Source organism: Oreochromis aureus, linkage group 3, assembly GCF_013358895.1.
Source record: "Oreochromis aureus strain Israel breed Guangdong linkage group 3, ZZ_aureus, whole genome shotgun sequence".
NCBI lineage: Eukaryota > Metazoa > Chordata > Actinopteri > Cichliformes > Cichlidae > Oreochromis > Oreochromis aureus.
Genome location: NC_052944.1, coordinates 103,829,093 through 104,108,142, shown reverse-complemented (window position 1 = coordinate 104,108,142; position 279,050 = coordinate 103,829,093). Strand labels below are relative to the sequence as shown.

General features: G+C 41.9%; 8 protein-coding genes and 1 long non-coding RNA gene across 17 annotated transcripts; 2 read left to right on the top strand and 7 right to left on the bottom strand.

Annotated features, from left to right (window-relative positions):
- Positions 1–9,952: 9,952 nt before the first annotated feature.
- LOC120438699 lies at positions 9,953–15,565 on the bottom strand. The gene is made up of 3 exons (XR_005612056.1): positions 15,553–15,565; positions 10,749–10,795; positions 9,953–10,594 (listed from the first exon to the last, which is right to left on the bottom strand). It is a non-coding gene; the product is annotated as an uncharacterized LOC120438699 (long non-coding RNA).
- Positions 15,566–90,806: 75,241 nt separating this feature from the next.
- LOC116328775 (endoplasmic reticulum chaperone BiP-like) lies at positions 90,807–106,670 on the bottom strand. The gene is made up of 9 exons (XM_031750646.2): positions 106,545–106,670; positions 98,423–98,563; positions 98,102–98,333; positions 97,868–98,005; positions 93,626–93,738; positions 93,134–93,524; positions 92,799–93,036; positions 92,540–92,707; positions 90,807–92,384 (listed from the first exon to the last, which is right to left on the bottom strand). The coding sequence occupies exons 2-9, from the start codon at positions 98,539–98,541 to the stop codon at positions 91,873–91,875; spliced, it is 1,911 nt and encodes a 636-aa protein (XP_031606506.2). The 5' UTR covers positions 98,542–98,563; positions 106,545–106,670; the 3' UTR covers positions 90,807–91,872.
- A 1,445-nt stretch (positions 106,671–108,115) lies between these two features.
- On the bottom strand, positions 108,116–195,192 carry LOC116324875. Of its 4 annotated transcripts, none has more exons than XM_039609004.1 (10): positions 195,056–195,192; positions 193,120–193,476; positions 189,793–189,909; positions 189,008–189,349; positions 187,950–188,288; positions 184,595–184,936; positions 184,185–184,520; positions 108,913–108,997; positions 108,485–108,548; positions 108,116–108,247 (listed from the first exon to the last, which is right to left on the bottom strand). In XM_039609004.1, the coding sequence occupies exons 1-9, from the start codon at positions 195,090–195,092 to the stop codon at positions 108,506–108,508; spliced, it is 1,998 nt and encodes a 665-aa protein (XP_039464938.1). In that variant the 5' UTR covers positions 195,093–195,192; the 3' UTR covers positions 108,116–108,247; positions 108,485–108,505. The 4 variants fall into 4 exon arrangements, with proteins under 4 accessions (XP_039464938.1, XP_039464937.1, XP_031601502.2 ...); XM_039609003.1 differs by having other exon boundaries at positions 108,227–108,368; XM_031745642.2 differs by lacking the exons at positions 108,116–108,247; positions 108,485–108,548; positions 108,913–108,997 and adding exons at positions 182,957–183,193; positions 183,308–183,377; positions 183,729–183,813.
- Positions 109,346–120,187, bottom strand: LOC116328768 (butyrophilin-like protein 2). The gene is made up of 6 exons (XM_039609069.1): positions 119,975–120,187; positions 116,727–116,978; positions 113,927–114,268; positions 112,849–113,187; positions 109,753–110,089; positions 109,346–109,678 (listed from the first exon to the last, which is right to left on the bottom strand). The coding sequence occupies exons 1-5, from the start codon at positions 120,009–120,011 to the stop codon at positions 109,977–109,979; spliced, it is 1,083 nt and encodes a 360-aa protein (XP_039465003.1). The 5' UTR covers positions 120,012–120,187; the 3' UTR covers positions 109,346–109,678; positions 109,753–109,976.
- On the top strand, positions 120,956–127,739 carry LOC120438632 (matrix remodeling-associated protein 8-like). Its single transcript, XM_039609056.1, has 6 exons — positions 120,956–121,310; positions 122,292–122,636; positions 122,727–122,864; positions 124,375–124,707; positions 125,579–125,919; positions 127,578–127,739. Exons 1-6 carry the CDS (start codon positions 121,280–121,282, stop codon positions 127,602–127,604), a joined length of 1,215 nt encoding a protein of 404 aa, XP_039464990.1. The 5' UTR covers positions 120,956–121,279; the 3' UTR covers positions 127,605–127,739.
- On the top strand, positions 145,259–178,271 carry LOC116324874. 3 transcript variants are annotated; one of them, XM_039609090.1, is made up of 8 exons: positions 145,259–145,384; positions 153,456–155,622; positions 157,791–157,887; positions 161,740–161,781; positions 161,910–162,182; positions 170,870–171,109; positions 172,902–173,150; positions 177,124–178,271. In XM_039609090.1, the coding sequence occupies exons 3-8, from the start codon at positions 157,857–157,859 to the stop codon at positions 177,219–177,221; spliced, it is 933 nt and encodes a 310-aa protein (XP_039465024.1). In that variant the 5' UTR covers positions 145,259–145,384; positions 153,456–155,622; positions 157,791–157,856; the 3' UTR covers positions 177,222–178,271. The 3 variants fall into 3 exon arrangements, with proteins under 3 accessions (XP_039465024.1, XP_039465023.1, XP_039465025.1); XM_039609089.1 differs by lacking the exon at positions 145,259–145,384 and having other exon boundaries at positions 153,293–155,622; XM_039609091.1 differs by lacking the exons at positions 145,259–145,384; positions 161,740–161,781 and having other exon boundaries at positions 153,293–155,622.
- Positions 195,193–214,465: 19,273 nt separating the features above from the next.
- On the bottom strand, positions 214,466–247,582 carry LOC116324876 (Fc receptor-like B). 4 transcript variants are annotated; one of them, XM_039609104.1, is made up of 6 exons: positions 247,406–247,581; positions 243,873–243,914; positions 243,520–243,789; positions 243,200–243,433; positions 214,660–214,938; positions 214,466–214,552 (listed from the first exon to the last, which is right to left on the bottom strand). In XM_039609104.1, the coding sequence occupies exons 1-5, from the start codon at positions 247,440–247,442 to the stop codon at positions 214,685–214,687; spliced, it is 837 nt and encodes a 278-aa protein (XP_039465038.1). In that variant the 5' UTR covers positions 247,443–247,581; the 3' UTR covers positions 214,466–214,552; positions 214,660–214,684. The 4 variants fall into 4 exon arrangements, with proteins under 4 accessions (XP_039465038.1, XP_039465037.1, XP_031601503.2 ...); XM_039609103.1 differs by lacking the exon at positions 243,200–243,433 and adding an exon at positions 215,895–216,137 and having other exon boundaries at positions 247,406–247,579; XM_031745643.2 differs by lacking the exons at positions 243,200–243,433; positions 243,520–243,789; positions 243,873–243,914; positions 247,406–247,581 and adding exons at positions 215,895–216,137; positions 216,226–216,495; positions 216,579–216,620; positions 230,427–230,549.
- A 10,612-nt stretch (positions 247,583–258,194) lies between these two features.
- Positions 258,195–262,008, bottom strand: LOC116324872. Its single transcript, XM_039603512.1, has 5 exons — positions 261,908–262,008; positions 259,617–259,658; positions 259,261–259,533; positions 258,932–259,174; positions 258,195–258,307 (listed from the first exon to the last, which is right to left on the bottom strand). The coding sequence occupies exons 1-5, from the start codon at positions 261,942–261,944 to the stop codon at positions 258,195–258,197; spliced, it is 708 nt and encodes a 235-aa protein (XP_039459446.1). The 5' UTR covers positions 261,945–262,008.
- Positions 262,009–269,211: 7,203 nt separating this feature from the next.
- LOC116324871 (neural Wiskott-Aldrich syndrome protein-like) lies at positions 269,212–275,974 on the bottom strand. Its single transcript, XM_039603505.1, has 5 exons — positions 275,844–275,974; positions 271,177–271,218; positions 270,824–271,093; positions 270,493–270,735; positions 269,212–269,639 (listed from the first exon to the last, which is right to left on the bottom strand). The coding sequence occupies exons 1-5, from the start codon at positions 275,878–275,880 to the stop codon at positions 269,212–269,214; spliced, it is 1,020 nt and encodes a 339-aa protein (XP_039459439.1). The 5' UTR covers positions 275,881–275,974.
- Between the last annotated feature and the right edge of the window lie 3,076 nt (positions 275,975–279,050).

Genomic DNA, 279,050 nt, shown 5'->3' with positions numbered 1-279,050 from the left:
TGTCATCCCTGATATCTCCACTATATTTAATCGTCCTTCAGCTTGTGGCTGCAGTTAGGTTGTTAGCTAGTTAACTGGTTTGCTAGTTAGTGCATTAGCTTGTCTGTTAGTTAGCTGGTCTGCTAGTTAGCCGGTGTGCTAGTTAGCCAGTGTGCTAGTTAGCCGATTTGATAGTCACCTGGTGTGCTAGTTAGCTGGGAGCTAACTCACTAAAACATTTGATGCTAAACTGTCTAAACTGTGTGAGCAACTTTCCTGGCTGCTCTGTGTTACTCTCCAGCCTCTTTTAAATAGTCCTCTCAGTTCTTTCCTCCTTACAAACTAGAAAACCTTCTTTGTCAGCTTCTCCACACCCGAGCTGTAGCTAAGGTGCTACCAGCATGCAGGCTCGGTGTGTCTCACTCAACAGTTACACTCGTCACCCAGACTAACACCACTCCACATGTTCATCACTAGGAGGCGCTAAAAGACCACATACAGTGAGATTATCACTAAATGTCTGCTGTGTCTGATGGTTGGGTTTTTACTAACTGGCTACACGAGCACGATTAGCTGCAGTTCTATCTTTGTAAAAGAGACTCAGTGACAATGAGACACATACTGTGTGACTGCTGCGACTTTACAGCTGGGCCTCATTCACTGACATCTGACAATCTATATCACACTTAAAGCTTTCTGTAAATGAAAGAATCAGTGAAAACGAGGCACTTCAGTCAATTTTAAACACAAACTCTGAACGTAACCTGCTCCAGACCAGGTTATAGGTTAAGCATCAGTAACCATGGTGATGTAGCCAGGTAAAAACAGAGCTAGACAGAGGCAGACAAACATTTATGCTAACAACCACACATCTCCAGTTAACCCAGCATACACGTTTTTGGACTGTGGGAGGAAGCAGAGAGAACCCACACAGGCCACATATCACCCTTATTTACAGATGGTGGTGGTCAGAGGGCCCGGTGGCGCCAGTGTCCGGCAGCCTTGCCTCTGTCAGTGCGCCCCAGGGTGGCTGTGGCTACAATGTAGCTTGCCATCAGCAGTGTGTGAATGGGTGGATGACTGAAAGTGTAAAGCGCTTTGGGGTCCTTAGGGACTAGTAAAGCGCTATACAAATACAGACCATTTACCATTTACCCTAATTTACAGAATTATAATTTAATTAGGTGATAAAGTAAAAAATAAATCACATTTTAATCAAAAAATATTGTGAACTATATTCATAAATCAACTTTTATTCAAGTAAGTAAGTAAAATATATTTATATAGCACATAATCTCGTTTGTATAGAAATGTCTTCAGCTGCTTTTTAAAAGAGTCAGTGGAGTCTAGAAAGGGTAAAGACAACAGTAGGGAGTTCCACAGCCTCGGTGCCTAAAAAGCCTGATCCCCACGTGTTTTGAACCGAGTCCGTGGGACCAACAGTAACCTCTGACCTAAAGACGTAAGTGCTCGGGATGAAGCACAAGGTTTCAACAGGTCAGAGATGTATGGAGGAGCTTCACCATGTACAGCTCTAAAAGGGCAAAGCGGCGTGGCTGATGTTAATGACAAGGTGATCCAGTGATCCAAGGGACAGCTCAGGGACATTGTGTGTTCGCTCAGACACATGAAAAATTAGAGGGAACATTGGACATAATCCTTATTTTGCAACCACATCTCAGTCAGACACATAAAATCTAGAGACCCTTTAATAAGGAGATCGCTTAGAATAAATGAATAAATGTTTGTTATGGAGCGAACATTAAATACTGGTTCCGGTAGATGGACGCTCTCAAGCACAGCAATGTAAATCACACACACACACACACACATACACATACACACACACACACACACACACACACACACACGTGTCTATATATACATTACACATGCATACACATACATACACAAAGCTGTGTAAACAAACTGTAAATAACCAATCTAAACTTATATACATAAAATACAGAAATGAAATGAGGTGGAATGACTACAACAGTATGTACATAAGGTGCAGTTGCAGTCTGGCAGTGGGAGCAATGTGACAGGTCAACTGCTTAGAAGGGAGATGGCGAGGGGAAAGAAACTGTTCCTATGTCGGGTGGTCCTGGTCTGCAGGCTTCTGTACAGTCTACCAGAGGGCAGCAGATCAAAAAGTCTGTGTCCAGGGTGTGAGGGGTCTGTGATGATTTTCCCTGCCCGTTTCCTGGTTCTTGAGAGGTACAGATCCTGGATGAATCTTCCACTTCGGGTCCTGGGAGATGGTGGTAACCAGGAATTTGAAGATCTTCACAGTCGACACAGGGCTGTCTGATATGGTAGGGGGGGGGCAGAGTTGAGGGATGTCTCCTGAAGTCCACTGTTATCTCTACAGTTTTAAGAGTGTTCAGCTCCAGATTGTGCTGACTGTACCAGAGTACCAGCCACTCAACTTCCTGCCGGTATGCAGACTCATCACCATCCTGAATGAGGCCAATGACGGGGATGTCATCTGCAAACTTTAGGAGTTTAACAGCCGAGTTCTTGGAGTTGCAGTCATTAGTGTAGAGGGAGAACAGTAGTGGTGAGAGGACACATCCTTGAGGGGCACCAATACCGAGGGACCGAGTTTCAGAGGTGATCTCCCCCAGCCCTCACTTGTTGCTTTCTATCCGTCAGGAAGCTGGTGATCCACTGACAGGTAGCTGGTGACACGCTGAGCTGGGAGAGTTTGGAGGAGAGAAGTTCAGGCACGATGGTGTTAAAAGCCAAACTAAAAGCCACAAACAGGACCCTGGCATAGGTTCCCGGGCGGTCGAGGTGTTGCAGGATGTAATGCAGCCCCATGTTCACTGCATCATCCACCGACATGTTTGCCCGGTAGGCAAACTGCAGAGGGTCCAGCTGGTGGTCTGTAATGTCCTTCAGATGGGCTAACACCAGTCGTTCAAAGGATTTCATGACCACAGACGTCAAGGCAACAGGTCTGTAGTCATTCAGTCCTGTGATGGTGGGTTTCTTGGGAACAGGGATGATGGTGGAGCGTTTGAAGCAGGAGAGGAGAAGAGAGGGTGGTGGTGGTCGTTGAGTCTGGATTGGGGAGGGTGGGGGTGGTCATTAAGACTGGATTGGGGAGGGTGAGGGTGAAGGGGAAGAGGTGGGAGGTGTGTTGGGGGTCAGTGTCTGAAGCAGTGTCTCTGGGGAGGGGAGGGTGAGGCGTGGGAGTCTGTCCGTCTCAAACCTGCAGTAGAATGTGTTTAACTCGTTTGCCAGGTCTTTGTTTGCTTTTAACAGTGGGTGGGGGGCATCTGTAGCTGGTGATTTCCTGCAGGCCCCTCCACACTGACACAGGGTCGTTGGCTGAGAGCCGTTCTTCCAGCTTCTGGGAGTAGATCCTTTTAGCTGCTTTGATCTCCTTGGTCAGTGTGTTCCTGGCTTGCTTGTACAGGGCCCTGTCACCACTTCTGTAGGCGTCCTCCTTGGCCTTACGAAGATGTTGGAGTTTAGGAGTGAACCATGGTTTATTGTTGTTGCATTTGCAAAAGGTCTTTGTTGGCACACACACGTCTTCACAAAAAACTGATGTATGATGTCACAGTGTCCGTGAGCTCATCCAGGTTATCAGATGCAGCTTCAGAAACAGTCCAATCAGTGCAGTCAAAACAGTCCTACAGTTCCTGCTTTGCTGCGTTAGTCCACTTCTTCACAGTTTTGACTACGGGCTTGGCACGTTTGAGTTTTTGCCTATAAACTGGATTAAGATGGACCAGGCAGTGATCAGAATGTCCCAAAGCTGCCCGGGGCACAGAGCGATAGGCATCTTTTAGAGTGGTGTAACAGTGATCCAGTATGATGTTGTCCCTGGTGGGGCAGTCTATATGCTGTCTGTATTTAGGGAGTTCGTGTTTAAGGTTTGCTCTGTTAAAATCCCCAAGGATAATTGTAAACGAATCTGGGAATTTCCTTTCCAGGGTGGTGATCTGGTCAGCCAGCTCGCACAGTGCGTTGTTCGCGTTGACCTGAGGACGGATGTAAACTCCAACCAGCATGAAGGAAGAAAACTCCCGCGGTGAATAAAATGGTTTACAATTGATGAAAAAACTTTCCAAGTGTGGGCTGCAGTGTTTCTGTAACACTGTGACATTAGTACACCAACCTTCATTAATGTAGAAGCAGACTCCACCACCCTTTGTTTTCCCTGAGAGCTCCGTTTCGCGGTCCGCCCGGTGAAGTTGGAAGCCCTGCAGATTTAAGACAGCGTCTGGGACTCACTCACTGAGCCAGGTTTCAGTGAAGCAGAGGGCAGCAGAGCTTGCAAAGTCCTTGTTAGTTGTTTAAGAGCAGTAATTCATCGACTTTGTTTGGAAGAGAGCGGAGATTTGCGAGGTGAATGGAGGGGAGTGCCGTGCGGAATCCTCGCTGACGTAGTTTCACCAGCGCACCAGCGTGAGTCCCCCGTCTACGTCTCCTCCAGGAGCCACAGAGAGCTGCTGCACCTCCAACTAAAATCTCCAATAAACTTTCTGGGTTTGTGAAAAATGGATAAGAAATATAGTAAGACGACTGCCTGATGTTTAGCAGTTGATCTCTGGAGAAATTGATGTGGTCTGAGTGACCAAAAGCGCAGAAAATAAACAGAAACAAGAAAAGTGTGAGAGAGCGCAGTACTGAGGCTGCCAGCCGTGGCGCCATCTTGAATGTCTCCGTGAAACACATAACAATGTGTCAGAGGGGCTAAAGGATAAGAGCTCATGTTCTTATAGGCTGGATCTGGATCGTGCTTTGATTAGAGTTAAATACAAAAATATTTCAGAAATGCTGACATGTCCTGCTGGAGTGAAATATTTGAAGTATCATATTTGACTAAGTTGTGGTGGACCACTGGAAGGCTCCACTCAAACCCAGTTCTCAGGAAGTGTTATTGCTGTGTTTTGGAGGGAAAAGTATTCAGTTGTGTGGTGATGAGCAATAAACGAGCAGTGTTAATCGAGAGCTCTCGTGTCGTCTTTGTTTACCTCCACATTGGTGACCCCTGACTCGAACATGCTGCAGTCCGATGGTGGCACCGACTCAGCAGCCACCAGCCCTCTGCCTCCGGCTGCAGCTGCATTTGCTGTGGCGCTCGAGCTGCCGGACTTTTGGCTTCACGATCCCCGTCGTGGTTCGTCCACGTGGAGGCTGTTTGCCCTTCGTGGCATCTCGGCTGACGACACGAAATATCACCATGTGGTGCTCTCTCTCGACCCGCTAGCAACCCGTCGTGCGTTGACTCTCCTCCGGGACCCACCCACCCGAGGGAAGTACGCCGCCATTAAGGAGCTGATTCTTCGGCGCTATGCCCTTTTCGATGCAGAGCGAGCCAAGAAGCTCCTCCCCCTCTCAGGCCTGGGTGGCGGTACGGCTCTCGAACTGATGGAGCATATGCTATCCTTTCTCGGACCGGACGACAGGGAATTCCTCTTCACCCACATCTTCCTCCGACAGCTGCCGGCGGCTGTGAGAGCCGGCCTCGCCAACTCTCCGCCTCTGGGCACGAAGGATTATCGCTCCCTAGCTGAGGACGAGGATCATATTCTCCTGGCTACCCGCGCTTTCCACGATCACGACCTAGTTCCAGCCTCGCGGGCGGCGCCTTCCACTTCCCTGCTGACCTGCCCTGACGTATTCGATCCTTCGCTGATGGCAAAGATCGCAGCACAGCGACACCATGGACGGGACCTCTGTTTCTACCATCAGCATTGTGGCGCCAGAGCGTGCCGCTGCCTGCTGCCTTGCGCTTTTCCGACCCTGGGACACGGGCCCTGCCAGCGCGCTGTAGCGGCCACGACCGCTGGTGACAAAGAAAAACTGCTCTTCATAGAAGACTCGCGCTCCGGGAGATGTTTCCTGGTCAACTCCGGCTCCCAGAAGAGCCTCCTTCCCCCGTCTGGCGCCGACAGTTTAGCAGCGGGCTGCGGACCGCAGCTTATTGCGGCTAATGGCTCTCCCATCGCAATGTTCGGGGAAAGGTTCGTGATTGTTTTCATGGTCGGGATTTCCAATGGACCTTTGTTGTTGCCGCTAGCTCTGTACTTATTTTGGGCGCCGATTTTCTTTGTGCCCATGGACTGCTGGTCGATGTCGCAAACAGACGCTTAATCGATGCCCTGTCTTTTTCTTCAATACCCTGTTTCACTCGCGCTATCGAGCCTCTGAATCGGGCTAATTTAGTGACTTCAGGGAATGTTTTTCAGTGTTTGCTCTTGGAGTTCCCTTCACTGCCTGTTCCTAACTTCTCAAACACGGCAACGAAGCACGGGGTTGAACATTATATTCCGACGGTCGGTCCCCCGGTGTTCGCACGCCCGCGCCGCCTCGACCCCGTCGCTCGGGAAGAGTTTGCCGCAATGGAGCGCCTCGGCATACGTCAGCGCTCGAATAGTGCCTGGGCCTCTCCGCTACACATGGTGCCCAAGTCAGACGGTCGGTGGCGGCCGTTTGGGGATTTTCGCCGTTTGAATAATGTCACGGAGAACAACTGTTACCCCATTCCCCACATCACCAGGTTCCAGTGCGGCCGAAGACGTCCCCAAAACTGCTATTATTACCCCTTTAGGCCTGTTTGAATTTTTGCGCATGCCGTTTGGCCTGAAAGGCACCGCCCGACACCTTTGTTCCGAGGTCGTTGGACTCTTCGCAGTTTGTTTTGTTGTTTCATGTAAGGCATGATGTTCATAGGCCTCCGCTGCGTCCACTGTATGACGGCCGCTTTAGGGTTATTCAACCGGGCCGGAAGCATTTCCTTTTGGACTTTGGGGATCGGCAGGAGGCTGTTTCTATTGACAGACTTAAACCAGCACATGTGCTTCTGGATGATCAGGTGATGCCGGCTCAGGGCCCCCGCCGTGGCCGCCCGCCTTTATCTGGACTGGACAACCCTGCTTCTTCCTCTGAGAGTGCCCCCCACCTGGCGGGGCCCGAGCTATCTTCAGCTTTTCCTGACCGCCCATGCCAGCCTGGTCCTCAGGCTCGTTTCCCCTCCGCTAGCTCTCCACCTCTCTGGTTCAGCCGTTCTGGAGGTTTGATTAAAGAAAGGGTTCTGGACTAGGGGATGACCCTACTGGGTGTTCGGATGGGGCATGTGTGGTGGACCACTGGAGGGCTCCACTCACACCCAGTTCTCAGGAAGTGTTGTTGCTGTGTTTTGGAGGGAAAAGTATTCAGTTGTGTGGTGATGAGCAATAAACGAGCAGTGTTAATCAGGAGCTCTCGTGTCGTCTGTGTTTACCTCCACAAAGTGACTATTTTTAATTTTTTAATAAAGGCAGTGTTCTTTAAACTGAGCACCTCTGATTTATTTCTCATAATTCTAAGAATGAAGCGATGAACACATATTTACAGTGGCTTGCAAAAGTATTCGGCCCCCTTGAACTTTTCCACATTACAGCCACAAACATGAATCAATTTTATTGGAATTCCACGTAAAAGACCAATACAAAGTGGTGTACACGTGAGAAGTGGAACAAAAATCATATATGATTCCAAACATTTTTTTTACAAATAAATAACCCCTTTTGGTCCGAGTGCAGTCAGTTGCCCATAGACATTGCCTGATGAGTGCTAATGACTAAATAGAGTGCACCTGTGTGTAAACAAATGTCAGTACAAATACAGCTGCTCTGTGACGGCCTCAGAGATTGTCTAAGAGAATATTGGGAGTAACAACACCATGAAGTCCAAAGAACACACCAGACAGGTCAGGGATAAAGTTATTGAGAAATTTAAAGCAGGCTTAGGCTACAAAAAGATTTCCCAAGCCTTGAGCATCCCACGGAGCACTGTTCAAGCAGATTTCCAATGTTTCCATGTGTTTGTGTATGAGTAATGTCTTTTTGTCTTAATGTCTTTGACTGATGGTGTCCTCGGTCAGTTATACATAAAATAAAAACAGTTTTTCAAGTATCTTTATTCCTCTGAAGCAGGTGCATTATAACCAATCTGGTCCTTTTTGGCCATTTAAAATAGCCTTAAATAACTATTGTTATATTTGTTGCAGTTTCTGCTCATCTTGGACAGACAACTCTTGAAAAGACATTTTTGAATTTCAATGTGACTTTTAACTGGATAAATATTGGATATATAAATGTCCCTCTGCAACAAACTACATACATTTGACACGTTTCACATATTATAGACCAACAAGTTATTCATAGCAGTTTAAATACAGGGAGTCACTTTTGGGCACAGCAGATAAAACAGAGCCAATATTTCCTTCTTTATTTAAGTGACGTGTCTCACAGATGTGACCTAGTAAAGTGTAACTGAACATTAGTAACGTTATTAACACTCTCATTGCATGCTTTGAAGCTAGCGTCAGCTAAAGTAATATACTAGCAAAAAACTATGTCCAGGCTCAACTTCCATCATACAGATGATGCTTGTGGCAAAAGAGTAAAGTTCAGACGCCTTTTCATTATGAAATCTGTTTCTGTTCATGAGGAAATCATATTGAAACTGATTAAATTGACAATTTTCAGAAGTTAGCTGCTATGCGCCCGTCTCAGTGTGAAGTGAACTGGAGTCTGTCTGTACTGGATCTGGATTCATCGTCATCCCTCCTACAGTGACACAGCGATCCGGCTCACCAATTGGTGATAACGACCTACTGAGCCTGCTAGCAGGTGCAGGAGGGCCAATGTGAGCCACAGTTATATGGTGATAACTGCTAATAACGCCCATTGATGGACTGATAACATCAGTGGCGGTCCTAGCCTGTTTGGCGCCCTGGGCGAACACTCCCTCGTCATCTCGTCTCTCTATATACTGGACTGTCTGTAGCGGAGATGACAATAAAGTTTACTTTGACTTCAGCAGCGCGCAGGCGCACCGAGGGCTCTCGCGCTCAGTTTTCGTGTATAGAATTTCGAAAAAAATATCGGTGCAAATTATAAGTCTGTATCATAATGTCCGGTGTTTTCGTGTTTGTTGTTTTGTTTTTATTTTGTTTTATTTTGCGAGTTGGTTATTAGATGCTGCTCCAGCCAGCCAGAGAATCCCCGCCGCCCGCCCTCTCCTCCCTGTGCATAAAGCAGCAGGCGCACCTCAAACGGAGGGCGCCCTTACTCCCAGCAAATGGGCGATAGAAAACCGATCGGTGCCTATGACATTCCCAATATGCGCTGGCTGCCGTCGGGGCAGCATGAGTACGAGCATTTTTTTTTTTTGTTTGTTTGTTTTTGCCGATGCCCGTGATGCCGCCCCCCATCACGATGCCGCCCCGGGCAACCGCCCGTGTCACCCGTATCTAAAACCGCTACTGGATAACATGAAGATTAAATGTCAGCTCCCTCCAAAATAAGAGCTTTTTTAAAAACTCAGACTTAGGTCTTATTTTGAAAGCCAGAGTCTGTTGAAGCTGTTTCCTGGAGCAGGACCCTGAACAATTAGAAAAAGCAGTTTGTAAAACACTTCATGTCATCTGTGCTCTTTAGAATGATACCATGCAGTTCATCTTCTCACCAGCAGAGGGACACAAATCACCAACAATGAAGAGTTCAAGGAGATGTTAGTGATATCAGAGCTGTACGTATTAATCTGATCAATATGGAAGTTCATGTTTCTTTGATTGGATCAGTTTTTAAAAGCAGCTGTTTTTACAGAATGACAGAACACATGAGAGATGCTGAATGTCTTTAATATTTGATACACTGAGTACTATTGGATGTCCACTTATTCAGCCATTATGGAAACATCCCATTAAGAAAGAGAAATCAAACATTTGGATTCATTTTAATGAGCTCAGACTTGTTGAAAATGCAGAGGAGCTGGTTGTGAACTGAGCTTCAGAGAAACACAACATACTGAGATTCACTGTGAAGCTTTGAGTGGAAAAAGGCAGAAAACAACATGTGGATCCTGGAATAACGGGAGCTTCCATCTTTAAAGGACTGAAGCGGAAAAAGTTTACAAGGAATCATTTAGAAGAGTTTCAAACATCAACTGATTCAATCCATGAATCTGAAAACATTTTTGTGAGTGAAAGAGACAGACATGTACAGACTGAACTATCTGTTCAACAGTCAGAGTGTTTCTCTACCAGGAGTACACTCTTTACACTCAACTCAGCACAGGGACACTGTGGCATAGGGAGACAAGACTGTAAACCCAGGATAGAGAGTTTGAGTGAATGTGGAGTTGAAGGTGTGGAGGTGGATCAGAGTGTCAGAGGAGACTCTGTAGAAGGACAGAGTGCCAGCAGGACAGTCCACATACACTGCTACTCTTTTAGAGACAGAGGAGGAGGAGGAGGAGGAGCAGGATGTTTTTATGTTATTGTGCCAGAGAGAACGAGGACCATCATCAGAACAGTTCAGACCCCAGGACTGATCATTGTGTCCAAACCAACAGTCATTAATGTTTCGTTTCCTTTTGATTGTTCTGTAACTCACTGATATATAAATGTCTCCTCTCCACTCAACCTCCCAGTAACAGCGACCAGTCAGACCATTTCTACACAGCAGCTGAGGACTAAAATCAAATCTGTCTGGATGATCAGGATATGATTGATCCTCCTCAACATTTGTCATCTTCTTGTTGTTGTTAGACAGTTGGAGCTTTGGGTGAACTGTGTTTGTGTCAATTGTGAGTTGACAGGAATCTGATGGAGAGAACAAACACAATCCAGCTGCAGTTATTGATCCATCATCTGTTCATTGATTGACACTTTGATGATGACTCCTGACATCAGAATGATGAAGATGGTTTAATGTGTGCTGCTTTGTTTTCATGAATCACATTAAAAACACACTTACACTTCCTCAGACCTGGTCTCAACCATCGGACTCCAGCAGGCTCCACCCTGAAAGGAGGAGGGGGGTCAGAGCAGCACAGTCAGCATGCACACATGGACATTACATGGCTGTCATACACATGAACATTCACAGTGTTCATCAAAGTGAAAGCCCGGGGGAATGAATTGTCTGTGGTGTTTGTTTGTTTGTTAACAACACTCTGTATCGTCTGCCTGAAGGAAGAAATGTGAACAGTTTATCTCCATGATGTGAAAGGTGTGTAGAGATGTGTTGGATCTGTTACCCCATTCATGATGTGAATGGATGTGTTAGAGCCAAATGCTGCGCCTAGAAATCTCATCTCTAGAAATCTCATCTCTAGAAATCCTGTCCATAAAAATCCTGTCCATAAAAATTATGAACAGAATCGGTGACGAAGGGCAGCCCTAACGGAGCCCATCACCCACCGGGAACGAGTCTGACTTATTGCCGGCAATGCAAACCATGCTCTTGCAACGGTTGTATAGGGATCGAATGGCCTGTATCAATGAAGCTCTGCCGGAGGTGTGCGTTGAAGATCTCGCGGACTGGGGCCTCTGTTAGGCGTTCCCAGCACACCTTCATTACACGTTTAGGTGCACCGAGTCTGTCCAGTTTCCTCCCCCGCCATGTGATCCAACTCACCAGCAGGTGGTGATCAGTTCACAGCTCAGCCCCCCTCTTTACCTAAGTGTCCAGAACATATGGTCGCAGGTCTGGTGATACGATTACAAAATCGATCATCGACCTGCGGCCTAGAGCGTCCTGGTGCCACGTGCACTTATGGACACTCTTATGTTTGAACAAGGTGTTTGTTATGGCCAAGCTGTGATTTGCACAGAGGTCCAATAACAAAACACCGCTCGGATTCAGATCAGGGAGGCCATTCCTCCCAATCACGCCCCTTCAGGTCTCGCTGTCGTTACCCACTTGAGCATTGAAGTCTCCCAGTAGGACAACAGAGTCTCCAGGTGGAGCACATTCCAGCACCCCACCCAGGGACTCTAAGAAGGCTGGGTACTCTGAACTGCCACTCGGCGCATAAGCGCAGATGACCATTAGGACCCATTCCCCGACCCTAAGGCGCAGGAAACAAACTGTCTCAACCATCAGGAAGAAGCCCAACGTACCGGCAGCAAGCCGAGGGGATATTAGAATACCCCCCCAGCCCACCACCTCTCACCAGGGGCAACTCCAGACGAAGACAGAGTCCAGCACCTCTCCAGGAGACTGGTTCCAGAGCCCAAGCCATGCGTAGAGGTGAGCCCGACTATATCTAGCCGGTACCTCTCAACCTCACGCACTAACTCAGGCTCCTTCCCCACCAGAGAGGTGACATTCCATGTCCCAATTGCCAATCTTGGTAGCCGGGGATCAGTCCGCCAGGCCCACCGCTTCTGGCCACCGCCCAGTACACAATGCACCCGACCCCTATGGCGCCTCCTGCGCGTGGTGATCCTGCGGGAGGATGGGCTCATGTCCCCTTTTCGGGCTGTGCCCGGCCTGACCCTATGGACTAAGGCCCGGCCATCAGACGCGCACCCTCAGGCACCCTCCCCGGGCCTGGCTTCAGGGCGGGGCCCCGGTAGCCCTATCCCGGGAAGGGTAAACTGTTCCCTCGATGTTTTTCTCATAAGGGTCTTCTGAATTAGAGGATGTGATTAGAGGATCATCAGGAAAACGGATCATCAGGGGGTCCTTTGTCCCTCTTTGGGGGGATACTCCCACTGGGTTTAAATCTGGGACTCTCGGCCATTTGACCATAGAACTGAAGAAGCTTCTCGGATGAGAGGTGAAACGTCTTCAAGCAACTTAAGGAAGTCCAGACGCTTTTCTTTGCAAACTCCTTTGACGGTCTTCTGAATCGCTCTTTGTCTGGTCCATTTTGCCATGGGAGACCCTACCAGGGGGCAAAAGCCCCCAGACAATATATCCCCTGGAATCCCTGGGACACAAAAACCCCTCCACCACAATAAGGTAGCGATTCACGAAGCAGCATCACAAATCTCTCACGTATCAAAACTTGCTCCCTCTCTCTCTCGACATTACACCGCTCTCATAAACATACTGTTAGACACTGATAAAGACAAATACACTTCAAGGGGTGGAATATTGTCATCTGATTGGTTTGAATCCTCCAGTCAGTCACAGAAAGAAGTCCCGCCCCCAACACCCCCCAACAACCCCCACTGCTAGCTAACAGCAGCCTAATATCATTAATTGTATTACTGTGGATGATTAGCAGCAAAACATATTTTTTCCAACAGCAATCACTCTCAGTTTAAATATAGGCTTTATTTGAAGTGTTGTCAGGGCTACAGTTACTGGGGAAAAGCTCTTGGGGCCATTAGCAGTATTAACTGCACTGATTAGCACAGTTCACGGCTATTACTAATTTCATGTGAATTAGGATTATCTGCTAACGGCAACACCTTTTTCCCTTCCTTTTAAACTATGTGAATAGCTAACGCTTATACCGTTTTCCTAATGGTAATTTGAGGTAAATTAACATTATCCAATAATGCTACCACTGTTTTCCCTTACTTTTTACCAATGTGAGTAGTTAATGCTAATAGTCTTTTCGCTTGCGTTATAACGATGTAAGTACGTAATGCTAAGTAGGTCGCTATTAGTGGCTAATTCTAATTTTAGGTGAATAAGCATTAGCAGCTAATGCTCATACTGTTTTCTTTTGCTTTATAACAATGTGAGTGCCAATGCTAAGTAGGATGCCGTTATTAGCAAATGCAATTTTGAGTGGAGTTAGCATTATCTGATAATGCTAACTGCTGTTTTGTCTTCAATTTCAACAATAGTCATGTCCAAATTCATGAGCTGCATCCTACTGAGGACCCGGCCTTTGCGGTCTATGTGGGCCGGGTCCTCCGAAGGTCTGGTAGGCTGGAAGTAAACGGCTGTGAAATTGGACCGTCTAGCCTTCTGATTAGCGTCACCGCTGTCTCGGTGGAGTTTCATAAGGTGTCTGCTCCTTGCTATCTAAATAATAACAGGACACTGATGTAAATTCTTTCCGTCTCACACTTCTGTTTAATCAGTTTTCTGTTTGACAATTATTCAGCTGTGTGAAAACCAAGGAGGAACCCACCCGGGGGATTAATAAAGTTTTATTTTATCGAATCTAATCTAGTAACTTTAATCCCAGCCAAACCGATTTACTCACAAACAAAGAAAACACTGAAAAACGCCAAACAATAAAATTTTTAGGTTGTCTAAGTGATATGTTACGTTTAACTTGAGTAGTGAAAGACCGCGGTGATCTGAAAATGATGTGCCGAGAGTTTGCCGTTCTCGGCGGTTCTAGTGACCCTCAAGCTCTCGGTTAGCGAGCTGGTGGGTAACAGACGTCTCCGAAAAATCAAAGCACTTTTGTAAATATGCGATATCTTGATAAACCGAGCTGATATGTGAAGTTTACACAGCTACATTCTTGCCTGAAAATATTTAAAAAGCTTATTTTGTGACCCAGTAAGGTTAATAAGAGTCATTTTAAAACTTAGTATCGGCCGCCATTGCCGGAAACTGGAGTATGGCTGGGCCACGCTTTGAATTCTGGGATATGGTGGGCCACGAAGGACACACCCGACCACTCCTTCAAATTCTGGGAAAAGGAGGATGCATTTGTTGGCTGCATTGAGAGGAGTCTACGAATTTGGACAGCCTTGTAGATGTAATCGGTCTACAAATGCGTCCTCAGGAGGATGCAGCCCATGAATTTGGATAACCCCAACGTGAGTAGCTAATGCTAATGCTAAAGAGTAGTTAATGCTACTTTTTTCCCCTGAATTATAATGACGTGAGGTTTTAATGTCATGTAGGCTGCTATTAGCGGCTAATGCTAATTTAAGGCTTAAAACTGTTAGCAGATATTGCTAATACCGTGTTCCCTTGCTTTTTAACAATGTTAGAAGCTACTGATAAGTAAGGTGTTGTTAGCAGCTAATACTAATTTCAGGTGAAAAACCATTAGTAGCTAATACTAATTCCAGGTGAATTTGTATTATCCACTAATGCCAAAACTGTTTTCCCTTCATTTTTAACAATGTGAGAAGGCAATGCTAACACTCTTAGGATTGCCTCTTTTGTGTGACCATGATGTATTCTGAGAAACTCTACATTCACAGCTGAACTCACAATAAATGTGTTCTGAAGTACATATTTTACTGTTATTGTTGTCAAACAACAGCATAAGAATGAAATATTGATTTTAAAAAGGCCCATTAGCAGCATTAGCTTATCAGAGAATCACATATTTAAGCTGCCATTTCCAAATGTTAGCTGCTTCTGTCTGCTTCTTTGTCACCCACACAGACTGAAATGATTCACAGCCTTGTTTCATTTTTCTGTCAGTGTCACTGACTGTCACTGAGACTGTGGACATACAGCATGAGAAACATACACATGGCTGACATTTTATTAGGAACACAGTGGCCACTATCTCAGGTACAGTACACCTGTGGCCTAATAAAGTATATCTAAAGCTACAAAATGTTATCTCTGTCCAAATATTTATGGACCTAACTGTAGGTCTACCTTTAATGAAACTCTCAACATGACTTATCAGTTATCATTAATGTTCCTGCAAACAGACTCCTTGGAGACCCCCTACATAAATATCCATGTACTATCCAGCTAGACTAGTGTGTCTGTCCCTGAAAATATTCCTGCATGTGTGATTGTTCATGTCTCATCTGCAGGAAACAAACAGGAAGTGAGTAAAGGACACAGTTTCCAGCTCTTCCTCCTCTATCAGACATTCTCTGAATACCTGAGAGTGTCCAGTCTCCAGCCTGGATCCTTCAGTCCAGCCGACAGCAGGTTCATTCCTGAGGCCCCTGGATGATTGTAGCTCAGGTCCAGCTCTCTCAGATGGGAGGGGTTAGAGCTCAGAGCTGAGGCCAGAGAAGTACAGATTTCCTCTGTGATCAGACAGCCTGACAAACTGCAGACACACAAAACAATCAGTCTGTGAAGAATTATTTTCTGTTTGTCAGATACAACAACATCTATCCATTTACATCTATTCAGTTTCTTCCATTTATCTAATTTAGGATCTAGGAGGAGCCGGAGCCAATTCCAGCTGCCATAGGCGAAGAGGCATACACATGGAGACAAAACCGTTCACACTCACATTGCCAACTGAGAGTCACCAATTAACATAAACTCCATAACTGCATGGGAGGAAGCTGGAGTACCAAGCAAACAACAGGAAATAAAAACAAAGGCCTGCGACACTTAAGCATCTATCGAGCTATACAAGAGGAGCGAGGATAAAGGGAGGTTAGTGTAGAATAAAGAGGTTCGTTTGTTGTACTGTGAAGGATTTAAAATAAAGAAAAGTGTGTGACTTGTGCACAGTGGCTGTGGTTTCATGGTCAGTTAGCTTAGATCAAGTGTAGTAGAGATTCATATGAATTTTAGCAGATGATGCTGAGATCTATTGACCGAACTCCACCTTCATACCAACTTTATACAGTCTTAATATTAAGACGGCATAAACAGTGTACTGTCAGTGTAGCGGATGGAAATCAGCCAGGACAACGCATGAAACATCTGCTCAAATCTACATAAAGTAATTTGGTGTGTAAAATTCCACCAAAACATAAGTGACGCTCACTAAAAAGAGAAACCGTTTATGGGGTTTCATGATTCAGATATAAGATTGTAATGAAAGGAAAAGCCCGAATCTTGACCTGAGAATTTCTAGTTTGCACTGTGGATTCTTCAGTCCAGCAGACAGAGGTGACACTCCTGAATCCTTCAGGTCGTTGTTACTCAGGTCGAGCTCTGTCAGACTAGATAACAGAGAGCTGAGAACTGAGCACAGAGCGTAACAGCTACTCTCTGAGAGGTTACAGCAACTCAGCCTGAAAATAAAACATGAAGAATATGAACTTTTTGTTTTTAAGGAATCTTATCGTCAGATAAAGGCAACAGTTTACTTAAACTTACAACTGGAAAAAAAATACTAAGAAACTGCAATAAACACAAAGTTAATCTATATAAGCTAAAGTTTTAACTGGTTCATTTTGTCGATTCATTCATTGATCCATCCATTTCCTGCCACTTAAACTGTGGGGTGGGGGTGGGGAATGTGAGAAAAAAAATGTATGTATATATACACAAACCAAACAAAGTGAAAAGATCTGACCTCAGTGTTTCCAGTGTACAACGTGAACTTTGCAGTTTTGCAAACAGAAGCTTCACTCCTGAATCCTGCAAGTTATTGCTACTCAGGTCCAGCTCTCTCAGACTAGAGCACTGTGATCTGAGGACAGTGCTCAGAGCTTCACAACTTCTCTTTGAGAGCTTACAGCCACTTAATCTGAAAAACAATTTGTCATCATTAGGAATGTGACTCTATGAAATTGTTTTAAATCAATTAGAGACTTTGGAATTAATTGATCTTGGTTAACCGCATTTAATTGCCTGAGAAAATTTGCCCCAAAGTGCTTTTTTTAAATTTTAATGTGTGTTAGTGGGGGACAGAATCAAATAATAGACGTGGACATGAATGTTGTAAACTCAAGCGCTTTCATTTTCTACAGAAAAAAAAAAGTTTAAACTGTATATCAATTCAAAACAGAGAAACAAAAATTATATCCCCTGACAAAACTGGGCAGACTTAAAAATAAAGTGCTGTTTTAAGTACTTTAAGTGCACTCTCTAAATGGTATCATCTTCAAATAACAACAATAATTTCAAAATAAAGTGCAATTTTTCTTCTTAAAAAAATAAGCTTCACTGCTCAAACTGCTCAAACATTATTTTGTAAAATAGGCAAAAACAGAATGAAAACAAAGCCAGGCAGAGGTGTTTAGCATGTAATATAGTTCTATTACAAATAATCTTAACATACAGAGATGGCAACGCCGCTTTATCAATAAAACCAAAAAAAAGGAATAGGTCACACAATAAAGGTAAAAACCAATCAAAGGTGCCAAACGAGGGTAATGAACAGCAGCTGGGTCCTGTAGCGAGGGCAGAGTAAAAGAGAGACAGAGGGGTGGCGCAAGAGAGGAGGCGGAGGAGAGAGAACAACACCACACTCACACAAGTGCAGTTTCAGGTGGCCCTGCTAGGGCCATAACACTGGGTCTGAACAAGATATCCTGAACCAGACCTTAGAATCAGTAGAAGAACAATGGATAATAACATTATCAAGGCAAGGCAGGGGTTGTTTTTCTTTTCTGTCTCTTACACAGGAGGGAGCAGATCCAAGGCAAGGTCGAGGGAGTGAGCGAATGTGGACAGTACAAAGAGAATTTGCAGCAGACTGCCACATCCGTGCTGGGAAGAGGTAGCCATAATAATCTTTTTTATAGCATAAAACCTGTACCGCCTGATTCAGTGTCATCCTTATTGTTAAACAGATGCTTGATCTCACTCAAAAGTCCAGCTCTGTAAAACTTTACTGCAAAACTTCTAATTTCAACTGCCAAAGCAAATTACATCTTTTAAAAAGACAGATTTTTCTGCCTTAATTGCGCTTAATTAATTTTAAAAAATGAGTTAAAAAAATTAACGCATTTAATCGCACTTTGCATTCCAAGCAAAGGGGAACTTTTGTCAATGCACAGTTTGCTGGTATACTGTTGTGTTTAAATTTTTCAGAAGGAATTTCAGGATTAAACTCCCACCCCTAATAAATAATTGAGGAGCTAGAAGACTTATTGGTTGAAGCTCTGTACCTGCTGGTAAGAAAGAACTGCTAGTCACTTTTATAAATGTAATATTTGTTGAAGGTAATCCTTATTTATCAAATCCTAGACCTTGGTGTGGTCCCTCACTTAATCCTTTATCTGAAATAACTTATTTTACCTCATTCCCCCTTTAAGTTTACCGATCCCGAATAGACTAATTTATTTTGATTGGCAAGTTTCCAAAAAACCAATGTCAAGCTCATGACTGGAAACATGACCTCAACAAAAGATATCAGTGTGTTGTAAACATTACATATTGTGAGTGTTCGGAACATTTTTCAAAATACTAATCATATAAAACAGAGTCCCAGTTAAAGGGTGTTATTTACAAAAATACAAAACTTTTTTTTGTAGTTTGTACTGCTCTGCTACAGTTTTTGACATCTTTAGGCATGGCTCTCAAGAAAAAAAAGGAAAGGAAGCCTAGTGACCATTTAAGATCAGAACTCATCAGATATCAGCCATAAAACATAGTAAAAACAACAAGCAGAACATCTGACCTCAAAGTTTCCAGTTTACAATGTGCACTCTGCAGTTCTAGAGAAAGAAGCTTCACTCCTGAATCCCGTAAGTTATTGTTACTCAGGTCCAGCTCTCTCAGACTAGAGGACTGTGAGCTGAGAACTGAGGACAGAGCGTAGCAGCTTCTCTCGGAGAGGTTACAGCCACTTAATCTGAAAAAGAATTTGAAAAAAATGAAATCATATTTTGAACTAAGACAAGGAATATATTAGTGTGCAAAACATTTTTTAACATTAATAAATATAAAGTCAAGCCCACAATTATTCATATGCCTGGCAATTTTGACTTTAAGTTTTATTAATCTAGCAACTTTTTTTGAACAGAAATAACACAGGTGTCTCCTTGTACATAACACAATGTACAAGAGGCATCACTGTAGAAAAAAAAGAAAAAAAACTTAGCTTTTATTTACATTTGAGCAAAAAATGTCATGTCCAAAATTATTCATACCCTTATGAACTGTCACAGTGTTTGGGAAAATCCAAAGTTCAATACCAGATGAAAAAACAGCAGCTGTCTGCAGTTGGCTTGCGGACAGTCATGGCTAAGACAAAGAAGCTCAGTGAGGACCTGCGGCTGCGCATTGTGGCTGCTCACAAGCAAGGAAAGGACTACAAGTTTTCAAGTTTCAGTGGCTAAAGTGCAAATTATTATTAAAAAAAATACAAGATGTCCTGAACTGTGGAAAATTTTAGAGGATGTGTCGGAAGCCAAAAATGACACCTGTGCTGGCCAGGAAGATAATGAGAGAGGTGAAAACTAATCCAAGGCCATCCTGGTAAATATGTGCTCTGCTGGCTGCCAATGTCACAAGGCAGACAGTCCAACCCAAACTGCATACTACTTCAATGGATGCTTATCATTGAGAACGCAACTTGTCCAAAGAAGGCACACAAAAGCCCACTTGGCCTTTGTAAATGGTCATCTGGACTAAAAAGAATACTTCTGGTCTTCTGTGTTATGTGTAGATGAAACAAACATTGAATTGTTTGGCCACAAAGATGTTTCCTTTATTTGACATTTGACATTAATTTGACTTCAACCCTAAGAACAATGTCAAACATGGAGGTGGGAACCTAATGTTTTGGGGGTGTTTTTTAGCCAATGGACTAGGAAACCTAATCACAGTAAACGACACTATGAAAATAAGAGCAATACATCCATCTTCGGTCGCGGGGCCAGCAGCAGCCTAAGCAGAGAAGCCCAGACCTCCTCCTCTCCAGCCACTTCCTCCAGCTTTTCTGGGGTAACAGTAAGGGTTCCCCAGGCCAGCCAAGAGATATAATCTCTCCAGTTTGTCCTGGATCTGCCCCCCCTGGATCTGGTAGGACATGCCTGGAACATTTCACACAGGAGGCATCCTTGTCAGATACCCGAACCACCTCAACTGGCTCCTTTTGATGTGGAGGAGCAGCGGCTTTACTCTGAGCTCCTCCTGGATGGCTGAACTTCTCACCCCATCTCTAAGGGAGAGGACAGCCACCCTTTGGAGGAAGCTCATTTCCGCGGCTTGTATCCTCAACCTCGTTCATTCGGTCCCTAACTACAAGGTAGCTTTGCCAATGGAAGTAATAAGCATGATCTATTAGACTCAATGTCCCCGGTCACCCTCCGAATCTTGTTCAAGCTCTGACGGAGGTGTGCTTTGAAAGCTCACCAACCAAGGCCTCTGCTTGTCGTTCCAAGCATGCCCTCACTATACATTTAGGTGTGCCAGGTCTGTCTAGCATCCTCCTCCGCCACCTGATCCAACTCTCCACCAGGTGGCGATCTGTTGACAGCTCAGCCCCTGAATCATTATGGGCTTGAGAGTATAAATAAAATGGGGGAAAAAAACCCAAAACAATGAGTACCTTTAAGATTTTGTGGTTCTACAACCTCCTTGCCCTTTCAGTTCACCTGTAAATAAAAGTCCACTTTATTTTGATTGGCCAGTTGCTGCTTCACCTTCTTAGCCTTCTGATATAGGATTTGGGAAAACAAACTCTAAACCTACCAAGCATCTTGAGGCAATTGTTCTTGCAATTTGGTGTTATATAAATGAAATTGAATTGAGGTGAACTAAAAACAGTTTCCAGCTGATGACTGGATACATAATCTCAACAAAGATTACAGCATGATCTCAATGTGTGGTACATTTTAAATTATTTAATCTGCTTGGGGTGGAGGACTGTTTCAAACAGTTCAGCTTTCCATTGAAACATACTTTTCTATTGCTCTTTTGTGGTCTGAAAACTTTTAGTGCAGCTCTCAAAAACAGAAATGCACACGCAAACATATACACATAACAAAAAAATAAATAAAAATAAAAATCCCCTCTCGCTCCTGCGGGCGGTCTATCCATCAAACCCAGGTCCTCTACTAGAGGTCTGGGAGCTTGAAGGTCCTCCACACTATCTTTGCTGTTCCTAGGACTGCACTCTTCTGGACAGAGACCTCAGATTTTGTTCCTGGGATCTGCTGGAGCCCTTCACCTGGCTTGGGAGTCACCGTACCTAGTGCTCTGATTACCACTGGGATCACTGTTACCTTTACCGTCCACATCTTCTCAATTTAATTCAATTTTATTTAAACGACACCAAATCATAACAACAGTTGCCTGTTGGGGCTTTCTATTGTAAGGTAGACCCTACAATAAGACATACAGAGAAAAACCCAACAATCACATGATCCCCTGTGAGCAACTACTTTGGTGATGGTGGGAAGGAAAAAATCCCTTTTAACAGGAAGAAACCTCGAGCAGAACCAGGATCATGGAGGGGTGGCCATCTGCCGCTACCAGTTGGCGTGAGAGAAAGAAGGTAAATTCTGGAGCTCTTCACTGAGCCCTTGGTACTTCTCCAGCTTCTCGTGTTCCTTCTTCCTGATGTTGCTTTCATTCGATTGTTGGGTTTTTCTCTGTACCTATGAAGCACCTTGAGATGACTTATGTTGTGATTTGGCGCTATATAAATAAAATTGAATTGAATTCGGTACATCTGCATTTATCAATATTACCATCTTCTTCTGTTTATCCACAACTACTATGTCTACTTGGTTAACAATCACCATTTTGTCCGTCTGTATCTTGAAGTCCCACAGGATCTTAGCTTGGTCATTCTCCACCACTTTCCAGGCCATACTTGGCACAGATGTTTCTGTATACTATATCAGGCACTTGGTTATGGCATTCCATGTATGCCCTGCATGCCAGCATCTTCCATTTCGGCCTTTGGCAAACTTATTATCCCAGCAGGGTATCTGATCACGGGCAGAGCTTAGGTGTTGATAGCCAGGATCCTGTTCTTGCCGTTTACCTAACACCTCAGGACTCTGAACCATCTGCAGGTACTTGGTGGTTGCTTCTTGTAGTTCAAATGTACCCAGTTCTGACTACCGTCCCTCTCTTCGTCACCATCCCTGTACACTTCTCCAGTCAGAACGATATTCCGATGTCCATGCTGTAGGTCCTGCTGATGTGGATCAGTGAATTGATGTCACGTTCACTCTGAAATACAGCTTGATAACACCGGTAGCCAGTCTTATTAATTATCTCACTGAGGGAGTTAGGATTGATAGAAAACAGCACTGGGGCCAGAGCACCTCCTTGGTAGATTCCGCACTTGATGCTAACTTGTGCTATGGGCTTAAAGTTGGCCCCCAGTTTTGTTTGGCACAACACTGGACCCTTATCATATGTTACCTTATATATGTAATTAAAGTAGTTGAATTATGATACTGCTGTAGATCATATTATACCCCTTAATATAGAGTGTGTGATCAGTATGTAGTTTTAGTTTGCATTATACTTCTGACCTAAGAGAGTGTGAAAATCATTAGATCTATTGGATTGACCTGTATTACTCAACACTGTTGAATGTGTTACACTGTTTCTTGACATTTCATACTGCTGAATCATGAAGAGAATGTTGTGTGCAGGAGACCTTGTGCCTAGAATAGAAGAAGAGAAGACCACATTCCATACCCCCACCTTTACGGAGAGCAGAAAGACAGGGAGCCGAGGTCATAACTTAGGCGCCGTAAGAGAGAAAGAATGTGAATGTTTAGGCTTTTACAACTAGGTGGGGGCCACTAGAGACTATAAAAGGCTGACTAACCCGTCACCATTTTGAGATTTGCTGTGACCCTCTGCATGCAGGTCTCCCCATCATGATGGTTTATGCTCAAAAGTGTTGAATTGTATGGAAATAAATAATGGTTGATTATTATTATTATACACCGAGTATTGTCCTTCCTTCAGCCCAAAGATTAAAAGAACTGGGAGATTTTAACAATAGCCAGGATCCTGTTCTTGCCGTTTACCTAACACCTCAGGACTCTGAACCATCTGCAGGTACTTGGTGGTTGCTTCTTGTAGTTCAAATGTACCCAGTTCTGACTACCGTCCCTCTCTTCGTCACCATCCCTGTACACTTCTCCAGTCAGAACGATATTCCGATGTCCATGCTGTAGGTCCTGCTGATGTGGATCAGTGAATTGATGTCACGTTCACTCTGAAATACAGCTTGATAACACCGGTAGCCAGTCTTATTAATTATCTCACTGAGGGAGTTAGGATTGATAGAAAACAGCACTGGGGCCAGAGCACCTCCTTGGTAGATTCCGCACTTGATGCTAACTTGTGCTATGGGCTTAAAGTTGGCCCCCAGTTTTGTTTGGCACAACACTGGACCCCTATGAGTATAAAATCAAAGGAATAGTCCAGATAAAGTTACTGGGACCCCACCCTTGAGCCAGGCCTGGGGAGGGTGCCCGAGGGCGAGCTTCTGATTGCTGGGTATTAGTCCATGGGGGGCACAGCCCGGAAAAGAGACATGGTTCAAGGTTCAAGGTTCTTTATTTGTCACATGCATAGTTATACAAGTATAACACACAGTGAAATGCAACCTGACACGCCCTCGACATGTGCAAAAAAAAAAAAAAAGGGGGGTAGAGGAATAACATTATAAATATATATATATATATAGTATATACATTGGGTGAATGTGCAGTAGGAGCAGCAAGCAGGTGAATTCTGTACATTAATATGAATAGACATCTGACTATTTTACAGAGTGGACAATATAAACATATTTAAAGTTAAAGGAATTGAGTGTCTGGAGGAGAGTCTCAGTCAATTATAGATGATGTGAGAGGGCGGGTGTGTGTGTGTGGGGGGTGGGGGGGGTGGGGGGGTTAGTTTAGGGCCCGGATGGCTTGGGGATAGAAGCTCCTCTTGAGTCTCTCTGTCCTTGCCCGGATGATGCGGAACCTTCTACCAGATTGCAGAAGTTGGAACAGTTTGTTGCCAGGATGGGACGGGTCCTTCAGTATCTGCGCTGCTCTAGTCCGGCATCTCCTGGTGTAGGTGTCCTGAAGCGGGGGGAGAGCAATCCTGCAGCAGCGTTCTGCTGTACGGATCACTCTCTGGAGAGCTTTTTGGTCCTTCACACAGCTGTTCCCAAACCACAATGTCATGTTCTGTGTGAGGATGCTCTCCACAGCGCCTGTATAGAAAATCCTGAGGATCTTTGGAGAGACCCTGAACTTCCTCAGTTGTCGTAGGTGGTACAGGCGCTGCCTAACCTTTTTGGTCTGGACCTGAATGTGGGCAGCCCATGTCAGGTCTGAGGAGATGTGGACGCCAAGATACTTAAAGGACTGCACCCTCTCCACTGGAGCTGCATTAATGATAATGAGCTTGTAGTCTCTGTGCTGACTCCTTCTGAAGTCCACCACCAGCTCCTTGGTCTTGCCGACGTTCATCTGGAGGTGGTTGTCCTGGCACCATGATGCCAGATTCTTCACTTCGTCCATGTAGGCCGCCTCATTGCTGTTGGAGATGGCACCCAACACCACTGTGTCATCAGCAAACTTCACGATGGTGTTGGAGCCGTGGGTGGCCACACAGTCTGAAGTGTAGAGGGAGTAGAGCAGTGGCGAGAGGACACACCCCTGTGGTGCTCCTGTGTTGATGGTGATGCTGTCGGAGACACACCTACCCACCCTCACCACCTGAGTTCTGCCAGTGAGGAAGTCCAACACCCACGCACACAGACGGCTGTTGAGTCCCAGATCCCTCAGCTTTTTGAACAATCTGCTGGGCACTATTGTGTTAAACGCTGAACTGTAATCAACAAACAGTATTCTCACATAGTTACCCTGTTTCTTGTCCACGTGGCTGAGGGTGGTGTGCAGAACGTGGGCGATGGCGTCCTCAGTGGATCTGTTGGGTCGGTAGGCGAACTGGAGCGGATCTGTGGTGTCTGGGATGGAGGAGGACATGATGTTCTTCAGCAGCCTCTCGAACACCTTCATTACTACCGAGGTCAGCGCAACTGGCCGGTAGTCGTTCAGGGATGAGGGTTTGCTGTTCTTGGGCACAGGGATGATGGTGGATCTTTTGAAGCATGTGGGAACCACAGACTTCGCCAGGGACTCGTTGAAGATGTGCGTGAACACACCTGCTAGCTGGTCAGCACAGCAGCGCAGCAGACGGCCCATGATGCCGTCTGGCCCCGCCGCTTTCCTTGTGGGGCCCATCCCCCTTGAGCCCACCACTCACAGGAGGCACCAAAGAGGTTGGGTCCAATGTGTGTCAGGCGGAGGCTCTGGAGATGCCCTTCTTGAGAGATGGTGGGCTGGGGTGGGTATACAGTATCCCCTCGGCTTGCTTCCTGTGTGTTGGGGTTTCACCTAGTGGACAGGAGGATTTTTCCCTGAGCCTTCGGGTCGGGGAACGGGTCCTGACTGCCATCTGCACTCAGGCCCCAAACAATGGTTCAGAGTACCCAGGGCAGGGTGCTTGAGGGTGCTCCACTTGAGGGCTCTGAAGTCTCTCAGTACAAAAACAATGTTCATGTGGGCAAATACAGTGAGAACTTAAGGGGCGTGATTGGAAGGAATGGCCTCCCAGATCTGAACCCGAGTAGTATTTTGTTGTTGGACTTCTGTGCAAAATACAGTTTGGCCATAACGAACCCCATGTTCGAACATAAGGGTGTCCATAAGTGCACATGGCACCAGGATGCTCTAGTCCGCAGGTTGATGATCAATTTTGTAATCGTATCACCAGACCTGCAACCATATGTTCTGGACACTCGGGTAAAGAGAGGGGCTGAGCTGTCAACTGATCACCAGGTGGTGAGTTGGATCAGGTGGCGGAGGTGGATGCTGGACAGACCTGGTACGCCTAAACGTATAGTGAGGGAACGCCTGGCAAAGGCCCCAGTCCGCGAGATGTTCATAGTACACCTCCAGCAGAGCTTCAAGAGCATTCAGAGGGAGACTGGGGAAATTAATTCTGAATGAACCATGTCCAGCACCTCTATTGCCAAAGCAGCTGCACTGAGCTGCGGTGGCAAAGTGGTTGGTTCCTTTTGTGGTGGTTAATCCCCGAAGCAAATTTTAGACACCAGAGGTGAAGACAGACACCTATCAGGCTTTGATAGCAGTGGGACTTCAGAGCCAGCTAATAGGTACCATCAGGCCAAATGGAATGAGACTCTCAAGTATGCGAGTACGGACTCGCGTACTTGAGAATTGAGAAAGGGCCTTTAGGACCCCCATGTGTCTACATTTGTTTTGTGAATTTAGAGAGGCATTTGACCATGTCACTCAAAGTGTCCTGTAAGAGGTGCTTCGGGAGTATGGGATGTGGACCATTGCTAAAGGCCATTTGATTTTTACATAACTGTTGAAAGAGCTTGGTCCACACAGCAGGCAATAAGTCAGAGTCGTGTAAATGGGCATCTGACAAGGATGGAAGGATGGATGGAAGGAAGGATGGATGGATGGAGTTCTAGGCATTCCAGGATCCCGGTGTGAGGCATTATACCATAGGCCTTCTTGTAGTCAATTCAGGCAGTGCACAGGGTGGTCAGTGTGTTCTTACAGTCTCTGGAGACTTCTCTGTCTACCAGTAGATTGTGTTTTGTCCCTCTGGTATTCCTGCCAATTCCCTTCTGTGCGCAGCCATTTTCTTATATCTGGCAACAAAAACCCTCCAGGTCCACAAACTGGATACACCATAAGCAATAGTGAGAGATTTTGTACCAGATCAGTGAGATCTTGTACCATACAAGATCTCCAGCTGCATCTTTAACTGAGCAGTACACTAATAAAGTGAATTTAGTTGACAAGTTTAGAATACCATGAAACAGATTATTCCATGTGGTTTTCTAATGAATTTACATGCACATTTTTTGTATATGTTAATACAGAGTATATCGACAGATACCTACTATAGGTCTACCATAGTATGCATCTGGATAATTCTTACTCACAAGTACACACAAATCCTTTAGAAATGGATGGCTTTGGCTAATAGACACCTATTACAACAGCGGTGTCCAAACCAAGGCTCCGTGTTCTTGATCCATCATATCCATCGTAACTGATTTGAAAGGCTAAATTACCTACTTAACGTGTCCTGAAGTTCTCCAGAGGCCTGGTAATGAACTAATCATTTGATTCAGGTGTGTTGACCCAGGGTGATATCTAAAACCTGCAGGACACTGGTCCTCGAGACCTGGAGCTGGCCAAACCTGCATTACAGTCTTCAATTTTTTTCACAGCTCATCCTTTTTTGCTAAGCAAAATCAACATTTAAAAAATGAAGAAGTATATGAACACAATTTACTTACAGAGCTTTGCTGGAGGCTTTGATCACTGGCAGCAGCCTCAGAAGAGCCTCCTCTGAAGCAGAGTATTTCTTCAGGTCAAACACATCCAGATCTTTGTCTGATGACAGTAAGATGAAGACCAGAGCTGACCATTGAGCATGAGACAATTTATTTGTGGAGAGACGTCCTGATCTCAGGGACCACTGGATCTCCTCCACTAGAGAAAAATCATTCAGTTCACTCAGACAGTGGAACAGATTGATGCTTTTCTCTGCAGAGAGGTCTTCCTCACTAATCAACTTCTTGATATAACCAATAGTTTCCTGATGGAACTCTGAAATATTTTCTGTTTGTGTTAATAGGCCTCGTAGGAGAACCTGGCCAGTCTTCAGTGAAAGACCCAGGAGGAAGCGGATGAACAAGTCCAGGTGTCCATTTGGACTCTGTAAGGCCTTGTCCACAGCACTCTGGTAGAAGTGATTCTCTGCAGATTCTCTTGTTTCAGACTTCTGGGAGGTTTGTTGTTCTTCCAGCAGACTGAGTCCAGAGTTGATGAAGGTCAGATGGACATGCAGAGCAGCCAGAAACTCCTGAACACTCAGATGGATGAAGCAGAACACCTTGTCCTGGTACAGTCCTCTCTCCTCTATAAAGATCTGTGTGAACACTCCTGAGTACACTGAGGCTGCTCTGATATCGATGCCGCACTCTGTCAGGTCCGATTCATAGAAGATCAGGTTTCCTTTCTGCAGCTGATCAAAAGCCAGTTTTCCCAGAGACTCCATCATCTTCCTGCTCTCTGGACTCCAGTGTGGATCTGTCTCAGCTCCTCCATCATACTTGATCTTCTTCACTTTGGCCTGAACCACCAGGAAGTGGATGTACATCTCAGTCAGGGTCTTGGGCAGCTGTCCTCCCTCTCTGGTTCCCAGCACATCCTCCAGAACTGTAGCAGTGATCCAGCAGAAGACTGGGATGTGGCACATGATGTGGAGGCTTCGTGATGTTTTGATGTGGGAGAGGATCCTGCTGACATGCTTTTTATTTCTGAATCTCTTTCTGAAGTACTGCACCTTCTGTGGATCAGTGAACCCTCTGACCTCAGTCACCATGTCAACACAGTCAGGAGGGATCTGATTGGCTGCTGCAGGTCGTGTGGTTATCCAGAGGTGAGCAGAGGGAAGCAGTTTCCCCCTGATGAGGTTTATCAGCAGCACATCCACTGAGGTGGACTTTCTAGGGTCAGTAAGGATTGTAGTTTTGTGGAAGTCCAGAGGAAGTCGATACTCATCCAGACCATCAAAGATGAACACAACCTGGAAGTCTTCAAAGCTGCAGATTCCTGCTTCTTTGGTTTCAGTAAAGAAGTGATGAACAAGTCCCACCAAGCTGAACTTTTCCTCTTTCAGCACATTCAGCTCTCTGAAAGTGAATGGAAATATGAACTGGATGTCCTGGTTGGCTTTGTCTTCAGCCCAGTCCAGGGTGTATTTCTGTGTTAAGACTGTTTTCCCAATGCCAGCCACTCCCATTGTCAGCACTGTTCTGATTGGTTCATCTCTTCCAGGTGAGGCTTTAAAGATGTCTTCTTGTCTGATTGTTGTTTCTGGTCTGTCGGGTTTCCTGGATGCTATTTCAATCTGGCTGACCTCATGGTCATCATTGACCTCTGCAGTCCCCCCCTCTGTGATGTAGAGCTCTGTGTAGATCTCATTCAGAAGTGTTGGATTTCCTGTTTTAGCGATCCCCTCAAACACACACTGGAACTTCTTCCTCAGAGCAGATTTAAGTTTTTGTGGATTAGCTGCACCTAAATGTTCTGAAAAACAATAAAACTACAATCAAACATATCAAACAAAATTTTTATGACATTTCAGTCCCTCTAAGAAATGACTCAATACATCTCAAGACATCAATAAATTTTTCATTCATCGCCAGCAGCTTAAATCTTAATATAAATCCTCTTACTGCTGTGCAGACGGTTAGCCAGCTCCTCCTGCTTCATTCTCCTCAGGAAGTTCAGCGTGATCTTCACAAATGCCTCTCTGCTGCTCCTCATCTGCTCATCACCCTCCCTCTGACTCTCTAAGCATTCTGGGTAATCTGGACTGAGAAACTTCTGGATCTTCTTTAGCTCGTTCTTCACAAAAGTGATGATGTTGTCCTCCAGCAGCTGGAACAGAATATTTTATGAATGAGCCAATCAAACTGAAATCATGGAGCCAAACATCAGCTCCATGTTGGACACACTGACAATCCACTGGTCTACAAAGAGCAGCATGGAGATGACTGTGAACAGAATAGATGTAAAAGTAGTTGCTGTACATGTGCAGACCATAAATATGGAGTCAAGGTGTGTTTGATGCTGCTGGGCAGACTGACCACTGGGAACCTCTGAGTTCTGCTGGTCCACTCTGTGGAGGAACCATGAAGAATTAGTTCAAGCACAGGATAAAGATCCAGTAGTTGTCTGCTAAGAAACAATCAGGTCAAGTCTTTCTGTAAAAGGAAGTAATTGTTTAGTGTCTGCTCATAGATCCAAAGATAGCTTCATTTCCAGGGGAGTTTAGTTCATGCAGCTTTATCCTGATAAATACATTATAGAGTCTGCACTACATCCAGAAGTCAATAACACATTTTCTGTACTACTCTCATATGAAATAAAACAATCTTAAAAATATCAAAACCCTAGACTCAAAACATTTTGTCAACCTATAATCAGATAACCCAATACAATACAGACTCCTTGTCTGTATAAATTAACTTTGTAATTCCAAATTTATTTGTGCTGATGGAGGTATGAATTTGCGGCAGCTCAAAAGAAATTTTGAAAACTTCAATAAACAGAAAAAAAGCCCTAACTATATGCTTTAGCTAAAAGGAAAGTTTTAAGCCTAATCTTAAAAGTAGAGATAGTGTCTGTCTCCCGAATCCAAACTGGAAGCTGGTTCCACAGAAGAGGGGCCATAAAGTAAGCCTGCAGTGCAAGAGTGAAGTGCTCTAATAGGGTGATATGGTACTACAAGGTCATTGGGGTGGTTGTAGCTCAGGCGGTAGAGCAGGTCATCTACTGATCGGAAGGTTGGTGTTTCGATTCCTGGCTTCCCCTAGTCTGCATGCCAAATATCCTTGGACAAGATATTAACCCCAAATTGCTCTCCGATGCATCCATTGGATGAATGTGTGTGAATGTTACGTAGAAAGCACTTAGAACAATTTGCTTGTGAATGGGTGAATGCACAAGTTATGTGCTTTGAGTGCTCAGAAGAGTAGAAAAGCGCTATATAAGAACCAGTCCATTAAGATAACATGGGGCCTGATTATTTAAGACCTTGTATGTGAGGAGCAGGATTTTAAATTCAATTCTGGATTTAATATGAAGCCAATGAAGGGAAGCCAATACAGGAGAAATCTGCTCTCTCTTTCTAGTCCCCGTCAGTACTCTTGATGCAGCATTTTCAGCAAGTTTTTAGGACTTCCTGATAATAGTAAATTACAGTAGCCCAGCCATATGGAAAAGATATATGTAAATCTTATAAAGTTTGTATCTGTCTTGTGTGAAACTTGTACGAAAAGCATACAAGAGTGAAAACTGATATAAGATCCCTTGAAAAATTATGTAAATGAAACTTGTATGTTTTGGATACTTACTAAAACAATATACTAAAGTAATGAGAAAGTGGCCACTGTCATGAGTAAATCATATAAGCCTTATATGATTCACTATATGAAGTAGGCCACATCTTATGCAAGTCTTTTATAAGTTTTTACTATTTCTTTTCCATATGGGCAGTCTTGACACCCTCTTCCCAGCCCCCACAGGGGCTGCACGGCCTAAAATCTTTTCATTTTCTCAAAAGTTGACAGTGCACCTTAATTTATGAATTCTGGTTGTGCTTGATGACTGTGAACCGATTTTATGTGGTACACGGCGCTTAGCAATCTCTCAAAAAATGTTTCAGTACGACTTTGGTAAGCTATGGCACTGCACCGCTTAATGGATTGTCGGAGCATTGCGGCTACCATAGTCTGGAGCCTCGCGGAGTAATACGTACTGTGCTTCAACGTATTACTATTGTGTGTGTATAAGGACCATAAATGCACATGTTAAGAGACATGGTTACGAAGCGGATTTCAAACTCAAGGCTGTCAGTCACACAGTAGAACTTGGGAACAGAGCAGCTGTGAAATCTGTCTCTTTGTTATTATGCCCAACTTCACTGCAGGTGCAAACTTGCATGTGACAAATAAAGGTTTGATTGATTGAAGTAATAAATGCATAAACTACTTTTTCAGCGTCACTCTGAGACAGGATATTTCTAATTTTAGAGATATTGTAAAGCAGTGCTACATATTTGTTTAATATGTGCGTTGAAGGACATATCCTGGTCAAAAATGACTCCAAGGTTCCTCACAGTGTTACTGGAGACCAAGGTAATGCCATCCAGAGTAAGAATCTGGTTAGATACCATATTTCTAAGATTTTCAGGGCCGAGTAAAATAACCTCAGTTTGATCTGAATTAAGAAGCAGAAAGTTAGCAGCCATCCAGGTCTTTATGTCTTTAAGACATTCCTGCAGTTTAACTAAATGGTGTGTGTTATCTGGCTTCATGGATAGATACAGTTTGGTGTCATCAGCATACATTTTCACTGCTATGCAATGTTGTCTGATGATACTGCCTAAGGGAAGCATGTATAATGTAAACAGAATTGGTCCAAGCACTGAACCCTGTGGAACACCATAATTGACCTTAGTGTGTGAAGAGGACTCTCCATTTACTTGAACAAATTGGAGTCTATTAGATAGATATGATACAAACCACTGTAGCTAAGTACCTGTAATACCTACAGCATGTTCTAATCGATCTAATAGGATATTATGGTCGACAGTATCGAACGCTGCACTGAGGTCTAGCAGGACAAGCACAGAGACGAGTCCACTGTCAGAGGCCATAAGAAGATCATTTGTAACCTTCACTAAAGCTGTTTCTGTGCTGTGATGAGCTCTGAAACCTGACTGAAACTCTTCAAATAAGCCATTCCTCTGCAGATGATCTGTTAGCTGTTTGACAACTACTCTTTCAGGGATTTTTGATATGAAAGGAAGGCTGGAGATTGACCTAGATATAAATGTTTATTCTTGACTAATAGGTTTAAAAGCTGTGTACAAATTTAATGTTTCAAGATCATAGTCTTAGGGAGTGTAGCTTCACTAGAATAACTTATCAGAGCTCTGGTCTCCTGTTGATAAAACTACAACTCTTTGATTGAAACTAAAGTCTTTTAAACATAATTTTCAAAAACTTGTTCTCATATTGTGATGTTCAACTATGAAAATAAATTGCATTTTTTCATGTCTTTTAGCAGGCATACCCAGGAAGTAGGGGAAAAGAAACCAATTAAAGAAACAAAAATTCTTCAGGTGACTATTCATTTCAGTATTACCCATCTATAAGATCATAAAAGTATGTCAGACATTGCTGAAAGTGTTTGCTGTTATTGCTTTGAGCAGCAACTCTAAATATTTGTGTACCTGCTGATCAATCCTACATTACTGAGTGAATCTGAGCTCAGTCCTTCACACAGAGCAGCTTGTTGGTGGATTTTCACTTCAGAAACGTCTACAATATTTCTGCTGGATTAGAATCCAGAGTTTTAGTTTCTTTGGTGCTTCTAAAACACATTATTATTATTATTATTATTGTATATTCTTTGTGTGTATTCTTCTTTGTTTTAGTGTCTTACTTGACTCAGTCCACATATAGCTGTTCTGTATTGAGAATTCATGGCTTCATTAATGATGGTGAGCCTTTCTGACCCAGAAACGAGAAAACAGGCCAAAGCTCTACCAAGGACATGTTTCACACATAGAAAAACACTTTATTCTTTCGTTTCATTTAATTCTGTCTCTTGTCATGTGATTTACATTTAGCTGTAGGCAGAATTTTTGTCCCCACAGCCCTGTCATGAACAGCACTGTGGTTCAGTGTTGTCCTGATGGAGTCTCATTAACAGCAGCCAGTATGATCCAGGCTTTAGCTGCTGGGTCTCTGTGTGACCTCTCAGACTGTTTAACAGATCAGACACAAAGAGAATCAGAGCAGCTCTGTTCTTTAAAGACAAACATGAACCCACTCAGGTCACAGTTTCCCCACAGATATAAGCATCACTGTCCTCAAACAGCAAATGACCAAGTCTAACATTTTTTATCTTTTCTCTTTCATCGTTTTCTTTTTAATGAATCTTTGTAACAATCTGAGGATGTTTCAGGTCATATTTATCCAGGAAAACACAAACATGTAAAGGAGCTCATCACAGGTCTCTGACCTCGTTGGTCCAGGTTCAGCACTGAAGCCTGGAGGTTGAGGTTTGGACCGGTCACTCCTCACAGACGGACAGCTGGACCCTGCAGACTCTGCTTTGTCCTCCTGTTTCTCCATCATCATCTTCTTGTGGACTTCAGTCAGTCTGAGAAGTAAACCACAAACACTCAGTGAGTGAGCATCAGGTTTACATGTAAAGTCAATGGAGGAGCACGATGAAGCGCGACTGGGGGTCCCGTGAAAATTCAGAAGCAGATTTGCGTCACGAAAACGCGTCAGTCTCACCTGACTGACGCGTTTGAAGCACGAATAAAAATACTCGTGGCAGTTTGTGTGGTAAATTTTGTGGATTTGCGTGTATCGCGTCTACCGCTCGAGTTGGAAAAATCTGAACTCAAGTGTCAAGTCGCGCCAAGACAACCAACCAGGAGCCTGGTGACGTGATGCTCTGACCTAGTTCAAAGGGGCAGGTCCATCTAAAGCCCTTCATTCTTCATTCAATATGGACGACAGGCTAATCAACGCCATAGCAAACCACCCGGAGCTGTACGACACCAGCTGTTTTCTCTACCGAGAATTTTAATATTATTTCAAATAAATTTTTGTAATGACTAATGTCTCAGTTCTACTACACAGCAAATATTGGCACACAACTTGACACATGTAGAATTTATTTCATATTATACTAATGAAAAAATATACTACTATATAGGAACATAGTGAAGAACAATTATTTAATAGAATAAAGAGAGGTTAGTTTATTTTGGAGGCAAGCTCCATTTATTAAGAAAATTTTTTTAAAAAGGCAGAAATGCACTTTAGAGGTTTGTGGGTGGCTCAGAGCCGTTGTGGGGAAGTCACTGGGACTTCAAATGAGCATATATTAGCACAGGTATCAATAAAGGCCTACCGTATTAAACACTTTAACTAACCGCAGACAGATGGACAGGCGCTCTGCATGTGGGATTGAGCGCCTGTAGTTGGTGTCTAGGTGGGCGATGCTTGGACCGACGCGGGACAACAGGTCCTCAAACTGGGCGAGGGAAAGACGGTGGTACCACTGAAAGTGGCCGTCATCCACATTTCCGCTTCACGTGTGTGAAAATTGCATATTTTGAAGCGTGACCAATTCGCTTTGGTTGCGCGTCGTGGTGCGAATGTGCATGCGACCAGCTAGGGGCGTTTGGTGCTTTTTGGTCGCGTCTATCGCATTCGGTGTGAACGCACTGTTAAACGTAGTTACAGCACTTTCAGAAAGACATCTACTGTGATAAATTCTACTCCCCACTAAATGTTATCAGGAAATGATCAGTGTTTCAGTAGTGTGTGAGAAAATTTCAGTAATAATGTCCCGGCACCTCATAGAGTGACGTGTTTGCACTGCAGTTTATATCCAACAACATCAAGCAGTTAAATCAAAGAGTTCATTTTACTAACAGCTCACCTCTCTGCAGCAGAATGAGGCTGGACTTTAAAATTCAAGGGGGGACTTGTAGCCTTGACGCTCTTTCTCGGTGCTGGTTCATGTTTACGTTTAGTTCCTCGTTAGGGCTGGGTATCGTCACTGATTTCTAGAATCGATTCGATTCCTATTCACAAGGTCCTGAATCGATTCGATCCACAATTCGATTCGGGGAAATTTTGCCTCAAATCATGCATCAGTACATTTCCATATTTTTATATCTATAAAAAAGAAAGCTGACACTTGCGAGACTTTATCAAAGGTGTAAGCATCACAGCAGATGTCTTTGTGTAACTGAGGATAAAACACAGAAAAACATGAAGGTGATTTTCCTGGCCTGGGATTTCATAAAAATATTCTTCAGTAGATCAAAAACGAAAGAAAACCATTAATCAACATATGAACAGTACCTGATGCTGCTGAAGTGAAGCAGAGCAAAGTTACAGATGTTTTAGAGACACAGCTAAGCGTTTTGCAATTTTGCATAATTTTAAACAGTTAAAATTTTTTCAGTAGAAGAAATTTGGTTTTCTTTTCGGAAGTAAGTAAAAGGAAAAAAACAGCGGCCGACAGCGCTGTAGAAAACGGTAGACTTGTGCATAACAAGCAAGCGAATAATGCAGAAAACAGAGATTTTTAGATGGGAAACTGTTCTTGAAGTATACTGAGAAAGAGAGAGAGAGAGAGAGAGAGAGAGAGAGAGAGAGAGAACTGTGCATGAAGTGTGATTTTATCGTGGTGGAAGCAAAACAGCAAAAGTAAGAGGGAATTCATAACGATATTTATGTAAAGCGTAGTTTGGATCTTCCTTTGCTGCTGGTTCAGTCAATGTTGTTTGGAGAGAGATAAAAACCTGCAGCTTTTGAATCTAGCACAAAAAGGGCGTAAACACAAAGCACGGACCTGCCGACAGATCAGAATCAGTGAGCTGTAGGCTTTCAGCCCTGACCGTGTCCGTGCCGTCGGGTGAGAAAGTCACTGATTCTGATCCGTCAGCGGGCCGCGCTTTGTGTTTACGTCTTTGTGCAGAATCCGTGTACCTGCTCTCATTGACTGTTTTAGCTGTTTGGTGGTTGTTGAAATTTAGTGAGGTTTAACCTGAGATTCTGGCGTTTCGGGCAAAATAAAGTTATATTAAAAAAACGATTCAGGATTTTTATGAATCGATATCACGTTATCCAAGCTAGAATCAATTTTAATAGATAAATCAATAATCAAAACCCACCCCATTCCTCGTTTCTTCATGTGAATAATGATGGAGCAGCGATGTGAGTGCTGGGCTGTGACATGGGGAAGAGTCATGGACAGTTAGAGATGGTCGTCTCACCTCTGAGCTTTGGTCTGGCTCTCATGTTCCCCACACAGAGTGCTTTTAGAGGGAGGGACTCCCTCCTCTCTGTCCTCACACTGATCCATGCTGCTCAATTCACATCAGCTCACACACACTTTCTACCTTCACCTGCAGAGGAAACACAAATCATTCATGTGCACATAAACTGAAATCCTCCTTCCCATCATGTGTGCTGTCCAAATATCAGCTGCTTCTTTCCTGCTTCATCTCAGTGTCAGCTGAATGCAGTTAGACAGCAGTGTGAGGCAGAGGAAGCTGCCATCAGCTGCTTTACTTCTACTATCAGTCCACTAGATGGAGCCATGATATGGGCAGAACTTTGTGCCATTAGAAACTGAATTTGAATAAGTTAAATTCACTTTGCATTGCTCAGATTGAATCTGAATTGTAACTTGAATAAAAGTTTTGTAAAATGTAATTTGAATTTGCCTAATTTGAAATTCAATGTATTGGTTTGAAAATGATCATCACTAAATTAAAATTGAATTTTATATTTTGAAAATGAATTCGTTTGCTTTGAAACTGTATTTTATCCTTTAAAAATGTAGCTCTTGAATAATTTCGGTTTCAGTCCTACAATTCAGTTATTTGGGACTTACATCCGTTTCTGGTTCCAGAGTAATCGAGCGCAGATTAATAGAACTACGTTTTACTGAAACTGTTACTGACGGGAATGTACAGCATCTTGAGCTGGACTAAGAAGTCATTCACCATGTCAGACCAGCGGGTAAACTCTTAGGTTGGTAATAAATGTATTACATGTATAAGAACAAGCGTCATTTAAACAAATGATAGCCGTACAGTAACTGTTATACTTACTGTAGCTGTTAGCTAAAAATGCTAATTTAGCATAGTTTGCTCTGGGTTCAGCTGTGACAAACAAACATGATTCCAGGCAAATGAATGTCTATCCCAGGGGTCGGCAACCTGCGGCTCTTTAGTCTTTATTTTGCAGCTCCGGGTGGTTTGGGAAAATAAATTAGAAGTATTTAGCTGAAGTGTATTTTATTTGTGTTTAGTTCTTTTTTTAACTTGTAGTTCTAAATTGAAAGATTATTGTGATTTTGAAATATAAAAGTAAAATTATATCTTATTATTTTTGCACTTTTCACTTAAATCATGTCTGTGTACAAACAGAAATCAGTAAGTGTTACTTGGTTATAACATAAAGAAATACACTACACTCTAAAAATGATAACTAGTAATTGTTGATTTGAGTAAAGTTTTCAAATTAAACTGACTTAGAAATAGAACTTTCCATTTACAACCTAAAATAGCTTGTCTGCCCAACAAATTTCTTCCATTGTTGTCCTAACTAAGATTTTCTAGCGAGCATAACAAAGATTATCAACTTTTGAGTAGAGTTTTTGAGTCGAGTTGGGAACCAGTGGGAAACCCCGTAGGTGACTGGCACACGTCGTGGTCTGAATAAGTTTGAACAAGACCAAACGAGCCTGAGCAGATTGTGTGATAGTGGTTTGTCGACGTGTTCTGAACTGAAAACCTGCTAAGAAAATTGGAACAAACGTGGCCAAAATTGGATGAAAATTACAATTTTTCGACCATTACGGATTTTACCTGGTCTGAAGTTGGAGTGTATTATTTGACCATTTTTTGGACAGGTGCGGGAGCTGCCGGCCATTTGCCCTAGCAGGTAAGCTAACGACATCTGTTATTAGGATTTTCTACAAGCGCTGGCTGCATCCTCCTGAGGACCCAGGAGGGTGGAACGAGTAAAGCACTGAAAAAAAGCCAAACAATAACATATTTAAGTCATCTAAGGGACTTATATATCATGTTTAAGCTAGCGAAGGACCGCACGGGGGGTTGAAAATGATATGCCAGGAGTTCGCTGTTCTCGCTGCTCTAGCGAGCCTTGAATCCCCAGCTAGCTATCGAAGCTGGTGGTAGCAGACGTCTCCGAAAACGTAGAAGCATTTTTGCAAAAATGTGTTGTCTTAATAAACTGAGCAGATATTTGACATTTACACAGCTACATTCTCGCCTGAAAATATCTTAAAAGTTTACTTTGTGACCCAGAAAGAGTAATAAGAGTAATATTAAAACTAAGTGGCTGCCGCCATTGTTTGAAACTAGAATCGGCTGGGCCGCGCTATGAATTCTGGCATAGGGTGGGCCACGAAGGATACACCTGACCCATCCTTCAAAGCTGTGGAAAGTATTGTATTGTTTTGAGAGCCTTTTTGTTGGTGGAGTATTGATTTTATGTACAATTCCACGGGTAGACGCGATCTGTACGGTCCGACTTTGCACATGCGCAGTAAGGATCGAGGAGTCCGATTCGTAACTTTTTTTTCTCGTTTTTTTTTCTACATTATATTGAAATGTTTCATTATTGCAAACATTTTCTCTCAGGCAGAGAGAGGTCGTGGAGTGTCAGCCTATGGTATCTGAGGTCCAGGAGAGATGACCTGCGCTGTTTTCCTCTGAGGAGGTAAGACTGTCCTAATTTATTTACAATTTAATTATTATTCAAATTGGCCATTATTTATACTTATATTGAAATAGTACGGTATTTGCTGGGGTAATGCATTGGCCAACTTTATTATCTTGTGCTACCACTCCAGTCAAGGCCCTTGCCAGTGTTATATTGAAATCCTTACCCTGAACATTTCTGCCAGTAGAAGAAAAGAGTCCCCATGCTAAATCGAAATTGTGAAACAGAAAGGCAATCTCATAATTTTGACTTAGCATGTATTTTTTTTTTTTTTTTTTTTTGCTAGAAATAGGACTTCTATAGACTGAGATGGTTAGGGAAAGAATACTAGGGTAGGTCACAGAATCTGATTGGTCACAGATTTTGGTGCAACTTAAAACATAATGTGTATTTTCATCTTGATACTGGGTTTTGTGGGGGGTGTTTCTATTCCTGTGCAAAAGACGTATTCATGAGAGATTTTTGAAGTAGGTTTTGCTGTTGATAACACAGTCAGGCATATAACATGGTGCAGACTGTCCAAGACAGCTACCCAGGAATTTTCTGTGCTGAATAAATGACAATATTTTGGTGAATGTATTGTTTAGATATCTGAAAAACTTCATCGGCTCACAAGCAAAGACCTCCTGGGGACCTTCAATGCATCCTTTGACAAATTTGTGCCTGGCCTGCTGAAACTCTACTGGTCTAAGAAGGGAGTTCTTTGTGAGGAGATGGAAGACCTCCTGGATAAACTTGATGAACAGGTGAGTGAAGTGCTCCTTTATCTGACATTTTTAGAAGAGTATACTTTTCTCTTAACAGAAACTGAAAAAGATGTTGGCTTCAAACAAAACACATCAGTGGACATGTCAGTAAAAATGAATGTCATCAGTCATTGCTTTGTTCTTATTTGGCAGTATTTTATTTAATTTGTAAAAAGAAAGTAAAATTGTTAACATGGTGTTGTTGTTGGGTGTTTTTTTTTTTTTTTGTAAGTTTTGCGTGTTGCTGGGTCTGACCTGTGCTTTACTTTCATTACTATGAGATTGATTTTGCATTGTGTATAGTACACCATGTTACTTCACTAATTGAAATTCTTGTTTTCCACTGATTACTCTTTAGACATCCAACACTGTGTCCAACGGGCACTGAGAGGCCTGCCCTTTTTCCTCAAGGGAAGATGCAACAGAGGTTTTCCTGAAGTGCTTAGTAAGTACAAAAAAGTAATGCAAGTAAAACTAATTGCTATGAGATGTTTTTAAAGGATGAGTTAATCCAAAATGGAAATGTACACTTCCTCAGTGCAGTCCAGATAATTTTATAGTGGGGATTGCAGTTGTCACAACTCTCATTCCTTTTTTTCTGCTGAGCAGCAGCTGGGCATTGTTAGTGGTTGTTCCATAGCAGAAAATATTTTTGTACAAAACTCACAAGGTGGCATTAATTAAAGGAAAATAAGCTTTTTCTTCTTAAAACCTCCATGAGTCAAACGACCAGCATGGTATAGAGGTTAAAGTTAAAATCTTTAGAAATTTGTTTTGTCTTTAGTTTTTCTTAGCTTTCAATAATTCATATTTTACTTTTCTTCAGGACACTGACATTTTGGAACCAGTGTTGAACGGTGCATCAGTTGCCATCCTCACCATCCTACAAGATGACGATGCCGATACGTCTGTGCGAGAACATGCAGTTGTGTTGGAGGGGGACATCATGCTACATAACATTCCAGACCTCTCTACTGCCCTGGCATACCTCTTTGGCCTTCTGTATGCCCTCAACATTGATTATCCAAAGCAGATGAGTTTTAACTTTGAAGCAATTCAGACCATCTTATTTTGACCTGGTCGGACAATATGAAGGCGAAGTGGATAAATCATTATTCGAAATGTAAATTTTAGTCAGATGAATCTGTATTGTTGAGAATATATGGTGAAAATTTGTCTTGTAGTATTTTAAAAAACTTGTTATAGTGTTAGTTTCCTCTTCATTGATGGTAACATTTCGAAATAACTTTTAACTTCCATAGTTCATCATAGTAAGCCTGTGTAAAATGTCAATGTCTGGGTACATAGGCAATCGTTTGTGGCACTACCCCATTTTTTTTTTTAAAACAGTATGTTTATTGATTTTTATAATACAGAACAAGCAAAGAATAATAGTACAGTTAACATGAGATTTATATTAAAGAACATAGTCCCCAAAATAAACAAATATAAATTAAAAGAAACAACAATAATAATAAACCAAAAAAAAAAAAAATCGATGTACAGCATGGGTAAAACAAACAAAGCAAGATGCGAACGAAAAATAAAAAACAACAAAAACAAAGAAACAGACAGCAAAGAAAAAAAAAATTCAGCACCAAGTATCACTTTCTAAAGTAATTCACTTCATAATGTCTCAGAAACTCAGTTAAAGGTAACCATATTTCTTCAAAATCTACTCCCTTTCCTCTGACAATATAAGTAAGTCGTTCCAACACAATACATGATGCCATCTCCTTCACCCACATAGGGTGAGGGTACATCCATTTTCTTCCAATACAAAGATATTAAGCGCCTAGCTTGCAGGAGTCCAAAGTCAATTAACTTTACCTGTCTGATGCTAAAATCACAGTTCTTTGGATATATACCCAACACACACATTTTTGCTTCAACAGGTATATTTACTCCAACAATCTTAGATAAAGTTTGCGTGATTAATTTCCAGTACTGTTGTAATTTTGGACAGCTCCATACACAGTGAAGCAGAGTGCCCTTCTCATCTAAACATTTACTGCAGCTATCTGGGATGACAGGCGACCAGCGATTCAGTTTGACTGGGGTTATGTAAGTTCTCATCAACCACTTATATTGGAGGAGTTTCATTCTTGTATTAATTGATTGTCTTTGGGCTTTTAAACATGCAGTTTCCCAGTCCACCTCCTCTATCTCCTCTTGGATGTCAGCCCTCCATGCGTCCAACTTGTCAGTGGCAGATTCCTTATCATGTGTTAATAGAGCTGTATAAACTGAAGAGATATGACCTCTACCCACTGGCTTTTGAAGTATGACATTCTCCAAGTGTGATAATGGTGGCTCAGATACAATCTGTTTATATTTTGACATAACGAAATGTTTAACTTGTAGATATTTAAAAAAAAAAAAGTTTTTTGGGGATGCTGTATATTTGGCATAGCTGATCAAATGTAAGAAGGTTGCCATCCTTATAAAGATCTGCCACCTTCTGTACACCTTTATCTGCCCAGATTTTGAAACCCCCATCAGCTCTTCCTGCTTTAAAACATATGTTGCCCCAAATAGGTGTAAAACGAGAGATAGAAGACTTATCTCCCATATACTGATGGGCCCTATACCAAATATCTATTGTGTTTTTTAAAAAAGGGTTATTTGTCATTTTTTTAAATTGTTCAGGCTTGCAGAATATAAATACAGATTTAACTGAAGATTTGTTACTGATGTTTGTTCAATTTGTAACCAGGCCGGGGATGTCTCAGTGGAAAAGTAGAACATGGCTGAGCGCAGTTGTGCAGACCAGTAATACAGTCTAAGATTAGGGAGTTGTAACCCCCCTCTTTCATACGGCAGGTACAACAAGCGAAGTCTTAGTCTAGATTTTTTGTTATTCTAAATAAATCTATTAAAGATACCGTTTAGCTTATCAAAGAATTCTTTTGGAAGAGGCAGAGGAACTGGAAGAGACTGGAAGAGATATAAAAATTTGGGCAATATATTCATTTTAATCATGTTAATACGGCCAATCACTGATATGGGCATTGTCATCTATTTATTTAGAAATTCCTCCACTTCACTAATCAGAGGATCATAGTTTGTTGCTACAATGGTATCAATGTCTGGGGTGATTTTAACTCCAAGATACACAAATCCTTCTTTTGCATTAATAAACGGGGTTTGTATAATAGGATTTAGCCTTTCATCCTTGTTCAGAAATAGGATTGAAGATTTTGAATCATTTATATTATAGCCAGAGAATTGTCCGAATAACTCCATTTGTTGCATTAATTTTGGTATACTAATGGACAGCCTAGTCAGAAACACTATCAGGTCATCAGCATACAGAGCCAATCTATGCTCCTGATCTCCTAACTGGACACCAAATATGTCAGTTCTCATTCTAACTGTCATCGCCAGGGGTTCTATGTGATAGGTTAGAAACTATGTTATTTGTTAAAACACTAGGTGTGGGATTTGTATACAAAAGTTCAAGCCATTTGAGAAAATTATTTCCAAATCCATATCTTGGGAGAACAGTAAATAAATATGACGACTCTATTCTGTCAAAAGCTTGACGAGCGTCAAGTGATAATAATGCTGTATCTTTAGCATCAAATTTCTCATGAATTATATTTAGAACCCTTCTTATATTGTGAAACCCTTGACGTTTTGGCACAAAGCCATTTTGATCATTATGAACTAAATGTGATATATAGGGGTCTAATCTTCTTGCTAAAACTTTACAAAGCATTTTAGTGTCAACACCCATCAGACTTATTGGTCTAAATGATGAACGCTCTGCAGGTGGTTTGCCAGGTTTCAGTATCAAAGTAATCATTGCCTGTCTCAGAGTGGGTGGGAGAGCCTCATTTTGATACACTTCTTCATACATGTTAAAAAGTGGAATTAATAATTTGTCTTGGAAAGTTTTATAAAATTCAATCGGAAAGCCATCTGGCCCAGGTGCTTTACCACTGTTAATGCTTTTGATAGCCTGAGATATCTCTTCAATAGTTAGACGTCTGTCTAATTCCTGCTTTGTGTTTTCTGTTAGCGTCTAAAACTGAAGTTGATCTAAGAATATGTCCTGTTCTTCTGAGGTTTGAGCACATTCTGATTTATACAATTTTTTCATAAAATTCTCTAAAGCTGTCATTAATTTCCAATGGATCTACTGTTACATTCCCTGAAGAGGTCTTTATACTATTAATTGCTCTTTCACTCTGCATTTTCTTAATTCTCCATGCCAAAAGTCTACCTGCTTTCTCTCCTTGGTCATAATAAGATTGCTTCAGCCACATTAGACTTTTTGCTGCTGCATCAGATGATAATTTATTATATTCAGTTCTCAGACGTAGCAACTCACTTTGTTTTGTTGAGTCGTCGCTAACGTTTAAGTCTAATTCCAAAGATTTAATCTGTTTATCTAGGGTTTCCATTCGCTTTCTTTGCTGTTTATTCTTTGTACTCATAAAGCTAAGAATTTCACCTCTAATATATGCTTGAATCCTTCCCATCTCACTGAGGCACAAGTTTGATCTGTGTTTAACTCAAAGTAATTTTCTATTTTCTCCTCTATAAATTTAACAAATTCTGGATTCTGCAGCCATTTTGTTTGAAGCCGCCAGTGAGGGGGGTTATGGATAAACTTTCCTAGATGGATACTCAGTGAGATAGCTGCATGATCACTGATCACTATGCTATCATACTGACACCGTTTGATCCTTGATAAAAGTTCTCTTGAGACAAGAAAGTAATCTATACGTAAGCGGGATTTATGTATACTTGAATGACAGGAGAATTCTATTTTATCAGGATTTTGTTCTCTCCACACTTCTACCAAGTTGATATCTGATATAAATTGATTTATTAGTCGTCTAGTTTGTGCTTTATATGTATCTGAGCCTGTTGAGCGATCTATACTCGGATTGAGAGTACAGTTAAAGTCTCCTCCAATTATATACAGTCCTTGCAAAGCAGATACAGTAAGAAACAGATCTTCAAAAAATTTGGGCTTATTTTCATTTGGGCCATAGAGACTCACCAAGTTTAAAGTAATAGAAAGGATGGTACCCTGAGTGATTACGTACCTACCAGCAGGGTCTTTTATTATTTTCATCATTTGGAATGGTATGCTTCTATGAATCAAAATAATTACACCTCTCGCATAGTTATTGTATGATGTGTGGATCACCTGGCCAGGCCATCTGTTCCTCACAGACTTTAGTTCACAGTCTGTCAGATGTGTTTCTTGAAGAAAAACTATTTTTGATTTCAGTTGCTTGATCCTGCTTATAACCTGTTTCAGTTTGATTAGTTTCCTGAGACCCCGGACATTCCAACTAGTGACTTTTATGTCAGAGAGATTGCGGGTGTTTAGTTGGTCCATACTTGGAAGTTTTATTCTGTAATATTAAGATAACAACACGTGATGCTGATGTCGAGTAAACAAAAGTGACAAGTAAACTTTGAATAAAATAAAATAGAGAAATAAATAGAGAAAAAAACCCTGGCATTGACCCATAACACTTAAAGTCCCCCCCCCTTCCCTTACTCAGAGTAGTAAACTAGGGGCAGTGCTATTCCACTACAAAGGGGAATAGCTGAACTATAAGAACCCAACCCAACAAAAGCAACAGTGGTGTCCATCAACCATGCATACACCATATTCAAAGACATAAACATAACAAACCCATATGTGTTAACATATCAGATCCACGGCAGTGTCCTTTTTGTGACTTACAGAATCCCTCTTGAAAGGATAAAAGTTTGACCAAAGTAGGTAACATTGTTGTATTCAAGAGGGAGAAGGAGAGAAAAAGGAAAAACAAACAAACAAAAAATTGCATTTGCAGTAGCGTTACTAAAACGCAATGGAAAATTTTCAAGCTCTAGAAAATAAAAAAAACAAAAACTTCCTCTATCCAATAACATGGCAAATCAGTGAGTGGCAAAAAGCCAAATATTATAACTGAGCGAAAATACAGATTTTTTACAGCCCGTCTATCAGTTATGAGCAGCTGATTTTGCAGTTCAGGGAGTGAAACACTCACCGCTACAGTTAGTCCTGCCCAGTGTGTCTACGGTGGAAATCCATTGTCTCCTTTGGAGATGAAAACAGGTGTATCTTCCCATCGTGGAGGATCCTCATCTTGCATGGATTATATTGAAACCCGCGGAACATTCCTTTGTCGGCGAACAACTTTCTGATCGCGTTGAACTCAGTTCGCTGCCGGATGGTCGATCGTGCTCGATGTTACTGTGTTTTGTGAAGCGGAAAACAAACTCCCGATCTTGGAAGTTCAGGAATCGGATAAGGACAGCTCTGTGTTGGTTTGGCTTTGGAGGTGCTAGGGTGCGGTGAGCCCTCTCAACAATGAACGATCTGTCGGTCTTAAGCCAGCGCGGTAACATCTCCCTTATAAACTACAGCAGTGGCCGCTGACCCTCGGCGCCCTCCTGGAGGCCAAATAGCCGCAGGTCCTTCCTTCGGCCCCGGTGCTCCAGGTCGTCGGTTTTTGCCTCCAGGTAGGATATCCGCTTCATGGCATTGCTGAGATCGGCCACGCTCTTTCCCAGGAGCTCCTCCACCGACATTATTCTGTTTTCAGCTTCCTCCAGTCGTGTAGCGTTTGCAGCAACATTTTGCTTTACCTCCGTCATGTTTTTCTCCAAAGCAGCAACTGACTTCGTCATTTCGCCCATACGGTTATCTATGCTGTCCAGTTTAGTTCCGAATACACTAAACTCAGAGCGCAATGACCGAAGTTCAGCTAACACCGTGCTAAGGTCACTCATGCTACTAGCGCTAGCAGCTCCCTCGCTGTTTTCAGGCGTTGCCAAAATATCGGTTTTAACGGGTTTTTGGGAACCGCGTTTTCGAGTGAAAATATCACAGTCCTTGAGATTAGTCGTTTTTGACTTTTTCCAATAGCAATTAAGTTTCTAGTTTGGGGTTGTTCTGGGTTTTTAATGCAGGTTACACGGAGCAACCACTTTATGCTGCCATCCTGGTCCGCGGCTCCACTACCCTATTAAATGTGCAATAGTTATGTTCAGCTTTTACAAGACGTTCAGGGTGTGTGTGGGTGAATTATTAAGTTGCTGGACACTTTTCTTTTTTGGTTCTGGACTCTGGAATTTTAACGTCTCTGCTGGGGTGCTCAAAGCACCCAAAAGAAACTGGCAACACGTTTTTGTTTATTTGTTATTTCTTTTCTTTCTTTCTTTTTGTTTTTTTTAACAGAAATTCACCCTACTACCCATGACATTCTGAAATGTACTGAAAAGACTGTTGAACAAAATAAATAAGCTTTTAGATAATGTAACGATGGTTAAATGTTGTGTTACAGTCAGGTTGTTTATCTCTGCACGCTGTTGTTTCTTAAGATACATGTTTGGTTGTGCTGCAGGAAAAAGGGTGTTAATGTGTGCAGGAAGGGGAGGGGGGTCCTGGGTTGTTGTTGTTGTGGGTGTGTGACTGTGCGGAGCTTGAGGGAGGTGTTGTATGAGAGCACGCTCCCGGAGTTAACGGCCCGTTTGCCTGTCGCCGAATAAACGGACAAACTGAGACCAAAACGTCTGGTTCTTGAGAACGTTACAATAACATTGAATTGTGCTTTGTTTTATTCTATATCATTTATTAAGTGTAATAACAGCATACATTTTCCTTTGTTTATATAGGTAAATTTTCAACTCACTGGAGTAAGAATTGTATGATTACTCAACAAGAATATCTGTGTTTGTCAAAAATCCTAAAATGTCATCACAGGAACTAAAGCAGGCTCTCTACTGTCGATGTGAAAGTGCGTGACTCTACTATCAGAAAGAGACTACACAAGTTTGACTTTCATGAGAGGTGTGCAAGGAGGAAACCTGCTCTCTGGGAGAAACATTAGGGCAGACTGAAGTTTGCCAGAGTGAACGTAGACAATGACCACGACTTCTGGAATAATGTTCTTTGGACAGATGAGTCTAAAACTGAATTATTTGGATACCAGAGCAGTAGACATGTTTGGTGTAAATCAAATCCAGAACCTCAAACCAATTGTGAAGAATGGAGGTGGCAGCATCATAGTTTGGGGATGCTTTGCTCCAGCAGCACCTGGCCAGCTCACCTTCATAGATCATCATCTGACTGTGTGTCGGAGGGTGCTTGAAGAACATGTGAAACCATCTGTTAAAAAATTAAAGCTGAAGAGGAACTGGACACTGCAACATGACAATGACCCAAATCATACCAGCAAATCCACCAAGGACTGGCTAAAAACTAAGCGCAGAGTCCTGATCTTAATCCCATTGAGATGCTGTGGGGTGACTTGAAGCAGTCTGTGCATGCAAGAAAACCCTCAAACATCTCACAGCTGAAAGAATTCTGCATTGAGGAGTGGACTACAGTTATATCAGCCAATGGGGGCAACACTAGTTGTTAGGGGGTAGGGAGTCCTAACTTTTCCTCTATTAAAATACTCATTAATGGTAAATGGTAAATGGCCTGCATTTGTATAGCGCTTTACTAGTCCCTAAGGACACCAAAGCACTTTACACATCCAGTCATCCATCCATTCACACACACATTCACACACTTTTATGTCCATATCTTTTTTTGATGAGTAAAAAAAAATGTTAACTTTTGTTGTTTAGTTGCAATGAAGTCATTTTCTTTTCCAATAATACATGAAAACATGATTGGAAATTGATATATTTGAACAGTTCATAATAAAGAGCTAATTTTTTTAATGGGGTGTCCTAATTTTCTCACATGATTGTAAGTATTATTGTTGTTATATTAGTATATTGCACCCGTTATATTATGTCCATTGAGCTCACAGCTCTCTACCAGCTGTAGACATTCTTGAATCTGGGCTCAAAGACAGAGGTAGCAGAGTCTTTTTGGTCGTGGCTCCTGATCTTTGACCTGTTCCTTATTGTTGGGTCTAAACTCAGACCCCGCTGTATCCAGGACTTATTCCCGTGAAAGAAAAACAAGGCAACAGCGATCGATCGATTTACTTGCAAGGGAGGCCTCGTTGGTATCTACCACAAAATGACCCCAAATCCAGCCTCTGCTTGCTGCCTTTTATTGGGGAAACATTTCACAGAATACACAATAGTTTACTCGCACCTCCCCTCGTAACCCCCCTTGGTTACAAAGACAAGGCACTGTATGTATATGTGTGTGTGTGTGCATGCAGGTAAGAATGTGTGTGTGTGTGTTATGTGAGCGTGTGTGTGTGTGACCTCCTCCTGATCAAAAGGGTCATAAAAGCAGGAAGCAACATCACAAGAAGCAGATCTTCCAGATAGGATGCATCTGCAATAACATCCCCCGCCGCCGCCCCCCCCCCCCCGCCCCAGAACCTCCAACAATGTAGAGATAGTAAGCATAAAAATGACAACATTTAACAATTCACTTCAACACTTATCATAAGAGCTCACTGGTGTTCAGCTCCATGTTAACATAAAATCATTGCTTTTATTATGGACACACCCATGGTTTGATGAGGTTTCATTTTTTTTTATTGAGGTTTATGATTTTATTACATATATGAATGTATTTTTATTTTCAATTATTGATTACTAATTAAGCATATTTTATAAAGCCTGTGCAGTACTTGATTTAAAACCTCGCACTTTTTTCACTCAGATATGCTGTGATAACAAAACTATTTCAAAAGGTTAAAAAGAATCTCTTATACTGAAATTTATTCTTAGACTACAAGAAAAACTTCATATGATTTGAAGTTCAAAATAATCCTTTGGAGCCTCCTACCCAGTTCATCCTCTGTCTGAATGCCTTTTGAATTCTCGTTAGTACAAATTTTAATTTAATTTAAATTTTAATTAACTAACAAATAAAACACATCTAGTTTTAGTTGTGAGTTCAGTTTTAGGAAACTACAATAGCTTTTGTGTGCTATGTAACACTTCTTCCTGTTGGGGTGGATCCAACAGTTTGTGAGTATTTTTAAGACCACCATGTTGAAACTGTATCCAACACACATCTATACTAAATTTTCATTTATAAAGTCCACTCTCCCTCTCCTGCTGTCCCTGTGAATATAAACACCCAGAGCTCAGAGGCTCTCTGGCCGAGCTCAGGACACATTCAGTGTGTTTAGTCTGATACCCAGAGTCTGATCACACACAGAAAGAAAATAGCGGAAACACTCGGCCTCGTTGGGAAACATTACACACTGACTTGTGTGAAGAAATGAAACATGAGCTGAACAAACAATAAAGTTCCTAAAGACAAATTGTTAAAGGAGGAAACAAAGCAAACTTACAGTTTCTTCACACACACCAAAAAAAAAGCTCCACTCCACGAAGTTCAGCAAAGAGGAACTTTGAGCAGGAAGGAAACACCCAGAGAGGCATTTAAGGACACTCAAAAGCATCAACAAGTCTGTGTTGCATTCAGGTGAAACTCGGAAATTCACTAATCTTCACCAAGTCCTTAATTTCTGCTGGTTTTCCAGAGGTCAAAACACAAACTGCATGATGTCACTGTAACCACCACAGTGTCCATCTGTGTCCTTTCAAACAAACAAGCATCAACGTCCAGGACTGAAACATGAATCCACTGAGAGACTGGGCGCTCCACCATCCGCTCCAAATACACTCACTCCAAACATGCCATCTTTGATATCCAGTCTATGCTCTCGGCTCCTGCAGCCTCTCCTTCAAAGCTCTGAGGCTTTCTGTCTGCACTGACTCCCTGCTTCTTCAAACCTGTCCTCAGGTGTTCCAGCTTTGCTCCCACATGCTGCTCACAGCCAATCGGATCGTGACTTTCATTCTCCGAGCAGATGCTGGAGCAGATCCAGGCTGCACAGACCCTTCAGGTCAAAAAGCTCAAAGTGACAAATGTGTCCAGAAAGCATCTGCCAACATCGAGTCCCAGGAGAGAAGAAGAAAGTGCTGTTTGTTCAAACACCTGTACTCATACTGCAGCTTTAAAGAGGGCATTAGCCCCTCCCCCCAACTGTGTGCTCCAGCCAAGCACAGGAAAGACAGTTTGTACATATGTAACAATGTATGTAGCCAAAACATATGTAGCCAAACAAATGGCCTAGTCACCTAGTCAGTTCTGAAGATTTACAATGACTAACACTGAGCAGTGCTGATTTTCTAACACTGGAAAATAACTCAAAATGTTAGAAATATTCCAGTGACACAAAGAAATACTTTTCTTTCTTATTCTCATTTAAAATATGTATCTAGCTTTTCCTATAATGGTGGGCCGGTCTCTAGTCAAAATGCCTGGGCCAATTTTTTGTCCCAGTCCAGCCCTGTATGCAGCTCATCTGCAGTCTGGTGTTACTTACATCTTCCGACTCGGAAGGCAGAATTTCTGAGTTCTGAGTACAATCGAAAGCACCATGACTGCAGTTTTTGTCTTGGATGTAAAAAGCGCACATGACGCTGTGACATAGGCTAAAATCATGTGTTGTGGAAGTTTTCCACTTAAATAAAGCCTGCAGATGAGCGGTGAGCGGTAGCTAACATTCTTTAATCAAAACACACAGAACAGACAACCAAGCTTGTGGAGAGCCTGCATGACCACGGGGCAGGGTCAGCAGAGTCTCTCTGAGCCTAGCATGGCTCTCAGTTAAATACCTTCTCCAGGAACAAAAGGCAGTACACAGCTGTTTCACACCTTAAGGTTCACACTCCCTTGCTACCTCCCAGAGTCCTCGAAGAGACAAAAGACTCTCCCTCCTGTGGAGTTGTCTGCTTCCCCCAACTTCCTAAATAGACCCCCACCATTTGTCTTACAGTATGAGTGTCAGACATGTTAAAATCACCAAGGCATTACAATAACGTGATTAATACATAAGTGAAAGAAATTCCATTACACATGGCAGCAGTGAACGGGCGATCGTGGCTCAAGAGTTGGGAGCTCGCCTTGTAATCGGAAGGTTACCGGTTCGAGCCCCGGCTCGGACAGTCTTGGTCGTTATGTCCTTGGGCAAGACACTTCACCCGTTGCCTACTGGTGGTGGTCAGAGGGCCCGGTGGCGCCAGTGTCCGGCAGCCTCACCTCTGTCAGTGGCCCACGTCACCAGTGTGTGAATGGGTGAATGACTGGATATGTAACGCGCTTTGGGGTCCTTAGGGACTAGAAAAGCGCTATATAAATACGGGCCATTTACCAATGACGGTCCAGGCGTGGGATTTCTCTTGTGGAAATATGCACATTATTTTTCCCTTTATGTTGGCAGGTGGCACAGTGCACTTTGTGGCAAGTAAGCAAGCTAGAAGACTGGGCAGTCTTGCTGGGTATCCAGTTACGGAAGCAACACATTAACAAGACAATTCTGACTAAAACCAAAGTTACTTTCCCTAGTAACTAGTTACTTTGAAAGTAACGGGTAACTTGAAGTAACTGAGTTACTTTTGATAGAAGTGACTAGTAATGTAACTAAGTTACTAATTTAAAGTAACTTACCCAAAACTGCTGATAAGTGAACAGTGAAACTGACCTGCAAGTTGTCTTTTAGAATTCATTAGAAGCTGTGGAGGGTAGTGCTGGGTCGGTCGCGAATGAAATGGCTCTTAGAGCTGGATCTTCGAAGTGAATGATGCGAGCCGGCTCCTTATTGGGAGTCGTGGGGTTTTTTTTCTTTCTTTCTCTTGCTCTCTCTTTCACTTTTTTTCGCTTCACGCTGCAAGTCACCCATGTGTTTGCGCTGAGCAGAGACGGCAAACAGAGCCTTGCGTTTGCGCCCCTCCTCCCTCTGCTCAGCACTGCGCTGAGGGGGCAGGGCGGTAGTTAGACTGCAACAGCAGTGAGGAGGTAAGTGAGGGAAGTGAGGAGGTAAGTGACGGAAGTGACGGACAAGGTAAACGACTCGTGTTGTAACTGACGTCAGACGCCGGAGATTTTGGCGGAAAATTAAAGCGAATGGTAGGTTAGAATTGAACAAAGTTTCTTTAAGCTTCAGTATTACCAAATATACTAATCAATTGTCATATAACTAACAACATCTGTCCTATCATCTCTAACACCCTGGAGGACAACGGGGAGAGTATAGACGCTCTCCAAGATTACATCGACTGCTGTTTCCAGGATTTAGTCATGAAGACGGCTCAGAGTGCATCCTCCCCGGCCAAAATTGAGACACCGTCATCGAAGAGATGTCGCCCGGCAGACTCCCCCGGCACAACACCACCTGCCGGCAAAGACATTGCAGACATCCTGGAGTCAATCGACAAGCGATTGTCCAGTTTCGATGCGAGGCTGTCCCTGGTAGAGATTTCACACCGGGAATTTAAATCTCTGTGAGAATCCCTGGAGTTCAGCCAGCAGCAGGTAGAAACGCTTGCCACTGAAAATGCCACGCTACGGGAGTCGGTCAAATCTCTCACCGATAACGTGACCCAGCTAAACATAGAAAATAAAAAAATAAAAGAGTCCGTTATCGATCTACAAGCCCGTAGCATGCGAGGCAACCTTGTGTTTTCTGGTATTCCAGAATCTGCCGGAGAGGACGCGGAGGCAACGGTGAAAAGCTTCATTAAAATCCACCTGAAGGTGGCGGAGGACACCGAAAAGAACATCGCCTTCGATAGAGTGCATCGCTTGGGGGCCGTGAGGTCGCCGGCCACGAGACCACGTCCTATAGTGGCCAAATTCGGCCACTTCAAACAAAAGGAACAGGTGAAAAGCCGCGGCAGGGAATTAAAAGTAACGGACTTCAGCGTGAACGACCAGTTCCCCAAAGAGATCCTGGAATAACGCAGGGTCCTCTTCCCAATCCGACACGGCTTCATCCAGAAGGGCTCCCGCACTGTCTTCGCTGTGGACCGGCTGTACGTGGACGGACAGCTTTACCACGACCCCGGCATCACTCCGTGGCTGTATTAACTTCACACCAGATAAGAATCCGCTGCACCCTTTCCCCATCCACTCACACTAACTTGCATTAACTTAACATTAACATCTGTTTAACTTACCAGTATCAAATCGCATCTTAAGTGTGATATCATAGCAGAATTAATACCATCACTCTCCGTCAAAGGTTTGATTGGAATGTTTCCGGGTTTGTTTGTTTTTTCTCTCTTTTTCCCCCTCTTGTTTTTATGCTGCTCACCCTTGTCCTTTTTTTCTTTCTTTATTTCTTTCACTGCTTCGATCACCTGCTTCCACACTCATCCACAAACAACATCCTTTATTTCGACACATACGCATAGCACGATCACGCTCAATCATGCGCTCAACGGCAGCACATTTACATCAGTCAGACAGCGCATACAGACCTACAGGATACACACACTTAAGCCAAGCGTACTCCTATTAGTAAATATGCAAACACATAGTCAGACTCAGGGAGCATCTTGCCACACATTCTTTCTCTCTCTCCCTCTCTTTATTTATGAACAAGTGATGTATTCTCTCCACCTGTCTAAGCGACACACACAGCATACACCCCTAGTTATACACAGACATCTATGGGTGCACTAAGATTCGTTACACGGAATGTAAATGCAGCTGGCTCCAGAGAAAAGAGTTTAAAAATAATTAACCAACTCAAAAAACTACAGGCAGATGTTGTCCTTTTACAAGAGACCCACAGACCTCTTAGAGGTTCGAATGAACTTAAAACACCTGAGTTTCTTAATGTGTTCTCAGCTTGTTATAATTCTAGACAAAGGGGAGTAGCAATTTTAATACATAAAAAAATTAATTTCACAGTACTCGATACAGTTATAGATCCAGAGAGCAGATTCTTAATCATTAAACTATCTATACTTGATAAAAAGCTATGTATTGTAAGTGTATATGGTCCAAATGTTGATGATCCCTCATTCTTTCACAGTTTTTTCAGTGCACTCTCTGAACACTTAGATGGCACACTTGTTCTTGGAGGCGACCTCAACCTTGGACTAAATGAAGAAATGGATAGGCTCAACACAGCAGGAACTCAGCGCAATTGGCAGTCCACAAATATAATCAAACAGTATATGAGCGACTTTGGTCTTTGCGATGCATGGCGCTCCCTTCACCCCACCAGTAAGGTATATACTTTTTTCTCACATGTTCATCACTCCTACTCTCATCTGGATTATTTTTTGGTCAGCAGCTCACTGCTGAGTGACATTTCAGACACTGAGATTCACCCTATAGCTGTCAGCGATCATGCTCCTGTATCTTTAACACTAATGCACAAGAATAATACTATGCCAAGTAAAAACTGGAGATTTAATACATCGCTGATTAACAGTGCTGGGGAGTAACGGAATACATGTACCGCCGTTACGTATTTAGAATACAAAATAACTGTAACTGTATTCCGTTACAGTTACCGTTTAAAAAGGTGGTATTCAGAATACAGTTACTTTGTTGAAATAAATGGATTACACGGCGGTACTTCCCTGTTTCATATTGTCGCGGGTCAGGACTGTTTGGGTTTGTTTGACAGCTACGTAATGTTGTTTCAGGCGGCAGCGTTACGGTTGCCATGGTTACAGGGTGACGCTCTCTCTCTCTGCGTGTTTCCTGGGTGAGAGAGCGCTTTTTTGTTGTTGTTGTTGTGCTAAGCTAAAAGGCAGAATGCTACAGGCATGGTCCTAAAGAATGTAGCATCATGGGCAGTGTAGTCCGTGCTGCAGCGAGAATGGACTGCCATACACATTATGTGTCTGTGAGCGAGGGAGGGAGAGAAAGGAAAAGTCCGAGCTGTCACGGAGCAAAAACGGGAGCTGGAAGCATGTAAATATAATAATAACCACTGCAGCCAAGAAGAGTGCCTGACGAGCCCAGTTGTAAGTAAGCTATTAAGACTCAACTGTACACTGTGTTCGTGTTTTCCTCCGGAAAAAATAAGTTCCGTTGGAGCAGCCTTTCAACGCCTCTCTCTGTCTCTGGCAAGCAAAGTTGACCCAGACAACAAAGTAAAGCTAGTTTTCGGCTACCAGCCCGACACGGAACCCACCGTATTAGCCAGAGGTTCCTTTACTACGGTTCGGAGCCACGGACCTTCAGTAACAGTAATAAATCACAGCAATAGTACATTCACGTAGTTGTAAACAGCATGATAATATATTAAGTAATCCAAAGTATTCAGAATACGTTACTCTCATTGAGTAACGTAACGGAATACGTTACAGAATACATTTTGGGGCATGTATTCAGTATTCTGTAATGGAATACATTTTAAAAGTAACCTTCCCAACACTGCTGATTAAAGATGAAGACTTTATTCAATATTTTAAAAAAGAGTGGACTTCATATTTAGACTATAATGACACTCCCGGAACATCAGCTTCTGTTCTATGGGAAGCAGGGAAAGCTGTGATGAGAGGTAAAACAATTTCTTTCTCATCACATAAAAAGAAAGAAGAAAACAAAAATATTCAGGAATTAGAAAAAACCATCAAATCCCTAGAAGAAGCCTACGTGTCCCACCAAGATCAGGGAACATTGAACAAAATACACAAAACAAAACTAGAATTAAATGAGATAATTGATAAAAAAAAAAAAAATTCTTAGAACAAAGACTACGCTTCCAAAATTATGAACAAGGTAATAAATCCGGTCAATTTCTAGCAAACCAGCTAAAAATAAATAAATAAAAAACAACTATAGGTGCTGTTCAAGATTCATCTGGGAACACAGTATATGACCCGAAACAAATAAACAACATTTTCAGGGATTTCTATAAAAGATTGTATTCACCACAAATAAACCCATCTAAAAAGGAAATTGATCAGTTTTAAGACAACATAACTCTTCCAAAATGATTAGACACTCAAGCAATGGCACTGGATTCACCACTGACATCAGGTGAACTCCAGGAAGCCCTGATAAGTATGCCCAATAATAAGGCTCCAGGTCCAAACAGCTTTCCTGCAGAATTCTACAAAGAATTCTGGACGATTCTAGCACCAGTTTTTTACAGAACGTTGTTGGAAATCAAAGAAAATGGCAGACTTCCATCAAATATGAATTCTGCAAACATTAATCTCCTGCTAAAACCAGGCAAAGACCCTGTATATCCCTCAAGCTATCGTCCAATATCCCTTATAAATGTAGACCTTAAAATAATCTGCAAAGCTCTCTCAAAGAGACTAGAGAAAATAACCCCTCTTAATTCATCCTGACCAAACTGGTTTCATAAAAGTTAGGCACTCATCAACAAATACACACAGATTACTTAATTTAATAGATTACTCATGTAGCAAAAACATTGAAACCACAATATTATGTCTAGATGCAGAAAAAGCATTTGACAGAGTTAATTGGAAATGTTTATTTGCAACTTTACACAAATTTGGTTTTGGATCCTCTTTCATAAACTGGTTAAAAATATTATATAACTCCCCAACAGCTTGTGTCAGAACAAATGACCAGACATCCTCCAGCTTCTGTCTCCTGAGGGGCACCAGGCAGGGATGCCCACTCTCCCCTTCACTGTTTGCAATTTTTATTGAGCCACTAGCAGCAGCAATTAGACAGAATTCAGTAATTAAGGGCATAAAATACAAGAACGTGGAACATAAAATCAGCCTTCATGTGGATGATGTGTTACTTTTTCTCCAAAACTCACAAACCAATATCTCTGGGGTGATTGAATTGATAAACTCTTTTGCAAGAATATCAGACTACTCAATTAACTTGTCAAAATCTACAGTCCTCCCGATTAATCGCTCCTTCCATAATTTTTCTTCTACTCCACTGAAATCGGGAAATATAAAATATTTAGGTATTAATGTTTCTCCCAAGCTTGCAGTTCTAACTAAATTAAACCATATCCCACTTTTAAAGAAAGTAGAAGGTGATCTGGCTAGGTGGAAATGTCTACCCATATCACTCATGGGAAGGGTTGCCGCTATAAAAATGATGGTCTTACCAAAAATTAATTATTTATTCTCAATGATCCCAACTAAACCTCCACAAGATTGGTTCAGATCTCTAGATTCATGTTTGTCCAAGTTCCTTTGGAAAAATAAACCCCCACGTATAAGCTTAAAAACACTACAAAAGACCAAGGATAAAGGAGGATTAGAACTACCTAACTTTCAGCACTACTTCTTAGCCAACAGGCTTCAGTTTATCTCAGGATGGCTAAAACATACCCTCTTAGATGAACCTTGGCTAGATGTAGAACAAGCAATTTGCAATAATCTAGAGATTTCAGACCTACCATTTATCAGCTCAAACATCCAACGACATGAATGCTTCAAAAGCGTCAACATCAGCTCTTCTCTGACAGCATGGTGGGAGTTTCTAAAATTTACGGAGTCTTCATTAATCCCATGCAAACGTACACCTATCTGGAACAACCCTGACATATTACAAAACAATAATATGATAAACATTTCAGATTGGAGTGGTAAAGGAATCAAATACTTAGAACATATATTAGAAGGAACATAATTTATTTCATTTGACCGACTAGTTACACAATATGGGATAAACAAGAAAAGATTTTTAGAATATGAACAAATTAAATCCATAATAAAAAAGGAATTTAAACCGGGCCAAGTTGAACTACAAACACCACCAAGTGTGGTTCAATTTCTTACTCTTAAAACCCCAAAATTACTTTCCAAAATTTACAGAATGCTTTCTAAAACAGATAAATCAATATCACTTCCTATTGCAAAATGGGAAGCGAATTTATCAGTTAACTTAGACCAAAACGTCTGGTCTCAGATATCCTTAAAAACCTTTCATCTAATTAGAAATCCCAGTCTTCAATTAATTCAATACAAAATACTACATAGAATGCACTATACAGGTCATCGGATGTTCAAGATGGGTTATACGTCTACCAACAACTGCTCACACTGCCAAACCAATTCACCGGAAATTATATCCACGCTCTTTGGTTCTGTCCACCAGTTCTGAAGTTTGGGCACGAGATATGTGAAGACTTGTCAAAGTGTCTGAAATGTAACATTCCAACTTCCCCTTTAGTGTGTTTGTTGGGAAGCTTAGATAATGTCACTAGAGAAAAGAAAATAGCCCATATGGTTTTCACTGCCCTATGCATAGCCAAGAAAACAGTCCTCATGAACTGGAAAAATAAAAATAATCTTAATTCTAGCCAATATGGAAATTATCTATTAGGTTACATTAGTCTTGATACAGCCTCTGTCACCACATCAGATCAATTGCTCTGGGCTCCTTTGATTAGCTCCATCACCTAGTGGGGGTGGGGGGTCATAGTTTGGTCCCACCTTCGCTGTTGTGATTGGTGTGGGGGTAGGGACGGGCTTAGGGCGTCGGGGGGTTCCCCAGGAGCATCTTCCTTGGAGGGCTCAACCCGGGGTTGCGGTCATGGCCTATTAAGGGCTCTGTTGGCTCTTAGGTGACGGTTTCCTCATGGCTGCGTGCAGCAGGGCTAGGGGAGAGTCTGTGCTGAAGGACATGGGTTACTGACCTGGTAGCCTTGCTGTCCCAGGTTGTCTCCGGGCTGGGGCCCTGGCTGGGCCTCAGGGGCTTGGGTTCTGGTTGGTGTGTTGCCGGGGTTGTGGGGTGGTGGGTGTATGGGGGCCCAGCCCTTTCGCAGGGTGCCACCAGTGCATCGAGCCACCTGTGGGGCTCTTCGACTGGTGGGGGAGGTTGTTACATCTTGCAGGAGCTCTCCTCTCTTCAGGAACTCACTCTGCAGGAGGGGGAGATACAGGAGAGGTGGAGGAAGACCTCAGCCTCGGTGTCTATTGTCTCGTGTAGTCTGGAAGATGAGTGGATGACGGGGTGGGTGCAGTTTTCTCTGTGGTGGGGTCGGGTGGGCTGTCCCAGGCTCTGTGGGGCCGGGCGGCACTGCTGTGCTGGGCCCCGGTCCGGTTGGGCCCCCTTTCCCTGGCGGGTTGCAGAGTATGGGGGTGCCTACTTGGGTCAGCGGGGGAGCTGGCCCCAGGGAGGGTTCACTTGCCCCTCCCTTCCTTCCCTCCCCATCTCCCGCTGCCTCCCTCTTCCCGCTCCACCACAATCACCCACACATGCAGGGCCTTGGGTTAAAGGTGTGTCACCAGGGTGCAGGGGAGGCATCCCCCCCCTCTGTCCCCTTCTGGCTGCCTGTGCCTCAATTTTATCCCACAACTTAGACATTCACATTACTCACACTCTCATAACACATACATATAGGATCTTGGGGGTGGGCACGCTACACGTAATCCAAATTACCATCAGGGTGTATACCTCACTCCTGGCGTCATTGCCCACCTCTCAATTTTAAATACACGTAGACATTGAGGGCTATCAGGAGGGGCTATGCAATTACCTGCTGCTCTCTGGCAGGTAGCTCCATGCCCTCCTGGGTTTTAAATGCACCTTAGAACACACATGCATCAACACTAGATATGAGCGGGCGGAGGGAGGTTTGGAGTCTTCTCACACCCCCGTTCTCTGCAGCCTGCTGGAGCGGGGGGGCTAGAAGGAGGAGATGGCCGTCCGACTGGGGTCTGGAATGTGGGGCCTCCCTGCTGCTGCGGAGTCAGGGGCGGTCTGCTTCTCCCCACCGCAGGGAAAAGGGTAACACCACCTGGGTCTGGGTGCAGTTTCCCCCTCCAGGGGAAAGGGTACCTAGACCCGGTTCTTATACCATCAGCTTGTCCTAGGTCACAGTTTCCTTCCACATATAGCTTTGCAAAAATTGCATAAAAAGCAATTGCAGCAATAAAAACATAATATTCCAGAAACACGCTTTGCCGATCCGATCAGCTGGTCATAACATGTCCTACATTGACATAGACGTCAGCGCGAGATCTATCGCATGTCCACCATTATCTGCCCGAAATCGGAAGTGACATCATTTCCCGGAAAATGGAGGGTTTTTTTTTTTTTTACATATAGGCCTTATAAGCCTATACTGGTGTTTTTAAAAGTCATGTTTTACTTCATCCTTTTGTGAATAGTTTCTGGGATGCTTAGAACTCAAATTGCACTGCTTTCAATAGTTTAATTTGATGCACATGCTGTTTTCTTTGCAAATTTACATTATACGATTTATTTTTGTTTTTTTCTACAGTATATAAAAATTGGTGCATTTCAAAAACAAAACTATGAAGACACTCAAAATAAATTTCCTGTTTTTGTAAACTATATTTTGCAACTTATTTTGTTGCAATGAAGCAATGACTAATCCGAGAGGTCACAAAAGACCCCAGAACAGCATTGAAAGAAATGCAAACCTCACTTGCCTCAGTTAAGGACGGTGTTTATGACTCCACCATAAGAAAGAGACTGAGCAAAATGGCCTGCATGCCAGAGTTCCAAGACAGTGTGATGATCCTGTTTTCCCCAATAAGTCAAGTCAAAACAAGTCATCTTTATTTATATAGTACATTTAAAAGACATCAGGTGTCGGCCAAAGTTGTCAGGTGTCTGAACAGAGAAATATAATAAGAAGAATTAAAATAGATAAGATGAAAACATAGAAACATTGTGAGACAGCCATATATTTTTGTAAAAAAAAATAAAAAATTGTACATGCAAATATGCACATACGTATACAAAAATGTACACATTCACACACAAGCACACATACGTGAACATAAAATACATGTATACGTGTCTACACATTCAAACATCATCCAATGAGATAAAAGACCAGGGTAGCTGAAACAGAATAAAAGGGGTGTCAGAGAGATCCGAAAGCCTTGGAAAATAGGTAGGTCTTCAGATTCGATTTGAAGACTTCCAAGGACGAAGAGGATTTTATGAAAGGGGGAAGACTGTTCCAGAGTTTCGGGGCGGCAATGGAGAAAGCCTGTCACCTTCAGATTTGAACTGGGAGAGGGGAACTAATAAAAGCATCTGACTGGAGGAGTGCAGAGTTCGAGTGCAGGGACAGGCTTGAGTGACAGATGCCTAGATAGAGAGAGTTACAATAGTCAAGACGTGATGATATGAAAGCATGGATAACAGTTTCCAGGCCTTTAGATGACTGGATATTTTTGAGTTTAGAAATGCTCCTGAGCAAGTATTAAAGTTCTGGTTAATTATTCACAGATGTATTGTTTTGTGTGTCTGCAGTCTCTCAGGCTGTCTGATCACAGAGGAAGGCTGTACCTCTCTGGCCTCAGCTCTGAGCTCCAACCCCTCCCATCTGAGAGAGCTGGACCTGAGCTACAATCATCCAGGAAACTCAGGAGTGAAGCTGCTGTCGGCTGGACTGAAGGATCCAGGCTGGAGACTGGACACTCTCAGGTATGGAGAGAATGTCTGATAGAGGAGGAAGAAGAGGAAACATTTTATGTGTCCCTCACTCAGGTCCCACAGACATGATCTGAGCAACCACACACAGTAGGTTTTTCTTTACTCAGAAAAGAAATACTAGTCTACTTGGATGATAAATTCATGAATGATAGAAGGAAATCTGTCTTGAAACTGCCAGATTAGGCAGGGGTGGGGGGTAGCTCAGTTCAGGGGGGATAGCTCAGTCAGGGGCGGGATAGCTCTGTAGGTAGAGTGGTGACCCCATGATCAGAAGCTTGGGGGTTCGACTCCAATGAACGCTGAGCGTTGAATTGGTTGCTGCCCACTGCTTCACTGGGTGAATGGGTTAAATGCAGAGCAGAGATTTCCCTGTGGGGACTAACACATACACATTATTATGTTGCGTTCTATTTAGAAGAAATTATTCCTGTAGATATGTTTCTTACCTATTCACTTATGAGCTAATCAGAAACTGTTTGCCTCATCTACCATTTATCAATATAGAATTTTTCTTTTGTTACTTCCACGCAATTATTACATTATCTGAATGTGTGGAACGCTGAACACAGTTATGTTTAATACGGGAAGCAACATTACATTGATGTATCATGATTTATTAAAATGCTGTAAAACATGAGAAACTGAGAAAAACAGAAATAAAAGACACCCAAGTATAAAAGAATCTACAAGTAAGTTTGATGCAGGTTTTTGATGATCAGAAAATCCATCAAAGAGAAACCAGATTGCATATGATGATAAGAGTTACAGTTGATTCCTATTAAGCACAGATACACGGTACCACTGAAAAAGCATGGCAGGCTGGACATGCTCTCTGCTTCTAATCGGAATGTATTAGTTATCAGATAGCTACAATGTTGAACACTGAATATAGGTGACAGACTAAACTACGACTGATTAAATTCTGCCTAAACCAGTAGAGAGACCCGGGGAATACGGCAATGTTTTTGTAGCCATTTCCCTCATTGCAGGGTTTCAAAAGTGGCTCATCGAGTATCACTATTTAAAAGCTAATGGTATGCAGTCTCATAATGTTACATTTTAGTACCTGCTTGGATCGCTCAGAACCTTGGCGGAATGGGTACTAAAAAAGCACCTGGTACCAGGTACCTAATGGAAAACCCTGAAAACCTTGATGAACTGTAGTGAGACGATCCAAGAAGGTACTGATTGAAAAGGGACTATAGATTGAGGTCTCCATCAAACACTACATCCTCTCAGTATGTGTTTGGAGATAATAGTAGCATTCTCAGTCATAAGTGACTTGGATTTCTTGCTGTCACAATTCAGAACCGTCAGAATCAGAATACTTTTTTTTATCGCTAACGGGCGATCGTGGCTCAAGAGTTGGGAGTTCGCCTTGTAATCGGAAGGTTGCCGGTTCGAGCCCCGGCTTTTTTTGTCCCAGTCCAGCCCTATATGCAGCTCATCTGCAGTCTGGTGTTACTTACATCTTCCGACTCGGAAGGCAGAATTTCTGAGTTCTGAGTACAATCGAAAGCACCACGACTGCAGTTTTTGTCTTGGATGTAAAAAGTGCACATGACGCTGTGACATAGGCTAAAATCATGGCAGCAGTGAACGGGCGATCGTGGCTCAAGAGTTGGGAGTTCGCCTTGTAATCGGAAGGTTACCGGTTCGAGCCCCAGCTCGGACAGTCTCGGTCGTTGTGTCCTTGGGCAAGACACTTCACCCTTGCCTACTGGTGGTGGTCAGAGGTGTTCGGCAGCATCGCCTCTGTCAGTGCGCCCCAGGGTGGCTGTGGCTACGATGTAGCTTGCCATCACCAGTGTGTGAATGTGTGCGTGAATGGGTGGATGACTGGATATGTAAAGCGCTTTGGGGTCCTTAGGGACTAGTAAGGCGCTATACAAATACAGGCCATTTACCATCTAGAGGAAATTGTGTTGGTTACAGTGCTCTAGTAAAAACAGACACTACAAGAAGTAAGAAATAGAACAATATATGCAGTATATATATATTGCATATATTGTTCTAATAAATATCTGAGCATGTGCAAAAAGAGTGTAGCTATAGCATTATACAGTGTGTTAGGTGGATGAGTTGTACAGGGAGATGGCCACAGGTAGGAATGGTTTCCTGTTGTTCAATGGTGCTTTTTAGTAGTCTCAGTCTCTCATTGAACGTGCTCCTGTGGCTAGTCAGCACTTCATGGAGTGGGTTGGAGAAATTATCCAGCATTGTCTTTATCCTGAATAACATGTGCCTCTCCATAAGAACCCTAAGATAGTCCAGCTCCATCCCCACAACATCACTGGCCTTTTACTGAGTTTGTTAGCAGCAGCAACCTTAGCATCAGCAATTGACAATTGATCGAACCATTACTTCAAAGAACTTACAGATCCAGGATCAGTCCAAATCGTCAGCAGGTTGATCCGCATATGGATTGAAGTGTATTTGTGAAAATGTTGGACTGTTCCTTTATCAGTGTCTAACAGTATGTGTACAAGAGCCATGTGTGCATGCTGAAAGAGACTGTACTGGTCTGACCCCCCTCCTCCTTTCAGGGTGGAGGGGGGTTGAGACCAGGTCTGAGGAACTGTAAGTGTGTTTTTAATGTGATTCATGAAAACAAAGCAGCACACATTCAACCATCTTCAAACTGTCACATCACTCATTCACATCTCTGATGTCAGGAGTCATCATCAAAGTGTCAATCAATGAACAGATGATGGATCAATAACTGCAGCTGGATTGTGTTTGTTCTCTCCATCAGATTCCTGTCAACTCACAATCAACACAAACACAGCCAACGAATACCTCAGACTTTCTGACAACAACAGGAAGGTGACACATGTGGAGGAGATTCAGTCATATCCTGATCATCCAGACAGATTTGAAAACTGTTATCAGCTGCTGTGTAGAAATGGTCTGACTGGTCGCTGTTACTGGGAGGTTGAGTGGAGAGGATGGGCTGATATATCAGTGAGTTACCGAAGAATCAGAAGAAAGGGATGCTGTAAGGACTGTTTGTTTGGAGGGAATGATCAGTCTTGGTGCCTGATCTGCTCTCATGATGGTCCTGAATCTGTTTGTCACAATAACAGAGAAACATCCATCTCCTCCTCCACCTCCTCCTCTGTCTCTAACAGAGTAGCAGTGTATGTGGACTGTCCTGCTGGCACTCTGTCCTTCTACAGAGTCTCCTCTGACACTCTGATCCACCTCCAAACCTTCAACACCACATTCACTGAAACGCTTTATCCTGGGTTTGGGTTCTGGCTTCATCGTAGTGGTTCCTCAGTGTCTCTGTGCTGACTTGAATGTCAAAGGATAACAGGAAGTGGGAGACAGGCATAGAGACGCAAAGTTGATAAGGGGACATGGCTGACAGGGGAGACAGCGAGAACATGAAGCACAGAGGCAAGTAAGTAGTAAGTAACCCAAGTTAACCAAATGCCTGTCTAAGTCACAGAGTCAATGGTGCATAGTGGGGGGAAGAGGGCGGGGAATAAACTGTTCCACAGGAGCTGGGGTTTGAAAAGCATGATCCTCCTTTGTTTTCAAACGGGTCTGTGGAATAGTTAGAAGACTACTATCAATGGATTTAAGGATCCGGTATAGAGAGTAAGGTGTAAGAATCACAATGATATAAGTGGGGGCCTCATCTTGTAAGGGCTTAAATGTAAAAGTAAGAATTTTAAACTGATATCTGTACCCAACCGGAAGCCAGTGCAAGGATTTTAACACAGGAGACATTTGGGAGAATTTATGACTGCCTTGATGCGGCATTTTGCTTGAAGATGATTTGAGGAAGCCTTAGACAGACAGGAAAAAACAGTTTTACGGCAAACTTGCCTAAAGCTGTGGATAGCTTCTGTAAACCAGGGCAGGATTTAACAGTGTTGGCTTTCACACCTGGCCTCCTGTGATTAGGTAGAGGATCATTAGGGGGCCCTTTTGCCCCTATCGGTGGGACACCCCCACAGGGCTTTAATCTGGGACTCTGCACTATTTGACCCTAAAACTGAAGAAGCTTCTCGGATGAGAGGTGAAACGCCTTTAAGCAACTTAAAGAAGTCCAGACGCTTTTCTTTCCAAACTCTTTAGACAGTTTTGGCTTTCCTGATTTTAAGACGAGCCACTTTATCTAGAATTTTTGACATTGCAAAATGGTTGCCCACTGCTTTACTGAGTGAATGGGTTAAATGCAGAGAATCACTTAGTGAGCCATGTAATGTCCATGTTAATCCACGGGATTTAACAGTCAACCCAACACCATCTCCTGAAAGACGCAGTGTAGTTAGAGAATTATGGTCTGCCTGGCACAGTTCATTAACCCTCTGGGGTCCCGGGTATAATTGCCCGTTTTTGACTACCTTTGATTTTACCTCTATATTTCACCTTTAAAATATGTTTTTCTTTTCTCTGTTTGGTATCATTATTTTCACCACAACCTCAAATATCTGAAATTTGAGTTATTTTTTCATTTTGGTATACTATATTAGCACAGTTGATCTTAATTCAGACAAGAAATTCAAAATCCGAGTAGAAAAAAGTTATATTTTTTACTGTAAAACCCACAAACATGTTTAACGAATCATTTTCATAACTTGAAATGCAAATAGAAATTGTACATTTTTAAAAATTATGCACAAGTTTTGCAAACAAGAAAGTTATATGGTACTATTTACCTAAAAATGCAGCCAAGGCCTCAGGCGTTTTTTATATAACCATTTAAATCTATTTACAGAATCAGGTGTGCTGCATCAAATAAGAAGGCACACAAATTATTTGTGCCAGTCCAAAAAATGTAGTTTGTGTTCAGTATAAGACAGAGGAGAACACCAAAGGCCTAAACCCTGCAGGTCTGACAGCAGGAGGTGCATGAGTGCAGTTTTCCATGTGGGAACAGCGTTTACACTAGAATCTGCCTTTGACGGCTTTTTTAGAGCAAATGTGAAATTTAGCAGTCTAACAGACACACAATACAAGACAATAACTACACAACAAACTAACTATAGCCTCCAAACACGCTAAACGTCACTAATGTCTCACATATGAAAACTCGCTCTCTCTCTCTGTCTTTTGCTCGCCCGCTTTCCGTCGCGGGTGTCACTCCTAAAAACTCCCTAAACAACCAAATGTCACATGTTGCCTTATCATTTTTCTGATTGGCTGACATGGTAAACTCTAACACCAATAGGGAAGGGGTGTTTTTCTTTTTCTTTTTTCACTCGCAAGCGGAGGGTGTTTGCTAGCGCTGTCTGTAGAAAACGCCGTTTTTACCGTCCTTCCCGCTGTAAACTCCACTGTTTTGTTCAGAAAAAAGACATCGCGTGTATTTTTTATCATAACTCTGGTTTTACGTGGCCTATCGACACAATTCAAAAACTGGTATATAGTTTGAAGTCCGCACCTTCGACCCAAGTAGTAGCTGTGTCGTCTTAAATTGGTCATGTGATTTTGACGCACCGGCGCGTCCCGCGACCCCAGAGGGTTAAAATGAAAAAACTACATATTCCACTTAGTTTTGGTTAGGAACTTAAAATCCAAGTTATTCCTAATCAAAAGATCATTGAGGGCAAATGCCTTATTTGAGATCGAACGGCAGTTTAATAGGGCCATCTTAATTGGCGAGGCTGAAGCATCTCTGGTTAAATCCTGAGAGACTTGGTGTCACAGTCTGGCGGGGGCAGACTGTATGAATTGCAAAAAAGGACCCAAAATGCAGACTCCAAGGAACAGGGAGCAAAACGTGAATGTTAACAAAAAGTGAGCCGTTTAATGAGGCTGGTAAAAGGTACAAACAAAAGGCAAGGCAAACTGAAGCAAAATTAACACAAACCTAAACTGGGAAATCTAAACAAACAATAAGAAAAACCTAGGGTAAGAAACTTGGAGGCGAGGCGAGGCGAGGCGAGGCGAGGCATGGCATGGCATGGCATGGCATGGCATGGCATGGGAAACATGGCGTGGACAACAGACGACCTGACAAGGAATGAACAGAAGCACACAGACTAAATACACACAAGGGTGATTAGGGGAAGTGGAAACACATAGGGAAACAGCTGACACTGGTCTGACATAACGAGACAAAGGAAGCAAAGCTGACTACACTGACATAGGACACAGACCTTCAAAATAAGACAGGAAACATGAGATGCAGACAAGACAATATAACCTTGACAACATAAGACACGCAGCAGGAAACACAAAGAGCAAAAGGAGACTAAAACACAGGGGTAGAAGACACAAGGGGAATCTAAATAAAATGAACTTAGATAACCTAATGAACTTAAAAATAAACCATAAACATCAAAATAAACTAAAACTCAAAATGCTGGGTCAACAGACCCAGGAACGTGACACTTGGCACACATTCGCCCTGCACACTACCCGAGACTTCTTAACTTTTATCATAAGCCATGGGACAATGAGATGGTCACTCACATGTTCTAGGAAAGCTTGGCATCCTGATGAAAACCATGCGGGGAAGGCATGCACTCAACTCGAAGCCCGTTTTAGCTAAAACATCCAACGTTGGCAGCCCCGAGCAGGACGCAAAATCAAGGATATCCCTGTATTTCCGTATTCTCACTTGGTTGCCCACTCTTCTTCCTCGCTTCCTCAGACGATTGTTTGTCGGGAAACGGCAGCTCCGGTTTCTGCGTGACACAAGCAATCATAGGAAGTTATGAGCAACAGCCAAATGTGGAGGGAAGCCTCCAAAGTGTCCAATGATTTGTCTTTGAGCTCATAAACACAATGCGGTGATCAGTATAAGGACGTTGAAAAGATGGTGCAGAAAGAGGAAAAATCAGGAGAAAAGACACAGGCTTGTAAAAGTTGGGTGGATTTGTAGAAAATGAAACGGCTGGTCATGGACAGATGCAAGGTTATCGATGGTTCCACCCTCATGCAATAAAGAGGATGGATGTTGTATCACTCGATGACTGATCAGTTTGTTTCACTAACTCTACACAAGGCATTTTTATAAAGGGTACAGCAGCCGTGGCAGTTGGTCTTGAAACAACAACTGCAATCTGCACAATTCCACTTTTTTCTCCAAATAGATTTTTCACTTTCATCTCCAAATTTCCACAGTATTCTCCAAATGTTCAGCAATAAAATTTAAAATTTAACATGATAGATTCATGTCCATCTCAAACGGTGAGCTCTGCTCCAGCACAATAGTATGTTAAAATATCACTTTAAACAATAACATATACATCTATAATGATTGGTTTGTACAGTCATTTATCACATTTCTGTCTTCCTATCAAGATGGTGTCGATGTGTATGGCTTGCCGTCTGTTCCTCCAAGTTTCTGTTTTAATGTTTTTATTTTGTTATGATGTAGACTCCCTGCTGGTCTATGATTGCCAAGTTTTACTTGATCTTCAACTATCTCCCAATACGCCGGTGTGTAGACTGGGAAATGCACACAAAATACTGCCTCCACTCCTGTCGTTGGTTCCTACTCACCTGCTCCGTGTACCTGTGCCGTCTCCGCGGAGGCGGGGTTGCCATCGCGGCAAAAGGAGTGGCAGATTGGTGAAACTGAAGGCCTGTCTGCCGTTTGGTTTTGCTGTCCCTGGCGTTGCCTGTCGCCCCCCTTTTCCCTGGCATCTTCGTAGGCCGTCCTATGCGTGTCTAGTGCCGCTCGCTGGCTCTGGGCTGTTCCCGCCCGGCCGCTCCCTGCCTCCCTGTCCACGGCGGCGCGGAGTGAGTCTGCAAAACCTGCGTTATGTTGCGCGAGCTTCTAAGTCTAGTGACTATTCAACTCCGGCCAAATGTGGCCTGGTAAATGCCAGATCGGTATCGAATAAGACTTTTATCCTTAAGGAATATTTTTTATCACACTACTTGGACTTTCTCTGCCTAACTGAGACGTGGATAACTGCTGGTGATTCCAGCGCCTTTGCCTTCAGACTGCTGCTATCTTAATGTCCCACGCAGATCTGGTCGAGGTGGAGGAGTAGCTACTATCTTCAGAGATCGCTACAAGTGCAAGCAGGTTTAGTTGGAATTTTGTTTTTCCAGTTTTGAACTGTTACTGTTTGAAATAGCCTGTTCTCCCCCCGTACTGTGGAGAATAATATACAGGGCCCCAAAATACAGTAAGGACTTTCTTATTGTTGGGGATTTTAATATGCATGTGTGCTGTCCAAATAAGCTTATGGTTAAAGACTTTTTGAATATTACTGATTCATTTAATTTAGTTCGATGTGTGTCTGCACCCACGCAACAGTGTGGCCACACTCTCGATCTGATTTTAGCGCACTCATTGCCTGTTTTTAATCTGAAAGTCTCGGATCCTGTTTTCTCTGATCATATGTCGGTTCTGTTTGACATCTTTTTATCTAGAAATGAACTCAGGGGGCATGTCCCTGCCAAGACATCTCGTTTGTTAAATTCTTCCACGGCAGCACGGTTCTCCACCTACTATAATCAGTTCTCTATTCCTGAGACACTCCAATACGTAGAGGAACTCAGTTTTTGGTTTCATACCACTTGTCAGACTGTCTTGGATATTGTTGCCCCTCTAAAAATTAAGCATCCTAAGACTAAGTTTGAACCCTGGTTGAGCAATGAAACCTGTGCTGCGAGGTGTGAATGTCATAGGGCTGAGTGGAGATGGAAAAAAGATAACTTACAGGTCTCTTTACAAAGTTTAAGAGAGTGCTGGGCCTTATATCAGCTTACAATAAAAGAAGCAAAGCGGAAACACTTTGCAAACATTATAATGGTGAATTATCAGAAACCACATATATTGTTTAAGTCAATTAAAACTATTTTAAGCCCTCCCTCTGCTCTTAGTTTTGAGCCTTCACATGAAATGTGTGAAAAGTTTCTGCACTTCTTTATAAACAAGGTAGCCTCGGCTAGGGCGCAGATTATTTTACCCACATCTGACCCCTCTGATCTTCCAATTTGCTCAGCTGTCTTTCAACAGTTTGAGTCAGTTACTCTTGCCCAGCTACAGGAGGTGGTGGATCATTTAAAGCCTGTAGGCTCACCGTATGATCCTATCCCCTTTTTCTGAAAGAACTTTTTTTCTACCATAGGTCCAACCATTTTAAATAGCAGCCTTACTTCAGGTATGGTTCCAAAGAATTTCAAAGATGCAATTGTGCAACCACTTCTTAAGAAACCTGGGCTAGATACAAATGCTGTTGAAAACTTTAGACCAATATCTAAGCTACCCTTTTTATCTAAAGTCTTGGAAAAAATTGTATATGACCAATTGATCTCGTACTTGAATGCACAAAATGTTCAGGTTATTTTTCAATATGGTTTGTATACAATGCATACCACTTTTAAGAATTTTTAATGATATATTTTTATCATGTGATTCTGGTGAAAGTGTCATTCTTATTTTACTCGATTTAACTGCTGCATTTGACACTGTAGACCATGAAATGTTAATCTCGCGTTTGGAGCTGTGTGTTGGTATAACAGGTGTGGCTCTGAAATGGTTCAGGTCTTACTTAAAAAACTCCAACCTTTTCAGTTCGCTTAGGAAACTGTGAGTCCTCCCGTGCTCCATTGTCTCATGGAGTACCACAGGGTTCCATTCTGGGCCCTATGCTGTTTTCACTTTATTTACTTCCATTGGGCTCAATTCTTAGAAAGCACAGACTCTCTTTTCATTGTTATGCAAATGACTGCCAGATTTATGTTCCTCTTAAAATGAAAGATGGGTCGTCTGTAAATCGTTTGCAAACATGTCTGGAGGACGTCAAGTCATGGTTGGCGCTAAACTTTCTTTGTTTTAAGGATTCTAAAACTGAAGTAATGGTGTTTAGACCTGCCTCCACTGCTGTTCCGTGTGTTGATTTGCAATCGCTGAAATCATTCTGTAAACCAGAGATTGTTAATCTGGGTTTTAAAATGGATCCTGAGTTTAAGCTTGAAAGCCAGATTGGGTTGGTTGTAAGGTCTAGTTTCTTTCATCTGAGGCAACTGGCCAAAATTAAGCAGTTTCTTACAAGACAGCAATTTGAAACAGTAATCCACACTTTTGTAACCGTTCGGCAGGATTACTGTAATTCTCTTTATATTGGGGTGAGTCGATCTTCTGTTTTTCGACTGCAGCTAGAATGTTGCTGCACGCCTTTTAACTGGCTCTCGTAGATACGAGCATATCACCCCAGTTTTATATTCACTTCATTGACTGCCTGTGCATTTTAGGATCCATTTTAAGCTGCATTTATTTGTTTTTAAATGTTTGTCCGTCTGTACCTCTCTGAGCTTCTTCATCCATACATACCTTCCCGGTCCCTCAGGTTGGCTGACCAGCTCCTCCTGAGTGTGCCCAGGACAAATCATAAGCTCAGAGTGGATCGGGCGTTTGCTGTGGCAGCACCAAAATTGTGGAATGAGTTGCCTTTACATGTTAGACAGGCACCTTCCTTATCTGTTTTTAAATCACGTCTTAAAACATATTTATTTACCTTGGCTTTTAGCACAGCAGGACTTGTTGATGTCTCTTAATATGTTTTCTTATTAATTATATTATTTTTAATTTTAAGATATTTTATATGTAATTTAAACTGTTTCCGCTCTGTTTTATATTTGTAGCACTTTGGTCAACATTGTTGGATGTAAAGTGCGTTATAAATAAAGATGCTATGCTATGCTATATAGTAATGCTAAATCAAAGCTTGCACACAATCATAAGATGTAGTGAAAGCTGCAGACGTAGCCACACCATTCTAAGGCTTACCAAGTGGGAATCTGAACTTGCGCCTCCCACTCCCAAGTTGCATAGTCTTACCACTACACCATCCAGCTACAACACTGCGGGGACTTGTGACTGTACAAAATAAATCTGATTTGAGTCAAAGTGCACATGATCCAGATGTTTTTTAGTCTCTCTGTTTTTCAGTGTGAAAGAGGGAAAAATGAACAATTGGGAACACACAAATATCAACATGTAGATATAGTATTAAAGCATTTGATCTGACTACAATGTATATGAACATTGATTTTCAGGACATGAACCTTTTTCCTCTCATCATCTTATAATATTAGAATATTTCAAATCAATCAAGTGTATTTGAAGTTTCAGATTTATAAAGTCATATTGTTGAAATGTTTGTTCCAGGCTGTAAAAAGTGCACTATAAGATGTGCACTTCAGGAAAACTCAGTGGAATGCCTTAAGCTCTAAATGTAATTTAATGTTAATGTCAGCCTGTAGTTTTCCATGTGAGACCCATGTAGTTAATCAGAGTTTCAAATCAAGACTTTAACTTTGATCAGTGTTTCCACAGTGACTTAGAAATGGTTAGCCTTCAGTTAATCCAAAATGCTGCAGCAAGAGTACTGATAGGGACTACAAAGAGAGAGCAGATTTCTCCTGTATTGGCTTCCCTTCATTGGCTTCCTGTTAAATCCAGAATTCAAAATCCTGCTCCTTACATACAAGGTCTTAAATAATCAGGCCCCATCTCATCTTAATGACCTTGTAGTACCATGTCACCCTATTAGAGCACTTCGCTCTCGCTCTGCAGGCCTACTTGTTGTCACTAGAGTATTTAAAAGTGGAATGGGAGGGAGAGCCTTCAGTTTTCAGGCCCCTCTTCTGTGGAACCAGCTTCCAGTTTGGATTCAGGAGACAGACACTATCTCTACTTTCAAGATTAGGCTTCAAACTTTCCTTTTTGCTAAAGCATTTAGTAAGGGATGGATCAGGTGACCCTGAATCCTCCCTTAGTTATGCTGCAATACACGTAGGCTGCTAAGGAATTACTTTTGTGCACTGGGTGTTTCTTTTTCACTCACCATGTGCTTATACACTCTGCATTTAATTATGAGTCACTGTATTATTGTACAATCTTTACCTTAGAATATAAGGTATGAATATAAAGCACCATGAGCTGACTGATGTTGTGATTTTGTGCTGTATAAATAAAACTGAATTGAATTGAAGGTAACACATGTGTGGGGATAGGAACAGACCATTCGCACTCACATTCACTCCCGCATTCACAGTGTTGGGAAGGTTACTTTTAAAATGTATTCCATTACAGAATACCGAATACATGCCCCAAAATGTATTCTGTAACGTATTCCGTTACGTTACTCAATGAGAGTAACGTATTCTGAATACTTTGGATTACTTAATATATTATCGTGCTGTTTACAGCTACGTAAATGTACTATTGCTGTGATTTATTACTGTTACTGAAGGTCCGCGGCTCCGAACCATAGTAAAGGGACCTCTGGCTAATACGTCGGGTTCGTGTCGGGCTCGTAGCTGAAAACTAGCTTTACTTTGTTGTCTGGGTCAACTTTGCTTGCCAGAGACAGAGAGAGGCGTTGAAAGGCTGCTCCAACGGAACTTATTTTTTCCCGAGGAAAACACGAACACAGTGTACAGTTGAGTCATAATAGCTTACTTACAGCTGGGCTCGTCAGGCACTCTTCTTGGCTGCAGTGGTTATTATTATATTTACATGCTTCCAGCTTCCGCTTCTGCTCGATGACAACTCGTACTTTTCCTTTTTCTCCCTCCCTCGCTCACAGACACATAACGGGTATGGTAGTCCATTCTCCCTGCAGCACGGACTACACTGCCTATGAAGCTACATTCTTTAGAGCTATGCCTGTAGCATTCTGCCTTTTAGCTTAGCACAACAACAACAAAAAAGCGCTCTCTCACCCAGGAAACACGCAGAGAGAGAGAGCGTCACCCTGTAACCATGGCAACCATAACGCTGCCGCCTGGAACAACAGAACATAGCTGTCAAACAAAACCCAAAGTCCGGACCTGCGACAGCATGAAACGGGGAAGTACCGCCGTGTAATCCATTTATTTCAACAAAGTAACTGTATTCTAAATACCACCTTTTTAAACGGTAACTGTAACGGAATACAGTTACTCATATTTTGTATTCTAAATACGTAACGGCGGTACATGTATTCCGTTACTCCCCAACACTGTGCATTCACACCTATGGGCAATTTAGATTTTTAAATTAACTTGTGTGTTTGCCCTGCGACAGACTGGCGACCTGTCCGAGGTGTACCCTGCATCTCGCCCTATGACAGCTGGGATAGGCTCCAGCACCCCCCGCGACCCTGAAAAGGATAAGCAGAAGCAAATGGATGGATGGATGGACGTGTGTGTGTGTGTGTGTGTGTGTGTGTGTGTGTTTGTTTGTGCGTGCGTGCGTGCGTGCGTGCTTGTCCATCCTGGGACTACCTTCTGTAAGATGCTGCAACTGTATGACAGATATAAAAGCTACTGGAACAGTTCTAGGTTGGAAGGGAGTGGATCAAAGCACAGTGAAGAAACCAGAATCAGAAACCTTTAAATGAAAAGCCAGCATCTTTAATAAAACATAAACATAGAAACAAAACCAAATCAGTGACAGCTAGTAGGCCACACTCAACCTTCCATAGTTCAAAATCATTTTATTTAAGCAGCTGCAGGCGACGGCGGGGGAGCTGGCGGAGGCGGAGGAGCAGCTGCAGGGCCAGCAGGTGTGGAAACCTCTGGCTTAAGACAGGCCAGGCCAGCAGGTGCGGAAACCTCTGGCTGAAGACAGGTGGGGCCAGCAGGTGCGGAAACCTCTGGCTGACAATGGGCGGGCCCAGCAGGTGCAGAAACCTATGGGTGAGGAGCAGCCAGGCCAGAACTGACTGGACTGGGGAGGCTAATGGCTGAGCTGAAGACTGGGTTATCGAAGGAGACAAAGCTGCAGCCTGGGCGAGCAAACCTGGTGCTTGAGCTGGAAATAAGTTGGCTAGCCTAACCAGAGATTGTGCTAGGGCATGGAAAGCTGAATGAGGCAGTGAATGGGATGGTGAACTGGCGGGTGGACAGGCTAGCTCTTCCGAGTCTTCAGGGCATGAGGACAATGGCTGGAGAGCCTCAGCTTAGCCTTAAGGGACGTAAGGCTGGATCCTGTCTGCCCTCACCCTCGGTGCTGGGATTGGCATGGGAGGCGGCTGGACCAGACAAAATTGTCTCCGAACTATCATTGTTAACACCCTTAGCAGTCTTAGGTATAGAAACATGGCTGAAAGTCTCTGAATTAGGAGTGCTAGTAGTGTTAGAAGGGCTATTGTCTTTTACCAGCACCAAGGGTGCAGAACGAAAAAAGTTTTCCCAGTCCACGCCATCGTCCAAAATGGAAGCTCCCCACAGATCAGAGGTGAGTTTGTTACTTTTAACGTCAAATGGGAGGTGAGAATAAAAGTCATTGTCACTCACCACTGGGAGTTGCTCTGTAGTGTCCTTTTTATGGTGGCGTGGGCCTTGCCTAAGCTGAGCGAAAGCAGCTGAGCTGCTGAACGAGGGAGCCTCAGTAGAGCCAAGGTGGGAGGTGGAGCCGCTTTGGCACAGCGAGATTGAAGGTCCTGTGAGAGAAGCGGCTAGCGGGCGAGTGAGGAGCGAAGCGGCGAGAGAGCGAGTGTCTGAAGCTTGGCCAGTGACGCCCACTCTCCACAGCGAGTGCTCTGTTGCAGGTGAGGCAGCAAGTGGAGGACTGCGGTATCTCCGAGGCTCGCCCAGAGCCAGATGAGTCTCCTCAAAGACAGGCTCCCTCTCTGAGAAGAGCCGCTGTTTCCACCGGAGCTTCTCCGCCCATAGGGAGAGCACTGCCTCCTGCCACTCAAAAAGGTCAGAGTCCGCTGGGTTCCAATTGTGTCTTCGTGGCATGAGTCAGCTGTTTCCCCATGTGTTTCCACTTCCACCTAATCACCCTTGTGTGTATTTAGTCTGTGTGTTTCTGTTCATTCATTGTTAGGTCGTCTGTTGTCCTTTGTGCCATGTTTCCTGGTTCTGTGCTCTGGGTATTTTTGTGTCCATGTTAGGGTTCATGTTTTGGGTTTTCATGTTGTCTTAGCTTTTGCAGTTTAAGTTATTGTTTAGCTTCTCCACTGCCTTTTGTTTGGTAAAGTTTTTCACCAGCCTTAATAAACGGCTGGCTTTCTGTTAACATGTAAGTTTTGTTTCATGGTGTCTGCATTTTGGGTCCTCTTCAACACTTCATACAGTCTGACCCTGCCAGACTGTGACAAAAACCCACGAGGGACCCATGGGGCTTCTGTTTGTGTGCAATTGTGTTTGTGTAATTGGCTGTTTGCTTATTGTGCATGGTTGCAAGTCTAAAGGGGTTAGTATATACTTGTGTGAAGCTGTTCAGTTTGTGTGTGTGTGTGTGTGTGTGTGTGTGTGTGTGTGTGTGTGTGTGTGTGTGTGCGTGTTTGTCAGTATCCTGGTCAGACTGGTTCAGCAGTGAGAAGTGTTGATTGTACAAATGGGCTGTGTTTTGTTTCATATCACATGGTATGTACAGCATCAATAAAAACAGTCATAGCTTCTTTCCTTCTCCATTTTTATTCTTTCTATGGAAGTAGAGCTAACATAGCTACTTAGATGTTAACAAGGTGGTTACCTCAGCCTGTCTAATAGTGACACAACGACATAGTTCAGAAAATCTTGAAATTGAATGTCATTATTATTATTATTATTATTATTATTATTATTTCTGCTAACTTAGATTATAGTGAATTTATAGTGAATTTAAAAACTATATATTTTACTGTATATTGTATTTAACACTATTCTTATACAGTGTTTAAATACAACATTTTTTAAACAGTTTTTAAAGAGATAATATCAAAATGAACAGAATGGAAAACTGCAGCTTCCTTGAATGTATATGTTTTACTCTACTCTATTATTCTTCTACTGAGGTGATGACAGAGACAGAGATATGACTTAAAGACATTAGGACACATGCCTAAAAAGCATAAGAGAAGAAATGTGGATCAAACTGTGACCAACAGGAATCATTAAATAGCCACCAGAGAAGAAGCCGCCTGTGGCCATCAAGCAGTCAGAAACCACTCTGGATTTTAATCACTGGTAATCAGGCAGGAACAGCGCTGGATTCAGGGCTGTGGGAAGAGAGATGCTGAAGTGCACCCCGTGGTGGATCATAGAGACGACGCTCAAACTCCACGACAAATGAATAATAAATAAACATTAAACTTTTCATTTTTTCAGGTCATGTATATCTGATTCCAATATCTAACTTTTAATGAACAGGGTTTGAATCAGTTTTAAATAAGTTCACTGTGAAAAACCATGAATCAGTGACATGTTAAAGGAAAGATTAAAGTGTTCTGTGGAGAGCTAAATGTTCATGATCCAGTGTAACAACACTGCCACCATGAGGTTAAAGTGAACAATGACCATTAAAACTGTGCAGAGACACTCGACTGAATGGAACACAATTATTTAGATGTTATGAGCTTTATAAATGGCTGCATTTTCTATACAGTGGCTTGCGAAAGTATTCGGCCCCCTTGAACTTTTCCACATTTTGTCACATTACAGCCACAAACATCAATCAATTTTATTGGAATTCCACGTGAAAGACCAATACAAAGTGGTGTACACGTGAGAAGTGGAACAAAAATCATACATGATTCCAAACATTTTTTACAAATAAATAACTGAAAAGTGGGGTGTGCGTAATTATTCAGCCCCCTGAGTCAATACTTTGTAGAACCACCTTTTGCTGCAATTACAGCTGCCAGTCTTTTAGGGCAGGGGTCCCCAATCTCAGTCCACGAGGGCCGGTGTCCCCGCAGGTTTTAGATGTGTCCTTGATCCATCACAGCTGATTTAAATGGATAAATGACCTTCTCAACATGTCTTGAAGTTCTCCAGAGGCCTGGTAATGAGCTAATCATGTGATTCAGGTGTGTTAACCCAGGGTGAGATCTAAAACCTGCAGGGACACCGGCCCTCGTGGACTGAGATTGGGGACCCCTGTTTTAGGGTATGTCTCTACCAGCTTTGCACATCTAGAGACTGAAATCCTTGCCCATTCTTTGCAAAACAGCTCCAGCTCAGTCAGGTTAGATGGACAGCGTTTGTGAACAGCAGGTTTCAGATCTTGCCACAGATTCTCGATTGGATTTAGACACCAGACAGGTCAGGACTAAAGTTATTGAGAAATTTAAAGCAGGCTTAGGCTACAAAAAGATTTCCCAATCTCTGTTGGAGTAGCGTTCAGGTACCTGCTCTGCTCTATGTTATTACAGGGCAAGGGCATAGATTTTGTTTTGGCATTGGTGGTGACAGATGATTCAACCACCGAACCCTGCCCTGTTTCTTCTTTTTTTCCCCCCTTTTTGGCTCAGTCAGTGCGCCTGAGGGCAGCTGTGGCTACAATGTAGCTTGCCATCACCAGTGTGTGAATGGGTGGATGACTGAATGTGTAAAGCGCTTTGGGGTCTTTGTCACCAGTGTTTGTCAAGTTAATAATAATAATAATTATGATAATAATAACGGATTGCATTTATATAGCGCTTTTCGAGACCAGCAAGTCCAACTCTGAATGGGGGGGGGGCTTTTCCTGATGGGTGACCAAAGTGCCCTTTTGTTGAGGAAATCTTGTTTTTTTAATTACATTTTTTATAATGTGTGTGTGCGTGCGGAGTCGTTTCTGTGCCCCTCAACAGTAATATTTAACTATTCATCGCATTTTTACTAAGTAAAAGGATCTGGCTTGCATCAGTCGCATGATGACAATTAACCAATGATTGCCCTTGATAGCAAGGCGCGCTGGTTACAAGCTGGGAACTAGCTCACGAAGAGCACGCACATTTTTTCTGCCTGGGCGGTCTGGAGCTGTAGGAGAAACACAAATTAACTCAGAGACACAGACTGATGCGACAAAACCAGTAAGTAGGTGTACAGCGCACACTGTAGTATGAGGGGCCATACAAGCCTAAATTCATTCTTTCACTCTCACATACATATATTCTTCTTTCACATACATATACTTTCACTCTCGCATAGATTTATTTTAATTTTTATATTTAGATATTTTTATTCTCATGTTTACACATATTTAACACACACATTGCAATATTGTGCTCTCTTATACATATATTTTAATGTACATATTTACACATTTTCACTCTAACATACATGCATTTTCATTTATGCATTCCTACATTTTGCTCTCATTTACATGCATTCAATATGCATTTAATCTCACAAATAATATATGTATGTAAGAAGAGAATGCATACATGTCTGAAGAAAATATATGTATGCAAAAGAATAATGTATGTGAAGAGTATAGTGGAAATGGAAGGAGTTTAATGGAAACGGAAGGCTGGGTGTCTGTATTGCTGTGATTGGCTGAGAAGCACGAGCGGGTCACTTTCAAGTGTCTGACAGCATGGAGGGGAGAGAAGAAACTCGAGTTCTTCAGCAAGCTATCGGGGTGTTAAGAAATATTTTATCATCTCCTGAAACGGTCACATCGTTGTCCTTGTCACTTGATCGAGATGGGACGGCTCAACTGCACCCACTGTTACCCACAGCACGGTGGAAAGTGAGATGAGGGAACTTTTTAGACCAGCTAACACCCGCGGAGTTCAACTGGAGTGGGGCAGTCTTTGTGATATCAGACCCAGAAACACTTTGGCAACTGGAACTGCAGATCAAGGAAAAGGTAAGAACAAAACAGATTGTCACTTAACTGTACAACTGCGAAATATGAAATGTGCTTTGCTGATTTAGCAATGCACTTTGTTACCCTTATAAAATTTTAGCCCTAGCTAATTTATTCAGCAGCATCCACATTAAAAACAGTAAAGACCGTGGCATTTATTTCAATATTAGTGGCTGTTTGTACTTGTGACCCGAGTGTAAGTTAATGCTTACTTTAAGGTCTTGATGCATTCTCAATCATCCAGGAAAGTAAATCTCCAAAGGTTGAATCTGTTCATCTGGACGTGCTCAAACCAGGGAAGAACGCTGGTTTGAGCACGGAGTCAAGGAGGCCATTTACGTGAAAAGGGAAAGACCATCTCTGAATCGAGGAGGGGGCCTAAGGGTACATCTTTCGCCATCTTACAATGCTGTGATTGCAGCCATTCCCCAACTCTCTGTGAATGGTACTCATGGCCATTGATCAGTGTTCTTTGATCAGTGGGTTTTGGTCAGTGATTGTTGATCAATGGTCATGAGAATTTGCATAATTATGATTAAGGAACTGACCTCACAGCCCATTGTTCCTTCAGTGGGCTGGTTTCAGTCATTATGCAAATGTACTGTTTATAAGGTTTGGGGAAACCTGCAGTCAGCTGAGACTGAAGAAGTCACTTGGATGAGTGACGAAACGTTTCTCCCACAAAACGCTACGTCCAGATGAACAGATTCAACCTTTGGAGACTTACTTTAAGATTACTTTATACTAAATCTTCTGTATTAATGTGGGAGGTGGTAGCTACATTAGCCTGCTAAATGACACTGACACTTCTATTTGATCAGTGATCCATGTTTGATGTATTTACTGACTGTATTAATGTTAATGTTATCAGTTTGAGTCATCTTGTTCCAAGACAATACACCTGGTGATTGTGATTACCAAAAACCTCAATAAAATGTTGTTGGACAAAGTAATTTTTTTTCTTTTAACAAGGTGTTTTAAAACAAAACATGGTTGTAAAATCTAAACACAAGTAATACAACTCATAAATTCTTTAAAATTATATACAAACCATCAACATGCATGTAAAGGTTGATAGTAGCATTCTTGAAATTTAAAGCTGTGACTAAACTTCTAATAATACTGAACTAACAACAGTCTTGGCATTGTATTCTTTTTAAGCTCCACAACCACAATTACAGTAAATGAAATTTCTCCAGAGGCCTTATTGATATTTTAGGATTGTCTCTCAAGAAAACGAACAAGGTTGCAAAATAAATCTACACCGTTATTGCCATCATCTCCAAATGGATCAAAGGTCTGTTGAAGTGTAACCATTATGGTGTCACTGATGGAAATGTTAATTGTTGGAACAGCGACATTATTGTTTGTCTCCAGCTCTGGCAGTGGTCTACATTCATCAATACCAAAGTCATTTCCAAAATACCATTCATATTTGGGTTATGTATTCCTGCATTGCTGACAATGCCCCTTTGCCACAGCTGAAGAGGGGTTTGTCCGCCTTGTGTTGAAAGTCCATGGTTATTCCACTGGTTCTGAAATTCTGTGGCAGCTCTTTGAATACGTGGCAAATATATATAATGAAGACAAAATAAATGGACCTCATTAAGTGAATCTAATACACCATGCGCCTCCATAAAATTTAAAAGATTAACAAAATGATATGAGACCACTCGATTTAATTCTGCCCATAATCGCTCAATTCTTTGATTATGCACTGACCTGCCAGTGATAACACTATGTCTGTTCAGTCCTTGCCTGTAAAGCATGAAACGGTCAACACCAGTGTTTTCTAGTCCATGATCACATCTCACTCTGGATGGCATTCCAAAGTTCTGAACTGCAACCATGAACAGTGACAAAACACTTGATGCCCTGGTGTTATCTAAACACGCAAGGTAGATGATGGTTCTACTGAAACCATCCACTCAGCCATGGAACACCATCCTCCATCTCACAAGTTTGTGGCTTCCATCTGTATGCCTATAGAAAAATTTAATAAATATAAGTTATGTATGGGGAAAGTATGACATGGTCAAGGATATGCACAAGTTGGAGTAAATAAAACAATGAGTTATTTTGCTTTAGATAATCCATTTCTCTATAGACTTAGAATCAGGACTGTTTTTCTCTTAGAATTTTCTGACCATAACTGATTGGGGAAAGAAACATTGTACAGTAGTCGACGTATTGCATTGCGTCTTCTAAGGGAACGTACAAAGGGGTCAATTTCTTGTAGATTTTGTCTTACACGCCACCTTTGAATGCGTAACCCATGTGACCTCAAGCTGCCATGCACATATCGTTCACCTGCATTTGTGGTATACTGAAGAATTTCCCTAACAACCCTGTTCAGGTTTTCATCAGATAATGTTATGTAAGTCAGTGGCTCAATGCCAAGCTCCTCTCTGTGCCTGTACGGAGTGCGGGAGCTAACCCCTAAGCATGTTGCAATGCTTTGCCAGTTCATTCCAAGAGATACTAAATGAGATATTTGCTCTCTTGAAATGCTGTATCACGGTCGACCTTGAGAGCAAGTCATGAGAGGTGGAGGTAGCAAGACGAGTCTGTTCTCAGATGTAGTTCCTTGTCTGGTTTCATAAGCAGTCAGTAAAAAATTCAGCTGTCCATTTAAGGACTGTAATGTATTCACTGCTTCTCTATTCATTGCATCGTCAATGAATCTTGAGATAGACAAAATTCCAGAGAAGGTTTGAATGTTTGAATGAATCACCAAGTTCTCTATGGAGCCTCTGACGAACAAAAGAATCTATAGCTTCTCTTTGAATTTGTTCCAAACATTATTTAAAAAAGTTCTAATGTCTAATGTGTTGTGCCAAAAAGTGATTGTCTGCCAAAAACTGATTTCCGGCATTTGCCAAAAACTGATTGTTTGTACTTAAACTGCTATAAATAACTTGTTGGTCTATAATATGTGAAACATATGTCAAATGTATCCCTCATGAATGATATCAAGTCATCTGGAGCAACAAACAACATTCCAGTAAGAAGGTAATCAGTTTTTGGCAGTGACTTATATGTATCCTTAATTTATGCAGTTAAAAAAATTCTTGTTTACTTTAAAAATGTGTCTTTTAAAAGTAATCTGGCCAAGAGGACAGCTGAAATTGCAAGAAATGCAAAAATAGTTCTGTAAATAGATTTTAAGTGCACAAAAGGGAGCTGATTGTTTATAATGTAGGTACAATAACACAGGTACAAAGATACCTGAAAAACAGGTAAATTTTTAATTTTATATATAACTACTTGAATTACATGTTCACCAAAGTGTAATTAGCAACATACGTAACGATATTACGCATAAAAACATTGGAAATCAGTTTCTGGCACAACACCGGCTGAGATATTTGAAGTTGACAATATGTTAAAAGTTTATTTTGCTAGACCGAAAGAGTAATAAGAGCAATATTAAAACTAAGTAGCTGCGGTAGTAGTAGCCATTGTTGGAAACTGGAATTGGCTAGGTCAATCGGGTTTTTCAATTTTGTTGTCTAGGTGTAAAATGGGGAGAAATTCGCGAGAATGGTGTCTCAGGGAGATTTTCAGTAAGGGGCATTTTTTTCACTCATTTTCATTTTATGAGTGAACTTGACTTTAAGTGACTTACAGGTTCCTTTGAAAAATACTTTCTTATATCCAGGTTCTTCCTTTTTGCTGTCATCGTCCTCTCCTCCTTGCAGGTCCTCGCAGTGCAGGCTTACCGCTGCTAAAACTAAACAGAGCTCCCTGAAAGGCATAGCCAATCACATTGGCCATATTTTTCACAGAAGGTAGGACTCCAGTAGAGAACGTAATTTAACTCTTTCTGCACCGCTAGGTGAATGAGATGTTGACAGATTGTTTTTAGTCTTTGTATCAGGTTTGTTTTTCTTTACTCGAAGAGATCAAATTATAGGTGGGGACAATTCAATAGTCGCTGGATATTGGTCATGTCCCTTCCATCCATGCCAAATCTACACCCTTGCTCTGCAGATCTGAAGCATTAAGCTGGATGCGTATAATATAGTCTGTTATTTTGGCACTCACACATCACACACAGTTTCGTTTAAAACAACTTCTGCGCTACATTCTGCCTAGTTCCGCTTCCTGTCTGCATCCTGTTCTTTTGCAGCTCTGCACAAAGCGTCGTATTCTGCACAGTTTCCTGTCTTGCTCAGCAATCTATAACCTTTCACACACTTTATGACTGAAAGCTGGCCTGTTTTACTATACTGGCGTACATAAAGAGCAAGGTAACAATCGGCATCCTCTATCTTATCTTTCTTATCTATCTTATCGTTATCTATCATTAACACATAGAGGCATCATTAGCAGCATGGGTATCTTGGGCAAGATACCTACCAACCTGGTCTACCACCTGAGTTACAGCCACACACTGAAACTTATTTTAAAGTATTTCAGGAAATTCAGTGTGTCAAGAGTTTATTTTTAATAAGACATTCTTCAGGCTGAATAAAGACACTCAAACAGTTAGAATGTAATAACATTAACGTGCACGGGTGAGCACTCTGACGAGACTCACGCACGGGTGAGGACTCTGGCGAGACCCACACCCTGAGTGCAGGCACAGTTCTTTATTTATAGGTTACATCGCGTATGCAAATACGTCACATTTCCTCTTTTACAAATTCCTTTAAACCAACAGTTGTATATGTGTGTGTGTGTCTGCTTCTTTCTAAAAGACGTGGCGCTGACTTAATCTTTTGTGGTTAGGGAGTCGCGCATCTGTTTTCCTGTTGTGGTTTAGGTGCCTCATCCGTTTTCTATTGTAGTCTGGGTGACCCGCATCTGTTTCCCGCTTAAACTATTTGTATTGCAGAGTTCACTGTCGGGTTGCATGACAATGGAGCAATACATCGAATCTTGTGACATGGGGAAGTACAGCAAATTCTGTGAAATATATAAACACTTTACAATATGCTTGAATATTAAAAGATAATAAAACAAAGAATAAAACACATAAAAACATAGAATCTCATAACATTCCCTCCTGTTGTTAATATATTTCACTCATACTTCATAGGCTTCAGTAGACAATCACTTGTTTGCACATTTTCAATTGCTACGTCATGTTAAGTACAAGAAATTCTTAAACACAGTCTTCTTCTTCTTCAGTTGCTATCGGGCTATAAGCTTGTGCCAGGAAGATTCCGGTTGCAGTGTCTTATTTGGATAAACAAAAGATACACCCTGCTTTTCTGGGACTCTAAGTCTCCATAGGCAGACCATGGTCATGTTATGGGCTAGTTCAAGGCGGTGTGACCGGAAGTGTTGTTAAGTTCTTTATTGGTTCTTTTGGAGCACATGCACGCAGACTTGTATTCATTACTGTTTCTAGAGTTTGTAGTAGGTTTACAAAGAATGCCATTTCAATTTTGTTATGAGGTACATAATTATGCATTAGTTGGCATTCCTCTGACCAGCATCGTCGTCGAGTCCTGTTGGGGACTGGGTCCTCTCCATCTGAAATGTCTGAATGTTCATTTTGCACGTCTATGTCAGGCATTGCTTGTGAGTGTCTGAGTAGTTACTTGAGTGATGGGTTGCTCTTCTGGTTTTGCAGGTTGGACTGATCTTCCTTTACTCTACCGGGCAGGTGGGGCTAGGTCGGGGCTCGGGCTACAATGGGGTTTCTTCAGGTCGACCAAGTTCACCAGATCACCTAGTGTGTCGACTGAAAGCGAGAAGTCAAGAGGGCGGGGTATACCCAATCTGCCCTCTCCTCCACTTACAGATCACTAGATGATAGGTGGACTGGCGTCTGGGCTTGTGTCCCCTTGTACTTTTTTGGTGTGGCTCTGGTGGATCCACGAAGGTCTTTCAGCGATCTTGCACGCTGTTGGCGTCGTTAGCAGGACCTGAAAAGGGCCCTCCCACCTCGGAGAGCTCCAGTTTTTCCTCTGGAGAACCTTGATCAGGATCCAGTCGCCTGGTTTCAACCTGGAAGAGACTGGAGAAGAATCACTCGGCAGTTGGTTGTTCAAAACTATGTCTTTATTCTCTAGCAGTTTTGTCATCCACTCTGCTAGGGTTGTTTCTCTAACTGACTTGTCTATTGGTTCACTGGTGATGGGCAGAGGGAAGGGTCTACCATGTATAATTTCAAATGGTGTCAGCTTCTGCAAGCATTGGGTTAATCTCATCCACATTTTTACTAGGCCTATACACTCAGGCCATGGCCTTCCTGTTTCTTCCATGCATTTTCTAAGCCTCTGTTTTATTGTGTCGTTTGTCCTTTCTACTAGGCCGGCACTTTGAGGATGATAAGCACAGTGATATTTGATGCTGAATCCTAGTGCTTCAGAGACTTTGCTGATTACCTCATTGACAAAGTGTGTCCCATTATCTGATCTTATCAGAGTGGGGATGCCATATGTTGGAATAAAATGGTTACATAAGCATTTTGCTGAAGTTTCGAAATTTAGAGTGTGTTTGAAATTTAGAGTGTGTTTTGGAGATTATATCTCCTATCCCTCCTGTTGACGCATGGAGAGTAACTCCATGTGTCACTAAGGCTGCTGTTTTGTGTAGAGATTTTGGAAGTATTGGTTTTCCTTCACAAATCATCAAGTCATCTTTTAGTTTCGCTCCGCATTTCAGCCATTTCTTTTGCTGAGCTGTGGGAGCTGCTTTTTGTTCATCCTTTGTCAGTAAAATTGTTTCCCTTTGTAATTTCATAGTCATTCTTCTGATGTGCTGCACACTTGCAAATTGCTAAATGTCGCATCACATGAGGAGTTTCCTCCCATGTAAACAGATGTGTGCCATGATAAAACCTTCTCCACACACTAGAAACAAAAACTAATTTCAACTGTTGTTACATCTTATTCACTTTTTTTATAATACAGTTATTTTTCAAATCTAATATCAATCAACTAATTTGCATATCAGCTTATAATGCGCTAAATTGACAGGTCAACAGAAATGCACGTTCAAAAGATTATCACAAAGAGAATTTCCTCCATACAGTAAATTACTTGTGTTGCATCAATCAAACAGAAAGCATCTCACAATTTATTGTATTACCAACTAAATTTATTGTCTGGTCACTGCTTGGTCATACCAGACTCTCTCTGTGTCTTTATTTTTCCTTCTTTGTTTTCACAAACGTTTCACCTATTGTCCTGCAAGCTGGAGAGTTAAATGTCAGTAGTGGGTAAAATCAGCAGTTGATAACAAAACTATTAAGTTTTTCCTGTTTTAACACCAATGTGAGATATAGAGGCGCACATATAGTGTGTGTGCTCTAGTGTAAGCTGCTCTTCATTGCATGTATGTTAGTACGCTTGCATGCAGGGCCTCTGGGCCTGTCTCACCCAAAAGGGCATTTTCTTAACAGTTGCCTTTCACTCGTGTGTGTTAAGAAAGGCAAATGTGCTTGTAGCAGTTGTGAGATTATTATGCTGTCATATATTACATTATACCTGTAATCAAAATGAGTGAATCATAATACTGCTGGAGGCCACATCATACTTCTTAGTTAAAAGAATTTGAAAATCATTAGATTTATTAGGTAGGTTTGTATTATCCTATACTACTGATTCACTGCTGATTTACTGTGAGTGAGTTACACTGTTTCATGACATTTCATACTGCCGAGTTATGAAGAGAATATTGTATTCAGAGAGTAGGGGCCTTTCTCTTTTTGTGATAGTAAAGAGCCACGGGAGCGTCACCCCACCCCCTTGGTGGAGGCAGAAAAACAGGGAGCCAAGGTCATAACTCAGGTTCACAAAGAGTCAGAAAGAATGTGAATACTTAGTTTTGTGGCTGTGGCGCATTCTGTATAGCTTCTTTTCTTTGTTTAGTAGCTTTCTGCCTTTACCTGAGGGTGTGCCCTAAGCATGTGACTTCAGGTCTCCATAATTGGAGTTTATTTAAAGATAAATAAGATGATTTCATATATTGCTCGCAGATCATGCACTAGACGGTATGTTGCAGTATTAGCCTGCTTCAACACTTAAACAAAACATCACTCTTTGTTCTATTATTATTATTATGATTATTATTATTATCCTGTCTCAAAACAGAAAATGAAATTGTAGTTGTTCTTGGCTGAGAAACACAAAACCTCTCTTTTTCCTTTTTTTTTTCAAAACAAGAAACTAAGTTTTAATCTCTCAGCCTTGTCACATAAAACAAAACAGATAACCCAGCTCTCAGCTGGCTCTGGACTTTATCATCATCAAGGACACAAAAAGAAAAAGAAAAAGCTGCTGCCAGAAACAAAGCAGAAGTGTGAGGAAAAAACTGAGCTCACAGACAGCTGCATGTGTGACCTTTAATATGCAGCTTCTGCACTAAAAAACAAATAAAAATTAAAAAAAAATGTGTAACTTGCTCATCAGCTTGGTAGTGTCCACATATTTAATTCATTTTATTCAGCTTTTCAAACCTGTAGCTTTAGCTGTTGTATACAGGGTTTGACTCATTAGTTGTTAGTATAGGTTTGCTCTTCATCTTAACAAAGTCTCATCTAAGATGACAGGTTTACAAGCAGGTCAAGTGTCTCTATGCACCTGATTAGTGTAGTTATTTCCTTATTTTCTTCATCTCCTATATCATTGTACTGAGTTTGAGCAAACCTTAAGCTTGAATCAGACTACTTTTAACAATCTTCCACCTCGCATCATAACTGACTGAAGTGCCTCTTCCTATTAATAGTATGTCATTATTAATGTTATCATTGTATTGTTTTTCCTTTTTATAACAGCAATAGTATATCACAATACACTACTTTACTACTAATATACAATAGTATATTAGTTTATATTTTATTATGTATCCATCACGGGTCTGTGTGAACCTGCAGCTTCACACCTTCCCAAGCTGGAGACATTTCCTTAACTGAACAATGACACAGCCTTAATATGCCTTATGCATCCCTCTTTTTTATTTGATATATTTTGTGTGAATTATCTGGTTTCACGCATTCTATTCATTCAGCTTGGTTGTCTTCCCAATTTTGTTTCATTGCTTTAATTTAAGTTAACCTTAATTTAACCTTTTGTTTATTCCACTTCATTCCTCTTTCCATGCTTTAAAATATTACAACTCTTGTGTATGCTTTGATTTCTTTTTAGCTTCCTTTTCAGTATTTATTTCTGCTTGGAAGGTTTCTTATAATTTAGTTAATGCATTTTCCCTCCCGCGTGGGACATTTAGTTTTCTTTGGATTTCTCCATCTATATGCACTAATTTCTCCGGCGCCTGGACATTTCTTTTCTAGCCACTGCTCGTCAGCAGTGAGTTTTGTTGCCTTATTTCCCATTTTGATTTTGTGTTATTAATACTACAAACAGAACTGTGTGACCTTCTCTGGTATTAGAGTTAGGGGAGGTTATTAAGGCAGCCTTCTACCCTTGTCCTAATGTCAAGGGCGGCCTTAATTTTATGCGATGGAGCGCAACCTTTCCCTTCCTCACCAGTATTTCAGTCGACACAGGAAAACAATAGAAGTGGTGTAGGGTCCTACTGTCCCTCTTCAAATGACACTCACTTCCTCTTTTAAATACAAACAAATCACATACGCTGCAGTGTAATCCTATTTTAATTGACACTTTCCTTTTCCCATTTACTCCCGGAGTAAATTTTGTCGACTACCAGCTTTTTTTTTTTATTGCGAAACGAGTCACCTCTGGACTGCCAGTTTCGTCTTACAAGCGAGTCTTTTAGACTACCAGCTTTTTTTTTTTTTTTGCTGCGAAACGAGTCACCTCTGGACTGCCAGTTTCGTCTTACAAGCGAGTCTCTTTTTCAACTGCCAGTCCCTACAGGACGAGTTTTTTCCCTTGGAAAAGTGTCAATCTAAAAGACGATTATTTGCGATGTGTCTTTGAGTGTTAATATTCACCTGGTTATGATGATATAAGTGCCGGTCAGAGATTCCTCCTCGTTCCCCAGGATCGTGGACCTCTTACTAAGAACGCTGGCCAACCCCGAATTCACATAGTTGGTCTTTTCTCTTTCATAGGAAAGAGGCTGTCGACAGACTTCAGCGCGGGCTCTCCACGATGTCAGGAAACGACGAGGTCACTCTGTTGGAGCATAATTCGATGTCCAAAATCCGGGCTCGAAGGACCAATTAAATGTCAAGAGTTTATTTTTAATAAGACATTCTTCAGGCTGAATAAAGACACTCAAACAGTTAGAATGTAATAACATTAACGCACGGGTGAGCACTCTGACGAGACTCACGCACGGGTGAGGACTCTGGCGAGACCCACACCCTGAGTGCAGGCACAGTTCTTTATTTATAGGTTACATCGCGTATGCAAATACGTCACATTTCCTCTTTTACAAATTCCTTTAAACCAACAGTTGTATATGTGTGTGTGTGTCTGCTTCTTTCTAAAAGACGTGGCGCTGACTTAATCTTTTGTGGTTAGGGAGTCGCGCATCTGTTTTCCTGTTGTGGTTTAGGTGCCTCATCCGTTTTCTATTGTAGTCTGGGTGACCCGCATCTGTTTCCCGCTTAAACTATTTGTATTGCAGAGTTCACTGTCGGGTTGCATGACAATGGAGCAATACATCGAATCTTGTGACATGGGGAAGTACAGCAAATTCTGTGAAATATATAAACACTTTACAATATGCTTGAATATTAAAAGATAATAAAACAAAGAATAAAACACATAAAAACATAGAATCTCATAACACAGTGTATCGACTCTGGTCAAAAGAACGCTTCGTACTGATGTCCACAATTCTTTTTTATTCCTCTCACAATCATGAAGCACCGTGAAAACTAGAAACAAGTAAAATAATATCAATAGCACATATGACATCCATCCAACCAGTTATTACTTTTCACAAAGTGCACAAGTGCTTAACAAATTAACCAGCATGTTTTTACTGTGTACGCCTGGTAAAACCAGCAGTAGAAAAGTTGCAGATTCCATGTTATCATTGTCTTGTCTCTCCCGCACAAAACTTCTGGTTCCTGCGTCTCACAGGAAGTGACTACTTCAGGATCATTTTTAACAGAAACATTTTTTATAAGAAAAATGTATCACTGGACTCATAGATTGTCTCTTTCTACTGCAAGTGTACACAAACATGAGTTCTAAATACAGGAAAACAAATAGAAAACAATATAACGATCTCAGACGCGATTCTGGTGTCATGGCAACCCACACAAACATTTTAGCGTCAGCTACATTCAGTATGGTCACTTGTTAGCCCCTTCCCAACCACTCCTGTGACAATTTCAGTCCCATCAGTCCAATATGTACACCAACATGCCAGAGGGTCAAGGAGTGTTAAGACTTCAGACCTGCCTACAACTCATCCTTCTCATTTTGCTTACTGCCCTCTGCTGGTGGACCACCTGCACTACCACAGATCTTACTGATAATGGACTGAACCACTTCCCCAAGCTCCTCCTTCTTGGTCTGGACGTCGTCCAGCTCAGCATCTTGGTGGGACTCCAACCACTCAATCTTCTCCTCCACTGCGTTCTCAATGGATTCAATTTGGTTTTTCAGGGAGTATGCGTAGCCCTCCAGCTCATTGTGAGCATTGATCCTCTCCTTCAGCTTCCTGTCTTCTTCAGCAAAGTGCTCGGCGTCATTCACCATGCGTTTGATGTCCTCAGGTGTTAGCCAGTTCTGGTCAGTTATGATCTTGTTCTTGTTGCCTGTGGCCTTGTCCTCAGCAGTGACACATAAAATGCCATTGACATTAATCTCAAAGGTCACTTCAATCTGCGGTACTTCACGAGGAGCAGGGGGGATGCCAGTCAGGTCAAAGGTAGCCAGGAAATGGTTGTCTTTGGTCAAAGGATGCTCACCTAAAAAAAAAAAAAAAAGAAAAGGAAAAACATTCACAATTAGACTTGTGGAACATTAAATTCCAGCGTCACACATTTCTTGTCATTGGATTGTTTTTTTTTTTATAAAAACACTGTTTGGCAACTTAAAAAAACAACAACATCCAAGCTCTTACCTTCATAGACTTTGATGGCGACAGTTGTCTGGTCATCAGAGGGTGTAGTAAACATCTTGGATTCTTTGATGGGCACCACTGTGTTCCTGGGGATCAGCTTGGTCATTACTCCCCCAACTGTTTCAATACCAAGGGTCATGGGGCACACATCCATAAGAAGCACATTACCTGCAAGTGAAGGAAAAGGTTTTGTTAACATTTGTTGAAATTTGAAAGCTCAACCCTATTTAATAAAATATTTGTAAGAGTTATGACTCACCAGTGTCCAGTTCTCCTGAAAGCACACCCGCCTGCACAGCAGTTCCGTATGCCACAGCCTCATCAGGGTTGATGCCTCTACATGGCTCCTTGCCATTGAAGAACTCCTTCACCAACTGCTGGATTTTGGGGATACGAGTGGAGCCTCCAACCAGGACAATCTCATCAATATCAGACTTCTTCAATTCAGCATCTTTCAGCACTTTCTGTACAGGCTTCAGGGTGGACCGGAAAAGGTCCTGGGTTTTAAAGAACACACAAGTTAAAAAGCTTGTTCAGCCACTTCTCCAATAGGGGTTGGTACACAATATTTTCAGAACCAAAGTAATATCTCACCATGTTCAGCTCCTCAAACTTGGCACGAGTCAGGGTCTCAGAGAAGTCTTGTCCCTTAAAGAAGTACTCGATCTCAATGCGGGCTTGGTGCTGGGCAGACAGAGCCCTCTTTGCCTTCTCAACCTCGCGACGCAGCTTCTGCACAGCACGGTTGTCTTTGCGCACATCTTTGCCAGTCTTATTCTTGTACAGCTCAATAAAGTGCTCCATGACACGCTGGTCAAAGTCCTCACCTCCCAGATGAGTGTCACCATTGGTGGCTACCACTTGGAATGCACCATTGTCAATGGTCAGAATAGAAACATCAAAGCTGCCACCGCCCAGATCGAAGACAAGAATGTTCTTCACTCCATCCTTCTTGTCCAGGCCATAAGCAATACCAGCAGCAGCTCTAAAGAATACAGTGAGAATTATTTTCAATGGGAGGGCAGGGACATTGTTTGGCAGTTTCAAATTGCAGATGATCAAATTCATTTTTGACTGGATGCTTACGCCTCATTGATGATTCGCACAACATTCAGACCAGCAATTGTAACAGCATTCTTAGTTGCCAGGCGCTGGGCATCATTGAAGTAGGTTGGGACAGTGACCACAGCATGTGTGACCTGAGGAAAAAGGATAAAGTCAGATTTCATGATAGACCATTTAACTCTTTAACCCTGTAAGACCTACCATAGAGCCAAGTCCACAACAGCTTATCTTTATATTTTTACATGCTGTAGTGCCATTTTGGGGAATATTTCAAGTTGCTATTGTGACTACAAGAAAAGAATTATTAGCTTAGATGAGAGGGTCCAGCAGTAGATCAGAGGAATAGGGAAGGATCTGTCTGTGTGTTTCAGTTTGGTTTAGTTATAGACCTGAGAGTGTGTGCAGGGGCAGATCTAGAAGGGTGGCATGGGGTGGCAAGTGCCACCCTAAAATGTACCCTTGCCACCCCAAGTGCCACCCCAGTTTTGCATATGACAGTGTTGTTTATTAAAATAAGATAGCATTAACAGTTTGAGTAGTTATAGTCAGCAGTGAATATAAATGCTAAAACTGAATATATTGCATAGTGTCCCCCCCTCCACCATTAACAAATGGTTCAGCCCATAGCAGGACCGGCTTTTTTCTTGTTTTCAGTAGCAAGCGATGCTTCTGATTGTGCCAGAACACATTTTGAACAACACCATGGGAATTTCGGATTTTACACAGGTGGTTGGATGTTACACTCTAGAAATGGAAGGAAGGTGAGTGTTATTAACCCTCTGTGGTCCACGGACACGCTGCACCTCCAAATCACATGACTGATGTAAGCTGACATAGCAACAAGCTGCAGCCACGCGGAGTCTCTATTTCAGCCCACATTGAAAGTTCAGACTTTAAAGTTTTTAAATTTTAATTACAGGCCAGTAAATCCAGAGGTATGATAATATATATAAGCCACGCTTTTTTCTAAATACTGTCGTCACGTTTTTGTGTGTGTGTGTGTTTTAAGCATTTTCTAAGGACAGCGCGAAAACAGTAAAGAAAGGGAAAAAAAGCCACCTCTTTCCTATTGGTGGATAAATGTACCATGTCGACCAATTTAAAAAAAAGTCAACATATGTGATTTGGTTGCTTAGGAAGAGGGGAGAGTTTTGGGAGTGACGGTAATGGCAGCAAGACAGAGAGAGCGAGCAAACGAGCGAGTTTTTAGATGTGGGAGATTTGTGACGTTTAGTGTGGAGTGTATAGTTAGTGTGTTGTGTTGTCTTGTGTAGCTGTTCTGTTGTGTAGTCATTTTGTTTTGTGTGTCAGTGAGGGCACTAATGAATGTCACAAAGGCACATTGCAGTGTAAACACTGTCACTAAGTAGAAAACCAGCGGAGTGATACACCTCCTGTTGTCAGGCCTGCAAGTTTATCCCTGTGCTGTTCTCCTCTGTCTTTTGGTGGACTAACTTTCTTTTTACTGGGGCATCTTATTGCGACACCTGATTGTTCTCTCATTTTAGTTTTAGTAATATTTTTAAATGGTTGTAGAAAATGAAAAAGAAAACCCAGCAGGTGTATTGGCTGCATTTTTAAATAAATAGTTGTATATGTTTGCAAAATGTACAATTTATATTTGCATTTCATGTTATAGAAATTTACTCAACATGTCTGTGGGGTTTTTTTACAGTAAAAAATACTGCTAGGATTTTAAGTTCTTTGTGTGATTTCAGATCAGTAGTAGTACTATTAATAGTAATAGTAGTACTAATGCAGTATGTCAGTGAAAAAAACAACTAAATTCAGTTGAGCTGAAAAGATACCAAACAAGGCAAGGGGGAAAAAAATAAAATGAAACAATTTGAGGGTGAAATACAAACGTAAACTCAAAAGGAGTCAAAAATGGCCGGTTGTATTTCAGACCTCAGTGGGTTAATCCAACAAATCATGAAAAATTGGGTTTAAATTTTTGTTCATGACAGTGCAGATTTCTGACATTTTGTGTAATTTAACATGTAACAATGTGATTGTTTTCTAACAAAAAACAGTGAAACTTAAGTTAGACTTGTGTTTGTATTTTATAGTTATTGGGCTACATGTTTATTTGTTATACAGGCTGTACAGTACATAACATCAAAACCCACATGTTTTATGTAACTAAAGTGTGTAATTATGTGTGCTACAGACAATAATTAAGTTATAGACTATATTTATATGAAAAGCATGTATAGTTCCTGCATTTGAATCATTTTAACCATATCTAACCACCTGCATATGTGTTTGGGGGGGGGGGGCTTTGATTTTGCCACCCCATTTGATTTCTTTGCCACCCTCATGCCACCCTAAGAAAATTTCTCTAGATCCACCCCTGAGTGTGTGTAATTGTGTAGAGGGAGAGGAATTTATGGACTCTGGGAGTTCAGCCGGTCATAAAAGGAGACAGGAAGCTACAGTTGAGGGATGCTGATGCTGATGCTTGTCCCTGAATGTAATAAAAGCTCATAATTGTCATAACTTAGAAGTAGGTTTGCAGGAGATCTCCACATGCTTAGCTGTAAAAGTAAGACAACAAGAGGCCAATGGCCCAGTGGATGCAGAGTGGGGGTCTCAGTGCTTGTCATATGTTTTGTATGTTTTGTAAAGGAATTTGGTGCAGCTTGCGTGAGGGGAGATTACTTTTATGACCAGCAGGAAGTCACATACATAAGACACACACACAGTGCTTTAACTGTTACGACGCACACACAATCACACGCACAGTCACTCACATGGACTCACATAAACACACAGGTACACGCACATAAAGGTACTCACGTGCTCGCACAGACATATACAAACACAGAGTTTACAACACACCATGTGGGTTTTATGATGGGGTTGCTGCTATAAAACTGGTTGTAACAAACAAAGAAGTGAAGATCTGCAGAGGGATATTGGTCTTGGGGCAATCGTGGCTCAAGAGTTGGGAGTTCACCTTGTAATCAGAAGATTGCTGGTTTGAGCCCCGGCTTGGACAGTCTTGGTCATTGTGCCCTTTGCCTACTGGTGGTGGCGCCAGTGTCCAGCAGCCTCGCCTCTATCAGTGCGCCCCAGGGCAGCTGTGGCTACAATGTAGCTTGCCATCACCAGTGTGTGAATGGGGGGATGACTGGATGTGTAAAGCTCTTTGGGGTCCTTAGGGACTAGAAAAGTGCTATACAAATACAGGCCATTTGCACATTACCATTTGTGCAAACATTACCATTTGCACATCTTCCCTTCTAGAAGATCCATGCACAACTGAAGATGAATAAAGGTTTTGTGAAATGAAACTGAGTCCGGTGCCGTCTCTGGATGCCCCAGGAATAAAAAAGAACCAGTGTGAAACTGCTGCTAACTAACACAATACATATTAATAAAATAATCAATACAATCATTATATCGCAAATTTTAATGACATGAATGCATTAAGTCCATAGTAACTAAAAAGAAATCGCAGAAAATCGCAATGAACTACAAAAAAATGTAAATTGTTGTTTTGGGTTTTTCTAGTTAGATAAATTTAAGAGCTTTATCCCTCAAAACTGTATATACAATAAAGTTGCACAAAGTAGTTTCCAACCACAGGAAATTTATTTTGAGTGTCTTCACAGCTTTATATTTGAAATACACCAACTTTTAAATACTGTGGAAAAATCGGAAATAAATAATGCATTGCAAACTTGCAAAAAAACAGGATGTTCACCAAAATAAATTATAACAGTAGCAATTTGAGGTCTAAGCATCCCAGAAACTTAACAAAAAAGGAATAAGTCAAACATGACTTTTAAAAACACCAGTACAGGCTTACAAATGCCTTAAAAGGAAAAACTATGTTACCCACAAAATATGACGTCACTTCTGGTTTTGGGCAAGTAATGATGAACATGCTATAATTGGCACTGACGTCTATTCCAAAATGGGAAGTGCTATGATATATGATATATAGCTGATGGGATCAGCAAATTGTGTTTCTGGAATATAATGTTTTATTGCTGCAAGTGCTTCTTTACGCAATCTTTGCAGAGCCGAGGACAAGTTGAATACATAAGATGTAAGTAACTCCTCCCGTTTCATATGTATAAAAAAAAAACAAAAAAACAACACATTGCGCTAGCTTATGTGGTTGCAGTGCTACCGGGATTTAAAAATAGTTAAGCTAAACGGAGCGTCCCCACTCTTATCGCTCTTAATTAGCCCATAAAGGGGTTAATTAAGATTGACCTTTTCCCTGATTTAGAATCTCTGACATTTTTGTACCTTCTCGCCAAGGTAAGCCTCAGCAGTCTCCTTCATCTTAGTCAGCACCATCGCACAGACCTCCTCAGGAACAAAGGTCTTAACCTGGCCACCACCAATGTCAACCTGGATATGTGGCTTCCTCTTCTTCTCAGTAACCTTCACAGGAATATACAACAATATTAATTTAACAAGAATTTCACTCAAACATGACCCAAAGAACCAACAAGTTTTATTTTCAGTTTACAAGCTCACCTTGAAGGGCAGGTACTTGATGTCCTCCTGCACAGACCAGTCACCCCATGTTCGACCAATCAGCCTCTTTGCATCAAAAATGGTGTTCTCAGGGTTAGAGGTCAGCTGATTCTTGGCAGCATCACCAATCAGACGTTCACCTTCACTTGTGAAGGCCACGTAGGAGGGGGTGATTCTGCCTCCCTGGTCATTTGGAATAATCTCTGCACGCCCATTCTTGAACACTCCAACACTGCAAGGAAACAGTTTGAATTCAGTCTCAATCTCATTTTTTTCCACAGAGGCATCATGCCATTGTTTAAAGAGTCTGAAGTGACTTACCATGAGTATGTGGTCCCCAGATCAATCCCAATCACAGTCCCAATGTTCTTCTTCTTGTTATCGGCGGCGACACCAAACACAGTGTCGACTAGCAGCATTACAACCCACAACAGCTTCATCTTTGTTTGTTTGTTCTACTATCTACAAGGAGAAATGCAGGAAAGAAATACAGCGTAAATTAACGTGGCCTTGAGAACAATCTGGTCTTTAAGTCTGACATCATTAGACTTGTCTGGGCTCAAACTCTGCTGCAGGTCCATAAGCCAAACAATCACAGTGGCATGCCTGAGAGTAACAAACTGTCTTAAATTATTTGTAGGTGTAATAGCTAAGTTAAACATTGAGGCATCCATGAAAATGGAATTTATTAAACTTAATGGAGTTAGAAGTTAGCAAAGAGTTAGCTCGCTAGTTAACAATTAAATATAATATAGCCTGTCCTCACTGAGAGATTTCTGAAAGAAATTAAGACGTACAGCTCTGCTATTACTTCAGAAATAAATGAAGACAGTAAATTAAACAGCAGTGGTGTTTTTAGGGTTACTTTAGTTTGGCTAGCTAACAATGTTCCCTTTAATTTTTCATGTTTCTGAGCGAACACACAAACTTCCTGAGCGGTCCCTTGGACCACTGTGAACAACATTAGATGTGTGCACTGTGGTCACGCCAGCATCTAATCCATCCAAGTTACATGGTCTATTAAAATAATAAAATTACAGCATTTACATTTCTGTTAGACTGCTTTTAATTAACTGCTTTAGCCCACTTACAATTAATTTTTTTTTTTTTTAAATCTTGTTCATGACCTGTGTAGCATATAAACACGTTTGGAAATTTTGAAAAGACAACTTTCTTTCTTTCTTTCTTTTTTATCTTAATAAAGCTCTGACTTGTATTATGAGTCTGTGGTCTGGGAGAGAGTCCTGTAACTCTCTGTCTCCAAAATACAATATATAAAGACCTGTCAAGAGTTTATTTTTAATAAGACATTCTTCAGGTTGAATAAAGACACTCAGACAGTTAGAATATAATAACAGCGGCGTGCATGGGTGAGGCCTCTGGCGAGACCCCGCGCACGGGTGAGGCCTCTGGCGAGACCCACACTCTGAGTGCAGGCAACAGTTCTTTTTATAGGTTACATCACGTATGCAAGCACATCACATTTCCTCTTTTACAAGTTCCTCTAAACCAATGGTTGTGTGTGTGGATGTGTGTGAGTCACATGTGTATCTGGCTTCTTCTTCTAGGAAACATGGTGCACTTTTGAACTCTTGTGGTTTGGGTGCTGCATCTGTTTCCTGTCTAACTTATTTGTGTTGTAGAGTTAAATGTCAGCTTGCACAACAGAAACCTTGTGAAATATATGAACACTTCATGATATGCTTCTTAATGAAAGATAATAAAACAACGGATAAAAACACATAAAACATAAAATCTTTCAACATTCCCTCCTGTTGTTAATATATTTCACACATACTCTATAGACTTCAGTAGACATTCACTTGCTTGCGCATTTTCAATTGCTACATCATGTGAAGTACAGGAAATTTTTAAACACAGTCTTCTTCTTCCTCAGTTGCTATCGGGCTATAAGCTTGTGCCAGGAAGATTCCGGTTGCAGTGTCTTATTTGGATAAACAAAAGATACACCCTGCTTTTCTGGGACTCTAAGTCTCCATAGGCAGACCATGGTCATGGATCTGATTCCACAGGATGAGGACACATCTTGAGTGATGGGTTGCTCTTCTGGTTTTGCAGGTTGGACTGATCTTCCTTTACTCTACCGGGCAGGTGGGGCTAGGTCGGGGCTCGGGCTACAATGGGGTTTCTTCAGGTCGACCAAGTTCACCAGATCACCTAGTGTGTCGACTGAAAGCGAGAAGTCAAGAGGGCGGGATGTACCCAATCTGCCCTCTCCTCCATTTACAGATCACTAGATGATAGGTGGACTGGCGTCTGGGCTTGTGTCCCCTTGTACTTTTTTGGCGTGGCTCTGGTGGATCCACGAAGGTCTTTCAGCGATTTTGCACGCTGTCGGTGTTGTGAGCAGGACCTGATAAGGGCCCTCCCACCTCGGAGAGCTCCAGTTTTCCTCTGGAGTACCTTGATCAGGATCCAGTCGCCTGGTTTCAACCTGGAAGAGACTGGAGAAGAATCATTCGGCAGTTGGTTGCTCAGAACTATTTCTTTGTTCTCTAGCAGTTTTGTCATCCATTCTGCTAGGGTTGTTTCTCTAACTGATTTGTCTATTGGTTCACTGGTGATGGGCAGAGGAAAAGGTCTACCATGTACAATTTCAAATGGTGTCAGTTTCTGCAAGCATTGGGTTAGTCTCATCCACATTTTTACTAGGCCTGTACACTCTGGCCAGCATTTTGCTGAAGTTTCGAAATTTAGAGTGTATTTTGGAGATTATATCTCTTATCCCTCCTGTTGACGCATGGAGAGTAACTCCATGTGTCACTAAAACTGCTGTTTTGTGTAGAGATTTTGGAAGTATTGGTTTTCCTTCTTTTAGTTTCGCTCCGCATTTCAGCCATTTCTTTTGCTCAGCTGTGGGAGCTGCTTTTGTTCATCCTTTGTCAGTAAAATTGTTTCCCTTTGTAATTTCATAGTCATTCTTCTGATGTGCTGCACACTTGTAAACTGCTAAATGTCGCATCACATGAGGAGTTTCCTCCCATGTAAACAGATGTGTGCCATGATAAAACCTTCTCCACACACTAGAAACAAAAACTATATTTCAACCGTTGTTACATCTTATTCACTTATTTTATAATACAGTTATTTTTCAAATCTAATATCAATCAACTAATTTGCATATCAGCTTATAATGCGCTAAGTTGACAGGTCAACAGAAATGCACGTTCAAAAGATTATCACAAAAGAGAATTTCCTCCATACAGTAAATTACTTGTGTTGCATCAATCAAGGAGAAAGCATCTCACAATTTATTGTATTACCAACTAAATTTATTGTCTGGTCACTGCTTGGTCATACCAGACTCTCTCTGTGTCTTTACTTTTCCTTCTCTGTTTTCACAAACGTTTCACCTATTGTCCTGCAAGCTGGAGAGTTAAATGTCAGTAGTGGGTAAATTCAGCAGTTGATAACAAAACTATTAAGTTTTTCCTGCTTTAACACCAATGTGAGATATAGAGGCGCACATATAGTGTGTGCTCTAGTGTAAGCTGCTCTTCATTGCATGTATGTGTGTTAGTACGCTTGCATGCAGGGCCTCTGGGCCTGTCTCACCCAAAAGGCATTTTCTTAACAGTTGCCTCGCGTGTGTTAAGAAAGGCAAATGTGCTTGTAGCAGTTGTGAGATTATTATGCTGTCATATATTACATTATACCTGTAATCAAAATGAGTGAATCATAATACTGCTGGAGGCCACATCATACTTCTTAGTTAAAAGAATTTGAAAATCATTAGATTTATTAGATAGGTTTGTATTATCCTATACTGCTGATTCACTGCTGATTTACTGTGAGTGAGTTACACTGTTTCATGACATTTCATACTGCCGATTTAAAAAGAGTATTGTGTTCAGAGAGCAGAGGCCTCTCTTTTTTTTTTTTTTGTGATAGTAAAGAGCCACGGGCGTCACCCCACCCTTGGTGGAAGCAGAAAAAAACAGGGAGCCAAGGTCATAACTCAGGCTCACAAAGAGTCAGAAAGAATGTGAATACTTAGTTTTGTGGCTGTGGTGCATTTTGTATAGCTTCTTTTCTTTGTTTAGTAGCTTTCTGCCTTCACCTGAGGGTGTGCCCTAAGCATGTGACTTCAGGTCTCCATAATTGGAGTTTATTTAAAGATAAATAAGATGATTTCATATATTGCTCGCAGATCATGCACTAGACGATATGTTGCAGTATTAGCCTGCTTCAACACTTAAACAAAACATCACTCTTTGTTTTATTATTATTATTATGATTATTATTATTATCCTGTCTCAAAACAGAAAATGAAATTGTAGTTGCTCTTGGCTGAGAAACACAAAACCTCTCTTTTTTTCTTCTCAAAACAAGAAACTAAGTTTTAATCTCTCAGCCTTGTCACATAAAACAAAACAGATAACCCAGCTCTCAGCTGGCTCTGGACTTTATCATCATCAAGGACACAAAAAGAAAAAGAAAAAGCTGCTGCCAGAAACAAAGCAGAAGTGTGAGGAAAAAACTGAGCTCACAGACAGCTGCATGTGTGACCTTTAATATGCAGCTTCTGCTCTAAAAAACAAATAAAAATTAAAAAAAAAAATGTGTAACTTGCTCATCAGCTTGGTAGTGTCCACATATTTAATTCATTTTATTCAGCTTCTCAAACCTGTAGCTTTAGCTGTTGTATACGGGTTTGGCTCATTAGTTGTTAGTATAGGTTTGCTCTTCATCTTAACAAAGTCTCATCTAAGATGACAGGTTTACAAGCAGGTCAAGTGTCTCTATGCACTTGATTAGTGTAGTTATTTCCTTATTTTCTTTATCTCCTATATCATTGTACTGAGTTTGAGCAAACCTTAAGCTTGAATCAGACTACTTTTAACAATCTTCCACCTTGCATCATAACTGACTGAGGTGCGTCTTCCTATTAATAGTATGTCATTATTAATGTTATCATTGTATTGTTTTTCCTTTTTTATAACAGCAATAGTATATCACAATACACTACTTTACTACTAATATACAATAGTATATTATTTTATATTTTATTATGTATCCATCAAAGGCTGATGTGACCTGCAGCTTCACATCTTCCCAAGCTGGAGACATTTGCTTTTCCACACTCTTTCCCTGGCTGAACAATGACACAGCCTTAATATGCCTTATGCATCTCTTTTTTATTTGATATATTTGTGTGGATTATCTGGTTTCACGCATTCTATTCATTCTTCTTTCCATGCTTTAAAATATTACAACTCTTATGTATGTTTTGATTTCTTTTTAGCTTCCTTTTCAGTATTTATTTCTGCTTGGAGGGTTTCTTTTAATTTAGTTAATGAGGAGGCTACATTTTCCCTCTCACGTGGGACATTTAGTTTTCTTTGGATTTCTCCATCTATATGCACTAATTTGTCCGGCGCCTGGACATTTCTTTTCTAGCCACTGCTCGTCAGCAGTGAGTTTTGTTGTTTTATTTCCCATTTTGATTTTGTGTTATTAATACTACAAACAGAACTGTGTGACCTTCTCTGGTATTAGAGTTAGGGGAGGTTATTAAGGCAGCCTTCTACCCTTGTCCTAATGTCAAGGGCGGCCTTAATTTTATGCGATGAAGCGCAACCTTTTCCCTTCCTCACCAGTATTTCAGTCGACACAGGAAAACAATAGAAGTGGTGTAGGGTCCTACTGTCCCTCTTCAAATGACACTCACTTCCTCTTTTAAATACAAACAATTCACATACTGCTGCAGTGTAATCCTATTTTAATTGACACCTTCCTTTTCCCATTTACTCCCGGAGTAAATTTTGTCGACTACCAGCTTTTTTTCCATTGCGAAACGAGTCTCTTCTGGACTGCCAGTTTCGTCTTACAAGCGAGTCTTTTTTTAAACTGCCAGTCCCTACAGGACGAGTTTTTCCCTTAGAAAAGTGTCAATCTAAAAGACGATTATTCGCGATGTGCCTTTGAGTGTTAATATTCACCTGGTTATGATGATATAAGTGCCGGTCAGAGATTCCTCCTCATTCCCCAGGATCGTGGACCTCTTACTAAGAACGCTGGCCAACCCCGAATTCACGTAGTTGGTCTTTTCTCCTTCATAGGAAAGAGGCTGTCGACAGACTTCAGCGCGGGCTCTCCACGATGTCAGGAAACGACGAGGTCACTCCGTTGGAGCATAAAATTAGTTATAATTCGATGTCCTACATCCGGCTCGAAGGACCAATTAAATGTCAAGAGTTTATTTTTAATAAGACATTCTTCAGGTTGAATAAAGACACTCAGACAGTTAGAATATAATAACAGCGGCGTGCATGGGTGAGGCCTCTGGCGAGACCCCGCGCACGGGTGAGGCCTCTGGCGAGACCCACACTCTGAGTGCAGGCAACAGTTCTTTTTATAGGTTACATCACGTATGCAAGCACATCACATTTCCTCTTTTACAAGTTCCTCTAAACCAATGGTTGTGTGTGTGGATGTGTGTGAGTCACATGTGTATCTGGCTTCTTCTTCTAGGAAACATGGTGCACTTTTGAACTCTTGTGGTTTGGGTGCTGCATCTGTTTCCTGTCTAACTTATTTGTGTTGTAGAGTTAAATGTCAGCTTGCACAACAGAAACCTTGTGAAATATATGAACACTTCATGATATGCTTCTTAATGAAAGATAATAAAACAACGGATAAAAACACATAAAACATAAAATCTTTCAACAAGACCAATGTTGGGCAATTAATTATATAGTTACTTCTTCAAAAAAGTTACTGAGTTTTGAAAACAACAAAGGGGCGATCGTGGCTCAAGATTGGGAGTTCGCCTTGTAATCGGAAGGTTGCTGGTTCGAGCGCCGGCTTGGACAGTCTTGGTCGTTGTGTCCTTGGGCAAGACACTTCACCCATTGCCTACTGGTGGTGGTCAGAGGGCCCGGTGGTGCCAGTGTTTTTAATAAACATTCCAAAATATTTACAGAACAATCAACTGTTCTGCATCAAATCTGATGCCACACAAATTATTTGTGCCACTCCAAAAAATAATTTCTGTCCACTATCAGATAAAGGAGAACAACAGCCTGATACCTGCAGGCCTGACAACAGGAGATGTATCACTCCTGTAACACCTGTAACATTCAGCAGTCGCCTCATTGTTCTGACACACACAACAAAACTATTGACTATACTAATGGTAAATGGCCTGTATTTGTATAGCGCTTTTATTAGTCCTGCCTAGGGACCCCAAAGCGCTTTACACACCCAGTCATTCACACACTGGTGGAGGCAAGCTACATTGTAGCCACAGCTGCCCTGGGGCAGGCTGGCAGAAGTGAGGCTGCCATATTGCGCCATCGGCCCTTCTGGCCAACACCAGTAGGCGGTAGGTGAAGTGTCTAGCCCAAGGACACAACGACCGAGACTGTCCAAGCCGGGGCTCAAACTGGCAACCTTGCGATTACAAGGCGAACTCCCAACTCTTGAGCCACGATCGCTACACACTAACTACACAGGCGCTTTCAAACGTTTTCCTTATAAAATGCTGTTTTTATATAAAATACAAACAACGATAGTACTCGCGAAGAAAACCAAACATTGCAGATATTTTTTATCATAACTCTGGTTTTACGTGGCCTATCAACACAATTTAAAAACTGATATAAAGTCCACACTTTTTACGTTAGTCGTTACGTTTGTCTTCACTCCACATCAGCCGCTTTGCTAACTAAAACACCGCTCTGGGCACATAAGGGCACTGTCATAGCCCGTCAACGAAGTTGATTAGATCAGTATATACGAATGTGAATTGCGTGATTGGCTGGACTATGGGATAAAGTGGCATCGTTCTGATTCCATACGGGAGCAGCCAGCAACTCGCTGACTAACACTGCAAAACAGAATTGTTAGAGTATTCATTTTAATTTTAATACAGGTTAGATTTTTGTATGTGTGCACAATGCAGATTTTTTGTGCACAGAGACCGTGCCAGCAGTGCGCAATTGCGCACACGTGCAGCTTAGAGGGAACTGTATTTATACATTGTATTTATTTATGTATATATTGTGACTAAATTATTGTACCTTGAGTATAATCAGTCCAGTCCTCTTTTGGTACCTTAAACTATATTGACAAAACTGAAGTAATCTTTGTTGCAATTCCTACCACCTTCTTAGCCAGCTCCTCTTAAAAATAAATTTTTTTATACTCAATGGCAATTAAAAAAAATAATTAATAAATAAAACAAATTTAAAATTCACTCAACATTTTTAAATATTATTCTTTCACATTTCCTAAACGCTGACTACTTCCCGATAAAAAGTGTTGTATAAAATGTAAATAATTATCATGCTGATGATAGATGTTTTAACCCACATATATACCACTGTGACGCTGTTCCTGACTTTGCCAGCTTAGCTCACTACATTAACACACAACAACCTAGGCCCCATAACACAAGCGGCACCACTTTGTGTCTCACCTGCTCGATTTTGTTGTTGAGGTCCTAAAAGCATCTCTTTTAGAAATAAAATAGTATAAACAGTGATAGCCTTGAAGTTCCAATTCCCATGTCTCTTTCGCTCTTTCTGTTCACTCTCTGTTTGTGCCAGCACTCGGCAAAGCACCTCCCCCTAAAGATTTCATCGCTTTTAGTATGCAAGTTAGTGGGTGTCAGGTTTCTTAGTAGGCAGGGCAGAGCAAAATGAAACTGCCAATCTATGTCGTCAACATCACAGCAACTCGTGAGATCATTAACAACTAAAAAATACATCTGTATTTGTACAGTCAGTGGGAGAGTAGGAGACTAGTCCATTGTTCTCCTAACAGTTTCAGTGTGATAGAAGTGGTTCTCTCTATGAACCCGTCTGTTGCACTAGTGGACATGTGTCTGTCAGACCCAACACAAAGCACCGTCCCAGCGTTCAAGTCTGCGCTTAGCAGGTTCCTCATTTCACATACTGATGTAATCACAACGATTTTAGTAAAGTTCTTTCACTTTCGTTACATAAAATAAAGAGGAATTTGCTGATCCTGTCCCATGAGAAGTCCATTATAAAAAATGTGTAAATATCAATTAAGATAAATTTTTTGTTATTGGTCGTAAAGATCTGTATTTTATTTTATTCTTTATCTTATTTTTTTATTCTCTTTTTAAGGTTATATTTTTCAAGACTTGGTGAGAGAGTTACTCCATAACACCTTGAGTCACTTAGGAATGTTAGTTTAATTGAAGGCTTTGACCTCAGGAGTTTCCACCGTTCACACGACCGAGAATTTTCCCCTGACGGGAATCCTGCAGGGATGCATGCCAGGCAGATACGTCAGAGCAAGGCATACCTGAGGCGTTGTAGCAGGATGTTCTGTGTAATACAGCAGATCAGTGATGCATCAGAATCTCCAGTCAAAGCACAAATGGCTGTATAGAGACAGACTGATCACAGTAGTTAGTTTACCTGCCTTCTGCTTTGAATTCACACATATACACATATACAAAATTAAATAAAAATTAAATATACAGAGGTCAGCAGTTGCAAAACAAATGACATTTATGTACAGTATGGAGTGCATAGTGTCGAAATCGACAATTACAGGAATGTCGACCTATAAATGTAAGCAGTGCTATTGTCATACCAGGTGGCAATGCATCCAGTGAGGATGCTCTCAGTGGCACAGTGGTGGAGGATGTGGAGGCTTATGCCAAATCTTTTCAGTCTCCTGAGAACGAAGGAGACTGTTTTGTTTGTGTGTACCGACCACGTAAGATCCTAAGCCAGGTGTACACCCAGGAAACGAAAGTTGCTCACTCTCTCCACAGCAGCTCCGATGTTGGTAATGGGGGTGTGTACTTCTCTGCACCTCCAGAAGTTCGCTATCAACTCCTTTGTCGTTGCTACGTTGAGGGTAAGATGGTTGTCTCGGCAACAGTGGGTCAGGGTACTGACCTCCTCCCTGTAGGCCGTCTCATCACCTTTGGTGATAAGACCCACCACTGTAGTGTTGTCCACATACTTCACAATGATGTTGGAGTTTCTAGTGGCCGTGCAGTCGTAGGTGCAGAGTGAGTACAGGAGAGGGCTCAGTACACACCCCTGTGGAGCACCAGTGTCCATTGTGATGGGGGATGAAGTGATGCTGCCCAGTCTGACCACTTGGCGTCTGTCAGACAGGAAGTGAAGGATCCAGCTGCAGAGAATGAGCAGGTGATCATCCGAGATTATGTTTTCTAAAAGTGGAACCAAAGAAGAGTATACAGGGAAAACTAAGTGGCCCTAATATAAAGCCTGTGGTAATCCGGAAGATCGTCCTTTTCCAAAGGTGAGAGAGAACAGTCAGTCAGAGATACACACTGGATCAAACACAGATCTGCATGTAATTCTAATCAAACATTTGTGAGAAGGACGGCTGTGCACAATGACCTACCTGCCACCTCTTCTCCTTCATTTAACTTGCTTCTTTAGTAGTGAGTGGAATAGATTCAGGAATCCTGGTTCAGAGAAGACAGAACAGTCAGTCAGGAAGAAGCAAGCAAAAGATCAACATATGTAACATTGCTATTTCCAGTTTGATGCCAAGAACCAAATACTGAGTCACATGATTACACTTAATATAAATAAATAAATATTTAATATATATAAAACAAACTTGATCAGTAAAGTAGATTGAAAGAAAGATGAATGATGCTTTCAGTATTCAGGTTCTGATGTGAGTTCAGGTTTTAGCAAATATTGGATTTAAACCTGCAGGATGTGCGCTGAGTTAAAGGTTAATTATAAATGGATCAGCTCTAGTCTTTACATTTCACACCAACTTTACAACAGACAACAACAAGAAGAGGAAGAGGACTTTACACCGTGGAAGAAGGTCCATCAGTCATGGATTTTCTCTTATTTCCGAAGCCTTGAAACTGCTCTGTAAAGCTTGCACCATGTTTTCCTTCAGAGGAAACAGACAACATTGATTCAGAGTCTCATTTAACTTGTCTTCAATCTCTGGTGCAAGTTATCAAGAATATTTGAAACATCGGAATCAGGACTGCAACCATTACTCAGTGATATCAAAGAAAACTATGGGAAACTATTCCTCATTTCAAGACAAAGCAGAACCATAAAATTACACTAATAGTTAACATTTAAATATTGTTTTATTTTAGTGTCAGTTTCAGAATGAGTGTATTAAGTGAATCTATTTGGCATCTGACACTCAACAAAAATGGACACTTGATGTTTTCACAGCAGTTCCTCAACTAAAAGAGCAGTAGGTGGAGGGAGCTACATTTACTGACCTCTGACAGTAAGCGTCACTCCTGTCTCAGGATGTCTTCACCCTGGGAGACTGTGCACATGTAGAAACCACTGTGGGTGTTTTGGGGGTCTTTCAGGGTCAGACTGAGGTCTCCAGTCCTCAGAGGCTCTTCATTCATCTCTGTGCGACCTCTGTAATCCGGTCCCTGTTCTTCTAGCTGGTTTTGGCCGTGCTGATAGGTGTGGACTGTGTCTCTGGAATCACCACGTCTCCACTCGATTGTGACATCATCGGGTAAATCAAGAGTGGTTTTAAAGGGCAGCAGCACAGACTTCTTCCCTTTTGTTACTTTGACTATTTCCACCTTGTAACCTGATAAAATACAACATAAGCTGTAAAGACAGACACAAGTTATAAATTTACTGACCTCAGATAAGTTTACTGACCTCTGATACTGAGTATCACTACTTTCTGTTTCAGGATGGCTCCATCTTTTTTGTAGACGGTGCAGGTGTAGACTCCACTGTCAGTAAGTCGAGGGAAATTCAGGATCAGACTGAGGTCTCCGGTTCTCAGTAGCTCTTCATTCATCTCAGTGCGGCCTTGATAGTCCTGGTGTTGCTCTTCATGCTTGTTTTGGCTGTTCTCATACATGAGGACCTTCACATCTTCAAGGTCTGAACGTCTCCACTCTGACGTCCTCAAGCAGGTCAGCTGTGGTTTTGAAGGGAAGCAGAACACGCTTCACCCCTGGTGTCACCTCCACTGTCTGAAGCTTGTAGACTGAATAAAGTAGAAGACAAGTTGTATAGACAGGCAGAAGTTGTGTGCTGCAGTTAATTCATATCAGTTTGATTTATGTAGTGTCAGATCCCAACAAAAGTATATCCGAGTGCTTTATAATGAAAATAACTCTAAAATACCAAAGAAAGAACCACACTGATCAGGTAATCTCATTTGAGCAACACATGTGAAGCAAAATGATCTTTTAAAAGAAGAGACCTCCAATAAAAACAGGATGAAGGCGGTGTAGCCATCTATTGGGTGGTGAGGGGGTAGAGGAAGAAGATCAGAGAGACCACACATAACAAACAGGACAAATCACAAACTGCAGCAGAGAGAAGACAAAGTTCAGGACATGAACTAGTGGCGTATGAACATACAGGGAGTGAAATATGGGCATGAAAAAAAATTTGTTTAGTGCATCATCGGAAACCCCCAGAGCCTGTAGGAGCGTATATGAGGGATATAAGCAGTTCCAGGTACAGTATTTATTTAATGTGAATGTTCACACAGGCACATTTGTTGGCCTTTCATATGTATACATATACGAAGCAAAGTACTCCATCTTTTGCTTTACTTTCAATGTACTTGCCAGAATAGACAAACAGACAATACAGATGTTGGGTCTGCGCTTCCACAGGCCCCGCTGGTTTAGAAACTTATTCTCGTTAACGACAAACAAGACAAACATCTTTTACTTGCTTCCAAGGGAGGCCCCCTTTTGTGTCAGGAAAGCACTCTGAATCCAACCACAGACGACCTCAACTCTGGCCTCCGCTTGCTGCTTTTATTGAAAACAGTTACAGTACACACAAGCACCTCCCATTGTAAAAGCCCCCCTATGGTTACAAAAGACAAGGCACTATGTGTGTATGTGTGTGATGTGTAAGCACGTGTATGCATGTGATTGATGATCAATCTGAAGCTGAATGTCTTGGACGCTGTATGCATTGGAGACCTGGCGCACCTAAATAAATAGTAAGCTTTCTCTGGGAATGCCTGGCAGAAGTCCTGGTCTGTAAGATCTTCAACTCCCATCACCTACAGCATTCTGACTGAGACATCAGGCAGAAGAAAGAGTCCTATCGGGCTCTGTTTCCCTGTGGGACTTAGGAGGCAGCTGATGAGTACCAGCACACTAAGCAGAACGTGGCTTGGGTGGTAGCTGAAGGAAAAACTAGGAGAAGCCATGAAAAAAAACAAAAACAAAAAAAAAACAACAACAACTGTCTTGTTGGGATTCTGTCATGGGCCTTGTGTGCAGTTGGAGTCAGCAGGACTCCACTCCAAGAAGCAGAGTCTGGTTGGCTTTAAGATGGTTAACCTCCTACGACCAGCCCAAATATCTAAGAGAAATTAAAAATGCATGCCGTGGAAGAGTTTGGGTCTTATGAGGTTAAGAAGGGGGACCTGAGGGTGTTTTCCAGCTATAGGGGGTTCACACTCCTCACCCTCCCTGGGAAAGTCTGTGCCAGGGTGCTGGAAGGGAGAGTCCATCCGTTAGTCGTACTTTGGATAGAGGAAGAACAATGTGGTTTTCTTCTAGGTCACTGAAACTGGACCAGCTCTTCACTCTCTCAATGATACTTTAGCTGCAGATGAGTTTACCCTACCAGATGTTTAGAAAAATTCAAATAAACAGTAAAATACCTTTAACAGCAGGATTTAAATGAGTGCTTACAGAGAAACTCAGAGAAATTTCAGCCCTTGCTTTTCTAACCCGTTGATCAAAATAAACCACCCAGTTTTTACTCAGTACTGAAACTGAAGTCTTATCTTCCTCCACCTTTGTTTCCTTTGTTCCTATCAATTGTTCATTCCAGGTCCCAAAGGAGGTTATAAATCTTCATAAGCATTTCTTTGTAATGAATAACATATGATAAAACAGGAACAGAAAATACAGTTGAAAAATGTTTTTTTTAACAAGCCTACTGAATGAACAGTTGCCCTGGAGGTTAGGTTTCATGATCACTAATATGCAATTTTTCATTACCAAGGATCAACGGCCATGAGTACCATTCACAGAGAGTTGGGGAACGGCTGCAATCTCAGCATTGTAAGATGGTGACAGATCAAAGTTTTTGGCTTCGATCCTGAACCCACTGGTAGGCAGCTCTAAACACCACAACCAGAACACCTTGGACTTGGTAGGAAGGTGTTGGGATGAGTTTATTTCACACTTAGTCGGAGGCACACAAAGTAATACACACATCTATACACACAAACCTCACACAGGCTGAGCACACACGATGAAACGTTTCTCCCACTGAAAATGTGACATCCACATGAACAGAATCAACTTTTTGGGATTTACTATGAACATGTTAACTCTAATCGAGGCAGAACTACTAAATATCTAACACACAAAGTAATGTGCTAACTGCTTATTTACCTATTTGTTAAGTTTAAGATGGTTATGCTTGGTCAGATGTACTACCTGTCAAAAGTTTTAGAACACCCCAGTTTTTTATTGAAAATTAAGTCGTGAAATGTTTCATTGCACTTTGAAATGAAAGTGTTGTACAAACTAGAAAGTGAAGATTTCTCTGGCAGTTCACATCTTACCTTGGTACCATTTCAAGCTATTCACTGGAACTGAACGACTTGTATTCCGATAAACAACTGGAAAAAGTGGGGTGTTCTAAAACTTTTGTAGTGTAGATTTCCTTTTTTCATGTTTTTCATACAGTCAATGGAGTCCAGAGTGTTGACAACAGGAAATGACAACATACCACAGCCTCTGTGATGTGCTTACTGACCTCTGACACTGAGCACCACCACTTTCTGTTTCAGGACTTTTCCATGCGTGGAGACGATGCAGGTGTAGACTCCACTGTCAGTGATGCCGAGTTCTTTCAGGGTCAGACTGAGGTCTCCGATTCTCAGTGCCTCTTCGTTCATCTCTGTGCGACCTCTGTAAACCTCGTCCTGGTCACCTGAAATGTGCTGGCTGCTCTGAAACGTGTGAACTTTCCTGTGTTTGGAGTCTGAGTGTCTCCACTCCACTGTGGCATCCTGAGAAAGGTCATCTTTGGTTTTAAAGGGCAGCAGGACAGATTTGTTCCATTCTGTCACTTCCACTGTCTCCATCTGGCTCTCTGAGAGGAGAACACAGTAGAACATGAGACAGACAGACATCAGTGAGGTTGATCCTCCATCATGTCCTCTGCTGTGTAACCAGCAGCTCCTGTTTTCAGTGTTTCTCTGACTTTGAGCTCGACTGCTTGTGTGTTGATGTGTGAGGCTGCACAAACAGCTGCTTTGTTCTGATATCTGCTGCTTTCTTTAATCTTCTGGATTTATTCTGTCACACCTGCAGAAACTTACAGTGTCTACCCTTCAGCATGATGCTGGGGAATTTGTGTTTTTAACAAAGCAGTGAGTCAGCAGGAATCACAGTCTCTGCTGCACAGCATGGATCAAACTTTTGTTTGGACTCTGGTTCTGTGTGTGTCACATGTGGTGTGATGGACCCTTATTTTTGTGTTGTTATATTGACAGTGGTAAATTTATAGACAAAAATACTTGTTATGAATATGTTGCCATGGAGATCTGACATAGTACAGCCAGATGTTAAGTTCTGTAGAAGAAAGAAGCAGTGTGGAAATTAATGAGTTAATGAGCTGATACAAGGAATTAAATGGCAGATGTGATCCCTTGTTTTTTTTTCATTCAGATGTCTGTGCAGACCTTAATCGGATTCACACAGCTCTCTCAGTTCGCAAGTTCAATCAAAATGTCTGCATTTATTCATTCAAATGAAAATGTGTCAGCAGCAGTTTGATTTTGTTCAAATTTATGGAGGATCCAGACAACAATCAAAGCTGTTCCACTCACCTCTGACAGTGAGAGACACCACTTTCTGAAGAAGGTTTCCATCCTTGCTGCTGACGGTGCAGGTGTAGACTCCGGTGTCAGTAACACGGGGCTCCTTTAGTTTCAGACTGAGGTCTTTATCTCTCAGTGGCTCTTCCTTCATCTCTGTGCGGCCTTGGTACACCTCGTCCTGTTTGTCCGGCTGATTTTTTCCACTGTCATACACGTGGACCTGCATGTGTTTGGGTTCAGTGAGTCTCCACTCCACTGTGGCGTCCTGGGGAAGATCCTCTGTGGTTTTAAAGGGCAGCAGGACAGACGTTTTCTCTCCCTCTGAAATCTCCACCATCAATACCTGGCTGTCTGTGAGGACAACACAGCAGAACATGACGTGTGCACACAACACCAACAACCAACACATCATTCTACCAGGACCTCAAAGAGAAGGTGTTCGATTGTTTCAGTGCTGAAGTCATGGAGGACAGAAAAATAAGAACACTGGAGGTCTTTAGGGCCACAAATCTCAAGTGTTGCAAATTAGCATCAAGCCACAACTGCACAAAGCTCAGATCAATGTACAGTTACTAACAATGAACCACTAAGCCATGTTCACATTAGCTAGCTTCTCCTGACATATAACACACATCTGGATGTCGGGGTTCCCCTTCCTCTGTAGGGAAATGAGTGCCCACAAAGGAAGAAAAAGAGGAAAATCATTCACTCATTACTTCCTGTCCAGTTCTGGTTTACAACAACAAACCAAACAACAGCACACACAGACACAAGGTCATCATACCTGCTGGGCATTTCATCCTTTTATATCTATAACGCATGACGATCCCACTGCTGACAGCCAGGAGAGCCAAGATAGCCAGGATGCCAGAGAGGACCCAGGGCCAGGTCGGAGGACGCTCTCTTCATTCATACTGTCATACTGTCATTATATTAATGCTGCTATCCTGTAAATATCATACTTACTTTTGTTTGAGTACTTATGTTTGTTTTATTGTACCTTTTATATCTTACTATTTTTTATTTATTATATTTATTATTGCATTTTGCACCAAGGGAGTGGCACTCCAATTTCGTTGTACCCTGTACAATGACAATAAAGGCTATTCTATTCTATTCTATTCTATTCTCTGTGGTGAACAGAAGAAACATGTTGAATTCACAGCAGATTTCCTCACTCATTCACTACTCTGTGTCCTGATCGATGAGCTCACTCACAAAATAACATCATTTTAGATGCGATTTTTATTTAATGTAACAAAAGGGAACCGTACAATCTACAGCTCAGAGACGTGCTGTAACTGCTAAACTAGCAAGATGTCAGCAACCTATAAGTGAAAAGATGATAGGTTCTAACTAACCAAACATTTTATTGGTTACAGCATGCACTGAGCTGCTGTCATGTGATTGGTTGATTAGATATTTGCATTAAAATAGCTGAACAGGTGTGCCTAATAAAGTGGCAGTGAGTGTATATGTGTTGAAGTTGAATTGCGCCCCCTGCTGGAGACACTTGGACATCTCAATTTTACACCATTACAGAGTCACTGTCACAGAGCCTCACTGGACACTTTACACTTTGCTGGTATCCTGTTCCTTTGCTTGTTAATGGCTCAGATGTGACATCATCACTCACACACTGCACATTTATCATGTGACTCTTCTGTTCTAGAACATACCAAGGACGCTCTGTTGGACTGAGATGTGTGACTGTGGAGGCCGTCAGAGTGCAGTAAACTCACTGTCATGTCTGAGATGATCTCAGCTTTGTTACCCTGCAGGAAGCATACACTGAGGTCATTATGGGATGGACACGGTCAGCAATAGTACTCATGGCTGTGGGGTTTAAACAATGCTCAGTTGGTATTTAAGAGGCCAAAAGTGTTTTCTCCATCGTCCGGCGTGAGCAGCAAATAGGCCTGCAACAAGTGTGAATGTGAGTGTGTGTGGGGCCCATGTGTGAATATTGTATGTTTAGTGGATTTATATAACGTGTTTTGGAGTGTATATTAGTGAGTCACTTACCAAAAGGTGATAACATAAGTTGGGTTGTTTAATATAATTTGAAAGGGAATTATTTCATTTATACAGTGTATTTCATTTGGTTAAGGAATTGGAATATCATTTGAGTTTAAAAAAGGGATGTGTTGTACAGTATTTGTCTCTGCCCTTAGGTTGAGTAAACGTTTCATTTGTGCTAAAGAGTTGTCTGGGATCGTTTCTTTACTATTGGTTAAGTTTAACTTGTGTGTGGTAGAAGTATCGGTTTTTGTACTCGGTATCGGCAAGTACTCAGATCCAAGTATCGGTATCGTATCGGTTTGAAAAAATTGGTATCGTTGCATCCCTAATTTAAATGTTGAGATTAAAGTTATAGTTTTTACACAGCTGAATAAACGTCAAGCAGACAACTGATTATCAGAAGTGTGAGATGCTCGAGAGTATACTCCGGTGTCCTGTTATATTTTAGAGAGCAAGGAGCAGACGGCTGAGTTTATTAAACTCCTCCGAAACAATCTGCACATTTCATTAAAATTTCATCATATTGTCTTTATTTTTAGTTAGCACATAACTTAAACACTTAAAGCTGTAAGCTAATGATAGTTATATAAGAGGAGATGGATGCATGATCTGATTAGTCGACTAATCGCAAAAATAATCAGTGACTAGTCGACTATCAAAATAATCGTTTGTGGCAGCCCTAGTTATCAGCCAGTCGTGATGTGTGAGCTCAGAGTTACAACATCTCAGACTCCAGTCACACATTATGGTACACACATAACGACATACGACTATTTCACACACTGACCTTTGACCTTCAGTTGCACATTGGTCTTGCTCTGATCTTGTCCATATTTGCGGACGATGCAGGTGTAGGTTCCACCATCAGAGACTGTAGGGTTCCTCAGGGTGAGGCTGAGCTCTCCTGTCTGCAGGGCGTCGGCTTTCATCGATGTTCGGTTGGTGTAACGATGGTTCTGATCATTCAGAATATCATCTCTGCTCTGCACACGCATGTGGACTGTTGGGATGTTGAACTCACCAGGGTCCCAGACCACCACTGTGGAGTTACTGGAAACATTAACAGGTACATAGAGCTGGGCGATAGAACGATAACGATATGTATTGCGAAATAACTTTTTCTCGATAGAAAAATTAAACTATTGCCTAGGCCTCATCTCTCTTGTCCTCTTAAAACCAAAAGGAACAGCCAATCCAAATTAAGTAGCGCAGAGCCGAACCAATCACAGCCGCAGCGTCACGTCACGTGACTTGTTACGTACAGCACAAGTGCCAAGGCGCACATGTGTTATTTGTTTTTGCAGCCGTGCAGCCCGGGTAATGAAGGAAATGAGTTTGCCAACTAGAGAAAAATCAACCGAGGCGTGGCGAAGGTTACGAAAAAAAAACAGATGATGGTTCCAATGCCGGAGAGCTTGTCGAACGGAAGGGCCACAGAAGTTCCGTAGTGTGAAGGTATTTCGGCTATTTCAAGTCTGACAAAAAACAGAGTAGCGCGCACTGTAAATTGTGTCTAAAGCAAGTCTGGAAATACAATAAAGCGGTGCATGCTCAATCTCTGACTGAAAGCGCTAATTCGTCATTCGGCTTTTGTCAGACTAAAGTAACTGTTAAAACTGTTTGAAAAGCTAAGCTATACAACAAGGAGAGATTGAGAATTTCCTTTTAGTTCTCAGTTTATTTGATATTGACAAAAGTTAGTCAATTTTGTCTGTTCTTCTGTAAAACAAACTAATATTTATTTTTAGAATTAATATTTTGTTTCTAAGTGGAATTGACAATTTAGTGGTCTGTTTTGTTTTTTCTGTTTTGAAACTTAAACGCTTTAGCGGCTGCCTTTTGTGTAGTTTGCAATATTTGCCTTTATTTATCTGAAACTGAAGTCTCATGTTCCTTAAGTACATCTACCCTGTTGAACTTATTATGGGAAATAAATATTTAAATTAAAAAAAGGGGGGATAGGTTAATTGGATAATCCAAATTGTCACTAGGTGTGAATGTGCGAGTGAATGTGAGTGCGAATGGTTGTCTGTCCCTGTGTGTTGGCCCTGCGACAGACTGGCGACCTGTCCAGGGTGTACCCCGCCTCTCGCCCTATGACAGCTGGGATAGGCTCCAGCGCCCCCCGCGACCCTGGAAAGGATAAGCGGAAGCGAATGGATGGATGGATGGATGGATGGATGGATGAATTAAAAAAAGCTGCTAATTATTTCACATTTTACTTGTGAGCAATGGCACATTTAAATCTTACAAATATAGTTATTTGGCTTATATCGTGATATCATTATCGCCTGAAATGAAAAGAACATATCGTTATATGAAAAAAATCTTATATCGCCCAGCTCTACAGGTACCTGACAGGACAGCAGGACAGACTCCTCCCCCTCATACACCTCATACACTTCCACCCCTGAGGCATGCTGGGAAACTGATAAGAGAACCAGAGTGTCGTCATTCAGTCTGTCCACAGGGTGGGTAACATGTCGGGATGAGTTCTAACAACAGGTTTTAAATTAGTACCAGTAATGACCACAGTGTGTAACACTAGAAACCTTTGAAAACATATTGAAGCCCATCAGGAGCCTCCATCAGTGCTCAAAGGTATGATCAGGAGCCAAAGGAACATCTGCTCCATGCAGACATGTTTTTCTTGGAAGGGCTTCATGTTTGAGCAAAGGATGCTAAACCACAGACTTCATCTATTCCAGCAACACAGCTTCATAAGAGAAGAGTCCGGCATCTGAATCGCCCACCTGCAGTCCGGACCTTTCACCAGCTGACAACATCTGGAGCATCATGAGCTCAACAACAGGACGAAGCAGAGCCAGGACTGCTGAGCAGCTAGAACCCTCCATCAGACCAGAACCGCTACTATCCTCAGCTCACAGACTGATGTTAAAGAGGACACATGGACCTGTCCTACTTTAGAGAAATTTTCCATTTTCAAACTCCAGCGCTTCTCTGAATTCCAGATGTTTCGTTTTCAGGTTTCTGTACTTTGAGCCTTTCTCGGGGAGCTCATATTTTTACCCTCTATGTTTTCAAAACTCCAATTTTACATTTGAAACAAGCTCATTATCTCACGTCACTGCACACCTTCCCTGATTAACCTGACCTCAGACTCGATGTAAAGTCCTCACACATGACACGAGTCATGTTTATTTCCTGTTTCTTTAGTAGCGGTTCCTTAAAAACAGCTCATTCAGCATATGCGCTTCTCTGTCTGCTGTTAGACAAATCCTCACACACACATTTTCTGCTAATTGGCAAAAAAATTATTGCCTGTATTCAAATTGCTGTAAATGACTTGTTGGTCTATAATCTGTCACAAATGATATAGAGTCATTTTAAGCCTAAACATTCCTGCCACAGGGTAAAAATCCTTTTCAATCCAGCTAAAAACACTCACGGAAACTTCTTCCTGGCACACCAGCAGCACTCCCCTACTTTGACGGTAAAATCAGTGAAATGCAAACGTTTGATCACTGCAGATTGTGTGGGAGCATTCCTGGTCAGAGCTCAGGGATTATGCTGTATTAATGATGTAAAGCTGAGAAGAAGCAGAAGCAACAAATGTCAACCATTTGTGTTGCTTCTCTTTGAAAGACATTAATAAAAGTTCCTACAGGTCATCCGAGATCAGCCAACCGCTTGCTTTACTGTGAAAAGGTTGTGAAACATCCTAATCATGCTCTTAAAAGTTAAAAAAAAAAAAAAAAAGAAGAAGAAGAAGAAGCTGGGTTAACATATAAGAGTTAAAATAAACTCTGCATTCAGTCGGAGAAAAAAAAAAAACTTCATTTGTAAAATGAAACACACAAAAACTACTTTGTGTGTTTGCCAGGGCCGCGACTTTGGATGAAAATTGGATGGATTGAAAGCAGATAAACCTGGAGAGTAACAGACTAAGCTGTGACTGAGTGTGGTTCACCCAGCACTCTGTTATTCACTGACTTGCAGCAGGAAACGGTAAAACTGAAAACATCCCCCTGTGGCTGACAGCAGCCCAACTATAGACGGGTTCAACGTTCTTACCGTGCACAAGCAGCAGGAAGGACACGAGGCTCTTCATCCTCCTGTGACAGAGACTATAACCAACTCTGCTCCACCCGACACCCAAAACAATCACACGGCTCTAACTTTCCAGCTGTAACAAGAAAGTTTTACTTTCGGTTTCAACCTTCAAAGTAAAAGCTCATTGAGACGTATTCAGAGACTTCCTTCTTCCATCAGAGGGAAAAGTGCTGCAGTCAGTGACAGCAGGAGCTCAGTAAAAGCTCTATTTTTATTCTCACTATCGTTCTTTTTTTAATCGTTCTGTGTCGTAGTTTGTAACGTTGTAGTTTGTAAAGCTCTGTCAGTAGCGGTTTTTGATATGGGCGAAACGGGCGGTTGCCCGGGGCGGAATCGTGGTGGGGGGCGCCATCACGAGCATCATACTCATGCTGCCCCGACATCAGCCAGCACATATTGGGAATGGCATAGGCAACGAGCGGTTTTCTATGCCCATTTGCTGGGAGTAAAGGCGCCCTCCGTTTGCGAAGTGCGCCTGCTGCTTGCTACACAGGGAGGAGAGGGCGGGGCGGCGGGGGAATCTCTGGCTGGCTGGAGCAGCATCTAATAACCAACTCGCAAAATAAAACAAAATAAAAACAAACCAACAAACACGAAAACACCAGACATCATGATACAGACTTATAATTTGCACCGATGTTTTTTCGAAATTCTGTATGCGAAAAGTGAGCGTGAGAGCCCTCGGTGCGCCTGCTCGCTGCTGAAGTCAAAGTAAACTTTATTGTCATCTCTGCTACATACAGTTCAGTATATAGAGAGACGAGACGACGAGGCTCCAGTTAGAGCAGTGCAAGTAAACGAACAATAAATATTTAAGAGTAAAAAAAATAAATATACACTTTAGGACCAGGGGTAAAGGGATCAATAACAATTTAAAATGTATATTTTATATTTTGTTTATTTAAAGTCTCACACACAACCCGTTTTTAAAGTTTAAAAAAAAAGAGAAAATTGGAGTGGATTCGCCCAGGGCGCCAAATAGGCTAGGACTGCCACTGTACACAGGTCTCCACCTGTGCAGTAGTGCGGAAAGAATGCGGACGTCAGAGACAGGCCGTGCCCGTGCCTCAGCCCCATTTAGTCCAAACTGTATGAAGACATACAGTTTGTGGTCAAACGAGCTTTTATTCTGAAGGTCCAGAATTCGCAGTTCTTTCCAAGTCTAATGTTTGTGTTGGGAATGCAGGGATGAAAACTGGAGTTCGTCCACGGGTCAGTGTTTGCGTGTGAGTCCAGAGCGGCTCAGCCTTTTTATGGAGGACGAAGATGTTGCTGACTTTGTTGCTCCTCGTACTCGGTAAGAACCGGCCCTGTTCCTCTGTGTGTTTGCGTGTGTGTGTTTAAACAAGAAAACGTGTTACAAGTCCTAACCGTTTAAAAGCATGTTAATCATTGGGAGTAGCAGTTTTTGATATGGGCGGCATCATGGCTTTGGCAAAAAAAGTTGCTCGTACTCATGCTAGGTAGTGCCAGCACATTTCGGGGATGGCATAGGCACCGATCGGTTTTCTATCGTCCGTTTGAGGGTAGTAAGGGCGCCCTCCGTTTGCGGGGTGCGCTTGCTGCACAGGGAGGAAAAGGGCAGGGCGGTGTTCCAGATTAACTGGCGTTGGTCGAACAGATGTGTGGCAGACTTGCTTTTCAGGAGCTGCTACCGACAAACCAGCAAATAAACACCAAATCTTTCATCTGTGACCTTTGTGAGGTTACGTCAAACACACTCTGTCAGTCTTGTTGCTGTTTTCTTGTAAATGTATAAAAATGCCGTGAGTTTACCTGGTGATATTCTCATGTACGAGGCTATCGCGAAAACAGCAAACTCCATTTGAGTGCAGACAAAGTAAACTGCACGCTTTAGTTGTGAAGCAAAAACGCTGAAATCGGGGTAATAAAAGTACGAGGGGAACGATAACGAAGACAAGATTCTCCCAATCATTTACTCTGTCTGTCCTGTGAACAACATCGGCGTGGTGTTAATTGTTTGCTGTTTTCGCGATAGCCTCGTACATGAGAATGTCACCAGGTAAACTAGCGATATTTTTAAACATTTTGTTGGTAAACAGCAACAAGACTGACAGAGTGTGTTTGACATAACCTCACAAAGGTCACAGATGAAAGATTTGGTGTTTATTTGCTGGTTTGTCGGTAGCGGCTCCTTAAAAGCAAGTCTGCCACACATCTGTTCACCAATGCCACTTGATCTGCGACGCCAGTTAATCTGGAACATCGGTGTTTCAGATTAACTGGCACTGACCACATCCTCTCTTTCTCTTTTCAGTTTCATCTCATGCATCAGGAGTGGAGGTATTTGTGGGGGAGGAGTCTGTCCTGCTGCCCTGTCAGGTACCAGCTAATGTTTCCAGAAGCTCCACAGCAGTGGTCTGGGACCGTGATGAGTTCAAGATCCCAACAGTCCACATGCGTCTGCAGACCGGAGATGATCTGAAAAATCAAAACCAGCGTTACTTCCGTCGAACGATAATGAGTGACAAAGCCCTGCAGACTGGAGACCTCAGCCTCACTCTTAGGAATCCCACAGTCTCCGACAGTGGAAACTACACCTGTATCGTCCGCAAATATGGACAAGATGAGAAGCGCACTGAAGTAGAACTGACAGTAAAAGGTCAGTGCTATAGGTAGACTTCAGATCCAAGTGAATTTATAAAATTATATTTCGTGACGTTCAGGCTTTTGATGTTTGTGTTGATTTCAGAACCTCCACCAGGAGATTTAAAGCTATCACGACACCTAAAAGCTCTTTTAGGTGTCGTGATAGGTTTGATTCTCCTTAGTGCTGCTGTCTTTGGTTTCTACAAGTACCACAGATATAAGAGGAAGAAGAGGGGTGAAGGTAAGTAAGTGTGTTACTCTGTATCATAACATTTATGGTTTACAAAGAGCACTTTCAGATCAGCGCTGTACACTTGACATGCCAAGATGATACATTGAACATGTTAAAAAATAAGAAAAATAATAATATAAAATAAATAAAATATATAGAGCAGAGCTGCAGCTCCTTAATTCATCTCCAACAAATTCTGATTAATAGTGGTGTGCTTGTTTTTGTCTGCTGGAGAGAAAACTGTATAACTCTAAACCTTAAAAAGCTGAGAGGAGAAAATTAAAAAGTGTCACTCCTCTACTCTGTGACAGCAGGGAATATGTGGTTCCCTGGGTGTTACAATGATGTACTTTTTATTTAACAGAAAAATCCCTATAATTAAAAATGCATCAAGGGACTTGGTATCATTGTCTAGGAAAGGGGGAACAAGCCTAGAGCCAGGCTAGGGCTGAGTGTTTGCTGGAGAGCACCTGGTGGCTAGGCTTTAGCCAGTGGTTCCCAGGAGGAGCAATGTAGTTTTGTCCTGGTCATGGAACACGGGGCCAGCTCTTTATCCTGCTGACAATAGTGGAGAAAGATTGAAGATTGATTGGGGGCTTTACTTTGTGCTCTACGGTCTCAGTGTATCCCAATATAGTGTGTATAGAGTAGTATAGAAGCTTAACTCTAAAACAAATAAGAGACTGCAAGGTGGCATCATGGAAGAATGTAGCTGGGCAGCTTCAAATGGTAGTCTGTAGAATGAGTGGAAATCAAGGAGAGGTAGCAAATCAAGCCAGAGTCAGTGTCTAAAGGTGAAATGTGAAGAAATAAGTAATGTTCAACAAAGCTGAGGAAGGGAGACAGGCTCTAGGTTGTAGGAAAGAATTACCAGATGACTGTGAAAATACAGCTGAGGAAGAATGCCAGGAACATGTTTGGTGTATCCTCTAGACAGACGAAAGAAGGAGCGGAGACTTATTGGTGAAATTAGAAAGTACAGGAAAATACTCAAAAGAAGAGGTTAGTAAAGAACAGTGGGATAGTCGGGGAGATGAAGAAGGTAAGCAGCAGTAATGTGAGGCTAGACATACCACAAAGACAGAGGTGCAGAAGGAAAAGGCTTAAAGGGAATTCTGTGAGGCTGGGCACTAAGGAAGGACAAAAGGAATTATGGCAAAAAAAAATGGAGCTGGAAAGGATGTGCAGCAGGTTAGGGTAATTGAGGACAGACATGGAAATGTACTAATAAGTGAAGAGAGGGTTTTGAGGAAATGAAATGGTGCTGTGATGTGCTTGTGAATTAAAAAGATGAGAGGATGGTCTGATGTAGTAAATCCGGAATTGAAGGCAGCTATGAATAAGAAGAACAGTGTAAAGACAATTGGTCTAGATGATCTCTTGTGGAAGTATGATGCATAACAGAGGGCAGTAAAATTAAACACACCAACGATGTTAAGCATGTCTTTGAAGATACTTGTTTTTCTATAATTTGTTAGATAAAGGTTGAAGAACTGGAATAATTCACTTTTCCTATCAGCTCTCCAGGTGGATATGGTGGAAGTGACAGAATGGGAGAACTCTGTCTGGCTGCCCTTTAAAACCACTGTTTGCTTGCCTGATGATGTCACAGTGGAGTGGAAACACAAAGACAGGACGATATTCATGTATCCGAGCAGCCAAAACCAGCCTCTCTTACAGGACCAGGATTACAGAGGTCGCACTGAGATGAATGAAGAGCCTCTGAGAACTGGAGACTTCAGTCTGAAACTGAATAACCTCCAACTTACTGATCACGGTGTCTACATCTGCACCGTCTATAACAAGAGTAAAAAACTCCTGAGGCAGAAAGTAGTGACGCTTAGTGTTAGAGGTGAGCATAAAAGCTGTTTTTCTATGGTCACAAACCACTTTGAATCCAAATCAAGCTGCTGATAAGTCAAAAAACCTGTTTGAAGTTGGATAGAAACAGAAGTATTTTCAAAACATAACATACTTTAGCTCTAGTTAATTTTATTTTTTATAATAAATGTGAATTTTACTATTCATTTTTACATTGTTTTATTAGGCATGATGAGATAATAAAAAATGGCCTGTAGCGTATACTGTTTACAAGAGTGTGTATGGAAAGTGTTTAATTTTGAAAGAAAGTCACACTTAAAATGTGATATACTTCTTATTAATATTAATACTGTATAATTAATGCCTATCCTTCATTTTAATGGAATATCTATTTAGATGTATATAAAACTATTTTTAGCAACATGCGTTTTGAAGTAAAAATATATGTTTTCTTTCTAATACAAGGACTATGTTAAGGACCTAATAACTTGAACTAAACATTATGTACGGCGGTGGCAAGGTGGCACAGGGATTAGCACTGTACCTCACAGCAAGAAGGTCCTGAGTTCAATTGTTTGCTTGGGTTCTCTCTGGGAATGCTGGCTTGCAGTATGTGGGGTTAGGTTTACTGGTAATTATAAATTGCCCATGGGTGAGTGTGAATGGTTTTCTGTCTTTATGTCTTAGCCCCCACATAGAGGCAGACATGGAAGAGAATGGATGGATAACCACTATATATTCTATACACTACTACTAACTGCTTTAGGTAGTGATAAACCAGCTATCATTAGCATCCATTCTCTGCTGTGTATTTGGGCCCTGGTCTGTTTTACTGCAAATTCAATGATGATGAAGGATCAAACTCACTGACATCTGTTTGTCTGTACACTTTATGTTCTCAGATAGACAGGTGGAGATGGTGGAGGTAGCAGATTGGGAGAAGAACGTGAAGCTTTCCTTTACAATCACAGATGACCTTCCTCAGGATGCCACAGTGGAGTGGAGACGCTCTGACTCCAAACAGATGATGGTCTACATGTATCCGAGCGACCAAAACCAGAGAGACGATCAAGACCAGTTTTACAGAGGTCGCACAGAGATGAACATGGAGCCACTGCGAACTAAAGATCTCAGTCTGACCCTGAAAGACCTCCAGCTTGCTGACAGGGAGTCTACACCTGTACCGTCTACAACAAGGACAGAAAAATCTTGCTTCAGAAATCAGTTTCACTCAGTGTCAGGGGTGAGTGTAACAGTTGGTTCTGGACATTACAGTCCTCTAAGATGAGTTTTAAATTGTATCTTGCAGCTCTTTTTTGCAAACAGCCTGTCGCAAAAAAACATTTTTTGTTCCCATTTCTTTTTGTTGAATCTATGAAAAAGAAAATGTTGTGATACTTAAAAAAATACCAAAAGTTGAATCTGTTCATCTGGACGTAGCGTTTTCAGTGGGAGAAACGTTTCGTCACTCATCCAAGTGACTTCTTCGGTCTCAGATGACTGCAGGTTTCCCCAACCTTGTAATGGGGGACAGTTAAAATTTGACTTGTACCATAAACCTACGCATACAGATCAGTATTTAAGGTTTGATTGCAGCCATTCCCCAACAATTATCAAGACTTAAAAAAATACTTTAAACTAGTATTTTTGCACCAACAATGGGATTCTCAAAGAGCTTTTAGCTAAATAAATAAATAAAACTAGTAACTGAAATGGAAAAACTGTCATATCTTAGCATGATGTGCAGTGTGTCCATAAAAAGTCTGAGAAATTGAACAAGTGGAATATGAAAAGATAAGCGACAGGCCTAAAGATTATCTACAGCAGATGAACAGTGTCTTATCATAAGAAACAGGAAGCAGTTTGGAAATTACAAGAAAGCTTACTTAAGGCTACGTTCACACTGCAGGCGAAAGCGCATCAAATCCGACTTTTTTGACCCTATGCGACCCGTATCCGATCATGGTATGACAGTGTGAACAGCACAAATCCGATATTTTCAAATCCAACCTGGGTCACTTTCGTATGTGGTACTGAATCCGATACATATCTGATGTTTTAGAAAGCGACTGCTGTTTGAATGGTCATGTCACATTAAATCCGTCTTTTACGTCACTGACACAAGACAGATGCCAATTATCAGCGGCGGAGAAGACAAACGAGAAAGCATGACTGCGGAAACTAGAAACGGAGCGAGTCAATGGACAGAAACTGAGGTTTTGGACTTGATTAGCGTATGGGGAGACAAAATTCGACTTACAACTGTGCAGAAATTGATAAACTGCTGCAACAACACCTACTAGCTCTGTAGCCGCCATTTTTACTTCCGTAAACAGAGCGCGTTTGTGTGTGACGTCTTCTTTTGTGCATGCAGGCTGCTTTGAAGGCCGTGAACTGTTCACACTAGAGCGCGTTTGCTGTCACATTTTATTTATAGTGTGAACAAGCAGACAAAAAAAAAAAATCAGATTTGATCAAAAAATCGGAATTGAGCATTAAGAGCTGTAGTGTGAACGTAGCCTAAGAGAATTCAGGCTGTGTGATTAAAGGTGGTCATATCAAGTATTTACTTTAACTTTGTATATTATATTTCCATGTATGCTTGCAATTTTCTGTCAATTACTCTGCTTGTTTCCCATTTTCTAGCAACATATGAAGAACTGACAGGGGTTAAAGTATTATCTTGAGTGTACGAAATTCTTGAGCGCGTGACTCTGGTCTCTCCCCCCCTCACCCTTCAGTTAGTCACAGCACAAGGCAGATCATTGTCTAATTGTTAGGCTTTTCTCTCATTACCTTACAGTATAAAGCTGCATAATGCAACTGTTGTGATGTGGCACTATATGAATAAAATTGAACTGAACTGAAATGAATCATACTCACTAACTGTTTTCTTTCCAGTCGCTCAGCTGCAGGTGGTGGTGCTAACAGAGGGTGTAGAGTTCGTTCGGCTGCCCTTTAAAACTACCGATGATCTTCATGAGCACATCAAAGTTAAGTGGAGACATCAAAACATGAAGGTCCACGAATATCAGAGTGACCAGAACCAGCCTTCCATGCCAGCTCGGGATTACAAAGGTCGCACAGAGATGATTGAGGAGGAAGTGAAGAAAGGAGACTTCAGTCTGGTCCTGAAACAACCCAAACTAGAAGACTGTGGTGTCTACACTTGCACCGTCAAGAACAGAGATGGAAAAATTCTGAGAGACAAAATAATTGCCCTCGGTGTCCAAGGTCAGTAAACACGTCTGTGAATGTGTCTGCTTATGTGCTCTGGTCTGAGTGGCATAACTTTTGTAGATAGTGGACAGATTTTTTTTTTCTAAGCATACATTTGTGTCCCCTCAAAATGAAGTCGCTTCACTACAATAAACCAAATATGCATGGAGACTATAAATATCCATCCATCCACCTTCGTCTGCTTATCCGGGGCCGGGTCGCGGGGGCAGCAGCTTAAGCAGAGAAGCCCAGACCTCCCTCTCCCCAGCCACCTCCTCCAGCTTATCCAGGGGAACACCAAGGTCTTCCCAGGCCAGCTGAGAGATATAATCTCTCCAGCGTGTCTTGAGTCTGCTCCGGGGCCTCCACCTGGTGGGATGTGCCCAGAACACCTCACCCAGGAGGTGCCGAGGAGGCATCCTTGTTAGATGCCCGAACCACCTCAACTGGCTTCTTTCGATGTGAAGGAGCAGCTGCTCTACTCTGAGCCCCTCCCGAATGGCCGAACTTCTCACCATATCTCTAAGGGAGAGGTCAGCAACCGTTTGGAGAAAGCTTATTTCTGCTGCTTGTATCCACAATCTCGTTCTTTCAGTCACTACCCACAGCTCATGACCATAGGTGAGGGGAGGGATGTAGATCGAACGGTAAATTGAGAGCTTTGCTTTTACACTCAGCTCTCTCTTCACCACAATGGACTGGTACAGTGTCCACATCACTACAGCCACAGTACCCACTTTTTTCCGGCTGAGGACCATGGCTTCAGATTTGGAGGTGCTGATTCTCATTCCTACCGATTCACACTCTGCTTAACCCCATACTCCTGAAGCATCTCCCACAGAACACTCCAATTTGCCAGAATCTCTTCACAAAGGGCAACTCCAAACTGAGACAGAGTTCAGCCCCTCCCCAGGAGACTGGCTTCAGAGCCCAAAATGTGGGTTGAGGTGAGCTCGACTATATCTAGCTATCTATGTCTGCTCCGATTACCACTGGGACCACTGTTACCTTCATGCTCTACATCTTCTCAAGCTCTTCTCTGAGCCCTTGGTACTTCTCAAGCTTTTGGTGTTCCTTCTTCTTGATTCGGTATTGCTACATCTATCACTATGGCCGTCTTCTTCTGCTTGTCTACCACCACTATGTCGGGTTGGTTAGCCATTAGCAGATTTTTTTTCTAAAAGTCTCATAGCATCTTAGCATGGTTACTCACAACCAACCTATTTTGACCTCGGGACTTCCAGGCCATACTCAGCACAGATGTTCCTGTATACTATGGCAGCCACTTGGTTATGGCTTTCCACGTATGCCTTGCCTGCTAGCATCTTGCAGCTGCTGTTATGTGCTGGATTGTCTCAGGGGTATCTTTACACAGCCTGCACCTGGGGTCTTGCCTGGTGTGATAGACCCCAGCCTCTATGGATCTTGTTCTTAGAGCTTGTACCTGTGCTGCCATGATTAGTGCCTCTGTGCTGTCTTTCAGTCCAGCTTTGTCCAGCCACTGGAAGGATTTCTGGATATGAGCCACCTCCGCTATCTGTCGGTGATACATACCATGCATGGCCCTGTCCTTTCATAATGGCTCCTCCTTTTTCTCCTCATTCTTGGGTTTCTGCTGCCTGTGGTATTCACTGAGCACGCGATCGGTTGGGGCCATCTTCCTGATGTACTCATGGATGTTCGTTGTCTAATCCTGGACCGTGGTGCTGACACTCAGTAGTCCCCGGTCTCCTTCCTTCTGTTTAGCATACAGCCTCAGGGTGCTGGGCTTGGGGTGAAACCCTCCATGCATGGAGGGAGCTTGATGTCGGTTGCTTCCATCTCCTCCTCTGGCCAGCTTATTATTTCAGCAGGGTACCTGATCACCGACAGGGCGTACACTGTAAAATCTAATTAGTTCCCAGAACTCAAAAAAATTATGGAAACTCGTTGCCTCAAAAAAATTGAGTAAAGCTTAGCTAAAAATGACTAAGTTAGGACAACTTATTTACTTTGAGTACTCTGTACAAGCTCATTTGTTCCCAGAACTCAAAAAAATTGGATCAAGTTTACGTAAGATGACCAAGTTAGGGCAACTCACTCATTTTGAGTACACTGTACAGCCGTGTTAGTTCCCAGAACTCAAAAAAATTATGGAAACTCGTTGCCTCAAAAAAACTAAGTAAAGCTTACTTAAGATGACTGTTAGGACAACTTATACATTGCAAGTCTGCAGTATTAACAATAACTTGATATTTCTGACTGTACAATACTAATTGTTTACCTACTGACACACATGTTAAGTTCAACTAAATGAAAAAACAATTTGTGGTACCATGAATATGATTAAAAATAATTAACAACAATTTTTGTAATGATGTTAAAATGAGCCCAACTTTTATTTTCAAACACAACAAAGTATAACAGCCAACATACTGGACACTGTTCTGCTGAACAACAAACAATTATATTGCCATCACTGTTATAATCTTACAATGAAACAAAGTCTCAGATGTAATTATTCTGAAAATAAGTTTAGGCCTACCACAAGTTTGTTTTGTACTTACATTACTTATATAATCAAAATAAAATATTTGTTGTTCTGTCACAAGTGCAGTCTCTGATTTAAACAACACATTTGTTTTCCATTCCAACACATGAGCTGGAATGTTGTATTATTTTAAGGATGGCTTGTTTCCAGTCCAGGCATTACTGCCTGAATGATTGTCATGGATCGAGGTGATCCAAATGTAAGTGCAGAAGAAAGTCTTTAACTTCCCTTAAGTACAGTGGCAGTGGATGTGGGTTGGAGATGCAATGAGCTTGAACCTGCAGGCGACCATCTTCACTGACCACACCATCTGTGACAGAGGACTCATCTCTCCTGGTGGCCTGCAAGCAAACAATCATATTTTTTGGAACATGAACTTAATTGCTTTCTTAAAACATTTTTTTCTGCATTTGGTATAAAACAGACTCCAATTTAGACAATCTCAGGCTCCCTCCCCACGGAGAGGTGACATTCAATGTCCCAAATTGTCAGTCTGCATAGCCCTGACCACCACCCAACACACAATAATGTCATGAAAGCATCATTTTAAAAGGGCTATGCAAACATGGCCAATAACTTTCATTCTAATGATGTGCAAAATGATTTTGGGCACAAAACAGATTTTGCTGTTAGAAAACTTGCAGACTTCACTATATACAGTGTAGACCCTCTAAACTAAGTTTGGGGATGTGATCTTTCAAGAAATGCAGACCAAACTGTTGTTGTTTGTTTACTTACACAGCATGTCTTGTAGAATTAACTGTGGTCACCAGCAACAGCATAGTGCAGTCATATCTCAAGTCTAATAACAGAAGACAGGAAAAGATCAGTAAAGAAACAACTTCCCCAAACCAAAGCACAAACAAAACAATAAGTAAAACAGGCTGATCTAAAGTATGATTAAAGTTCAGCCTGATTAATATAAATGTCACTGACAGTTGCTAATATATTGGAAAACCAAAATACTTACTGATGTCTTTCTGTCCAACAACAGGAGTGCTGGTCCCGAGCCTCAAAGACAGTAAGAAGCAAGCAGAGGGAGAAAAAACAGAACATTTTTCAGAAACTGATTTGATCCTTAATGGCTGTGCAATCATTGTAACATAGAGTTTGCTTATGTTGTTAAATAAAGGCTAGATTTGACATTAATAGATGCCACAGATTTTCTAAAGCTGCCACAAAGCATGAAAAAAAAAAATAGAAGTCTCCGAAAACGTCGGAGCATTTTTGCAAATATGTGATGTCTTGATAAATCGAGCAGATATTTGAAATTTACACAGCTACATTCTCGCCTGAAAATATCTTAAAAGTTTATTTTGTGACCCAGAAAAAGTAATAAGTTTTTCAGCGGCGCTCCTCCGCCATTGCCGCGCTTACAAGTGCGCACAGGCTCCGACAACCGTGGCGACAAATGCGATCCTCCTTTTCCCCAGACTACCCTTTCTGGGTCACAAAATAACCTTTTAAGATATTTTCAGGCGACAATGTAGCTGTGTAATGCTCAAATATCTACTTAATTTATCAAAATATCACATATTTGCAAAAGTGCTTCCACGTTTTCGGAGAGCTCTGTTATCCACCCACCACATCCCACACCCACCCCACCCCTAACGGCTGCACCTCCCGAAGAATTTTGTCTGGGCTCTTATCTCACTTATTTATTTCAAACAATCAACAGAAAATTTCACCACATAGTTTTATGTAAGGTTTTTAAGGCTGTGGTGTTAATTTTTAAGTAACATGAGCCCAGCGGCAGCAGCAACGCTAGGCTAACACTAACTAGCTAGCAAGATTTTAAACCTGGTGCTAAACTAAGAGAAGCCACAAAATCAGTTTGAATAAGAGTAAACATTTACTCACCAAGTCAGTGTATCAGGTAAAGATCCACAGCAATGACAACAATAATATCTTGAGCTGACACTTCTCCAGGTTTGCTCAACATATTCCATAAAAAATGCACCGTGAACATGCGGACTGATCCGAGAGGGAGGAGGACGGTAGTCACGTGGCATTTTCAAAACACATCTTTCATTCTTCCGCACTGAGAAGCAAAACTTCCAGCTTACTTAGTTATTCTAAGTTAAGACAACTCAAATAAATGGAGTTTATCAGCATTTTTGCATAAAAAGTACTGGTAACTTATTTAAATTGAGTTCTAATAACAAATTGATAAAAATTGAGTTCAGCCTGTTTAATATTTTTAATTAAACACAATATTACATTTTACAGTGTAGGTGTTGATAGATGTTGATTTTTCTTCCCATTCTGCTGACTTCTCAGGACATGCCTTACTCACTGTAGGTAATTTGTAGTTGCAGCTTTCCTAGCGGCCTCTTTGTGGTTCTCATTTGCCTGTGGGATCCCCAGGTACTTGTAGTCCTCAGTGTCTGCAATGTTGCCTTCTGGTAGTTCAATCCCCTCAGTTCTGACTACCTTCCCTCTCTTTGTTACCATCCGACTACACGTCTCCAGTCCGAACGACATTCCGATGTCATTGCTGTATATCCTGGTGGTGTGGATCAGTGAATCGATGTCTCGTTCACTCTTGGCATACAGCTTGATGTCATCCACGTACAGGAGGTGGCTGACAACTGCTCCATTAAATAGTCGGTATCCATAGTCAGTCTTGTCAATGATCTCACTGAGGGGGTCTGGCCTATGCAGAACAGAACAGTAGATTGCAAATTTCATGGTGACTCGTGTAATATGCTTGAAGTTGGCCTCTAGGGTTGTTCGCTACATACCCATTGAGTCCCTGATGAAGGCTCCAACTGTCCTTTTGATCTTATACAATTCTAGGCATTCAAGGGTCCCCATGTGGGGCACAGGTAAGTCTGGTCTTACAATCTCGGGCGACTGCTCTGTCTGCCAGCACCTTGTGTTTTGCACCTCTGCTATTCTTGCCAGTTCCTTTCTGTGGCCCACTCATTTTTGAGCCATGTGCCTGTTCATCTTAGCTGTTATGATGCCTGAAAGGAGCTTTGATGTGGTACTAAGGTAAGGTAGGTTTTTTGGCCAGTGCTGTCCAACTCTTCATACTGGAGACCCCTTCTTGGATGTCTGCCACTGTGATGGTGACTGGAGACCCTGTTAAGGGAGGTTGCTGCCACTAGCCACTGAGCATGTTTATGGGTTAATTAAGTTATGGGTTAAATTCTTCTCCCATATGCTCTTCCAGTATTGTTCTGTCTCTAGCTTGGGTGGTGCTGTACTTATATTGTTCCCCTCCCACTAAACGTGTATCTTGGATGGTTCAGTGGAAAGGAGCTGGTTTATTTTCCTGCCATTTATTTCTCTGGTGTACTTCAAGCAGCTGGCCAAGTCTTTGTTTGCCAGTTTCTAAAGCCTGAGGTATGGACAGCTTAAGCACCTTCTTCATCGCACCCTTTCCGCAGCTCCAATGCTTTGCTATCCTCCCTCCATGTTACCTTGATCTTGGCCTCTAGTTTCCTTCTCCATGAAGGGTACTGCTCCTTGTTGCTTTTAATCTTGTAGCCAAGCATCTCACAGATCACTGATACCGTGGTGTAGATCAACTGATTTGTGTCTCGTTGATGGTCGCAATAGGAATTGTCCATAGTGCTGGATTTACATCATCTAGTAGACCTTTAGAGTATACTTCACATAATCTTGGTAACCAGCTACAGTGGGTCCAGGTTTCAAGCTTCACCATGGTCCTGTCTTTTGGGTGTGTTCCTCTCGCACTGAACACTCCACTTTCTATCATGCTTGGGGCTTAATACCCAATTTCGGGTGGGGGTGGTGATGATGTTATGTCCGCCCTTTTAGGTGGACTTAAGTTATTCATCCACGTGATGTCACTGAAACCCTGCTAGAAAGGGAGGATAAAAAGAGTTTTCCCATGAGGTGTTTGGAATGAAAACCTTTTCTGAATTCTGTCCTTGAACAACAGTGTTCCTTTTGAATCTTTCTACAAAAAAATTCATGAAATCACTATACTGCTTCTTTTTTTGAATCTCGATGTTGAAAACAGTATTTGTTACTCTTGTTAAAATGGCTCTTAAAATCCTATGTTGATCTGCGTTGAGTTTGGCAACCAGTCAGAGGCTATTACAGACATATGATTATCAGAAGCTGACCATAGTGTGTAGCTGATTTCAAGGTTCCGTGAAAAGTTTTCACATGAAATTTTAAGAAAATCTTTGACAATATTGTGTATGATCTCTGATCTATAATATAAATTACATGTGGGGAAAAAAAGACATTTCCAAAGTCACAGGATGTGTTTATGTGCCTGATGTAGAAATGACATCAAGAGAAGTGAGACTTGCTTTTATTTTTCTCCTCTGTAGGAAGCTTAAAGAGAGGCAACACAGATTTGGACTACATCATGAGACATATAGTATCATCAAGTCACCCACAAGTTTCTTCTACTGAGTAATGTCTTCTTCATCACTCTTCCTCTACCTCCGTATTTGTTCTCACATTCCTCCAACTCTTCTGTTCACTTTCACTCAATCTATTTTCCTCTCATCTCCACTTATCTGTTGTTAAAGTTCTATGACCAAGGGCTTGAGAACAATTTGAAGAAATACAACTCTCAGCCAGGAAGAAAACCTGGCTCCGGATTGGGAGCTATTAACATTGACTGGCACATGACTAGAGGGGCCTGAAAACTGAAGGCTCTCCCTCCCATTCTACTTTTAAATACTCTAGGAACAACAAGTAGGCCTGCAGTGTGAGAGCGAAGTGCTCTAATAGGGTGATATGGTACTACAAGGTCATTAAGATAAGATGGGGCCTGATTATTTAAGACCTTGTATGTGAGGAGCAGGATTTTGAATTCAATTCTGGATTTAACAGGGAGCCAATGAAGGGAAGCCAAAACAGGAGAAATCTGCTCTCTCTTTCTAGTCCCTGTCAGGACTCTTGCTGCAGCATTTTGGATTAACTGAAGGCTTTTCAGGGAGTTTTTAGGACATCCTGATAATAATGAATTACAGTAGTCCAGGCTGGAAGTAATAAATGCATGAACTAGTTTTTCAGCGTCACTCTGAGACAGGAAATTAGAGGTCATGAATGTCTTTATATATTTAAGACAAGCTAGATAACACATTGGCATGTGTTATCCAGATAACACATGTGTTATCTGGATACATAAAGTTGGGTGTCATCTTCTTAGCAGTGAAAATGTCTCTATGCCTTTTAATAATCCCCTCTCTGCATATTAATCTGCTCCTCCCTGAGCCTGGTTGTGATGGAGGTCTTTACCTGTTGAAAAGTGAGTTTTTCCTTCAAATTGTCATCAAAGTGCTTGCTCACAGGGGGTCATATGATTATTAGGGTTTTCTCTGTTTTTGTTGTATTATGCAAGAATCTTTACCTTATAATATAAAGCACTTTGAGGCAGCTGTTGTTGTGATTTGGTGCTATATAAATAAAATTGAATTTAAAGGATGTTTGTCTATGACTGACTGTCCTGTCTTCTCTGGAACAATAATGATGTTCCAGATGTCTTATATTATATATAAGAGACAAATATTGTTCTCTTAATATGATGGCATTATTACATTTGGCTCATTGCTTACATATATGTGTAAAAAGAAAATGTACGAGCTGTGATAACCGTTTCTAATAGAATGAAGATCAGACTGATATATGAAATATTCCTTTATTGGGTGAGAAAATCAGACCATGTCATAACTGCTGTAAGTCATACAGAATAGATATCAGAGCCTTAAACAGGCTGACTTCTGCTAAATGGGTCAAACTGGGCAGAAAGTATACAAACACATAACATCCTTATAGAATATGATGTAACACTATAGATCAACTTAGCTCAGAATATATAAAGCATATAAACAATTACAGCAATATGATGCAACAAACACAGCAGTACTACTAATCCAAAATACTCAAAGCTTCATAGAACTGAAACAAACATTTATTTTTACTCCATTCTGCTGCTGATACATACTTTAGGTTTCTGAATATTAAACTTGTTGCTGCCTTTCATAGTGTGTAACTTGAAGGCCTGAGTACTTTCTCCCACACTGAAAACACTGGAATGATAACATTATTTGAACATTACCTAATAAGACTGATTCAGGACAGACAATTAGTTATGTTAAACTTTCCTAGCAGTCCTTCACAAACAGGGAACAGTCTGTCTATTCTCTCCATCTGTCAGCTGCTGCTGGCTCTTCCTCCTCCTCTTCCTCACACACTGCAGAGTTTGTCCTGGTGGATCATCAGGGGTGCAAAGCCTCACAGATAATGTGCAGCAGTGGGTCCCTCAGTCTGTCCTCACTCTGGACACTTGCAGTTGTCACACATGGAAATCAAATGTGTGATAAGCTGCAGGATTCAAACACAAGTGTAACTTATAAATACATGTTCATACTTTTATTCCACAATCAGAGAGAAAGAAACAGAGAGAGAGTGCAGGACAGACAGACAGGTGACAGTCTCAGGTGTACACACTGCTACAAAACAGCACAAGAGAAGGAGGATTTAGTGTTTGTGTTATTACGAGTGCTAAACAAGAAGAGTTCCAGATGGTCCAGTGGACACATGTGTGACTCCTGTGATTAAAGCATCTTTCTTTCAGCTTAACGAGTGAACCGTCAGCTCGTTCAAACACACGTTAAAGTCCGTTTGGCTTGACACCACCGAACAGAGGCAGCAATATAACGTAGCTAACATTAACAGTGCAGTGAATCCTGCTTGTGCCGTCATATTCAGGACTGCAAACCGAGCAGCATCACTGACTTTCAGCCTGTTGTGTTTGTGGATATATGACTGACTTTAATTATCCATAAAATCATCACATTCTCTGTAAGCTTAAGGTCGACTATTGAACGGCGTATATTTTAAAGTAAAGGCTTTAAAACCAAGTAAATGCTGAAAGTACAAACGTCACTAATGTCACATAACTCTGCCAACATGTGGCCAACAGTAATGTTTTAATGTTCTTCGTTATTAAACATTCGCACATAAATAAGTGACATCATATTCAGTAAGGCAAGGCAAGGCAAGTTTATTTATATAGCACAATTCAACAACAAGGTGATTCAAAGTGCTTTACAGAGACATTAAAAACAAAAACAAATAAAAAGCATGATTTAAATTTGATTAAGACAAGCAAACAAACAAACAAACAAACAAACAAAACAGTATATAAAATCAAATATCAAAACAGTAGATAAAATCAGAACAGTAGATAAAATCAGTAGTTAAAAAGTAGGTTTTGAAATTTAAACTTAAGTGTGGATTTGGTGCTTTATTCAAATGCAGCTGAGAATAGGTGAGTCTTCAACCTGGATTTAAATAAACTGAGTGTTTCAGCTGATCTGAGGCTTTCTGGGAGTTTGTTCCAGATATAAGGAGCATAAAAGCTGAATGCAGCTTCTCTGTGTCTGGTTCTGACTCTGGGGACTGATAACAGACCGGATCCAGATGACCTGAGGGATCTGGAAGGTTCATACTGGGTCAGAAGGTCACTGATGTATTTCGGTCCTAAACCATTCAGAGCTTTATAGACCAGCATCAGAACTTTAAAGTCTATCCTCTGACGGACAGGCAGCCAGTGTAAAGACCTCAGAGCTGGACTGATGTGGTCCACTTTTTTGGTCTTAGTGAGGACTCGAGCAGCAGAGTTCTGAATGAGCTGTAGTTGTCTGACTGATTTTTTAGGTAGACCTGTAAAGATGCTGTTACAGTAATCAAGCCTACTAAAGATGAATGCATGGACTAGTTTTTCCAGGTCCTGTTGAGACATCAGATCTTTTATCCTTGAAATATTCTTGAGGTGATAGTAAGCTGATTTTGTTATTGTCTTAATGTGTTTTTCTAAGTTTAGGTCTGCATCCATCACTACACCCAAATTTCTCGCCTGGTTTGTGGTTTTAGGTGTATAGATTGAAGTTCTCTGGTGATCTGTAATCGTTTTTCTTTTGCACCAAAGACTATTACTTCAGTTTTATTTTTGTTTAGCTGGAGAAAATTGTGGCACAACCAGTCATTAATTTCCTCAATGCATTTACCAAGAGCCTGTACAGGGCCTCGGTCTCCTGGTGACATTGTGATATATATTTGTGTGTCATCTGCATAGCTATGATAGTTTATTTTGTTGTTCTTTATAATCTGTGCCAGTGGGAGCATGTAAATGTTAAACAGAAGGGGTCCCAAGATGGAACCTTGGGGAACTCCACATGTGATACTTGTCTGCTCAGATGTGAAGTTACCTATTGATACAAAGTATTTCCTGTTTTCTAAGTATGTTTTGAACCAGTTTAGTACAGTTCCTGAAAGACCTGCCCAGTTCTCCAGTCATTTGAGTAATATGTTGTGGTCAACTGTATCAAATGCTGCACTGAGATCCGGTAAAACTAAGACTGACATTGTTTCACTGTCTGTGTTCAGACATATGTCATTAAACACTTTGGTCAGAGCGGTTTCAGTGCTGTGGTTCTGTCTAAAACCTGACTGGAAGGCATCATAGCAGTTATTCTGTTTTAGGAAGTAATTGAGCTGTTGAGAAACTGCTTTTTCAATAATCTTACTTAAAAATGGGAGATTTGAGATCGGCCTGTAGTTATTCATTTGTGTCTTGTCAAGATTGTCCTTTTTCAGTATAGGTTTAATTACAGCAGTTTTTAGTGATTCTGGAAACACACCTGACATTAAAGAAAAGTTGACGATCTGTAACAGGTCTGACTCCAAAGTCTTTGAGACCTTTTTGAAAAAACTTGTTGGCAGGACATCTAAACAGCAAGAGGAGGAGTTCAGTTGACCTAAGATGTCCTCCAGGTCTTTGCTGTTAATAGGGTGAAACTGTTTGATGGTGTTTAAACGGTTTTTTGGTGGACACAGTACATTTCCTGGATCAGCTGTTGATGTATTAATTGCTTGTCTAATCTTTTGGATTTTTTCTGTGAAGAATTTGGCTAAGTCATTGCAGGCCATGGTCGAATGAAGTTCAGCTGCCACTGACACAGGAGGGTTTGTTAGCCTGTCAACTGTAGAAAATAAGACCCGAGCGTTATGACTGTTTTTGGTGATGATGTCAGAGAAGTAGGACTTCCTTGCACTCCTCAGTTGTAAGTTATAATTGTGAAGTTTCTCTTTATAGATGTCATAATGAACCTGGAGGTTTGTTTTTCTCCATCTGCACTCAGCTTTCCTACACTCTCTTTTTTCATTTTTCACCAGTGTGGAGTTTCTCCATGGAGACTTCTTCCTTCCAGAGATAACCTTCACCTTAATGGGAGCAATAGTGTCCATTACATTTAACATTTTAGCATTGAAGCTGGTGACGAGCTCATTGACTGAACCTCTGGACAGGTCAGGTGTTAATGGGAAGACCTGGTTAAAGATCTCACGACTGTGTTCAGTTATACACCGTTTTGTCATCACTGCTGTTGATATATTTGTGTGGGCTGAGATTTTACTTTCAAAGAAAACACAGTAATGATCAGACAGGCCCACATCAGACACAGTAACGTTTGAAATGCTCAGGCCCTTGGAGATCAGTAGGTCAAGAGTGTGTCCTCTATTATGTGTGGCCTCTGTTACATGCTGAGTCAGCCCAAAGTTGCCCAGAGTGTTACTCAGGTCTTTAGTCCCTTTGTCCTGAGGGTTGTCCACATGGATGTTAAAATCCCCAACAATAATTACACAGTCGAAATCAACACAGATCACAGACAGCAGTTCACTGAGAGCATTAAAAAAGTCTGTGCAGTATTTGGGAGGCCTGTAAACATTAAGAAACATAACTTTGGATGGGGCCTTCAGCTGTAAAGCCACATATTCAAAAGACTGAAAACTTCCAGGAGATAGCTGCTTACATTGAAATGTTTCATTAAATAAGACAGCAACCCCTCCTCCTCTCCTGCTCACCCTGGCCTCACTGATAAAACTGTAGTTAGGAGGGGTCGTCTCGATGAGAACAGCTCCACTGTTACTTTGGTCCAACCAAGTTTCAGTTAAAAACATAAAATCAAGGCTGTGCTTGGTGATTAAATCATTAATTAAAAATGTTTTCCCAGCTAAAGATCTAACGTTTAATAAAGCCAACTTAAGTGTTTTAGAGGTATTATTTGCCCCCTCGTGTTTGGGAGCAGTCTGTGGCACACAAGGTATGTTTACTATATTTAAAGATCTTTTAGAGTGCGGCTCTCTGTGTTTTGACCAGGCCACATGTCTCCTTCTGTCACCTAAAAGTACTGAAATTTTAAAACCTTCTAGTAAACAGGGTCCCAGCTTCTCCTGGGAAAAGTCACCACTGCCATAATCCTCGCAGCCCGGACCCTCCACACATCACACATCAGACTGCGGAGACAGAGCATGAAGGTGGTAAGGAGGAACTAAGGGGAGCGAGGCTGGGCAATGTAACTTCGATTGCTCTGTTGAGGGCGGGGCCCGATGGCGAACCTTTGGCTGCTCTGGTGGGGGGTTTATGGGGGACAAAAAGGGATTGGGCCGGGGGGTAGATCTGAGCCCAGCATTGACCTGCTCCATCATCTCCTCAGTGAATTTCAGGTGTGGGGAGGAGGGAGAAAGGGAGGGGGAGGAGGGTGATGGCCTGTCAGGGGTTTGGGGGACTGGGGAAGGTCGTGGTCCCTGGTCCTGGTCGTTGGTGTTGTTGAGAGAGTTGGAGGCGAGTAGGGACCCCTCTTCTTGCCTCAGATGTCTCTCCTTTCTGAGGCTCTTCCCGGGTGGGGGCAGATGGAGCTCCTCCTCAAGGTTTCTGCTGGGCTTTGTCTGTTCTCGGAGTACTGTTTGTTCCTCTTTATGAGATAACTCCTCGTTTATTTCAGCCTTGGCACCAAGCACAGATGGATGACGTATGGAATAAAACAAGTTGGAGGTGAACAGTTTCACCCCAGACTTGTTAAAATTAAATCCATTTGCTTTAAACAGATGCCTGCGTTCCCAAAAAATATTAAAGTTGTTGATAAAATGCACTGAGTGGTCAGTACATGCTGATATAAGCCATTTATTCAGTGCAAACAATCTGCTGAATCTCTCGTCTCCTCCTCTGACAGGCGGTACAGGTCCACTGATGAATACAGCTGCATTCAGAGAGTTTACAGTGTTTAATAATCCAGTAAAGTCCCGTTTCAGAACCTCCGACTGTTGTTTGGACACATCGTTTGACCCTGTATGCAGAACAATGTTTGTCACGGTTGGATATTCATCTGCAATTTGAAGAATTCTCTCCTTTAGGTTGTTAACCATATCCTTAGGAAAGCAGAGGACTTTGGTGTTCTTACCGCACATCCTTTGTACATCCTTTACGGCAGAGTCACCTACAATCAGAGTTTCAGGCCTAGCCTTTAACTTTCCCTGTGGCCTTTTACTTTTCAACAGATTTTCAGACCTTACTTCGCTACTTTTTGATGGATGGTTGTCAGATATAGATGCAGGGTCCTTTGATAGTGGAGCAAATCTGTTCTGCAGTTTCACATTCAGTTGTTTTGGAGGTTTGTTGTTAACCTTCCTATTCACGGTTGTCCAGTCCTGTTTCCTCCCGTATACAGGGGTAGAAGTGCTTCTCTGTCTCGTAGGAAGTGAAGGCCAGTCGGTTTCAGAGATTTCAGCTCGCTGAAATCTCTGAACTTACTTTTGACAGTTTACTCTTCGGCTGCCCCGCTTCAGCCGTCCGCCATTTTTTTTTTTTTGGCAAAATTATCCACACCCACTGCCGCCCTATGTATTGTGGGATATATGGGACCACGAAGTCTACACCGGACCACACTTCAAATTTGTGGAAATCGACAGCGCATTTGGAGAAAGCATGCGGAGTACACTTCGGATTGGGACAGCCATCTTCGCGTCGCTGTGACGTAATAGGTCTCAAAATGCGTACTCCGAAGCGTGCGGTGGATGGATTGGGACACAGCTTTTGTAAGCTTGTTGTAGTATACGTGTGTGTGTGTTTCAGCTTATTGTAGTTTTTCACTTTAGTTCAGAATACATGGTGTATTGACCCTTCCCACTCTGTATGTTCCATCTCTGTTTGTGCTTTATGTAGAATGCAGGAAGAGTGGTTAAAGTGGGCTCAGACAAGATTTGCACAGTAAAAGTAAAAAATTTACAGCACTGATAATTAATCTATGTATTTTTAACTTGGGGGAGAGAGCTTGATCAGTGTTTCTGTCACCGTGAATGGGGATGCGCCGTGAGGAGGAAATAAATGAGGATCCAAGCGCAGGCGCACTCGCTGAGATGTGAAGGTGGTTTATTAAAAAAAAGAAAACACAAGGTGGAAGTGGCAAAACAGAACTGAAGCTAACCTATACTGGGACAAACTAAACTACAGAACGTCAAACCTGGACATAAAGGAAAGTGGGTGAGCAGCGGCACATGTAGGTGGACAGCAGGGTGAACACAAGGAAGATACACAGTAGATTCACAGACAAACCAGCAACTTGTACACAAGTAGACACGACTTAAATACACACAGAAGAACACAGGGAGATTACACACAGGTGGGGAACACCGCTGGAAGTAAATGACAAGATGAGACAGGGGAAGCAAAAGTGAATACACTCACATGAGACACCGACCTTCATAATAAAACAGGAAACAAGAAACAATTCACAAGAATGCTGACTTGATGCTGACCTAAACCTGCACTAAACATGAGACACAAAACCTAAGAACTAAAACCCTTAACCAGAATAAACTGAAACATAGAAAATGATATTAAAAAGAAGATAACAAAAGAAACAAAACCTAAATCATAATACAGAAGAATACCAAAATATAAGAAACTGAAAATGCTGGGTCAAAATGACCCAGAACCATGACAATTTCAGTTCAATCATCTGACATTTTGTTGATGCACTGATTGGTTCTTTATCACTGTCTAGGTATTGGAATTGCATTCATTTGTTAGCATGTACACAACAGATGATTTGGCATTGTCCACGGTATCATGCTGGTGAACATGGGTAGAGCTATATGCTTGGCAACATGCTCCCATCCCCCTCTATCTTCCGGTTGGGGAACAGGATTTCTCTTCTCATGCTTCTAAAGTGTGTAGATGAGACTTTTCTTTTTTCTGAAAAGTAAGCAGTCATGTTGGGGTAGACCCAAAATCAAAAGTAGTCAAAATTGGCCAATGATACCCTGGACCCCAGAGGGTTACACTTTTTTTTAAAGTACCACAATAGTTACTTTTCCTTGTAATTAGTTACTTTTATAATATTGTAACACTATTACTTTTTTGAACAAGTAACTAGTAATGATAACTAATTACTAAAAATTAAGTAACTTGCCCAATACTGAGAAGCACAGAGGAAGCTGCTGATGGTCAGATTGAGCAGAGATCACCACAGGAAGCAGACAGACAATCAGCACTTTACACTGCATCAAAGTCAGCAGGGTCACCACCAGCTGATGTGGTAAAGATGTGGATCTCAGACTACACCAGTGTTCCTCCCACTCATCAGGATCCACCCTAAAGGCTGCAGCGTGACTGGAATAGGTTATTCTGATCATTCCTCCTCTGCTGTAAGACCAAAGATGGTCATGATGTAGCTGTGAAGACAGTAATGGAAATTTTACACATGACTGAAGTTACCTTCAAGTAAAGACCGCTGACCTTCAGCACCAGAACAAACACTGGTCTGACATCCTGTCAGCTGACACAGCTGGATTTATACCTGTGAAGTAGTCAGACTCGAACGACAAGGAAGGTGGTAGGTAGTGATGGGTCCTGCAACACTGACGCACCGACGCATGTATCAAGCTCACCTAGCGAAGCCTGTATCGGTGCGTGCGTCGCTTTAAGAAAAAGTCACGTGATCGATACAGCTGCTGTATCGCTCATTGCCAAAAACTGTGTTTAAAAAGTACCGCATCCGCATCTACCAACGGAATGAGTCGCCACAAAAAAAACACGAAATTACTGTCGCAAAGATTAAAAAAAACCAAAAAAAACACATCTCTCCATAACAAAATGGAGCCCAAAAGAAAAAGAAATGTTTCTGCTGTGTGGGATCATTTTGATCTTTTAACTGCAAATAGTTTACACTGAAACAAAGACAGACAAACTATCAGAATAGGAAAAACAGCAATGTGACCTGCAGTGTAAATTATTTATTTCATTTTATGCAGGATAAATGTCGCGTCTGTTCTGCGGAGCTTTCTTACACAAACAAAAGCACCTCCTCAGTGTTTAGGCATTACAGAGCCAAACAAGAAAATCAGGAGACAAACACACCAAGAATGAACACAAGTAGGCCTATATAGACACTGAACAGCTTTATCATCATTTTTTTTTATTAATATGTGTTTTATTACTTTGAAATTAAGCATCTAGGAAGACTGTTCTGGACCAGGCAGTCCTGAATTTTATTATAAAGGACTGCCAACCCCTTAGTGTTGTGGAGAGTGTCGGAGAGAAACATTCCAAGATCAGAGGATCCTTTAACGTACTGGGGGAATAGGAAGACATCTTATCAGAACTTTTTCCACCTGGCTTTACAGTTTTTGTGTACCCCAGCTTCATCTGTGCCCTGTGAGTTTTCCAAAGCTGGGGAAATGGTGTAAGAAAAATGCAATAGACTGAATGCAAAAACACTGGATAAACTTATTTTTCTGAATAGAATTTTATAATAAACTCTGAGTCAAATGGGTAATATTACATTCACAATACTTTCATTTTAATTTTCACTTAGTGTCATTCACAATATATTTTATAGATGTCTACAATATTTGAAATGTAAAAGATATAAAATGATTCCATGGAAAGTACAATACCTTACAGTGTACAAGTATGACTAGGTCACTGAATCAGTGTCTGTTTTGAGTCTCAAGTAAGTTGCCTGCAATGATATTTAAGGTCCAGCAGGTGTCAGTATGGAGCAAAACAGCAACACTGTGTCGACACAGTATCGATACAGTTTGGGGAATGTGCTGAAACGCTTCACGAGGCCTCATCTACCCATCACTAGTGGTAGGGAAGCAGACTACACGGACATTTCAGGTTTCCAGAGGTGAGCAATTTATTTACAGTGAACTTAATTTAATATGCAACTTAACAAACCTCAACAGCACATGGCTCTGGTAACACAGTTCACCTCTCCTCTCTTATCTGAATCTGGCAGAGACTAGCTTTAAATAGGGCCATCAATTTACCTTCAATTAGCCCAGCCAGTACCACTCACTTGAACTGAGGGATCTAAAACTCTACACAGATGATTAAAAAAAAGACACAAAACATCTTCACACTTCTAATTGGCACATTTACACAACTAAATGGCTGTGTTAATGAAAAGAAAAAGATTCAACAAATCCCTTTAAACCTTGACACAAACAAAAGGAAGCATTTCTATGGACAAAGAAACCCCTCCACTTGGTTCCACCTGCTGATGTCATGTGTGACATCATCAGGACTTTAAAATGAGGAAATGCTAGGCGGGCATTTCCCCACACCTGACCCTCATGAAGACTGAAAAGAGAACAAAGTAAGTATGAACACATGACTTAATCTGTAACATAATAAAATAAAGAAACATGTAACTGAGTATTTGCCTTAATTTGCAGAATGTTTGATTTGCCGGCACCAGAACGCTTACACAAACAAACCCGGGATAGTGAGTGCAGCAATGTTACTTGACAAATAGCAAATCATAGCAAATAAATAGAAACAGAATAATGTGTATAATGTGCAAAAAAAAAAGAAAAAAAGGTCAACACATACGGGACAAATGGAGAGCATTGCAACTGCTCATCCACTTTGTCACCCCCCCCCCCCTTAAGGCAGTCACTCCTCCATGGAGTGGACAGAAAATCAGCCATCAAATTCTTATGTCCTGGTCTATACTGGATACTGAAGCAAAATGGCTGTAGGGACAGATACCATCTAGTGATTCTGGCATTACAGTCTTTCATTCTGTTCATCCACTGCAATGCACGATGGTCAGTTTCCAAAACAAACTCATCACCCATTAGATAGTACTTTAATGTATCCAGAGCCCATTTTATTGCCAGTGCCTCTTTCTCAATAGTGGAATATTTCATTTCCCTAGGAAAGAGCTTACCGCTTATATACACAACTGGTCATTTATTCTCACCCTCACCCTGCAGCAACACTGCTCCGAGTCCTTCTCCGGAAGCATCCATCTGCAAAGTGAATGGCTGGGTAAAATCCGGGCACTGCAAAACAGGTTCACTACACAAGCAGTTTTTAAGATCAACAAAAGCAGCATCACACTCGGCAGTCCATTTAACCTTTGTGGGGCTGAATTTACGAGTAAGGTCACTAAGGACCGCTGCTCAGGCAGAAAAGTTGGGAATGAAGTGGCGATATCACCCGGCCAGACCCAAAAATGATTTCACTTTCCGTTTGGTCGTAGGAGAAGGGTAGGCACTCAGAGCTTCAATCTTTGACACCTGAGGGCGGATGACCCCACCCCCGAAGACATAACCCAGGTACTCCACCTCAAATTTAGCAATGTGGCAATGGCATCAGCTTTGCAGGAACCCATGAGGTGGTGTCCCTAATAGGTTTTTGATTGGGACAGTGGAGCCGTAACTCATGTTGGATGAGATTGGTGCAACCTGGCTTGGTGCTAAAAAGATCAGCAGGCATAATTGCTTTTAACTCTTTCTGTTGTTTGGAAGTAAGGTGACTCAAATCAGGAACTGGCTGTTGACCTGATGTAGAAGGAAAGAAAAGCTCCCGTGGTTCCTCCTCTTCGACCACGGCATGAGCGCAACACTCTAGCGAAGATGCTGGCCGATCAAACCATTCTTTCAACAAATTTACATGAAATATTTGATGCTTCTTGTGACACTCAGGCATGTACAGTTCATAGGTAACTGGACCCACTTTCCTACTTATCACATACAGTCCCTGCCACTTGGCAAGGAGACTGTTCTCAGATGATGGCAGAAGCAGCAAAACTTTTTGTCCCTCTTGAAAAATCCTCATACGAGCTGCCTTGTCATAACTCTGCTTCTGACGTTGTTGGACACCAGCCAGATGAGTATTGGCCAGCTCTTGGAGCTCCTCAAGCTTATCTCTCATTTGCAGTATGTATGAAAGAACATTGCATTGTTTTCTGGGATTTGGAGCCTCCCAAGCCTCTTTCAACACATCAAGGGGACCCCGGACAGCGTGGCCATACAAGAGCTGGAAAGAAGAAAACCCTGTGGAAGCTTGAGGTACCTCTCTATAGGCAAAGAGCACGAAAGGAAGCCACTGGTCACAATCTGCTCCTGTGTCTTTCACAAACCTCCTCAAAATAGCTTTAAGGGTTTTCTTGAAACGCTTAACAAGGCCATCTGTTTGTGGGTGGTAGGGAGTTGTCTTGATACCTTTGATCCCCAGCAATCTATAGACTTCTCTCATGAAGTTGGATGTAAAGTTGGACCCTTGGTCAGTAATGATTTCTTTTTGGATGCCTACCCTCGAGAACATTTGTATTAAGCAGTTGGCAATCTGACGAGCTTTAACCTTTTTTAAAGGGAAAGCCTCGGGATATCTTGTAGCATAGTCACACACTACCAAAATATACCTGTGCCCTGCACTGCTCCTCTCTAATGGGCCTATGATGTCCATCGCAACACGGGAGAATGGAGTGTCTATAAATGGCATAGGGATCAGGGGAGCCCTCTCACCTTTCCTTCCTGGTGCTGTTAACTGACACTCTGGACAAGACTTGCAAAACTGAACAGTGTCTGTAAACTGCTGTGGCCAGTAAAATCTAGTTGACATCCGAGAGAAGGTTTTGGCTTGACCCAGGTGTCCTGCCCAAGGGACTAGGGATTGTTAGGTGTTGGGTTTTAGTAATGTGGTGTTTTTGTTTGTATGTGTTTTTGGTGCCTCCCTTTTTGTATAGGTAGGTGGGGCAGTGAGTCACTGAACCTGGCGCACCTGTTACTCATCAGATGCTCTCTTCAGAAGTGTTTTTAGGAGCTACCTGACAGAAGATTAGTGTCGGAGTATTGGCGTTTTTGGAGTGTGGAAATTCTGCCCCTGCCTGTTGGAGCCCTCGGATTACTTTGGTGTCTGTAAGGAGTTTTTGTTTCCTCCCTAGGATTTTGGCCTCGACTGTTTTGCCTAGCCTGGAGGTTTTGGGCTCCAAACTGTGCCAAGTAAGCTCTCCAACTCTCTGTAAAGTTTTAAGCTTTTTTCGGTTAACAGGCGAGACCCTCCTAATTTTCCTCCCTCTCCTTTTTCTAGATCGAGTGCACTGCTTATGTGTATTTTCGTCACTAGCACGTCCTGGCTCCGCGTCCTCATTCATACACGTTGTACATATGTTGTCCTTGTAAATATCTCCTCCCCTCACTGTAAATAAACTGCCTTCACTGCAACTCTGCCTCCGTGCGTTCTGCTTCTTGGGTCCATCAGCTTTTGTCTTAACAGAATACTCCGACCAACACATTTATGGACCCAGCAGAACATACGGACGCCGCTACCGGCGATTTGCTTTCAAAACACGAGGAATCACTGTCCAGGTTGGCTAAACAGTTTCAGCAATCTGAACAGTGGGCGGGTCGGGTTAACGACACCTTGACCGCCATTCAGGCGACACTCGCTCTTAAAGCCGTTTTTCACCATCCCCTGCGCGCCGATGAAGCCGCACGGCAGCTGTCTGGGCTGCGGCAGGGCAGTCAGTCGGTGGCCGAATTCTCCATCAATTTCCGCGTTAAAGCCGCTGAGACAGGTTGGGCGGATAATGCGCTGCGCGGGGCATTTGTTAATTGCTTAACAGAACGCATGAAGGATGAGCTTGCTACTCGCGATGAACCTGAAGATTTTGAAGCTCTAGTGGACCTGGCTATTCGCATCGATAATTGGCTGCGCGAAAGAGAGAGAGAGAAAGACAGAGGGGGGCGAACCCGTGGTAATCAGGGAGGGAATGTGCCCGTGCGCACTGAGTTTCCGGCTTCCCATCCTTCTCACTGTCCGGCTCGTGCTGACTCGCCTCCCACTGACAATTTAGAGGAGCCCATGCAGTTGGGTCGCGCTAAACTCACCCCGGTTGAGCGTCGTAGGAGGTTTGAGGGACGGCTATGCCTGTATTGTGGCCGTTCGGGCCATTTTGTCGCCTCTTGTCCGGCTTTGTCAAAAGGCGGTGCCCATCAGTAACTCTGGGGGTACTGATGGGTGACGTTTCCTCTCCTTCCCCGGCCCCTCGCATGCTACTCTCTGCTGTCATTCACGTGCCCGCCGGGTCTCACTCCACTCATGCGCTTTTAGATACCGGTGCAGAACAAAATCTGATTGATCGTGACCTTGTGCGCCTTCTCGGCATTCGTTTGTGTCCACTGGACGTTCCCATGTCTGTCACCACCCTTAATGGGCAATCGCTTCCTTCAGTCACTCACCGGACAGAACCCCTGTCATTGATCCTTTCTGGAAATCACCACGAGCGTCTCCGGTTTTTTGTTTTTTCCTCTCCCGAGTCGCCTGTTGTTCTCGGTTTCCCTTGGTTTGAGCGCCATAACCCGCACATTAACTGGGCAGCCCGCCGCGTGGAGAGTTGGAGTAGCCACTGCTTGTTGCACTGTTTACGCTCGGCTTTGCCGTCTCTGCCAGCCCCTGTTACTGAGCCGGCGGCGGAGGTTATTGATCTCTCTGCTGTTCCCAAGGAGTATCACGACCTGAAGCTCGTTTTTAGTCAACAGCGTGCTGGCTCCCTGCCTCCTCATCGCCCTTATGACTGTGCGATTGAACTGCTACCAGGGGCTCCGTTACCTTCCCGTCGGCTGTATAACATCAACCCTTCGGAAAAGGCGGCCTTGGAGAAGTACATTTCGGAGTCGCTGGAGGCAGGTTTAATTCGTCCTTCCTCTTCGCCTCTGGCGGCCGGTTTTTTTTTCGTTGGGAAAAAAGACGGGTCGCTCAGGCCCTGCATTGACTATCAGGGTCTCAATGACATTACTGTGAGAAACAAGTATCCCCTGCCTTTGATTTCCTCTGCTTTTGAAACCCTTCAGGAGGCCACCGTGTTTACAAAGCTGGACCTACGGAGTGCTTATCATTTGGTGCACATTCGGCGGGGCGATGAATGGAAGACTGCTTTCAACACTCCCCGAGGACATTATGAGTACTTGGTAATGCCTTTTGGTCTGACTAATGCGCCTGCAGTGTTTCAGAGTCTGATTAATGACGTGTTGCGGGACTTTTTGAATGGTTTTGTGTTTGTCTATCTCGATGATATTCTTATTTTTTCCCGATCAGTGGAGGAGCATGTCGGTCATGTCCGCGCAGTGTTGCAGCGGCTGCTGGAAAATAGACTTTTTGTTAAAGCTGAGAAATGCGACTTTCATGCGGACTCAATTTCTTTTTTGGGCTATGTGTTGGAGAAGGGGCAGATCAGGCCGGACCCCCGCAAGATTCAAGTTATTGCCGAGTGGCCGACCCCTGCGTCGCGCAAGGATTTGCAGAAGTTCCTTGGCTTTGCTAATTTTTATCGGCGGTTCGTTAAGAACTATAGTCGTGTCGTGCTCCCTCTCACTAGCCTTACCTCCGTGGCGCGGGCTTTTGTGTGGTCGCCCGAGGCTGAACGTTTGTTTTCTGCACTGAAGGAACTGTTCTGCTCCGCGCCTGTCCTCGTTCACCCTGATGTCTCCCGACAGTTTGTGGTGGAGGTCGACGCGTCTGACGCGGGGGCGGGGGCGGTGTTGTCTCAGCGCTCGCCGGCTGATGGGCGCCTTCATCCATGCGCGTTTTTTTCACATAAGTTTAGCCCTGCAGAGAGGAATTATGATGTTGGTAATCGTGAGCTGTTGGCGATTAAGTTGGCTCTGGAGGAGTGGCGCCACTGGTTGGAGGGGGCTGAGAACCGGTTCCCACTGTTTCAATTCCTTGGAATCGTTTGCCATTTTTGCAAACGATTCCCTTATCGATTCCAGTCGCCCCGAATGATGTCACCACGTTGCGGAGCGTCGGAGCGTACCTGGCAGGAAACACGGCGCCTAAGCGGCTCAAACGCTTAAAAGTTTGTTTATACTTTACGAGAACGGATTGTCATCCGTTCAGGGCAACTTGCAATACTTGCAAAGTAGATATTTCATTAAGGGAGGAAACACTATGAATATACAAAAGCATTTGCTCACAAAACACGCGATGAACTTAAATGAATGTCTTTAATTCCGCTCCGGACTCGTGAATCTCAACCCAGCAGCAGCAGCGGTAACGTTTACGTCATCTCCGTTAATGCGGCAGGTAAATAATCAACTAACAGTGCATATTATGTTAGCGCAATCTCCTTTATTACAAAACCTGCCATTGTGCATTTAGGTGACCATGATGAGACAGACAGACAGAGTCTGGCTGGCGCTCGCTGGCAGTTGTCGCTGCAGTCCACCGGTAGCGTCTCTTTTCAGGCCCGCATGTCACCGAGCAGTGACTAGTTTGTGGTCAAAACCTTGCAGCCATTTGCCACAGCAGATGGTAAGTGAATGTGTTTAATTGTAGGCAGGGACATTACTGGATATTCTTGTGTAATTGCTACAGAATAATTTATGTTATACTTTGTTATTGCTACAGAAGAATATTTATTTTATTATTTTACGTTTACAATTTTCCCCGGGGACCCTGTGACACACCATTGAAGAGCTGTAGGCTGTGGATCTCTTAAGATCTCACTGTTGGGTTTATAAGGCCATGTTACTCCTAAATTTCTATCTTGTTCAAAGAGAAGATATAAAACAGTTCTAAGCTAATCAACCTAGTGTTCTCCTTTTTAACAACAAGAATCGATAAGAGAATCGATAAAGAATCGAATCGTTAAACAGAATCGAAAATGGAATCGGAATCGTTAAAATCTTATCAATACCCATCCCTACAAGGGACTGAGTGAGCTAACTGCAGAACTGTAGATCTTAAACTCTTAGGCACAACCAACTGGTCTCCCACCCTACTGCGGCGATATAATAGCTCACCCTTTAGGAAAAATAGCTCTCTGCCTCTCTCAGTGACCTCTGTTGCGTTTGTGACATTTTTGAAAACAGGGGGGGCTAAAGATGGATCCTCTCTTTGAAGCTGAGCTATTTCATCAGGTACAACTGGTAATTCGTCACATTGTGGCACTGGAACTGGTTCAATGAACTTTGTCCCTCTCACCTTAGCCTGTCGCCTCTGGGCTCTGCTCTTTCTTATGCAACCCTGACTTGATCCTTCAAAATCAGGAACATCACTGTTAGCGAATGGAAATTCACTCCAACCTGAACCTTCTTCTGCGTGATGCTTATGTTTTGCCCTGGTGACGGCTACCATGGACTCAGCTGTAAGACTTGGGTTGATTTCCTCTCCCCTGGCTATCAGATCTCGCAAAATGGGAAGATCACAGCCCAACACAACCGGATATGGCAGTTTACTCATAACTCCCACTGAAAGTAAATACAGCTTGCCGTCAGTCTGAATATTAATGTTGGCAATTGGGTAATCCACATCATTACCGTGAACACAGCAAACCTTTACCTTGCCGCAAAAAGTAGCATCCCTGATTGCACTTCCTGCTGGAGCTGAATTTTCCGCCAGCGATCTTCCTGCCACTGCTTCTCCAGTTCCCATCGGGCCTCTCTGTCACTTTGTTGCCTCATAAAACCATGCAGGAGGTTAGAAAGTTTAGCAAGGTTATGCAGTTCAATACCTTGCTCTTGCTCTGCTTCCTCTAGCCGACTGAGCACTGGAGGCTCCTTACTTGCAGAGTCCATTGGCACTGGGTGCTTTTTTGGTCTAGCCCAGGGGTGGGCAATCTCAGTCCACGAGGGCCGGTGTCCCTGCAGGTTTTAGATGTGTCCTCGAACCAACACAGCTGATTTAAATGGCTAAATTAGCTCCTCAACATGTCCTGAAGTTCTCCAGAGGCCTGGTAGCTAACTAATCATGTGATTCAGGTGTGTTGAGCCAAGGTGAGATCTAAAACCTGCAGGGACACCGGCCCTCGTGGACTGAGATTGCCCACCCCTGGTCTAGCCCCTTTCTGCATTGCTGCTACCTACTGGCCTGGAGCCACTGCTGCCACCATTTGTGAAGTAGTCAGACTCGAACGTCAAGGAAGGTGGTAGGGAAGCAGACTACACAGACATTTCAGGTTTCCAGAGGTGAGCAATTTATTTACAGTGAACTTAATTTAATGTGTAACTTAACAAACCTCCCCCCCCAAAGTAACTCAATTAACAAAACTCAACAGAACATTGATCTGGTAGCACAACTCAGCTCTCCTCTCTCATCTTCATCTTAATCTTCTTCTTCTTCTTTTTCTTCTTTCATGTTTAACGGTGGCTTGCATCCAAAAATGTTGCATTACTGCCATCTCCTGGCTTTTAATCTTACTTCACTCCTGAATCCTCAGATCCTCTTGATGAGACTAGTATTTCTCAAAAAACGAAAAACCACCACTTTCCCTTCACCATGACATAACTTATTAACCACTTGTGCAAACATAAGTTCCCTTCCACCACTCATTTCAACCCTCATCACCCTCCTGTGACTTGCATACTTCCTACAACTAAGAAGCACATTAAAGTAGACAGATCATTAACAGATACTAAGAAGAGGAAATTGACCACAGATATTTGTCAAAAACATTTATAACAGATTGGAGAGCAAATACAGTGACTTTTTACAGATGTATACAGATGGGTCAAAAGATCCCAAAACTGAAGCAACTAGTGTAGCAGTGGTAATTCCAGAGTTAAATATCAAGATTGCAAAAAGAACATCAAATCTTCTGAGTATATATGCAGTTGAGTTATATGCCATACTGCTGGCTCTAGAATGAGTGGAAGACAGCAGAATTTCAAAAGTACTGATATGTAGTGATTCATTGTCAGCAGTATTAAGTATTGAACAAGGAAACACAACTACCCATCAGCAACTTTTGTATGATGTTCTTTTTGCTCATCATAGATTGTCTGACCAAAATAAACATGTAGTAATAATGTGGACTCCTGCTCATGTGGGTATTTTGGGTAATGAAAGAGCAGGTAGGTTGGCCAAAGCAGCTGTTAAAAAAGTCGATATAGATGTACAGATACCACTGTCAAAATCTGAAGGGAAAAGTATAGTTTGGACAGAAAGTAAGAACTTCTGGCAAATGGCATGGGATAATGAAACAAAAGAGAGACATTTATATAGGGTGCAAAACACAATAGAAGTTAAGAGGAGTAGTGGGTTAAAGAGACAGGAGGAGGTTATTATAAGTAGAATACGAACAGGCCACTGCTTTTTAAATGGTACTCTTTTTAGGATAGGGAAACGTATTTCAATGTCCATTGTTATGACCCAGGTCATTGTTGCCGTGTGGTGCTGTTACTCGCCACACCAGGCGGGGGCATTGTTTGTACTCTGTGATGTCTGTGTTATGTAAGTTTCCAGGTGGAGGCTGACCATTGGTGGAAGAGGGAATGAGGCCGGCTACAAATTGGGACCTGACTGGGCCGGCAGCCCCTCCTCCTGCTTCCTGTTTCCAGTGAGCTGCGCGTTTGGGGCCCTTCGTGCCGTGTGACGGAGTTTTCCGGGATGAGAATAGCTAGGCTGCAGTAAAAATAGTGTAGAGAGTCTTCTATCTGGACATGGTAGCTGTAGGGGTGGGAAGCCGTTTCTTGTACAACCTTTTTCTCCTGTTTCGGGTAGGGAGACAGGTAAGAGGCTTGTATTTTCTTTTGGGGTTGTCTCACTATAGGTAAGCTAGTTCTGATTCATTTCTAGTGTGTTTTGTTTGTTGTTTTGGCTATGCCCACCCTGACGCTCGCTACCTGTCAAGTTAATAAAACGACTAGTCATTGTAAAGCTGTGGCTGTGTGATTTACTTCTTTTTCTTATTTTTCTTGTGTTGCACTCCAGCCCCCTCCCAGGCCGGTGTGTAACACCATATGGGTACACATCTGAATCTGGTAGAGACTGGCTTTAAATAGGGCCATCAATTTCCCTTCAATTAGCCCAGCCAGTACCACTCACTTGAACTGAGGGATCTAAAACTCTACACAGATGATTAAAAAAAGACACAAAACATCTTCACACTTCTAATTGGCACATTTACACAACTAAACGGCTGTGTTAATGAAAAGAAAAAGATTCAACAAATCCCTTTAAACCTTGACACAAACAAAAGGAAGCATTTCTATGGACAAAGAAACCCCTCCACTTGGTTCCACCTGCTGATGTCATGTGTGACATCATCAGGACTTTAAAATGAGGAAATGCTAGGCGGGCGTTTCCCCACACCTGACCCTCATGAAGACTAAAAAGAGAACAAAGTAAGTATGAACAAATGACTTAATCTGTAACATAATAAAATATAAAGAAACATGTAACTGAGTATTTGCCTTAATTTGCAGAATGTTTGATTTGCCGGCAACAGAACGCTTACACAAACAAACCCGGGATAGTGAGTGCAGCAATGTTACTTGACAAATAGCAAATCATAGCAAATAAATAGAAACAGAATAATGTGTACAATGTGCAAAAAAAAAAAGGTCAACACATACGGGACAAATGGAGAGCATTGCAACTGCTCATCCACTTTGTCACAATACCCCTGACGAATTTCATGTTCACAGAAATGACAGAAACACAATAACATTGAGAACTGTAAAACAATCATCCAACACAAAGCTTCATAGCATTTACACTTGCTGATAATGGTTTATTTATAATACACTGTTCTCACTGTTCCCTTTCAGGATGCTTACACCATACAGTAGTCATCAATGCGTCACATAAATTTTATTTAAATGTAATTATCCACTTTTAATTGTGATGTCATCTGCAACACAGAATCATCAAGCAAGCCTGATGTGACCTTTGATCAAACTGAACCTGAACCATGTTGTGTACACATAAAGCCGTCCAAGAACAGTGTGGTGTTGAGTATTGATTCAAAGGGTTTGCTTTATCAGGTTGTAACCTCTTTACCTGTTTCACCACGTTCTGTAGTCCTCCAACCTTTATACAGTATATAATAACTGTATTTGTGTAGTTTTTATATGTAAACATTTTCAAACTTTCTTTTAGTAAAAAGGAATAAAGTGATGTCTGTACTCTATAAAGTCCAGCTCCATGTATTGTTTTTCTAAAAAGTAGTATTGCATAACATTTGAGGATATGGTTGGCTGGAAACCTGCATGATGGCAAGAAATGGTAGGATGTGGTCTGGCCTTGTGGTTGGTCTAAAAAGCATAGCTGCCGTTTCTCTAAGCAAGCTGCAGAGTTTTGATGGTCTCTTAAGAGAATTCTGTGAAAAGACAAGTTTAGTAAAGAAGCCCCCACCTCCCTCAAAATCTGAGTGAATACAGTTTTTTTTTGTTTGTTTGTTTTTACTGAAGTAATGCATTAGCATCATTGAAGTAAATTATCTTTACCATAACACCACTTTAAATGAAAACAATCTTTGTCTCTGAACATCAGAATTACTCTGCTGAAGCTTTCATGAAGCTTTCTACTTTCATTTTCATAAAGTAGTATTTTATTAGCTTTATAGATTATTTTCCTGTTTCTGAACAATTTCACGTGCTACTCCAAGTTTTACGGTGATGACACTGTTTTATGTGACACCTTTGTCTAACCAGTCTGCTTTGTTACAGTTCTTTATTCAGACATGCCACTGAGTGTTATTACCACTTCTAGCTGGGTTCTAGACTCACTTTTAAAACACAAGCTGATGCCTAAAAGTCAGAATGACTGACTTTTTTGACCATCTTTTGTTAGCCTCACTATTTAGAAGGCAGCCCAAAGTTATCTGATTTCTGGTGTCTGTTATCAGCTTTTGGTGATGCTGTGTGTATGCAGCCTTTTATTCTGAAATAAACATCTTGATCTTTAGAAATGCCTTATCTTTGGCTGAACCCGGTATAAAAGAGTGAGGTGGTCAAGAGAAGTGCTGCAGGTATAAATATTAAGATAGCATAAGAAGATAAGATAAACTTTTATTAGTGTCCCACACCTGGGAAATCTGTTGTGTCACAGCAGAAAGTGGACAGTTACAATATACAATATACAATAGAATAAAAAACTATGTTGTCAGAAAAAAAAAACGAAAACAAAAATAAACAGCAAACTTTCTGATTATTTTTTCTGAAATAGTTCAGTCATCAATATAACCTTTAATTGGAAATTTTGGTTTGCAAAATGTAATACATCATAAATGTCTTTGAATATTTATTTTAGTAAACTGAAAGCAGTACTATCAGTTGACCATTGTTTATAGTCTATATGTGATTGCATTTACAGTTTCAAAAGCTAAACTGATTGTTTTTATTATAGACAGTCTTTAGAGAAATACTTTAGTGTTTAAGTTGTTTTACTGACAAAGGGTTTTTTTTGACATTTTTAGGTTTGTTCGTTTTTTGTTTTTTAGCAAAGCTCCAGCCTGCAGGTCATTTAACCAGGTTTCATTCTGAGACTTCTGTCTTTAATGTGGTAACAGGCTGTTGTTAAGGGCTGAAGTGAGATTCTGTTGCTCACTTTCTTCTTCAGTCATCATCCAGGCAACATGAAGACCGCATCTGTCACACTGCTCTTTGGTGAGTCACACAGAGCTCCTACACTTATTTAGTTCAGCTCCCACAGAGATCAGAGTGCGTCCAGGACAGATACTCTGTGAATGTTGAGTTTTCTTGGTGCTTTAGGAGGTAAAAACAGGAAGTCAGCTGGTTTCTGTACACGGGTGTGAAGTAGAGTAAGCTGCACCAGAAAATGAGAAAAAAAAAAAATCTAAATAATTTTGTTACTAAGTTTAGAAACTGGAAAGGGACACATGCTTCACCTTTTTTCTTGTTTTGTACAATTAATATGGATGATAAAAGTGGATTAAACTTTGTCTCCTGTCTTTATCGGTTTAGTTTCAACCATACTCATGGTTCATGTTAAATATGTCATGCTGTTTTTAATCAAACCACAAACTCGTGGTCCTTGATTATAACAAACAGTAAATAGGCTCTGAAATTACATTAGCATTAATACCGTGCTGAAATTGGGTTGAAATGGTTTTTTAGCATGAAACATGAAAAGTAGACAACTCTGCTCAAATGAGTCCTCTGATTACATCCAACAGTAACGAGTAGTAGGAACATTTAGAACGAATGAAAAAATAATAATCTGAGTACACAAACCAGAGGGAGGCGCTCATCTTTGACGGGAGCATTAAAACTGAAAATGATTTTCAGAATATCTGTGATCACAGCATGACTCAAAGGATGACTTAGGAGCTGAATTTCCTGGTCATTAAGTTGAGACAGATTTTTCAAGATTAGGGATCCATCAAATAAATAGATGATCCTGATGTCGCTGACATCAGTGGGAAAAGAATTAAGCCCTCTGGAAAGGGATAACTTTTGAACACAAAAGTTATCCCTGCCATGAAAAGCTGCCATGAAAAGGATTCCCTTCAAGGACTGCTGTTCTGCACAGCAGCTGAGAAACCAGATCCCACAACTTCAGAGCCTGAACTTACACAAGACTTCTTTCTGATCCATAACAGACTTTGGATTACAGCATTTGGCTCCTCTCAGGCTTCTTAACAATCTTAACCAGAAATGGGCAGTAAAGCATTGTAATCCGATTACTTTTTTCAAGTAACAAGTAAAGAAACCCCTCTGCAAATCACTACTTTATCGTGGTGAAGGGGTTTGTGTGTCCCAGGGATCCCAGGGGCTATGTTGTCCAGGGGCTTTTGCCCCCTGGTAGGGTCTCCAATGGCAAATTGGTCCTGTGTGAGGGACCAGAAAACAAGCGATTCAGAAGACCCCTATGAGGAGACCATCTGGGGAACAGTTCACCCTGCCTGAGATAGGCTTACTGGGGCCCCAGGCCTGGAGACTGCTTGAGGGTGAGCATCTGGTGGCTGGGCTTAAATCCATGAGGCCCAGCCAGGCCCAGCCTGAAAAAGGGACATCAGCCCATCTTCCTGCAGGCCCACCACCTGCAGGAGGCGCCGTAAGGGTCGGGTGCATTGTGAGCCGGGCAGCGGCCAGGAGCGGAGGTCCTGGCAGACCAATCCCCAGCTACCAAGACTGGCAACTGGGACATGGAATGTCATTTCTCTGGTAGGGAAGAAGCCTGAGTTCCTGGGTGGGGTGCAGGAGGGTGCTCCACCTGGGGATTCTGTTGTCTTACTGGTGTGATTTCAATGCTCATGTGGGCAACGACAGTGAGACCTGGAGAGGTGTGATTAAGAGGAATGGCCTCCAGGATCGGAACCCGAGCTGTGTTTTGTTGTTGGACTTCTCTGTAAACCACAGTTTGGCCATAACGAACACCATGTTCGTTATAAGAGTGTCCATAAGTGCAGATGGCACCAGAATGCTCTAGGCCAAAAAACAACAAAGTAATAACAAAAAAAAAAAAATCTATCTGATCGAGAAATCACTCATCTTTGGAAAAGAGAGTTTATTACAGAGAAATGGCTCTTTCCAAAATAAAAGCTATACTATACGCTTATTCTGGGCTATATTCTCAGCAGCATATTAAACATATCAGGTCCATAAGGAGAATCATGTGCTAACGGCTGTCTAAATGACTCGGGTAAAGTTTGTAGCATGCGTGCTTGTTGTTTTTGTCTGCTTCCACTTGTCTTTGCACTACGATGATGTCGGCGTAAATGTGCAGTCATATTCGTTGTGTTCCCACTAGTGCTGTCAGTGCTAATCTCGTTAAAATGACATTAACGCCATAATGCGGCAAATCTCCGTTAACAAGTTACCGCGGATCGCCCCGTGCGTGGGGCTGGACGGCATCAACACGTTAACGAGCTAACTGCGCTAACGCACTAGTTCCCACCAATGCAATTGAGCATTGCGTGGCACATCCGACATACTGTGTTACTTTTGTCCATGACGAGCTTACCATCAGGGTCATACTTCACATGAAAACCAAACGCCAGATGTGAATGAGGGTGGGGGAGGTTCAATTTCGGCTAGCGTTGAGGCAGTTGCCATGTTGCAACGAGTTTAGCTTCTGTCTCGCTAGCTTGCGCTCTGCTCAGTGGATCTGCACTCGACAGTGCAGTCTAGGCAGAGTAGTCGAACGCAGATCCACTGAGCGCTCAACACAGACAGCATCGTCAGAAGAAAAGTTGATAAAATAAATAAAAAATTTTGTATTGTTCGATACACATGCGTACCGAACCGAAAGCACTGTATCAAATGGTTCAATATCGATACGAGTATTGTTGCACCCCTAGTGATAAGGGGTGGTATCTCTGGATTGGCAGACCGGGGTGGTGGTACCCATCATTAAGAAAGGGGGCCGGAGGGTGTGTTCCAACTATAGGGGATCACACTCCTCAGCCTCCCTGGAACAGTCTATGCCAGGGTGCTGGAAAGGAGAATCCATCTGTTAGTCCAACGTGGGATGCAGGAGGAACAATGCACTTTTCGTCCTGGTCATGGAACACTGGATCAGCTCTTTATCCCCTCTAAGATACTTGAGGGTGCATAGGAGTTTGCCCAACCAGTCTACATGTGTTTTGTGGACTTGGAGAAGGCCTTCAACCGTGTCCCCCCAGAGTGTTCTGTGGGAGGTGTTTCCGGAGTATGCGTAAAGCAGAGTGTGAAGTGGTAGGAATGAGAATCAGCACCTCCAAATCTGAGGCCATGGTCTTCAGCCGTAAAAGGGTGAAGTGCACACTCCAGGTCAGGGATGAGCTCCTGCCCCAAGTAGTGGAGTTTAAGTATCTTTTGGGTCTTGTTCACGAGTAACGGGAGAAGAGATCGGGAAATCAACCGATGGATTGGTGCTGCGGCTGCAGTGATGCGGACACAGCACTGGTCTGTTATGGTAAACAGAGAGCTGAGTGTAAAAGCGAAGCTCTCAATTTATGTTCCTACCCTCACCTATGCTCTGTAGGGAAGACAACTTCTTTCTACAGTTAAAAAATTAAACTTCAAATCTGAGCAAGTACCTAGCATGCTTACACAGCCGCACTCCTGCTAAACAGGTGAAAATAGATTTAACAGCTACAGGACTCAGTGCTACTGAATCTTGGATTTTATTTATTTATTGCTGTGTTTTACAATCAAACTTGGGATTTAGGATTTAGTTTGTCATGATTTAAGAGTGGTCCAGGTGCCTATTAGTGATGATTGACTTTCTGTGATGACATTATCCTAAAAGGCCTGATACGTGAAGTTCTGCACAGACGGTTGACCTTTGGTAAGCTAGCAAATGGCAGATTTTTGTAAAGTGTTGCTAACAGTTCACAGGCTGATGACTTGGTTGGTCTAACTTTATCACTGCATGCACCAGTTTGCTTTTAAATATAGCCTTCCAAGACACTAAGAGTCTAGAAGAAGAGCCTCAATAGATTTTTTTTTTTTTCTGAGGACAGTAAGAAGGAGTTTGAACTTTTAACTCTTTGGATTATCCACCTGTTGCAGGTGTGTGTGTGCTGCTGCTGTCTGCACTGAGTGTTTCTGCAGGTGAGTTGATGGAAGTGAAAATTATCAGTGAAACTGCAACAAGAACACAAATACATTTACTCTGTGTGTGTGTGTGTGTGTGTGTGTGTGTGTGTGTGTGTGTGTGTGTCTGTCTTTCTGTCCTCCAGTGTCTCTGTCTGTCAGTCCAAACCTTCAGCAGTTCTTCAGTGGATCTTCTTCAGTGTCTCTGAGTTGTGTTGATGATGATGGACAGACAGTTGATAGATGGACAGTGAAGAGGACCAGAGGAGGACTCACTGAGGACTGTGGAGCAGCTGCAGGCTTTGGGAAGGTTCATGGTTTCTCTTGTTATCTGGACTTCACAACAGTTTCGAGTGCAGATTATTGGTGTGAATCCAGTTCTGGACAGAAGACTGATGTTGTCTCCATCAGTAGTTCAGGTACAGACAGTGTTCCTAAAGGTCTCTGTAAAGTTACCGTCACATATAAGGCTGCGCTGAACTTTTCAAGAATTACAAATCATCTGTCAGATCAGACATTAAAATAATGTTAACTCTCACTGTAGTCTTATATCACTTCCTATATCACTTCGTGTTTTGTTTTCTTTTGATATGTCCTTCAACATACACGTTAAAGAAACCATTGGAAATCTGTTATTTATCTGTAATTCATTATTATCAGGATGTCCTAAAACTCCCTGAAAAGCCTTCAGTTCATCTAAAATGCTGCAGCAAGAGTCCTGACAGGGACTAGAAAGAGAGAGCATATTTCTTCCCTTCATTGGCTTCCTGTTAAATCCAGAATTGAATTCAAAATCCTGCTCCTCACATACAAGGTCTTAAATAATCAGGCCCCATCTTATCTTAATGAGCTTATAGTACCATATCACCCCATTAGAGCACTTCGCTCTCACACTGCAGGCTCGGAGGGAGAACCTTCAGTTTTCAGGCCCCTCTTCTATGGAACCATCTTCCAGTTTGGATTCGGGAGACAGACACTATCTCTCCTTTTATAATTAGGCTTGGGTCTCAGTTCTTAGTTTCAGTGAAAGGAACTCTTAGTGCTTCAGCATACCAAGACATTTTAGACAGTTTCATGCTTCAACTTTGTGAGAACAGTTTGGTGATGGGCTCTTTCTGTTCCAACCTGGCTACACACCCAGGCACAAAGCAGGTTCAAAGTAATATGGATGAGCCAGTTTGGTGTGGAAGAACTTGACTGGCCTGCACAGAGTCCTGACCTCAACCCGACAGAACACCTTTAGGATGAATTAGAACAGAGACTGTGAGTCAGGCCTTCTCGTCCAACATCAGTGTCTGACCTCACAAATATGCTCCTGGAAGAATGGTCAAAAATTCCCTTAAACACTTCTAATCCTGTGGAAAGCCTTCCCAGAAAAGTTAGTGCCTCAAAGGGTGGGCCAGCATCAATGTTCCCTCTAAGCTGCACACGTGCGCAATTGCACACTGCTGGCACGGTCTCTGCGCACAGAAAATCTGCGTTGCGCACAAAAAAAAAATCTAACCTGAATTGAAATTAGAATTAATACTTTAACAATTCTGTTTTGCAGTGTTAGTCAGTAAGTGACTGGCTGCTCCCGTATGGGATTAGAACGATGCCACCTTATCCCATAGTCCAGCCAATAATGCAATTCACATTCATATATATGTAATAGGTGGATTCACAGGTGGTAAGTTTAAAACAGAAGGGAAACCCTTCTGTCGGGAAGAGCCGTGGAGCAGCCAAGGGAAGTAGTAAATATAAAATCAATTCGATAAAACTATAATTTATTTTCAAAGAAAGCGCTAAAATACTCTGGCCAGGCAGAAACATGAAGTTAAAAACATTAAAAGCAATTAAAACTATGTAGCCAAAATGCAATGGCCTCAGCCATGAAGGTCAAGTCCCATAAAAGTCCAAACGGCGCAGAAACCAACGGGATTGTCGCCGTCCTGTCTGCTTCTTCATTCCGGTGTCAACTAAGAAGGAGAGCGGGCCAGCGGCAGTCACCATTCTTGGATTTTACTGGAAATACATCTTAGACGGGATTGATCGGGACTTACCCCGGATGGGCAGAGCTCCTAACTCCACCCACCACTATGCTGTGCTTCACACGCGTAGCCATGGTCTCATCGCCCCGGGGACACAAGGCGCCATCCCGCTACCTCTCCGTCCCCTGCCATGGGCCTCTCTCGGTGAGGAGTTACCTCCCCTCAGCACCAACACAGACCTCTCTGCTCAGCCCCGATCACTCTCTCCAGTGCACGGTCGTCCGCAATCTCCGGTCCCGTTCTCCTTTGCTGGACGCCTCGGCCAGCTGCCTATAGCCAGGCCTCTATGCCGCTTTGCGCGGCCGTTGTCCACGCCATGTCTCTCCTCTCCTCCCTGCTCTCATGCGCTCTCTCTCTTATTAAATCACTGTGGCGAACCCAAATTGGTCCCAGGTGTGCCAGGTTAATGATCAGGAGGGGCGATGGAATGGGCATCTCCCCAGAACAAATCACATAACAAAACAAAAGCATGCAAAAACCCAACAAAATAAAACACTACACGCTAAAAAAAAATCAAAGAATAAAACACATCACTACATGCAAGCAAATAAAAATACCAAGTTAAACTTTGTCCATTCCACCTTATGACATATACGCAGCCAATCAACGTCGTTGACAGGCTATGACAGCGTCCTTGTGTGCCGACACAGGTGCCACGCCCCTTTAAGCTATGACAAAAGTTTTTTAAAATTTTAACCATGACTTTTAACTCATGAAATCAACAAGTGACATCTACTGAACATCCTGATGCACTCAAGTGACAAGTGAGTAACTCGGGGTCAATGTTCCCTCTAAGCTGCACACGTGCACAATTGCGCACTGTTGGCACGGTCTCTGCGCAAAGAAAATCTGCGTTGCGCACACAAAAAGAATTCTAACCTGAATTGAAATTAAAGTAAATATGTGTCGTCACCGGTGTTTTAGCTAGCAAAGCGGCGTGGCTGATGTGGAGTGAAGCCACGTTAATGACAATGTGTACAACCATTGGAGATGTGAGCAGGACAGACGGAACAATTGACGGAAAAAGTGTGGACTTTATACCAGTTTTTAAATTGTGTTGATAGGCCACGTAAAACCAGAGTTATGATAAAAAAAATATGCAATGTTTGGTTTTCGTCCTGAATACTATCGTTGTTTATATTTACTGCGGGAAGAAACGTTTTATAAGAAAATAGGCTCGAAAGCGCTCTCCGCCTGTGAGCAAAAACAAACTCCTATGAGGGGCCGTACAAGCCAAAATTCATCCTTTCACTCTCACACACATACATTCTTCTTTCACACACATATATTTTCACTCTCACACACATACATTCTTCTTTCACACACATATATTTTCACTCTCACACACATACATTCTTCTTTCACACACATATATTTTCACTCTCACATACATATATTCTTCTTTCACATACATATACTTTCACTCTCATATAGTTTTATTTTAATTTTTATATTTAGATATTTTTATTCTCGTGTTTACACATATTTAACACACACATTGCAATATTGTGCTCTCTTATACATACATGTATTTTAATGTACATATTTACACATTTTCCCTCTAACATACATGCATTTTCATTTATGCATTCCTACATTTTGCTCTCATTTACATGCATTCAATATGCATTTAATCTCACAAATAATATATGTATGTAAGCAGAGAATGCATACATGTCTGAAGAAAATATATGTATGCAAGAGAATAATGTATGTGAATGAAAGAGTATAGTGGAAACGGAAGGCGTTTAATGGAAACGGAGGGCTGGGTGTCTGTACCGCTGTGATTGGCTGAGAAGCACGCTGGGTCACTTTCAAGTGTCTGACAGCATGGAGGGGAGAAGAGACTCGAGTTCTTCAGCAAGCTATCGGGGTGTTAAGAAATATTTTATCATCTCCTGAAACGGTCACATCGTTGTCCTCGTCACTTGATCGAGATGGGACGGGCTCAACTTTTTTTTTTTTATGCGCTCAGAATAGTGGCACAAAAATAACATATAGTGACCCAGAAAGAGTAATATTTCAAACTCCGCCACTCTGTGCTCCTCTGCCACTGCCTCGTTTGAGTTTTGGACGAAATGGATTCTGGGATATTGCATTTCATCATTTCGAGCTGATTGGAGACCAGAACAGCCAATCAGATATTTTTGCATCCAAGTCTGTGATTTCGTCCAAAACTCAAACGAGGCAGTGGCGGAGGAGCACAGAGTGGCGGAGTTTGAAAGGTTACTCTTTCTGGGTCACAAAATAAACTTTTAAGATATTTTCATGCGATAATGTTGCTGTGTAAACTTCAAATATCTGCTTGATTCATCAAGACATCACATATTTCCATAAGTGCTCTAATGTTTTCGGAGATGCCTGTTACCCACCAGCTGACCGCATAGCTGGACTGGCTATGGGCATACCGTGTCAACCCGTTCTCACTCCCGACGCGTAAAATACCTTTCATTTTTATGTTTGTTTGTTTTTGTAACGGTATAAACAATGAAAGGTGGTGGATTAGCCAATTGGACATGATCAACTCTGGGCTGGACCAATTACAATACATCCGTATTGAGAGGAAAAGGAACGCGATTCGTCCCGTACTTCAGCTAGAATGATAAAAAGACAAAGCTGGAGTTATTCTGTCTTTACATTGCACAGCTGCCTCTTCTCCCCTCATTCTCTCTCCCTCCCTCCCTCTCCTGTTGCTACTTCAATCATGAAACCGATCAATGATCAGCTGATCGTCTCTCTTGTTTGTTTATCTCCCACTTTGCGCTAGAAAGAGGAAACCAGCGGATGTCGCGCTAAACAACAGCAGCACGTTCAAGCTTGATAAGCTGTTAGAATTTATTTAAAATTAATTTCTAGTATCAGCTGATGTTTGCTGGAGCCAGAGCTGTAAAAGCTGCTGCTCAAGGTATTGGTTTGGAAACATGAAGGTGATACAAATCATGCATATATACCAACAAGACAGTGTACATCACTGTCACAACAGCGTTTGGCTTTATGGTTTTTCCTATAATACCTGGTGGTGTAGTCGGTGATTTTTTGTCAGTTGAGCTTTATATATTATGTTTAACCCGAGTGATCACCCGGTCAGCTGGTGGGTAACTATGGCGTTATTTTTGTGCCACTATTCTGAGCGCACGTAAAAAAAAAAGTTGAGCCCGTCCCATCTCGATCAAGTGACGAGGACAACGATGTGACCATTTCAGGAGATGATAAAATATTTCTTAACACCCCGATAGCTTGCTGAAGAACTCGAATCTCTTCTCCCCCCTCCATGCTGTCAGACACTTGAAAGTGACCCGCGCGTGCTTCTCAGCCAATCACAGCGGTACAGACACCCAGCCTTCCGTTTCCATTAAACTCCTTCCGTTTCCACTATACTCTTTCATTCACATACATTATTCTCTTGCATACATATATTTTCTTCAGACAAGTATGCATTCTCTTCTTACATACATATATTATTTGTAAGAATGCATATTTAATTCATGTAAATGAGAGAAAAATGTGGGAATGCATAAATGAAAATGTATGTATGTGAGAGTGAAAATATATGTGTGTGAGAGTGAAAATATACGTGTGTGAAAGAAGAATGTATGTATGTGAGAGTGAAAATATATGTGTGTGAGAGTAAAAATATACGTGTGTGAAAGAAGAATGTATGTATGTGAGAGTGAAAGAATGAATTTTGGCTTCTACGGCCCCTCATACCCCTCCCTTTCCTATTCATCCAAAAAAGTACCATGTCAACCAATCAAAAAATGGTATGGCAACTTGGCATCTAGTTGTTAAGAAACGGGGGGAAGTTTTAGGAGTGACGGCGGTGTTCTGAGATGTGAGAGATTTGAGACGTTTAGCGCAAATCTTGTGTAGTTAGTGTGTAGTTAGTGTGTAGTGTAGTCAATAGTTTTGTTGTGTGTGTCAGAACAATGAGGCGACTGCTGAATGTTACAGGTGTTACAGGAGTGATACATCTCCTGTTGTCAGGCCTGCAGGTATCAGGCTGTTGTTCTCTTTTATCTCATAGTGGACAGAAATTATTTTTTGGAGTGGCACAAATAATTTGTGTGGCATCAAATTTGATGCAGAACAGCTGATTGTTCTGTAAATAGTTTGAAATTTTTATTTAAAAACGCCTTGGCTGCATTAAAAAAAAGCTGCAAAAAACTTTGTTGTTTGCCAAACTGAGTTAGTTTTTTGAAGAAGTAACTATATAATTAATTGCCCAGCATTGGTCATTATATACTGTATTTTGCAGACAGAGAGTTACAGGACTCTCTCCCAGACCACAGACTCATAATACAAGTCAGAGCTTTATCAAAAAAAAAGAAAAAGAAAAAAAAAGTGTGTTTTCGAAATTGGAGTTCAAGTTATTTTTACTTCCAATAGTGTTAACATACTACACAGGTCAATGACTAGATTTTTTTTTTACATTTTCATTATAAATGGGCTAAAACAGTTAATTAAAAGTAGTCTAACATAAATGTAAATGCTGTAATTTGATTAGATGCTGGCGTGACCACAGTGTACACGTCTGATGTCGCTCACAGTGGTCCAAGGGATCGCTCAGGGAGTTTGTGTGTTCGCTCAGACACATGAAAAATTAGAGGGAACATTGGCCAGCATCATATCAAACCCTCTGGATTTCTGGATTTTGGCTTTTAGTTATAGGGGCAGCACGATGGCACGGTGGTTAGCACTGTTGCTGCACAGCAAGAAGGTCCTGAGTTCAATTCCACCATCAGGCCAGGGTCTTTCTGTGTGGAGTTTGCATGTTCTCCCCGTCTTTGTGTGGGTTCCCTCCGGGTACTCCGGCTTCCTCCCACAGTCCAAAGATGTGCAGTTAGTGGGGATAGGTTAATTGATTAATCCAAATTGCCCGTAGGTGTGAATGTGAGCGTGAATGGTTGTCTGTCTCTGTGTGTTAGCCCTGCGACAGACTGGCGACCTGTCCAGGCCCCTGCCTCTCGCCCTATGACAGCTGGGATAGGCCCCAGCACCCCCCGCGACCCTGAAAAGGATAAGCGAATGGATGGGATGGCTTTTAGATATGGGTCATTCCTGAATAAATCAGAAGTAGGAACTTAAATCTGGATTGCCCCAAAATGTAACAGTAGTAAAACTGTAAAAGTAAACCTTTATTCTGTATTGCCAGTGTTGTATATTTGTGTCTCACTAAATAAACCATATGCACAGCACTGACCAGGTTCTATCATGAATGTGGTTGTTTTTAAGCATACGAAAACAACTATTATGCTCTATTGTTAGGAATAGCCAGTCACTCTACCTTGCTAAAAACCAAAACAACACTTTAGAACAGCACATATCATCACCATACATAAGCAGGCAGAGTAAATTATGGGGTCGTCACACACCCCATGTTCTCTGTTTGCCATCTGGGACAAGGGGGCCCAACTAGGGGTGGGTTTTTATAATCGATTTATCAATTAAAATCGATTCTGGCTTGGATAACGTGAAATCGATTCATTAAAATCCTGAATCGATTTTTTAATATAAATTTATTTTGCCCGAAATGCCAGAATCTCAGGTGAAACCTCACAAAATTTCAACAACCACCAAACAGCTAAGACAGTAAATGAGAGAAGGAACACGGATTCTGCACAAAGACGTAAACACGCAGGGCGGATCAGAATCAGTGAGCTGTCGCCTTTCTCACCTGACGGCACGGACACGGTCGGGGCTGAAAGCCGACAGCTCACTGATTCTGATCTGTCGGCGGGTCCGCGATTTATGTTCAGGCCGTTTTTGCGCTGATTCTAAAGCTGTTAGTTTGATCTCTCTCCAAACAATATTGACCGAACTAGCAGCAAAAGAAGATCCAAACTATGCTTCACATAAACATCGTCATGAATTCACTCTGACTTTTACTGTTTTGCTTCCACCAGGATAAAATCACACTTCATGCGCAGCTCTCTCTCTCTCTCTGTACTTCAAGAAGTTTCCCATCTAAAAATCTGTTTTCTGCATTATTCGCTTGCTTGTTACGCACAAGTCTACCGTTGTTTACAGCGCTGTCGGACGCCGTTTTTTTTTCCTTTTACATACTTCCCAATAGAAAACATAATTTCTGCCGTTCAATACTGAACCAAGTTAAACTTTTTAAAATTATGCAAAATGCAAAACGCTTAACCGTGTCTCTAATAAATCCGCTGTAACGTCAGAGGTAATGTTCATATGTTGATTAATAGTTTTCTTTCGTTTTTGATGTACTGCAGAATATTTTTATAAAATCCCAGGCCAGGAAAAATCACCTTCATGTTTTTCTGTGTTTTATCTTCAGCTACTTTGACACAAAGGCATCTGATGCGAGGCTTACACCTTTGATAAAGACTTGCGTGTGTCAGCTTCCTTTTTATAGATACAAAAATATGTAAATGTACTGATCTGAATTATATTTATGACTGTCAAAATTTCCCTGATTCAAATCGAATCGAATCGAATCGATTCTAGAAATCAGTGACGATACCCAGCCCTAGGCCCAACAAGACTTGGCCATCTGGTCGGGGTCCAGGCTGGAACAAGATCCCAAGGAGGATCGCTATCCAGGGGTCTCTTTTCTAGGTGGGTAGCGGGATTGCCTCTCTGATGGTCCTTCTTGGGCTCTCGTACTCTAGATGTGAGGGGCCCAGGTCTCCTCCATGCATGCTTTATGTCCTGGGGTCAGTGCTATGGCTGCCCACACCCACTTTTCTCTCTATCCCTCTTTTGCTAAATAATAATAATAATAATAATAACAATAATAATAATAATAAATGCTAATAAAAATCTAATAAACTATGACAACCAAGTGGACCAGTATAGCAAAAAGTCCACTTGGGAAAGTAAATCTGTTGGGCAATTTGTTTGGCCTTCGGACAATAATTCAAAGCTGCTACAGTGACGGACAGGACAGGCAAAAAAAATGCAAATACACTCTTTCCTGAGTTTGGATGTTCCTGGAACACGGCTCCAAATTCGCTGTACTGTCTGACTGACCCCATCAGGTGACTGATGGACGCCTGCTGTAGCTTTAGCTGTTGGTGTAACTCTCTTGATGAATCTTTTTGTCTCTTATATAGAAAAAGGTGTGATCCTGGAGATCCCTGCACTTCCTGTGATGACAGGAAGTGATGTCACTCTGCGTTGCAGACAGATCAATGGTGAGATGGTGGCAGCTTACTTCTTCTTCAGTGGACGTCGTCTTGGATCTGGATATAAAGAGCACACCATCTCCAACATGCAGCAGTCTAATGAGGGTCTCTACTGGTGTGCTACTGATCTGTCTGGACCATCTCCTCAAAGCTTCCTGAAGATCAGAGGTCAGTGCACTGTCATCATTTCCTGTCATTGTGGTTAAATAGAAAACAAGTCATCTGTTTTGCATCCTCGTAAAAATTTTCCTTGGCCTCGGTGAAAAACATCATGAGGTGGAGGAAAGGTGTTATCATGAAGAATCCCACATAGCATGCAGGTTTGGCCCGGATCTGGTGTCAAGCTGGCACTGCTGGCTGAATTCTGGCATGATAAGACGTATGTCATCCAGATATGGGCCAGGCCTGGCATAGATGGCACTGTCTATGTGATGGCATGCCACATCTGGCTTGATTGTGGTTTGGTTTATGTGCCCAGGCTCATAGAAAACAGGTCTGGCCCGGATCTGCCATCAAGCTGGCACTTCTGACTGACTAGTGTCATGGCAGAGTGTATGTCAACCAGATGCACGCCAGGTCTGGCAATGACGCCACTGTCTATGCGATGGCATGCCATATCTGGCCCAATTATGGTTTGGGTTATGTGGCCCAGGCCCACAGAAAACAAGCCTTGCTGGGATACGGCATCAAACTGGCACTTCTGACTGACTGGTGTCATGGCAGAGTGTATGTCAACCAGATGTGGGCCAGGTCTGGCAATGATGGCACTACATATGTTCCTATTTTCCTATTTTAGTTAGAAGACCCAAATACCATGTTGCAATACTATACTGCTATGGTAGCCAACGTTTCAAATGTAGGTTTGGCAGGTTTGTGAGTGTACACTTTATCCAAAACCTAGTGAGGGTTTACTCATCTTGGCCAGTGGGTGGCTGTAGCTCAGGCAGTAGAGCAGGTCACCTACTGATCGAAAGGTTAGTGGTTCGATCCCTGGCTTCTCCAGTCTGATTGTCGTGAGTATAAATGTAGTTAGGAAGCACTCAGTTAAGAGAAAGTGTGTGGTTGGGTGAATGTGGCTTGTTGTATAGAGCACTTTGAGTAATCCGGGAGAGTTGAAAAATGCTATATACGAATCAGTCCATTCACTGTCTGAACAGAGTCTCGTCATATTACTTTTGCACTATTATGCACATGTTGTTATTACATGGTTTAATTAAGGTACACGTTAGGTTGACATCTGGGGCCAGAGCTGAAACTGTTCTGGGCCAGCACAGGGCCAGCAGTGTGGCTGCACACAACTTACACATGGCCCACCTACCGCAAAGAATGACGGCCCTTTGGTGGCCCAGACCAGGTTTGCCAGAGGTAATCCACACATGGGTCATCAAAGGACCACCAGTGTGTCTGCAACTGGCCTTGTGCTGGCCCATGTGTGGGCCACCTTTGGCAAACCAGATCTGGGCCACCAAAGGGCCGTCATTCTTTGCGGTGTGTGGGCCATGTGTAAGCACATTGTGTGGGACAGTTCCGGACCATACCAATTTTGCTATGTGGGACTGAGGAACAGTTGAATCATGTTTAAGACAATTTCCTGTAATCATATTTTACCTCCTAAGACCCGAACTCCTTCATGGCATTTTTAAGTTCTCTTTGCTATTTGGGCTGATTGCGACCTGATAAATGTAATAACAGAGAATTATCTTTTTACCTGATGTAGTTTCTGAGAAGAGTATATGAGGCCCTTGTAGAGCAAAATTTAGTACTGTGGTCTAGAAAACCCAAAATGTGATGATGACATATGTGGACGCCAGGTCCTAGGAGGTTAAGACAACAATCAGTTTCAAAACACGAGCAGTGTTTCTGAGGGTGCAGTGCTAAGTTTGGACCAAGTCATTTTACTCAGATTAAACCTTCCAGAGTGACAAACTAATTTAATAAACTGAAATCGCTCTTCCTACAGATCATCCTACAACCGCTGTCAGATCTTCTGTGGCTCCTCCTCATCTTGAAACAATGCCCTCCAGCTCCTCTGTCCCCTCTTCTTCTCATCCAACCAACTCTACCTTACCTCCTCCTGCTCCTCAACCTCCTCCTATCTCTGTGTCTGTGTTTAGACTTCTTTTCCACCTGCTGGTCCTCTGTCCATACTTCATCACGACGGGTCTGCTGCTGTCCATCTGCTTGGACCGGATCTACACCAAAAGCTCAGGTAGATACCGGCACACAGGTGCATCACTGCTGCTGTCCTGGGTTATGTGATGTTTTTATTGTTCTTAATTTTGGTTCATTGAGTTTAGATACCTGTGTTCATGGTGTTTCAAGTTTACATTATTATAATTATTATTACTGTTGGGGTAGTACTGTTCATGCTTTTGCTGGATATTTGCTGGATGTTTTTACTTTGTATTTCTCTTTGGTGTTTCTATGTCACTGTACTTTTGTTATTGTTGTTTTTCATTTGCCTTTTCTGTACTTGATTTACTTTTGTTTCCTTGTCTCCAGAGATGGGCAGTGACAGGTTACTTTTTTCACTTAACAACACTGCTTGTCTCAGTGTCCCTGATAAGTTTCAGCTGTTCTTGATTTCCAGGTGTTTCCCTGATTAGTCTTCATTTTGTCTGTGGCTGTGTCCCAATTCAGGGTCTGCATCCTTGGAGGACCCGGCCTTCGTGGTCTACGTTGGCTGCGTCCTCGAAGACCGGGAAGTCCGGAAGTGCGAGGCAGTGAAATGGGACGGTATAGCCTCCTTTGCGCTGCTCAGGTTGCCTAGCAACCATGATGCTAACCGGTGGAAACGTTTTATATAGCATCGGTCTACAGAAATGAAGGAGAAAAAAAGTTTTTTGTCCGTTTGTTTGTTTTTATATGAGTTTTGTGTGATTTAATAAGTATCTGAGGCTGAGACCACGGGACTGTAAAACATGATTGTTGGCCTTCATGTCTGTACTGAACAGTCATTTTAAGATTAGTTAGTAAATAATAATTAGCTAATGTTGTTCATGAGGTATCAACTCACTTTGGTAATGTAAATATAATATGGCCAATATTATATTTATTGTTAGATTATTATGATTTATTACAGCAGTGAGCTTGAACTCTGTGTCAAATACTGAGCTTCAGTAAAGATTCAAGTTGCATTTATTTATATTTCCTATCACCTTAAATCTTCACTCAAAGACAAGTATCTTTGACAGTGTGTATATAGATGTATTATATATAAGAGACAAACATTGTTCTTTCAGTATGTTGGCATTACTAAATTTGGCTCAATGCTTACATACATGTGTAAAAAGAAAATGTACGAGCTGTGATAACTGTTTCTGATAGAATGAAGATCAGACTGATATATGAAATATTCCTTTATTGGGTGAGAAAATCAGACCATGTCATAACTGCTTTAAGTCATACAGAATAGATATCAGAGCCTTAAACAGGCTGACTTCTGCTAAATGGGTCAAACTGGGCAGAAAGTATACAAACACATAACATCCTTATAGAATATGATGTAACACTATAGATCAACTTACCTCAGAATATATAAAGCATATAAACAATTAAAAAAAATTTAAAAAATCATCACATTCTCTGTAAGATTAAGGCCGACTATTGAACGGCGTATATTTTAAAGTAAAGGCTTTGAAACCAAGTTAACGCTGAAAGTACGAACATCACTAATGTCACATAACTTTTCCGACATGTGGCCAACAGTAATGTTTTAATGTTCTTCATTATTAAACATTTGCACATAAATAAGTGACATCATATTCAGTATTTACTTTTAAAAGTTTACTCTTCGGTCGTTTTTTTTGGAAAAATTTTCCACATCCACCGCCGTGCTATGAATTCTGGGATGTGTTGGGCCACGAAGGATACACCTGTCCCATCCTTTAAATTGAAATGAAGGATGCATTTGGAGCAGCCTTCAAATTGGGACAGCCTTCGTCGTGTCGCAGTGATGTAATTGGCCTTCAAACGCGGCCTTGAAGGATGCAGACCCTGAATTGGAACACAGCCTATGTGTATGTATGACACCAGTTTTCAGTTGTCTTTTGTTTGATCGTCTGTTAAGATACTCTCCTCCTGTTTACCCGTCACTTGTGTAGGGATGGGTATTGATAAGATTTTAACGATTCCGATTCCATTTTCGATTCTGTTTAACGATTCAATTCTTTATCGATTCTCTTATCAATTCTTATTTTTAAAAAGGAGAACACTAAGGTCGATTAGCTTAGAATTTTGTTTTATATCTTCTCTTTGAACAAGATAGAAATTTAGGAGTAACATGGCCTTATAAACCCAACAGTGAGATCTTAAGAGATCCAGCCTACAGCTCTTCAATGGGGTGTCACAGGGTCCCCGGGGAAAACTGTAAATGTAAAACAATAAAATAAATATTCTTCTGTAGCAATAACAAAGTATAACATAAATTATTCTGTAGCAATTACACAAGAATATTCAGTAATGTCCCTGCCTACAATTAAACACATTCACTTACCATCTGCTGTGGCAAATGGCTGCAAGGTTTTTACCACAAACTTAGTCACTGCTCGGTGACATTCGGGCCTGAAAAGAGACGCTACCGGTGGACTGCAGCGACAACTGCCAGCGAGCGCCAGCCAGACTCTGTCTGTCTCTCTCATCATGGTCACCTAAATGCACAGTAATGGCAGGTTTTGTAATAAGGCAGATCGCGCTAACATAATATGCACTGTTAGTTGATTATTTACCTGCCGCATTAACGGGAGATGACGTGCAAACGTTACCGCTGCTGCTGGGTTGAGATTCACGAGTCCGGAGCGGAATTAAAAACACGACATTCATTTAAGTTCATCGCGTGTTTTGTGAGCAAATGCTTTTGCATATTCGTAGTGTTTCCTCCCTTAAATGAAATATCTACTTTGCAAGTATTGCAAGTTGCCCTGTTGTCATCCGTTCTGGTAAAGTATAACCAAACTTTTAAGCGTTTGAGCCGCTTAGGCGCCGTGTTTCCTGCCAGGTACACTCCGACGCTCCGCAACGTGGTGACGTCATTCGGGGCGACTGGAATCGATAATGCCGGGCTCACACTGTGCGATTTTTTCAGTCGCGCGATTCAGCTCCTGCTCAAACTGTACGATTGACTCGCAGGGGTTAGAAGTTCATAGGTCACGATGCAGGGTCTCACACTATACGGCCCGATGCTGTGATGCGACCTGAGTGCTCAAACTGTGCGTTCATAAAATGAAGGTTATAACAGAAATTCTGTCGCTCGCTCTCCCTCTCTTTCACTCACACAGACACACACACCACCACCATCAACTTTATGAAAAACATTGATCAGGCAGCTGTGATTGAGCAGCAATGTAAATCCAACTATTTTCACGGTTGTTGTGGTCGTGATAATTTTGTATGGCCACATCGAAAAGGCTCGGGTGAGCTTTCCAAAGTTCTACAAGTTGTGCCTCCATCGCTTGTGTCCAGATCACACGCTGCACCGCCGTGCTGCGCCGTCTTTTTCGCTGACATTTGTGTTTGCGCGTGCGCAGTGTGAGAAGCTGAGGTGACACCCTCACGACGGTCGCGAGGATTTCAAACCTGTTTGAAATCCTCCCGACCAAGCGATTGATGATCGGGAGCTGGTCGTGAAGTGTTAATCGCTTCTCGTTACCCCACGTACACTACACGATGCACGACGCACGATGAAGGACAAACTCGGGCCGATCGCCAAAACGGTCGCACGACTCAAAAATCGGCTCAAAATGGGCCAAAAATCGCACAGTGTGAGCCCGGCATAAGGGAATCGTTTGCAAAAATGGGAAACGATTCCAAGGAATTGAAACAGTGGGAACCGGTTCTCAACAAGAACCGGTTTTCGATACCCATCCCTACACTTGTGTGTCTTGTTTTTGTTGTTTATGGTCTTTGGCATTAAGAGGCTGTGTTTTAGTTTCTGTGTCTGCATCTGGGTCTGTTTATTATCTTGTCACGAAACAACAAGACAATCAAGTGTAATGAGACAAAGGAAGTAAAACTTTCCTCACTTTCCTCACACTCACACCTAAGTTGATAACCAGCTATATTAATAACCATCTTTATGTGAGTGCTAATTACCATTGTTGGGGTGAAGTGAATCCAAGTAACCTAAAGACACTCTGGGTATGTCGGACGTGTTTCAGGCACTGATGTGTTCACTCTGTTCACAGGAGACAGAAATGTCGTTTCCATGGAAATGACCCACCAGGTTGGGCAGAATGACCATGTTGCTTTTGACATCACCACTGAGCATGACTTCTCTGAGTGATCCGAATCAATATTTCAGTGCAGCAGGGACCTGAAACGTCACTCTTCTTGAACTCTGATGAAAATGTATCACACACAAGCAGAGAGAGCGAGCATCACACAGGAAGCTTCAGCTTCTCATTTCTCAGAAGGAAAATGTAATTCTGGTTTCCCCTCTTTCACTTCCTGAAAGCCCACTGAAGGTGTTTCATCAGAGCCTCACTGATACTTTTAATAACTTGTTTTATATACTTTATGTTTATCATTAAAAACTATAACTAAAGATATATTTCCCACACTGACCCAACACAAAAGACAAAAAATATATATATTATAAATTAATTAAATAAATATGTAAATGACCCGAACTTTACTGAGGTACACATTAATCAGTCATGTTTATATGAATACAAAACTGTTTATGAGACAACTGACACATAAGTAATGCACGTATATAAAAAATAATGTTCTGAACATCACTGAAATAAAATGATGAAGCAATAAACTGTTAGAGTCAGCTTCCTGTCTGTAAGGTAGTTTGCTGGTGCAGGTGATTCTTTGGTAACTGTGTTTTATGACAGGTTTGCAACCCACCACCTATTTCTTATAAAAACATTAACAGCGACAGCAAAACTTTAGGTAAAAGTCTACTTCAAAGTTCAGAGTAGTTTGTAAAAAAAGAAATCAAACTAAGTACATATAATACAGACAAAAAGTCACCTGACAGTAGAAAGCACCAGTTGGTAGAGGTTGGCTGGTTTACGGGTCATCATGGCACAGTACAGGCTATGTTTCCAGTGTTCAGAAACCCGGATGAGGGGGTTGCACAGATAAACCATGTGTATGTTTTACTTGTTTTATATTTCATTCATACACAATATTTTCAGTTTACAAACATACATTTAAATGAATAAACACAGAGTACTATTTACGAACTGCTTTGTAAAAAAAAAAAAGTCACCTAATCTGTGGTGGTCATTTTTAACACTTTGTTTTTATTTTTGTGTTTTTGTGTGTCTCATCTGACCAGAATCCTGAACTGAGATCAGTAAATAAAGCTCGTTTCCTCTTATCTACTTCTCTGGGCAGTGTCTCAGTTTCACTATCGGTCAGTGTCACTTCTTCTTTGCTTCAGCATTAATGGTCATGCCTGATAATCTGCAGTACAAACATGAGCTGGAACTGTGAATGTGCAGAAAGATGAAAGTAAAAGTCAGGTTCATGCACTGCAGGGTGATCAGTGGGCGGGGCCTGTGCCAGAGCATATGGACTGGATGGATAGACAACTTTTGACAGGGGGGGATTTCTCTAAAGTATCTCCTTTTTAATTAAATAAATTAATGAAAATAAATTAAAACATTAAATACTAAAAGAGCTAATCTGACGTATCTGTATTGTATAAACTGGACCATCTTCAGAGCAGGGTTCGTACGCCTTTTTCAGGGTCAAATTCAAGCACTTTTTAAGCACTTTCAAGATCCGTTTTTAAGCTTTTCCAGCACGCCCCCCCCGCCAAAAAAAAGAATGCCTGTTTCAATTCGCATCACCTCAGTAAGACCATGTGAAAAGACACCTTTGCTCCCCTTTTGTTAAGACATAGAAAAATACCCCACATAAAACTACTGCAAAAGGAAACGGCCGCCTTATATACATAGTGTATAAACTCAAAATGCACATTTCACTTAAATATTAAGATGTGAAAATGTGAACAAATCAACTTGTTAGATATTCTTCTCCTGTTGAAAAAAAACAACAACAAAAAAACAAAACAGAAATAAGTCTTCTCATCAGATATTGATGCTTCTTTCCTGTGTGACAAAAAATAGATGTTTGTTTGTTTGTTAGTTTTTTTAAGTTAATTCCCAATAAAACTGTTTTATTGCTAACTACATTGCTGTCTGTATTATTGCTGAAGTCCTAAATGATCACCTTTAAAGTGTTTGTGCTAATAACATCATGTCAGACAGGCATGGAGAACAGCACTGACTGAGAGGCTTTGAACAGATCACATAGTTCAATTCAACATATAAGACTTTAAGAATGCACAAGCATCTACTTAAAATCTAATTTATCACCCGTGATATTATTATGTACAATTCCAAAATATTTTGTTCATCTCCCTTAAATAAACAGGCAGCCTTAAAATATGAAATATTCATATACAAATACACATAAATGTGTGTACTGTCTGAGTGGCCTCAGTGTGAGCTTGAAGACATTTATAATGTTTAAGGAGTTTAATGTGTCGGTGCTGACGATAAACACATTTTGAATGAAAGCCGGGGAACTTTGGTAGCACAGAAACAAGAGGCTATTCTTTGTGACCATATGGATCAGTCCCTCATATTACCATTGTTTCACCCAAAGGCATCAAGTTAATACTTAAAAAAGCTGCAGCAATACACACAAACATAAACAGTACTTGGTGACAACTTTGCTTTTAGCCTTTAACCCTCTGGTGTCCAGGGTATAATTGGTCGTTTTTGACTACTTTTGATTTGGCCTCTATATTTCACCTTTACCTTTAACCTTTATTTCAGCACAATTTATCTAAATTCAGACATAATTTAAAATACGAGTAAAAAGTGATATTTTTGACTGTAAAAACCACAAGCATGTTTAAGGAATCATTTTCATAACTTGAAATGCAAATTGTACATTTTTTTAAAAATATGCACAAGTTTTGCAAACAACAAAGTTATATGGTACTATTTACCTAAAAAAAAAATGCAGCCAAGGCTCAGACGTTTTTTATATAACCATTTAAAACTATTTACAGAACAAGCAGGTGCTCTGCGTCAAATAAGAAGGCACACAAATTATTTATGCAACTCCAAAAAATAGTTTGTGTCCACTATAACACAGATGAGAACAGCACAGGGATAAACCTGCAGGTTTGACGGCAGGTGTGTCACTCAGCGTTTACACTGCAATCTGCCTTTGGTGGCTTTTTTTTTTTGCAGCAACTGTGACGCTCACTAGTAGAACTGACACACAAAACAAAAACTACACACTAACTACACAAGACAACACACTAACTTGAGACTCCAAACACGGCAAACGTCACAAATCTCTCACGTATCAAAACTCTGTCTTTCGCTCACTCGCTCTCTCTCTCTTTCGCCGGTCACTCCTAAAACTTCCCCCTCTTCCCAAACGACCAAATTGCACATGTTGCCATATCATTTTTTGATTGGTCAACATGGTACATTTTTCCACCAATAGGGAAGGAGTGTTTTTTCTTTTTCTTTTTTCACTCACAAGCAAAGCGTCTTTGCTAGCGCTCTCCATAAAAAAAACGCAGTTTTTACCGTTTCTTCCCGGAGTAAACGCCACTGTTTTATTAAAAACAAAAAACACCGGTTTTACGTGGCCTATCAACACAGTTTAAACACTGGTATATAGCTTGAAGTCTGCACGTTCGACCCAAGTTGAAATGGAGACTCTGGGTCCGTCGACCCCAGAGGGTTAATCAGAAAGCCTTAAGTTAGCTAGTTATGTATCGGGCTAATGTTTAAAGCTTTCACTTCAGTAAATTAACTCATATCACTGCTAAGTAATGTTAGCTAAGTTCACAGCATATTCCGTAATAGCGCTGCCATACTGCATCACACTCAGTGCATTTCAATCATTTCTCCAGCGAGTTTGATAGCTAGCAAAATAATAATCATAATTTTAAAAAATTGCATGCGTAACGTACACGTACTGGAAAATTATTTACTAGCACTCACCTATCATGCGACAGGAGAGCGCAAACTCCGCCATTGTTTTCCATCAAACACTCATTAAAACAGCAGCCTACAGGTATGTTAGCGCACTCATCCCCGACTGTCCGAGGGAGGGGCGGGGTCACATATTGAAACAGACGCAAGGCAGCCCAGGCGGGGACATTTTGCTTTTACATTTTGCGACTCATTTTTATTTCTCTATCTGATAAGAAAACTATTTAATCAGATAGTTATTTGTGGTGAATGAAATACAGTTAAATTTTCAAGCACTTTCAAGCACCACATCTGAAATTCAAGCACTTTCCCAACCTTGAAAAGACAACATTAAAATTCAAGCATTTTCAAGGATTTCAAGCACCCGTACGAACCCTGTCAGAGGCCAGACAACAAAGTCACTCTTACACAGTTTACTTTAAACTGCATCGTGAACTGCTTTGTATATTTATATCACAGACAACAACAGATATAAAAATGTAAAAATATGGCTCTTACAAGTCATAGTGTAAAAAACAGGAGACACTTTTCCTCCAGGTGCAGACTTGATCAATGAAGTCACCTGACACTGGAACATGTGTGTGAGCACACTGAAGGTCTACACATGTTCATTTGTTTTAACAAGCTGGAAAGCTAGCCTGACCTCTTTTTAGCTCCAAAAGGGACATGAAGGGTCGGTCATCGAGATCACTTGAGACCAAAACAATATCTCAGGATCAGTATCTTAGCCAGGGTTGCTTTCATGGTCACTAAGACAACAGGCTAGGTTGGTAATAGCACAAGTTGGTCTGCTTAATGAGCTTGGCTTGCTACTGCAACAATCTATCAGAGCTTTAACTTTATCATTAATGAAGTCTAAGACCTAATTTTACTAGAGAAAGTAAATTATGTCAGGAGAACTCAGCAGAGGGGGTACAGAAACATTTTTGCATCAGCCCGGACCCTCGGCGAGCGTCCACATGCGCATGAACCTGAGTAGTTGTAGCAGCTAACCCAGCCAATCAATGAAGAAAATCAAAAGAAAACGTGTCAAATTTATGCACTAGGAACTCTCAAAGCTTGAAAGACAGACCGTCTTTGAACTTCTAATCAAATCAAATCACTTTTATTGTCACATCACATTACTGGTACACTAGTATAGCACATGAGAGTGAAATTCTTGTGTGCAATCTTCACAAGCAACAGAGGTGTGCAAAATACAAAAACATAAGAACAAAGCAAAATATAAGAATGGGTAAATCTGAGGATTATAACAATAAATATATGTACAAATATAAGAGTGTATGTGCATTACTGAATATGTATTCTAAATATTTATATCTACGTGTGTGTGTGTGTATACATATATATAAAATTAAATAAAAATAAAATATACAGAGGTCAGCAGTTGGAAATGTGCAAAACAAATGGCATTTATGTACAGTATGGAGTGCATAGTGTCGAAATCGACATTTACAGGAATGTCGACCTATAAATGTCCCGGAGGGAGGTAGGCTCACCTCCAATTATTCTTTCAGCACACCGCACCACTCTCTGGAGATCTTTGCGGTTGTAAGCGTTGCTGTTGTCGTACCAGGTGGTGATGCATCCAGTGAGGATGCTCTCAGTGGCACAGCGGTAGAAGTTCCTGAGGATGCGGGGGCTCATGCCGAATCTTTTCGGTCTCCTGAGAAAGAAGAGGCACTGCTGCACCTTCTTCACTGTTTTGTTTGTGTGTACTGACCATGTGAGATCCTCTGCCAGGTGTACACCCAGGAAACAGAAGCTGCTCACTCTCTCCACAGCGGCGCCGTTGATGGTGATGGGGTGTGTGCTTCTCTGCACCTCCAGAAGTCCACTATCAACTCCTTTGTCGTTGCTACGTTGAGGGTAAGATGGTTGTCTCGGCAACAGTGGGTCAGGGCGCTGACCTCCTCCCTGTAGGCCGTCTCATCACCTTTGGTGATAAGACCCACCACTGTAGTGTTGTCCACATACTTCACAATGATGTTGGAGTTGCTAGTGGCCGTGCAGTCGTAGGTGCAGAGTGAGTACAGGAGAGGGCTCAGTACACACCCCTGTGGAGCACCAGTGTTCAGTGTGATGGGGGATGAGGTGATGCTGCCCAGTCTGACCACTTGGCGTCTGTCAGACAGGAAGTGAAGGATCCAGCTGCAGAGAATGAGCAGGTGTTCATCCCAGATTATGTTTTCGAAAAGTGGAACCAAAGAAGAGTATACAGGGAAAACTAAGTGGCCCTAATATAAAGCCTGTGGTAATCCGGAAGATCGTCCTTTTCCAAAGGTGAGAGAACAGTCAGTCAGAGATGCACACTGGATCAAACACAGATCTGCATGTAATTTGAATCAAACATTTGTGAGAAGGACGGCTGTGCACAATGACTTACCTGCCGGCTGTTCTCCTCCATTTAACATGAAGTCGTTTCTTTAGTAGTGAGTGGAACAGATTCATGAATCCTGGTCCAGAGAAGACAGAACAGTCAGTCAGGAAGAAGCAAGCAAAAGATCAACATATGTAACATTGCTATTTCCAGTTTGACACCAAGAACCAAATAATGAGTCACATGATTACACTTAGATATATAATATAAATAAAACAAACTTGATCAATAAAGGAGATTGAAAGAAGGATGAATGATGCTTTCAGTATTCAGGTTCTGATGTGAGTTCAGGTTTTAGCAAATATTGGATTTAAACCTGCAGGATGTGCGCTGAGTTAAAGATTAATTATAAATGGATCAGCTCTAGTCTTTACATTTCACACCAACTTTACAACAGACAACAACAAGAAGAGGAAGAGGACTTTACATAGAGGAAGAAGGTCCATCAGTCATGGGTTTTCTCTTATTTCTGAAGCCTTGAAACTGCTCTGTAAAGCTTGCACCATGTTTTCCTGCAGAGGAAACAAACAACTGTGATTCAGAGTCTCAGTTAACTTAAACACATCATGTGACTCTTAATGTGTCTTTAACCTCAGGTGTGATTTATCAAGAATATTTGAAACATCGGAATCAGGACTGCAACCATTACTCAGTGATATCAAAGAAAACTATGGGAAACTATTCCTCATTTCAAGACAAAGCAGAACCATAAAATCACACTAATAGTTAACATTTAAATATTGTTTTATTTTAGTGTCAGTTTCAGAATGAGTGTATTAAGTGAATCTATTTGGCATCTGACACTCAACAAAAATGGACACTTGGTGTTTTCACAGCAGTTCCTCCACTAGAGCAGTAGGTGGAGGAAGCTACATTTACTGACCTCTGACAGTAAGCGTCACTCCTTTCTGTCTCAGGATGTCTTCACCCTGGGAGACTGTGCACATGTAGAAACCACTGTGGGTGTTTTGGGGGTCTTTCAGGGTCAGACTGAGGTCTCCAGTCCTCAGAGGCTCTTCATTCATCTCTGTGCGACCTCTGTAATCCTGTCCCTGTTCTTCTAGCTGGTTTTGGCCGTGCTGATAGGTGTGGACTGTGACTTTGGAATCAGCACGCCTCCACTCGACTGTGACATCATCGGGTAGATCAAGAGTGGTTTTAAAGGGCAGCAGCACAGATTTTTTCCCTTTTGTTACTTCGACTATTTCCACCTTGTAGCCTGATGAAATACAACATGAGCTGTAAATACAGACACAAGTTATACATTTACTGACCTCAGATGAGTTTACTGACCTCTGATACTGAGTATCACTACTTTCTGTTTCAGGATGGCTCCATCTTTTTTGTAGACGGTGCAGGTGTAGACTCCACTGTCAGTAAGTCGAGGGTAATAAAGGGTCAGACTGAGGTCTCCGGTTCTCAGTAGCTCTTCATTCATCTCAGGGCGGTCTTGATAGTCCTGGTGTTGCTCTTCATGCTTTTTTTGGCTGTTCTCATATACAAGGACCTTCACATCTTCGAGGTCTGAACGACTCCACTCCACTCTGACGTCCTCAAGCAGGTCAGCTGTGGTTTTGAAGGGAAGCAGAACACGCTTCACCCCTGGTGTCACCTCCACTGTCTGAAGCTCGTAGACTGAAGAAAGTAGAAGACAAGTTGTATAGACAGGCAGAAGTTGTGTGCTGCAGTTAATTCATATCAGTTTGATTTATGTAGTGTCAGATCCCAACAAAAGTATATCTGAGTGCTTTATAATGAAAATAACTCTAAAATACCAAAGAAAGAACCACACTGATCAGGTAATCTCATTTGAACAACACATGTGAAGCAAAATGATCTTTTAAAAGAAGAGACCTCCAATAAAAACAGGATCAAGGAGGTGTAGCCATCTATTGGGTGGTGAGGGGGTAGAGGAAGAAGATCAGAGAGACCACACATAACAAACAGGACAAATCACAAACTGCAGCAGAGAGAAGACAAAGTTCAGGACATGAACTAGTGGCGTATGAACATACAGGGAGTGAAATATGGGCATGAAAAAAAATTTGTTTAGTGCATCATCGGAAACCCCCAGAGCCTGTAGGAGCGTATATGAGGGATATAAGCAGTTCCACGTACAGTATTTATTTAATGTGAATGTTCACACAGGCACATTTGTTGGCCTTTTATGTGTATACATATACAAGGAAAAGTACTCCATCTTTTTGCTTTACTTTCAATGGACTTGCCAGAATAGACAAACAGACAATACAGATGTTGGGTCTGCGCTTCCACAGGCCCCGCTGGTTTAGAAACTTATTCTCGTTAACGACAAACAAGACAAACATCTTTTACTTGCTAGCAAGGGAGGCCCGCTTGGTGTCTCAGGAAAGCACTCTGAATCCAACCACAGACGACCTCGACTCTGGCCTCCGCTTGTCGCCTTTTATTGAAAACAGTTACAGTACACACAAGCACCTCCCATTGTAAAACCCCCCTATGGTTACAAAAGACAAGGCACTATGTGTGTATGTGTGTGCACGTGTAAGCACGTGTATGCATGTGATTGATGATCAATCTGAAGCCGAATGTCTTGGACGCTGTATGCATTGGAGACCTGGCGCACCTAAATAAATAGTAAGGTTTCTCTGGGAATGCCTGGCAGAAGTCTTGGTCTGTAAGATCTTCAACTCCCATCACCTACAGCATTCTGACTGAGACATCAGGCAGAAGAAAGAGTCCTATCGGGCTCTGTTTCCCTGTGGGACTTAGGAGGCAGCTGATGAGTACCAGCACGCTAAGCAGAACGTGGCTTGGGTGGTAGCTGAAGGAAAAACTAGGATGTGGGAGGAGTTCAGAGAAGCCATGGAAAAAAAAACTGTCTTGTTGGGATTCTGTCATGGGCCTTGTGTGCAGTTGGAGTCAGCAGGACTCCACTCCAAGAAGCAGAGTCTGGTTGGCTTTAAGATGGTTAACCTCCTAGGACCTGGCGTCCACATATGTGGACATCACATTTTGCGTCATTTAGACCAAAATACTAAATCTTGCTCTACATACCCCTGATATCCACTTACGAGGACAATATACTGTTACTGTTCTATTGAAATTTTAAACAAATATCCTCATATGTGGCTCTCATTTTCTTAGAAACAAAAATCAGGTAAAAAGTAATTTGGTAATTCGTTGTTTTCACATTTATCGTGTCCCAATCAGCCCAAATATCTAAGAGAAATTAAAAATGCATGCCGTGGAAGAGTTTGGGTCTTATGAGGTTAAGAAGGGGGACTTGAGGGTGTGTTCCAGCTATAGGGGGATCACACTCCTCACCCTCCCTGGGAAAGTCTGTGCCAGGGTGCTGGAAGGGAGAGTCCATCTGTTAGTCGTACTTTGGGTAGAGGAAGAACAATGTGGTTTTCTTCTAGGTCACTGAAACTGGACCAGCTCTTCACTCTCTCAATGATACTTTAGCTGCAGGTGAGTTTGCCCTACCAGATATTTAGAAAAATTCAAATAAACAGTAAAATACCTTTAACAGCAGGATTTAAATGAGTGCTTACAGAGAAACTCAGAGAAATTTCAGCCCTTGCTTTTCTAACCCGTTGATCAAAATAAACCACCCAGTTTTTACTCACTACTGAAACTGAAGTCTTATCTTCCTCCACCTTTGTTTCCTTTGTTCCTATCAATTGTTCATTCCAGGCCCCAAAGGAGGTTATAAATCTTCATAAGCTTTTCTTTGTAATGAATAACATATGATAAAACAGGAACAGAAAATACAGTTGAAAAATGTTTTTTTTAAACAAGCCTACTGAATGAACAGTTGCCCTGGAGGTTAGGTTTAGGTTAGGTTTCATGATCACTAATATGCAATTTTTCATGACCAAGGATCAACGGCCATGAGTACCATTCACAGAGAGTTGGGGAACGCCTGCAATCTCAGCATTGTAAGATGGTGAAAGATCAAAGTTTTTGGCTTCGATCCTGAACCCACTGGTAGGCAGCTCTAAACACCACAACCAGAACACCTTGGACTTGGTAGGAAGGTGTTGGGATGAGTTTCTTTCACACTCAGTCGGAGGCACACAAAGTAATACACACATCTATACACACATAAACCTCACACAGGCTGAGCACACACGATGAAACGTTTCTCCCACTGAAAATGTGACATCCACATGAACAGAATCAACTTTTTGGGATTTACTATGAACATGTTAACTCTAATCGAGGCAGAACTACTACTAAATATCTAACACACAAAGTAATGAAGCAATGCCACTGCTAACTGCTTATTTACCTATATGTTAAGTTTAAGATGGTTATGCTTGGTCAGATGTACTACCTGTCAAAAGTTTTAGAACACCCCAGTTTTTTATTGAAAATTATGTCATGAAATGTTTCATTGCACTTTGAAATGAAAGTGTTGTACAAACTAGAAAGTGAAGATTTCTCTGGCAGTTCACATCTTACCTTGGTACCATTTCAAGCTATTCACTGGAACTGAACGACTTGTATTCCGATAAATAACTGGAAAAAGTGGGGTGTTCTAAAACTTTTGGCCAGTAGTGTAGATTTCCTTTTTTCATGTTTTTCATACAGTCAATGGAGTCCAGAGTGTTGACAACAGGAAATGACAACATACCACAGCCTCTGTGATGTGCTTACTGACCTCTGACACTGAGCACCACCACTTTTTGTTTCAGGACTTTTCCATGCGTGGAGACAGTACAGGTGTAGACTCCACTGTCAGTGATGCCAAGTTCTTTCAGGGTCAGACTGAGGTCTCCGATTCTCAGTGCCTCTTTGTTCATCTCTGTGCGACCTCTGTAAATCTCGTCCTGTTCACCTGAAAGGTGCTGGCTGCTCTGAAACTTGTGAACTTTCCTGTGTTTGGAGTCTGAGCGTCTCCACTCCACTGTGGCATCCTGTGGAAGGTCGTCTTTGGTTTTAAATGGCAGCAGGACAGACTTGTTCCATTCTGTCACCTCCACCGTCTCCATCTGGCTCTCTGAGAGGAGAACACAGCAGAACATGAACACAGACAGACATCAGTGAGGTTGATCCTCCATCATGTCCTCTGCTGTGTAACCAGCAGCTCTTCACTCCTGTTTTCAGTGTTTCTCTGACTTTGAGCTCGACTGCTTGTGTGTTGATGTGTGAGGCTGCACAAACAGCTGCTTTGTTTTGATATCTGCTGCTTTCTTTAATCTTCTGGATTTATTCTGTCACACCTGCAGAAACTTACAGTGTCTACTGTTCAGCATGATGCTGGGGAATTTGTGTTTTTAACAAAGCAGTGAGTCAGCAGGAATCACAGTCTCTGCTGCACAGCATGGATCAAACTTTTGTTTGGACTCTGGTTCTGTGTGTGTCACATGTGGTGTGATGGACCCTTATTTTTGTGTTGTTATATTGACAGTGGTAAATCTATTGACAAAAATTATTGTTATGAATATGTTGCCATTAAGTTCTGTAGAAGAAAGAAACAGTGTGGAAATTAATGAGTTAATGAGCTTATACAGGGAATTAAATGGCAGATGTTATCCCATGTTTTTTTTTCATTCAGAGGTCTGTGCAGGCCTTAATCGGATTCACACAGCTCTCTCAGTTCGCAAGTTTAATCAAAATGTCTGCATTTATTCATTCAAATGAAAATGTGTCAGCAGCAGTTTGATCTTGTTCAGATATATGGAGGATCCAGACAACAATCAAAGCTGTTACACTCACCTCTGACAGTGAGAGACACCACTTTCTGAAGAAGGTTTCCATCCTTGCTGCTGACGGTGCAGGTGTAGACTCCGGTGTCAGTAACGCGGGGCTCCTTTAGTTTCAGACTGAGGTCTTTATCTCTCAGTGGCTCTTCCTTCATCTCTGTGCGGCCTTGGTACACCTCGTCCTGTTTGTCCGGCTGATTTTTTCCACTGTCATACACGTGGACCTTCATGTGTTTGGGTTCAGTGAGTCTCCACTCCACTGTGGCGTCCTGGGGAAGATCCTCTGTGGTTTTAAAGGGCAGCAGGACAGACGTTTTCTCTCCCTCTGAAATCTCCACCATCAATACCTGGCTGTCTGTGAGGACAACACAGCAGAACATGACGTGTGCACACAACACCAACAACCCACACATCATTCTACCAGGAGTTTAAAGAGAAAGTGTTCGATTGTTTCAGTGCTGAAGTCATGGAGGACAGAAAAATAAGAACAACTGTATCCACTGGAGGTCTTTAGGGCCACAAATCTCAAGTGTTGCAAATTAGCATCAAGCCACAACTGCACAAAGCTCAGATCAATGTAGAGCTACTAACAATGAACCATTTAGCCATGTTCACATTAGCTAGCTTCTCCTGACAGATAACACACATTTGGATGTCAGGGTTCCCCTTCCTCTGCAGGGAAATGAGTGCCCACAAAGGAAGAAAAAGAGGAAAATCATTCACTCATTACTTCCTGTCCAGTTCTGGTTTACAACAACAAACCAAACAACAGCACACACAGACACAAGATCATCATACCTGCTGGGCATTTCATCCTTGTATATCTATAACACATGACGATCCCACTGCTGAGAGCCAGGACAGCCAAGATAGCCAGGATGCCAGAGAGGACCCAGGGCCAGGTCGGAGGACGCTCTATGGTGAACAGAAGAAACCTGAACATGAAACATGTTGAATTCAGAGCAGATTTCCTCACTCGTTCACTACTTTGCGTCCTGATCAATGAGCTCATTCACAAAATAAAATCATTTTAGATGCAATTTTTATTTAATGTAACAAAAGTGGACCGTACAATCTACAGCTCAGAGATGTGCAGTAACTGCTAAACTAGCAAGATGTCAGCAACCTATAAGTGAAAAGATGATAGGTTCTTACTAAGCAGACATTTTATTGGTTACAGCATGCACTGAGCTACTGCCATGTGATTGGTTGATTAGATAGTTGCATTAAAGAACAGCTGAACAGGTGTGCCTAATAAAGTGGCAATGAGTGTATATGTGTTGAAGTTGAATTGCGCCCCCTGCTGGAGACACTTGGACATCTCTCAGTTTAGATTTTACACCATTACAGAGTCACTGTCACAGAGCCTCACTGGACACTTTATTAGGTACACCTTGCTGGTATCCTGTTCCTTTGCTTGTTAATGGCTCAGATGTGACATCATCACTCACACGCTGCACATTTATCATGTGACTTTTCTGTTCCAGCACATACCAAGGACGCTCTGTTGAACTGAGATGTGTTACTGTGGAGGCCGTCAGAGTGCAGTAAACTCATTGTCATGTCTGAGATGATCTCAGCTTTGTTACCCTGCAGGAAGCATACACTGAGGTCATTATGCGATGGACACGGTCAGCAATAGTACTCATGGCTGTGGGGTTTAAACAATGCCCAGTTGGTATTTAAGTGGCCAAAAGTGTCTCAGGAAAATCTCCCCTACACCATCACGCCACCAGCTGTCTAAGCCTTTAAGTTAGCATGGATCCATGCTTTCATGATGTTTTCACCAAACTCTGACTCTACCTCTGAATGTTGCAGCAGAAGCCAGGAAACATGTGCTACCCCTCTGTTGTCCAGTGAGTCTGTGCTCTGGTCTTAGCAGATAGGTGTGGCCAAGGTGTGGCCTTAGCCTGCTGCTGTGTTTCTGTGTTTCAGACCTTGTCTGTAAACTCACAGATGATTGGAGGGAAAATCCCTGAAAATCACCAGTTTGTGAAGTATTCAAACCAGCACTTATTGCCACATTTAGAGTCACTAAAGTCATTGTTCCTTCTCCATCATTGTCCTTCCGTACAATATAAAGCGCCTTGGGGCGACTGTTCTTGTGATTTGGTGCTATATAAATTCTGCTGCCCTCAGGTGAATGTATGGCTATTCACCCTATGCAGCGAGCTTAACATAAGAGGAGATGGTTCCAGGAACGACAGGACACATCGCTTTGCCTTTTGTCTTTCACTGAAGACCGTTTTTTCCTCTTTTAATTTGTAAGACTGTGAACATACAGTAAAATAATATGTAAGCATCAGTATCGACATATTAGCAACCAAAAACAGAAGTTAGCAACATAGCTTTTCTTATGCTTTGCATTCACCATATACATCTTTCTTTACACGTTCAAATACCCTTTTAAGTAACATGAAAGTAACAAATCTTACAGAAAATAAAGCTAGACAGTGCTTACTTACAGATTATGGTTCAACAAACTCCCCAACGATGTAAACTGGGCTTAAAGTTGTGCAGCTTGTTTTCTGCTCCATGCGTTTTCTCCCACTGCCTGTGTGAACTTTTTCTGCTGCTTACAACACATCACCAAAGGGGGCAGTGTAGCGCACACCAAACAACCAAAGAAGAAGCTACAAAACTCAAGGGGTAATACTGCCCACTGGTGGGAAAACTGAGAAATGCCCCAGCCAAAGAAACCCAATAAAGCAACAACACAGGGGCAGAATATAAATAAAACTGAATTTAACTGAATTGAATTGAATCCATTCTGTTGGTTAGTTTGAACTTCCGCAGGTTGTTTTCAGCATGTCTACATGCCTAGGTGCAGTAAGTTGGTGTCATGTGACTGGCTGATTAGATATTTAAATCAATGAACAGCTTACAGGTGTACCTAATGAAGTGTCCCATGAGTGTACTTAATGGCCATGGAACCTGTATAATTCCACGAACCTTTAGTCAGTGTTTTGGAATGTGTGTTATCAGTAGGGCTGCCACGATTAGTCGACTAGTCGAGAATACGTCGACTATCAAAATCGTCGACGACAAATTTAATAGTCGACGTGTCGTTTGAAGCTTTGTAAGATCACAAAAGACGCAGTAATAAGTAGTAGGATTTAAGAGTGTAATAACGGACTGAAACAGAAGATGGCAGCACTGCATGTACAAGGATGCCAGCTGCCGTTAAACCCCGAAGAAGAAGAAGCTGTGTCCCAGAATTCATAGTGCGACCCTCCTCAGTTTCCAACAATGGCGGCAGCTAGTTAGTTTTAATATTACTCTTATTATTCTTTCTGGGTCACAAAATAAACGTTTAACATATTTTCAGGCTAGAATGTAGCTGTGTAAACCTCAAATATCTGCTCAGTTTATCAAGACACCACATATTTTCAAAAAGCGCTCCGACGTTTTCGGAGACGTCTGTTACCCACTAGCTCGATAGCTAGCCGGGGGCAAGGCTCACTAGAGCCCGTGAGAACACCAGACTCCCAGCAAATCGTTTTCAAACCCACCGCCGTCTCTCGCTACTCTGGTTAAACATGATATATAAGTCACTTAGATAACTTAAAATGTTATTGTTTGGCTTTTTTCAGTATTGTATTTGTTCCTGAGTAAATCGGTTTGGCTGAGATTAAAGTTATAGTTTTTACAGAGCTGAATAAACCTCAAGCAGACAACTGATTATCAGAAGTGTGAGATGCTCGAGAATATACTCCGGTGTCCTGTTATATTTTAGATAGCAAGGAGCAGACGGCTGAGTTTATTAAACTCCAACGAAACAATCTGCAAATTTCATTTAAATTTAATAAACTATCATCTTGTCTTTATTTTTAGTTAGCACATACCTTAAACACTTAAAGCTGTAAGCTAATGATAGTTATATAAGAGCAGACGCATGCTGGTGCAATAAGCTGTACGTTTTACGTCCAATGGATGCATGATCTGATTAGTCGACTAATCACAAAAATGATCGGTGACTAGTCGACTATCAAAATAATCGTTTGTGGCAGCCCTAGTTATCAGCCAGTGGTGATGTGTGAGCTCAGAGTTACAACATCTCAGACTCCAGTCACACATTACGGTACACACATCATAACGACAGTACTGACGATTTCACACACTGACCTTTGACCTTCAGTTGCACATGTGTCTTGCTCTGATCTTCTCCATATTTGCGGACGATGCAGGTGTAGGTTCCACCATCAGAGACTGTAGGGTTCCTCAGGGTGAGGCTGAGGTCTCCAGTCTGCAGGGCGTCGGCTTTCATCGATGTTCGGTTGGTGTAACGATGGTTCTGATCATTCAGAATATCATCTCTGCTCTGCACACGCATGTGGACTGTTGGGATCTTGAACTCATCACGGTCCCAGACCACTGCTGTGGAGCTACTGGAAACATTAACAGGTACCTGACAGGGCAGCAGGACAGACTCCTCCCCTTCATACACCTCATACACTTCCACCCCTGAGGCATTCTGGGAAACTGATAAGAGAACCAGAGTGTCGTCATTCAGTCTGTCCACAGGGTGGGTAACATGTCGGGATGAGTTCTAACAACAGGTTTTAAATTAGTACCAGTAATGACCACAGTGTGTAACACTAGAAACCTTTGAAAACATATTGAAGCCCATCAGGAGCCTCCATCAGTGCTAAAAGGTATGATCAGGAGCCAAAGGAACATCTGCTCCATGCAGACATGTTTTTCTTGGAAGGCCTTCATGTTTGAGCAAAGGATGCTAAACCGCAGACTTCATCTATTCCAGCAACACAGCTTCATAAGAGAAGAGTCCGGCAGCTGAATCGCCCCGCCTGCAGTCCGGACCTTTCACCAGCTGACAACATCTGGAGCATCATGAGCTCAACAACAGGACGAAGCAGAGCCAGGACTGCTGAGCAGCTAGAACCCTCCATCATACCCGAACCGCTGCTATCCTCAGCTCACAGGCTGACGTTAAAGAGGACACATGGACCTGTCCTACTTTAGAGAAATTTTCCATTTTCAAACTCCAGCGCTTCTCTGAATTCCAGATGTTTCGTTTTCAGGTTTCTGTACTTTGAGCATTTCTCAGGGAGCTCATATTTTTACCCTCTATGTTTTCAAAACTCCACTTTTTACATTTGAAACAAGCTCATTATCTCACGTCACTGCACACCTTCCCTGATTAACCTGACCTCAGACTCGATGTAAAGTCCTCACACATGACACAAGTCATTTTTATTTCCTGTTTTTTTAGTAGCAGTTCCTTAAAAGCAGCTCATTCAGCATATGCGCTTCTCTGTCTGCTGTAAGTCAAATCCTCACACACACATTTTCTGCTAATTGGCAAAAAAATTATTATTATTATTATTCAAATTGCTGTAAATGACTTGTTGGTCTATAATCTGTCATAAATGATATAGAGTCATTTTAAGCCTGAACATTCCTGCCACAGGGTAAAAATCCTTTTCAATCCAGCTAAAAAAACACACACGGAAACTTCTTCCTAGCACACCAGCAGCACTCCCCTATTTTGACAGTAAAATCAGTGAAATGCAAACGTTTGATCACTGCAGATTGTGTGGGAGCATTCCTGGTCAAAGCTCAGTAATTATGGTGTATTAATGACGTAAAACTGAGAAGAAGCAGAAGCAGCACAAATGTCAACCATTTGTGCTGCTTCTGTTTGAAAGACATTAATAAAAGTTCCTACAGGTCACCCGAGATCAGCCAACCGCTTGCTTTACTGTGAAAAGGTTGTGAAACATCCTAATCATGCTCTTAAAAGTAAAAAAAAAAGCTGGGTTAACATATAAGAGTTAAAATAAACTCTGCATTCAGTCGGAGAAAAAACTTCATTTGTAAAATACAAAACTACTTCGTGTGTTTGCCGTGGGCGCGACTTTGGATGAAAACTGGATGGATTGAAAGCAGATAAACCTGGAGAGTAACAGACTAAGCTGTGACTGAGTGTGGCTCACCCAGCACTCTGTTATTCACTGACTTGCAGCAGGGAACGGTAAAACTGAAAACATCCCCCTGTGGCTGACGGCAGCCCAACTATAGATGGGTTCAAAGTTCTTACCGTGCACGAGCAGCAGGAAGGACACGAGGCTCTTCATCCTCCTGTGACAGAGACTATAAACAACTCTGCTCCACCCGACACCCAAAACATCACACGGCTCTAACTTTCCAGCTGTAACAAGAAAGTTTTACTTTCGGTTTCAACCTTCAAAGTAAAAGCTCATAGAGACGTATTCAGAGACTTCCTTCTTCCATCAGAGGGAAAAGTGCTGCAGTGACAGCAGGAGCTCAGTAAAAGCTCTATTTTTATTCTCACTATCGTTCTTTTTTTAATCGTTCTGTGTCGTAGTTTGTAATGTAAAGTGTTTGTAGTTTGTAAAGCTCTGTCAGTAGCGGTTTTTGATATGGGCGAAACGGGCGGTTGCCCGGGGCGGAATCGTGGTGGGGGGCGCCATCACGAGCATCGTACTCATGCTGCCCCGACATCAGCCAGCGCATATTGGGAATGGCATAGGCACCGAGCGCTTTTCTATCGCCCATTTGCTGGGAGTAAGGGCGCCCTCCGTTTGCGAAGTGCGCCTGCTGCTTGCGGCACAGGGAGGAGAGGGCGGGGCGGCGGGGGAATCTCTGGCTGGCTGGAGCAGCATCTAATAACCAACTGGCAAAATAAAACAAAATAAAAACAAACACGAAAACACCAGACATCATGATACAGACTTATAATTTGCACCGATGTTTTTTCGAAATTCTGTACGCGAAAAGTGAGCGCGAGAGCCCTCGGTGCGCCTGCTCGCTGCTGAAGTCAAAATAAACTTTATTGTCATCTCCGCTATATACAGTCCAGTATATAGAGAGACGAGACGACGAGGCTCCAGTTACAGCAGTGCAAGTAAACGAACAATAAATATAAGAAGAGTAAGAAAATAAATATACACTTTAGGACTCGGGGTAAAGGGATCAATAACAATTTAAAATTTATAATTTACAGTTTGATTATTTAGAGTCTCACACACAACCGGTCGAAAGGGGAGGGGGGCCGGCTGCTTCCAAATAGAGCACATTTCCTTCATAATGATGTAAATCCAAGCCCATTATGTATTCATGATTTGAATCCTGGGTTGTGTGAAATCCCAGAAATAAACCCTAGACAAAGCGAATCTGTGAACTAAGGTGTAGGTCTGTTAGGATATGTTGTGGTGATCCTCGGGTTGGGGGATTTGTGTTCATACTGGAGTGCAAAATTAAAAACCAATGGAAGATGGACAAGAAAAGTTCAAAGCCATCAGGTGCTCAGTTTAGAAAAAAGAGAAAAGAAGAGGAGAAACGAGCAAAAGATACAGGTAAGCAGATGTGTCATTGGATAATGGCAGGTCATCCTGAAACAATCAGAATCAGAATACTTTATTAATCCCTAAGGAAATTATGTGGGTTACAGTTGCTCCAAGAAGAAATGGTAAAAATAGTAACAGTAACAGACTAAACTCCAAACAATACATTATATTATAGATTTTACACATTTAAGAAATAGCACTAATATATATAGATCACTCAATTATAAATATCAAGGATTAACAGAGGTGATTATAAATAAATATCAAGAAAATTGATGAGAATATTCCAGAGTAGAAAAGAGCGTGTGTTCAGCACAATATTAATTAGTCATTGTCAATTCTTGATTTGTCCTGTTCTCATTGTATGACGAATTATGATGGCTGTTTGGTAGCTGTTTGTCAGCGTGGAGCTAATTCTACATAACCTAGGTTAGTCTGTTTAGATTTGTTTATTAGATTTCCCCGTGTTGTTGCCCTCTGTCTCCCTCTTTGTGTCTGTGTTTATATAGTTGTGTGAGTTCTGGTGCCTTGTTTCCCTGCTTGTGTTTTATTCCATCATGTTTCCCCAGCCCACAATGTCTTCTCTCTCTCTGCATCCTCACCTTAGGTGAGTGGGATGATACGACCTGGCCAGTTCACAAGTCTAAATCAGTGGAAATCACTGCAAACATTTTAATGTTTAAAATGATTAATTCATGCATTCATTCATTTACAGAGTGGCTTTGGTCATTCTGTGTGAAACACCTCATAACTGTTGTTCTGTGCTGTAAAACAGTGGTGCCCTTTTTCGTATATGTCCAACAATATTTTCACGGACCGGCCTTTAGGTGTTGTGGATAAATACAACAAAATAAAACCAGTACCAGTAACAAAAAAAAGAGGATTTATTCATAACACACGGACCCAGGGAAACTGAGTTAATGATAAAAACATTTAAAAATGTAACAATAAAGGCCCTGAAAACCATAAATTTCATACCCGAAGCTCAACTCTCGTGGCCTGGTACCAAACGTCTCACGGACCACGGGTCCGTGGCCTGGGGGCCGGTGCTGTAAAACACACATGACACACAGATCACCTGAGTGTTCCTGTGCGCTCAGGAACCCTGATCCTCTCCTGTTCAATTCAATTTTATTTATACAGCACCAAATCACAACAACAGTCACCTCGAGGTAAGGTAGAACCTACAATAATACATACAGAGAATCTTATGATCCGCTATCAGCAAGTGCTTTGGTGACACTGGGAAGGAAAAACTCCCAGGCATAACCAGACTCAGGTCCACCCGGTTGGGGGTGATGGAGTTGTCATATGTTGTTGTCCAGGCGAGATCCTGATTGGCGGAGGGAGCTGTGCATCTCTGATCTTCCTCTCCTCATCCAACTTTTGGGTTGCCCTCTCTTCCAGCTTCCTTTTTTGGATTTGCACTGACTTTGTGCAATTTAAGATTTGGGACCACATTTCCACTTGCCCCTACACCTGTAAGCTCAGGTGGTTAAAGTTCACAGCTAAAATAAAATAAACTGAACTGATCCAGCAGAACTAACATTTTGTGTTTAATGTTAGTGAGCACAGAAGCTGTCTCTAGCTCCCCCTACAAGCTCAAACAGAACATGTAATGTCAGGTTGAGGTGATTATTTTGAATTTGCTGATGACGTTTGATTTCAGGAGTTGTTGTCAAGGTTACCTGTCAACCCATCAGACTTCTTCTTTTTTTTAAAGACCACCTGACTATAACTGACCTGAGCACACCCTGGGGACAGAAATATGAGGGAATAATATCAGGTAGTTGTGAAGGTGAACACTGAATCACCACCATCATCATCAGTTTTTGCTCATGTTTACCTGAAGGGTAAGACCTTACATCCAAGTGGGCATTCAATGGATCAGCAGGATGTTTGTCTGGACACACACACACACACACACACACACACACACACACACACACACACACACACACACACACACACACTGTGAGAAATTGTGTGTGACTGAAACTATAAAGGATGGTGTGTGTGGGTTGTTTTGGTGACACACACCTGTCCAGCTGGCTCTCTGTGTGAAGGAGACATCAACATAGGTGACATCTGAAAGAGGAGAGGAGTCACTCCTTCCTGATAAATGAAGCAGGAAACAAAAACATATTCTAGTGAATAAACTGTTTGTTTGAAGCCCTTCTTATCTTAATGACCTTATAGTACCATATCACTCTATTAGAGCACTTCAAATCCTTCCTTAGTTATACTGCAGTTAAACAGTAGATCTGGGCTCCAGGTTCTGCTCAAGGTTTCATCCTGTTAATTATGATGATGATGATGATGATGATGACAATGATTATTATTATTATTATCATTATTATTATTATTATTATTATTATTATCATTAATATTATTATTATTGGGAGGTCAGTCAGTAACACGTGCCTGGAAAATATGTTAGTAGGATGAGATTATGTTTAATTTAATGCTTTCACAGCTGAGCTGACCAAGCATCAAACACAAAGAGTAGCAGCATAAACACCATATCCTGTTACAGCCACAGGTACATATAAGGTATGTAGACCACAGGATATGAAGTTTACACATGGGCTGCTTCCTGTTGACAGAGATGAGAGCTCATAAACTTTCACATTATAAAGTGTGTCAGAAGCAGATGAAACCACACAGGTCTTACTTGTTTAAACTCTAATGCAAAATATATTGTAGAGCCCAGATTGGACATTAACACTCAGCTAAAGATTAATTAATTAATCACTTACTTCTTAAAGTACAAGAGCAAGTAAACTAAACAGTACTCTGGTCCTGCACTGGTTTAAACTCTAACAACTTAACAGAGTGAACCCTTTTATAGGCCTGGGCACTCATCGTGATGGTAGAGGAGAAACAGCTGTCACATCATTTTTATCATTATTATTATTATTATTATTATTATTATTATTATTATTATTATCATCATCATTATGAAAAAGCATCTGAAGCACTGTTAAAATGGTTTCCCACTGCCTTTCAGAGGACGGTTTAGGAATGTGACACTGCTGCACTCTAGACTCTCTTATATGATCCACACTGATTTGACTGCAAACTGTCAAATCTAAAAGACTTTATACCTTTTAATTTCCTATAGAGGAGCAGAGCTCCAAGCAGAACTAGAACCAGAAGAATCACAGAAACCAGACCGGCTATCATGGCAACGATGGAGGAGGAGGAGGAAAGAGTAGGAGATGCTGTCCCAGTACACGGACATGCAGAAGTATCGGGAGAGTTTACAGGAGAGGTGCAGGCTGTGGTGAGGATGAAGATGGTTCAGTCAGTTCATTATCAGGTCAGCAGGTGAGTGCTTGTCATTAAAACAGAAGTGATGTCAGTGTTCTGACCTCTGACCCACAGAATGCTCTGATGAGATTCTCCAAATGTGTCAGTAGAACATGAGTAGAGACCTTCATCAGACTGCTGGACGTTTGTGATGATGAGCTCTGATTTAGATTCAGACCCAACATGACTTCCATTAATGAAGAAATATGCTCTGACTGTGCCACCATTCCTCCGTCTGCAACACAAAGTCATGTTACTTCCTGTCCTCACAGGAAGTGCAGGAATCTCCAGGATCACACCTTTATCTAACCAACAGAAACACAAACAGAGCATGACACAATGTCTTTGGAAAAACAGTAATGTTACATCCAACCTCTGGAAACATCTGCACAGAGACACCGCTGGAACATCTCCCTGTCTCTACCTGAAACACTGATGGACAATTTATCACTCTGCTGTCCAGATGGGTTCTCACAGAAGTAACTTCCATCAGAGGAGATGGAGCGATCCAGAACACAGGAGGAACCAAGAAGCCTCCCAAAGCCTGCAGCTGCTCCACAGTCCTCAGTGAGTCCTCCTCTGGTCCTCTTCACTGTCCATCCATCAGCTGTCTGTCCATCATCAACACAACTCAGAGACACTGAAGAAGATCCACTGAAGAACTGCCGAAGGTTTGGACTGACTGACAAAGACACTGGAGGACACACACACACACACACACACACAGAGTAAATGTATTTGTGTTCTTGTTGGAGTCTCACTGATTGTTTTCACTTCCATCAACTCACCTGCAGAAACAGTCGGTGCAGACAGCAGCAGCACACACACACCTGCAACAGGAGGACAGAGGTCACTAAGTAAAGCAGGACTCATATGGATTGCATAAATGGTGGTAAATGGCAGCATGGTGGTGCAGTGGTTAACACTGTTGCCTCACAGAAGGTCTTGAGGTAAATAGCATGCAGAACAAATGCCACACCAAACGAGGATGTTGAGGTAATGATACACCTGCTCGGTCTGTGGTTTTTTGTCAGACTTGGCGACCACAGCATTGTTTTTTTAAGTTTTATGGTCCAAAGTTTTGACACATAGAATAAGTGCTGGGATATTTTTGCTTCATATATCTAAAACTTTTCAAGATGTGCTTTTTTTGATAAATGGCCCATCTACACTTTTTCAGGGTTTGTTTCACACTCAAATATTTTTAAAAAGTGCCTGAGTGTTGGCTTGTTAAAATACATGAGAAAAAAATCCAGCCATGTTGTAAAGTGTATTTGAACGCACACAAATAAAAACCTGCAAAATGCAAACCCCAAATAGTTCATTTTCTGAATGGTATATAGTTGTATTTCACAATAACGCAAAAAAGAGCATGTAGGAAACAATGAAGAACATACTTTCTTCATTCCACCTTCATGCTGGACTGAGCAAATATGACCAGCTGTCCCATCAGAAATATCCACAAAGGGTGTAATCTGAAAAGAAGTAAACTCTGGAAGATGCACTTTCATAATAACTGAAGGTAATTGTGTTAAATTGAACTCTTGAATAAACTCTCGCTCAAGCGTTAACGTGGAGCAACAACCATCTTTTATTTTAGCGTACTCTCGTGCTGTTCACATGAGTTATCATTGAAGCAGTGGTGCTGTCTCTTTCTGTTGTTACCATTTATGATTATTGAGTTAATTGATTATAATAAAGACTCATTTTGTGTTAAATACCTCTGCCTGGCGTTCTTTTCATTTCAACCCGGATCCAACTGTTACTGTCCCCCACCCTCTTCGCCTAGCTTTCATGTGGGGACGTAACAAATGCACAATCATATTGGCTGAACGAGTTGGGCTGAGTTGAGCAATCTCGACGTATCTCGAGAAATAATCTACTACCAACAGATAGTTTATCTTTTAGTGTGAACAAATCAGCTCCTATATTCTGCCACGGCCTCTCAGGTAAACGTGTGGGCGTAAGAGGTTCCCTCACATTAACTCTCTCCTGTATGCACAGCCTGCACTTAAGGACAAGTTCACTGATCTGATTACTTAAGCCTGGCCACCACACTGCTTGTCGGGCGCATTCTCGACACTTAACTACCCCTTGGTGACCCTCGTGTATTTTGTCCAAAACTGCATTTCGCATGTTTGCAGGTATGACCAACCTTGTGCCTCGCAGGAGTAGTCCATTGTGTACACTCAAAACTGCTCTTTCTGACCAGTAGTGCTTTACTACTCCCTGCAGCTGATTCCTGTCAGGCCAGCCTTCTGCACAGAACTTCATGACTTGGGAACAGACGCTGTCAGACTGTAGCTGCTCACGGAGATCTGCAAGGTATTTGCTGCTAGTAGGAAGGCCCTCCAGCACTGCATCAACGTAAATATCAGTGTCCTCCATAAGATCATTGTCACTGGGTATCACACTGTGTGTCAGCAGTAACCGTGACAGCGTGTCGGCTGTGGTGAGGCTTTTGCCTGGAATGTGCCTTATAGTGTAAGAATACCTCATTAGGCGCATGCGGAATCTCTGTATCTGCGGTGGAAGCAAATCCAAGGCCTGCCCTCCAAGTAGCCTCACGAGTGGCTTATGGTCGGTCTCAAGCTCAAAGTGTAGCCCTAGAATAAAGTCACTGAATCTTTCACAGGCCCAGGTGAGCGCCAGCGCTTCTTTTTCCAGCTGAGCATAGCGCTGCTCTGTGGGTGTCAATGATCGTGAGGCATACGCGACCGGTGACCACACGTCACTGTCTTTCTTCAGCAAAACGGCCCCCAACCCGTATGAAGAGGCATCTGCTGAGATCTTTTGGGGTTTGTTTGGGTCGTAAAGCTGCAGTACTGGAGCAGATGACAGTTCTTCTTTTAAACTGCTAAACACGTTTTGTTGCTCGTGCCCCCAGTACCACATGTTTTTAGTTGAAAGCAAGTCTCTCAGTGGTTTGTCTTTTTCGGAGAGGTTTGGGATGTATTTCCCCAGCTGATTCACCATTCCTAAGAAGCTCCTAAGCTCACTCACGGTGCTTGGCTCTTTCATATTCTGCACCGCACTGGTTTTGTAAGGGTCAGGACTCATACCTTCAGATGACACAATGAAGCCTAAGAATTTCACTGCTTTTTTGCCAAACTCACATTTTGACATGTTCAGGGTGACGCCCGCCTTCTCTGCACGGTCGAGGACAGCGTGGAGTCTCTTGTCGTGCTCCTCTTTCGTGGATCCCCAGACCAGGATGTCGTCCATGTGGCACACGACTCCCGCAAGGCCGGCTGTCACTTCCGTCACCATCATGTTTTGGAAATGCTCTGGTACACTGGAAATACCAAATGGCAAACGATTGAAATGGTATCTACCAAATGGCGTAATAAATGTGGTGAGGAGAGCAGATTCTTTGGACAGCGGTATTTGCCAAAAGCCCATGTTAGCATCGAGCTTGGAGAAATACTGCGCACCTGTGAGCATGCCTCGTGTTTGGTCTACAGAGGGGAGGATATATCTTTCACGACACACTGACTCATTTAATGGTGTCATGTCCACACAGATGCGGACATTCTCTTTGTCCTTTTTAGGGGCTACGACATGCCGCAACACCAGTCTGTGGGCTCTTCCACACGACTGATTACTCCCGACTGTTCCATCCTCTCCAGCTCTATTTTGACTTTGCCCAGTAGTGGCAGTGGAACACGCCTTGGCACTTTCAGTGAATAAGGTTTAGCGCCCATCACATAGTTTCGGGTACGCTTTCTTCACTGTCTCAAGGTCAACATTGTCCATTCGGGCAATTAGTTTCAGTCTCACAGAAGCTGTCCTGCTTAAGAGAGCTACACGCAGATTTCTGACTACATAGATTGTCTCTGTAGTGCTCCTGTCACTGTAGGAAATGTCCTCCTTTGTAGACCCAAGTACGCTCAGTGCTGCACCTCCTGGTCCATACAGTGGCTTTTCAGCTTTTTGCAAATGTTCATTTGGCTGCTTAATGTCTTTGAATGTTTCCTCTGAGGTAGCTGTGACATCTGCCCCCGAGTCTAATTTAAATGTCATGCTTTTGCCTCTCACGCAGATGTTAGCAAGCCATGGGTCTTCTCCTGAATCCAGTTCACCTAGGAAAAGTCCATCTGCACTGTCTGCCACCTCATGCACAGTTGTAGACCTACAAACTCTCCCGTAGTGTCCACGTTTCCCACAGTTGTGGCATTCTGCATTTTTGGCTGGGCACTGTGCTGCTGGGTGCATCGGTGCTTTTCCACATTTAGAACATGTTTTATTCTCTTGTTTTGTTATTTGTGGTTTTTGTGGCTTGAACTGCTTTTGGCCTCTGCTTCTGAATTTATTTGGCTGTGATTTTCTGACATGCACGGCATCCATGGCTGTTTTGCCAGTGCTGCTTTCACCTCTTAGGTCTGTTTGCTGTCTTTTTATTCCCTCAGATTGCCTCACCATTGTGATAGCTTTAGCTAGGGTCAAATCTTTGTTGAGCTGCATTCTCTCCGACCGCGATGAATCTTTAACACCCACAACGAGCCTATCCCTCAAAAGTTCATCGTGAAGTTCACCATATTCACAGTTTTCAGCGAGAGCATATAGAGCTGTTATGAAGGAGTCAACTGTTTCTGCTGGCTGTTGTACTCGCTTATTAAACTTTGCTCTTTCATAGATCACATTCTTTCTGGGGACAAAATGTCTATCAAATGCGTTTCTGACGGCATTGTACTGCTGGCGCTGCCCGTCTGTTAGGTCAAGTCCCCCTTAGCACGTCGTCAGCCTCGTCTCCCATGCAGTAAACTAATGTGTTCACTTGGTTAGCATCTGTTGAGCTGTTCAGATTACTTGCCATTCTAAAACGCTCGAAACGTCTGATCCACTTCTCCCACTCCTGGGGCTTTGCGAAGTCGAACGGTTCCGGTGGCTTGATGGTGAAAGTAGCCGCTGGTGGAGCTGCCATAACTGGGCCAAGTGTCGCTGCTGCCGGCAGTAGAGCTGCCGCTTGCTCCGTCATGTTTGTCGCTAGCCGATTGCCAAGCTGACTTTCTATTCAGTTTTCTCAGTTCACCGCTTAGAGCGAGTGCACTTCTGACACCATGTTGTGTTGGGCTCTTGAATAAACTCCCGCTCAAGCGTTAACCAGTGTTGCCAACTCCTCAGTAAGGAAAATCGCTATTGGCTGTCCTAAAAGTCGCTAGAAGTCGCTAAATGATGTCATCACCTAATTTGCATAATTGGTCACGCTAATATAATTGTAACCTATGTTGTTGGAGAGAGAAATAACATCGTGGAAGAGACATAAAGTGAGTAAAAAACGTCCTAAATGCATTTAGAGTTTATTTAGAACTACAAATTAAATTTCTTTTAGCAATTATTGTTTTTTTAATGTCACAATTCCAACCCTGCTCCTTTACCCGGGCTTGGACTGGCAAAAGTGATCCAAAATAGGCACTCTGGTGGAGTTACTTTGTGTTTGTGTGTGTTTATAAGTAGTTTTAAACCTTGTGATCCACAAAACAGCATAAGAGTAAAAGATTAAAAGAAGAACTGACTGCGTTACAGCACCCGCTGCTTGTTGAGAGTAAAAGCGATACGCGCTTTCACGTCTTTTTTTAGCGACTTTTTATAGAAAAAAAGTCGCTAGGGGGTCTGAAAACTCGCTAAATATAGCGACAAAGTCGCTAAGTTGGCAACACTGGCGTTAACGTGGAGCAACAACTATCTTTTATTTTAGCGTACTCTCATGCTGTTCACATACCACACATTTCCTGTCTAGTCGGTAAGTACTGCCGCCTAGTGGCGCATGCATGTATATCAATATAGATTACACCACAAAATGTGTGCTTATTTTTAATTTTGAGCCTTTGTCTACCTACCACTTTGACCTGAAGCAGTCTGATAACTGAAAAAAAATTCAAATACACTTTAAAAATACAGCAATGGAACATTTTCAGGTTTACATATAACACTTATTGCAGCATTGATTGAGACAGTCAATATGCTGATCACTGATCGCTGCTTGCCTATAGCAGGGTTTGGGGGACAGGTGTTAGGAGGTTTATGGTTTGCATCACCACAGCCCCCCTTTTTTTATAGTGGACACAGTTTGTAGAACTCTAACAGAGTTTAGAGGCTGAAAACGTAGAGTATGTTGAAGTCCATGCTCACACACACTCTGATCCCGGTTAGAAACCCAAAGCAACAATCCCAGCACAGCAGTGCACTGCCCCCACCTGGCACCCAAGATTTCACCCATGTGTCTTCAGCAATAACAGTTAACTCTATAAGATAAGATAAGATAACCTTTATTAGTCCCACACGTGGGAAATTTGTTTTGTCACAGCAGGAAGTGGACAGTGCAAAAGTTATGGAGCAAAAATTAGAATAAAATAAGAATAAATACAGTACACAACTGTACAGAATAGAATAGAATAAAATACTATATACAGTAGAATAAAATATACAATAAGATAAAAATAGAATAGAAATGCTATATACAACTGAGTAAAAATACAACGATGCCAGAAAAGATTATTGCACATGTGTGGATGTGTGTGTTTGATCAGTTAAAGTCTTTGTTGTGGAGTCTGACAGCAGTGGGGAGGAAAGACCTGCGAAATCTCTCCGTCCCACACCGTGGGTGCCGCAGCCTGCCACTGAAGGAGCTGCTCAGTGCTGTCAGTCTCCTGCATGGGGTGGGAGATGTTGTCCAACAGGGATGACAGCTTAGCCACCATTCTCCTGTCACTCACCATCTCCACTGGGTCCAGAGGGCATCCTAGAACAGAGCTGGCCCTTGCCTGTTCAGTCTCTTCCTGTCCCCAGCAGAGATGCTGCCGCCCCAGCAGACCACACCATAAAAGATGGCTCAGGCCACCACAGAGTCATAGAAGGTCTTCAGGAGTGGGCCCTATAGGGCTTTGGAGCGTGATGTCACGGGGGTGGGCGTGGAAAGGATTTTGGCCCGATCCGCCATTTTGGGGGTCTAGCGCAAGTGAAAAGGGAGCGAAGGCACACACAACAGCCATGGTTCGTACTTGCTGCGCGGTCGGCTGCAATGTTCGATCGCACGACCGGCAAGAGAATAAGCTTGAAAATGGTTTATCTTTTCATTCTTTCCCAACCTGGAAGCAACATGAGGCAGCTCGTGTATCGATGTTACCAAACGAAGGCGTCTAGCCTGGATAGCAGCTGTGAGACGAGCTGATATCCAGCTCTCTTCCATCTCCAAATATCTGTTGGTGCTCCAGACAGTTTCATTCCAGTAAGTTCTAAATATGTTCATATCACTCTTTATAGCCTATTAGTTTTGTTTTCGACGCGCTCTGAGGTCATAGCAAATTAGAACAAACATCCTACTGAGTGATTTTGCAGAACTATCTTCTATTTATAGAGTTGCTAATTATTTGGCATTATTGCAGCAAACCAACCTATGAAATGGATGAAACACATCGTGACTGGGTTCCAGCGCTACACAAGGGACCTGCTTCAAACATACCACCATGCCAATCAGATTACTTCTTCCATGTGAGGGTGAAGAAGTGACCCTTCTGGATAAGATGGTGAAGGTTTGCTGCGTTTGGGGAACAGTGTGGTAGTAAAACCAGGGAAAAATGAAACTTGCTCCTGTTAAATATTCTTAAGTCTTTTGCTGTTTAAATAGCGGTAAAAATTTTTTCAAAAGATACAGTAAATAATGTTAGTAGTGGGTGATATCATGTAAACACTGTCATGATTTTGTGTAAACATTTTGTCATTTGTAAACTATAAATGACATGGATTCTACATTGTAACTGATGTGATGTTCTATAAAGTGGTTTTAATAAAAAAAAAAAAAGAGGCAAAACTTAGTTTGTTTCTTTATTAAATTTTTGAACAGTGGGACTCAGTCAGTACATATTCAGTAAATGCAAATTATTTATCTGGCAGTGCACTACAGGCATAAATCTGGACCCCTATATAAAACATTATGGCATTATAGCAGTGACAACTCCTCCACAGTAGCAGGTGGGATTTTTCTTTTTTGAGGACGGCTCCTTTTACCTTTCAATACGGATGGTCTGTTTATGTTTTGATCAAGAGCCTTTTTTTGGGCAGCTGAAGAAGAGAAGTCTATCTTATGGCCAACCTCTGGCTGTATCTTGGTCATATAACCCAGACAAAACCCAGTATGCAGGTTCATCTGTAACAGTCCTTGTGCCACAGATCCGCACTGTTGCTTCTACATTAAACAGAAGAGCAGCGACATGGATGCAGGTCTCCATGACTCCAGCCATACAGGTGCAGTGGGCGGCTTCAACCTTCCCTGTGATGCTCACAGTGACCCATGGCTGCAATGCTGGTTCATTCAGTCTTTGAGAGTGCAGCACCTGAAACACACACAAAGTTCATTTAAAGACAAGAACTATGAGCCAAGGCCGACATAAATGTGTTTTATCTACTTTATCATAAATGTAACAAAGTGTTTAGAAAGTTAGCACATACACTTTCATTTTTTTATGTATCCATCTATAGAACGCTGCATGTTATATTCTAAATCTGCCTGTTCTCTGTCAGAAACCTGCCTGCAGAAAATGAACCTAAAGTATGTAATGCAAGGATGTAATCACTTTCAAGATGGAGAAAGCATAAAGTGACAATTATGAATCACTTATATGATATGGAGATTATGCAGGTCATTAATCAATGTATGAAATTAAAATAAAATGTATTTTTAGTGACACAAGATACAAATATTGAAGCAAGATGTATAATTAGAATTATTTACAATAAATATGAATAAATCATTGCAATTTCTTTAACCATAAAGAATAACTAAATCCTTCAGGACAATGTCACATCAATGCACTGAACTCACTATGTTATCCCTCTAACAGCCTCCACATGTTCTCACTGTAATTTCCCCCTCATGAATGAATTTATGCTGCACTAATCTGAATGTTCAGGGGAAAATCAAACGCATTTTACTCGCAGTACTCGAGCTGACTTACCTTTGTTTGAATGACGACTTGTACGCGCTGATTCCACAGACAAGGTACGAAAATATGTCAGGCTACATCAATAGTGGTTGGTCTTCAGGGTTTCTACTCCACAGCCGTATTTCATACGGGTCCACATTTCCAATGCACGCTATTTCTGCAGGTACCGCCGCTTCGCCTCTGGACGCAATCGGTCTCCATACAGTCCATTCTCTTTTGAGCTGCTTTTAAGCATCTTGTAATCGTCGTTCCAACAGTGCGTTTGTTTTGATTCATAGACCCCGAAAATGGTGCTGCGCTCCCACAATGCATTGCGGCGTGACGTCAACTCCAAAGCCCTATACTCCAAACGACCTGAGTCTCCGCAGCAGGTTCAGCCTGCTCTGCCCTTTCCTGTAGAGGGCGTCTGAATTATGAGTCCAGTCCAGTTTGCTGTTCAGATGAACACCAAGGTACCTGTAGCTGTCCACAGCCTCAATGTCCATACCTTGGATGTTCAGTGGTTGCAGTGGAGGATGCTTGTGCCTGCGGAAGTCTACCACCAGCTTCTTGGTTTTACTGGCATTGATCTGGAGGTAGCTCAGCTGGCACCAGTCCACAAAGTCTTGGGTCAGTTCTCTGTACTCCTTGTCGTCCCCATCAGTGATGAGGCCGACTATAGCAGAGTCATCAGAGAACTTCTGCAGGAAGCACTGGGTGGAGTTGTGGGAGAAGTCTGCAGTGTAGATGGTGAAGAGGAACGGAGCCAGAACCGTTCCCTGTGGGGCCCCATGTACTGCAGACGACCCTGTCCGACACACAGCCCTGAGTCCTCACATACTGTGGTCGGTCGGTGAGGTAGTCCAAAATCCAGGTAGTGAGGTGATGGTCCACTCCAGAGTTCTCCAGCTTGTCCTTCAGAACCGAGGGAAGAATGGTGTTAAAGGCACTGGAGAAATCAAAGAACATGATTCTCACAGTGCTCCCAGCGGTCTCCAGGTGAGCGAGGGAACGATGTAGGAGGTGAATGACGGCATCATCCGCTCCAATGCCAGGCTGGTAGGCAAACTGAAGTGGGTCCAGTGATGAGCTCACAAGGCGCCGAAGCTGAGCCAGGACCAACCGCTCCAGGGTCTTCATCGGGTGGGATGTCAGAGCCACCGGCCTGTAGCTGTTGAGGTCCTTGGGGCGTGAAGTCTTTGGCACTGGAACAACACAGGAGGTTTTCCAGAGCTGTGGGACTCTTCCCAGCCTCAGGCTCAGGTTGAAGAGGTGCTCCATCACCCCACACAGTTGGTTCGCGCAGGACCTGACGACCCTCGAGCTGATGCCATCTGGACCCGCTGCCTTCTTGGCTTTAATCCTCCTCAGTTCCCTCCGAACCTGGGTGGTTGAGAGAGACAGGCTGGAGCCTTGTGTTGAGTGTGTACTGGATGCTGTTGTTGGGGGTGGGGAGGAGTGAGCAGGGTGAATAGAGGAGGTGTGAAGTGTCTGAGGTGTCAGAGGTGGAACAGCAGCAGTGGGGGTGGGTGAGTCTGCAGCCGATGTTGGAGACTGCCTCATGGCTGAATCAAATCTGTTGAAGAAATGATTCAGTTCATTTGCCCACCTCACATCCCTCCCAGGCAGAGAGTTCTGATGTTTGTGGCCTGAGATGGTTCTGAGGCCTCTCCAGACTTCACCAACGTTATTTTGTTGAAGCTGGTTCTCCGTCTTCTGCCTGTAGCTGTCCTTCCCATTCCTTATCAGTCCCCTAAGCTCTCTCTGCACCCTTTTCAACTCCTCTTTGTCTTTGGATTTGAAGGCCCTCCTCTTCTGCTTGAGGACAGCTTTAATTATGGGGTAATCCAAGGTTTGTTGTTAGAGAAACACCGTACAGTCCTGGTAGGTACGGTGTTATCCACACAGAAATTAATATAGTCAGTAATGCATGTAGTAAGGCTGTCGATGTCCTCTCCGTGGTCATCACAGATCACCTCCCACACAGTGGACTCAAAACAATCCTTAAGAGCCTCCTCGCTCTCCTCCGACCATCTCTGCACTGTGCGGGTGGCTGGTGGCTCCCTGCGCACTAAGGGCTCATACACAGGGACAAGGTGCACCAGGTTATGATCAGATCTGCCCAGGGGAGGGAGAGGTGATGAACTGTATGCCTCTTATGCATTGGCATACAGTAAGTCCAGTGTTTTATTGTCTCTGGTTGGGCAGGTCACATACTGGGTGAAGGTGGGCAGTGTGGAGTCCAGTGAGGCATGATTAAAGTCCCCTGATATTATGAAGAGGGCTCTCGGAGATTGTGTTTGCAGTCTGCTGACCACAGAGTGGAGAGTGTCACAGGCTGCATCCGCGTTGGCCGAGGGGGGGACATACGCTGTTATCGCGATAACATTCAAGAATTCCCGGGGCAGGTAGTACGGACGCATGCTAACGGCTAACAGCTCAATGTCTCTGCTGCAGAGTTGTTCTTTCACAGTGATGTGCCCGGGGTTACACCATCTGTCATTCACAAACACTGCCAGTCCCCCTCCTTTCCTCTTACCGCTCTCTCTCGTCCTGTCCGCTCGCAGCAGCTGGAATCCCGGTAGTGTCACGCTCGTGTCCGGAGTTAGCGGTGTTAGCCACGACTCCGTTAGCATCATGATGCTACATTGCCGGTACTCCCTCTGTGACCAGGTTAGCGACGTGAGCTCATCCATCTTATTGGGCAAAGATCTTACATTTCCAATAATTACAGAAGGAAGAGATGGTCAATAACGTCTCCTTTTCGGGCGACGGCGCTCCTTCCCAGCACGACACCCCCGTCTTTTCCTCCTCAGCTCGCTGGGAATGTCGGGTCTGTCCGCTGGCAGTACCGCTGCGGGACGGAGCGCTAACAGCTGATCCTTACTGTAAACAAAGGATCCCTGCTCTGGGTCCCCAGACACGGGTGAAAAAAGTAGAAAAAAACTAAGAAAAACGACCAGAACTAACACAAAACGGTAGAACATGGTTGCAAAGTCTAATTACTAATACGTTAGTTATAAAAAATTACGACAAGAAAAGATAAGAAAGAAAGAAACTCAGAATGAGCAGAGCTGCTGTAACAGGCTGCCGCACACGGGGGGCGCCAGAATAACACCCACCTCAAACATGGAGTAGATATTGGAGCAGTTACAGAGTCAGCAGCTGATCTCAGGCTGGTCTCATATTGACTGTCAGGTAGTCACACAGACTCCTGCAGGAAGTGACCTCTGTCCTGTAATGATGACACAGAGCTGAGTGTAGAGGAGTGATACTGAGGGGTGATGAAGTGCTGCTGAGTGGAGGACGTACAGATTTGTTGGTGAGCACTTGTTCTGTTTCTCACGCTGTTTCAGAAGCAGCAAAGCAGGTGATGAAGAAGAACAGAGGAAAGAGCAAAAGAAGACTGTCTCCTGTAGCACTAACAAGTTCAAAAGAGTGATTAAAAGATTAAATAAAACTTGAAAATGATAAGCAGAAGCGAATGGATGGATGGATAAAACTTTAAATATTGACAATAAATCACAGTTCTCTGACTCTCATTGACTATGAAAAGAATGAATGAGGGCAGAAAAAATGCTTCATTACTGTGTGTGCAAAGGTCTCATGACATTCATCTGTACTGTCCTCTCTGAAGTGAACTGAAGAGTCTGATTCACAAAGCGATCAGTGGAACTTTTTCACTCAGAGCCACAATTATCCACGCAGCTCATTTACACTCAGCAGTTAACCTCAGATGCATATCTGTGGACTGTGGGAGGACATGCAAGCTCCTCACAGAATGCTCAAACAGGAACCTCTTTAAAAAAAAAGAAAGTTCAAATCAAGCTTGATCATCTGCAGATGGAAGTGTGATGCTGTAGTAGATTTCACATTATTTCAATAAAGGAAAGATGGGGCTTTAGGTCATGTATAATACAGGCAACGCTGATCATACTACAGTTATGTCCTGATCTACACAGAATCCAACCAATCACTGTTCATGAGTTTCAGCAATGAATCCATGATGATGGTGATCAGTGTGCACAGCAGAGATGCTCCCAGTACTGTTTGATGTTCAGTGGACAGAAGACACGAGACTATTAGGATGGTGGATTTCCAGGTTCATGCAGACAGATGTGATCTGGGTATTAACTTCAGTGGGACAGAGATGAACGACATAAGGAGACAGATTCTTATGTTGCATACACACAACAGGTGGATCCAGTAAAGACACAAAAGAAAAACTCATCCACACCATGGAACTGCACTGTGAGTCCGTATATAACCCAAATATCTTAATAATAAAGCATCTAATAACATTGTAACTTTGTGTGATACAAATTCAAAGATCAAACATTTAGTAGAAAACATAAAAATAAGTGGTAGATGTTCAAAGAATACAAAATGCCTGTAAAAAAGAAAAAGAATATCATTTAGAGAACTGATTAAATATCAAAGTAAAGAAGCTGGAGATATAAAAGCAGCATTGCAGTAAATTAAAGTCATCATTTAAGATTTCTCAGATCGTCATGACACTAATATAAAATTATTGTTATTGTGGTACAGAGTTATTCATGGCAGCGTGATGATTTTACTTTTTTGATTTACTGGTACGGGTCACAGCAACTGTGTCCTATAAACAGGAGAGGAACGGTTAGACAGGGAGGCGGGGCTTGTCACCATTATCTACTCCTCCTCATACTTATGCAGTCTTTCGTTACTTGACAGTATTACAGCTGTGCACCAACTTTTCCCAAACACGTCTCACATATTCTGTTATCAAACTGTTATCACGTATCCCACTGTCACACCTGGACACTGCCAACAAAAGAGCAAACTGTGGTTTAACACCGACACCTACTGGTACAAAGATGGAATGGCAGCTGCAATGTCCCTGACTTCTAGTGTGAACTACTTAACTTAGGACATTTTAAAATGAAAAGATCAGTGAAAGTTAAACGAAAATTATTTTAGTGAGTATCATATTTACAATGTGTGTTTTTTTGGTTTTGTTTTTTATTCAGTCCTCCTCATTTCCCAACATCAACACATTAAGAAGGTAAGGTAGCGTAACTTAATGGGAGACACACATGGCTAAACTCTTAGCTGCTGCCTCATGTGAAAGCAGAAAGAGTGATCTGTAAGTGTGTGCAGTCCTTATATAATGTGTGCCAGGTGAGTGCAATTGAGGGCAAACTTGAGCCTTTCAAAGGAGAGAAATGGAAACAATGTAAGTCTGGTGAGGTGAGGGAGAGCGAGGGGAAAAGGGGCAGGAAAAAACAAGAATCTTTGTAACATTAACTTTAAAACATTTTACAGGCAACATGATGGTGAGCTGAGGCACTGTGGGCGTCGTCAGCGGCTGGATTAATATCCATTTATCAGTCTTAATCACATATCATCCCACTGATGTTTAGAAACATCTTCTGTTTTTCTACTGACTACAACCCTGTCATGGTGCTGTGCTTGGAGACCAGCTGTTCTCAAGCAGTCTTGAACAAAGACTCAGACATGAATATGTTTGTGGTGAGAAACTTTACTAGTTTATTATTACAAAAGAGAAGCAGTGTAATACACACTTAGTTATGGCTGTCATGTCTGAAAATACAAGTCATTGCAGAGCTGCAGGAAAACCTTTAAACATCCCAAAATATTTTACTTAAAAGCACTTTTAATAAAAACCACAAATAAGACCAAACATGTAAAATCCCAGGCCCGACAGTAAAGATACAACAGCAAAGCTGAAACTCTGAAGACACACCCCCTCCTTTTATACTGGTTCAATTCAATTCAATTCAATTCAATTCATTTTATTTATATCGCGCCAAATCACAACAAAAGTCACCTCAAGGCGCTTTATATTGTACAGTAGATAGCACAATAATAAATACAGAGAAAACCCCAACTGGTTACTGGAGCTTCGGGGGGGGGGGCAATGATGTCACAGAACAGCAGCCAATCAGAGACAGTAGGATGAAGGTCCTCCATAAGGCAGTGAGTGTCCCCACTTTCCTGTTCAGAGACAAACATCAGTGATTTCAGCTTGGATCAGGTGACCTTTGTAACTTTCCTTACACACACATGTATGTGCTCTGTGACTCAGCTGGCACACGTCTTACCTTTTAGCTTCCTCCAAAGCAGAACTCAAACCAGAACCAGGAAAACCACAGAAACCAGACCTGACATGATGGAGGCTGTGAGAGGAAGGCCAGAGGATGGGAGCCAGTCCCACTCATCCTCCTCATCTTTCCTTTTTGATTTATTGTTAGCAGGAGGGTTTTTTTTATTTGTATTTTCAGGGTCTTTTTTACTGGTACTTTGGGGGGTTGATGTTCTGGAAGACTGAGTGATTGCTTTAGGGGTAGAAGAAGGATCTTTTACAGTAGTAGGAGGAGGATCTGCAGGAACAATGTGATAAGGATGGTTCAGTCAGTTTATTATCTGGTCAGTTCATCAGTTCCAGTAGTCTGTGGAAGCTTCCTCACTGATAGACAGAGCTGTCTGAATTCTTGAAAGACTAAAGAAAGGATCTTCAGGTTACACTGAGGATACACTGAGACTATCTGTCATGAAAGTCTTTATTTATGGACTTTATCAGGCACAGGATGGAGAGGAGTGCAGTGACGGTCTGGGCGTATACATCTTTTTCTCTCATATTCATCCCAAGACCGCTGACAGAAATCAGCATTATAGAATAAATGATTTAGATCAGGATCAACTGCAGACGACTGGATCGAGTGTTTCTACCTGATTAAACTTTTGCATATTCACTGCCAAATTGCTTGAATACATTGTCCACTATTTTCTGAGTCTCTCAGTACAGCAGCTCTACATGGCTGCGTCCTGAGTCCTCTCCTGTACTCCCCTCACACACATGACTGCAAGACTCCCTGCATTTATCACAGCAGCAATAAGATGCGCTTTTCTCTGTGGTTTCTTCAGTGCAATTTACAGTAAGGTGTACACTTAAAACCTTAGTGACTCACATTTGTGTGATTCATTCAAATATTCTCCTCTTGAAAGAGAAACATGGGCCTGAAAAGAAACTAATGTTCACATCTGTCAGTCACAACCTGACACTGAGTCTCTTTAGTAAATTCAGCAGTGTTTTAATGTCAAATAGAGGTTTTGTGCCACCACAGTGAAGATGGACTTCTTTGTTCCTTCTCTAATATTCCAACCTTTGTAATGATGGGATAATTTTCTCTGGCTGCTCTGGTTTATATGACCTGAATACATTAACAGAACATGTATTGATAAAGTAAGATATAACCTGCCACCTTTCATTGATCTCTATGACATTTCTACTAAAGTCAAGGAAAAGAGGTTGAATAAGAAAGATCATTGCACTGACCTCTGACTGTCAGTCTGAATTCAGGAGACTTCTTATCAACACCAGCTGAGCACGAGTAGAGACCTTCATGAGACTTCTGAACGTTAATGAGAGTCAACGTTCCTTCAGGACCAAATCCAATTCTGTCACCATTTTTATTGAAATCAGAGTTCCTCTGTTTACCCTCTTTGGATTGACAGAGCAGAGTCACATTACTTCCTGTCCACACAGGAGATGAAGGGATGTCCAGGATCAGGGAACCAGCTGACCAACAGAGACACAAACAGAGTGATACAGAGACAGACTTCCACCAACACACAGAGTCATACAGACACAGCTGGAGCATCTGTACCTGAAACAATGATGTTGACTTCATCACTACGCTGTCCAGATGAGCTTTCACAGAAGTAAGCTCCATCAGAGGGGTTACTCAACTCGAGTTGACACAGAGAATTTTTAAGAACAAGGCCTGCAGCTGCTCCACACATCTCAGTGACTCCTGCTCTGGTCCTCTTCACTGTCCATCCATCAACTGTTTTTCCATCATCATCATCACAAGATAGAACTCCTACACTATTACCAGTGAAGAACTTTGTTGAAGGTGGCCATACACTCAGCGAGACTGAAGGGCAGACAGATACACAGAGTAAATGTATTTGTGTTCTTGTTGGAGTCTCACTGATTGTTTTCACTTCATCAACTCACCTTTAGAAACAGTCGGTGCAGACAGCAGCTGCCCACACACACCTGCAACAGGAGGTCACCAAAGGTCAGAGGTCACTGAGGGTCAGAGAAAGTGTGAGGGTGTACTACAGGGGTGGCCAACTCAGGCCTCGAGGGCCGGTGTTCTGCAGGTTTTAGACATGTCCTTGATCTAACACAGCTGATTTAAATAGCTAAGTAACCTCCTCAAGATGTCTTGAAGTTCCCCAGAGGCCTGGTAATAAAATAATCATTTGATTCATGTGTGTTGACCCAGGGTGAGATATACAACCTGTAGGACACTGGCCCTCGAGACCTGGAGTTTGACACCCCTGGTGCACGAGCTTCATTCTCTTATACGTGTGCAAAAAACTGTGCATAAATCCTGTATGATTCATCAACAGAGGTGGGCATTACCAAAGTACAGATACTTTGTTACTGTGCTTAAGTGGTAAAAGTGGGCGGGGCAATAAGTCACACTACATCAGCATCTAGCTAGCTGTGCTGAAGAGGAGCGAGCATAAAGGGAGTAACGGTTTATTATATGTCAGGTCATTTCAAATGCAGTGTTTCTATGAGCACAACAAACATCAGCAAACACACAAACTGTTTGTGTGCAGTTTGTCTCACAGTGTGTTACAGTTAAAGGTCCAGCTGCTCTATTTCAAAGAGAGGAAAGAAAGAGCGCTAACTTCACTCAGAGATGGAGAAAGACAAGAGAGAAGGACATGAGAGGAAGAAGAGAGCTCAGATTTAAAGGAAAGGATCGCTTAGTGCGATGTCATAAACTGGAGGTATAAAGAAGTCAGGATTTGAATCATCTGTATGCAGGGCTGCTATGATTAGCTGACTAGTCACAATTACGTCGACTATGAAAATCGTCGACGACTAATAGTCGAAGCGTCATTTGAAGTTTTGTAAGATCTCGCAGGAATAAGTAGTAAGATCTAAGAGTGTAATAACCGATAGAAACAGAAGATGGCAGCACTGCATGTACAAGAATGCCAGCTGCCATTAAACCCTGAAGAAGAAGAAGCTGTGTCCCAGAATTCATAGCGCGACCCATCACGGTCCTGCCCAGTTTCTAACCATGGCGGCAGCTAGTTAGTTTTACTACTTTTATTATTCTTTCTGGGTCATGAAATAAATGTTTAACATATTTTCAGGCGAGAATGTAACTGTGTAAACCTCAAATATCTGCTCAGTTTATCAAGACACCACATATTTTCAAAAGCACTCCGACGTTTTCGGAGACGTCTGTTACCCACCTGCTCGATAACTAGCCGGGGGCAAGGCTCACTAGAGCCGGTGAGAACACCCGACTCCAAATTGTTTTCAACCCAACCGCCGTCTTTCGCTACTCAGGTTAAAAATGATATATAAGTCACTTAAATAACTTAAAAAAATTTTTTTCAGGATTTTATTTGTTCCTGAGTAAATCGCTTTGGCTGAGATTAAAGTTATAGTTTTTACACAGCTGAATAAACGTCAAGCAGACAACTGATTATCAGAATTGTGAGATGCTCGAGAATGTCCTGTTATATTTTAGATAGCAAAGAGTAGACGGCCGAGTTTATTAAACAATCACTGAAACAATCTGCAAATTTCATTTAAATTCAACAAACTATCATCTTGTCTTTATTTTTAGATAGCGCATATCTTAAACACTTAAAGCTCTAAGCTAATGATAGATATATTAGAGCAGATGCATGCTGGTGCACGTTGTACGTCCAAAGGATGCATGATCTGATTAGTGTAACTAATCTTCCGATTAGTGACTAGTCAACTATCAAAATAATGGTTTGTGGCAGCCCTATCTTTATGTGATGTACTTTCATATTGTGAAATGTCGTGCAAAACAAAGGTATACTTATTTCACTTATGTTCTTCCATTAATACATGAAAATCCTGGGTAGTTTTGTGCAGGATAAACAGGTTTGCTTGCAGCACTGTGGTGAATTATTTAGAATGTCTTGAGCCAGTGAGGGTCAGAGGTCACTGAACAAACTGCTCTCTATCATGCACTACCATCACAGTCCTGACTGCTGAGGCAGCAGAGCTCCTCATCCCTCACACTGATTCAACCCAGCGGAAGAACATGAAGTTCTTCCTATGTCAATCTGACCTTTACTGCTTTTAATTAATTTCATTTTTACATTAGTATGAATTCTGGTTGTGCTTACTAACCATGAACCGATTTTATATAGTACATGGCGTGCAGAAATCTGTCCAAAAATTTTTTTAGTATGACTTTGGTAAGCTATGAAGCCGCACCGCTTGATGGATTGCCGGAGCATTACGGCTACCATAGTCAGGACCCCCACGGAGTAATCTGGGTTCAAAACTCTGCCTCTTCAGGTCCCAAACTCAAACAAAGACTGCGGCATCACTGAGAGTTAGAAAAAGGTCTAAACTCTTTCATCTTTAATAAAACGATCAGCGTTGCTGTTTTACCAGGTGTAACTATTAAGTTTAACATCCAGGCATCCATGAAAACAGAATTTATTAAATTTAACAGAGTTAGAAGTTAGCAGGACGTTAGCTCACTAGTTTCCACCTAAACATGATATACTATGTTCTGACTGTCACTTCCAACATAAATCAAGAGAGAAAACTAAACAGCAGTGATGTTTGCTACTGAAGTTTGACTAGCTGATATATAATGATGTATAATGATATAAATGATACATAATTATGTCCTATGCAATGTTCCCTCTAATTTTTCACGTGTGTGAGCGAACACGCAAACTCCGTGAGCGATCCCTTGGACCACTGTGAGCGCCATCAGACGTGTGCACTTCGGTCACACCGGCATCTAATCCATCCAAGTTACATGGTTTATTAAAATAATCAAATTACAGCATTTACATTTATGTTACACTACTTTTAAACTGCTTTAGCCCACTTACAATGAAAATTTAAAAAAAAAAATCTAGTCATGAGTATGAGTCTGTGGTCTGGGAGAGAGTCCTGTAACTCTGTCTGCCAAATACAGTATATAATGACCAATGCTGGGCAATTAATTATATAGTTACTTCTTCAAAAAAGTAACTCAGTTTGGCAAACAACAAGGTTTTTTGCAGCTATTTTTTTTAAATGCAGCCAAGGCATTTTTTAAATAAACATTTCAAACTATTTACAGAACAATCAGCTGTTCTGCATCAAATCTGATGCCACACAAATTGTTTGTGCCACTCCAAAAATAATTTCTGTCCACTATGAGATAAAGGAGAACAACAGCCTGATACCTGCAGGCCTGACAACAGGAGATGTATCACTGCTGTAACACCTGTAACATTCAGCAGTCGCCTCATTGTTCTGACACACACAACAAAACTATTGACTACACTACACACTAACTACACAAGATTTGCGCTAAATATCTCAAATCTCTCACATCTCAAAACACCGCCGTCACTCCTAAAACTTCCCCCCGTTTCTTAACAACTAGATGCCACCTTGCCATATCATTTTTTGATTGGTCGACATGGTACTTTTTTTTGGACGAATAGGAAAGGAAGAGGGAGGTGGGGTTTGTTTTTGCTCACAGGCAGAGAGTGCTTTGAGCATTTTTTCTTATAAAACGCCGTTTTTACCGTTTCTTCCCGCAGTAAATATAAACAACGACACTATTCAGGAAGAAAACCAAACATTGCAGATATTTTTATCATAACTCTGGTTTTACGTGGCCTATCAACACAATTTAAAAACTGGTATAAAGTCCACACGTTTTCGTCAATTGTTCCGTCTGTCCTGCTCACATCTCCAATGGTTGTACACGTTGTCATTAATGTGGCTTCTCTCCACATCAGCCACGCCGCTTTGCTAGCTAAAACACCGGTGTCGGCACATAAGGACGCTGTCATAGCCTGTCAACGACGTTGATTGGCTACTATATACGCATTATTGGCTGGACTATGGGATAAGGTGGCATCGTTCTAATCCCGTATGGGAGCAGCCAGTCACTTACTGACTAACACTGCAAAACAGAATTGTTAAAGTATTAATTTTAATTTCAATTCAGGTTAGATTTTTTGTGTGCGCAACGCAGATTTTCTGTGCGCAGACACCGTGCCAGCAATGCGCAATTGCGCACGTGCGCAGCTTAGAGGGAACATTGGTCCTATGTGATCTCTAGCAAAGCAACTATGTTAGCATAACATTAGCACAGTGAAGCTGAAGGAGGAACACTAACGTTAACGTGAGGGTTTCTGGTGGTTAGGGACAAATGCAATCGCATGGCAGGATGCTATAAACAGACCAAACTTGAGTCAGGAGAACAACTGAGATAATCAATCCACAATACAAGGTTAGTCATTCATATACTTCAACAACATGGGAATAGAGCAGTTGCGAAAAAATTCAGCATTAATGAATCAATGGTACAGAACTGGAGGAAGTGCAGTTTTAGCTTTTTGCATATTCCAAAATGCTTTATCTCTTTGCTATTACTGTCGCCCGGCATAATTTGCAGATGATGTTGTTTGCAGCTGCTACAGTGCTTTCGACCAAAATGGGCACGGCCTGATGATGACACCATAAACATGCACTATCGCAGTAGAGCATACAGGGAGTGCAGAATTATTAGGCAAATGAGTATTTTGTCCACATCATCCTCTTCATGCATGTTGTCTTACTCCAAGCTGTATAGGCTCGAAAGCCTACTACCAATTAAGCATATTAGGTGATGTGCATCTCTGTAATGAGAAGGGGTGTGGTCTAATGACATCAACACCTTATATCAGGTGTGCATAATTATTAGGCAACTTCCTTTCCTTTGGCAAAATGGGTCAAAAGAAGGACTTGACAGGCTCAGAAAAGTCAAAAATAGTGAGATATCTTGCAGAGGGATGCAGCAGTCTTAAAATTGCAAAGCTTCTGAAGCGTGATCATCGAACAATCAAGCGTTTCATTCAAAATAGTCAACAGGGTCGCAAGAAGCGTGTGGAAAAACCAAGGCGCAAAATAACTGCCCATGAACTGAGAAAAGTCAAGCGTGCAGCTGCCAAGATGCCACTTGTCACCAGTTTGGCCATATTTCAGAGCTGCAACATCACTGGAGTGCCCAAAAGCACAAGGTGTGCAATACTCAGAGACATGGCCAAGGTAAGAAAGGCTGAAAGACGACCACCACTGAACAAGACACACAAGCTGAAACGTCAAGACTGGGCCAAGAAATATCTCAAGACTGATTTTTCTAAGGTTTTATGGACTGATGAAATGAGAGTGAGTCTTGATGGGCCCGTGGCTGGATTGGTAAAGGGCAGAGAGCTCCAGTCCGACTCAGACGCCAGCAAGGTGGAGGTGGAGTACTGGTTTGGGCTGGTATCATCAAAGATGAGCTTGTGGGGCCTTTTCGGGTTGAGGATGGAGTCAAGCTCAACTCCCAGTCCTACTGCCAGTTTCTGGAAGACACCTTCTTCAAGCAGTGGTACAGGAAGAAGTCTGCATCCTTCAAGAAAAACATGATTTTCATGCAGGACAATGCTCCATCACACGCGTCCAAGTACTCCACAGCGTGGCTGGCAAGAAAGGGTATAAAAGAAGAAAACTAATGACATGGCCTCCTTGTTCACCTGATCTGAACCCCATTGAGAACCTGTGGTCCATCATCAAATGTGAGATTTACAAGGAGGGAAAACAGTACACCTCTCTGAACAGTGTCTGGGAGGCTGTGGTTGCTGCTGCACGCAATGTTGATGGTGAACAGATCAAAACACTGACAGGATCCATGGATGGCAGGCTTTTGAGTGTCCTTGCAATGAAAGGTGGCTATATTGGTCGCTGATTTGTTTTTGTTTTGTTTTGAATGTCAGAAATGTATATTTGTGAATGTGGAGATGTTATATTGGTTTCACTGGTAAAAATAAATAATTGAAATGGGTATATATTTGTTTTTTGTTAAGTTGCCTAATAATTATGCACAGTAATAGTCACCTGCACACACAGATATTCCCCTAAAATAGCTAAAACTAAAAACAAACTAAAAACTACTTCCAAAAACATTCAGCTTTGATATTAATGAGTTTTTTGGGTTCATTGAGAACATGGTTGTTGTTCAATAATAAAATTATTCCTCAAAAATACAACTTGCCTAATAATTCTGCACTCCCTGTATAGTCAAAATCTCTTAGCTGGCCAAATTTATATTGTTTCTACCGTATACTGTTTATACCGCCCACCCCTAGCTGGAGTGGTGAGGATGTACCATGGAGTACAAAGTTTGGGGCTCTGTCTGGACAAGCAAAGCAAGCAGTGCTTTAATCTCAATCTGAAAAGACATGAGACATAAAATGGACCATCATAAATCATCCCCCTCGTATCATCACAGACAGCGCTGTCATAAAGCTCCTCATCTCTCAGTGAACAGGCATGGTGACAGATTAGATTCCTCTTGAAATCATGATGATGATGTAGAGCAGATAGCATTTGAAAAAGCTGGTAATAACTCATTTACTTTATCATTTCTATCATTATTTGTGATACAGCAGATATTTATCCAACTATCATTACAGACTGAGATCTATGAGAAACAGCGGACCTGAGGCAGCACTGAGGGATCCCTGGCACTGCTGGCTAAGGATAAATATAGATTTGGTAGTCAAAGGAGTTTGCAAAGAAAAGCGTCTGGACTTCTTTGAGTTGCTTGAAGACGTTTCACCTCTCATCCGAGAAGCTTCTTCAGTTCTAAGGTCAAATGGCCGAGAGTCCCAGATTTAAACCCAGTGGGAGTATCCCCCCAAGGATTTGGTAGAATTAAAATTCATATTGGGACCACACAAGGGAGGGAAGAAGAAAAAAACCTAAAGGTTAGAAAATCACAGAACTGCAAAAGAATAACTAAGAAACATGAAATAAAAACTAAAAAACAACATGACAAAGAATCAAAATGAAGAATAGACAAATCCTAACCATGGAGTCACATGACTCCATACTCACTAGAGATGGACCGATCCGTTATTACGTATCAGTATCGGTCCGATACTGACCTAAATTACTGGATTGGATATCGGAGAGAAATAAAAAACGTAATCCGATCCATTAAATATTAAAAAAACTTGTGACATGGCTTAACTCGGCTCATAAACGTAGCATGCCGGAGCAGTATGCATCACATGATCGAGTGGATGTGGCGTGCGAGACCTCTCGGCGGTCTGGTTGAGTATTTGGAGCCTCGCTACCAAACCAGCATTTCATCTCCGAGGAAGTTATCCCAGAGAGAAGTAAAGCAAGTGTGTACGTTCATCTCTGAATGTTTGTAAAGCATTCAAGTGTTATGCTTAACAACCGATATATGGAACGACTGCCTTCTCTCTCTCTCTCTCCCTCTCCTGCTGCTACTTCAAACGTGAAACTGATCAATGATCAGCTGATCGGCTTTTCTGTCGCGAGTCCGTCTCTCTTGTTTGTTCATCGCCCACTACGCGCCAGAAAGAGGAAACCAGCGGCTGAACAACAGCAGCACGTTTAAGCTTGTTAGAATTTATTTACGGATGACGGATGGTAACTGTGCAGGGGCGGGTCTAGCAAAGTTTAGCCAGGGGGGCCAATAGGGCATTAACAGGAAAAAAAAAAAGGGGGGGTGCACAAAGACACTTATGTCTAGCTTTTAATAAATAATTATCTGAATCTTACACCCAAAGTTTTAATCTGATGTAAAATGTATAGAAGTCCATTACTGTATATAGTAACTATTAAGTCTGATATACCCTAGTAAGCTATAGTACTTTTTCCTTTCGGAAGGTACCATCTGGGCAGTCTGCAATTCTGTTGAAGAAAAATGTTGAATCTATTTAATTATTCTTGAAAAATAATTTATTTCTGAGCATTTTTTCACACTGCATCAAATTAAAGTTGATTACGTCGATTAAGCATCATGAGGTTGAGGGTGGTTCCCTATTTTATTTTATTTTAGTTTTTGCTGGGAGTTTGCAACCCTAGTAGTTAGGTTGCTTACTCTTTAACTTACCAGAATATGGTATCGTCCGATATCCAAATTTATGATATCGGTGTCGGACATAAAAAAATGGTACCGTGCCATCTCTATTTAAAAGCAGTCAGAGCAGGCACGCTCTGTTTTGCCTAACTATTTTTAAACCCCTGTAGAACTGCAATCACGTAAGCTAGCACATCAAAAGTTTTTGCATATGAAACCCGAGGAGTTGTACTTATATCTTATGCCATCAGCTTGTCCTAGGTGACGGTTTCATTCGACATATAGCTTTGCAAAAATTGCATAAAAAGCACTTGCAGCAACAAAAACATAATATTCCAGAAACACACTTTGCCGATCTGATCAGCTGTTTGTAACAATTCCCATGTTGAAATAGACGTCAGCGCAAACGATCGCATGTCCGCCATCCGGTCGTTAAGTGATGACATGATGAATCCTACTTCTGGGCCTAAGTAGTCTGCGTTTTATATGGCTTTTGTGTTGTTAACATATTTAATGTTTTGTATTTTCTTCTATTTAATCTCAAAAAGCTCCTAAAACAGTCAGTGATCACTGTTGACCTCCCTCGGCTTTTATTACCGCTAATCATTTATTTAAGCTAAGTTTTTAAAACCAGCCCATGCAGCAGTATATGAATGACTAACCTCGTATTGTGGATGGATTATCTCAGTTGTTCTCGTGACTGAAGTTTAGTCCTTTTACAGCATCCTGCCATGTGATTACATTTGTTCCTGACCACCGAGAACACTCACGTTAACTTTTATCGATTGGGAAAAAAGTTAGCTTGTTTATATTATGCTAACATAGCTGTGTCGCTAGTGGTCACGTAGCACATCATTGTATACCAGCTAGCCAAACTTCAGTAACCCTACAAACGTCACTGCTGTTTAGTTTTCTGTCTTCATTTATGTTGGAAGTTATAGCAGAGCTGTACGTTTTAATTTGTTTCCAAAACCCCGCAGTCAGGACATGATATATTGTATTTAGATAGAAGCTAGCGAGCTAACTTCCTGCTAACTTCTAACTCCATTAAATGTCATAAATTCCATTTTCATGGATGCCTGGATGTTAAACTCAATTGTTACACCTGGTAGAGCAGAACGCTGATCATTTTATTAAAGATGAAAGATTTTAGACAGTTTTTCAACTCTCAGTAATGCCATAGTGATCATTTGATATATGGACCTGCAGCAGAGTTTAGGCCCAGACATGGCTAGTGACGTCAGACTTTACGACCGGATTGCCTGCCGGAAGTGACATGACTTTCGCGGAAAATGTAGTTTTTCACTTGTAGGCCTTAAAAACTTATACTGCTGTTTTTAAAAGTCATGTTTGATTTTATACTTTTCTGAATAGTTTTTGGGATGCTTAGAACTCAAATTGCACTCCTTTAAACAGTTTATTTTGATGCATATGCTGTTTTCTTTGCAAATTTGAATTATAGGATTGTTTTTCGTTTTTTCAGAAGTATATATATAAATTGATGTATCTCAAAAATAAAACTATGAAGGCTTTTTTGTATTTAAAGTTTTGAGGGATAAACCTCTGCTATAAAATATATAAATATATGTAAAAAAAAAAAATTAAAAATGAGAAATAATTTTCATTTTTTTGTAGGTTATTGCACTGTTTTGCAATTTATGTATTTACTATGGACCAAATGCATAAATATTATTAAAATTTGGGCTATAATGATTGTATTGAAATACTCCCAAAAATGGCACTACAGCATGTGACAATATAAAGATAAGCTCTGTTGGACTAGAGACTTTTTTCATTTGATTCAATTTTATATGATGGATTATGCAGAAAAAATAGAATTGGGCTGAAAGGTCGATTGCTTTATTATCTATTCAGGGTGCCTAGAGTGTTTTAAAACCAAACTAGGTAATAAGTAGGGATGGGTGTGGTTAAGGATTTATCTGATACCAGCACCAAACGGTACTTTTGAAACGGTGCCGGTGCTTAAACGGTGCTCGAACCGGTGCTTAAAGAATGGAGAACACACACTTTGTCCAAAAACCTCTCATGTTTAGCTGTTTTTTTGGGGGGAGGGGGGGTAAAAAGATAACAATGTTAGCCTTTTCGGCAGCTATAGGGTATATGTGGTATCACTCTTGGCTGGAAGCAGTGCTTAAACAATGGGAAAAAACCCACAAACTTTGTCCAAAAAACTCTCATGTTTAGCGGTTTCCCACTTTTTCTTTGGTCATTTTAGCCAGGGTGAAGGGAGTATCTGCCATCAAACAAGAAAACAGCCGCATGTAACTACAACTGTGTTTGCTAGTTCACCTTACATGCATTAATGTAATAACGTGGTTAGCCTACTCAACGTAAATTACACAGGTACAACATTAAGGTCCCACACCCGCTTTCACACCTTGGCGCATGTGATTAGAGGATCACCAGGGGGTCCTTTGTCCCTCCTTGGGGGGATACTCCCACTGGGTTTAAATCTGGGACTCTCGGCCATTTGACCTTAGAACTGAAGAAGCTTCTCGGATGAGAGGTGAAACGTCTTCAAGCAACTCAAAGAAGTCCAGACGCTTTTCTTTGCAAACTCCTTTGACTACGATGACCTGGATGACTGAGAACCTTCACAGACTGACTGAGAACCTTCACAGACGTACAACATTAAGCTACTCACGCAGAGAAGAACGGCTGCTGCTGCCATCATCATCTGTCATCATTTCTAACTCCATTAGCACTGACCCCTGGCCCCTAGCACTGACAGGGCTAGGGGCCAGGACTCTACTCTTCAGGTTCTTGGGGGATGTTGCTAACTCTGGGTCCGATAACAGGCACCACACCCGCAGAAGATGTGCTCGGTGTTGCAGCAAGCTATCAAATACAGTGCATTTCTCGGCTTTTAACAAAAAGCTATACGTCGCTAGGTGTTTCATCAGATTTGAGGTGTTACCTCCTTTGACAGTATCACAGTATCACCTTAAAGCACTTGTTGCAGGCTGCTGAGTTTGCACATTTTGCTGTGAAGTACAGCTAGAATTTTGACCTCTGTGCCTTGGGCATTTTTAATCTGTAGCTCTGCTGTAAAAGAACTTAAGTACCTGGGCCCGCCTACTATCCTTGGAAAGCTAAAATGATTGGCTAGAATCCAAAGTGTATGACTCAGGAAATCTGAGTCTAAGGGGGAAAAAAGCACCGAAATATAGTGATGTGCGATACCACTGATTTACTTTCCGATCCGATACCAAGTAAAATTCAGGGTGGTATCAACGATACTGATCCGATACCGATACATTGTACAAAAACTTATTTTATTTATTGTATCTCAAATTATAGTGTCATAATGATTACAGGACATCAGATTACTTGTTCTTATCACTCAATAATGCAGAGTTCATCATACAGAAATAAAAAAAACCTGAAGCTATGTGCTATTTGAACACCTTGCCTGCCTGCAGCACTAAAGGACGCCATGAGAGACGTCTGTCTCGCCCTAGCGGCACCTGTCCCTCTCCTCCTCTTCAGTTCACCTCAACATACGCTCATCATATTCTGTGATATGATTTACTCTGAGCTGTTTAACAAGGTCAGTGGTGTTGCGGCAACACTTCACTTTTTTGCCACATGTATCGCAAACCACGTCTCAGCTGTTTGTGGAGGTAAAATACGTCCGCACATGACTCCAGTTACGCTCAGCCGTTGTTGTGAGTGCGCACGCCAAGGGGTTGCGACACATTTATACAGCCGTATTTCACACATGACTTTGAAGGGCAGAAGAGGAAGTAGTTCCTTCCAATGTAGACAATCCGAATGTTATAGTTTCTTTCCACTGTGTTCCTCTTAATGATAAACTACAAATTTACCCTAAAATACTAAAATATCAAAATTTTAATGTGAGAATCGATTCTAGAACATAAATGACTGGTATCGGAGAAATCAATATTTAAGGATCGAACTGCACATCACTACCGAAATGTACGCTGCCTTTCAGTCTGGTTACTACCCTTTATGTCAGAACTGGTGCAATAATGGCACCGGATACCTGTACCCATCCCTAGTAATAAAGTAACTAATTACTTTTGAAAAAAAAATCTGTAAAGACCAAGAGAAATCCTGCCATTAATTAATGCTTCAATCTTAAATATGATCAACCTATCTCTAATAATCGGCTGTGTACCACAGGCCTTCAAGCTGGCTGTAGTTAAACATTTACTTAAAAAGCATCTCTAGACCCAGCTGTCTTAGCTAATTATACGCCAATCTCCAACCTTCCTTTCATGTCAAAGAGTAGTTGTCAAACAGCTAACAGATCATCTGCAGAGGAATGGCTTATTTGAAGAGTTTCAGTCAGGTTTCATCACAGCACAGAAACAGCTTTAGTGAAGATTACTGATGATCTTATCTGATAGTGGACTCATGTCAGTGTTTTGAACAGGTTATAAAACAACAGTGTAAGAACAGGTTCATTATGTAAGATGCCAGTTTTGACAAGTACAGACTAGTGGAGAGTCGTCTGGATTATCAGTGTAACGGTCTCGTCCTTCTCTTTCTCTTTCTGTGTCCTTTTCATTAGAAACTGTCAATCCCACCCCCGCATCACCCTGACTCGCATCATGAACAGGCTTGTGTCCACATGAATGTGCAGACTTTCCCCTTTGAAAAACAAAACAAAAACAAAAAAAGTTTTATACATTTTATACATCTCCATACATTTTATATAAATATAAAATACACAAAATCGATCTCCAGCACCATCAGATGGAGGTGCTGGTGAATGAAGCCTCTAAACAGTAACACAGCATGAAGTCAAAAATAGAAATAAATAGAAATAACTGCACACAGCTCTTATGCATAAAGACTTGTGAGCACAGAAGCAGAGTTTATAACAACCTTCTCTCTGGAAGAAGTTTTTCCAAACTCTCTAACAGAGCTTAGAGTCTACTGAAGTTAATGCATACACACTCTGATTCAGTTCAGTTCATTTTATTTCAAACATGTGCCTTCACAATCGTTACAAAATATCCATTATTTGTTTGAAAAGGAGTAGGTAGAAGTATATAGTTATTTGTCCCTACCTCCTCAAGTTTGACCTCTCATTCATTTAATTTTCTTTTAGTCTTAAATTAAACAAACAACATATGAAGCAAAAGTAAAGCAAAACAAAACAAGCCCCACCACAGTATAGTTCTTTTCATATGAAAAAGACAGAATGTGTAAATTTGTAGATTCACAAGTTATGGAAACAAACAAACAAAACAGAAAAGAACTACAACACCATTGTCAGCAACATTACCGTCCTGGGTTTACCCTGTTTTCTTCACTCTTATAATTATTTAAAATACATTTTTTATATTTTATTTTCAACTGGTTTATGTTTTAATTTCTTTTATTTCTTCTGTTAGACTGTTTCATAATTTAACTCCTGCGAGATGAGATAGACATAATTTTTAAAGTTGTTCTAGAACTTATACCCACCTTCTCTTTCAATGAACAATTTACAGATTTCTTTTTTCAAGCAATTTATTTCTTTATACATTATTTGCACTGTTTTAAGCTTCACGAGGTCTTGGAATTTAATAGCTTGCATTTTGACAAAGAGTACATTTGTATGGTCCCTGTACCCCATATAATTTATTAATATAATGGCCCTTTTCTGTTTTATAGCTATTGTTTGTGTGTTACTTTTGCATGTGTTTCCCCGGAACTCTACACAGTAGCTCATATATGGCAGTAGTAAAGCACAGTATAAAATGTGCAGTGCTTTCTGATCCAACATATCCTTTGCTTTACTCTGATCCAGGTTAGAAACCCAAAGGAACAACCCCGCTATCCACCCCACCTGTGGTATTTTAGAAACTTTCAGAAAGTCCAAGCACACAGAGGCTGAATGCAGTGTGTGTGATGGATCAGAGGTGAGAAATTCTTCTTACCGTACAGCAGGATCACAGACAGCAGCCTCATTTTCATCCTCACAGTCCCGTTACAGAGCTCCTCACTGCCTCGGACCTCACCCTCCTCTCAGGAGACTCTCAACAGGAAGCTGTACCACTCTGACAGGAGGCACCGCCACAATAAAAGCTGTCCTAGATACACACCTGTGCCAGTTGCGTCCTGGTCATGTGTTTCAGACACAGTTAACCAGTATCCAGCATCAGGCTCAGACAGCACAGGCCTCCCAGCCACAGCCAACACTGGATTAGGCTTCAAGTTTTCTTTCTGTTGTTGTAATACTGTATTTACCTTATAATATAAAGCACCTTGAGGTTTTGATTTGGCAAAATATGAATAAAACTGGAGTGAAAATGACTGGACAAATCATCCAACATGAGCCATGATTAAACTTTGCTGGAAGAAAGTGATGAGAGAAACAAAGAGCTTTGATTGGACAGTGAGTCAGAACTCAAACTGGGAGAGGTCAACATCAGCAGTGTTGGTTAATTTCAAAAAGTAATTAGTTATACTTAGTAGTTACTTCTTTAACAAAGTAACTGAGTTACAATATTTTAAAAGTAAGTAATTAATAGGAAAAGTAACTATTGCATTACTTAGAAAACAGTGTGTCACCTTCTGAGGTCCAGGGTATAATCATCTGTTTTTGACTACTTTTGATGTTTCCTCTACATTTCAACATGAAAAAACTAGGTATTTGCCTTGTTTGGTATCATTCTTTTCAGCACAACCTCACATATCTGAATTTACTCTTATTTTATTTTTTCATTTTGACATACTGTATTACCACAGCTGATCTAAAATCAGATAAAAAAAACAAACTCTCAGTGGAAAAAGTTTTATTTTTTACTGTAACCACCATAAACATGTTTATGGAATCATTTTCATAACTTGAAATAAAAAATATAAATTGTACATTTTAAAAACCTATACACAAGTTTTGCAAATAACAAATCCATTTGCAGCTATTTACATAAAAATGCAGCTTTTCTGATAATGATTTACTATTTACAGAACAATCAGGTGTTCTGCATCAAATAAGCTCCACACAAATTATTTGTGCGACTTAAAAAAAACAATTTCTGGCCATTATAAGACAAAGAAGAACATGACAAGCTTCATCCTGTAATGAAAGATGCTGTGTGCAGACAGGACAGGACCAAAGTGCAAACTCACAGAAACTAGGCTTAAACTCAAAATGCAACTTGATTTGCTGACCGCGATAAGAGCCGCTACAAAACATTACAAAACTTAACTGATGACAGAAAACTAGGTCCAGATTAAGGAAAGTACAGCTAAGAACATGTCTTTATCAACACTACCTTTCATTAATTCAAAGTCGGTCAAAAACCCAACAATAGAAAGTACTCTCAAGGTGTGGACAACAATTATCTGTTTCAAAGACCGTACCAGTGAGAGGCAGTTGAAAGAATTCCAGCCTTCTGTGTGAGGCAGTGGCTTTAGTAGGTGGGACAATGCAGGCCTTTGGAATTTAAAATCAGATGAGAAAACAGGAAAATATTCACATACGTTTTGGGATTGTCATTAAACCGATGATTGTGGATAAGAATCAAAGAAGAAACAGACAAGTTATGTCTCCACTGAATCCAATAAGATCTCTTTTAGGAGTTATACCTAGAGAGACATATAGTCCAGTCAAAAACTACAGGGAGTGCAGAATTATTAGGCAAATGAGTATTTTGTCCACATCATCCTCTTCATGCATGTTGTCTTACTCCAAGCTGTATAGGCTCGAAAGCCTACTACCAATTAAGCATATTAGGTGATGTGCATCTCTGTAATGAGAAGGGTGTGGTCTAATGACATCAACACCCTATATCAGGTGTGCATAATTATTAGGCAACTTCCTTTCCTTTGGCAAAATGGGTCAAAAGAAGGACTTGACAGGCTCAGAAAAGTCAAAAATAGTGAGATATCTTGCAGAGGGATGCAGCAGTCTTAAAATTGCAAAGCTTCTGAAGCGTGATCATCGAACAATCAAGCGTTTCATTCAAAATAGTCAACAGGGTCGCAAGAAGCGTGTGGACAAACCAAGGCGCAAAATAACTGCCCATGAACTGAGAAAAGTCAAGCGTGCAGCTGCCAAGATGCCACTTGCCACCAGTTTGGCCATATTTCAGAGCTGCAACATCACTGGAGTGCCCAAAAGCACAAGGTGTGCAATACTCAGAGACATGGCCAAGGTAAGAAAGGCTGAAAGACGACCACCACTGAACAAGACACACAAGCTGAAACGTCAAGACTGGGCCAAGAAATATCTCAAGACTGATTTTTCGAAGGTTTTATGGACTGATGAAATGAGAGTGAGTCTTGATGGGCCAGATGGATGGGCCCGTGGCTGGATTGGTAAAGGGCAGAGAGCTCCAGTCCGACTCAGACGCCAGCAAGGTGGAGGTGGAGTACTGGTTTGGGCTGGTATCATCAAAGATGAGCTTGTGGGGCCTTTTCGGGTTGAGGATGGAGTCAAGCTCAACTCCCAGTCCTACTGCCAGTTTCTGGAAGACACCTTCTTCAAGCAGTGGTACAGGAAGAAGTCTGCATCCTTCAAGAAAAACATGATTTTCATGCAGGACAATGCTCCATCACACGCCGTCCAAGTACTCCACAGCGTGGCTGGCAAGAAAGGGTATAAAAGAAGAAAAACTAATGACATGGCCTCCTTGTTCACCTGATCTGAACCCCATTGAGAACCTGTGGTCCATCATCAAATGTGAGATTTACAAGGAGGGAAAACAGTACACCTCTCTGAACAGTGTCTGGGAGGCTGTGGTTGCTGCTGCACGCAATGTTGATGGTGAACAGATCAAAACACTGACAGAATCCATGGATGGCAGGCTTTTGAGTGTCCTTGCAAAGAAAGGTGGCTATATTGGTCGCTGATTTGTTTTTGTTTGGTTTTTGAGTGTCAGAAATGTATATTTGTGAATGTGGAGATGTTATATTGGTTTCACTGGTAAAATAAATCATTGAAATGGGTATATATTTGTTTTTGTTAAGTTGCCTAATAATTATGCACAGTAATAGTCACCTGCACACACAGATATCCCCTAAAATAGCTAAAACTAAAACAAACTAAAAACTACTTCCAAAAACATTCAGCTTTGATATTAATGAGTTTTTTGGGTTCATTGAGAACATGGTTGTTGTTCAATAATAAAATTATTCCTCAAAAATACAACTTGCCTAATAATTCTGCACTCCCTGTATATTCTAATGATACTCCTATTGATAGCTAAGAGAACAATAGGAAGAGAGTGATAGCAAGCTTGCAACTGAATCTACCAACACAGGTGGAGCTGTGTGACAAGATACCCCAGTTACTGGACCAGAATCCTGGAACGCTGCATTAACCTTGTAAAGACTGTCATCAGCTATAAAGTAACTACTGTACTGAAATACATCACCACAGAACTGGCTACTGCAGGGACAGTTCTCTGTTCAGTTGACCTTGAATTTGTCTTATTCATCTGTGTGACCAGCCAACGGTTCTGGACAGAGGCTTCAAGCAGTCTGGTATCTGTAAGAGAACTCAGCAGACATGTAAACAGAACACTTGGATCATCCTTCTGACTGAGGTCACCTGCATATTATGATCAGCATGTAGAAAGTGACCTGAAAAAGAAACTGATCACCTGAGCCAAGATACCAACCGCTCACAGAGGACGAGCTGCAGCACGTTAGTGTCACACAGGGACATGGAGTTGCTTGTGGTTCCGGAAAAATGATGAATAAAGTAGATCATAACAAGCAGAAAGAAACATCAACTTAGCGTCAACTTACAAAGCAAAGCGTGACTGCCAGCACACCAGACATGCTAACACCTGCAGAAACCTACGGACCTGAGCTGACAAGTACAACCATCACACAGCAAATCCATGACAAATAGATTAGATAAAATTTATTAATCCCTTGGGTGGGTTCCTCCGGGAAATTCGGTTTCCAAATAGCACAGCACCGACAGAAGTTACAGAATGTGAGCAGAAATATACCATATATGCACATATATAAATACAGAGCCATATATAAATAAAGAGTATACAAAGGGATAAATAGAAAAAATAGGAATAAGAATACAATGGAATTGCACATTTCAAGTATTGAAGTCTATTGCACCGTTGGATATTAAATAAAAGTATTGCACAGTGAAAAAGTACTACAGCTTAGTTGTTCCCCCCTCCTTTGTCCTCCTCTTTCCCCTCCCTCTCCCCTCCAGTGAGGAGCTAAACAGTCTGATGGCCTGTGGGACAAAGGAGTTTTTAAGTCTGTTGGTTCTTGTCTTTGGGAGAAGCAACCTGTCACTGAACAGACTCCTCTGGTTGTTTATGGCCGTGTGCAGAGGATGCCCAGCATTGTCCATAATGTCCAGCAGTTTCTTTAGTGTCCTTTTCTCTGCCACTGACACCAGAGTGTCCAGCTTCATGCCGACCACAGAGCCAGCCTTCCTGATCAGTTTCTCCAGCCTGGATGAGTCCTTCTTTGCTGTGCTGCTCCCCCAGCACACCACAGCATAGAAAAGAACTCCAGCAACCACCGACTGGTAAAACATCCTCAGGAGCTTCCTGCAGATGGTAAGAGACCTCAGCCTCCTGAGGAAGTACAGTCTGCTTTGGGCTTCTTTATACAGGTGCTCTGTGTTGCATGACCAGTCCAGTTTGTTGTCCACCCACAGCCTGAGGTAGTTGTACTTGTTGACCACCTCCACCTCCTCTCCCTCTATCTGAATCGGCAGTGGACCTTCTCTGGACCTCCCGAAGTCCACAACTAGTTCCTTGGTCTTTGAGGTGTTGAGTTGCAGGTGGTTTGTGTGACTCCATGCGACAAAGTTCCTCACCAGACTTCTGTACTCCTCTTCCTGATCATCCCAGATACACCCCATGATGGCAGTGTCATCTGCAAACTTCTGAATGTGGCATAATTCAGAGTTGTAGCAGAAGTCAGAGGTGTACAGGGTGAAGAGAAGAGGGGACAGCACAGTTCCCTGTGGTGCTCCTGTGCTGCTGACCACAGTGTCAGATATGATGTCCTTCAGCCTGACGTACTGTGGTCTGTCAGTGAGGTAGTCGGAGAGTCAAGCGACCAGGCAGGGGTCCACCTCCATCCTGTCCAGTTTTTCCTGAAGCAGACAGGGCCGGATGGTATTAAAGGCACTGGAAAAGTCAAGAAACAGGATCCTGGTGCCTTTTCCCTTGTCCAGGTGTGAGTGCATCCTCCACTCCGACATCCGTCTTGTATGCGAACTGTAGTGGTTCCTGGGCATGTTGTACCTGTGGTCAGAGGAGGTTGAGGAAGAGCCGCTCTAGAGTCTTCATAAGATGTGACGTCAGTGCCACCGGTCAGAAGTCATTCAGCTCATTGGGACGGTTCCTTTTGGGGACCGGGACGATGCAGGATGTCTTCCATAGGGCAGGCACTGTCCCCAGTCGCAGATCGAGATTGAAGACTTGTTGTAGTGGCTCCCCAAGTTCAGCAGCACACGCCTTTAGCATCCTAGGACACACCTTGCCTGGACCTGTTGCCTTCCTGGGGCAAAGCTTCCTCAGTTGTCTCCTGACCTGATCCATTGTGACACTGGGAGATGATTGGAAGGGGGGGGGGGATATCCTGCTGTTGAGAGAAGGGTTGGAGGAGGGGTGTCATAGTGTCAGGAAGGGGAGGGGGCGAGCGAGGTAGTAGGAGAGGGGGAGAGGGCTCTGTAGTAAAGGTGAGGGTGGGGGGGGGGGGTTGTGGGCTGGTCAAATCTCTTGAAGAAGTTGTTGAGTTCTTCAACAGGAGAGTTCCTTCTCCACAGTCCCCCCCACTGTGCTGTTCTTGGTGTTGTGGCCTGCGATGGTTTTCACACCATTCCAGACCTCCCTCATATTGTTCCTCTCCAACTTCTGCTCCACCTTCCTCCTGTAGGTGTCCTTTGCTTCCCTCAGGCAGTGTTTCACCTCCCGCTGTGCTGCTTTCATCTCCTCCTTCACTTTGCTCCTGAAAGCCTTCTTCTTCATGTTGAGGACAGCTTTGACTTCCTGTGTTACCCACGGTTTGTTATTAGGATAACACTGTACCGTCTTAGCAGGGGCGACCGTGTCACACAAAAGTTGAGGTAGTCCGTCAGACAGTGCGTTGCCCTCTCTATGTCCTCACCATGTGGGCTCAGAAGCACATCCCAGTCTGTGGTGTCATAGCAGTCTCTCAGAGCATCCTCCTTTTCTGGGGTCCATCTCCTGATGGAGCGTGTTGTGACAGGCTGCCTTTGGACGAGGGGTGTGTATTGTGGCTGTAGGTAAACCAGGTTGTGGTCTGACTTCCCTAATGGGATGAGGGGGTGGCTCTGTATGCATCTCTCACAGTGGCATACATTGGCATAGGTCCGGACGGAATACCGATACTTTAACGGAGACGTGTCTGGGGTTACAATATCTGTTGTAAATGTAGACAATGAGTCCCCCACCTCTGCTTTTTCCACTGGCCTGTGTGTCCCTATCACCTCTCACGGATGTGAATCCACATAGGTCTATGTTAGCCTGTGGCCTTAGCTTGGTTGGCCATGTCTCCTTGAAGATAAACAAACTGCACTCACGGTATAGTCGGTGGTTGTTCAGAGCACACAGTTCATCCATTTTATTCTGTTGCAAGTTCACGTTGCCCATTATCCCTGTCGGGATTGATGGTTTGAATCGCCTCCGGTGATCTGCTTTCCTCGTTCCAGCTTTGCAGTCTCGGTAGCTCCTCTTAATCTCAGTCGGTATGTTGTGTCGCATGCCGGTCTGTGCCTTTTTTCTTAGTGCCAGCAGCTCCGCTCTCGAATAGATGAAGGAGCTGGTTCCAGATGTTTTAAAAAGTGCATTAACCTCCTAAGACCCGAACTCTTCCACGGCATGCATTTTTAATTTCTCTTTGATATTTGGGCCCAATGAACGTAAAAACAAAGAGTTACCAGATTAATTTTTTTACCTTATTTTTGTTTTAAAGAAAAATGAGAGCCACATATGAGGATATTTGTTTAAAATTTTGATAGAACAGTAGCAGTATAATGTCCTTGTAAGTGGATATCAGGCCCTTGTAAAGCAAAATTGAGTATTTTGGTCTAAATAACCCAAAATGTGATGTCCACATATGTGGACGCCAGGTCCTAGGAGGTTAAGATAAGATAAGATGACTCTTTATTGTCATTGCACAGTCTTACATAGTACAATAGTACAATGAAATTGGAAAACTGTCCTACGTCGGCACTACATATAACACAACACGACCTGATACGACACATCACAACACAACACAAACAACACAACACAGTATAATAACTTAGTATTAAAAAAGAAGAATAAGTGTATTTGTATTGCACACTGTTATTATTGTACATTAATTGTTAATGCACCTTGTTGTAAATATAAATATTATTATTGTTATTGTTTTTACCGTTGTTACCTCACTCCCCAAAAAAGTCCAGGTAGGTAGCCAGTCAGGTCAGCTATTTGCATTGATTAGGGCTATTGCCCTGTTGTAAAAGCTGTCCTTGAGTAAGGACAAACCGTGGCAGCGGGAAACTGTGGCAAAACAATCCAAGTACCGCATCAAACGCAAACATTTTCAGCACCGCAAAACGTTCTTTCTCCCGTTCCAATACCTTCTTGGTTTTTCTTTGCCCCCCACAAAAGGAATGTACAAAACGAAGGAGAATAATGCCGGACCGTACAAAGACATATTCGATGAAAAGTCAAAGAAAAGATACAAGGAAAAAATCAAAGGAGTGAAAGGGTCAGACCCTTACGAGCACACAGAGTGGATAAAAAACGTTAGCGTGCTGCCCAACTTTCACTACGCTCATATTTATAATTATACGGTTCTTGGAGTGAGTACATACACATACACAAGCCCGGGTACAGTTTACCGACGGATGGGTACAGGACCTTGAAATACGCCGTGTAGAACGAAAGACCATCGTACAAACAAAGGTAAGTTTACCAGTCTCACAAATCGTCTTCATAAATATACATTCGTTAACCGTTTATTAATAGGACCTTTGAGCTCAACGGTAATTAATTAGTAGTGGAAATAATTTCTGGTACGCATCACAGAAATGTAGCAGTGACAATAATATTGTATGCTGTAATCGTACTGGGCAATTAGTGATACAAAAAACCCTGTTTTATCCTGTGAATAAAAGTATGTTTTTTGTCAATGTACCGTGGTAATAACAGAAGCGAAACGCAATATTCTGTCAGGACATTTCACTATTTATGCACAATAAACAAAGGAGCATAGTGCCACAATTTCTGTTCAGCGCCACACTTGCTTGTAACTTAAATCACCAATTATGTTATGAAAAATGACGTATTAACTACTACAAAACACTGACCTTTGTGGGAATGCTTGGAGCAGACTAACATGTGAGCTGGAGTGCTCTGGGACGTTATATTTGGTCTTTGAATGGCTGCAATCCAGGCCATTCGTCGCCTCTTTGTTACTTCAGAAACATGGCTTGAACAATTTCTCTTCAACGACGTAATAATAATAGGAAACCAAGTCCTCTTGGGTGAGCAGGTTATGAAAATGCAAATGACTAGAGAAAGCAAAGGAAGGGGTATCAGGATTGATATTCATAATATTCTGAAAAGAAATGGTATGAGGGTTCTTGGTTAAAAGGTCATTTTGAAAGAAGCAAAGTCATCAGAAATTAGCAGTTCATCAGCTTTGCAGTTAAAAGGAAAAAGTCCAGAGCAGTAAACTAGGTCCAAAGTATGGCACTTAGTATGAGTAGGAAGGTTTATATGTTGTTTAAAGCCACAAGTATCGAGGCAGGATGAGAGATCTTTGGTGAGAGGATGATCACTGCTATCCATATGATTATTAAATCCCCAAATATCATACTTCTGGGAGTATGATATTTGGGGAAAGCTATGTGAGTCTGCAGATCAACAAAGTCACTTATGAAGACAGAATTAGACTATACAGGGCAGTAAATGACAACTATAACAGTTGGAACAGGTGCTGAGAGTTGACAGACAATGGATTTAAAGGAATTGTAGACAGGTACAGACAACAGCATGACTTTCCAGTTCTCACGATAGATTACTGTGAGACCTTCACCATGGCCGCACCCACGAGGTTGGCAGGTGTAAAAAAAAAAAGTGGAGTCGTTGAGCTGTGAAAAGTCATTGGGCTGTTGCCACATGTCAGTCAAACAGAAAAAGTCAAACTTACGATCTGTGAGGAGATCCAAGATGAGATCCAAGATGATCTCCTTGCTCCTAAGGGAGCGGATGTTAAGGAAGCCAAAGTTGACATCGGTGCTGTCAGACTGGAGAGAGGTATTAGGCGACCTGGGCAGGCTGGCTAAAACACTGTGGTCAACATCCCTTTCAAAGTTCCGTGAAGGGCGACGAGACCAGAGGGACTGTACTGGCTTAGAGTCGTCATGGTGAAAATTTTACCAGAGTCCCGGTGAATGTACTTTCAACGAGGGAGGAATGCGATATCTGTGTGGAGATAAAGCGCAGCCGGCGGTGGAGCAGCCAGGTGAAAGCGAAGTCGCAGAAGTTCGTCAGCTGAGTATTGGTTAAGTCCAGCACTAGGTCGGTAGACCAATGACCTGAAAATCATTGGAAGCCCTTGTTTATGGATTGATTGTTGGGTTTTGGTTTTCTCTGTATGTATTATTGTAGGGTCTACCTTACAATATAAAGCACCTTGAGGCAACTGTTGTTTTGATTTGGCGCTGTGTAAATAAAATTGAATTGATTTGAATGGAATTGAATTGGATTGCATTAAACTGAATTGAATTGAACATGAGTAGAGACCTTCATCAGACTGGTGGACGTTAATTATGATGAGCTCTGATTTAGATTCAGATCCAATACTTCATTAACTTCCATTAATGAAGAAATGAGCTGTGATGATGTATACATTCACCTGTCTGCAATGCAGAACGATATCAGAACAGCAGAGGAGTGATACTGAGGAGTGATGAAGAGCTGCTGACTGGAAGACATTCAGATTTGTTAATGAGCAGGAAATGTAAAGACTGATGTTTCAGTAGCAGCAAAGTGGGCAATGAAGAAGGACACCATAAGAAGACCGTATCCTGGAGCACTAACAAGTTTAACAAAGTCATTAAAAGCTGAAATAAAAACGTATATACTCAAAATAAATCACAATTCTCAGAATCTTATTGACTATATGAAAAGGATGAATGAAGGATATCAGCATACACAGGAAAATGCTTCCTTACTTACTGCATGTGCAAAGGTCTCATGACATTCATCAGCACTGTTCTCAAGAGTCTGGCTCACAGAACAACAGGTGGAACTTTTCCACTCAGAGCCACAATTATCCACGCAGCTCATTAAGACTCAGCAGTTGACCTCAGATGCATATCTGTGGACTGTGGAAGGACATGCAAGCTCCTCACAGAATGCTCAAACAGGAACCTCTTTAAAAAAAAAAAAAGTTCAAATCAAGCTTGATCATCTGCAGATGGAAGCATGATGCTGCAGTAGATTTCACAATATTCAAGTTGAAGAAGAAAGATGGGACTTTAAGCTCTCGTACAGTACAGGCAAACAGTTATGATACCAGGCCTCTAGTTTAAACTAGTGAATTTAGGATATTTAAAAATGAAAAGATTATCAGAGTTAAAGGAAATGATCTTAGCGGGTATCACATTTGCAATGTGTTATGTTTTTTATTCGGTCCTCCTCACTGCCCATCATCAACATGACTCAGAGACACTGAAGAAAGTTAGCACCCTCCAGGAAGTAAACCAGATGGAAAGACGTCATATTTTACCTTTAAAACATTTAAAGGTCAACATGATAGTGAGCTGAGGCACTGTGGGCGGGGCCAGTGGCTGGATTAACATTCATTTAACAGTCTTAATCACATATCATCCCACTGATGAGCAGGAACATCTACTAATATGCGTAGTTTTCCACTGACTGCAACCCTGTCATGGTGCTGTGTTCTTCTCTTCTGAGTTCCTTTGAACAAAGACTCGGACATGAATATGTTTGTGGTGAGAAACTTTAATGGGTTATGATTACAAAAACTGTGTAATACACACACAGTCACAGCTGTCATGTCTCAAAATACAAGTCATTGCAGAGCTGCAGGAAAACCTTTAAAAATCCCAAAATATTTTACTTAAAAGCACTTTTTAAAAAAAAACCAACTTCGTGCTGCATAAAAAGACCAAACATGAAAAATCCCAGGCCCGACAGTAAAGATACAACAGCAAAGCTGACACTGTGAAGACACACCCCCTTTTATACTGGTTACTGGAGCTTCAGGATGGGCCAATGATGTCACAGAACAGCAGCCAATCAGAGACAGTAGGATGAAGGTCCTCCATATGGCAGAGTGTGTTCTCACGTTCCTGTTCAGAGACAAACATCAGCAATTTCAGCTTGGATCTGGTGACCTTTGAACTTTCCTAACACACACATGTATGTGTTTTGTGACTCAGCTGACACACTTCTTACATTTTAGATTCCAACAAAGGAGCAGAACTCAAACCAGAACCAGGAAAACCACAGAAACCAGACCTGACATAATTGAGGCTATGAGAGGAGGGCCAGAGGATGGGGACCAGTACCACCCATCATTGGTCTTTTTTGATTTACTGGTAACACAAGAAGTTTTTGTACTAGTAGTATGAGGGGCTGTTGTACTGATAGTATGAGTGGGTGTTTTAGGGGTAAAAGGAGGAGGAGCTTTTACATTACAAGAAGGATCTGTGGGAACAATGACAAAGATGGTTCAGTCAGTTTATCAGTTCCAGTAGTCTGTGGAAGCTTCCTCACTGATAGACAGAGCTGAAAGAAAGAAAGGAGCTTCAGGTTTTCCTGAGTCGCCTCCTGTAGAAGAGGATACACTGAGACTATCAGTCATGAAAGGCTTTATTTATGGACTTTATCAGGCACAGGATGGAGAGGAGTGTAGTGACGGTCTGGGCGTACCCATCTTCTTCTCTCACATTCATCCCAAGACCGCTGACAGAAATCAGCATTATAGAATAAATGAGTTAAATCAGGATCAACTGCAGACGACTGGATCGAGTGATTCTACCTGATTAAACTTTTGCATATTCACTGCCAAATTGCTCAAATAAAATATTAAATCTTCTGAGTCTCTCACTACAGCAGCTCCACATGGCTGCGTCCTGACTCCTCTCCTGCACTCCCCTCACACACATGCCTGCAAACCTGCCTACAATACCAATGGACGGGTGTCTCAACTGTGGTGGGCCTGATGAGCAGGACATGTTCTCATTCCAAACAGACTCCCTGCATTTATCACAGCAGCAATAAGATGCGCTTTTCTCTGTGGTTGCTTCAGTGCAATTTACAGTAAGGTGTACACTTAAAAACTTAGTGACTCACATTTGTGTGATTCATTCAAATATTCTCCTCTTGAAAGAGAAACATGGGCCTGAAAAGAAACTAATGTTCACATCTGTCAGTCACAACTTGACACTGAGTCTCTTTAGTAAATCCAGCAGTGTTTTAAAGTGAAATAGAGGTTTTGTGCCACCACAGTGAAGATGGACTTCTTTGTTCCTTCTTTAATATTCCAACCTTTGTGATGATGGGATAAGTTTCTCTGGCTCTCCTACTTTATGTGACCTGAATACATTAACAGAACATGTATCGATAAAGTAAGATATAACCTGCCACCTTTCATTGATCTCTATGACATTTCTACTAAAGTCCAGGAAAAGAGGTTGAATAAGAAAGATCATTGAACTGACCTCTGACTGTCAGTCTGCTTTTAGGAGACCGATCAACACCAGTTGAGCATGAGTAGAGACCTTCATCAGACTTCTGAACATTAGTGAGAGTCAACTTTCCTTCAGGATCAGATCTCATTTTCTCACCATCTTTATATAAAGAAAAGTTCCCGGGATCTTTGAATTGACAGAGCAGGATCTCATTACTTCCTGTCCACACAGGAAATGAAGGGGCCTTCAGGATCAGGGAACCAGCTGACCAACAGAGACACAAACAGAGTGATACAGAGACAGACTTCCACCAACACAGAGTCATACAGACACAGCTGGAACATCTGTACCTGAAATAATGATGTTGACTTCATCACTACGCCGTCCAGATGAGCTTTCACAGAAGTAAGCTCCATCAGAGGGGTTGCACAACTGAAGTTGACACTGAGACCTTTCAAGAACAAGGCCTGCAGCTGCTCCACACCTCTCAGTGAGTCCTGCTCTGGTCCTCTTCACTGTCCATTCATCAACTGTTTTTCCATCATCATCAACACAAGTCAGAATCGCTAGAGCACCAGGACTGAAGAACTGCTTGTGATCTGGAGTTACACTCAGAGACACTGAAGGTCAGAGAGATACACACATAGAGTGTGTATGTGTTCTTGTTGGAGTCTCACTGATTGTTTTCATTTCATCAACTCACCTGCAGAAACAGTCGGTGCAGACAGCAGCAGCACACACACACCTGCAACAGGAGGACAGAGGTCACTGAAGGTCAGTGAAAGTGTGAGAGTGTACTACAGGGGTGGGGAACTCAGGCCTTGAGACCTAGGCCGTTTATCAATGCCCAAGTACGCGAGTACGTACTCGCGTGCTCGGTGAGTACGTACTCGCCGAGAACGCACGGGAGTACGTACCCGCCGAGAACGCGAGCACGGACTCGTGGGCCGTTTCTCAATTCTCAAGTATGCGAGCACGGACTCGTGATTTGTACAGTCGGAACACCAGCGTACGTGATGATGTCACAGGTCCGGAGTTTTTACTGCCGTCCCCTCCTAATTTAACTGTGAGTAACATGTTATGAAGCTTAACTTTAATCACAGCCAAACCGGTTTACTCAGGAACAAATAAAACACTGAAATGAACCAAACATTAACATTTAGAAGTGATCTACGTGACTTATATATCATTTTTAACCTCAGTAGTGAAATCTCTATTAATACAAATAGTGTACATGTACATACCTTAATAAAAACAAGCAGGTGAGATGTTAGAACGCTTTTATTTCTATTCTAGTGGACACTCAATACTATAGACAGCTGCTGGAGTTTCTTTAACCTGAGCAGTGAGAAGACCGCGAGTGGGGGGGGGGGCGATGTGCCGGGAGTCCGCTGTTGAGTTTTGGACGAAATGCATTCTGGGATATATAGCTGTACCAAGTCTACACCGATGCATGCTCGATAAAACGGGCAGATCGAGAACACATCCGGGACTTTTTCGCGTTCTCGGCGTGATGCGTACTTCGAATTGGAACAGTACTTGGTCTCCGACTGATGACGTATCACGAGTACACGAGAACGCAAGTACGCACAAGTACGCATATTGATAAACGCCCCTAGTGTCCTTCATGATTTAGACGTGTCCTTGATCCAACACAGCTGATTTAAATAGCCTCCTGAAAAGTAACCTCCTGAACATGTCTTGAAGTTCAAGAGGCCTGGTAATGAACTAATCATTGGATTCAGGTGTGTTTACCCAGGGGACCATCTAAAACCTGCAGGACACCGGCTCTCAAGGCCTGGAATTTTGACACCCCTGGTGCACGAGCTTCATTCTCTTATATTGCGTACAAAAAACCCTGCATAAATCATGCATGATTCATCAACAGAGGTGGGCATTACCAAAGTACAAATAATGTTACTGTGCCTAAGTGGTAAAAGTGGGCGGGGCAATAAGTCACACTACTTCAGCATCTAGCTAGCCCTGCTGAAGAGGAGCGAGCATAAAGGGAGTAATGGTTTATTATATGTCAAATCCAGCGTTTCCATGAGCATAAGAAACATCAGCAAACACAAAAACTGTTTGTGTGCAGTTTGTCTCACAGTGTGTTACAGTTAAAGGTCCAGCTGCTGTATTTCAAAGAGAGGAAAGAAAGAGCGCTAACTTCACTCAGAGATGGAGAAAGATAAGAAAGAAGGACAGGAGAGGAAGAAGAGAGCTCAGATTTAAAGAGAAGGACTGCTTAGTGTGATGTCATGAACTGGAAATGCAAAGAAGCCATGATTTTAATCACATATTGGACCTGTATGTGAAGTGCTTTCATATTGTCAAACAAAGTAAAGTATACTTAAATGCAGTGTTGGGAAGGTTACTTTTAAAATGTATTCCACTAGAGATTACAGAAATTGCCCCAAAATGTATTTTGTAATGTATTCCATTACATTACTCAATGAGAGTAACGTATTCTGAGTATTCTGAGTATATATTATCATGCTTTTTACAACTAAATGAATGTACTATTGCTGTGTGATTTAGTACTTTTACTGATGGTCCACAGCTCCGGACCTTAGTAAAGGGACTTCTGACTAATACGTCAGGTTCTATGTTGGGCTCGTAGCCAAACACTAGCTTTACTTTGTTGTCTGGGTCAACTTTGCTTGCAAGAGACAGAGAGAGGCGCTGAAAGGCTGCTCCAACAGAACTTATTGTTTCGGAGGAATTATTATATTTACATGCTTCCAGCTCCTGAATCTGCTCCGTGACAGCTCGTGCTTTTCCTTTTTCTCCCTCCCTCGCTCACAGACACATAACGTGTATGGCAGTCCATTCTCCCAGCAGCACGGACTACACTGCCCATGAGACTACATTTTTAAGGGGTATGCCTGTAGCATTCTGCCTATTAGCTTAGCACAACAACAACAAAAAGCGCTCTCTCACCCAGGAAACACACAGTCGCAGAGAGAGCACATCACCCTGTAACCATGGCAACCGTAACGCTGCCGCCTGGAACAAAAGAAATGTAGCTGTCAAACAAACCCAAACAGTCCTGTCACAATATGAAACACCGCCGTGTAATCCATTTATTTCCACAAAGTAACTGTATTCTGAATACCACCTTTTTAAACTGTAACTGTAACAGAATACAGTTACTCATATTTTGTATTTTAAATACGTAACGGCGGTACATGTATTCCGTTACTCCCCAACACTGCTTATTTTATGTTATTCCATTAATACATGAAAATCATGGGTAGTTTAGTGCAGGATAAACAGGTTAGCTTGCAGCACTTCAATGAGTTATTTAGTATGTCTTGAGCTAGTGAGGGTCAGAGGTCACTAAGCAAACTGCTCTTCATCATGGATGACCATCACAATCCTCACTGCTGAGGCAGCAGAGCTCCTCGTCCCTCAGACTGATTCAACCTTGCTGCCATAAAGAAAGCTTGAGGGAGTCCTTCCTGCTGTTGTCTATAAATCTAGATGATGGGATCAATTATAGGCCAATCTCCAACCTTCCTTTCATATCAAAGAGTAGTTGTCAAACAGCTAACAGATCATCTGCAGAGGAATGGCTTATTTGAAGAGTTTCAGTCAGGTTTCATTAAAGCACAGAAACAGCTTTAGTGAAGATTACTGATGATCTTATCTGATAGTGGACTCATGTCAGTGTATCAAACAGGTTACAAAACAACAGTGTAAGAACAGGTTCATTATGTAGGATGCCAGTTTTGACAAGTACAAACTAGTGGAGAGTCGTCTGGATGATCAGTGTAACGGTCTCGTCCTTCTCTTTCTCTTTCTGTGTCCTTTTCATTAGAAACTGTCAATCCCACCCCCGGATCACCCTGACTCGCATCATGAACAAGCTTGTGTCCACATGAATGTGCAGACTTTCCATTTAACAAAAAACAAAACAAAAAACATTCTTTTTACACTAAATGCACAAAATCAATCTTCAGCACCACCACAGGAAGGTGCTGATCAATAAAGCCTGCAAACAGTAACACAGCACACACAGCTCTGATGCATAAAGACTTGTGAGCAAGGTTCCCCGCTGTTCACCACACCTGCTGAATTTTAGAAACTTTCAGAAAATCCAAGCATACAGAGGCTGAACATCCTGACACCCTGACAACATCTGTGTTTGTGTGTGTGTGTGTGTAAAGGAGACACACACACTGAAGGAGCAGTTTTTTCAGTGTGTGTGATGGATCAGAGGTGGGAAGCTCTTCTTACCGTGCAGCAGGATCACAGACAGCAGCCTCATTTTCATCTTCACAGTCCCGTTACAGAGCTCCTCACTGCCTCGGACCTCACCCTCCTCTCAGGAGACTCTCAATAGGAAGCTGTACTGCTCTGACAGGAGGCACCTCCACAATAAAAGCTGTCCTAGATACACACCTGTGCCAGTCACCTGGGCGCTAGATCGGTGGCTGCCCATTGCTTCACAGAGTGAATAGGTTAAATGTAGAGAGGAATTTTCCCACAGGGATGAATGAAATATACATTATTATTAGTCCATCTAGCTTCATCCAACATCTTCTGGAGAAAGTATCTGTCAATGGAAAATTGTACTTAGTAGTCAGTATAAGCTTTTAATGATATAAGTTTGCATATGATAGAATACTGCATGATGACCTTTTGATGACTTAGACTGTTGTCCACTACAAGACTGTTTTATAAATTCTTTCCCACAGCGATATCCTCACTCCTACCAGGAAGAGGAGAGCTGGACACTTTTATTTGAGCTCCCTAACAAGAAGAGGGGCCGCGTCCTTCAGAATCACACACACACACATACACCTGCATACGCACATACATACGCACTAACATTCCTCTGTCTATGAATAGACATATTCACTGTTGTATTATTACACTTTGATATGCACTTAATTAAAGATATTTTTGGATGTATTGTGAAACCATTTACGTACATTTGTAATCTGTCATTACAAAGTGGTTTATTTCCTGATAAGATGAAAATTGCAAAGGTATTTCCAATATATAAAGCAGGAGATAAACATCTCACAAAGTATCGGCCCATCTCTCTACTACCGCAGTTCTCTAAAATACTGGAAAAAATATTTTACAATAGATTATATGACTTTATCATAAAAAACAATGTACTATATGTCTGTGAAGGTTCTCAGTCATCCAGGTCATCGTAGACTAAGGAGCTTGGAAAGAAAAGCGTCTGGACTTCTTGAGTTGCTTGAAGACGTTTCACCTCTCATCCGAGAAGCTTCTTCAGTTCTAAGGATCAGTGGTGGAGAGTCCCAGATTTAAACCTAGTGGGAATTAGAGCCACCTCCACGAGACAAGACTCAGCAGTTCATCTGCATCTAAAGGACAAAGGTCACTCTTTCGAGGATGCCAACGTTCACATTTTGGACAGAGAGGACAGATGGTTTAAAAGAGGAGTGAAAGAAGCCATTTACGTCCACTGTGAGCGACCATCTTTGAACAGAGGCGGGGGTTTACGACACCAACTGTCTGCCATCTATAATCCAGTTTTGAGATCCCTTCCCAGACGCCTTAACGCCCACTCACACCCTGGGCCATCTGACCTCAGGAAATCACATGATAGGGTGGGGCCAGGTTTCACAATGAGCTCACCCGAAACTCTGGCTGATTAGGACCCACACCCGCTTTCACACCTTGGCTCATGTGATTAGGTAGAAGATCATCAGGGGGTCCTTTGTCCCCCTTGGGGGGGGAAACTCCCACTAGGTTTAAATCTGGGACTCTCCACCACTGATCCTTAGAACTGAAGAAGCTTCTCGGATGAGAGGTGAAACGTCTTCAAGCAACTCAAGAAGTCCAGATGCTTTTCTTTCCAAGTTCCTTAGTCAATGTACTATATGAACAGCAGTATGGATTTAGACTCAAAAGGACCACAACGCATGCCTTAATGGAGTTTATAGATACAGTAACAACTGCTATTGAAAACAAAGAATATGCTGTCGGAGTTTTTTTAGATTTAAAGAAAAAAATCGAGTCAGTTGATCACAAGCTTTTACTTAACAAACTATGTACATATGGGGTCAGAGGGGTGGCATTATCATGGGTTAACAGTTACCTTAAAAACCGTAAACAATTTACCCAAATAAATGCCATGAAGTCAGAACTGAAACCTGTTGTGTGTGGGGTTCCCCAAGGATCAGTTTTGGGGCTGCTATTGTATATTAATGAGATATGTGCTATTTCAAAGTCTTTGAAAATAATATTATTTGCAGATGATACAAACTTACTGTGCTGTGGAAGAAACTTGGAACAACTTCTGAATGAACTAGAAATCAAATCAAATCAAATCACCTTTATTGTCACGTCACATGTGCAGGTACACTGGTACAGTACATGCGAGTGAAATTCTTGTGTGCAAGCTTCACAAGCAACAGAGTTGTGCAAAATACAATAACGTGCAACAAGCAAAATATAAAAATGGTTAATCTAAAAGTAATAAATATATGTACCATATATAAAGGTATATACATTACTGAATGTGTGTACTAAATATGTTTTTCTACGTGTGTGTGTGTGTGAGTGTGTATATACATGTTTTACAAATGAAATAGAGTAAACAATAAAATAAGATATATAAAATATAAAATATACAGAGGTTGGTATGTGCAAAACAGTGGCATTAATGTACAGTATGGAGTGCATAATGTTGAATGAATTAAATTAAATAATCTGAAGACCTGGTTTGACCATAATAAATTAACATTGAACCTTAGCAAAACAAAATTCATAATATTTGGGAATTGCACATATTCTACTAACAGTAAACTGACAATAAATAACACTGAATTAGACAGAGTATCTGAAATAAAATTCCTTGGTGTGATAATACAACACAAACTATCCTGGATTCCCCACATTACTCATATCAAAGGCAAAATATCGAAGTCTCTGGCAATTCTCTATAAGGTTAAGGATCTCATAAATCAAACATCATTATATACTCTATTTTGTTCTATTATACTGCCATACATGACATACTGTGTGGAAGTGTGGGGAAACACGTATAAGACACACACTTATCCAATATACTGAGGGGTCTGAAAAGTGCTTTTGCCATGATGTAATCTGTAATTTCCACAAGGTATGCTGATCAGTGTAATTTTCAATGATTGAACTGTATTAGAGACGAGCAAACATATTGGTAGATCTGAGAAGAGAGAACTTTTGTTATGAAAATGATTTTAATCTTTTACACATGATTGCATTTGAGCTTATTAAAGAGCTGTGGCTCCTGGTCAAGTGAAGGTCAGAAACTCTTGGCAGGCGTTAAGGATCAGCCAATACACGGTGAGGAGGACAGGAGCTCTGAAAGGAATGGCAACACACCTGCTTACACGTCAGATGCCTGGAGTTATATCCTTATATCCTTATATCCTTGAGAGCTAAGAGTTAAGTTTGTATCATTTATCATTTATATCCTTTTAAGTAAGTTTAAGTTTCATTTATGTTCAGTTTAAGTAAGTTTCCTTTATGGTTTGAGTATCATCATTCGAGTGTGACCTTTAGTCTAGGAGTCACTCATAGTTTAGCTGTGTAAAAGCTCAGGCCTTATGTCTGGCTATGACAGAGGTGTGAGGTGAAGCTGGGGTGCAGACCAGGTCATGACACATACTTAGCATACACTGCAGACACACATACACACCATAACAGATCTATTTTGGTAGGGCAGAAGTGGAGATGTATTTTTGCTGCAATTGCAGAATTGTGCCGAAGTACTTAGAGGAAGTGCAACTGATGTCGAGACAAGAGACGTAATGTTCTTTAAACTATGTTAAAGTTCACGGAACATTTTGTGGTTTAAGTGACGTAAGCTGTACTTTGTCTATTTTTGTAAAAGAGGGGGGCTTTGTTATTGTACCCATATAAAACCTTTGTTTAATCGTTGTGAGTTCAGTTCGATTGCTGACTTTGCCCAGCTTCGGACTCCACGCGTGTAATGAATAAATCTTCGCTTTGATCACATCTTCCGGACCAGAGTTGTTATTTGCTTGTGAGCCCTCCGTACTCCTTTTCTCCAACTTTTGAACCTTAACAATACATTCTGCAAAAAAGAGCAATAAGAATAATAAATAAAGCTACTTCAAGAGAACCATCAAATTCACTTTTTATCAAATTAAATATTCTCAAATTTAAAGATTTGGTTGACCTCAGAACTGCGCAAACAATGTACAAAGCAGCAAATAAATCTTTGCCCCACAACATTCAGAACTTGTTCCACATAAGACCAAATACTCCTGACCTGAGAGGAATACTTATGTTCAGCCAGCCAGTAGTAAGGACAAATGTAAAATATCAGAGCATTACAGTCAGAGGAGGTAGTGTGTGGAACACCTGTACAGATGAAATCAAGACAAGTACATCAATACAAAAATTCACACAATTGTTCAAAAATAATAAAATGCATGAATATAGGAAATCTTCCTCTCAGTGACTGAGTTGTCTCATTGTGTCCTCATTTTTTATAGATCAAGGCCTGAGTAACCCAACCTTAAGTGTTCATTAAGGTGTTTGTCACATAACATATAAAACAAGCTCAGAGATTAAGAGGGTGTTATAGACAGGGTGATTAGTTTATGTAAAAATTATAGTTTGTTGTTGTTCTGGTTTACGTGCTGAAAATGGTCGCACATCACAGGGTCCCCACTCTGGTGTGGGCGTTCTGTGATCGCCCTTGCAAGGAAAAACTGCAGCCTGTGTGTCTCCACTCTTAGACTCTTAGCTGAAGAAGTGTCTTTAGAATAAATGTCTTGACAGTATCTAAGTGGCCCCTTGCGGAACACGACAGAGATTTTCCCTGGGTTGGATACAATTTTCTTATGCATCTTGATATGCAGTGAAAAAATAAACAATTATTTCAAAAATATATTTCAAAAACAAATTAGGACATTTGGGTTATAATCTTGCTTCACATTGTGGCTGGGTTCAGACAGCAAGATGCAGGAGAAAGATAAAGAGACAGAATTTGAAACATTTACAACATTTGCGATAAAGGTGTATTTTCTCCAGGCATTACAAACTCTTCTGTGCGTAAATAAAAACCCTTCGTGGTTGAGTGACTATCTGCTAAATTTGTGCCAATGTGCAGTACCCATATGGAAAAGATATATATAAATAATAAAGTTTGTATCTGTCTTGTGTGAAACTTGTATGAAAAGCATACAAGAGTGAAAACAGACATAAGATCCCTTGAAAAATTATATAAATGAAACTTGTATGTTTTAGACACTTACTAAAACAACATATGAAAGTGGCCACTTTCATATAAGCCATTTATGATTCACTATATGAAGTAAGCCAAATCTGATGCAAGTCTTATATAAGTTTTTTCTATTTCTTTCCCATATGGGAAGAACTGCGGGCAGTTATCAACATTTCTACTTGAGCTATCGTGATTATTGATACACTAGTTGGCATTGCTCATGTTAGTGAGATATCAAGGCAGACTGTTGCACTGATAAGATTAATTACCATTGCAATATGAAAGCAATACAAAATTTTAAAAAAGTAAGTTCAGTCATTTAGCATGTCAGCTTATAACAAGCTATTTATAGGTTATTTAATTACACCAAATTATAGTAATGCAAGTGTCAGAGCAGTCAGAAACCTACCAAGTTTATTTAACAGTGAAACATGTCAATGTAACACACACTTTTTTAAGGAGCAGGTTCATTCATGCTTTATCATATTAAATTGTATCCTTTAATTTAGCCTGACGTATATTATAAACGTAAACTAAATTAAACAATCTTTAACCAAGTGATGAAGGCTTCATAAATGAACTCGCAACATGCCTGTTACCTTAAAGATACACCTGACAATTTATTCTGTTGGTTTTCTCTTATTTCAAACTAGGTTTATTACCTTTGATCAATGAACAAGGATCTCTGAGATCTTTGTTGCGAGTGGCGCGTTACTCGTTTTGTGTCCTGAAATTTAAAAGTGGAAATTTTTAAAAAGTGTCGCATCTCAAATTCGCAAAAGCACTGGAAGACTATAGTGGCCAAAAAGATATTAGATCCGTAGTTTTTAGCACTACCATAGAGAATGAATGGCAAACAGTGTAGGGCATTTTGGTTAAACAATCGAAACCCCCCTCGCGTTAGGCTGCTTGGGATTCCCATGATCTCTCTGCATTAAATCATATCTGTTATTAATCTCTGTCTCTCTTCCACAGAATGTCTTTATCCTGTTTTTCTTCTCTCGTCCCAATTGGTCACAGCAGATTTGGCGGTATATGAAATAAAATTGAATTGAAGACAGCTGGCATAGGCTCCAGCCCCCCCCCCCAAAAGTTTAGTCTTCAGCGGCCCTGCTTCAACCATCCGTCGTTTTTTGAATTATCCACGACCACTGCTGTGCTATGAATTCTAGGGTAGGTTGCGCCACAAAGGATACACCCAACCCATTCTTCAAGTCCAGCAAAGAGGAGGACGCATTTCAAAGTGTTTATTGTCATGTGTAAGGTAGAAATAGCATTTGTCTGTGCAGTGAAATTTTTTCTTTGTTGTCCATACACAAATGCAAAATTAGGTAGGGTTGAAGGAACAAGATAAATAAGGATAAAAACAAGACAAGATATTAACCCTTTAAGACCGGTCGGAGCGGGCACACTCCGTTTTGCGTAACTATTTTTAAATCCCTGTAGAACGGCAGCCACATAAGCCAGTGCCATTTTTTTTTGGGGGGGGGCATATGAAAATGAGTTGTACTTACATCTTATCCCTCTTCCCGACAGAAGTGATGGCATTTTCACAGAAAATGTTGTTTCTTTTACCTTCAGGGCATTATAGGCTTGTACTGGTGTATCTAAAAGTGACTCTATGCTTTTTTATATAGTTTCTTGGATGCTTAGAACTTAAATTGCACTGCTGGAAATAGTTTATTTTGGTGCACATGATTTATTTGAGTTTTTCCTGCAGTACATAAAACTGATGTATCGCAAAACTCCTAGAGGTACATGGGTGTTGGCAAACCGGTATTTTTTATGTGAACACAAAGCCTATCCATCTTTACCAGCACAGTGGGGTGGTCTGTGCGCCATTGTGAAACTATCAGACCATGCCTTTTTCTTATCTAGAGGATTGAACACCATCCAGCATCAAGAATGGAGAGGGATGTACTGAGTGCGAGCACTGGGCTCACGGATCCGAGTGTGGTCCCCTAGGAATTTCGAATCTGGGGACCCGGAGCCAAGTTCTTGGAAGGATTGAATGGTTCGGGGCCAGGGAAGTCTGAACTCATGTAGAAATCAACAGGTATGCACCACTGAGACACATAAACTGGACCCAGACCCTCGAGACAGCCTTAGCTGAGGAGTAAAAACCCATACGGACAAGGGTAGTGCAAAATAGGCTGACTTTGGACTTGGTAACTGCATCTCAAGGAGGAGTATGCAAATTGATAGGTGCCGAAAATGTTAATTCAAACAGCAGGATCGAAGACATTTCTTTGTTTCTGTTGGCCCGTAGACATACTGCAGGGAATCCAGAGTGTGTGGAATATTGCTCTCAATGTAGGCCAGGACCACCACAATCAAATATTCAGCATAGTCCTGTATGTTCACAGAACAGCCCTCTATAGTGGCTGCAATTTGAAACACATCCCAATCTGTTTGAGCAAAGCAGTCATGCAGTATGCTCTCAGTCTTTGGGGTTTAGAGTTTAACAGATTTGGTGACAGGGTTTGATTGTTTCAGCTTCTGACTGTAAAGTAGATGTGGTGAGATTGTCCAAAGTGGGGATGTGGTGCAGCCCTATATGCACTGTGCATGTTGCTGTATTCGTGATCCAGGATGTTCTCGTCAAGGGTAAGAATGGTGACATGTTGGTGATTTTTGGGGAGTAGAGTCAGTAAGTTGCACTTACGGGCTCCATTATTATTTGGATCAACTTTTGAATTTCACCTGGCTGTGACATAATTGACCTTAAAATGTGCCCTCTGAAGGATGTGGCCTCCTAGGAATTGGGACACAGCTTCTGGCTCCAAAAGTGCAACATGGCTGCTCCCACAACCAGGATATTTTGGCTTCATGTTTGCGAAATAAGAGGAAGTGCTGTCGCATTGTCCGTATTTTATGCAGTTATTGCTTTTTATAGATTAAACTCAAAGTGAGCCTTTTCAGGTTTTAACACTACAATTACAGACCCATTTTCTTCTGGTGCAAGTCCCTGCTACTAGATTTAATAACCAGAAGGTCAGAAGGTCTTGACTTCCAGTCATTGTCACACTCTACAACAAAGTACCTGCAGCCTACAATACACCGTTGTAGTTTCTATGTGCAATATTAGTTCTTGTCAATCCCTGTCATTACATTACAGTTTTGATTTTTGCTGCTTTTGTTTGCACTGTCCACTTTTCTGCAGTGACACTAATAAACACTAACTGGGCTAATAAAGACTAACTGGACTAATTTCACCCATCAGGGTATGTTTCTAGCTCTTATTAACAATGGTAGTGTGAGGTAGGACCGTTTACCACTTAATTTCGTGTTGTGCGCATTCACAGAAACAACGGGAAGGATGGTTTGTCAGGTAGGATGGATTCCCAGAACAGCAGACTTTATTCAAGTTCCTTATTTTTCCCTTCAGGCTTAGAGGGAACATTTTCTGCCCAGTGTTGTAGGATCCTAATTAAATTTTTGTTCCAGAGGATGGTGGGAGTCAAAGAGGAGGTACTGGTCCGTGTATGTGGGCTTCTGGTAAACTTCAATGTGGTTTCCATTCTCTTCAATGTGCATGGCAATGTCATGGAAAGGCTAACAGTTGTTTAATTTATTTTTAAAGGAGAGTGCAGTTTTCCATAGCTAAGCAGAAAAAATTTATAGCTATTGCTAATTTTCTACCATTGTCCCTTTTATTATCCTTTGTGTCTTCCCTGGTGGACTTGATGTTTTTATCCACAGCGTTAATTTTAGCAGTGAAGAATTCCACTTCTTGGGTTTTGATTTTTTCATTGGATTAATGCCTTTTCTGTTTGTGTGTGTGATTTTGTGTACCTGTCCTAATTTGTGGCGCTCCAAAACACCCAATTTTCCCATTTCAAGGCAGTCAATTTTTCTTTTTCCCAGGTTCGCTAACCCTATTTTGTATTTCCCACACTAAACAACAGCTTTCCTCTGTGTCCTCACCTGCTCCATCCACTGTGGTCTCCTCCCCCTTTTGCAGCAGTCCAGTGGCAGTTCTCTTTTTCAGCTTTGTTCCGTTCCATCCGACTGTCTCTTCCTATTGCCATTTCACTCTGAACATGGCAAATGTCAAACTTAGACAGTCTTCTTCAAGGCCTTTTCATGCAAAGTGAAGTTGGAGCTTTTTGGAAAAGCATCTCCATCCATCAAGTCATGATGATGGTGTTTTTCTCTTCCTTGCAGATGCCATTTGCCCATACTCCTGCTGCTGCTGGGTCTCTCACTGCTCAGGACAATGCTGTCGTCTCTTGGCCTGACATGTTGTGCTTTTGAATTGCATTTCTTGTCTTCAGGGAGAAATTAGTATCCTTGGAGTTTGCTTTTCAGGACAAGGAACACATGGAAGTGAAGCTGTAAAACAATTGTCACGGCCCCGGCCATAATGTGTGTTGGTGGCTGTTTTTTGTTCTGCCTGTCTGTGTCTTTAATCCTTTAAATCTGGTCAGAGCGGACACGCTCCATTTTGCGTAACTATTTTTAAATCCTGGTAGCACTGCAACCACGTAAGCTAGCGCAATATTTTTTTTTGCATATGAAACCGGAGGAGTTGTACTTACATCTTATGCCATCAGCTTGTCCTAGGTCACAGTTTCCTCCCACATATAGCTTTGCAAAAACAGCATAAAAAGCACTTGCAGCAACAAAAACATAATATTCCAGAAACACGCTTTACCGATCCGATGTCGTAACACTTCCTATGTCCATTACCGTGAACTATCGCATGTCCGACATGACCTGCCCGAAACTGGAAGTGATGTCATTTTCGTGGAAATGTAGTTTTTTACCATCAGGGCCTTCTAAGCCTATACTGGTGTTTTTAAAAGTTATGTTTGACTTTATGACTTTCTGTGTCATTTCTGGGATGCTTAGAAGTCAAATTGCACTGCTGGAAATAGTTTATTTTGATGCACATGCTATTTTTTTTTTTGTAAATCTGCATTATAATACTTATTTTCATTTTTCCTGCAGTATATAAAAATTGGTGTATTTCAAAAATAAAAATATGTACAGTAACTTGAAATTCTCCCAAAAATGGCACTGCAGCATGTAAAAATATAAAGATAAGCTCTGGCGGACTTGGTTCAATGGTAGGTCTTAAAGGGTTAAAAGCACAAACCATAACAACCATAAAGTGGTGCATAATAAGACCAAAAATGAAAAATCTCAGGCCCGGCAGTAAAGATACAACAGCAAAGCTAACACTCTGAAGACGCATTCTCTCCTTTTATACTGGTTACTGGAGCTTCGGGGGGGTGGGGGGTGGGGGCAATGATGTCACAGAACAGCAGCCAATCAGAGACAATAGGATGAAGGTCCTCCATAAGGCAGAGTGCTTCCCCACTTTCCTGTTCAGAGACAAACATCAGCAATTTCAGCTCAGATCTGGTGACCTTTGAACTTTCCTAACACACACATGTATGTGCTCTGTGACTCGGCTGACACACTTCTTACATTTTAGCTTCCCCCAAAGGAGCAGAACTCAAACCAGAACCAGGAGAACCACAGAAACCAGACCTGACATGATGGAGGCTGTGAGAGGAGGGCCAGAAGAGGGACGACGAGGAGAACGACGAGTGGTTGTGGTTGTTTTACGGGTGGTAGTAGTAGTAGTAGTTGTAGTGGTAGTAGTGGTAGGTTTTACAGCAGGAGGAGGAGGATCTGTGGGAACAATGACAAAGATGGTTCAGTCAGTTTATTATCTGGTCAGTTCATCACTTCCAGTAGTCTGTGGAAGCTTCCTCACTGATAGACAGACCTGTCTGAATTCTTGAAAGACTAAAGAAAGGATCTTCAGGTTACACTGAGGATACACTGAGACTATCTGTCATGAAAGTCTTTATTTATGGACTTTATCAGGCACAGGATGGAGAGGAGTGCAGTGACGGTCTGGGCGTACCCACCTTCTTCTCTCATATTCATCTCAAAAACCACTGACAGAAATCAGCATTATAGAATAAATTAGTTAGACCAGGATCAACTGCAGACGACTGGATCGAGTGTTTCTACCCGATTAAACTTTTGCATATTCACTGCCAAATTACCTGCCTACAATATCGATGGACAGGTGTGTCAATTATGGTGGGCCTGGTGAGCAGAGGAGATGGTCTCATTCCAAACTGACTAGTTGTATCTTTCACAGCAGCTATAAGATGTGCTCTTCTCTGCGGTTAAACCTTAGTGACTCACATTTGTGTGATTCATTCAAATATTCTCCTCTTGAAAGAGAAACATGGGCCTGAAAAGAAACTAATGTTCACATCTGTCAGTCACAACCTGACACTGAGTCTCTTTAGTAAATCCAGCAGTGTTTTAATGTCAAATAGAGGTTTTGTGCCACCACAGTGAAGATGGACTTCTTTGTTCCTTCTCTAATATTCCAACCTTTGTAATGATGGGATAAGTTTCTCTGGCTGCTCTGGTTTATATGACCTGAATACATTAACAGAACATGTATCGATAAAGTAAGATATAACCTGCCACCTTTCATTGATCTCTATGACATGTCTACTAAAGTCAAGGAAAAGAGGTTGAATAAGAAAGATCATTGCACTGACCTCTGACTGTCAGTCTGCTTTCATGAGAATGTGGATGATCATCAGTTGAGCACGAGTAGAGACCTTCATCAGACTTTTGAACATTAGTGAGAGTAAAATTTTCTTTGGGATCATGTCCAATCATATTCCCATCTTTATAGAAATAAGACTTCCCCGGTTTACCCTCTCTGGTTTGACAGAGCAGAGTCACATTGCTTCCTGTCCACACAGGAGATGAAGGGATGTCCAGGATCAGGGAACCAGCTGCCCAACAGAGACACAAACAGAGTGATACAGAGACAGACTTCCACCAACACAGAGTCATACAGACACAGCCGGAACATGTGTACCTGTAACAGTGATGTTGACTTCATCACTACGCTGTCCAGATGAGCTTTCACAGAAGTAAGCTCCATCAGAGGGGTTACGCAACATGAGTTGACACAGATAATTTTTAAGAACAAGGTCTGCAGCTTCTTCACACATCTCAGTGACTCCTGCTCTGGTCCTCTTCACTGTCCATCCATCAACTCTCTGTTCATCATCATCATCATCACAAAACAGAATCACCAGAGCACCACCACTGAAGAACTGCTTGTGATCTGGTGTTACACTCAGAGAGACTGAAGGGCAGAAAGATACACAGAGTAAATGTGTTTGTGTTCTTGTTGGAGTCTCACTGATGGTTTTCACTTCATCAACTCACCTGCAGAAACAGTTGGTGCAGACAGCAGCAGCACACACACACCTGTAACAGGAGGACAGAGGTCTCTGAAGGTCAGAGAAAGTGTGATGGTGTACTACAGGGGTGGGGAACTCCAAGCTTCGAGACCTAGTGTCCTTAATGATTTAGACAAGTCCTTGATCCAACACAGCTTATTTAAATAGCTAAGTAACCTCCTCAACATGTCTTGAAGTTCTCCAGAGGCCTGGTAATAAAATAATCATTGGATTCAGGTGTGTTGACCCAGGGTGAGATCCACAACCTGCAGGACACTGGCTCTCGAGACCTGGAGTTTGACACCCCTGGTGTACGAGCTTCATTCTCTTATAGGGTGTGCAAAAAAAAAGAATGTATAAATCCTGCATGATTTCTCAACAGAGGTGGACATTACCAAAGTACAAATACTTTGTTAGTGTACTTAAGTGGATACTTGGGTAAAAGTCGGCGGGGCAGTAAGTCACAGTACTTCAGCATCTAGCTAGCTCTGCTGAAGAGGAGCGAGCATAAAGGGAGTAATATTTAATTAATTTAAAGGTTCAGTTCCTGGAAAAATTGATGCTAGACATTTTTCTTAAACGAGCTACTTTTAATTTTCTTAAAATTAATTTCACAGCCTGTACATTTATTGAGTGAAGAAGTTTCTTCAGTGCTTCATCATTTACTGGAGTATTTTCTAACACATGTAACTATACTGTGCAAAAGGAACGTCAAAAGTGGCTTCCCTTTGCTCAACACTCCATTCGTGGTGTTTGGATGGAGTGGTAGTGATGTGCCATGGCGTACAAAGTTTGGGGTCTGTCTGGACAAGTAAGGCAAGCAGTGCTTTAAACTAAGTCTGAAAAGACATGACACATAAAATGGACCATCATAAAACTCCTGTCATCACAGACAGCAACATCATGAAACTCCTCATCTCTTAGTGAACAGGCATGGTGACAGATTGGATTGCTCTTGAAATCATGTTGATGATTTAGAGCAAATAGCATTTGAAAAAGCTAGTAATAACTCATTTACTTTATCATTTCTATCATTATTTGTGATACAGCAGATATTTACTACAGAAGTGATAATATTTTACACTCTGGGGTGGTCAACGAACGGAGCATGCAGAGGATAGATGTACCATTACAGACTGAGATCTATGAGGAACAGCGGACCTGAGGCAGCACTGAGGGATCCCTGACACTGCTGGCTAAGGATAAACATTGCTTTGGTAGAATTAAGTATCATAATGGCACTACACAAGGAACACAAGGGAGGCAAGGAGAAAAAAACCTAAAGGCTAGGAAATTACAGAGTTTCAAAAATAACTAAGAATCATGAATTAAAAAACAAAAAACAGAACCATGACAAAGAATCTAGACCCAGCAGTCTTAGCTAATTATACACCAATCTCCAACCTTCCTTTCATGTCAAAGAGTAGTTGTCAAACAGCTAACAGATCATCTGCAGAGGAATGGCTTATTTGAAGACTTTCAGTCAGGTTTCATCAAAGCACAGAAACAGCTTTAGTGAAGATTACTGATGATCTTATCTGATAGTGGACTCATGTCAGTGTATTAAACAGGTTATAAAACAACAGTGTAAGAACAGTTTCATGATGTAAGATGCCAGTTTTGACAAGTACAGACTAGTGGAGAGTCGTCTGGATTATCAGTGTAACGGTCTCGTCCTTCTCTTTCTCTTTCTGTGTCCTTTTCATTAGAAACTGTGAATCCCACCCCCGGATCACCCTGACTCGTATCATGAACAGGCTTGTGTCCACATGAACGTGCAGACTTTCCCCTTTGAAAAACAATACAAAAAAAAAAATCTTTTTACATAAAATGCACAAAATCGATCTCCAGCACCATCACAGGAAGGTGCTGATCAATAAAGCCTGTAAACGGTAACAAAGCACATGTAGCGTGAAGCCAAAAATATAAAGAAATATAAATAACGGCACACAGCTCTGATGCATAAAGACTTGTGAGCACAGAAGCAGAGTTTATGACAACCTTCTCTCAGGAAAAGGTTTTTCCAAACTCTGTGCTCACTGCTCTAAACAAGCATTTACATGTGGATGAGGTCAAAGTTTGCAGACTCTCTAACAGAGTTTAGAGTTATTAGCACACACTCTGATCCAGGTTAGAAACCCAAAGGAACAACCCCGCTGTCCACCACACCTGTGGTATTTTAGAAATGTCTGTGTGTGTTTGTGTAAAGGAGACACACACTGAAAAAACTGCTCCTTCAGTGTGTGTGATGGATCCGAGGTGAGAAATTCTTCTTACCGTGCAGCAGGATCACAGACAGCAGCCTCATTTTCATCCTCACAGTCCCGTTACAGAGCTCCTCACTGCCTCGGACCTCACCCTCCTCTCAGGAGACTATCAACAGGAAGCTGTACCGCTCTAACAGGAGGCTCCTCCACAATAAAAGCTGTCCTAGATAAACACCTGTGCTGGTCACTTCCTGTTCATTTGTTTCAGACAGGTACAAGTTAACCAGTATCCAGCATCATGCTCGGACAGCACAGGCCTCCCAACCACAGCCAACACTGGATTAGGCTTCAAATTTTCTTTCTGTTGTTGTAGTACTGTATTTACCTTATAATATAAAGCACCTTGAGGTTTTGATTTGGCAAAATATAAATAAAACTGGAGTGAAAATTACTGATAAAGTTATAGGGATTTGATCAAAATCATCCAACATGAGCTGTGATTAAACTTTGCTGGAAGAAAGTGAGGAGAGAAACAAAGACCTTTGATTGGACAGTGAGTCAGAACTCAAACTGGGAGAGGTCAACATCAGCAGTGTTGGCCAAGTTACTTACAAAAAGCAATCAATTATAATTATTAGTTACTTCTTTAAGAAAGTAACTGAGTTAGTAACTGAGTTACAATATTTTAAACGTAACTAATTACTAGGAAAAATAACTATTGCGTTTCTTAAAAAACAATGTGTAACCTTCATCCAGGGTATAATCAGCTGTTTTTGACTACTTTTGATGATTCCTCTACATTTCACCTTTAAAAACTATTTACTTTGCCTTGTTTGGTATCATTCTTTTCAGCACAACCTCACATGTCAGAATTTACTGTTATTTGTTATTTTTTCATTGGCATACTGTATTAACACAATTGATCTAAAATTAATCAAAAAAACAAACAAACAAACAAACAAACTAGAAAGTGGCCTGAAACAGAAACTGATTACGTGAGCCAAGACACCTCACACTCACTAAGAACGAGCTGCACCACGTTACTATCTGCGGAAATATGTCATAAATATATGTTTATCTTAAAATCCAGGATCAGCAAAGTGACTGACCAGAAGCTAATACTGTAAGATGTCTGGTGCGGGCAACTCTGGTTGAGGTCGGCTCTGGATTATGTGGCTGCAGGTCAGAGAACAGAGCTCGAGAATAAACTGGTGGCCAAACAAAAGATTGAATGGAGGTTGAATAGATGGCTGAGCTGGTAGTTGAGCTAGTGCCTGCACTGGTAATAGTGACATAGCTGTAGACTGAGCTCAGAGTTGCTTCCTGAGATGGGAACAGGACTGCCAACCACATAAGAGATTGTCCTACGGCCTGGAATATTGGTTGTTGAGGTGGATGAATTGGTGGACTTGAAGACACCAAAACACGAGGATAATGGTTGGACGTTTCTGTCTGAGTGTGTTGCTGGGTCTGAAACTGGTTCAGACAGTCTGAAACTGTCTCAGATAAAAATTGGTTCACCCGAAAGACAAAACTCCTGAACACAAACTTAACAATGTGGTGTATGCTGTACAGTGCAGCGAGGAATGCCCAGACCTCTACAACGGAGAGACCAAACAGCCACTTCACAAGCGCATGGCACAACATAGAAGAGCCACCTCCACAGGACAAGACTCAGCAGTCCATCTACATCTTAAGGATAAAGGTCACTCTTTCGAGGATGTCAATGTTCACATATTGGACAGAGAGGACAGATGGTTTGAAAGAGGAGTGAAAGAAGCCATTTACGTCCACTGTGAGCGACCATCTTTGAACAGAGGCGGTGGTTTACGACACCAACTGTCTGCCATCTATAATCCAGTTTTGAGATCCCTTCCCAGACGCCTTAATGCCCACTCGCATCCTGGGCCATCTGACCTCAGGAAATCACTTGATAGGGTGGGGCCAGGTTTCATAATGAGCTCACCCAAAACCCTGGCTGATTTTGACCCACACCCGTTTTCACACCTCGGCTCATGTGATTAGGTAGAGCAGGGGTAGGCAACTTTTTTGATGACAAGTGCTATCTAAAATTTCCTCAGAAGTCAATGTGCCATATAATTGCATTAGCTATAAATTTAATAATGCTCTATATTAACAGTTGCTGCACTGAGCAGACAGCTCCTGAAGCATTTGAAGTGTCAGAATGTGGAAATTTCAACATGACTCGAAAAAACTGCCACCTAGCAACGTCCCTCTCACCAGTAGGCTAAGTGATTTATAGCCAATTACAAGTTGAATCTGATACTTGGGTTTGTTAGCTAAGATACCGTCATTAAGAAGCGGTACAACTAATGTGTCTCTGCGAGCTAATTTGCAATGTACACCACTGGCCTGGCCATTTATTTTTTAATGCACCGTCTCAGATTAATTCACTGCGTGTCGTGCCCAGAGCTGGACTGGGACAAAAAAATTGGCCTAGAGACCGGCCCACCTGGTATTATAGGGAAAGCCATAAAGCCTTTGAATGAAAAGAAATGCTGTTGTGACAGTGGTGTACACTGTTTTGTTGGTATATGTATGATTTCTATACATTGTACATCAGATAAAAACTTTGGTTGTAAGCTTCAGAATTATTTAATAACAGCCAGACTTTTTAAATGAGAATAAGAAAGAAAAGTATTTCCTTGTGCCCCCCTTTCCCTGTTAATGCCCTACCTGGCCCCCTGGTAAAACTTTGCTAGACCCGCCCCTGCACAGTTACCAGCTGTCAGCTACATAGAAAAGGATCCTGGTGTTATTTGTCTCTCAGAAACAGTTCATAACTTCCCTTCAACTCATTCATGTCACCTACAAGGTAAACCTGTTTCTCCATCACTGTTTATATCTGCACCCGGTGATATACACAAAGCTGAGGTGCACTAATGTGCCACGCACAACCACCCAGCGATGTGACTGTCTGCATCCCTGCCTTAAGTGTCCAACCCGTAATTGGAGCATGATGACACACAGGTGTGTGTGCGCCAAGGGTGGGAGCCCGCAGTGAGTTCTGCCCCAGAGGGCAGGTGAGAGGAGAATGTACACAAAAACACATGCGGGCTTGTGACATGGGGACCATAACAATGACTGTGTGCCCCTCCGTGTGTTTCCTCATGCATCAGTACTGTTAGAATCTTCCAGTTTAGTTTTATATTATTTTGTATTGCCTTTAAACTTCTGTCAGCAATAAAGCTGTATTTTGAGTTCAGTCCTGTTTCCCGTGAGTTTGCGTTTGGGTCCAATTCCTGCCTGCACACAGCCTAATCATGACACTAACATTACTAAAAGAGGCTGGATAGTGACGTGGTAAGACCTTTGGAGTGGAAGACGCAAGTTCGATTCCCCCCTGGTATCCAGTAAGGGTCCTGGCTAGACCCCCCATACTCAATCCAAGCCCTGGAATGACGCAGCTACATCTGCAGCCTGTCCGCAGCTCAGACACAAGCATTTCACTACATGTTCACTGTATGTTGTATGTATGTTGTACTGTATGTGCCAAATAAAAATTTTAATGTCACATAACTTTGCCATCAGTAATGTCTTAATGTTCTTTGTAAACATTTGTATCGCTTATAGATAAGTGACATAAAAGTGAGTCCGTACTTTTAAAAGGTTACTCTTTAGCCACACTGCTTGAGCCGTCCGCTAAAAGATTTTTAAATATTACTTTTTCTGGGTCACAAAACAAACTTTTAAGATATTTTCAAGCGAGAATATAGCTGTGTAAAGTTCAAATATCTACTTGATTTATCAATCACATGTTTGCAAAAACGCTCCAACATTTTCGGAGACGTCTATTTTGGTTAATGCTTTGTGGCAGCTTTTGAACATCTGTGGCACCTATTAATGTCAAATCTAGCCTTTCTTTAACAACATAAGCAAACTGCTTTTATATTTAACCGACTTTTCTGTTTAATTACATTTTAAATAATTATAATAATAACAATAGTATTTGTTTTGTTAAAAAAATGTGTTTATAAAGCTTTAATCCAGATTAGTGGCCTGTTAAATGGTTAAATTCTAGGTTGGCTTTACATGAGAATAAAGTAATATAGCTTGTCCTTCTAAAGAATTAAGTTAAATTCCACAGTTGAATCATAAGAAACAATATGTTACATATAAACCCTGCCATATGTTAGATCTGGTCATTTTGCTTATTAGAAACTTTATATATTGAAAGTTAGCTTTTAACAAGCATGTAATGATTATATTTAAATTAGGTGGTCTTCTTTCAAACACATATCTCTTTAGGCCTAAGCTGACAGTGCCAATACCACACATTCAGACACAGTAGTAGATGGTGTTTTTAATACTATATGTGCTAGTCTAATTTGATTGTATGGGGTCTACATTGACCTTCTGTGTTATAAGTTACAATGATTGCACAGCCCTTAAGGATCGTGGGGCGATCGTGGCTTGTTCAGCCTTGTTCGGAAGGTTGCCAGTTCGAGCCCCGGCTTGGACAGTCTCGGTCGTTATGTCCTTGGGCAAGACACTTCACCCATTGGCTACTGGTGGTGGTCAGAGGGCCCGGTGGCGCCAGTGTCCAGCAGCCTCGCCTCTGTCAGTGCGCCCCAGGGTGGCTGTGGCTACAATGTACCTTGCCTTTCCTTGCTTCTTACTATCTTTGAGGCTCGGGACCAGCACTTCTGCTGTTGGACAGAAAGACGTCAACTCAGTGGTAAGTATTTTGGTCTTCCAATATATTAGCAATTTTCAGTGACATTTATATTAGGGCTATCTAGACCAGGGGTCCCCAATCTCAGTCCACGAGGGCCGGTGTCCCTGCAGGTTTTAGATGTGTCCTTGATCCATCACAGCCGATTTAAATGGATAAATTACCTCCTCAACATGTCTTGAAGTTCTCCAGAGGCCTGGTAATGAGCTAATCATGTGATTCAGGTGTGCTGGCCCAGGGTGGGATCTAAAACCTGCAGGGACACCGGCCCTCGTGGACTGAGATTGGGGACCCCTGATCTAGACTGACAAGTGGGACATTGAATGTCACCTCACCGGTGGGGAGGGAGCCTGGGATTGTCTTGAATTTGAGTCTGTTCTATACCAAATGCAGAAAAAAAAATTTAAGAAAGCAATTAAGTTTGTGTTCCAAAAAATAGGACACCAGGAGAGATGAGTCCTCCGTCACAGATGCTGTGGTCAGTGAAGATGGTCGCCTGCAGGTTCAAGCTCATTGCATCTCCAACCCACATCCACTGCCACTGTACTTAAGGGAAGTTAAAGACTTTCTTCTACACCTACATTTGGATCACCTCGATCCATGACAGTCATTCAGGCAGTAATGCCTGGACTGGAAACAAGCATCCTTAAAATAATACAACATACCAGCTCCTGTGTTGGAATGAAAAACAAATGTGTTGTTTAAATTAGAGACTGCACTTGTGACAGAACAATAAATATTTTATTTTGATTATATAAGTAATGTAAGTACAAAACAAACTGTGGTAGGCCTAAACTTATTTTCAGAATAATTACATCTGAGACTTTGTTTCATTGTAAGATTATAACAGTGATGGCAATATAATTGTTTGTTGTTCAGCAGAACAGTGTCCAGTATGTTGGCTGTTATACTTTGTTGTGTTTGAAAATAAAAGTTGGGCTGATTTTAACACCATTACAAAAAGTGTTGTTAATTATTTTTAATCATATTCAGGTTAACACAATTTTATTTTTCATTTAGTTGAACTTGAAGTGTTTGTCAGTAGGTAGTGTTCAGTCAGAAATATCAAGTTATTCTTAATACTTTAGACATGCAATGTATAAGGTGTCCTAACAGTCATCTTCAGTAAGCTTTACTTAGTTTTTTTGAGGCAACGAGTTTGAATAGTTTTTTTTTTAGTTCTGGGAACTAACAAGGTTGTACAGTGTACTCAAAATGAGTAAGCTGCCCTAATTTAATTGTCTTAAGCAAACTGTACTCAATTTTTTGAGGCAATGAGTTTGCATAGTTTTTATGAGTTCTGTGAACTAACTAGATATTACAGTGTATAAAGACTATATCCTGGAGCACTAACAAGTTCAACAAAGTCATTAAAAACTGAAATAAAAACTTATATATTGAAAATAAATCACAATTCTCATAATATTATTGACTATATGAAAAGGATGAATGAAGGATATCTGCATACACAGGAAAATAGCACTGTCCTCAAGAGTCTGGCTCACAGAACAACAGGTGGAACTTTCCCCCTCAGAGTCACAATTATCCATGCAGCTCATTTAGACTCAGCAGTTGACCTCAGATGCATATCTGTGGACTGTGGGAGGACATGCAAGCTCCTCACAGAATGCCCAAACAGGAACCTCTTAAAAAAAAAAGTTCAAGATTTAAGATTTAAGCTCACGTACAGTACAGGCAAACACTGATCATGCTACAGTTATAATACCAGGCCTCTAGTTTAAACTAGGGAATTTAGGGTATTTAAAAATGAAAAGATCATCAAAGTTAAAGGAAATGATCTTAGCGGGTATCACATTTGCAATGTGTTTTGTTTTTTATTCGGTCCTCCTCACTGCCCATCATCAACATGACTCAGAGACACTGAAGAAAGTTAGCATCATCCAGGAAGTAAACCAGATCAAAAGACATCATATTTTACCTTTAAAACATTTAACAGTCAACATGATAGTGAGCTGATGCACTGTGTGTGAGGCCAGTGGCTGGCTTAACATTCATTTAACAGTCTTAATCACATACCATCCCACTGGTGAGCAGGAACATCTACCAGTGGGCATTTTTTTCTACTGACTGCAACCCTGTCATGGTGCTGTGTTCTTCTCCATAAGTCAGGGTTCCTTTGAACAAAGACTCGGACATGAATATGTTTGTGGTGAGAAACCTTAATGGTTTATTATTACAAAAGAGAAATAGTGTAATACAGACACAGTCACAGCTGTCATGTCTGAAAATACAAGTCATTGCAGAGCTGCAAGAAAACCTTTAAACATCCCAAAATATTTGACAGCACTTTTAAAAACAATCACAAAGTGCTACATAAAAAGACGAAACATGAAAAATCCCAGGCCTGACAGTAAAGATACAACAGCAAAGCTGACACTCTGAAGACACACCCCCTTTTATACTGGTTACTGGAGCTTCAGGATGGGCCAATGATATCACAGAACAGCAGATAATCAGAGACAGTAGGATAGAGGTGCGTCTTCATTTTCCTGTTCAGAGACACACATCAGTGATTTCAGCTCGGATCTGGTGACCTTTGAACTTTCCGGACACACACCTTTGTGCTCTGTGGAACAACTGATACACTGCTTACATTTTAGCTTCCTCCAAAGGAGCAGAACTCAAACCAGAACCAGGAGAACCACAGAAACCAGACATTACATGATGGAGGCAGTCAGAGGAGGGCCGAAGGAGTGGGACCTGATCACACGTGGACGAGGACGAGGAGGAGGAGGAGGACGAGTAGGCGGAGGAGGACGATTAGGAGGACGAGGAGGAGGACGAGTAGGTGGAGGAGGACGATTAGGAGGACGAGGAGGAGGACGAGTAGGTGGAGGAGGACGATTAGGAGGACGAGGAGGAGGACGAGTAGGTGGAGGAGGAGGACGACGATGACGACGAGGAGGTCGAGGAGGACGATGACGAGGAGGAGGACGATGACGAGGAGAAGGACGAGGAGGAGGAGGACGACGAGTAGGTGGAGTAGGACGACGAGGACGGGGACGACGAGGACGAGGACGAAGAGGACGAGTGGCTGGTTTACAGGTGGTAGTAGTAGTAGAAGCTATTACAGAAGGAGGAGGATCTGTGGGAACAATGACAAAGATGGTTCAGTCAGTTTATTATCTGGTCAGTTCATCAGTTCCATTAGTCTGTGGAAACTTCCTCACTGATAGACAGAGCAGTTTGAATTCTTGAAAGACTAAAGAAAGGAGCTTCAGGTTTTGTCGCCTCCTGTAGAAGAGGATACACTGAGACTATCAGTCATGAAAGTCTTTATTTATGGACTTTATCAGGCAAAGGATGGAGAGGAGTGCAGTGACAGTCTGGGTGTACCCATCTTATTCTCTCATATTCATCCCAAGACCACTGACAGAAATCAGCATTATAGAATAAATGAGTTAGATCAGGATCAATTACAGACGATTGGATCGAGTGATGCTATCTGATTAAACTTTTGCATATTCACTGCCAACTTGCTCCTGTACTCCCCTCACACACATGATTGCAATACCAATGGACAGGTGTGTCAACTGTGGTGGGCCCGATCAGCAGAGGAGATGGTCTCATTCCAAACAGACTCCCTGCATTTATCACAGCAGCTATAAGATGTGCTTTTCTCTGCGCTTAAAACCTTAGTGACTCTAATTTGTGTGATTCATTCAAATATTCTCCTCTTGAAAGAGAAACATGGGCCTGAAAAGAAACTAATGTTCACATCTGTCAGTCACAACCTGACACTGAGTCTCTTTAGTAAATCCAGCAGTGTTTTGTTATGATGGGATAATTTTCTCTGGCTGCTCTAGTTTATGTGACCTGAATACATTAACAGAACATGTATCGATAAAGTAAGATATAACCTGCCACCTTTCATTGATCTCTATGACATTTCTACTAAAGTCAAGGAAAAGTTGAATAAGAAAGATCATTGCACTGACCTCTGACTGTCAGTCTGCTTTCATGAGAATGTGGATGATCATCAGTTGAGCACGAGTAGAGACCTTCATCAGACTTTTGAACGTTAGTGAGAGTCAAATTTTCTTTGGGATCAGGTCCAATCATAGCACCATCTTTATAGAAATAAGACTTCCCCGGTTTACCCTCTCTGGATTGACAGAGCAGAGTCACATTACTTCCTGTCCACACAGGAGATGAAGGGATGTCCAGGATCAGGGAACCAGCTGACCAACAGAGACACAAACAGAGTGATACAGAGACAGACTTCCACCAACACACAGAGTCATACAGACACAGCCGGAACATCTGTACCTGAAATAATGATGTTGACTTCATCACTACGCTGTCCAGATGAGCTTTCACAGAAGTAAGCTCCATCAGAGGGGTTAATCAATATGAGTTGACACAGAGAATTTTTAAGAACAAGGCCTGCAGCTGCTCCACACCTCTCAGTGAGTCCTGCTCTGGTCCTCTTCACTGTCCATCCATCAACTCTCTGTTCATCATCATCATCACAAGTCAGAATCACCAGAGCACCACGACTGAAGAACTGCTTGCGATCTGGAGTTACACTCAGAGAGACTGAAGGGCAGACAGATACACAGAGTAAATGTATTTGTGTTCTTGTTGGAGTCTCACTGATTGTTTTCACTTCATCAACTCACCTTTAGAAACAATCGGTGCAGACAGCAGCAGCACACACACACCTGCAACAGGAGGACAGAGGTCACTAAAGATCAGAGGTCACTGAGGGTTAGAGAAAGTGTGACGGTGCACTACCGGGTTTGGGAACTCCAGACCACGAGACCTAGTGTCCTTCATGATTTAGACGTGTCCTTGATCCAACACAGCTGATTTAAATAGCTAAAACACCTCCTCAACATATCTTGAAGTTCTCCAGAGGCCTGGTAATGAACTAATCATTGGATTCTTGTGTGTTGACCCAGGGTGAGATATAAAACCTGCAGGACACCGGCTCTCAAGACCTGGAGTTTGACACCCCTGGTGTACGAGCTACATTCTCTTGTAGTGCCAACAAAAAAAACCTGCATAAACCCTGCATGATTTATCAACAGAGGTGGGCACCAAAGTACAAATATTTAGTTACTGTAATTAAGTGGATACTCGGGTAAAAGTGGGCGGGGCAATAAGTCACAGTACTTCAGCATCTAGCTAGCCCTGCTGAAGTGGAGCGAGCATAAAGGGAGTAACGGTTTATTATATGTCAGGTCATTTCAAATGCAGCGTTTCTATGAGCATAAGAAACATCAGCAAAAACACAAACTTTTTGTGTGCAGTTTGTCTCACAGTGTGTTGCAGCTAAAGGTTGAACTGCTGTGTTTCAAAGAGAGGAAAGAAAGAGAGCTAACTTAACTCAGAGATGGAGAAAAAAAGAAAGAAGGACAGGAGAGGAACTAGAGAACTTAGATTTAAAGGGAAGGACTTCTGCTCCACACTCCATCCATGGTGTTTGGATGGAGTGGTGGTGAAGTACCATGGAGTAAAGTTTGGCGCTGTCTGGACAAGTAGGGCGAGCAGTGCTTTAATCTAAATATCAGGTGACCGTGGCTCAGGAGGTTGGGAAGCTCATCTGTAATTGGAAGGTTGCCAGTTCGATCCCCCTGTCCTCTCTTTCCTGGTCGTTGTGTCCCTGGGCAAGACACTTCACCTACCGCCTACTGGTGTTGGCCAGAGGGGCCGATGGCGCGATATGGCAGCCTCGCTTCTGTCAGTCTGCCCCAGTACAGCTGTGGCTACAACTGTAGCTTTCTTCTACCAGTATGTGAGAGTGAATGAATAGTGCAATTGTAAAGTGCCTTGGGTGCCTAGAAAAGCGCTATATAAAATCCAATCCATTATTATTATTAAATCTGAAACGACATGAGACACAAAACAGAGATTAGATTCCTCTTGGCAAAAATGATGATGATGTAGAGCAGATAGCATTTGAAAAAGGTGTTAGTTCATAATTTCAATCATTATTGGTGATACAGCAGATATTTTCACAACTACAGAAGTGATAATATTTTAGTTCAGTTCTGTTCATTTTTATTTCAAACACATACATCCACCAACATTTCATAATATCTTTCCATGCAGTTGTTTGAAAGGGAGTAGGCAGAAGTATATACTCATTTAGCTCTGACCCCTTTGGTTGACATATTAATAATTTCCTCATCATTCTATCTAAATTTGAACAACAAAAACTCATACAATGGTTTCACATTAGAACACTTTGAACTGTTTTTCTCATGTTCAACTAAAAATATGTTTACATTTCCTGACTTGCAAATGAAATAAACATCACTTTGACTGCTGTCTTGGGTTAATTGCATTTTCTTCTTTCTTTTACTTATTTAAAATTTCTTCTTTGAGTTTTATTTTAAACTGGTTTTCATCCATACTGACCTTTATTTCTTTTTTTAACTCATTCCAGAATTTAACTCTGACTATTGAAAATTGAATCTTTTCAATGTTGTTCTTACTCTTTGTATTTCTAAATTCCACTTCCCTCTAAGAACCATTTACTCATTCTGATTGGGAGCATCCCTTTCCTTGCCTTATATATTATTTGCACTGTTTTAAACTTCACCAGATCCTGGAATTTTATAGCTTGCGTCTTAATAAAGAGTCTGTTTGTGTGAGCCCTATACCCCTCCTGATTTATTAGTCTAATAGCCCTTTTCTGCATTATGATTATACCATGAATATTACTTTTATATGTATTTCCCCAAATCTCTACACAATAACTCATATATGGTATTAGTAAAGCATAATATAGCATGTACAATGTTTTCCTATCCAGAAATTGTTTTGCTTTCCCCGAGACAGCAATCCCCCGTGCTAACTTTCCCGTCACATAAGTAATGTTTGATTTCCAACAGGCCTTATGATCAATGATCACACCAAGAAATGTTATGGTATTAACCCTTTCTACATATACATTATCAACACAAATTTCAATGTTAATGTTTTCTTATAATTTCCAAATGAATAAATTTTGTTTTATTTAAATTTAATGACATTTTGTTTTTATCAAACCACTTCTTTAATATCTTTAACTCCTGTGCGATCACGTCCAAAACCTCTTGCAATTCCACACCTGAACAAAGTTTATTGGTATCATCTGCAAATATTTTAGTAACTTTGATACTTTACAAATATCATTTATATTCACAATAAATATTTTTGGACCCAATACTGATCCTTGAGGTACTCCACATTCAATATCCACCAGTTTAGACTTAAACTCATTTATTTGTACATATTGCTGTCAATCCATCACATAGCTTTTAACCAATCGAATACTACATCCCTAAACACACATTTTTCCAGTTTGATTATTCGAATTTTGTGGTCAACAGAATCAAATGCTTTTTTTAGAACTAGAAAGATTCCAAGACTTCCATAAAATACCCAGGGTAGCCATTAACCTATCTCTAATCATCGGCTAAGCACCACAGGCCTTCAAGCTGGCTGTAGTTAAACCTTTACTCTCTAGACCAGCTGTCCCCAACCTTTTTTTAGCCACGTAGTGGTTTCTGTCCGACAATATTTTTACGGGCCGCCCTTTAAGGTGTTGCCGATAAATACAAAAAAATAAAACCAGTACCGGTACCTAAAATAAAAGATTTGTTCATAACACACGGGAAAAGACCCATGTAAACCGAGTTACTGATAAAAATCATAAAAATATAAAGATAAAAACCCTTAAAACCATAAATTTAACACCTGAGCCTCAACTCTCAAAGCCCTGTACCAAACGACTCATGGACCGGTATCAGTCCGGGGCCCAGGGGTTGGGGACCGCTGCTCTAGACCCAGCAGTCTTAGCCAATTATACACCAATCTCCAACCTTCCTTTCATATCAGAGTAGTTGTCAAACAGCTAACAGATCATCTGCAGAGGAATGGCTTATTTGAAGAGTTTCAGTCAGGTTTCATCAAAGCACAGAAACAGCTTTAGTGAAAATTACTTTAACTGCCATAAATGTAAATTATGTCAATTAGTTTAATTTATTGTGTTCATTTATGTTTATTTCCTTTATTTATTGTTGTTCTTTTGGGGGTAGGAACTAAGTTTCATTCTGTGTTGCGCACAGGCCCCTTTAAGTAACGTAAAGGGAAGTCAAAAGAGCATGTGCAAAGAAGCTAAGCTATAACTTAACTAAGTCACAAGAAGGAATAGATAAGCTGTTTTAAAGTAAAGGAAAGCTGTAAAGAAGAAGAAGAAGAAATTGGGAATTATTTTCGTTAAGTTTTGTTCCTGAAGCGGACTCATTCCCTCACGGTTACGTGCAGCCAGCGAGGTATGTTAACTGTTTGTTTATCGCATATTTGTTAACTTGGGTTTAAATGTTTATTTGTAATATTTATGTTTGGTCATTCTGTACTTTTATGTAATGACAGTTTGACGGTGGATTTTATGGTGTTTCGGAGGAGAAGTGTGACGGAGGAATAAATCCATCAGTGAATGAAGAACCGTGGTGTTGTGTATTAACTGGAGGGAGTGATAATTACTGATGATCTTATCTGATAGTGGACTCATGTCAGTGTATTAAACAGGTTATAAAACAACAGTGTAAGAACAGTTTCATGATGTAGGACGCCAGTTTTGACAAGTACAGACTAGTGGAGAGTCGTCTGGATCATCAGTGTAACGGTCTCGTCCTTCTTTTTCTCTTTCTGTGTCCTTTTCAATAGAAACTGTCAATCCCACCCCCGCATCACCCTGACTTGTATCATGAACAGGCTTGTGTCCACATGAACATGCAGACTTTCCCCTTTGAAAAACAAAACAAAAAAAAATCTTTTTACATAAAATGCACAAAATCAATCTCCAGCACCATCACAGGAAGGTGCTGATCAATAAAGCCTGTAAACGGTAACAAAGCACATGTAGCGTGAAGCCAAAAATATAAAGAAATATAAATAAAGGCACACAGCTCTGATGCATAAAGACTTGTGAGCACAGAAGCAGAGTTTATGACAACCTTCTCTCTTTAAGAAGTTTTTCCAAACTCTGTGCTCACTGCTCTAAACAAGCATTTACAAGTAGATGAGGTCAAAGTTTGCAGACTCTCTAACAGAGTTCAGAGTCGACTGAAGTTCATGCACACACACTCTGATACATGGTTAGAAACCCAAAGGAACAACCCCGCTATCCACCACACCTGTGGTATTTTAGAAAATCATTTATTTCAGAAAATCCAAGCAGGCTGAACGTAAATCCTGCGAATATCTGTGTGTGTTTGTGTAAAGGAGACACACACACTGAAAAAACTGCTCCTTCAGTGTGTGTGATGGATCGGAGGTGAGAAATTCTTCTTACCGTGCAGCAGGATCACAGACAGCAGCCTCATTTTCATCCTCACAGTCCCGTTACAGAGCTCCTCACTGCCTCGGACCTCACCCTCCTCTCAGGAGACTCTCAACAGGAAGCTGCACCACTCTAACAGGAGGCTCCTCCACAATAAAAGCTGTCCTAGATACACACAGGTACAAGTTAACCAGTATCCAGCATCATGCTCAGACTGCACAGGCCTCCCAACCACAGCCAACACTGGATTAGTCTTCAGGTTTTCTTTCTGTACCTTGAGGTTTTGATTTGACGCAATATAAATAAAACATTTACAGTGATCTGATCAAGATGGTTCAACATGAGCCGTTCTTAAACTTTGCTGGAAGAAAGTGAAGAGAGAAACAAAGAGCTTTGATTGGACAGTGAGTCAGAACTCAAACTGGGAGAAGTCATTATCAGCAGTGTTGGCCAAGTTACTTTCAAAAAGTAATTAGTTATACTTACTAGGTACTTCTTCAACGAAGTAGCTGAGTTTGTAACTGAGTTACAATATTTTAAAAGTAATTAATTACTAGAAAAAGTAACTATTGCATTACTTAGAAAACAGTGGGTAACCCTGTGGGGTCCAGGGTATAATCAGCCGTTTTTGACTACTTTTGATGATTCCTCTACATTTCAACTTTAAAAACTATTTACTTTGCCTTGTTTGGTATTATTCTTTTCAGCACAACCTCACATGTCTGAATTTACTGTTATTTTTTCATTGCATACTGTATTAACACAATTGATCTAAAATCAGACAAGAAAGCATAAACTCCGCGTAGAAAAAAGTTGTTGTTTTTTTTACTGTAACAACCACAAAAATGTTTAATGAATTATATTTTCAACTTGAAATTCAAATATAAATTGTACATTTTAAAATCCTATGCACAAGCTTTGTAAAGAACAAAGTTATTTTCAGCTATTTACCTAAAAATGCAGCTACGGTATTTTTTGATAACCATATAAAACTGTTTACAGAACAATCAGGTGTTTTGCATCAAATAATTTCACACAAATTATTTGTGGCACTGCAAAAAATAGTTTCTGTCTATAAGATAAAGGGGAACATCACAGCCTGATACAGGCCTGACAGCAGGAGGTGTATCACTCCTCCTGTTTTCCACCTGGAGACAGCGTTTATACTGCTATCACTCCTAAAACTTGCTCCTGTCTCTAAACAAGTCAAGTCAAAGTAAATTTATTGTGAGCTCAGTGCAGTATATAGACCATGAGATGACAAGGCTCCAGTACAAAAACCAAGATACTTTAATCCGTTATAACTGGCTGAAATGGCCAACATTGCAGTTTCTGAACCACACTCAGATGCAGCTGGTCAGAACTCCTCTTTAGCCCTGCAGGGCTGCTTTGACTGTACAGACTGGTCAGTGTTAATAGAATCATGTAGAGACATTAATGAACTCACTGACGTTGTCTGCAGCTATATCTCCTTTTGCAGAGACATGATTATCCCTTCAAAGGTTGTGCATTTTTTCCTTAATAACAAAGCACGGTCTTCCAAAGCTCTTATGAGGCTGATTCAAACATCAGTAAAACTGCCATTACCAACATCACTATGGATAACAGCTAATGATACAGGGAGAAGGTTCATATTTACCTTTTTAAAAAAAAAAGTATTGTAAAATTTTGGGGCACTTTGATTGTTGACATCTGACACAAGTTTATCGGCCGTGAGCTCTGATGCTGTCAAAAAAGATTCTATATGTTTAAAATGATGCCGTGCTGGTCAGATAAATTCCCAGTAAAACTCAACAACTGTGGGAATAAACCTGAACTATCTGAGGAAAATCTGTCGTGTGAAACGTCATTGATCACAACTGCGATAATGCACAACTGAACAGCACATGCCTTTTTTCCAGCAGAGCAATTTGAGTTCTAGGCATCCCAGAAGCGATACAGAAAAGCATAAAGTCAAACATAACTTTTAAACTAATCAGACCCTGAAGGCAAAAAAACTACATTTTCCGCAAAAATGACGTCACTTCCAGTTTCAGGCAGGTAATGGCGGACATGAGATAGTTCGCGCTGACGTCTATTCCAATGTAGGAAATGTTACAAACAGTTGATCGGATCAGCAAGGCGTGTTCTTGGAATATTATGTTTTTGTTGCTGCAAGGTCAGGTGTTCTGGGCATGTCCCACAGGGAGGAGGCCCCTGGCAGACCCAGGACACGCTGGAGAGACTATATCTCTCGGCTGACCTGGGAATGCCTCGGTGTTCCCCCGGATAAGCTGGAGGAGGTGGCTGGGGAGAGGGAGGTCTGGGCTTCTCTGCTTAGGCTGCTGGCCCCACAACCCGGCCCCGGATAAAGCGGAACAAGATGGATGGATGGATGGAAGTGCTTTTTATGCAATTTTTGTAAAGCTATATGTGGAAGGAAACCGTGACTTAGGACAAGCTGATGGAAGATGTAAGTACAACTCCTCCTGTTTCATATGCAAAAAAAAATTATTGCGCTAGCTTAGGTTGTTCCATTCCTACAGTGATTTAAAAACAGTTACATAAAATGAAGCTTGCACACTCCCAGCAGTTTTAAAGGGTTAAGAAAAGAGCCACAGACCAATACCACTGGGACAGTTTAAATGGAGCCTCTTCTCTTTGCACAGTCTTTAGTCAGAAATGAGCCAGTTTACAAAACTCCTCTCATGACCTGTTGATAAAACTATTTCTGTTTTTTTCTTTGAATTCTATCCATCCATCCATCCATGTTCTTATACTTATCCAATTCAGGGGGGCTGGAACCCATGCCAGTTACCACAGTGTGAAAGGGGGGTAAACCCTGGACAGGTCTGAAATCTGTTGCAGGGCTTTATTTCCCTTGTCAATGCAAAATGTTTTCAGCCCAGAGAGCACAGCTCTGCTTACAGTCTCCTCAGACAGCCAGCTCAAGCTTCAAAGCAGAACATGATTGTAGCTCATCACTCCCTCCTGATGTGACGCCCAGAAAAACAGAGGAGCGATGAGGGCTCTCCAGACACATTGTCCTGGAGTCTGCAGCTGGATGATGGTGGTGTTAGCATTTTTATTCTCAGTGTCTGCAAATGCTTTCTTCTTTGTTGATGAATTCATAGGTGATGTGAAGCAGCCTGACAGTGCTTTTCATCTATGGAGTGAGACAGATGCCAGCTTGTGTTGTTGCTCTGGGTCCAGCTGTGTTTTGACTTTACTGTAAATCCA

Excerpts from the sequence above, each read along its gene's own strand:
- LOC116324875 (XM_031745642.2), bottom strand. The coding sequence starts at position 195,092 with ATGAAGAGCCTCGTGTCCTTCCTGCTGCTCGTGCACG. Across the intron at positions 184,521-184,594 it reads AGTGATACTCAGTATCAGAG|GCTACAAGGTGGAAATAGTC; the intron begins GTCAGTAAACTC and ends GTATTTCATCAG. Across the intron at positions 183,378-183,728 it reads GATGGACCTTCTTCCTCTAT|GATTCATGAATCTGTTCCAC; the intron begins GTAAAGTCCTCT and ends TCTCTGGACCAG.
- LOC116324876 (XM_039609103.1), bottom strand. The coding sequence starts at position 247,442 with ATGAAAATGAGGCTGCTGTCTGTGATCCTGCTGCACG. Across the intron at positions 243,915-247,405 it reads GTCTGTGATCCTGCTGCACG|GTGTGTGTGTGCTGCTGCTG; the intron begins GTAAGAAGAGCT and ends CTCCTGTTGCAG. Across the intron at positions 214,939-215,894 it reads ATTCAGACTGACAGTCAGAG|ATCCTCCTCCTACTACTGTA; the intron begins GTCAGTGCAATG and ends TTGTTCCTGCAG.
- LOC120438632 (XM_039609056.1), top strand. The coding sequence starts at position 121,280 with ATGTTGCTGACTTTGTTGCTCCTCGTACTCG. Across the intron at positions 121,311-122,291 it reads TTTGTTGCTCCTCGTACTCG|TTTCATCTCATGCATCAGGA; the intron begins GTAAGAACCGGC and ends TTCTCTTTTCAG. Across the intron at positions 124,708-125,578 it reads AGTGACGCTTAGTGTTAGAG|ATAGACAGGTGGAGATGGTG; the intron begins GTGAGCATAAAA and ends TTATGTTCTCAG.
- LOC116328775 (XM_031750646.2), bottom strand. The coding sequence starts at position 98,541 with ATGAAGCTGTTGTGGGTTGTAATGCTGCTAGTCGACACTGTGTTTGGT. Across the intron at positions 93,739-97,867 it reads AGGCTTACCTTGGCGAGAAG|GTCACACATGCTGTGGTCAC; the intron begins GTACAAAAATGT and ends CTTTTTCCTCAG. Across the intron at positions 93,037-93,133 it reads AGTTTGAGGAGCTGAACATG|GACCTTTTCCGGTCCACCCT; the intron begins GTGAGATATTAC and ends TTTAAAACCCAG.
- LOC116328768 (XM_039609069.1), bottom strand. The coding sequence starts at position 120,011 with ATGAAGAGCCTCGTGTCCTTCCTGCTGCTTGTGCACG. Across the intron at positions 116,979-119,974 it reads CTTCCTGCTGCTTGTGCACG|TGGTGGTCTGGGACCCTGGT; the intron begins GTAAGAACGTTG and ends GTAACTCCACAG. Across the intron at positions 110,090-112,848 it reads GGTGGTGCTCAGTGTCAGAG|TCTACAAGCTTCAGACAGTG; the intron begins GTCAGTAAGCAC and ends TACTTTATTCAG.
- LOC116324871 (XM_039603505.1), bottom strand. The coding sequence starts at position 275,880 with ATGAAAATGAGGCTGCTGTCTGTGATCCTGCTGCACG. Across the intron at positions 271,094-271,176 it reads TGCACCGATTGTTTCTAAAG|TCTCTCTGAGTGTAACTCCA; the intron begins GTGAGTTGATGA and ends TCTGCCCTTCAG. Across the intron at positions 270,736-270,823 it reads AGTCAACATCATTATTTCAG|CTGGTTCCCTGATCCTGGAC; the intron begins GTACAGATGTTC and ends TCTGTTGGTCAG.
- LOC116324874 (XM_039609090.1), top strand. The coding sequence starts at position 157,857 with ATGAAGACCGCATCTGTCACACTGCTCTTTG. Across the intron at positions 161,782-161,909 it reads TGCACTGAGTGTTTCTGCAG|TGTCTCTGTCTGTCAGTCCA; the intron begins GTGAGTTGATGG and ends TCTGTCCTCCAG. Across the intron at positions 162,183-170,869 it reads TGTCTCCATCAGTAGTTCAG|AAAAAGGTGTGATCCTGGAG; the intron begins GTACAGACAGTG and ends TCTCTTATATAG.
- LOC116324872 (XM_039603512.1), bottom strand. The coding sequence starts at position 261,944 with ATGAAAATGAGGCTGCTGTCTGTGATCCTGCTGCACG. Across the intron at positions 259,534-259,616 it reads TGCACCAACTGTTTCTGCAG|TCTCTCTGAGTGTAACACCA; the intron begins GTGAGTTGATGA and ends TCTGCCCTTCAG. Across the intron at positions 258,308-258,931 it reads AAGCAGACTGACAGTCAGAG|TGGTTTTTGAGATGAATATG; the intron begins GTCAGTGCAATG and ends GATTTCTGTCAG.